General features: G+C 35.3%; 4 protein-coding genes across 5 annotated transcripts; 3 read left to right on the forward strand and 1 right to left on the reverse strand.

Annotated features, from left to right (window-relative positions):
* Positions 1-3246: 3246 nt before the first annotated feature.
* LOC145256453 (uncharacterized) lies at positions 3247-140007 on the forward strand. Of its 2 annotated transcripts, none has more exons than XM_080115391.1 (2): positions 3247-3763; positions 137604-140007. In XM_080115391.1, the coding sequence occupies exon 2, from the start codon at positions 138098-138100 to the stop codon at positions 139358-139360; it is 1263 nt and encodes a 420-aa protein (XP_079971517.1). In that variant the 5' UTR covers positions 3247-3763; positions 137604-138097; the 3' UTR covers positions 139361-140007. The 2 variants fall into 2 exon arrangements, with proteins under 2 accessions (XP_079971517.1, XP_079971509.1); XM_080115383.1 differs by lacking the exon at positions 3247-3763 and adding an exon at positions 9082-13542.
* Positions 122466-124202, reverse strand: LOC145261266 (uncharacterized). The gene is made up of 3 exons (XM_080119714.1): positions 124189-124202; positions 122978-123356; positions 122466-122885 (listed from the first exon to the last, which is right to left on the reverse strand). The coding sequence occupies exons 1-3, from the start codon at positions 124200-124202 to the stop codon at positions 122466-122468; spliced, it is 813 nt and encodes a 270-aa protein (XP_079975840.1).
* A 7475-nt stretch (positions 140008-147482) lies between the features above and the next one.
* Positions 147483-147800, forward strand: LOC145261269 (uncharacterized). Its single transcript, XM_080119730.1, has one exon. The coding sequence runs from the start codon at positions 147483-147485 to the stop codon at positions 147798-147800; it is 318 nt and encodes a 105-aa protein (XP_079975856.1).
* A 1060-nt stretch (positions 147801-148860) lies between these two features.
* Positions 148861-150264, forward strand: LOC145261270 (uncharacterized). Its single transcript, XM_080119744.1, has one exon. The coding sequence runs from the start codon at positions 148861-148863 to the stop codon at positions 150262-150264; it is 1404 nt and encodes a 467-aa protein (XP_079975870.1).
* The last annotated feature ends 138094 nt before the right edge of the window (positions 150265-288358 follow it).

The following is a 288358-nucleotide window of genomic DNA, read 5'->3' on the forward strand; positions in this document are numbered from 1 at the left end:
ACCCACCCACGTGTTATAAATGTGGAAAAATAGGGCATATATCAATTCAATGCAGATCGAATCGAGGAACCGAATTAAAGAACAATGTGGGAACTAAGCCACAAGGAGTAATTTCGTCAGTGCCAAAACACGATATATATAAACCTTTCATGAGAAAGGGAATAATAATAAGGAAGGATGGAAGAGAAATACCGATAAAATTATTAAGGGATACGGGGGCCGCGCAGTCGGTGATTCTAAGAAAGATGGCGGCCCGAAACAGAATTACCAACCACATGGTGATCAGAGGAGTAGGAGGATGTGATATGAAGATACCAGTGATAAAGATTAAGCTGAAGGCAGGGAAGATTACGAGGATAATAGAGGTGGGAATCATAGATGAACTTCCTATGAAAAACAGATTTATTACTGGGGAATGATGTAAACATAGAAATAAACGAGATAGACGGATATGACCCCAGACGAAGTATGGGAGCATATAATCTGCGGAACGGAAAAGGAAAAACGAACAGAGAACGAGAAATGACGGCACATAAGAAGGAAAGCAGGGAGGCAGCGCCATTCTACCAAATCGGTGACAGAGGACTCATAATGTTAAAAAAAAAAGTCACAAGAGGAATTAAAAGAGGTTAAAAAAAAAGGATGTCAGCTTAAAAAAATTATTTGAACAAATAAACAAGCCCACAAGTGACCGGTATAAACAGCAATACATTATAGAAGAAGGAATATTAAAAAGGAAATACGACGGTCAAGATTTACCGGGAAGTAGAAGGGATATGCGATGCCAAATTGTTTTACCAAGTGACTATAGGAGAGAAATGCTAAGGTTAGCACACGAAGCTCCACCAGCTGGACACCTAAATGTGAACAAGACCTACGAAAAATTAACCAGGCACTTTTACTGACCCGGAATAAAAACAAGTGTCAAGGAAATCTGGAAATCTTGTAAAACGTGTCAAACGGCAGGGAAACCAGTCTGGAATTCCCCCAGCACCACTTAAACCCATATCCATAACTGGGAAACCATTCAACAGGATACTAATAGATTGCGTAGGACCCTTGCCGAAGACAAGGACAGGGCATCAATATCTGTTAACATTAATGTGTGCTAACACAAGATTTCCGGAAGCAATACCATTGCGGAAAATTTATGCTAGAAAAATAATCGAGGAATTATTAAATTTCTTTACAAAGATGGGGATACCAGAAATTATACAGTCTGATCAAGGAACAAATTTCACGTCGAAATTATTAAAAAAAAAAGTCACAGAAACGTTGGGAATTCAACACGTCACATCGAGCGATTATCATCCTCAATCGCAAGGAGCTCTGGAAAGATTTCATGCCACCATTAAGAGCATGCTGCGAGCACACTGTATAGAAAGGAAAAATGAATGGGACAAAGAGTTGCCGTTCGTATTGTTTGCCATAAGAGACGCTAAACAAGAATCCTTGGGGTATAGCTCTTTCGAATTGGTATATGGCAGAGAAATGAGAAACCCGATAAAAATCATTAGAAAAGAAGGGGAAAATTCAGATAAATGGGCCGAACTCATAAGGGATTATGTTGCGAAGTTGCAAAATACTCTGGAAAGATGCCGAAATATCGCAGAAAATAATATGCTGAAAAATCAAACCAGAATGAAAAAATCATATGATCGGAAGACTAAGGGGAGAGAATTCAACAGAGGTGACAGGGTTATGGTTCTTGCACCCTCGGTTAAATCACCGCTTGAAGCAAGATTTAATGGACCCCATAATATATTGGAGAAAATCGACGACCAAAATTACAAAGTGAATATATTCGGAAAGAAGAACAGGGTACAGATATGTCACCTGAACCGGTTAAAAAATATTCAGAGCGTAAGAATGACCCTGAACGACCCATAGGACAGGTCATTACTACAGAAGAAAGGGAAAAAGATGGAGATGACCACTTTGAAATTAAGAACATCCCAATAAAGCTAAATAACTCCATAATTATGGAAAATATTGATAGCAAGCTCAAACACCTGGCGGAGAAGGAAAGAACTGAGTTAAAGGAAGCTATGCAGGAAGTACCTGGACCTTATCGAGTCAATCCGACGAAGCAGAAAATCATCCAGAAAGAGATTGAGTACATGTTAGAGAACCACATCATCGAACCAAGTCAAAGCGAATGGGTGTCCCCGTGCGTCCTAGTGGATAAGCCAGACGGATCAGTCAGATTCTGTACAGACTATAGGAGGCTGAATGAGGTTACGAAAACAGATTTATACCCCATCCCTCAGATGGACGACTGCATTGATCAAATCGGCAACGCTAAATACATAACCAAGTGCGACTTACTTAAAGGGTACTGGTCAGTTTCTTTAACAGCAGAAGCAAAATTGAAATCTGCATTTGTAGTGCCAGGAGGCAAATATCACTATAATGTAATGCCGTTTGGGATGAGGAATACCCAAGCCACATTTACTCGATTAATGAATCGATGCCTGTCAGGAATTCCGAACGTAAGCGTCTATATCGACGACATCGTGATATAAAGTGATGATTGGGAGAAACACCTAGACATCATCAAACGAGTATTCAAGAGACTGAATGACGCTAGATTGACGATCAATCTAGAAAAGAGTGATTTCGGAAAGACTGAAGTCAAGTATTTAAGACACAAGGTCGGGTACGGAAATATCAGTCCGAATGAAATAAAAATACTGAATATCAAGGAATATCCCAGACCTAAAACCGCAAAAGAAACCCGACGATTTCTAGGTATGACCGGCTATTACTGTAAATTCTGTCGGAACTTTTCAAGTATTGCCACGCCTCTAACTGATCTCCTGAAGAAAAACAACAGATTCAAATGGACGGCAGAATGCCAAAAGGCTTTTGAGCAAATAAAGAAAATGCTTAGTGAGGAGCCCGTATTATTTGCCCCGAACTTTCACTCTGCATACTGGCGCTAGTGATATTGGAGTAGGAGCTGTATTATCACAGTCAGACGATAAAGGAAACTTGGGACCGATTAGCTACTTCTCAAAAAAGCTAAACAAACATCAAAAAAACTATTCCGTTATCGAGAAGGAAGCATTGGCGGTTATTCTTGCAATCGATAACTTTGAAATATACCTCACATCTGGGAAAGATCCAATTGAATTGTATATCGACCATGATCCGATCACATTCTTGAGCAAAATGCGAAACAAAAATAGACGACTGCAAAATTGGTTTTTAACCTTACAGGAATATCCTTTAAAAATACAACATATCAAAGGAACAGAGAACAAAGTGGCAGACACGCTTTCGCGTTGTCAAGTGATATAAAAAAAAACAATAATAATAATATATAGTGCTCAAAAAAGGGGAAGAATAAATAAATAAATAAAAAAGATGCTGAGATAAACAAATAAATTAGACGCAATCCAGGGACTGGATTTAAAAAAAAAAAAATTTCTGATAAATTTTTTTTCTTTTATGGGGGATGGTGTGACGTGCCCGTACGAAAAAGGTAAACAAACCCGTCGAAACAGCACATTGACAAGATAAAGAGAAAGAGAGAGAGAGAGAGAAAGAAAGAACGTAGAAAAAGAATATCAGCAGAAGCAAAGGGCGAAGGGAGATAATTGAGGCGGCAAAAAAGCTTCAGTTGCCGCGAAGATTTAAAATGGTGTGGACGCAACTCGCCACATGGAGTGTAACAAAAAAAAAATTACCGAATTAATCCCATCAAGACTTTATAAAAAAAATGGAAAAGGAGAAGAATATAAGTTTGGAAGAATCTAAGGTAAATACAGATATCTTTTCTTGTAATGCGGAAGGCAATACGAAAAGGGCGAAGAAAGAACTTTTCCTAGCGGGGTTATAGTCTTTTAACAAAAAAAAGAAAAAGAGAGAAAGAAGAAACCAAATGTGAGTCTCGGAAGAGATCTAAATGTTTGCATATATATTTCCTCTTTTCTCTACCATGAAATGCGGATGCATTATGCACACAAATACAAGAAAAAAGGATCGAATGTTTTAATGAAAAAAAAAGATCGAAGGTTTTGAAGAAGTGATAAAAAACAAAAAAATCAAATTCAAACTTAATGTATGAATAATTGTTTTATTATTTCAGCATATAAATATATTGAACTGGCACATATAGTAACGTGAAATATGACTTTTCATTCTACAAATAAAAAAAAACAAGAGAAATCTCCCTCTCCCTATATTTTCTATATTGGATAATAAAAAAAAATCGCGCGTGATGCACTCGTGGTTTGGAATTAAAATATAATCCGCTGTTTGGTTTTCTTTTTGCTGTTTGTCGTGTGTAAAATATCACACAACGGAATTTATAATTCCGCATAATCTCAGCGCGCTTTAGATTCTAGTCGAGACAAAAATAAATATATTCGACCCTCTATTGTTGTTGACAAGCGAAAGGAGAACCATAGCTTAGCGCATTCGTTGATCGGTCCTTTTCCGAGATTCGTATGTATTAATTATATACATATCCAACAGCGAATGTCACAATAGCCAGTGGTTAAAGGACAGGAGTCTATCCTATGTGAAAGTGCAAGCTTTGTGCACTTCTTTAAGTGCTAATGTTAGCACTGGGAGAGAAATTCTCCAGCAAGGATATAGGGCAGAAAGCATTATATCCACCTTTCAACTTGTAAAAACCAAGAGAAAAATGGTTTTTGAAGAGTTACGTGCACTCAAGTTGGATTGGGGCATCCAGATTCAGGTTGAGTGTAACTCGATAAAGAATCCCATGATGGATCCTGTTGAATTTGCTGACTACATGGTGTGTGGTTCAACTTCTCCGAGTTCCTATGAGAATGTAGGATATGTTGTTCAGAGATCGCTTGCAGAACCTTCATTCTATGAAGTTGCTCCTTTAAGTAGAAAATGCAGGTGTTATTGTGTTTAAATGTTTTTTGAAGATCTGCCTTGACGTAGCTTACTGCAGTATTGCAAGAGCTATCGAAGTCAAGCTCGATTTGTCCTGGGGTGTTTCTGAGGCGCTCAGAACCATCTTATGCCTAGTTAGAAGTGGGTTTTCTGATGCTGAGATGTTTATTTCAATGCTGAACACAGGAAGATTGGATCTCTCCTTGATAGGGGTCTTCCATAAGTATTACATCTCCAGTTACCTGGGTGTTTTTGACACCTATACTCAACTTTGTTTGTTTGTATGACCTTCACCTTCACCGAGGTGAACGATTTATATGACCTTCACCGAGGTGCGCGACTTGACACACAAAATTAAACCGCCTCTTAATCACCTGCTAACGCACGCGTCACTGTAACGTCCAATAACAACAACAACAACAACCTTCTCACTCGACCTGCCTTTATACCACTATCTCAATCCCTTCTCTTGCGCATGCGCCTGTAGATTCCTGACAACCTCGAGACTTCCGCTTATAAAAACCCAAGTTTTGTTGTCGCGCATGCCTATACAAGGCACAAACACGAGGGCGTTTGTTGTGTTGGTAAGTACTACACTCCCCCCTGATCTGATGATCACATAGAGTGCACTCCGGGGGTGGGCTCTTGGTTCGTTGGCTTCTGCGAAGGGTGGTATTTACACTCTCGGATTCAGGTTCTGGTTCTGGTTCTGTGTGAGGTTCTGGTTCTGATCCTGCCTGATCAGACAAACTACAACTACCACTCTCTTGCTCAGTGACCTCACTCATTAGCAGCTCATCATCTGATGATTCATCGCTCTCTATAGTTGTGGGATGTACTTCACTAGCTGGGCGAAGATCGCGCACATGGCGTGGGGTTCCATCAACAAGGACCGACTGCTGGCTGACCACTCCAGATATTCGTCCTCACTTGAACTTGGTGGTGCACCGGTTTCCAGGGGGTCTAACCCAAACTGGATCCCCTACCTTGTATTTGTTATGACTCTCCTCGTCGATTGGTTGGACAGTGTCAATGCCCTTTATCCTAACACGGTATTTGTGTATGGCATTGGCCGGTGCTGTTGTTAGTGTCTTCCCATCCTTTGGTGTGATGTTATACCAATAGGTGGCCTCCGTAATGGTGCATTGCTTTCTGGCAGCAATTCTCTTGATGCTGCGATGGTTCCTCTCAGCAATGCCATTCCCTGATGGCACATGAGCACATCGCAGTCGTAGTCGGACACCCCACTCATTCAACAACTGCCGAACTTGGTGGCTACAAAAAGCAGCATCGTTGTCCGTCAATATCTCTTCCGGCGCACCTCGCTCAGAAAAGATAGATGACAGTTGGCGGACAACATTCGCTGAGTCCTGACTGGTCATTTGCCGCCACACCGCAAAACGAGTGGGTCCACAGTCGATAAGGGTTAGAAAGGGCTTACCACTGTAATGGGTAATATCTATCGCTAATCGTTGCCACACATGCTCAACTTCCAATCGCCCCTTCTGCCATTGCTCAGGTGCAGGATCGATAGACTGGCATGCCTCACAGTGCTTGATGATCTGCCTGACATCCGCCCTTGTCACTGCCAGGTCCACACGCCTCGCAAAATACAAAGTTCTTTTGATACCTGGATGTCCACTCTGCACATGAATTCTTTGTATTTGGCATGAGCTAATCGCGCCAACTGCGCAAGATCGAGCAGTGAACTCCACGCCTGTCTTCACAGCTTCATACCATTTGTGAGGCACATGGGTTAGTTGGTTTGCATGATTACAGTGTGATGCCACGAGCGTTACACTCACCGACAGGTCATATTCTGATACCAGACTCTTCAGGGTGTTTAGCCTCCGTCGGATTAACATCTCACTAGCTGCCTTAGTACGGACTCTTGTTCGTCCCGAGAGAGTGTTGGACACCCAGTGGTAGACGCAGAGAGAATCCGTGTACAAGTGTAACTTCTTTGACTGCCATTGCAGTGCCAGATTTAAACCCTTCACAACAGCATCCAGTTCCGCCAGGTTGATGTGTTGAGCATCATTCACAGGTCGCAGCCAGCATGCGTCTTCAATTACATTTCCACGTTGCTCCAATAACACTCCCAATGCCAAAGAACTAGCGTCAACCCACACATTCACAGTGTCCCCATCGACACACCATTCTCCACGGGCAGGATCCTCCTTGTTAACTCTCTCTAGGGTTTCTGTCGTCATCAGAGTTAGCAGAGCATCATCAGATACATCATCCCAACCTGTAGTTACTAAACTTGCCCTGCGTTTGATGACGCCCACAGCTGATCGGAGCCAGCCACATGCTGGTAAGTGACCAATAAGTTTCCCACACAAGGAAAAAATAGTCCGCCGCGTAATAACATCAGGGATGGTTGGAATCTCACTGCCACGCCTCCATCGTAAGGTACCGTCTTTCCCGCAAACGTCCAATCCTAATACCCGTGCTCCATCCCTCAGACGTTCGGGATCCTTGCACTCCAACCCGAATTGAGCTAACTTTTCTCTGACGTGCGATGCAGATTGTATGTCTTCATTGACATACACATCATCAATATAGGCCGATGTTGCGTCCTCAGTGGTCTTTTCCTGGGACAACACTGCATTTACGATGGTCTTCATGATTTGCGGTGCCACATTCAGCCCAAAGCCAAGCCGGGTAAGGCAGTATCTCTGACCCCGGAACCACACTGTCTGGAACGGCCACAATGTCTCATCCACTCGCACCTGCAAATAAGCCTTCCGCAAGTCTACTATAGACACATTGGAGCCCTTCTGGTGCCATTCTCTCAGCTTGCTGGCGCACACGTCAGCATCGGCAGTGTACGTCTCAATGTATCTATTGAGTTCACGATAGTCCAGCACCGGACGAACTTTTGATTTGTTATGCTGGACTACAGCCATTAAGGGAATCAGACCCTTGGGTGGTCCCAGCTTGTTGGGGTAGGGGATCAGCCATCCATCCTGGATCCATGCTTCAAGTTCCTTCTCGTAATCATTACGGGCCTCGTCAGATATCGAGTACTCTACAATGCTATTCTTGAGTTCGGTTGGCGCCCTTCCTTCTGTCCACTTCCACGATGCAGTCCATGCTTTTTGGTGAGGGTCGTAGTCCACCTTAAAATCAGGCCGATCAATGTGAACTGCAGCACACACTGGGGTTTCCAAAAATCGCACAGTCCCATCTCTTCCGATAACCACTCCCCCCAGTGCCTTAATAGCATCATATCCCAACAGTACATCGAATCCCCAGCAAATCCCCTCGCATCACCAGCACATTAATGTTTGCGGCCACACCAGAGTCTGTGTGGACTTTGACAGTTCCGGCTCCACAGCAAGCTTGCGTATTGCCACCTATTGTGGTTACTTTGATGTTCTGCTTTGTCCAGTTTCTACACAACTTGGCACTCATGATGGTGTGTGAGCACCCAGAGTCGAGAAGAGCTGAACAAAGCACTTGGTCCACGTACACATTTATTGTCGGTTGCGCCTCAATTAAATCTTGTCCGGGGAACAGGGCGGCGCAGACGTCCTGCCCCCTGATGAATTTCCCGCACAATTTTGGGATAAATGTCCATCGCTACCACATTGGAAACAGCGCGGGCGCCCCCGCCCCTTGTTAGTACAATTTCTTGCGATATGGCCTCGCTGGCCACAGCAGAAACATCTCCCATTGATTGAGCATTAGTCTTGGCTGCCTGCGCCATCATTACAACCAGTTCCCTCAGGTCCTCCTCATCTCTGATAATGGCTCGAGCGTGTTCTAACAAATGTTCCATGGGCGTTACAGATATGCTGGTGGAAGCCCTCAACAGTTGCTTAACATGGGTGGGAAGGCCGGCCACAAACGCATACGCCAGTGTTTGCTCTGACACTCCATTGCCAAATAGAACTGCAAGTTTCTTCAGCTCCGCAAAGAAGACGTCCACGGTTTCTCCTGGCATGAGCTTCCTAGTGGCAAATGTTTCGTAGGCCGTACAAGGATCCATGGCAAATGCCTTGTATAAAGCATTTTTTATACAGGTAATATCAGCCTTCTCCACAGCACTCAGTTGCTGATATACACTTAGGGCGCCTCCAGCCAATCTTAGGGGAATCACGGTATGCACCCCCTTTACTTCACAGAGGTTGCAGGTCAGCTCAACCCTTTCGACCCAGTCGACAACAGAAGTGGATCCGTCGAATTCAGGTATCAGTTTTAAATCAAACTTTGCCCCAGCCATAGTTGTCCAGGAAAAGAGACAAAACGAAATAGCCGAAATAGCTTATGACCTTCACCTTCATCGAGGTGAACGATCTATATGACCTTCACCGAGGTGCGCGACTTGACACACAAAATTAAACCGCCTCTTAATCACCTGCTAACGCACGCGTCACTGTAACGTCCAATAACAACAACAACAACAACAACCTTCTCACTCGACCTGCCTTTATACCACTATCTCAATCCCTTCTCTTGCGCATGCGCCTGTAGATTCCTGACAACCTCGAGACTTCCGCTTATAAAAACCCAAGTTTTGTTGTCGCGCATGCCTATACAAGGCACAAACACGAGGACGTTTGTTGTGTTGGTAAGTACTACATATTTCAATGCTGAACACAGGAAGATTGGATCTCTCCTTGATAGGGGTCTTCCATAAGTATTACATCTCCAGCTACCTGGGTGTTTTTGACACCTATACTCAACTTTGTTTGTTTGTCTATATGTATATAGCTATACAAACGTTTAAAACTGTAATTGCCTTGTATAATTTGTGCAGGATGGGGGATTCAGTTTTATTTCATTCCACCAAGTTGAAGAACTTATCAAAGGATAAGGTTGATTGGATTCGTCCCTCTTGTAGCACCGGTGTTGATCTCACTGGGCTCTTGTGGTTACGAGGGAGCTGAGATATTTTGGTGTTTACCAGAGATAATATAAGGATGAGGAGGTTAGATGGTAAGTGGACTTCTCAAGCCTTTATACTCTTGTATATGTAAATAGTTAATTATCTGACGAAATATTCTCAGTTCAAACTTCTGTTGCAACCTTGCATCTGATCATTAGTTTTAAGTTTATGAATCTGGTTAGGTACTCCTCTATTCAAACCTAAAACATGAAGGTTTTCATGTGAATTTTTATAGAATAATCTTATTTGAATTTTTCTGTCTTTTTGTTCTGATATGTGTTTCCTGGAGTTCTTCTGACCATGCATTGTGTGATATATGTATATATAAAGAAAAATTATCGTATTGTAAATTTTACATGTGTCATCCAACTGTAGGTTGACTGCCATTTCCTGTTGGGAAGAATGTTGGAATGTTTTTTTGTACCAATAATAGTACACCCACTGTTTACATTTATTAATTTTTTATCTGGTTCTTGTATTTGATTTTTTGTATTTTGTATCTTTTTTGATTCTTAGTTTCGTACAATCTGGGTCTGTACGAAACTGTTTAATTGGAAGAAAAGGAAAATGCTAGCTCCGTGATGAGGTCACGAACCCAGCGCGAGATTCGCCCACTTTTTTGGCATGCGACGAGGCATGCTTCTGAAAACTATCTACGTTGCTATGTTTTGCACGTATATTGAAGGAGTGTAATTATTTTTAAAAAAAAGACCTTATTTTACGTGACAAGAAATTTTGGCACCTCCTTCAAAGAAGAAAACCGGCAAGAATACCCCGGACATGCGACGAGGCATGCTTCTGAAATCCATCTGCGTGGCTACGGTTTTTTGCTTGCACATGGAGGGAGAGAAAATTCTAAAAGGACTTTAAATGAAAAAAAAAAGAAAAAGGCACGTACCTGACTGGCTTTCAATTTGTGAGTACGCTCCTAAAATTTACTACATATGAGAGTGTGATTAGAAATTACTATTTTGAATCTTATTATTGTATTCGTTCATGGATACGACATCTTCATTATAAGAACCAGTGTTATTTATTTCATTATATGTTACCTTGGCATTTTTTAAAAATTTAATGCCTGCAAAGGGAAAAATTTGCAACTAATTTTATTGTGAATAAAATCTCTTCGTTTCAAAGCAAGACTTTATATTTTATTCTTTACCCTCCCCCCTCTTTTATTTCATGCTGTCATTCATTTTATTCTTTACCCCACCCTTCTTTTATTTCATGCTGTCATTCAAAGTAACTAACCTGAAGGTTAGTTACTTTGGCGTCGAATTTATCTGGAAGGAAGATAAAATTCCAACAGTTACCTATGGGCTTCCATATTTTGTTCGGTAAAAAGAGACGAACAAAATATGAAGGGGGGCTACAAAATGTTTAATATTTGTGCAATAATATTTTCAAATCGGTTTTAATCTGGCGATAAAATAGCTGAAAGAGCCATGTTTATGTAAAAACTTAATATTTAAAACAAAATTTAAACACAATTAATTAAAAATCTATGTTGTAACGGAACGTTTTGAAATAATGGAATTTTAATCGTTTTAATCTTTTAAAAATTAATTAATGTTTACGAAGTTTCTTTTTCTTGGCAATTCAACTGATTATAGTATATATTAATTCGAAAAAACGCTATTTAAAAAAAAAAATAATAATATTAAATTTATATCATTTTTTAATTGCAACTTCAAGGTAATTTTTTGTTCAATACGTGTATTTAAACTTTTAAAAAATAAATATGTTTTACTTATTTGAACGCTTATGTTTCATAATAAATAGAAATTTTGATAGATTTAAATATATTTTGTTCGAATTTCAAAAATATAAATATGGATGGGGGACACGCACTAAAAAATATTTCCCCTCATATATTTTACGAAAATTGCATTTTATATGTAATTTCATTCTAAAATAGATAAGTATCGAAAATTTCACGAAAATCTGACCATTAGTTGATTTTTGCTAGATTTATTAAACACGGGTATGTTTTCAAGTTCGGAATGTCTACTACATGGGAACATTTGTAGCAGAAACAAATAGAACTCTTTTTCTTGTGCGTCAGTGCCTCCCCTGACTGTGCGATATGGCACATTCTGACCAATCAGAGGCATAGCACAGGGACCTTCCTTACCCCCTAAGGAACTCTAACTGCTTCCGTTCCGGACGAGAAAAACTCCTCCTTTTTTCAAGCCAGACGCCAAAGAGAGCGGACCTGTTTCCTCACTCTCCCTCTCTGCATACACCGGTATCGACGATTCCCACTTGGGAATAACTACCGGGCAAAAGCAGACAAGTTTTATCTGAATTATATCTTTTGGGCATCTTACCCTGACTCGCTTCAATAAACCTTTTCCTTGTTAAGTTTTACGAAGTTGTTTGTTCGTTTATTTAGTAGCTTGTGTTGAATTATTTATTTTATTAGGGAGTGCCCGAAAAGCACTAACTCAACTCCCTAAACGTTATTTTAAAGCGCCAATTATGTAAATACAATTTTCGTTCCACAATTTCATTATTTTCGTACGATAAAATTTTTTTTTTTAATTATTACTGGTTTATTTTGCCCTTTTTCTTTTAAATGGTACAAACGTTATACTGATAATATTAATTTATAATAAAGTTACATCATGTTACATAGGGTGGGGTAATTCTGTGGTGAGTTTTGGCAGTCCCTACTGGCACACTATGACACCCTAGATCGAGCCTGGATATAGTCAGTTGCGTTGATCAAAGTTATATCATACTATGTTTTAATGTTAGTTTCGAAACAAAAGAAGAAAAACTAGCACGTGTTTCTAGGACAATTTATGAAACACAGCACAAAAAAAAAAATGGCAAAATAAAATGAAAATTTACACTTAAAAAAATATTACAAATCACAGGGAATTCTTCTAGAAACACGTGTTGGTTTGCCCTGGATTCAAAACTCACATTAAATCATAGTATGAAATAGCTTTGAATTATAAATTCATTTACGTATAACTATTACATATTTTGATATAAGTATTCACTTCTCTCTTGAATTTTATTCCCATATGAATCGAGTTTAACTATAGAAAATAATTACGGTTTATATGAGACACAATATACACAATCACACACGCGCGCGCACATATGCGCGCATACGCGCGTGCGCGCACGCACGCACACACATACACACATAATATTATTTCATTGCTTTAGGGAATTTACTGATTCAAAGACGACAGATTTAAAAAGAATATGTAACAAATGAACTTCTTTGGGAAAATGTGACGTTATTCTATCGATGGCGACGCGCGCCGAGTTCGCGTACATAATTCAGTCATCTAAAAGTGATCGATTGCGTGTGCTCTTCGTGCAGCCATATTTACAAGCAGACGCAGCAAAATCGTGCGTTTACTTGAAGGAAAAACATGCTAATCGGTGAGGACAGTGTCTTGCGATTGTGCCAGTTAATACATAAACTCATGAAAATACGAATCAAATGGAAAAAATGATTTGAAAGAAGAAAAGGAGAGTAGAATAAGCCGAACGCAGGCATGTTTAATTGTTCGTGAGATGGGGAAGAGAAGTCACTCTTCAGTCAACAGTTTGATAGAGCCTTAAAACGGAGTCATGATCAACCAAAAGACGACGAAAGCAAACGCACAGCCAGCTTCGCTAAAGCAAAAAGCAATTGTAATGATACAGAATAAAGAATAATGACTATGGTAAAGAAAAAGAAGACAAAAGCAAATAATTAGCAATGACGCAAAAGATCTATTTCAATGGATAATTAAAAATATCAGGTAAGTAAAATACAAGGCCTTTATATATATATATATATATATATATATATATATATATATATATATATATGTGTGTGTGTGTGTGTATGTGTGTGTGTGTGTACGTTATATATATATAAAAGTTGTAATTTAATGTTATATATATATTTATATATATATATATATATGCACACGCACATATATATAGTTCTAATTTAATTATATATAATAGCTGTAATTTAATTAAGTATATATGTGTATGTTATATATATATATATATATATATATATATATATATATATAATAGTTGTAATTTAATGTTATATATATATATAACATTAAATATATATATATAACATTAAATTACAACTATTATATATATATAACATACATATATATAACATACACATATATACAATTAAATTACAGCTATTATATATAATTAAATTAGAACTATATATATGTGTGTGTGCATATATATATATATAAATATATATAAAAGTTGTAATTTAATGTTATATATATAAATATATATATAACATTAAATTACAACCTTTATATATATATATAACGTACACACACACACACACACACACACACACACACACACACATATATATATATATATATATATATATATATATATATATTCCCGAAACCCTGGCCTTGAAGGAGGGGAGACTAAAACATGCTCCTATGGTTTCATATGATCTGAAATAACAAGGAGACACTTGACTCCAAATATTTCTCATATGTTATATGCCTCAACTTTTGGAAATAGAGTACGATTATGAATATCTCCAGTATCAAATAATCCTTACATACTGTGAAATTTACTTTACGTATGAAAACCAAAGAGGGGATATATAACATATAAGAAATGTTTGGAATCAAATCTCTTTTTGCTGTTATTTGAGATCATTTGAAACCATAGCATACAGTGTTTTAGTCTCCCCCCCCCCATGCCAGAGGTTTTCGGGAAATATCAGATATTTTGTAGTTTATATGCAAAACTAGGCAAACAAATGACCATGGTTGAAACATTTTATGGCTGTAAAAAAGGGTCAACAATAGGCTCCGGATGTTGGATGATCTCCTTAATGTGCGATCTTAAGGGCAAATGCCACATAGCCCACTACAGGTAATTACCTGAACAACGAGCCTTGAGATTTGGAACTTATATATATATATATATATATATATATATATATATATATATATATGTAGCAAAATTGAATATTGAAATGCTTATATCTTCGGTTCTATGGGACAAAACTGTAATGACAATTTGTTAAAAAGAACATATATTTTTAAACCAATAATATATACACAAATTTGCCTACATTTGTATATAGCCAGCTTTAGTTTTACTGCTTTGGGATGAACTTTGCCTTTTCATTTTTTTTTTTTTTTTGCTTGGATATCTTTCCTGAGGCTTTTCATAATAGATTTAACATATATATATATTCATAATAGATTTTATATATATATTCATATTATACACACACGTGTGTGTGTGTTGGTTGGTTTCCAACTGAAATTCTAATCTAAATGCATTTTCTAGCAGTTGGGTGTCGTAAAACATGAACGAATATATATATATATATATATATATATATATATATATATATATATATATATATATATATATTGTTACATGTTTGATTGATGTGAAGTTCTATGCCGATGAAAGTGAAAGGCAGTTGGCAAACACCGAACAAAATCTTCTGGAAAATGCCGGTAGATTTTACTTAAAACAAAAATTGTTATTATTTTTATTGCAAAAATAGTGGAAAGCAAAACAACAACGATGATAGAAGGTTGTATTTTATAGTTTTAATGGTTCCTTAATCTTTTTCTGGTTCTAATGATTCCTTAATCTTTTTCTAATCAACAACAAAAATGTTGATAACCCAAGAAGAAAAATGTTACTTGGCCTTCGGGACAAGATCAAAGTGTAGTATCTGTTCTACAGATGCTGCACTTTAATTTGTTGATCTCTGTCAGTGGAAGAGAAATCTTTCACGACTGAGACAATTTTTATTTTTGTTTCTTTTCTCCACATTAAAAAACGACCCTGGTGTCTAACTCTGTCCTGTGGGGAAACATTGTAAATAGGACCCCAAGAAGAAAAATGCAACCGAGTAAATAAGATAAGCATTTTCAAAACGTCGAAAGATTTCTGCTGTGGTAAGTTGTCGCTTATGTTTTGCTAACGCATGTTGCATACGTGAGAGACAAAGTGGATAAATATTGCAGAAGGAATAAAAAAGGCAGGAGACGGAAGTGAAACAAACAAGACTGCTAGATTGTGTGGAATATAGCATGGGGGAGGGGGGAGTAGCACAGTGTTCAAATTAAAAATTCAGTAGCTTCGTTTATCGCGAACGAACGATTCCTGTAATTATGTTGACTGAATGTGCTTTTTAATCATACATGTCGATATACGTGAATAGTATAATCGTACGAAGAATACATGTCGATATACGTGAATAGTATAATCGTACGAAGAATACATGTCGATATACGTGAATAGTATAATCGTACGAAGAATACATGTCGATATACGCGAATAGTATAATCGTACGAAGAATACATGTCGATATACGTGAATAGACTCAGATGTGACACACATGTACTAATATTACAGCTGTGTGTTTTCAGCGTTCACTGAAACACAAACATTTTTCTGTTTCTCAAAACCTCTGGCCTTGATTGAGGGGAGACTAAAACTTGCTGCTATGGTTTCAAATTATCTGAAATAACAGATAGGGGAAATTTGATTCCAAATATTTCTATGTTATATCTCCCTTCTTTTGGAAATAGGGTACGATTATGAATATCTCCAGTATTAAATAATCCTTATAGATTGTGAAATTTACTTTATGTATGCAAACCAAAGAGGAGAGATATAACATATGAGAAATATTTGGAATTAAGTTTTCCCTTGCTGTTATTGCAGATCATTTAAAACCATAGCAGCAAGTTTTAGTCTCAAGCCCAGAGGTTTTTTGGAAATATCAGATAATTTGTAAATCAAATGCCAACTAGGAAAACAAACGATTAAAACACTGGTAAAGATGCAGTATTTTCCACACTCGAAAATACTTTTAGAATTACCAATATTATCTGTTTTCGAGGAAGCTGAAAATAGAAATTAACGTTTAAAATTCCAGGAAACGAGTAATTTCCAAGATATGAAGAAATGATTGTTTCTAAAAATGGGTGATCACTTTCGTACATTAATTAAGCGTAAAACAAAGACCCATTTTATACCACCTTTTTGAGAGTAGGAGCGTCTGTTATTTTTATTATTATTATTTAGGGTGATGTTTATTTGGTAAATGTGACCTGGTAAACCAAAAAAAAAACTAACCTAAAAAACTTTTTGAGTGTGCTAAAAACGAATATCGCGTTCAAATTTTCTGTAAATAAGTAGTTTTCCGGGTATTAAGCAATGTAATTCTTTATGGTATGAGTAGTGGCAAGCGCGCATACTTTTGCTTAATACCGGAAAAATACTTATTTGTGGAAAATATTCGTTTTCAGCACATCCGAAAACCTAAAGAAAATAAGTTTTTTTAAAGAAGGTGTTGGTCTACCATGCCACAATAAACACTACCACTAAAAGTCTCCCCAAAAAATTGGCCATTAAATGGGTCCTCATTTTACGTTAAATTAATATAAAAAAAGTAATCCCCCATTTTTTGAAACTATAATTTCTTCAGATCTTGGAAACTACTCGTTTCTTGGAATTTAAACGTTATTTTTGTTTTCAGCACACTCGAAAATCTATAATAGTGGTAATTTTAAAAATCATCCCCTCTGGACGATTTTACTTTTTATGAAGCAATCTGATAATGTCCCTGGAAAACCCTGGAAAACCCTGTGAAATTGTGAAATACTCCCATTTTTAAACCAAGATAGCAAACATGAGTGATTACTTAAAGTACAACTTGTAGAATAATCGATCGCTTTATCCGACTCGATCAGTAATTTTCTTGTATACACTCTTCACACCTAGTCGCTTCTGTCGCCTCACAACGAGAAAAGTTAATCAGATAGATAATGAATTGAGTCATAGTCAGCTCGAGCTCTTCAACATGAGAACCAAACGCCTCCTGTATAATTTCGATTGTGGTCACGTGACGTCCGTCCGGCTACGTAACACTGCCGATGTGTCAATCCGAAACATAGCGGCGATACTCTGCACACAATCCAGTAAGCATTTTTGTAGCTTACTGAGATATCCTTTTTACCTAGCATTAATTATGATACCCTGTTCAGCTGAAAATATCATACCTATATTATTTTCTCCGCCTTCGCCATCCGAGTTAATCTAAATTCTAGCCACTTGATCCGACAACTATATTCAGCAGCAACTGATTTAATAAGTTTCTGACATTATCCCCACCACCTGTTCCCGACTATTGCCACTATCAGCTCCAGCTTTAGAGTTAATAGTGGCTGTTGATAGAAGTCTTAAACTTCCAGTAATCAGCCATACTAGTTTTAGGGATATCTAAATTTATGCACACCCAGATGAGTCTGTAGTTTGTGTAAACTATAATTTAGAAACGCGAATAATTTAAAATTCTTTCATCAGCTCTTCTAATTAAGAATTGGTCAGTGTAAATCGAAATCTATACAGAAAGTAAACCACGATTACCATTGCAAGTCATCATCTACATCACGAGGTTTTCATAACAGAATTAATCGATGGGATTAAACTCAAGGCCTAAATCGAGATCCAGAATTACGTTTTAGTCTCCTGCTAAGATTACCAGACAAGATGCATTCATGAACGGCTCGGCCTACAGAAAAAAATCGGCTATTGGACACAAAGTTGGATAAGCTGAAAAGACATCTCTTTGATAGTAACATCCAGAATACAGTATTCCCTGAGCGAAACAAAGCTCACACAACACAGTCAACAACAACAAGTCAGTCTCTTGACCAAACATCAAAATATGTTGAATGGAGATGGAAGTTCATTGACAGTATACCTTCATATTCATCCTGAATAAAGTGGGTCTAAGGTAAGCAGTACATATTTATACTGGTGCAATGAAAGTCACAGGAGACTCGAAATCCATGCATGTCAGCTTTCATGTCACAGTGATTTGGACTAGCTATTTAGAGTACCATTTTTAATTGTTTAGTGTTCTGAAACGAACATTGACTATGCAAGCTATTAGTTGGTATGCCCCATGGAATATTCAACCATCTCAAGAATGATGCGTTCATCCTGGAACAAACTTCCAATATCGCCATATTTCATAAGGCTGACCTAAATGAGCTTTCTATGTGCTGTTACCCTTATTAACTGTTACCCTTTATGTTATAAGCAGAAGTGTTGTTAGTTCTAATCATAAAAGCAACAGAAATTGTTTAAATTCCACCGACATAAATGAAATTCTTTTCGGCGGAATGGGATAAATAAGGTATCGAACATAGAAACCGATGTCGTGCACCTGATGCAACTTTCTATCAAACTTTATTCCAGGTATTATACTCTCTTGTTCTAGTGATACTTCGTGAGCAAATTTCTTTTGTGGCAATTAAGGACTATCTCTTACGACACTCTTTTCTAGTATAAATATATATATAATATGGCAATCTCTTTTAGTTTGCGCAAATTTGTGTTTTCCGTTACAAGATGGGCCCACCACCACACTCTTTCGTTTCTCCAATGAAGTTAATCCGTATTAAAAACATTATGACACTAATAACAGTAACAAATAATAATAATAATAATAATAATAATAATAATAATAATAACAAATAATAATAATATTAATAATAATAATAACAAATAATAATAATATTAATAATAATAATAACAAATAATAATAATATTAATAATAATAGTAATAACAACAACAACAACAATAGCAGGATAAGAAAAAATAATAAAGTTACAAGCGCAAAAATATCAATATACAGTCTGGAAAGTACAGTGTTGTCTCATTTTCAGTTTGCAGAAGGAGCCAACATTTGCATGTGTAGAGCATATTTGTTCACAACTTGCTAAAAACATTTATATATAAATTCACTTTGAAACAAAAACATTGTTTTGTTTACAAACAGATTTAAAAACACCGACTAAACCAAACCTACTGCTTTGTACGAGAGCAAAATTGAGGCATGACTTAATTGACATTTTCCAAATCGTTATATTTATAAATGTGAAAGACACGTTTTTTAATGACTTTTCATATTAATAATTCATGATATTTTATTGACAAAAAATTTTCAAATTTATGCTGTTGTCACTATGTCGAATTTTCGCGTGGGTCTGGTTGGCTTTGAGGAGTTCCACTACCTCAGCGATCGGATCATACTTGCTTCTGTCACCAAAAATTGTTTTAATAAAACTTCCCGAGGCTTACAGGGCTCACCGTACCAGTGGAAGAGCGCCTGTCAAAATTGAATATGCGCTCGTGTGTTTAATAAAGAATAGCACGTAAAACATCCTGTAGAACGTCCCGCCAAACGTTAATGGGTTGCAGTTTGCAGTTGTAATTTGCAGTTGCCATTACAAAACTAATAAAATAGTGTTCCATTATAGCGTTCACATTAACCCTTTGCGTTATAAGCAGAAGTGTTGTTAGATCCAATCATAAAAGCAGCAGAAATTGTTTGAATTTCACCGATATAGATGAAGTTTCTTTCGTTGGAATGGATAAATAAAGTACGTCTGAAGATAGAAAAAATAGTCATCAGGCACTGGATCACAGTTTGAGAGCAGTAATTAAAACAGAGGAAAGGAAATCGACTATATTCGTCGACGACAGAAAGTATGTAACGGCAACCTGAAGAAGATAGGTGCTTTGTAATCAATAAAAAAAACGTTGAAACATGGCAGTAGAACGGATGAGAATATTATGAGGAGAATTAAAAAATTGGGGTTTTATTTTTGCACAACTAGTACATTCGGATGTCACACGCCAGACCTCATCAATTGAATATGGCATATTTTGTGACTACAAAATGCCAAAAACGTTGTACTCCAGGATGTATTAAAGAATTATGAATTGATTTTAGTTGTTCCAAGAAAGAAGCAGCACCAGCACATGTTCGAGATATCAGCAAAAACATTTTCATTCTCAGGACGGTCATATGAAAAGGGAAGAAGCTCCATATTTCACCGCATCATTTTATCGTTTTTAATTTTTCCAGGATTAACATAAAAAATACAGCTCGTGAAAAATACAGCTAGTGAAGTGTTTTCCAGCACGAGATCTTTCCATTTACGGACACATTCTACTTTTCGGCGATATGAAGTCGCACTTCAGAAAGGATTAACGATCGAGAAAAGAACGCTACAGGTCTCTGAATTCGTTTCGCAACTATGGCAGTCGATTAACATACACGTCAAACTTCTAAATCTTGAATTCGTCTCACAACTACGGCAGTTGGTTAACACACCGTCCTCGATCTTCTGAACATACTCCTTTTATTGTCCAAGCGTTCGTCATCAGCCAATCAGCGGCCAGAAAAACAGTCACGTAAGGTCTGACGTCATCGTTCAATAATCTTACAAAAACCACAGCCGCCATTTTTAATTTCTGCCCTCGCTGTAATCCTCCCAGCAGTTAAGACAACACGCGCAGACACGTGGTCGGTTTCTTCCTTCATTCTGTTCGACTTTACACCCCCCTCCTGGACCCAAGATCACACATGCGGCATTGCGGAGGGGGATTCGCTGGACTTCTTCATCTTCATCAGGGCTGCTTGGGTCAGTGTCCACAGTCCTACTATCCGGCTGCGCTCCATCTTCATCCGAGCTCTCAGAAGGGGTAACAGACCTGTCGCTATTAACGTTGCCAGCAGTCCTTCCATCAAGCTGGGCTCCATCGTCATTGGGGCTCTCAGAAGTGGCGCTGGAACTATCGCCATCTGTGCTGAGGTTCTTAACCATGTCATCACGGCAATGGGGCATAGGTCGGATCCACATTTCATCATTGGATGATTCATCACTTTCGCTGTTCGCCATTTGGTTTGTATCAAGGGCGGGCCGGACATCCCTCACATGCCGTGGAGTACCATCAACCAGCACAGCCTGCTCACTAATTATGCCAGTGATCCGTCCTCTTCTGAAACTGGCCGTACATCGGTTATTGGGAGGCCTTACCCAGACAGTATCCCTTAACTTGTACCGTCCTTGCGTCCTCTTTTGATTAGGCAGGTGTCAATGCCCTTAACACGCACTCGATAGCAATGTATCGCATTAGCAGGTGCACTTTCAGCAGTCACGTCATCCTTTGGTGTTGTATTGTACCTATATACTGCCTCTGCAATCGTACATTGCTTCCTTGCTTCTATCCTCTTCACACTTCGGTGGCACCGCTCCACTATACCATTGCCACTCAGTACATACGCACACCTGTGTCTAAGCCGGATCTCCCACTCGTCTACGAAACGCCTGAATTCTCCGCTGCAAAAGGCTGTGTCGTTGTCAGTAAGAATTTCTTCAGGTGGCCTCCACTCGTAAAATATGGACTCTAATTGACGGATGACACTAGCCGAGTCCTGTCTTGTTAATAGTCGCCAGATTGCAAACCTCGTTGGTCCGCAATCGATCAGTGTGAGGAAGTGCTGACCACCATAATGGGTTATGTCCATGCCTAGTCGGCTCCAATTCTCGTCGACTTCCAGCCGACCTTTCTGCCATTTGGTGGGAGCAGGGTCGATTGACTGGCATATTTGGCATTCCTTGACCACTGCTTCTTCTTTGCTTTTGGACACTGACGGGTTGGTTAAGTGTACGAAATAATATGTCCGTCTCACTCCGGGGTGTCCACTGTCATGGTGTACCTTCTTGATTTTATCCATCTCCTCAACAGAGGCAGCACATAAAGACCCTGGTTCGGCTTTCTTCATTGTGTCGAACCATCTCTGGGGCACACGGGTAAGTCTATCAGCAAGATTGCAGGTTGAAGTGACAAGCACCACATTCACTGTCTCCAACCTTCGTCTGATTAGCATTTCGGTAGCCACCTTGGTGCGCACTCTCGTTTTGCCTGTTAGTGTGTCAACTATCCAGTGGTATACGTACAGCGAATCTGTGCATATGCATAATTCTTTGACTTTCCACTGGAGTGCCAAGTTTATTCCTTTTATTACCGCATCCAACTCTGCCAGGTTGATGTGAGCAGCATCATCCATTGGTTGCAACCAGCAGGCGTCCTCAATCACAGACCCATTCATCTCCAATAGCGCCCCAATCGTGAGGGAACTCGCATCCACCCACACATTTAGCCTGTCTCCCTGGACGCACCAATCTCCTTTAGCGGGGTCCTCCTGCTTGACTCTTGTGATGGTCTGCTTCACCATGTGCAGCAACAGATTGTCCACTGTTTCGTCATCCCAGCCTTTGGTAACTGCACTCGCCCTCCTCTTCATGATGGCTGTCACGGCCCGAGTCCATCCACATACTGGTAAGTGTCCTACCAGTTTTCCACACAGGGAAAATATAGACCGCTTCATGAGGACATGGGGCACTTCAGGAACTGCAGTTCCACGCCCCCACTTCAAGGGGTCTTGCTCCTGTTGAACGCTCAACCCCAAGACATGAGCGCCATCAGTCCAAGTTCGGCTAGCTTGGCCCTCACACATGATGATGGCACAATGTCTTCATTCACGTATATGTCGTCAAGGTATGCTGATGTCCCCTCTTTTACAGTCTTATTCTGTTACAATACAGTATTGACGATCGTCTTCATTATTTGGGGCGCAACATTCAGCCCAAAGCCCAGTCTTGTGAGGCAATACCTCCTACCGGCAAACACTACCGTCTGAAACGGCCTCATTGTCTCGCTAACCCGGACCTGCAGATATGATCTTCTTAGATCCAACTGAGACACATTAGAACCCAGCTGGGGCCACTCTCGTAGTTTGCTAGCGCACACGTCAGCATCAGCTGTGAATGCATCAACATAGGAGTTCAGTTCTCGGTATTCCATTACCGGCCTGACTTTGGCTTTGTTGTGCTGAGCAACCGCCATTAATGGGATCAGACCCTTAGGAGGTCCAAGTTTCTTGTATGGGTAGGGAATCAGTCAGCCATCCTCGATCCATTTGCAAAGTTTTTCTTCGTACGCGGGCCTCATGTGGTCGGGCACATGGTATTCAGTTATTCCATTCTGCAGTTTGGCTGGTTTCCGGTTTTCCGACCACTTCCATAAGGCAGTCCAAGCCCTCTTTTGCTCGTCAAATTCGACGCTGAAGTCTGGTTGGTCGATCCTTAGCACAACACACACTGGGGCTTTTTCCTGAAAATGTACCGCCCCCGTCGCCGTTATATAGACACCACCAAGGGCTCTGATGGCATCATATCCTAGGAGCAGGTCAAAACTCAGGGGTTTTCGAGCACTACCATCGCCTCTAGGTTAGCAGAGCTTCCATTTTTCGTCTGAATGTTTACATTGCCCACCCCGCAACATGTGTGCGTCTCTCCACTGATGGTAGTCACTCTGACGTTCTTCTTTCTCCAAGTGTGGCAGAGATCTGCACATACAATAGTGCGGGAGCACCCGGAATCGAGGAGTGCTGAGCACAGTGTTTCGTCGATATATATCGGGATGACCGGTAGCATCTCATTTAATTTCTGCGTGGGGAAGAGGTCGACGCTGACACCTTGTCCCCGGTTCCGTTTTCCGGACACTCTTGAGCTATATGGCCAGTTTCCTTACACCGGTAGCAGCGAACAGCCATTGGTTGTTGCCGGCAGTTCCTTGCAATGTGGCCCTGTCCATTGCATCTGTAGCATATGATTTCACCACATGGACCGGGTCCCTGATACGGTTTCTTATCATTCGGTGTGGACTGAGCAGCAGCAATTACTGGTTCCCTCATCTCAGAGTAATTCTTCATTACAGTCCTGGCCCGATCTACTAGGTCATTAAGGGGTAACGAATCTGCACTTGAGCTAGCTTGTAGTAGTTGCTTTGCTCCTGTCGGGAGTCCTGCTAGGAATTTGCATGCTAAGGCCCGCTCAGGCAGTCCACCAAACAACACTGTCAACTTTGTCAGCTCTGCCAAGTACACGTCGACCGTTTCGCCTGGATGTAAGGTCCTTGCCTTAAGTTGCTCCCAAGCAGTGGTGGGGTCAATCGCAAACGCCTTGAACAGCGCCGCCTTGATTTTCTCGTAGTCCTGTTTGCCCTCATGGCTGAGCTGTTAATACACTGCAAAGGCGCCGCCAGACAAACGCAAAGGAACAACATGTTCGAAGTTTTTTTACGCCAGACAAAAGGCAATGTAATTCCACCTTTTCCACCCAGTCAAGTACTGGTGTCAATCCATCAAACTCTGGTATTAATTTGAGGTCAATTTTTTCCTCCATTTCGCCGAAATAGCTTGAATTCGTTTCGCAACTATGGCAGTTGATTAACACACTGTCCTCGATCTTCTGAACATACTCCTTTTATTGTCCAAGCGTTCGTCATCAGCCAATCGGCGGCCAGAAAAACAGTCACGTGAGGTCTGACGTCATCGCTCAATAATCTTACAAAAACCACAGCCGCCATTTTTAATTTCTGCCCTCGCTGTAATCCTCCCAGCAGGTAAGACAACACGCACAGACACGTGGTTGCTTTCTTCCTTCATTCTGTTCGACTTTACAGCCTCCCAACTCGTAATAGAATGCCTTCGATAACCTTATCTGTGGCATCGGTTCCAATAACAAACGGCAACTCATCATCGATAACTTTTACAGAAGATTCGGCAATATATTTTTTGAGTATTTCGAGATAGTTTACAACAGTGGAAGGCATCGGGAATTGTTTATTTTCAACAAGTGGGCGAATTTGGGATGAATAATTAGGCATCTATTTTGCATAGTAGACTAACATACCAAGACACCTTTTTAATGATTTAGAGTTGGAAGGGGGGCATTTGCAAAATAGATCTCAAACGGTCAGGGTTAGATTGAGGAGTTCCATCACAAATTTTATGATCAAACTAGATCTTTCAGAAATACTCCAAGTTGACGTCATGGTCCTCCTAGTTTTTACCGCAGATAGTTATGTCATCTAAATATGAAAAGGTTCGAGATAATTTATCAGAGATAAAAGAATTCACAAAACGTTGAAATGTAGAAATCCTGTTTGTGGCACCCATAATTATGCGTTTACATTGATATAAATGATTTCCAGCTTAAAAAGATTTTATAGGGGTGATCTGAGGGGCAAATTTCTATCTGGTAGTATGCTTTAGATAAGTCAATTATACTGAAGATACGATACTGGACTATTTGGTTTATAAGATCTTCGATTCGTGGTAAGGGGTATGCATCAAGCAAGGTGAAACGATTAATAGTAGGTACGTGCAAAATGAATGCCGATGCTCAAAATGTGTAAACATTTGGACCCCTCCCTTTAAAAATCAGGAAATTAGCAATTTTAATGAATTTTTCAGTAATGATCACGGAATATAACACATTATTTTACTTAAATCTTGGTGGAAATGCATTATTTCGTTTAAACAAAAAATACTGATGTGAATATGGATTACCTCCTCTTTGATAATCCAAGCTATAAAAGCTGTACATTTCCGCTCGTCAAATAGAAGAGTAATAAGATTCTTAATTGAATAAAAGATTACTAGACGGAATCTCTTGTCCTGTTTTCATTGCAATTTATTCAATCAAGAATTAAACAATTTATGAAACCAACGCGATTTACCACACATCCAGAAAGCGATTCAGCCGATAAATGCTGGAAACATTGGCGAGAGGCATTTACAAATTTCAACGAGGTCTTACATTCAGAAAGACCAGGACGTTTCATCAATAAGTGTGCGCACCTAACCAACTACCTGTCTCACAGAGTCAACGAAATTATTTCGGATTTCGTTACCTATATAGAAACAATCGATGTACTGAACGATGCATGCATAAAGTCCAAAAATGAGATATTTTCTAGACACTTACTTGCAACTCACCGACAAGAATCAGGCGAAACATTGGACCATTTCATTAAGAGCCTTTGGCCACTGGGTAAAGATTGCAACTCCTGCCCAATGACGGCATTAGAGGCCCAAGAATAACACATTTTAGAGGCCTTCATTAGGTAAGACATCTTCTTGAGAATAAAACCCTTGCACTTAGAACAGCTTACGAGCAAGCCTATACCTTCGTATGTACTTGCATTTAAATGTGCTCGTATTTTGGGGAAAAATAAAACAAAAAAAAACACAAAAGTTCACAGATAGAATTCGTCACTGTATTTCCTCCTCCTCACAAGTTTCTCTCTCAACTTCCAGCACGCGTATGTCTCCCTTTGCCTTTGCCATCAGGCGATTTATTAAAACAACTGACTACATTTCATTTGCACATGTGTACGGTTGGCGGTGGGATCTCATGCGATTCCACGAGACTGCACCTTATAAAGCCATCTTTAATCTCTCTTTCTTTCTCTTTCTCTCTCTCTCTCTCTCTCTCTCTCTCATAAAAGGGACACCTGCTACTTTTGCGGCTTATCTAAGCACCTACGAGGTTTATGCCCTGCCAAAGATACCCATTGTCGTAAATATGGAAAACTATGTCATTTTTCAAAGGTATGCAAGTCTTCTAAAACCTCATACAAAGCCACTCGTCAAAATACATCTGCAACTTTAGCCAACTCTGCCTTTCAAAAACTATTGTAAAAGTGAAAATTAACGGGAGAACTATGAATGTTCTGCTTGATACTGGGAGCTCAGAAAATTTTATCCAAGAAAACTTGGTAAAAACCAACAAATTGTATTTCGTCTCCTCCTCCAGCAGGGCTACAAGTAAGTGGTTATTGTTTGGTGGATATACTATTTAATAACGTCTAATATAAAACCACTAAATTATCCGTAATAAAAAACCTTTGTTACGAAATAATACTGGGACACAAATATTTGCAGCAACACTCACAGATTGAAATTCCGTTTGACGGTTCAATGCATGCATTGAAAATTTGTGGATTGGCGACAACAAAAATCCAGTACCCGTCACTTTTCAAAAACCTAACTGAAAACTGTAAACCCATAGCAGTGAGAAGCAGACGTTTTTCTTATAATAATAAAAAATTTATTGACTCTGAGAAAAAAAAGATTTCTCTAGGAGGGTATAATTGAGCCTAGCAAATCACCCTGGAGGGCTCGGGTAGTTATAACCACTACTGAAAACCATAAAAAGACAATTGTTATGTTGGTACGGGTTTAGGTTCTTCCAAGTCCCAAAACTACTGACCAGCTTTAATAATTACTAAACGTACAACAAGCATAAACGACAAGAATTTATTAACAAACATGAAAACATGACAACACTGCAATTCAGAACATTAAGGTAAAAAGATTACTCACTTCAATAGTGGGGTTTACGGGAGGAGTGAGGACTGTATTCTAGAGTTGTACTCTGCCTGTCCAACATTGTCTTTTAGGAGAAGAACTTTTTGCGTCCGTGCCTCATGTGTACGGACTCTCCTCTCCATTTCTCAAGGGACCTCACTCCTTACCCTACACCGGTAATCCGGTGCTCTTATTTATTCCCCTACAGCTATATTCAAACTTGTTGTATCACTTGTCATGAGTAGGAATGGCAGCATATGCGAATTAGCAAAATCAGTGAACACGTTTTTAGTAATAGCAGTAGCAGCGACAGCATTGGCAAAATCAGTCACCATATTTTAGTAGAAGCAGAAGCGACACGTTCAATCTGAGACCAGTTTCAAAGCTCTAGCACATTGTGCAATGCCTTGGAGATTCTATGTATCATTTTCAATCAATTTGGCACGTGTCACGGAAGACTGAAAGGCTTCATATAAATTCATTACAGACAAATTCATCACTACAAGTAGCAGCAGTAACATCCCTGAAACAACAATCAGAGGCAAGGTGATTCAATGCCTGAAGATACTCGTCTATGAACTCATTTCCCTGTTGCAGGCGCGGGGAAAGTAAATGTCTAGCATGAATAATGTTAGGGAGCTTTTCATAAATGACTTTTAATAATGCAATAGCATGTTCTAACACAGAACAACCTTCGAAATGTCAGCAACGGCAGTTACTAACGTTTCAGTAAAGAACTTGGACTTTGTCTGGATTTAATGGAGCAATAGTAAGTAAAAGTACGATACCATAGTCTCCAAAGCTTGCTAGTTTGAAGGGTCCATAGAAGTTATATTGAACTTATCCAGTAGAATAATTTTATTAACGAGGATATTATTAAAAAAAAAAAAAATCTTCAGTTGAACAGATTGCAATATAACTAAGATGAAAGAAGAAATACCTTATAAAGACTTTAGTCAGCTGAATTATACATTAATAACCACTCAAATACATATAAATAAGAATTTAAAAAATGGCAGATGTAAACAAGAAAACCACATACCAAAGTTTGTTGTGAAGGAAAGTATAACACAAACACACGATTAAATTTTCGGGGAATGAAAATATCTGATAAAATATTTTTCAGATATTTTAACATGAGAGTATTGATTATTGATTATAACAAAAGTTGTCAAAGCAGTAATATGTCGTTGTATGTTAAATTTAGTTTTTTTTAAGTTTTTTTAGATTAAAAGTCATATTAATAAAGATATTTATTTAAAAATTTGTATTGTTTATATGAATTTCAGTTTGATTCATCTTTTGAAGTCGATCATCTATACATTATTGTAATACTACTCTCAGTGACGTGAAGTGAAAAAAATTACTCAAGTGAAATATAAAGTGTTCAAATGAAATATAAAGTGTTCAAGTGAAATATAAAGTGTTCAAATGAAATATAAAGTGTTCAAATGCAAAAATGCTGACTGGACAAACAAGGTGCTCAAGTAAATAAAAAGTTGTTCAAGTGAAAAAGGTACAAAAGTACAAAAACAAAAAAGGCGGTCAAGTGAAAAAAAGTTACTCAAATAAATAAAAAGTTGCTCAAATAAATAAAAAGTTGCTCCCATGATTAAAAATTCTCACAAGTGAATAAAACGATGCCCAAGTGAAACAGTGCTCAAGTGAAAAAAAAGTGTGTGAAGGAAAGAAAGTTGACGAAGTGAAAAAGAGGTGCTCAGGTAAAATAAGTGCCGATGTGGAAAAAGTGTTAAGGTGAAAAAAAGTGCAGAAGTGAATACAACACTGCTAAAGTGGACCATTGCTTACGTGAACAAAAATGTGCTCATGTGAAACAAAAAGCGCTTAAGTGGAAAAAAGGTGCTCAAGTGAAAAAAAAGTTCCTCAAGTGAAAAAAGGTGCTCAAGTGAAAAATACTGCTACAGTGAAAAAAGATGCTGAACAGAAAAAAAAGTGCTCAAGTAAAAAAAAATGCTCCAGTGAAAAAGTTGTAAACGTACAAAAATGTCTAAGTGAATAAAAATGGTGCTGAAGTAAATAAAAAGTTTCTCAAGTTAAAAAAGATACACCATTGAAAGAATGGTGCTGAAGTATAATAAAAAGTTTCTCAAGTTATAAAAGATACACCATTGAAAGAATGGTGCTGAAGTATAATAAAAAGTTTCTCAAGTTAAAAAAAGGTACTCCAGTAAAAAAAATGGTGTTGAAGTAAATAAAAAGTTTCTCAAGTTAAAAAAGATACACCATTGAAAGAATGGTGCTGAAGTATAATAAAAAGTTTCTCAAGTTAAAAAAAGGTACTCCAGAAAAAAAAATGGTGCTGAAGAAAATAAAAAGATTCTCAAGTTAAAAAAGATACACCATTGAAAGAATGGTGCTGAAGTATAATAAAAAGTTTCTCAAGTTAAAAAAAGGTACTCCAGTAAAAAAAATGGTGCTGAAGAAAATGAAAAGATTCTCAAGTTAAAAAAGATACACCATTGAAAGAATGGTGCTGAAGTATAATAAAAAGTTTCTCAAGTTAAAAAAAGGTACTCCAGTAAAAAAAATGGTGTTGAAGTAAATAAAAAGTTTCTCAAGTTAAAAAAGATACACCATTGAAAGAATGGTGCTGAAGTATAATTAAAAGTTTCTCAAGTTAAAAAAAGGTACTCCAGTAAAAAAAATGGTGCTGAAGAAAATGAAAAGATTCTCAAGTTAAAAAAGATACACCATTGAAAGAATGGTGCTGAAGTATAATAAAAAGTTTCTCAAGTTAAAAAAAGGTACTCCAGTAAAAAAAATGGTGCTGAAGAAAATGAAAAGATTCTCAAGTTAAAAAAGATACACCATTGAAAGAATGGTGCTGAAGTATAATAAAAAGTTTCTCAAGTTAAAAAAAGGTACTCCAGTAAAAAAATACATTGAAAGAATGGTGCTGAAGTATAATAAAAAGTTTCTCAAGTTAAAAAAAGGTACTCCAGTAAAAAAAATGGTGCTGAAGAAAATGAAAAGATTCTCAAGTTAAAAAAGATACACCATTGAAAGAATGGTGCTGAAGTATAATAAAAAGTTTCTCAAGTTAAAAAAAGGTACTCCAGTAAAAAAAAAATGGTGCTGAAGAAAATAAAAAGATTCTCAAGTTAAAAAAGATACACCATTGAAAGAATGGTGCTGAAGTATAATAAAAAGTTTCTCAAGTTAAAAAAAGGTACTCCAGTAAAAAAAATGGTGCTGAAGAAAATAAAAAGTTTCTCAAGTTAAAAAAGATACACCATTGAAAGAATGGTGCTGAAGTATAATAAAAAGTTTCTCAAGTTAAAAAAAGGTACTCCAGTAAAAAAAAATGGTGTTGAAGTAAATAAAAAGTTTCTCAAGTTAAAAACGATACACCATTGAAAGAATGGTGTTGAAGTATAATAAAAAGTTTCTCAAGTTAAAAAAAGGTACTCCAGTAAAAAAAATGGTGTTGAAGTAAATAAAAAGTTTCTCAAGTTAAAAAAGATACACCATTGAAAGAATGGTGCTGAAGTATAATAAAAAGTTTCTCAAGTTAAAAAAAGGTACTCCAGTAAAAAAAATGGTGCTGAAGAAAATGAAAAGATTCTCAAGTTAAAAAAGATACACCATTGAAAGAATGGTGCTGAAGTATAATAAAAAGTTTCTCAAGTTAAAAAAAGGTACTCCAGTAAAAAAAATGGTGCTGAAGAAAATGAAAAGATTCTCAAGTTAAAAAAGATACACCATTGAAAGAATGGTGCTGAAGTATAATAAAAAGTTTCTCAAGTTAAAAAACGGTACTCCAGTAAAAAAAATGGTGTTGAAGAAAATGAAAAGATTCTCAAGTTAAAAAAGATACACCATTGAAAGAATGGTGCTGAAGTATAATAAAAAGTTTCTCAAGTTAAAAAAAGGTACTCCAGTAAAAAAAATGGTGTTGAAGTAAATAAAAAGTTTCTCAAGTTAAAAAAGATACACCATTGAAAGAATGGTGCTGAAGTATAATAAAAAGTTTCTCAAGTTAAAAAAAGGTACTCCAGTAAAAAAAATGGTGTTGAAGTAAATAAAAAGTTTCTCAAGTTAAAAAAGATACACCATTGAAAGAATGGTGCTTAAGTATAATAAAAAGTTTCTCAAGTTAAAAAAAGGTACTCCAGTAAAAAAAATGGTGCTGAAGAAAATGAAAAGATTCTCAAGTTAAAAAAGATACACCATTGAAAGAATGGTGCTGAAGTATAATAAAAAGTTTCTCAAGTTAAAAAAAGGTACTCCAGTAAAAAAAATGGTGCTGAAGAAAATAAAAAGATTCTCAAGTTAAAAACGATACACCATTGAAAGAATGGTGCTGAAGTATAATAAAAAGTTTCTCAAGTTAAAAAAAGGTACTCCAGTAAAAAAAATGGTGCTGAAGAAAATGAAAAGATTCTCAAGTTAAAAAAGATACACCATTGAAAGAATGGTGCTGAAGTATAATAAAAAGTTTCTCAAGTTAAAAAAAGGTACTCCAGTAAAAAAAATGGTGCTGAAGAAAATAAAAAGATTCTCAAGTTAAAAACCATACACCATTGAAAGAATGGTGCTGAAGTATAATAAAAAGTTTCTCAAGTTAAAAAAAGGTACTCCAGTAAAAAAAATGGTGTTGAAGTAAATAAAAAGTTTCTCAAGTTAAAAAAAGGTACTCCAGTAAAAAAAATGGTGCTGAAGAAAATAAAAAGATTCTCAAGTTAAAAAAGATACACCATTGAAAGAATGGTGCTGAAGTATAATAAAAGGTTTCTCAAGTTAAAAAAAGGTACTCCAGTAAAAAAAATGGTGCTGAAGAAAATAAAAAGATTCTCAAGTTAAAAAAGATACACCATTGAAAGAATGGTGCTGAAGTATAATAAAAAGTTTCTCAAGTTAAAAAAAGGTACTCCAGTAAAAAAAATGGTACTGAAGAAAATAAAAAGTTTCTCAAGTTAAAAAAGATACACCATTGAAAGAATGGTGCTGAAGTATAATAAAAAGTTTCTCAAGTTAAAAAAAGGTACTCCAGTAAAAAAAATGGTGTTGAAGTAAATAAAAAGTTTCTCAAGTTAAAAAAGATACACCATTGAAAGAATGGTGCTTAAGTATAATAAAAAGTTTCTCAAGTTAAAAAAAGGTACTCCAGTAAAAAAAATGGTGCTGAAGAAAATGAAAAGATTCTCAAGTTAAAAAAGATACACCATTGAAAGAATGGTGCTGAAGTATAATAAAAAGTTTCTCAAGTTAAAAAAAGGTACTCCAGTAAAAAAAATGGTGCTGAAGAAAATAAAAAGATTCTCAAGTTAAAAACGATACACCATTGAAAGAATGGTGCTGAAGTATAATAAAAAGTTTCTCAAGTTAAAAAAAGGTACTCCAGTAAAAAAAATGGTGCTGAAGAAAATGAAAAGATTCTCAAGTTAAAAAAGATACACCATTGAAAGAATGGTGCTGAAGTATAATAAAAAGTTTCTCAAGTTAAAAAAAGGTACTCCAGTAAAAAAAATGGTGCTGAAGAAAATAAAAAGATTCTCAAGTTAAAAACGATACACCATTGAAAGAATGGTGCTGAAGTATAATAAAAAGTTTCTCAAGTTAAAAAAAGGTACTCCAGTAAAAAAAATGGTGCTGAAGAAAATAAAAAGATTCTCAAGTTAAAAAAGATACACCATTGAAAGAATAGTGCTGAAGTATAATAAAAGGTTTCTCAAGTTAAAAAAAGGTACTCCAGTAAAAAAAATGGTGCTGAAGAAAATAAAAAGATTCTCAAGTTAAAAAAGATACACCATTGAAAGAATGGTGCTGAAGTATAATAAAAAGTTTCTCAAGTTAAAAAAAGGTACTCCAGTAAAAAAAATGGTACTGAAGAAAATAAAAAGTTTCTCAAGTTAAAAAAGATACACCATTGAAAGAATGGTGCTGAAGTATAATAAAAAGTTTCTCAAGTTAAAAAAAGGTACTCCAGTAAAAAAAATGGTGCTGAAGAAAATAAAAAGATTCTCAAGTTAAAAAAGATACACCATTGAAAGAATGGTGCTGAAGTATAATAAAAAGTTTCTCAAGTTAAAAAAAGGTACTCCAGTAAAAAAAATGGTGTTGAAGTAAATAAAAAGTTTCTCAAGTTAAAAAAGATACACCATTGAAAGAATGGTGCTGAAGTATAATAAAAAGTTTCTCAAGTTAAAAAAAGGTACTCCAGTAAAAAAAATGGTGCTGAAGAAAATAAAAAGATTCTCAAGTTAAAAAAGATACACCATTGAAAGAATGGTGCTGAAGTATAATAAAAAGTTTCTCAAGTTAAAAAAAGGTACTCCAGTAAAAAAAAATGGTGTTGAAGTAAATAAAAAGTTTCTCAAGTTAAAAAAGATACACCATTGAAAGAATGGTGCTGAAGTATAATAAAAAGTTTCTCAAGTTAAAAAAAGGTACTCCAGTAAAAAAAATGGTGCTGAAGAAAATAAAAAGATTCTCAAGTTAAAAAAGATACACCATTGACAGAATGGTGCTGAAGTATAATAAAAAGTTTCTCAAGTTAAAAAAAGGTACTCCAGCAATAAAAATGGTGCTGAAGAAAATAAAAAGATTCTCAAGTTAAAAAAGATACACCATTGAAAGAATGGTGCTGAAGTATAATAAAAAGTTTCTCAAGTTAAAAAAAGGTACTCCAGTAAAAAAAATGGTGTTGAAGTAAATAAAAAGTTTCTTAAGTTAAAAAAGATACACCATTGAAAGAATGGTGCTGAAGTATAATAAAAAGTTTCTCAAGTTAAAAAAAGGTACTCCAGTAAAAAAAAAATGGTGTTGAAGTAAATAAAAAGTTTCTCAAGTTAAAAAAGATACACCATTGAAAGAATGGTGCTGAAGTATAATAAAAAGTTTCTCAAGTTAAAAAAAGGTACTCCAGTAAAAAAAATGGTGCTGAAGAAAATAAAAAGATTCTCAAGTTAAAAAAGATACACCATTGAAAGAATGGTGCTGAAGTATAATAAAAAGTTTCTCAAGTTAAAAAAAGGTACTCCAGTAAAAAAAATGGTGTTGAAGTAAATAAAAAGTTTCTCAAGTTAAAAAAGATACACCATTGAAAGAATGGTGCTGAAGTATAATAAAAAGTTTCTCACGTTAAAAAAAGGTACTCCAGTAAAAAAAATGGTGCTGAAGAAAATGAAAAGATTCTCAAGTTAAAAAAGATACACCATTGAAAGAATGGTGCTGAAGTATAATAAAAAGTTTCTCAAGTTAAAAAAAGGTACTCCAGTAAAAAAAATGGTGTTGAAGTAAATAAAAAGTTTCTCAAGTTAAAAAAGATACACCATTGAAAGAATGGTGCTGAAGTATAATAAAAAGTTTCTCAAGTTAAAAAAAGGTACTCCAGTAAAAAAAATGGTGCTGAAGAAAATGAAAAGATTCTCAAGTTAAAAAAGATACACCATTGAAAGAATGGTGCTGAAGTATAATAAAAAGTTTCTCAAGTTAAAAAAAGGTACTCCAGTAAAAAAAATGGTGCTGAAGAAAATAAAAAGATTCTAAAGTTAAAAAAGATACACCATTGAAAGAATGGTGCTGAAGTATAATAAAAAGTTTCTCAAGTTAAAAAAAGGTACTCCAGTAAAAAAAATGGTGTTGAAGTAAATAAAAAGTTTCTCAAGTTAAAAAAGATACACCATTGAAAGAATGGTGCTGAAGTATAATAAAAAGTTTCTCAAGTTAAAAAAAGGTACTCCAGTAAAAAAAATGGTGCTGAAGAAAATAAAAAGATTCTCAAGTTAAAAAAGATACACCATTGAAAGAATGGTGCTGAAGTATAATAAAAAGTTTCTCAAGTTAAAAAAAGGTACTCCAGTAAAAAAAAATGGTGCTGAAGAAAATAAAAAGATTCTAAAGTTAAAAAAGATACACCATTGAAAGAATGGTGCTGAAGTATAATAAAAGGTTTCTCAAGTTAAAAAAAGGTACTCCAGTAAAAAAAATGGTGCTGAAGAAAATAAAAAGATTCTCAAGTTAAAAAAGATACACCATTGAAAGAATGGTGCTGAAGTATAATAAAAAGTTTCTCAAGTTAAAAAAAGGTACTCCAGTAAAAAAAATGGTACTGAAGAAAATAAAAAGTTTCTCAAGTTAAAAAAGATACACCATTGAAAGAATGGTGCTGAAGTATAATAAAAAGTTTCTCAAGTTAAAAAAAGGTACTCCAGTAAAAAAAATGGTGCTGAAGAAAATAAAAAGATTCTCAAGTTAAAAAAGATACACCATTGAAAGAATGGTGCTGAAGTATAATAAAAAGTTTCTCAAGTTAAAAAAAGGTACTCCAGTAAAAAAAAATGGTGTTGAAGTAAATAAAAAGTTTCTCAAGTTAAAAAAGATACACCATTGAAAGAATGGTGCTGAAGTATAATAAAAAGTTTCTCAAGTTAAAAAAAGGTACTCCAGTAAAAAAAATGGTGCTGAAGAAAATAAAAAGATTCTCAAGTTAAAACAGATACACCATTGAAAGAATGGTGCTGAAGTATAATAAAAAGTTTCTCAAGTTAAAAAAAGGTACTCCAGTAAAAAAAAATGGTGTTGAAGTAAATAAAAAGTTTCTCAAGTTAAAAAAGATACACCATTGAAAGAATGGTGCTGAAGTATAATAAAAAGTTTCTCAAGTTAAAAAAAGGTACTCCAGTAAAAAAAATGGTGCTGAAGAAAATAAAAAGATTCTCAAGTTAAAAAAGATACACCATTGACAGAATGGTGCTGAAGTATAATAAAAAGTTTCTCAAGTTAAAAAAAGGTACTCCAGCAATAAAAATGGTGCTGAAGAAAATAAAAAGATTCTCAAGTTAAAAAAGATACACCATTGAAAGAATGGTGCTGAAGTATAATAAAAAGTTTCTCAAGTTAAAAAAAGGTACTCCAGTAAAAAAAATGGTGTTGAAGTAAATAAAAAGTTTCTTAAGTTAAAAAAGATACACCATTGAAAGAATGGTGCTGAAGTATAATAAAAAGTTTCTCAAGTTAAAAAAAGGTACTCCAGTAAAAAAAATGGTGCTGAAGAAAATAAAAAGATTCTCAAGTTAAAAAAGATACACCATTGAAAGAATGGTGCTGAAGTATAATAAAAAGTTTCTCAAGTTAAAAAAAGGTACTCCAGTAAAAAAAATGGTGTTGAAGTAAATAAAAAGTTTCTCAAGTTAAAAAAGATACACCATTGAAAGAATGGTGCTGAAGTATAATAAAAAGTTTCTCAAGTTAAAAAAAGGTACTCCAGTAAAAAAAATGGTGCTGAAGAAAATGAAAAGATTCTCAAGTTAAAAAGGATACACCATTGAAAGAATTGGTGCTGAAGTATAATAAAAAGTTTCTCAAGTTAAAAAAAGGTACTCCAGTAAAAAAAATGGTGTTGAAGTAAATAAACAGTTTCTCAAGTTAAAAAAGATACACCATTGAAAGAATGGTGCTGAAGTATAATAAAAAGTTTCTCAAGTTAAAAAAAGGTACTCCAGTAAAAAAAATGGTGCTGAAGAAAATGAAAAGATTCTCAAGTTAAAAAAGATACACCATTGACAGAATGGTGCTGAAGTATAATAAAAAGTTTCTCAAGTTAAAAAAAGGTACTCCAGTAAAAAAAATGGTGCTGAAGAAAATAAAAAGATTCTCAAGTTAAAAACGATACACCATTGAAAGAATGGTGCTGAAGTATAATAAAAAGTTTCTCAAGTTAAAAAAAGGTACTCCAGTAAAAAAAATGGTGCTGAAGAAAATGAAAAGATTCTCAAGTTAAAAAAGATACACCATTGAAAGAATGGTGCTGAAGTATAATAAAAAGTTTCTCAAGTTAAAAAAAGGTACTCCAGTAAAAAAAATGGTGCTGAAGAAAATAAAAAGATTCTCAAGTTAAAAACGATACACCATTGAAAGAATGGTGCTGAAGTATAATAAAAAGTTTCTCAAGTTAAAAAAAGGTACTCCAGTAAAAAAAATGGTGTTGAAGTAAATAAAAAGTTTCTCAAGTTAAAAAAAGGTACTCCAGTAAAAAAAATGGTGCTGAAGAAAATAAAAAGATTCTCAAGTTAAAAAAGATACACCATTGAAAGAATGGTGCTGAAGTATAATAAAAAGTTTCTCAAGTTAAAAAAAGGTACTCCAGTAAAAAAAATGGTGCTGAAGAAAATAAAAAGATTCTCAAGTTAAAAAAGATACACCATTGAAAGAATGGTGCTGAAGTATAATAAAAAGTTTCTCAAGTTAAAAAAAGGTACTCCAGTAAAAAAAATGGTACTGAAGAAAATAAAAAGTTTCTCAAGTTAAAAAAGATACACCATTGAAAGAATGGTGCTGAAGTATAATAAAAAGTTTCTCAAGTTAAAAAAAGGTACTCCAGAAAAAAAAATGGTGCTGAAGAAAATAAAAAGATTCTCAAGTTAAAAAAGATACACCATTGAAAGAATGGTGCTGAAGTATAATAAAAAGTTTCTCAAGTTAAAAAAGGGTACTCCAGTAAAAAAAATGGTGCTGAAGAAAATGAAAAGATTCTCAAGTTAAAAAAGATACACCATTGACAGAATGGTGCTGAAGTATAATAAAAAGTTTCTCAAGTTAAAAAAAGGTACTCCAGTAAAAAAAATGGTGCTGAAGAAAATAAAAAGATTCTCAAGTTAAAAACGATACACCATTGAAAGAATGGTGCTGAAGTATAATAAAAAGTTTCTCAAGTTAAAAAAAGGTACTCCAGTAAAAAAAATGGTGCTGAAGAAAATGAAAAGATTCTCAAGTTAAAAAAGATACACCATTGAAAGAATGGTGCTGAAGTATAATAAAAAGTTTCTCAAGTTAAAAAAAGGTACTCCAGTAAAAAAAATGGTGCTGAAGAAAATAAAAAGATTCTCAAGTTAAAAACGATACACCATTGAAAGAATGGTGCTGAAGTATAATAAAAAGTTTCTCAAGTTAAAAAAAGGTACTCCAGTAAAAAAAATGGTGTTGAAGTAAATAAAAAGTTTCTCAAGTTAAAAAAAGGTACTCCAGTAAAAAAAATGGTGCTGAAGAAAATAAAAAGATTCTCAAGTTAAAAAAGATACACCATTGAAAGAATGGTGCTGAAGTATAATAAAAAGTTTCTCAAGTTAAAAAAAGGTACTCCAGTAAAAAAAATGGTGCTGAAGAAAATAAAAAGATTCTCAAGTTAAAAAAGATACACCATTGAAAGAATGGTGCTGAAGTATAATAAAAAGTTTCTCAAGTTAAAAAAAGGTACTCCAGTAAAAAAAATGGTACTGAAGAAAATAAAAAGTTTCTCAAGTTAAAAAAGATACACCATTGAAAGAATGGTGCTGAAGTATAATAAAAAGTTTCTCAAGTTAAAAAAAGGTACTCCAGTAAAAAAAATGGTGCTGAAGAAAATAAAAAGATTCTCAAGTTAAAAAAGATACACCATTGAAAGAATGGTGCTGAAGTATAATAAAAAGTTTCTCAAGTTAAAAAAAGGTACTCCAGTAAAAAAAATGGTGCTGAAGAAAATGAAAAGATTCTCAAGTTAAAAAGGATACACCATTGAAAGAATTGGTGCTGAAGTATAATAAAAAGTTTCTCAAGTTAAAAAAAGGTACTCCAGTAAAAAAAATGGTGTTGAAGTAAATAAACAGTTTCTCAAGTTAAAAAAGATACACCATTGAAAGAATGGTGCTGAAGTATAATAAAAAGTTTCTCAAGTTAAAAAAAGGTACTCCAGTAAAAAAAATGGTGCTGAAGAAAATGAAAAGATTCTCAAGTTAAAAAAGATACACCATTGACAGAATGGTGCTGAAGTATAATAAAAAGTTTCTCAAGTTAAAAAAAGGTACTCCAGTAAAAAAAATGGTGCTGAAGAAAATAAAAAGATTCTTAAGTTAAAAACGATACACCATTGAAAGAATGGTGCTGAAGTATAATAAAAAGTTTCTCAAGTTAAAAAAAGGTACTCCAGTAAAAAAAATGGTGCTGAAGAAAATGAAAAGATTCTCAAGTTAAAAAAGATACACCATTGAAAGAATGGTGCTGAAGTATAATAAAAAGTTTCTCAAGTTAAAAAAAGGTACTCCAGTAAAAAAAATGGTGCTGAAGAAAATAAAAAGATTCTCAAGTTAAAAACGATACACCATTGAAAGAATGGTGCTGAAGTATAATAAAAAGTTTCTCAAGTTAAAAAAAGGTACTCCAGTAAAAAAAATGGTGTTGAAGTAAATAAAAAGTTTCTCAAGTTAAAAAAAGGTACTCCAGTAAAAAAAATGGTGCTGAAGAAAATAAAAAGATTCTCAAGTTAAAAAAGATACACCATTGAAAGAATGGTGCTGAAGTATAATAAAAAGTTTCTCAAGTTAAAAAAAGGTACTCCAGTAAAAAAAATGGTGCTGAAGAAAATAAAAAGATTCTCAAGTTAAAAAAGATACACCATTGAAAGAATGGTGCTGAAGTATAATAAAAAGTTTCTCAAGTTAAAAAAAGGTACTCCAGTAAAAAAAATGGTACTGAAGAAAATAAAAAGTTTCTCAAGTTAAAAAAGATACACCATTGAAAGAATGGTGCTGAAGTATAATAAAAAGTTTCTCAAGTTAAAAAAAGGTACTCCAGTAAAAAAAATGGTGCTGAAGAAAATAAAAAGATTCTCAAGTTAAAAAAGATACACCATTGAAAGAATGGTGCTGAAGTATAATAAAAAGTTTCTCAAGTTAAAAAAAGGTACTCCAGTAAAAAAAATGGTGCTGAAGAAAATGAAAAGATTCTCAAGTTAAAAAAGATACACCATTGACAGAATGGTGCTGAAGTATAATAAAAAGTTTCTCAAGTTAAAAAAAGGTACTCCAGTAAAAAAAATGGTGCTGAAGAAAATAAAAAGATTCTCAAGTTAAAAACGATACACCATTGAAAGAATGGTGCTGAAGTATAATAAAAAGTTTCTCAAGTTAAAAAAAGGTACTCCAGTAAAAAAAATGGTGCTGAAGAAAATGAAAAGATTCTCAAGTTAAAAAAGATACACCATTGAAAGAATGGTGCTGAAGTATAATAAAAAGTTTCTCAAGTTAAAAAAAGGTACTCCAGTAAAAAAAATGGTGCTGAAGAAAATAAAAAGATTCTCAAGTTAAAAACGATACACCATTGAAAGAATGGTGCTGAAGTATAATAAAAAGTTTCTCAAGTTAAAAAAAGGTACTCCAGTAAAAAAAATGGTGTTGAAGTAAATAAAAAGTTTCTCAAGTTAAAAAAAGGTACTCCAGTAAAAAAAATGGTGCTGAAGAAAATAAAAAGATTCTCAAGTTAAAAAAACTACACCATTGAAAGAATGGTGCTGAAGTATAATAAAAAGTTTCTCAAGTTAAAAAAAGGTACTCCAGTAAAAAAAATGGTGCTGAAGAAAATAAAAAGATTCTCAAGTTAAAAAAGATACACCATTGAAAGAATGGTGCTGAAGTATAATAAAAAGTTTCTCAAGTTAAAAAAAGGTACTCCAGTAAAAAAAATGGTACTGAAGAAAATAAAAAGTTTCTCAAGTTAAAAAAGATACACCATTGAAAGAATGGTGCTGAAGTATAATAAAAAGTTTCTCAAGTTAAAAAAAGGTACTCCAGTAAAAAAAATGGTGCTGAAGAAAATAAAAAGATTCTCAAGTTAAAAAAGATACACCATTGAAAGAATGGTGCTGAAGTATAATAAAAAGTTTCTCAAGTTAAAAAAAGGTACTCCAGTAAAAAAAATGGTGTTGAAGTAAATAAAAAGTTTCTCAAGTTAAAAAAGATACACCATTGAAAGAATGGTGCTGAAGTATAATAAAAAGTTTCTCAAGTTAAAAAAAGGTACTCCAGTAAAAAAAATGGTGCTGAAGAAAATAAAAAGATTCTCAAGTTAAAACAGATACACCATTGAAAGAATGGTGCTGAAGTATAATAAAAAGTTTCTCAAGTTAAAAAAAGGTACTCCAGTAAAAAAAAATGGTGTTGAAGTAAATAAAAAGTTTCTCAAGTTAAAAAAGATACACCATTGAAAGAATGGTGCTGAAGTATAATAAAAAGTTTCTCAAGTTAAAAAAAGGTACTCCAGTAAAAAAAATGGTGCTGAAGAAAATAAAAAGATTCTCAAGTTAAAAAAGATACACCATTGACAGAATGGTGCTGAAGTATAATAAAAAGTTTCTCAAGTTAAAAAAAGGTACTCCAGCAATAAAAATGGTGCTGAAGAAAATAAAAAGATTCTCAAGTTAAAAAAGATACACCATTGAAAGAATGGTGCTGAAGTATAATAAAAAGTTTCTCAAGTTAAAAAAAGGTACTCCAGTAAAAAAACTGGTGTTGAAGTAAATAAAAAGTTTCTTAAGTTAAAAAAGATACACCATTGAAAGAATGGTGCTGAAGTATAATAAAAAGTTTCTCAAGTTAAAAAAAGGTACTCCAGTAAAAAAAAAATAGTGTTGAAGTAAATAAAAAGTTTCTCAAGTTAAAAAAGATACACCATTGAAAGAATGGTGCTGAAGTATAATAAAAAGTTTCTCAAGTTAAAAAAAGGTACTCCAGTAAAAAAAATGGTGCTGAAGAAAATAAAAAGATTCTCAAAGTAAAAAAGATACACCATTGAAAGAATGGTGCTGAAGTATAATAAAAAGTTTCTCAAGTTAAAAAAAGGTACTCCAGTAAAAAAAAATGGTGTTCAAGTAAATAAAAAGTTTCTCAAGTTAAAAAAGATACACCATTGAAAGAATGGTGCTAAAGTATAATAAAAAGTTTCTCAAGTTAAAAAAAGGTACTCCAGTAAAAAAAAAATGTTGCTGAAGAAAATAAAAAGATTCTCAAGTTAAAAAAGATACACCATTGAAAGAATGGTGCTGAAGTATAATAAAAAGTTTCTCAAGTTAAAAAAAGGTACTCCAGTAAAAAAAATGTTGCTGAAGAAAATAAAAAGATTCTCAAGTTAAAAAAGATACACCATTGAAAGAATGGTGCTGAAGTATAATAAACAGTTTCATAAGTTAAAAAAAGGTACTCCAGTAAAAACAAATGGTGTTGAAGTAAATAAAAAGTTTCTCAAGTTAAAAAAGATACACCATTGAAAGAATGGTGCTGAAGTATAATAAAAAGTTTCTCAAGTTAAAAAAAGATACTCCAGTAAAAAAAATGGTGCTGAAGAAAATAAAAAGATTCTCAAGTTAAAAACGATACACCATTGAAAGAATGGTGCTGAAGTATAATAAAAAGTTTCTCAAGTTAAAAAAAGGTACTCCAGTAAAAAAAATGGTGTTGAAGTAAATAAAAAGTTTCTCAAGTTAAAAAAAGGTACTCCAGTAAAAAAAATGGTGCTGAAGAAAATAAAAAGATTCTCAAGTTAAAAAAGATACACCATTGAAAGAATGGTGCTGAAGTATAATAAAAAGTTTCTCAAGTTAAAAAAAGGTACTCCAGTAAAAAAAATGGTACTGAAGAAAATAAAAAGTTTCTCAAGTTAAAAAAGATACACCATTGAAAGAATGGTGCTGAAGTATAATAAAAAGTTTCTCAAGTTAAAAAAAGGTACTCCAGTAAAAAAAATGGTGCTGAAGAAAATAAAAAGATTCTCAAGTTAAAAAAGATACACCATTGAAAGAATGGTGCTGAAGTATAATAAAAAGTTTCTCAAGTTAAAAAAAGGTACTCCAGTAAAAAAATGGTGTTGAAGTAAATAAAAAGTTTCTCAAGTTAAAAAAGATACACCATTGAAAGAATGGTGCTGAAGTATAATAAAAAGTTTCTCAAGTTAAAAAAAGGTACTCCAGTAAAAAAAATGGTGTTGAAGTAAATAAAAAGTTTCTCAAGTTAAAAAAGATACACCATTGAAAGAATGGTGCTGAAGTATAATAAAAAGTTTCTCAAGTTAAAAAACGGTACTCCAGTAAAAAAAATGGTGCTGAAGAAAATAAAAAGATTCTCAAGTTAAAAAAGATACACCATTGAAAGTATGGTGCTGAAGTATAATAAAAAGTTTCTCAAGTTAAAAAAAGATACTCCAGTAAAAAAAATGGTGCTGAAGAAAATAAAAAGATTCTCAAGTTAAAAACGATACACCATTGAAAGAATGGTGCTGAAGTATAATAAAAAGTTTCTCAAGTTAAAAAAAGGTACTCCAGTAAAAAAAATGGTGTTGAAGTAAATAAAAAGTTTCTCAAGTTAAAAAAAGGTACTCCAGTAAAAAAAATGGTGCTGAAGAAAATAAAAAGTTTCTCAAGTTAAAAAAAGGTACTCCAGTAAAAAAAATGGTGTTGAAGTAAATAAAAAGTTTCTCAAGTTAAAAACGATACACCATTGAAAGAATGGTGCTGAAGTATAATAAAAAGTTTCTCAAGTTAAAAAACGGTACTCCAGTAAAAAAAATGGTGCTGAAGAAAATAAAAAGAATCTCAAGTTAAAAAAGATACACCATTGAAAGAATGGTGCTGAAGTATAATAAAAAGTTTCTCAAGTTAAAAAAAGGTACTCCAGTAAAAAAAATGGTACTGAAGAAAATAAAAAGTTTCTCAAGTTAAAAAAGATACACCATTGAAAGAATGGTGCTGAAGTATAATAAAAAGTTTCTCAAGTTAAAAAAGATACACCATTGAAAGAATGGTGCTGAAGTATAATAAAAAGTTTCTCAAGTTAAAAAAAGGTACTCCAGTAAAAAAATGGTGTTGAAGTAAATAAAAAGTTTCTCAAGTTAAAAAAGATACACCATTGAAAGAATGGTGCTGAAGTATAATAAAAAGTTTCTCAAGTTAAAAAAAGGTACTCCAGTAAAAAAAATGGTGCTGAAGAAAATGAAAAGATTCTCAAGTTAAAAAAGATACACCATTGAAAGAATGGTGCTGAAGTATAATAAAAAGTTTCTCAAGTTAAAAAAAGGTACTCCAGTAAAAAAAATGGTGTTGAAGTAAATAAAAAGTTTCTCAAGTTAAAAAAGATACACCATTGAAAGAATGGTGCTGAAGTATAATAAAAAGTTTCTCAAGTTAAAAAACGGTACTCCAGTAAAAAAAATGGTGCTGAAGAAAATAAAAAGATTCTCAAGTTAAAAAAGATACACCATTGAAAGAATGGTGCTGAAGTATAATAAAAAGTTTCTCAAGTTAAAAAAAGATACTCCAGTAAAAAAAATGGTGCTGAAGAAAATAAAAAGATTCTCAAGTTAAGAACGATACACCATTGAAAGAATGGTGCTGAAGTATAATAAAAAGTTTCTCACGTTAAAAAAAGGTACTCCAGTAAAAAAAATGGTGCTGAAGTAAATAAAAAGTTTCTCAAGTTAAAAAAGATACACCATTGAAAGAATGGTGCTGAAGTATAATAAAAAGTTTCTCAAGTTAAAAAAAGGTACTCCAGTAAAAAAAATGGTGCTGAAGAAAATGAAAAGATTCTCAAGTTAAAAAAGATACACCATTGAAAGAATGGTGCTGAAGTATAATAAAAAGTTTCTCAAGTTAAAAAAAGGTACTCCAGTAAAAAAAATGGTGTTGAAGTAAATAAAAAGTTTCTCAAGTTAAAAAAGATACACCATTGAAAGAATGGTGCTGAAGTATAATAAAAAGTTTCTCAAGTTAAAAAAAGGTACTCCAGTAAAAAAAATGGTGCTGAAGAAAATGAAAAGATTCTCAAGTTAAAAAAGATACACCATTGAAAGAATGGTGCTGAAGTATAATAAAAAGTTTCTCAAGTTAAAAAAAGATACTCCAGTAAAAAAAATGGTGCTGAAGAAAATAAAAAGATTCTCAAGTTAAAAACGATACACCATTGAAAGAATGGTGCTGAAGTATAATAAAAAGTTTCTCAAGTTAAAAAAAGGTACTCCAGTAAAAAAAATGGTGTTGAAGTAAATAAAAAGTTTCTCAAGTTAAAAAAAGGTACTCCAGTAAAAAAAATGGTGCTGAAGAAAATAAAAAGATTCTCAAGTTAAAAAAGATACACCATTGAAAGAATGGTGCTGAAGTATAATAAAAAGTTTCTCAAGTTAAAAAAAGGTACTCCAGTAAAAAAAATGGTACTGAAGAAAATAAAAAGTTTCTCAAGTTAAAAAAGATACACCATTGAAAGAATGGTGCTGAAGTATAATAAAAAGTTTCTCAAGTTAAAAAAAGGTACTCCAGTAAAAAAAATGGTGCTGAAGAAAATAAAAAGATTCTCAAGTTAAAACAGATACACCATTGAAAGAATGGTGCTGAAGTATAATAAAAAGATTCTCAAGTTAAAAAAAGGTACTCCAGTAAAAAAAAATGGTGTTGAAGTAAATAAAAAGTTTCTCAAGTTAAAAAAGATACACCATTGAAAGAATGGTGCTGAAGTATAATAAAAAGTTTCTCAAGTTAAAAAAAGGTACTCCAGTAAAAAAAATGGTGTTGAAGAAAATAAAAAGATTCTCAAGTTAAAAAAGATACACCATTGAAAGAATGGTGCTGAAGTATAATAAAAAGTTTCTCAAGTTAAAAAAAGGTACTCCTGTAAAAAAAATGGTGCTGAAGAAAATAAAAAGATTCTCAAGTTAAAAAAGATACACCATTGAAAGAATGGTGCTGAAGTATAATAAAAACTTTCTCAAGTTAAAAAAAGGTACTCCAGTAAAAAAAATGGTGTTGAAGTAAATAAAAAGATTCTCAAGTTAAAAAAAGGTACTCCAGTAAAAAAAATGGTGCTGAAGAAAATAAAAAGATTCTCAAGTTAAAAAAGATACACCATTGAAAGAATGGTGCTGAAGTATAATAAAAAGTTTCTCAAGTTAAAAAAAGGTACTCCAGTAAAAAAAATGGTACTGAAGAAAATAAAAAGTTTCTCAAGTTAAAAAAGATACACCATTGAAAGAATGGTGCTGAAGTATAATAAAAAGTTTCTCAAGTTAAAAAAAGGTACTCCAGTAAAAAAAATGGTGCTGAAGAAAATAAAAAGATTCTCAAGTTAAAACAGATACACCATTGAAAGAATGGTGCTGAAGTATAATAAAAAGATTCTCAAGTTAAAAAAAGGTACTCCAGTAAAAAAAAAATTGTGTTGAAGTAAATAAAAAGTTTCTCAAGTTAAAAAAGATACACCATTGAAAGAATGGTGCTGAAGTATAATAAAAAGTTTCTCAAGTTAAAAAACGGTACTCCAGTAAAAAAAATGGTGCTGAAGAAAATAAAAAGATTTTCAAGTTAAAAAAGATACACCATTGAAAGAATGGTGCTGAAGTATAATAAAAAGTTTCTCAAGTTAAAAAAAGATACTCCAGTAAAAAAAATGGTGCTGAAGAAAATAAAAAGATTCTCAAGTTAAAAACGATACACCATTGAAAGAATGGTGCTGAAGTATAATAAAAAGTTTCTCAAGTTAAAAAATGGTACTCCAGTAAAAAAATGGTGTTGAAGTAAATAAAAAGTTTCTCAAGTAAAAAAAAAGGTACTCCAGTAAAAAAAATGGTGCTGAAGAAAATAAAAAGTTTCTCAAGTTAAAAAAAGGTACTCCAGTAAAAAAAATGGTGCTGAAGAAAATAAAAAGATTCTCAAGTTAAAAACGATACACCATTGAAAGAATGGTGCTGAAGTATAATAAAAAGTTTCTCAAGTTAAAAAAAGGTACTCCAGTAAAAAAAATGGTGCTGAAGAAAATGAAAAGATTCTCAAGTTAAAAAAGATACACCATTGAAAGAATGGGGCTGAAGTATAATAAAAAGTTTCTCAAGTTAAAAAAAGGTACTCCAGTAAAAAAAATGGTGCTGAAGAAAATAAAAAGATTCTCAAGTTTAAAACGATACACCATTGAAAGAATGGTGCTGAAGTATAATAAAAAGTTTCTCAAGTTAAAAAAAGGTACTCCAGTAAAAAAAATGGTGTTGAAGTAAATAAAAAGTTTCTCAAGTTAAAAAAAGGTACTCCAGTAAAAAAAATGGTGCTGAAGAAAATAAAAAGATTCTCAAGTTAAAAAAGATACACCATTGAAAGAATGGTGCTGAAGTATAATAAAAAGTTTCTCAAGTTAAAAAAAGGTACTCCAGTAAAAAAAATGGTGCTGAAGAAAATAAAAAGATTCTCAAGTTAAAAAAGATACACCATTGAAAGAATGGTGCTGAAGTATAATAAAAAGTTTCTCAAGTTAAAAAAAGGTACTCCAGTAAAAAAAATGGTACTGAAGAAAATAAAAAGTTTCTCAAGTTAAAAAAGATACACCATTGAAAGAATGGTGCTGAAGTATAATAAAAAGTTTCTCAAGTTAAAAAAAGGTACTCCAGTAAAAAAAATGGTGCTGAAGAAAATGAAAAGATTCTCAAGTTAAAAAAGATACACCATTGACAGAATGGTGCTGAAGTATAATAAAAAGTTTCTCAAGTTAAAAAAAGGTACTCCAGTAAAAAAAATGGTGCTGAAGAAAATAAAAAGATTCTCAAGTTAAAAACGATACACCATTGAAAGAATGGTGCTGAAGTATAATAAAAAGTTTCTCAAGTTAAAAAAAGGTACTCCAGTAAAAAAAATGGTGCTGAAGAAAATGAAAAGATTCTCAAGTTAAAAAAGATACACCATTGAAAGAATGGTGCTGAAGTATAATAAAAAGTTTCTCAAGTTAAAAAAAGGTACTCCAGTAAAAAAAATGGTGCTGAAGAAAATAAAAAGATTCTCAAGTTAAAAAAGATACACCATTGAAAGAATGGTGCTGAAGTATAATAAAAAGTTTCTCAAGTTAAAAAAAGGTACTCCAGTAAAAAAAATGGTGTTGAAGTAAATAAAAAGTTTCTCAAGTTAAAAAAAGGTACTCCAGTAAAAAAAATGGTGCTGAAGAAAATAAAAAGATTCTCAAGTTAAAAAAGATACACCATTGAAAGAATGGTGCTGAAGTATAATAAAAAGTTTCTCAAGTTAAAAAAAGGTACTCCAGTAAAAAAAATGGTGCTGAAGAAAATAAAAAGATTCTCAAGTTAAAAAAGATACACCATTGAAAGAATGGTGCTGAAGTATAATAAAAAATTTCTCAAGTTAAAAAAAGGTACTCCAGTAAAAAAAATGGTACTGAAGAAAATAAAAAGTTTCTCAAGTTAAAAAAGATACACCATTGAAAGAATGGTGCTGAAGTATAATAAAAAGTTTCTCAAGTTAAAAAAAGGTACTCCAGTAAAAAAAATGGTGCTGAAGAAAATAAAAAGATTCTCAAGTTAAAAAAGATACACCATTGAAAGAATGGTGCTGAAGTATAATAAAAAGTTTCTCAAGTTAAAAAAAGGTACTCCAGTAAAAAAAATGGTGTTGAAGTAAATAAAAAGTTTCTCAAGTTAAAAAAGATACACCATTGAAAGAATGGTGCTGAAGTATAATAAAAAGTTTCTCAAGTTAAAAAAAGGTACTCCAGTAAAAAAAATGGTGCTGAAGAAAATAAAAAGATTCTCAAGTTAAAACAGATACACCATTGAAAGAATGGTGCTGAAGTATAATAAAAAGTTTCTCAAGTTAAAAAAAGGTACTCCAGTAAAAAAAAATGGTGTTGAAGTAAATAAAAAGTTTCTCAAGTTAAAAAAGATACACCATTGAAAGAATGGTGCTGAAGTATAATAAAAAGTTTCTCAAGTTAAAAAAAGGTACTCCAGTAAAAAAAATGGTGCTGAAGAAAATAAAAAGATTCTCAAGTTAAAAAAGATACACCATTGACAGAATGGTGCTGAAGTATAATAAAAAGTTTCTCAAGTTAAAAAAAGGTACTCCAGCAATAAAAATGGTGCTGAAGAAAATAAAAAGATTCTCAAGTTAAAAAAGATACACCATTGAAAGAATGGTGCTGAAGTATAATAAAAAGTTTCTCAAGTTAAAAAAAGGTACTCCAGTAAAAAAACTGGTGTTGAAGTAAATAAAAAGTTTCTTAAGTTAAAAAAGATACACCATTGAAAGAATGGTGCTGAAGTATAATAAAAAGTTTCTCAAGTTAAAAAAAGGTACTCCAGTAAAAAAAAAATGGTGTTGAAGTAAATAAAAAGTTTCTCAAGTTAAAAAAGATACACCATTGAAAGAATGGTGCTGAAGTATAATAAAAAGTTTCTCAAGTTAAAAAAAGGTACTCCAGTAAAAAAAATGGTGCTGAAGAAAATAAAAAGATTCTCAAAGTAAAAAAGATACACCATTGAAAGAATGGTGCTGAAGTATAATAAAAAGTTTCTCAAGTTAAAAAAAGGTACTCCAGTAAAAAAAAATGGTGTTCAAGTAAATAAAAAGTTTCTCAAGTTAAAAAAGATACACCATTGAAAGAATGGTGCTAAAGTATAATAAAAAGTTTCTCAAGTTAAAAAAAGGTACTCCAGTAAAAAAAAAATGTTGCTGAAGAAAATAAAAAGATTCTCAAGTTAAAAAAGATACACCATTGAAAGAATGGTGCTGAAGTATAATAAAAAGTTTCTCAAGTTAAAAAAAGGTACTCCAGTAAAAAAAATGTTGCTGAAGAAAATAAAAAGATTCTCAAGTTAAAAAAGATACACCATTGAAAGAATGGTGCTGAAGTATAATAAACAGTTTCTTAAGTTAAAAAAAGGTACTCCAGTAAAAACAAATGGTGTTGAAGTAAATAAAAAGTTTCTCAAGTTAAAAAAGATACACCATTGAAAGAATGGTGCTGAAGTATAATAAAAAGTTTCTCAAGTTCAAAAAAGATACTCCAGTAAAAAAAATGGTGCTGAAGAAAATAAAAAGATTCTCAAGTTAAAAACGATACACCATTGAAAGAATGGTGCTGAAGTATAATAAAAAGTTTCTCAAGTTAAAAAAAGGTACTCCAGTAAAAAAAATGGTGTTGAAGTAAATAAAAAGTTTCTCAAGTTAAAAAAAGGTACTCCAGTAAAAAAAATGGTGCTGAAGAAAATAAAAAGATTCTCAAGTTAAAAAAGATACACCATTGAAAGAATGGTGCTGAAGTATAATAAAAAGTTTCTCAAGTTAAAAAAAGGTACTCCAGTAAAAAAAATGGTACTGAAGAAAATAAAAAGTTTCTCAAGTTAAAAAAGATACACCATTGAAAGAATGGTGCTGAAGTATAATAAAAAGTTTCTCAAGTTAAAAAAAGGTACTCCAGTAAAAAAAATGGTGCTGAAGAAAATAAAAAGATTCTCAAGTTAAAAAAGATACACCATTGAAAGAATGGTGCTGAAGTATAATAAAAAGTTTCTCAAGTTAAAAAAAGGTACTCCAGTAAAAAAATGGTGTTGAAGTAAATAAAAAGTTTCTCAAGTTAAAAAAGATACACCATTGAAAGAATGGTGCTGAAGTATAATAAAAAGTTTCTCAAGTTAAAAAAAGGTACTCCAGTAAAAAAAATGGTGCTGAAGAAAATAAAAAGATTCTCAAGTTAAAACAGATACACCATTGAAAGAATGGTGCTGAAGTATAATAAAAAGATTCTCAAGTTAAAAAAAGGTACTCCAGTAAAAAAAAAATTGTGTTGAAGTAAATAAAAAGTTTCTCAAGTTAAAAAAGATACACCATTGAAAGAATGGTGCTGAAGTATAATAAAAAGTTTCTCAAGTTAAAAAACGGTACTCCAGTAAAAAAAATGGTGCTGAAGAAAATAAAAAGATTTTCAAGTTAAAAAAGATACACCATTGAAAGAATGGTGCTGAAGTATAATAAAAAGTTTCTCAAGTTAAAAAAAGATACTCCAGTAAAAAAAATGGTGCTGAAGAAAATAAAAAGATTCTCAAGTTAAAAACGATACACCATTGAAAGAATGGTGCTGAAGTATAATAAAAAGTTTCTCAAGTTAAAAAATGGTACTCCAGTAAAAAAATGGTGTTGAAGTAAATAAAAAGTTTCTCAAGTAAAAAAAAAGGTACTCCAGTAAAAAAAATGGTGCTGAAGAAAATAAAAAGTTTCTCAAGTTAAAAAAAGGTACTCCAGTAAAAAAAATGGTGCTGAAGAAAATAAAAAGATTCTCAAGTTAAAAACGATACACCATTGAAAGAATGGTGCTGAAGTATAATAAAAAGTTTCTCAAGTTAAAAAAAGGTACTCCAGTAAAAAAAATGGTGCTGAAGAAAATGAAAAGATTCTCAAGTTAAAAAAGATACACCATTGAAAGAATGGTGCTGAAGTATAATAAAAAGTTTCTCAAGTTAAAAAAAGGTACTCCAGTAAAAAAAATGGTGCTGAAGAAAATAAAAAGATTCTCAAGTTAAAAACGATACACCATTGAAAGAATGGTGCTGAAGTATAATAAAAAGTTTCTCAAGTTAAAAAAAGGTACTCCAGTAAAAAAAATGGTGTTGAAGTAAATAAAAAGTTTCTCAAGTTAAAAAAAGGTACTCCAGTAAAAAAAATGGTGCTGAAGAAAATAAAAAGATTCTCAAGTTAAAAAAGATACACCATTGAAAGAATGGTGCTGAAGTATAATAAAAAGTTTCTCAAGTTAAAAAAAGGTACTCCAGTAAAAAAAATGGTGCTGAAGAAAATAAAAAGATTCTCAAGTTAAAAAAGATACACCATTGAAAGAATGGTGCTGAAGTATAATAAAAAGTTTCTCAAGTTAAAAAAAGGTACTCCAGTAAAAAAAATGGTACTGAAGAAAATAAAAAGTTTCTCAAGTTAAAAAAGATACACCATTGAAAGTATGGTGCTGAAGTATAATAAAAAGTTTCTCAAGTTAAAAAAAGGTACTCCAGTAAAAAAAATGGTGCTGAAGAAAATAAAAAGATTCTCAAGTTAAAAAAGATACACCATTGAAAGAATGGTGCTGAAGTATAATAAAAAGTTTCTCAAGTTAAAAAAAGGTACTCCAGTAAAAAAAATGGTGCTGAAGAAAATGAAAAGATTCTCAAGTTAAAAAAGATACACCATTGACAGAATGGTGCTGAAGTATAATAAAAAGTTTCTCAAGTTAAAAAAAGGTACTCCAGTAAAAAAAATGGTGCTGAAGAAAATAAAAAGATTCTCAAGTTAAAAACGATACACCATTGAAAGAATGGTGCTGAAGTATAATAAAAAGTTTCTCAAGTTAAAAAAAGGTACTCCAGTAAAAAAAATGGTGCTGAAGAAAATGAAAAGATTCTCAAGTTAAAAAAGATACACCATTGAAAGAATGGTGCTGAAGTATAATAAAAAGTTTCTCAAGTTAAAAAAAGGTACTCCAGTAAAAAAAATGGTGCTGAAGAAAATAAAAAGATTCTCAAGTTAAAAAAGATACACCATTGAAAGAATGGTGCTGAAGTATAATAAAAAGTTTCTCAAGTTAAAAAAAGGTACTCCAGTAAAAAAAATGGTGTTGAAGTAAATAAAAAGTTTCTCAAGTTAAAAAAAGGTACTCCAGTAAAAAAAATGGTGCTGAAGAAAATAAAAAGATTCTCAAGTTAAAAAAGATACACCATTGAAAGAATGGTGCTGAAGTATAATAAAAAGTTTCTCAAGTTAAAAAAAGGTACTCCAGTAAAAAAAATGGTGCTGAAGAAAATAAAAAGATTCTCAAGTTAAAAAAGATACACCATTGAAAGAATGGTGCTGAAGTATAATAAAAAGTTTCTCAAGTTAAAAAAAGGTACTCCAGTAAAAAAAATGGTACTGAAGAAAATAAAAAGTTTCTCAAGTTAAAAAAGATACACCATTGAAAGAATGGTGCTGAAGTATAATAAAAAGTTTCTCAAGTTAAAAAAAGGTACTCCAGTAAAAAAAATGGTGCTGAAGAAAATAAAAAGATTCTCAAGTTAAAAAAGATACACCATTGAAAGAATGGTACTGAAGTATAATAAAAAGTTTCTCAAGTTAAAAAAAGGTACTCCAGTAAAAAAAATGGTGTTGAAGTAAATAAAAAGTTTCTCAAGTTAAAAAAGATACACCATTGAAAGAATGGTGCTGAAGTATAATAAAAAGTTTCTCAAGTTAAAAAAAGGTACTCCAGTAAAAAAAATGGTGCTGAAGAAAATAAAAAGATTCTCAAGTTAAAACAGATACACCATTGAAAGAATGGTGCTGAAGTATAATAAAAAGTTTCTCAAGTTAAAAAAAGGTACTCCAGTAAAAAAAAATGGTGTTGAAGTAAATAAAAAGTTTCTCAAGTTAAAAAAGATACACCATTGAAAGAATGGTGCTGAAGTATAATAAAAAGTTTCTCAAGTTAAAAAAAGGTACTCCAGTAAAAAAAATGGTGCTGAAGAAAATAAAAAGATTCTCAAGTTAAAAAAGATACACCATTGACAGAATGGTGCTGAAGTATAATAAAAAGTTTCTCAAGTTAAAAAAAGGTACTCCAGCAATAAAAATGGTGCTGAAGAAAATAAAAAGATTCTCAAGTTAAAAAAGATACACCATTGAAAGAATGGTGCTGAAGTATAATAAAAAGTTTCTCAAGTTAAAAAAAGGTACTCCAGTAAAAAAACTGGTGTTGAAGTAAATAAAAAGTTTCTTAAGTTAAAAAAGATACACCATTGAAAGAATGGTGCTGAAGTATAATAAAAAGTTTCTCAAGCTAAAAAATGGTACTCCAGTAAAAAAAAAATGGTGTTGAAGTAAATAAAAAGTTTCTCAAGTTAAAAAAGATACACCATTGAAAGAATGGTGCTGAAGTATAATAAAAAGTTTCTCAAGTTAAAAAAAGGTACTCCAGTAAAAAAAATGGTGCTGAAGAAAATAAAAAGATTCTCAAAGTAAAAAAGATACACCATTGAAAGAATGGTGCTGAAGTATAATAAAAAGTTTCTCAAGTTAAAAAAAGGTACTCCAGTAAAAAAAAATGGTGTTCAAGTAAATAAAAAGTTTCTCAAGTTAAAAAAGATACACCATTGAAAGAATGGTGCTAAAGTATAATAAAAAGTTTCTCAAGTTAAAAAAAGGTACTCCAGTAAAAAAAAAATGTTGCTGAAGAAAATAAAAAGATTCTCAAGTTAAAAAAGATACACCATTGAAAGAATGGTGCTGAAGTATAATAAAAAGTTTCTCAAGTTAAAAAAAGGTACTCCAGTAAAAAAAATGGTGTTGAAGTAAATAAAAAGTTTCTCAAGTTAAAAAAAGGTACTCCAGTAAAAAAAATGGTGCTGAAGAAAATAAAAAGATTCTCAAGTTAAAAAAGATACACCATTGAAAGAATGGTGCTGAAGTATAATAAAAAGTTTCTCAAGTTAAAAAAAGGTACTCCAGTAAAAAAAATGGTACTGAAGAAAATAAAAAGTTTCTCAAGTTAAAAAAGATACACCATTGAAAGAATGGTGCTGAAGTATAATAAAAAGTTTCTCAAGTTAAAAAAAGGTACTCCAGTAAAAAAATGGTGTTGAAGTAAATAAAAAGTTTCTCAAGTTAAAAAAGATACACCATTGAAAGAATGGTGCTGAAGTATAATAAAAAGTTTCTCAAGTTAAAAAAAGGTACTCCAGTAAAAAAAATGGTGCTGAAGAAAATAAAAAGATTCTCAAGTTAAAACAGATACACCATTGAAAGAATGGTGCTGAAGTATAATAAAAAGATTCTCAAGTTAAAAAAAGGTACTCCAGTAAAAAAAAAATTGTGTTGAAGTAAATAAAAAGTTTCTCAAGTTAAAAAAGATACACCATTGAAAGAATGGTGCTGAAGTATAATAAAAAGTTTCTCAAGTTAAAAAACGGTACTCCAGTAAAAAAAATGGTGCTGAAGAAAATAAAAAGATTTTCAAGTTAAAAAAGATACACCATTGAAAGAATGGTGCTGAAGTATAATAAAAAGTTTCTCAAGTTAAAAAAAGATACTCCAGTAAAAAAAATGGTGCTGAAGAAAATAAAAAGATTCTCAAGTTAAAAACGATACACCATTGAAAGAATGGTGCTGAAGTATAATAAAAAGTTTCTCAAGTTAAAAAATGGTACTCCAGTAAAAAAATGGTGTTGAAGTAAATAAAAAGTTTCTCAAGTAAAAAAAAAGGTACTCCAGTAAAAAAAATGGTGCTGAAGAAAATAAAAAGTTTCTCAAGTTAAAAAAAGGTACTCCAGTAAAAAAAATGGTGCTGAAGAAAATAAAAAGATTCTCAAGTTAAAAACGATACACCATTGAAAGAATGGTGCTGAAGTATAATAAAAAGTTTCTCAAGTTAAAAAAAGGTACTCCAGTAAAAAAAATGGTGCTGAAGAAAATGAAAAGATTCTCAAGTTAAAAAAGATACACCATTGGAAGAATGGTGCTGAAGTATAATAAAAAGTTTCTCAAGTTAAAAAAAGGTACTCCAGTAAAAAAAATGGTGCTGAAGAAAATAAAAAGATTCTCAAGTTAAAAACGATACACCATTGAAAGAATGGTGCTGAAGTATAATAAAAAGTTTCTCAAGTTAAAAAAAGGTACTCCAGTAAAAAAAATGGTGTTGAAGTAAATAAAAAGTTTCTCAAGTTAAAAAAAGGTACTCCAGTAAAAAAAATGGTGCTGAAGAAAATAAAAAGATTCTCAAGTTAAAAAAGATACACCATTGAAAGAATGGTGCTGAAGTATAATAAAAAGTTTCTCAAGTTAAAAAAAGGTACTCCAGTAAAAAAAATGGTGCTGAAGAAAATAAAAAGATTCTCAAGTTAAAAAAGATACACCATTGAAAGAATGGTGCTGAAGTATAATAAAAAGTTTCTCAAGTTAAAAAAAGGTACTCCAGTAAAAAAAATGGTACTGAAGAAAATAAAAAGTTTCTCAAGTTAAAAAAGATACACCATTGAAAGTATGGTGCTGAAGTATAATAAAAAGTTTCTCAAGTTAAAAAAAGGTACTCCAGTAAAAAAAATGGTGCTGAAGAAAATAAAAAGATTCTCAAGTTAAAAAAGATACACCATTGAAAGAATGGTGCTGAAGTATAATAAAAAGTTTCTACAGTTAAAAAAAGGTACTCCAGTAAACAAAATGGTGCTGAAGAAAATGAAAAGATTCTCAAGTTAAAAAAGATACACCATTGACAGAATGGTGCTGAAGTATAATAAAAAGTTTCTCAAGTTAAAAAAAGGTACTCCAGTAAAAAAAATGGTGCTGAAGAAAATAAAAAGATTCTCAAGTTAAAAACGATACACCATTGAAAGAATGGTGCTGAAGTATAATAAAAAGTTTCTCAAGTTAAAAAAAGGTACTCCAGTAAAAAAAATGGTGCTGAAGAAAATGAAAAGATTCTCAAGTTAAAAAAGATACACCATTGAAAGAATGGTGCTGAAGTATAATAAAAAGTTTCTCAAGTTAAAAAAAGGTACTCCAGTAAAAAAAATGGTGCTGAAGAAAATAAAAAGATTCTCAAGTTAAAAAAGATACACCATTGAAAGAATGGTGCTGAAGTATAATAAAAAGTTTCTCAAGTTAAAAAAAGGTACTCCAGTAAAAAAAATGGTGTTGAAGTAAATAAAAAGTTTCTCAAGTTAAAAAAAGGTACTCCAGTAAAAAAAATGGTGCTGAAGAAAATAAAAAGATTCTCAAGTTAAAAAAGATACACCATTGAAAGAATGGTGCTGAAGTATAATAAAAAGTTTCTCAAGTTAAAAAAAGGTACTCCAGTAAAAAAAATGGTGCTGAAGAAAATAAAAAGATTCTCAAGTTAAAAAAGATACACCATTGAAAGAATGGTGCTGAAGTATAATAAAAAGTTTCTCAAGTTAAAAAAAGGTACTCCAGTAAAAAAAATGGTACTGAAGAAAATAAAAAGTTTCTCAAGTTAAAAAAGATACACCATTGAAAGAATGGTGCTGAAGTATAATAAAAAGTTTCTCAAGTTAAAAAAAGGTACTCCAGTAAAAAAAATGGTGCTGAAGAAAATAAAAAGATTCTCAAGTTAAAAAAGATACACCATTGAAAGAATGGTACTGAAGTATAATAAAAAGTTTCTCAAGTTAAAAAAAGGTACTCCAGTAAAAAAAATGGTGTTGAAGTAAATAAAAAGTTTCTCAAGTTAAAAAAGATACACCATTGAAAGAATGGTGCTGAAGTATAATAAAAAGTTTCTCAAGTTAAAAAAAGGTACTCCAGTAAAAAAAATGGTGCTGAAGAAAATAAAAAGATTCTCAAGTTAAAACAGATACACCATTGAAAGAATGGTGCTGAAGTATAATAAAAAGTTTCTCAAGTTAAAAAAAGGTACTCCAGTAAAAAAAAATGGTGTTGAAGTAAATAAAAAGTTTCTCAAGTTAAAAAAGATACACCATTGAAAGAATGGTGCTGAAGTATAATAAAAAGTTTCTCAAGTTAAAAAAAGGTACTCCAGTAAAAAAAATGGTGCTGAAGAAAATAAAAAGATTCTCAAGTTAAAAAAGATACACCATTGACAGAATGGTGCTGAAGTATAATAAAAAGTTTCTCAAGTTAAAAAAAGGTACTCCAGCAATAAAAATGGTGCTGAAGAAAATAAAAAGATTCTCAAGTTAAAAAAGATACACCATTGAAAGAATGGTGCTGAAGTATAATAAAAAGTTTCTCAAGTTAAAAAAAGGTACTCCAGTAAAAAAACTGGTGTTGAAGTAAATAAAAAGTTTCTTAAGTTAAAAAAGATACACCATTGAAAGAATGGTGCTGAAGTATAATAAAAAGTTTCTCAAGTTAAAAAAAGGTACTCCAGTAAAAAAAAAAATGGTGTTGAAGTAAATAAAAAGTTTCTCAAGTTAAAAAAGATACACCATTGAAAGAATGGTGCTGAAGTATAATAAAAAGTTTCTCAAGTTAAAAAAAGGTACTCCAGTAAAAAAAATGGTGCTGAAGAAAATAAAAAGATTCTCAAAGTAAAAAAGATACACCATTGAAAGAATGGTGCTGAAGTATAATAAAAAGTTTCTCAAGTTAAAAAAAGGTACTCCAGTAAAAAAAAATGGTGTTCAAGTAAATAAAAAGTTTCTCAAGTTAAAAAAGATACACCATTGAAAGAATGGTGCTAAAGTATAATAAAAAGTTTCTCAAGTTAAAAAAAGGTACTCCAGTAAAAAAAAAATGTTGCTGAAGAAAATAAAAAGATTCTCAAGTTAAAAAAGATACACCATTGAAAGAATGGTGCTGAAGTATAATGAAAAGTTTCTCAAGTTCAAAAAAGATACTCCAGTAAAAAAAATGGTGCTGAAGAAAATAAAAAGATTCTCAAGTTAAAAACGATACACCATTGAAAGAATGGTGCTGAAGTATAATAAAAAGTTTCTCAAGTTAAAAAAAGGTACTCCAGTAAAAAAAATGGTGTTGAAGTAAATAAAAAGTTTCTCAAGTTAAAAAAAGGTACTCCAGTAAAAAAAATGGTGCTGAAGAAAATAAAAAGATTCTCAAGTTAAAAAAGATACACCATTGAAAGAATGGTGCTGAAGTATAATAAAAAGTTTCTCAAGTTAAAAAAAGGTACTCCAGTAAAAAAAATGGTACTGAAGAAAATAAAAAGTTTCTCAAGTTAAAAAAGATACACCATTGAAAGAATGGTGCTGAAGTATAATAAAAAGTTTCTCAAGTTAAAAAAAGGTACTCCAGTAAAAAAAATGGTGCTGAAGAAAATAAAAAGATTCTCAAGTTAAAAAAGATACACCATTGAAAGAATGGTGCTGAAGTATAATAAAAAGTCTCTCAAGTTAAAAAAAGGTACTCCAGTAAAAAAATGGTGTTGAAGTAAATAAAAAGTTTCTCAAGTTAAAAAAGATACACCATTGAAAGAATGGTGCTGAAGTATAATAAAAAGTTTCTCAAGTTAAAAAACGGTACTCCAGTAAAAAAAATGGTGCTGAAGAAAATTAAAAGATTCTCAAGTTAAAAAAGATACACCATTGAAAGAATGGTGCTGAAGTATAATAAAAAGTTTCTCAAGTTAAAAAAAGATACTCCAGTAAAAAAAATGGTGCTGAAGAAAATAAAAAGATTCTCAAGTTAAAAACGATACACCATTGAAAGAATGGTGCTGAAGTATAATAAAAAGTTTCTCAAGTTAAAAAAAGGTACTCCAGTAAAAAAAATGGTGTTGAAGTAAATAAAAATTTCTCAAGTTAAAAAAAGGTACTCCAGTAAAAAAAATGGTGCTGAAGAAAATAAAAAGTTTCTCAAGTTAAAAAAAGGTACTCCAGTAAAAAAAATGGTGTTGAAGTAAATAAAAAGTTTCTCAAGTTAAAAACGATACACCATTGAAAGAATGGTGCTGAAGTATAATAAAAAGTTTCTCAAGTTAAAAAACGGTACTCCAGTAAAAAAAATGGTGCTGAAGAAAATAAAAAGAATCTCAAGTTAAAAAAGATACACCATTGAAAGAATGGTGCTGAAGTATAATAAAAAGTTTCTCAAGTTAAAAAAAGGTACTCCAGTAAAAAAAATGGTACTGAAGAAAATAAAAAGTTTCTCAAGTTAAAAAAGATACACCATTGAAAGAATGGTGCTGAAGTATAATAAAAAGTTTCTCAAGTTAAAAAAGATACACCATTGAAAGAATGGTGCTGAAGTATAATAAAAAGTTTCTCAAGTTAAAAAAAGGTACTCCAGTAAAAAAAATGGTACTGAAGAAAATAAAAATTTTCTCAAGTTAAAAAAGATACACCATTGAAAGAATGGTGCTGAAGTATAATAAAAAGTTTCTCAAGTTAAAAAAAGGTACTCCAGTAAAAAAAATGGTGCTGAAGAAAATAAAAAGATTCTCAAGTTAAAAAAGATACACCATTGAAAGAATGGTGCTGAAGTATAATAAAAAGTTTCTCAAGTTAAAAAAAGGTACTCCAGTAAAAAAATGGTGTTGAAGTAAATAAAAAGTTTCTCAAGTTAAAAAAGATACACCATTGAAAGAATGGTGCTGAAGTATAATAAAAAGTTTCTCAAGTTAAAAAAAGGTACTCCAGTAAAAAAAATGGTGTTGAAGTAAATAAAAAGTTTCTCAAGTTAAAAAAGATACACCATTGAAAGAATGGTGCTGAAGTATAATAAAAAGTTTCTCAAGTTAAAAAACGGTACTCCAGTAAAAAAAATGGTGCTGAAGAAAATAAAAAGATTCTCAAGTTAAAAAAGATACACCATTGAAAGAATGGTGCTGAAGTATAATAAAAAGTTTCTCAAGTTAAAAAAAGGTACTCCAGTAAAAAAAATGGTGTTGAAGTAAATAAAAAGTTTCTCAAGTTAAAAAAAGGTACTCCAGTAAAAAAAATGGTGCTGAAGAAAATAAAAAGATTCTCAAGTTAAAAAAAGGTACTCCAATAAAAAAAATGGTGTTGAAGTAAATAAAAAGTTTCTCAAGTTAAAAACGATACACCATTGAAAGAATGGTGCTGAAGTATAATAAAAAGTTTCTCAAGTTAAAAAACGGTACTCCAGTAAAAAAAATGGTGCTGAAGAAAATAAAAAGAATCTCAAGTTAAAAAAGATACACCATTGAAAGAATGGTGCTGAAGTATAATAAAAAGTTTCTCAAGTTTAAAAAAGATACTCCAGTAAAAAAAATGGTGCTGAAGAAAATAAAAAGATTCTCAAGTTAAAAACGATACACCATTGAAAGAATGGTGCTGAAGTATAATAAAAAGTTTCTCAAGTTAAAAAAAGGTACTCCAGTAAAAAAAATGGTGTTGAAGTAAATAAAAAGTTTCTCAAGTTAAAAAAAGGTACTCCAGTAAAAAAAATGGTGCTGAAGAAAATAAAAAGATTCTCAAGTTAAAAAAGATACACCATTGAAAGAATGGTGCTGAAGTATAATAAAAAGTTTCTCAAGTTAAAAAAAGGTACTCCAGTAAAAAAAATGGTACTGAAGAAAATAAAAAGTTTCTCAAGTTAAAAAAGATACACCATTGAAAGAATGGTGCTGAAGTATAATAAAAAGTTTCTCAAGTTAAAAAAAGGTACTCCAGTAAAAAAAATGGTGCTGAAGAAAATAAAAAGATTCTCAAGTTAAAAAAGATACACCATTGAAAGAATGGTGCTGAAGTATAATAAAAAGTTTCTCAAGTTAAAAAAAGGTACTCCAGTAAAAAAATGGTGTTGAAGTAAATAAAAAGTTTCTCAAGTTAAAAAAGATACACCATTGAAAGAATGGTGCTGAAGTATAATAAAAAGTTTCTCAAGTTAAAAAAAGGTACTCCAGTAAAAAAAATGGTGCTGAAGAAAATGAAAAGATTCTTAAGTTAAAAAAGATACACCATTGAAAGAATGGTGCTGAAGTATAATAAAAAGTTTCTCAAGTTAAAAAAAGGTACTCCAGTAAAAAAAATGGTGTTGAAGTAAATAAAAAGTTTCTCAAGTTAAAAAAGATACACCATTGAAAGAATGGTGCTGAAGTATAATAAAAAGTTTCTCAAGTTAAAAAACGGTACTCCAGTAAAAAAAATGGTGCTGAAGAAAATAAAAAGATTCTCAAGTTAAAAAAGATACACCATTGAAAGAATGGTGCTGAAGTATAATAAAAAGTTTCTCAAGTTAAAAAAAGATACTCCAGTAAAAAAAATGGTGCTGAAGAAAATAAAAAGATTCTCAAGTTAAGAACGATACACCATTGAAAGAATGGTGCTGAAGTATAATAAAAAGTTTCTCAAGTTAAAAAAAGGTACTCCAGTAAAAAAAAATGGTGCTGAAGTAAATAAAAAGTTTCTCAAGTTAAAAAAGATACACCATTGAAAGAATGGTGCTGAAGTATAATAAAAAGTTTCTCAAGTTAAAAAAAGGTACTCCAGTAAAAAAAATGGTGCTGAAGAAAATGAAAAGATTCTCAAGTTAAAAAAGATACACCATTGAAAGAATGGTGCTGAAGTATAATAAAAAGTTTCTCAAGTTAAAAAAAGGTACTCCAGTAAAAAAAATTGTGTTGAAGTAAATAAAAAGTTTCTCAAGTTAAAAAAGATACACCATTGAAAGAATGGTGCTGAAGTATAATAAAATGTTTCTCAAGTTAAAAAAAGGTACTCCAGTAAAAAAAATGGTGCTGAAGAAAATGAAAAGATTCTCAAGTTAAAAAAGATACACCATTGAAAGAATGGTGCTGAAGTATAATAAAAAGTTTCTCAAGTTAAAAATAGATACTCCAGTAAAAAAAAATGGTGCTGAAGAAAATAAAAAGATTCTCAAGTTAAAAACGATACACCATTGAAAGAATGGTGCTGAAGTATAATAAAAAGTTTCTCAAGTTAAAAAAAGGTACTCCAGTAAAAAAAATGGTGTTGAAGTAAATAAAAAGTTTCTCAAGTTAAAAAAAGGTACTCCAGTAAAAAAAATGGTGCTGAAGAAAATAAAAAGATTCTCAAGTTAAAAAAGATACACCATTGAAAGAATGGTGCTGAAGTATAATAAAAAGTTTCTCAAGTTAAAAAAAGGTACTCCAGTAAAAAAAATGGTACTGAAGAAAATAAAAAGTTTCTCAAGTTAAAAAAGATACACCATTGAAAGAATGGTGCTGAAGTATAATAAAAAGTTTCTCAAGTTAAAAAAAGGTACTCCAGTAAAAAAAATGGTGCTGAAGAAAATAAAAAGATTCTCAAGTTAAAACAGATACACCATTGAAAGAATGGTGCTGAAGTATAATAAAAAGATTCTCAAGTTAAAAAAAGGTACTCCAGTAAAAAAAAATGGTGTTGAAGTAAATAAAAAGTTTCTCAAGTTAAAAAAGATACACCATTGAAAGAATGGTGCTGAAGTATAATAAAAAGTTTCTCAAGTTAAAAAAAGGTACTCCAGTAAAAAAAATGGTGCTGAAGAAAATAAAAAGATTCTCAAGTTAAAAAAGATACACCATTGAAAGAATGGTGCTGAAGTATAATAAAAAGTTTCTCAAGTTAAAAAAAGGTACTCCAGTAAAAAAAATGGTGTTGAAGTAAATAAAAAGATTCTCAAGTTAAAAAAAGGTACTCCAGTAAAAAAAATGGTGCTGAAGAAAATAAAAAGATTCTCAAGTTAAAAAAGATACACCATTGAAAGAATGGTGCTGAAGTATAATAAAAAGTTTCTCAAGTTAAAAAAAGGTACTCCAGTAAAAAAAATGGTACTGAAGAAAATAAAAAGTTTCTCAAGTTAAAAAAGATACACCATTGAAAGAATGGTGCTGAAGTACAATAAAAAGTTTCTCAAGTTAAAAAAAGGTACTCCAGTAAAAAAAATGGTGCTGAAGAAAATAAAAAGATTCTCAAGTTAAAACAGATACACCATTGAAAGAATGGTGCTGAAGTATAATAAAAAGTTTCTCAAGTTAAAAAACGGTACTCCAGTAAAAAAAATGGTGCTGAAGAAAATAAAAAGATTCTCAAGTTAAAAAAGATACACCATTGAAAGAATGGTGCTGAAGTATAATAAAAAGTTTCTCAAGTTAAAAAAAGATACTCCAGTAAAAAAAATGGTGCTGAAGAAAATAAAAAGATTCTCAAGTTAAAAACGATACACCATTGAAAGAATGGTGCTGAAGTATAATAAAAAGTTTCTCAAGTTAAAAAAAGGTACTCCAGTAAAAAAAATGGTGTTGAAGTAAATAAAAAGTTTCTCAAGTTAAAAAAAGGTACTCCAGTAAAAAAAATGGTGCTGAAGAAAATAAAAAGTTTCTCAAGTTAAAAAAAGGTACTCCAGTAAAAAAAATGGTGTTGAAGTAAATAAAAAGTTTCTCAAGTTAAAAACGATACACCATTGAAAGAATGGTGCTGAAGTATAATAAAAAGTTTCTCAAGTTAAAAAACGGTACTCCAGTAAAAAAAATGGTGCTGAAGAAAATAAAAAGAATCTCAAATTAAAAAAGATACACCATTGAAAGAATGGTGCTGAAGTATAATAAAAAGTTTCTCAAGTTAAAAAAAGATACTCCAGTAAAAAAAATGGTGCTGAAGAAAATAAAAAGATTCTCAAGTTAAAAACGATACACCATTGAAAGAATGGTGCTGAAGTATAATAAAAAGTTTCTCAAGTTAAAAAAAGGTACTCCAGTAAAAAAAATGGTGTTGAAGTAAATAAAAAGTTTCTCAAGTTAAAAAAAGGTACTCCAGTAAAAAAAATGGTGCTGAAGAAAATAAAAAGATTCTCAAGTTAAAAAAGATACACCATTGAAAGAATGGTGCTGAAGTATAATAAAAAGTTTCTCAAGTTAAAAAAAGGTACTCCAGTAAAAAAAATGGTACTGAAGAAAATAAAAAGTTTCTCAAGTTAAAAAAGATACACCATTGAAAGAATGGTGCTGAAGTATAATAAAAAGTTTCTCAAGTTAAAAAAAGGTACTCCAGTAAAAAAAATGGTGCTGAAGAAAATAAAAAGATTCTCAAGTTAAAAAAGATACACCATTGAAAGAATGGTGCTGAAGTATAATAAAAAGTTTCTCAAGTTAAAAAAAGGTACTCCAGTAAAAAAATGGTGTTGAAGTAAATAAAAAGTTTCTCAAGTTAAAAAAGATACACCATTGAAAGAATGGTGCTGAAGTATAATAAAAAGTTTCTCAAGTTAAAAAAAGGTACTCCAGTAAAAAAAATGGTGCTGAAGAAAATGAAAAGATTCTCAAGTTAAAAAAGATACACCATTGAAAGAATGGTGCTGAAGTATAATAAAAAGTTTCTCAAGTTAAAAAAAGGTACTCCAGTAAAAAAAATGGTGTTGAAGTAAATAAAAAGTTTCTCAAGTTAAAAAAGATACACCATTGAAAGAATGGTGCTGAAGTATAATAAAAAGTTTCTCAAGTTAAAAAACGGTACTCCAGTAAAAAAAAATGGTGCTGAAGAAAATAAAAAGATTCTCAAGTTAAAAAAGATACACCATTGAAAGAATGGTGCTGAAGTATAATAAAAAGTTTCTCAAGTTAAAAAAAGATACTCCAGTAAAAAAAATGGTGCTGAAGAAAATAAAAAGATTCTCAAGTTAAAAACGATACACCATTGAAAGAATGGTGCTGAAGTATAATAAAAAGTTTCTCAAGTTAAAAAAAGGTACTCCAGTAAAAAAAAATGGTGCTGAAGTAAATAAAAAGTTTCTCAAGTTAAAAAAGATACACCATTGAAAGAATGGTGCTGAAGTATAATAAAAAGTTTCTCAAGTTAAAAAAAGGTACTCCAGTAAAAAAAATGGTGCTGAAGAAAATGAAAAGATTCTCAAGTTAAAAAAGATACACCATTGAAAGAATGGTGCTGAAGTATAATAAAAAGTTTCTCAAGTTAAAAAAAGGTACTCCAGTAAAAAAAATGGTGTTTAAGTAAATAAAAAGTTTCTCAAGTTTAAAAAGATACACCATTGAAAGAATGGTGCTGAAGTATAATAAAAAGTTTCTCAAGTTAAAAAAAGGTACTCCAGTAAAAAAAATGGTGCTGAAGAAAATGAAAAGATTCTCAAGTTAAAAAAGATACACCATTGAAAGAATGGTGCTGAAGTATAATAAAAAGTTTCTCAAGTTAAAAAAAGATACTCCAGTAAAAAAAATGGTGCTGAAGAAAATAAAAAGATTCTCAAGTTAAAAACGATACACCATTGAAAGAATGGTGCTGAAGTATAATAAAAAGTTTCTCAAGTTAAAAAAAGGTACTCCAGTAAAAAAAATGGTGTTGAAGTAAATAAAAAGTTTCTCAAGTTAAAAAAAGGTACTCCAGTAAAAAAAATGGTGCTGAAGAAAATAAAAAGATTCTCAAGTTAAAAAAGATACACCATTGAAAGAATGGTGCTGAAGTATAATAAAAAGTTTCTCAAGTTAAAAAAAGGTACTCCAGTAAAAAAAATGGTACTGAAGAAAATAAAAAGTTTCTCAAGTTAAAAAAGATACACCATTGAAAGAATGGTGCTGAAGTATAATAAAAAGTTTCTCAAGTTAAAAAAAGGTACTCCAGTAAAAAAAATGGTGCTGAAGAAAATAAAAAGATTCTCAAGTTAAAACAGATACACCATTGAAAGAATGGTGCTGAAGTATAATAAAAAGATTCTCAAGTTAAAAAAAGGTACTCCAGTAAAAAAAAATGGTGTTGAAGTAAATAAAAAGTTTCTCAAGTTAAAAAAGATACACCATTGAAAGAATGGTGCTGAAGTATAATAAAAAGTTTCTCAAGTTAAAAAAAGGTACTCCAGTAAAAAAAATGGTGCTGAAGAAAATAAAAAGATTCTCAAGTTAAAAAAGATACACCATTGAAAGAATGGTGCTGAAGTATAATAAAAAGTTTCTCAAGTTAAAAAAAGGTACTCCAGTAAAAAAAATGGTGTTGAAGTAAATAAAAAGATTCTCAAGTTAAAAAAAGGTACTCCAGTAAAAAAAATGGTGCTGAAGAAAATGAAAAGATTCTCAAGTTAAAAAAGATACACCATTGAAAGAATGGTGCTGAAGTATAATAAAAAGTTTCTCAAGTTAAAAAAAGGTACTCCAGTAAAAAAAATGGTGTTGAAGTAAATAAAAAGTTTCTCAAGTTAAAAAAGATACACCATTGAAAGAATGGTGCTGAAGTATAATAAAAAGTTTCTCAAGTTAAAAAAAGGTACTCCAGTAAAAAAAATGGTGCTGAAGAAAATGAAAAGATTCTCAAGTTAAAAAAGATACACCATTGAAAGAATGGTGCTGAAGTATAATAAAAAGTTTCTCAAGTTAAAAAAAGATACTCCAGTAAAAAAAATGGTGCTGAAGAAAATAAAAAGATTCTCAAGTTAAAAACGATACACCATTGAAAGAATGGTGCTGAAGTATAATAAAAAGTTTCTCAAGTTAAAAAAAGGTACTCCAGTAAAAAAAATAATGTTGAAGTAAATAAAAAGTTTCTCAAGTTAAAAAAAGGTACTCCAGTAAAAAAAATGGTGCTGAAGAAAATAAAAAGATTCTCAAGTTAAAAAAGATACACCATTGAAAGAATGGTGCTGAAGTATAATAAAAAGTTTCTCAAGTTAAAAAAAGGTACTCCAGTAAAAAAAATGGTACTGAAGAAAATAAAAAGTTTCTCAAGTTAAAAAAGATACACCATTGAAAGAATGGTGCTGAAGTATAATAAAAAGTTTCTCAAGTTAAAAAAAGGTACTCCAGTAAAAAAAATGGTGCTGAAGAAAATAAAAAGATTCTCAAGTTAAAACAGATACACCATTGAAAGAATGGTGCTGAAGTATAATAAAAAGATTCTCAAGTTAAAAAAAGGTACTCCAGTAAAAAAAAAATGGTGTTGAAGTAAATAAAAAGTTTCTCAAGTTAAAAAAGATACACCATTGAAAGAATGGTGCTGAAGTATAATAAAAAGTTTCTCAAGTTAAAAAAAGGTACTCCAGTAAAAAAAATGGTGCTGAAGAAAATAAAAAGATTCTCAAGTTAAAAAAGATACACCATTGAAAGAATGGTGCTGAAGTATAATAAAAAGTTTCTCAAGTTAAAAAAAGGTACTCCAGTAAAAAAAATGGTGTTGAAGTAAATAAAAAGATTCTCAAGTTAAAAAAAGGTACTCCAGTAAAAAAAATGGTGCTGAAGAAAATAAAAAGATTCTCAAGTTAAAAAAGATACACCATTGAAAGAATGGTGCTGAAGTATAATAATAAGTTTCTCAAGTTAAAAAAAGGTACTCCAGTAAAAAAAATGGTACTGAAGAAAATAAAAAGTTTCTCAAGTTAAAAAAGATACACCATTGAAAGAATGGTGCTGAAGTATAATAAAAAGTTTCTCAAGTTAAAAAAAGGTACTCCAGTAAAAAAAATGGTGCTGAAGAAAATAAAAAGATTCTCAAGTTAAAACAGATACACCATTGAAAGAATGGTGCTGAAGTATAATAAAAAGATTCTCAAGTTAAAAAAATGTACTCCAGTAAAAAAAAAATTGTGTTGAAGTAAATAAAAAGTTTCTCAAGTTAAAAAAGATACACCATTGAAAGAATGGTGCTGAAGTATAATAAAAAGTTTCTCAAGTTAAAAAAAGGTACTCCAGTAAAAAAAATGGTGCTGAAGAAAATAAAAAGATTCTCAAGTTAAAAAAGATACACCATTGAAAGAATGGTGCTGAAGTATAATAAAAAGTTTCTCAAGTTAAAAAAAGGTACTCCAGTAAAAAAAATGGTGTTAAAGTAAATAAAAAGATTCTCAAGTTAAAAAAAGGTACTCCAGTAAAAAAAATGGTGCTGAAGAAAATAAAAAGATTCTCAAGTTAAAAAAGATACACCATTGAAAGAATGGTGCTGAAGTATAATAAAAAGTTTCTCAAGTTAAAAAAAGGTACTCCAGTAAAAAAAATGGTACTGAAGAAAATAAAAAGTTTCTCAAGTTAAAAAAGATACACCATTGAAAGAATGGTGCTGAAGTATAATAAAAAGTTTCTCAAGTTAAAAAAAGGTACTCCAGTAAAAAAAATGGTGCTGAAGAAAATAAAAAGATTCTCAAGTTAAAACAGATACACCATTGAAAGAATGGTGCTGAAGTATAATAAAAAGATTCTCAAGTTAAAAAAAGGTACTCCAGTAAAAAAAAATGGTGTTGAAGTAAATAAAAAGTTTCTCAAGTTAAAAAAGATACACCATTGAAAGAATGGTGCTGAAGTATAATAAAAAGTTTCTCAAGTTAAAAAAAGGTACTCCAGTAAAAAAAATGGTGCTGAAGAAAATAAAAAGATTCTCAAGTTAAAAAAGATACACCATTGACAGAATGGTGCTGAAGTATAATAAAAAGTTTCTCAAGTTAAAAAAAGGTACTCCAGCAATAAAAATGGTGCTGAAGAAAATAAAAAGATTCTCAAGTTAAAAAAGATACACCATTGAAAGAATGGTGCTGAAGTATAATAAAAAGTTTCTCAAGTTAAAAAAAGGTACTCCAGTAAAAAAAATGGTGTTGAAGTAAATAAAAAGTTTCTCAAGTTAAAAAAGATACACCATTGAAAGAATGGTGCTGAAGTATAATAAAAAGTTTCTCAAGTTAAAAAACGGTACTCCAGTAAAAAAAATGGTGCTGAAGAAAATAAAAAGATTCTCAAGTTAAAACAGATACACCATTGAAAGAATGGTGCTGAAGTATAATAAAGAGATTCTCAAGTTAAGAAAAGGTACTCCAGTAAAAAAAAAATGGTGCTGAAGTAAATAAAAAGTTTCTCAAGTTAAAAAAGATACACCATTGAAAGAATGGTGCTGAAGTATAATAAAAAGTTTCTCAAGTTAAAAAAAGGTACTCCAGTAAAAAAAATGGTGCTGAAGAAAATAAAAAGATTCTCCAGTTAAAAAAGATACACCATTGAAAGAATGGTGCTGAAGTATAATAAACAGTTTCTCAAGTTAAAAAAAGGTACTCCAGTAAAAAAAAATGGTGTTCAAGTAAATAAAAAGTTTCTCAAGTTAAAAAAGATACACCATTGAAAGAATGGTGCTGAAGTATAATAAAAAGTTTCTCAAGTTAAAAAAAGGTACTCCAGTAAAAAAAAAATGTTGCTGAAGAAAATAAAAAGATTCTCAAGTTAAAAAAGATACACCATTGAAAGAATGGTGCTGAAGTATAATAAACAGTTTCTTAAGTTAAAAAAAGGTACTCCAGTAAAAACAAATGGTGTTGAAGTAAATAAAAAGTTTCTCAAGTTAAAAAAGATACACCATTGAAAGAATGGTGCTGAAGTATAATAAAAAGGTTCTCAAGTTAAAAAAAGGTACTCCAGTAAAAAAAAAATGGTGCTGAAGAAAATAAAAAGATTCTCAAGTTAAAAAAGATACACCATTGAAAGAATGGTGCTGAAGTATAATAAAAAGTTTCTCAAGTTAAAAAAAGATACTCCAGTAAAAAAAATGGTGCTGAAGAAAATAAAAAGATTCTCAAGTTAAAAACGATACACCATTGAAAGAATGGTGCTGAAGTATAATAAAAAGTTTCTCAAGTTAAAAAAAGGTACTCCAGTAAAAAAAAATGGTGCTGAAGTAAATAAAAAGTTTCTCAAGTTAAAAAAGATACACCATTGAAAGAATGGTGCTGAAGTATAATAAAAAGTTTCTCTAGTTAAAAAAAGGTACTCCAGTAAAAAAAATGGTGCTGAAGTAAATAAAAAGTTTCTCAAGTTAAAAAAGATACACCATTGAAAGAATGGTGCTGAATAATAATAAAAAGTTTCTCAAGTTAAAAAAAGGTACTCCAGTAAAAAAAATGGTGCTGAAGAAAATAAAAAGTTTCTCAAGTTAAATAAGATACACCATTGAAAGAATGGTGCTGAAGTATAATAACAAGTTTCTCAAGTTAAAAAAAGGTACTCCAGTAAAAAAAATGGTGCTGAAGAAAATAAAAAGATTCTCAAGTTAAAAAAGATACACCATTGAAAGAATGGTGCTGAAGTATAATAAAAAGTTTCTCAAGTTAAAAAAAGGTACTCCAGTAAAAAAAATGGTACTGAAGAAAATTAAAAGTTTCTCAAGTTAAAAAAGATACACCATTGAAAGAATGGTGCTGAAGTATAATAAAAAGTTTCTCAAGTTAAAAAAAGGTACTCCAGTAAAAAAAATGGTGTTGAAGAATAATAAAAAGATTCTCAAGTTAAAAAAGATACACCATTGAAAGAATGGTGCTGAAGTATAATAAAAAGTTTCTCAAGTTAAAAAAAGGTACTCCAGTAAAAAAAATGGTGTTGAAGTAAATAAAAAGTTTCTCAAGTTAACAAAGATACACCATTGAAAGAATGGTGCTGAAGTATAATAAAAAGTTTCTCAAGTTAAAAAAAGGTACTCCAGTAAAAAAAAATGGTGTTCAAGTAAATAAAAAGGTCCTCAAGTTAAAAAAGATACACCATTGAAAGAATGGTGCTGAAGTATAATACAAAGTTTCTCAAGTTAAAAAAAGGTACTCCAGTAAAAAAAAAATGTTGCTGAAGAAAATAAAAAGATTCTCAAGTTAAAAAAGATACACCATTGAAAGAATGGTGCTGAAGTATAATAAAAAGTTTCTCAAGTTAAAAAAAGGTACTCCAGTAAAAAAAAATGTTGCTGAAGAAAATAAAAAGATTCTCAAGTTAAAAAAGATACACCATTGAAAGAATGGTGCTGAAGTATAATAAACAGTTTCTCAAGTTAAAAAAAGGTACTCCAGTAAAAAAAAATGGTGTTCAAGTAAATAAAAAGTTTCTCAAGTTAAAAAAGATACACCATTGAAAGAATGGTGCTGAAGTATAATAAAAAGTTTCTCAAGTTAAAAAAAGGTACTCCAGTAAAAAAAAAATGTTGCTGAAGAAAATAAAAAGATTCTCAAGTTAAAAAAGATACACCATTGAAAGAATGGTGCTGAAGTATAATAAACAGTTTCTTAAGTTAAAAAAAGGTACTCCAGTAAAAACAAATGGTGTTGAAGTAAATAAAAAGTTTCTCAAGTTAAAAAAGATACACCATTGAAAGAATGGTGCTGAAGTATAATAAAAAGGTTCTCAAGTTAAAAAAAGGTACTCCAGTAAAAAAAAAATGGTGCTGAAGAAAATAAAAAGATTCTCAAGTTAAAAAAGATACACCATTGAAAGAATGGTGCTGAAGTATAATAAAAAGTTTCTCAAGTTAAAAAAAGATACTCCAGTAAAAAAAATGGTGCTGAAGAAAATAAAAAGATTCTCAAGTTAAAAACGATACACCATTGAAAGAATGGTGCTGAAGTATAATAAAAAGTTTCTCAAGTTAAAAAAAGGTACTCCAGTAAAAAAAAATGGTGCTGAAGTAAATAAAAAGTTTCTCAAGTTAAAAAAGATACACCATTGAAAGAATGGTGCTGAAGTATAATAAAAAGTTTCTCTAGTTAAAAAAAGGTACTCCAGTAAAAAAAATGGTGCTGAAGTAAATAAAAAGTTTCTCAAGTTAAAAAAGATACACCATTGAAAGAATGGTGCTGAATAATAATAAAAAGTTTCTCAAGTTAAAAAAAGGTACTCCAGTAAAAAAAATGGTGCTGAAGAAAATAAAAAGTTTCTCAAGTTAAATAAGATACACCATTGAAAGAATGGTGCTGAAGTATAATAACAAGTTTCTCAAGTTAAAAAAAGGTACTCCAGTAAAAAAAATGGTGCTGAAGAAAATAAAAAGATTCTCAAGTTAAAAAAGATACACCATTGAAAGAATGGTGCTGAAGTATAATAAAAAGTTTCTCAAGTTAAAAAAAGGTACTCCAGTAAAAAAAATGGTACTGAAGAAAATTAAAAGTTTCTCAAGTTAAAAAAGATACACCATTGAAAGAATGGTGCTGAAGTATAATAAAAAGTTTCTCAAGTTAAAAAAAGGTACTCCAGTAAAAAAAATGGTGTTGAAGAATAATAAAAAGATTCTCAAGTTAAAAAAGATACACCATTGAAAGAATGGTGCTGAAGTATAATAAAAAGTTTCTCAAGTTAAAAAAAGGTACTCCAGTAAAAAAAATGGTGTTGAAGTAAATAAAAAGTTTCTCAAGTTAACAAAGATACACCATTGAAAGAATGGTGCTGAAGTATAATAAAAAGTTTCTCAAGTTAAAAAAAGGTACTCCAGTAAAAAAAAATGGTGTTCAAGTAAATAAAAAGGTCCTCAAGTTAAAAAAGATACACCATTGAAAGAATGGTGCTGAAGTATAATACAATATTTCTCAAGTTAAAAAAAGGTACTCCAGTAAAAAAAAAATGTTGCTGAAGAAAATAAAAAGATTCTCAAGTTAAAAAAGATACACCATTGAAAGAATGGTGCTGAAGTATAATAAAAAGTTTCTCAAGTTAAAAAAAGGTACTCCAGTAAAAAAAAATGTTGCTGAAGAAAATAAAAAGATTCTCAAGTTAAAAAAGATACACCATTGAAAGAATGGTGCTGAAGTATAATAAAAAGTTTCTCAAGTTAAAAAAAGGTACTCCAGTAAAAAAAATGGTGCTGAAGAAAATAAAAAGATTCTCAAGTTAAAACAGATACACCATTGAAAGAATGGTGCTGAAGTATAATAAAAAGTTTCTCAAGTTAAAAAAAGATACTCCAGTAAAAAAAATGGTGCTGAAGAAAATAAAAAGATTCTCAAGTTAAAAACGATACACCATTGAAAGAATGGTGCTGAAGTATAATAAAAAGTTTCTCAAGTTAAAAAAAGGTACTCCAGTAAAAAAAAATGGTGCTGAAGTAAATAAAAAGTTTCTCAAGTTAAAAAAGATACACCATTGAAAGAATGGTGCTGAAGTATAATAAAAAGTTTCTCAAGTTAAAAAAAGGTACTCCAGTAAAAATAAATGGTGCTGAAGTAAATAAAAAGTTTCTCAAGTTAAAAAAGATACACCATTGAAAGAATGGTGCTGAAGTATAATAAAAAGTTTCTCAAGTTAAAAAAAGGTACTCCAGTAAAAAAAAATGGTGCTGAAGAAAATAAAAAGATTCTCAAGTTAAAAAAGATACACCATTGAAAGAATGGTGCTGAAGTATAATAAAAAGTTTCTCAAGTTAAAAAAAGGTACTCCAGTAAAAAAAATGGTGCTGAAGAAAATAAAAAGATTCTCAAGTTAAATAAGATACACCATTGAAAGAATGGTGCTGAAGTATAATAACAAGTTTCTCAAGTTAAAAAAAGGTACTCCAGTAAAAAAAATGGTGCTGAAGAAAATAAAAAGATTCTCAAGTTAAAAAAGATACACCATTGAAAGAATGGTGCTGAAGTATAATAAAAAGTTTCTCAAGTTAAAAAAAGGTACTCCAGTAAAAAAAATGGTACTGAAGAAAATTAAAAGTTTCTCAAGTTAAAAAAGATACACCATTGAAAGAATGGTGCTGAAGTATAATAAAAGGTTTCTCAAGTTAAAAAAAGGTACTCCAGTAAAAAAAATGGTGCTGAAGAAAATAAAAAGATTCTCAAGTTAAAAAAGATACACCATTGAAAGAATGGTGCTGAAGTATAATAAAAAGTTTCTCAAGTTAAAAAAAGGTACTCCAGTAAAAAAAATGGTGCTGAAGAAAATAAAAAGATTCTCAAGTTAAATAAGATACACCATTGAAAGAATGGTGCTGAAGTATAATAACAAGTTTCTCAAGTTAAAAAAAGGTACTCCAGTAAAAAGAAATGGTGCTGAAGAAAATAAAAAGATTCTCAAGTTAAATAAGATACACCATTGAAAGAATGGTGCTGAAGTATAATAACAAGTTTCTCAAGTTAAAAAAAGGTACTCCAGTAAAAAAAATGGTGCTGAAGAAAATAAAAAGATTCTCAAGTTAAAAAAGATACACCATTGAAAGAATGGTGCTGAAGTATAATAAAAAGTTTCTCAAGTTAAAAAAAGGTACTCCAGTAAAAAAAAATGTTGCTGAAGAAAATAAAAAGATTCTCAAGTTAAAAAAGATACACCATTGAAAGAATGGTGCTGAAGTATAATAAACAGTTTCTCAAGTTAAAAAAAGGTACTCCAGTAAAAACAAATGGTGTTGAAGTAAATAAACAGTTTCTCAAGTTAAAAAAGATACACCATTGAAAGAATGGTGCTGAAGTATAATAAAAAGTTTCTCAAGTTAAAAAAAGGTACTCCAGTAAAAAAAAATGGTGCTGAAGAAAATAAAAAGATTCTCAAGTTAAAAAAGATACACCATTGAAAGAATGGTGCTGAAGTATAATAAAAAGTTTCTCAAGTTAAAAAAAGATACTCCAGTAAAAAAAATGGTGCTGAAGAAAATAAAAAGATTCTCAAGTTAAAAACGATGCACCATTGAAAGAATGGTGCTGAAGTATAATAAAAAGTTTCTCAAGTTAAAAAAAGGTACTCCAGTAAAAAAAATGGTGTTGAAGTAAATAAAAAGTTTCTCGAGTTAAAAAAAGGTACTCCAGTAAAAAAAATGGTGCTGAAGAAAATAAAAAGATTCTCAAGTTAAAAAAGATACACCATTGAAAGAATGGTGCTGAAGTATAATAAAAAGTTTCTCAAGTTAAAAAAAGGTACTCCAGTAAAAAAAATGGTACTGAAGAAAATAAAAAGTTTCTCAAGTTAAAAAAGATACACCATTGAAAGAATGGTGCTGAAGTATAATAAAAAGTTTCTCAAGTTAAAAAAAGGTACTCCAGTAAAAAAAATGGTGCTGAAGAAAATAAAAAGATTCTCAAGTTAAAAAAGATACACCATTGAAAGAATGGTGCTGAAGTATAATAAAAAGTTTCTCAAGTTAAAAAAAGGTACTCCAGTAAAAAAATGGTGTTGAAGTAAATAAAAAGTTTCTCAAGTTAAAAAAGATACACCATTGAAAGAATGGTGCTGAAGTATAATAAAAAGTTTCTCAAGTTAAAAAAAGGTACTCCAGTAAAAAAAATGGTGCTGAAGAAAATGAAAAGATTCTCAAGTTAAAAAAGATACACCATTGAAAGAATGGTGCTGAAGTATAATAAAAAGTTTCTCAAGTTAAAAAAAGGTACTCCAGTAAAAAAAATGGTGTTGAAGTAAATAAAAAGTTTCTCAAGTTAAAAAAGATACACCATTGAAAGAATGGTGCTGAAGTATAATAAAAAGTTTCTCAAGTTAAAAAACGGTACTCCAGTAAAAAAAATGGTGCTGAAGAAAATAAAAAGATTCTCAAGTTAAAACAGATACACCATTGAAAGAATGGTGCTGAAGTATAATAAAAAGTTTCTCAAGTTAAAAAAAGATACTCCAGTAAAAAAAATGGTGCTGAAGAAAATAAAAAGATTCTCAAGTTAAAAACGATACACCATTGAAAGAATGGTGCTGAAGTATAATAAAAAGTTTCTCAAGTTAAAAAAAGGTACTCCAGTAAAAAAAAATGGTGCTGAAGTAAATAAAAAGTTTCTCAAGTTAAAAAAGATACACCATTGAAAGAATGGTGCTGAAGTATAATAAAAAGTTTCTCAAGTTAAAAAAAGGTACTCCAGTAAAAATAAATGGTGCTGAAGTAAATAAAAAGTTTCTCAAGTTAAAAAAGATACACCATTGAAAGAATGGTGCTGAAGTATAATAAAAAGTTTCTCAAGTTAAAAAAAGGTACTCCAGTAAAAAAAAATGGTGCTGAAGAAAATAAAAAGATTCTCAAGTTAAAAAAGATACACCATTGAAAGAATGGTGCTGAAGTATAATAAAAAGTTTCTCAAGTTAAAAAAAGGTACTCCAGTAAAAAAAATGGTGCTGAAGAAAATAAAAAGATTCTCAAGTTAAATAAGATACACCATTGAAAGAATGGTGCTGAAGTATAATAACAAGTTTCTCAAGTTAAAAAAAGGTACTCCAGTAAAAAAAATGGTGCTGAAGAAAATAAAAAGATTCTCAAGTTAAAAAAGATACACCATTGAAAGAATGGTGCTGAAGTATAATAAAAAGTTTCTCAAGTTAAAAAAAGGTACTCCAGTAAAAAAAATGGTACTGAAGAAAATTAAAAGTTTCTCAAGTTAAAAAAGATACACCATTGAAAGAATGGTGCTGAAGTATAATAAAAGGTTTCTCAAGTTAAAAAAAGGTACTCCAGTAAAAAAAATGGTGCTGAAGAAAATAAAAAGATTCTCAAGTTAAAAAAGATACACCATTGAAAGAATGGTGCTGAAGTATAATAAAAAGTTTCTCAAGTTAAAAAAAGGTACTCCAGTAAAAAAAATGGTGCTGAAGAAAATAAAAAGATTCTCAAGTTAAATAAGATACACCATTGAAAGAATGGTGCTGAAGTATAATAAAAAGTTTCTCAAGTTAAAAAAAGGTACTCCAGTAAAAAGAAATGGTGCTGAAGAAAATAAAAAGATTCTCAAGTTAAATAAGATACACCATTGAAAGAATGGTGCTGAAGTATAATAACAAGTTTCTCAAGTTAAAAAAAGGTACTCCAGTAAAAAAAATGGTGCTGAAGAAAATAAAAAGATTCTCAAGTTAAAAAAGATACACCATTGAAAGAATGGTGCTGAAGTATAATAAAAAGTTTCTCAAGTTAAAAAAAGGTACTCCAGTAAAAAAAAATGTTGCTGAAGAAAATAAAAAGATTCTCAAGTTAAAAAAGATACACCATTGAAAGAATGGTGCTGAAGTATAATAAACAGTTTCTCAAGTTAAAAAAAGGTACTCCAGTAAAAACAAATGGTGTTGAAGTAAATAAACAGTTTCTCAAGTTAAAAAAGATACACCATTGAAAGAATGGTGCTGAAGTATAATAAAAAGTTTCTCAAGTTAAAAAAAGGTACTCCAGTAAAAAAAAATGGTGCTGAAGAAAATAAAAAGATTCTCAAGTTAAAAAAGATACACCATTGAAAGAATGGTGCTGAAGTATAATAAAAAGTTTCTCAAGTTAAAAAAAGGTACTCCAGTAAAAAAAAATGGTGCTGAAGAAAATAAAAAGATTCTCAAGTTAAAAAAGATACACCATTGAAAGAATGGTGCTGAAGTATAATAAAAAGTTTCTCAAGTTAAAAAAAGGTACTCCAGTAAAAAAAATGGTGTTGAAGTAAATAAAAAGTTTCTCGAGTTAAAAAAAGGTACTCCAGTAAAAAAAATGGTGCTGAAGAAAATAAAAAGATTCTCAAGTTAAAAAAGATACACCATTGAAAGAATGGTGCTGAAGTATAATAAAAAGTTTCTCAAGTTAAAAAAAGGTACTCCAGTAAAAAAAATGGTACTGAAGAAAATAAAAAGTTTCTCAAGTTAAAAAAGATACACCATTGAAAGAATGGTGCTGAAGTATAATAAAAAGTTTCTCAAGTTAAAAAAAGGTACTCCAGTAAAAAAAATGGTGCTGAAGAAAATAAAAAGATTCTCAAGTTAAAAAAGATACACCATTGAAAGAATGGTGCTGAAGTATAATAAAAAGTTTCTCAAGTTAAAAAAAGGTACTCCAGTAAAAAAATGGTGTTGAAGTAAATAAAAAGTTTCTCAAGTTAAAAAAGATACACCATTGAAAGAATGGTGCTGAAGTATAATAAAAAGTTTCTCAAGTTAAAAAAAGGTACTCCAGTAAAAAAAATGGTGCTGAAGAAAATGAAAAGATTCTCAAGTTAAAAAAGATACACCATTGAAAGAATGGTGCTGAAGTATAATAAAAAGTTTCTCAAGTTAAAAAAAGGTACTCCAGTAAAAAAAATGGTGTTGAAGTAAATAAAAAGTTTCTCAAGTTAAAAAAGATACACCATTGAAAGAATGGTGCTGAAGTATAATAAAAAGTTTCTCAAGTTAAAAAACGGTACTCCAGTAAAAAAAATGGTGCTGAAGAAAATAAAAAGATTCTCAAGTTAAAAAAGATACACCATTGAAAGAATGGTGCTGAAGTATAATAAAAAGTTTCTCAAGTTAAAAAAAGATACTCCAGTAAAAAAAATGGTGCTGAAGAAAATAAAAAGATTCTCAAGTTAAAAACGATACACCATTGAAAGAATTGTGCTGAAGTATAATAAAAAGTTTCTCAAGTTAAAAAAAGGTACTCCAGTAAAAAAAAATGGTGCTGAAGTAAATAAAAAGTTTCTCAAGTTAAAAAAGATACACCATTGAAAGAATGGTGCTGAAGTATAATAAAAAGTTTCTCAAGTTAAAAAAAGGTACTCCAGTAAAAAAAATGGTGCTGAAGAAAATGAAAAGATTCTCAAGTTAAAAAAGATACACCATTGAAAGAATGGTGCTGAAGTATAATAAAAAGTTTCTCAAGTTAAAAAAAGGTACTCCAGTAAAAAAAATGGTGTTGAAGTAAATAAAAAGTTTCTCAAGTTAAAAAAGATACACCATTGAAAGAATGGTGCTGAAGTATAATAAAACGTTTCTCAAGTTAAAAAAAGGTACTCCAGTAAAAAAAATGGTGCTGAAGAAAATGAAAAGATTCTCAAGTTAAAAAAGATACACCATTGAAAGAATGGTGCTGAAGTATAATAAAAAGTTTCTCAAGTTAAAAAAAGATACTCCAGTAAAAAAAATGGTGCTGAAGAAAATAAAAAGATTCTCAAGTTAAAAACGATACACCATTGAAAGAATGGTGCTGAAGTATAATAAAAAGTTTCTCAAGTTAAAAAAAGGTACTCCAGTAAAAAAAATGGTGTTGAAGTAAATAAAAAGTTTCTCAAGTTAAAAAAAGGTACTCCAGTAAAAAAAAATGGTGCTGAAGAAAATAAAAAGATTCTCAAGTTAAAAAAGATACACCATTGAAAGAATGGTGCTGAAGTATAATAAAAAGTTTCTCAAGTTAAAAAAAGGTACTCCAGTAAAAAAAATGGTGCTGAAGAAAATAAAAAGATTCTCAAGTTAAAAAAGATACACCATTGAAAGAATGGTGCTGAAGTATAATAAAAAGTTTCTCAAGTTAAAAAAAGGTACTCCAGTAAAAAAAATGGTACTGAAGAAAATAAAAAGTTTCTCAAGTTAAAAAAGATACACCATTGAAAGAATGGTGCTGAAGTATAATAAAAAGTTTCTCAAGTTAAAAAAAGGTACTCCAGTAAAAAAAATGGTGCTGAAGAAAATAAAAAGATTCTCAAGTTAAAACAGATACACCATTGAAAGAATGGTGCTGAAGTATAATAAAAAGATTCTCAAGTTAAAAAAAGGTACTCCAGTAAAAAAAAATGGTGTTGAAGTAAATAAAAAGTTTCTCAAGTTAAAAAAGATACACCATTGAAAGAATGGTGCTGAAGTATAATAAAAAGTTTCTCAAGTTAAAAAAAGGTACTCCAGTAAAAAAAATGGTGCTGAAGAAAATAAAAAGATTCTCAAGTTAAAAAAGATACACCATTGAAAGAATGGTGCTGAAGTATAATAAAAAGTTTCTCAAGTTAAAAAAAGGTACTCCAGTAAAAAAAATGGTGTTGAAGTAAATAAAAAGATTCTCAAGTTAAAAAAAGGTACTCCAGAAAAAAAAAATGGTGCTGAAGAAAAAAATAAGATTCTCAAGTTAAAAAAGATACACCATTGAAAGAATGGTGCTGAAGTATAATAATAAGTTTCTCAAGTTAAAAAAAGGTACTCCAGTAAAAAAAATGGTACTGAAGAAAATAAAAAGTTTCTCAAGTTAAAAAAGATACACCATTGAAAGAATGGTGCTGAAGTATAATAAAAAGTTTCTCAAGTTAAAAAAAGGTACTCCAGTAAAAAAAATGGTGCTGAAGAAAATAAAAAGATTCTCAAGTTAAAACAGATACACCATTGAAAGAATGGTGCTGAAGTATAATAAAAAGATTCTCAAGTTAAAAAAAGGTACTCCAGTAAAAAAAAAATTGTGTTGAAGTAAATAAAAAGTTTCTCAAGTTAAAAAAGATACACCATTGAAAGAATGGTGCTGAAGTATAATAAAAAGTTTCTCAAGTTAAAAAAAGGTACTCCAGTAAAAAAAATGGTGCTGAAGAAAATAAAAAGATTCTCAAGTTAAAAAAGATACACCATTGAAAGAATGGTGCTGAAGTATAATAAAAAGTTTCTCAAGTTAAAAAAAGGTACTCCAGTAAAAAAAATGGTGTTGAAGTAAATAAAAAGATTCTCAAGTTAAAAAAAGGTACTCCAGTAAAAACAAATGGTGTTGAAGTAAATAAACAGTTTCTCAAGTTAAAAAAGATACACCATTGAAAGAATGGTGCTGAAGTATAATAAAAAGTTTCTCAAGTTAAAAAAAGGTACTCCAGTAAAAAAAAATGGTGCTGAAGAAAATAAAAAGATTCTCAAGTTAAAAAAGATACACCATTGAAAGAATGGTGCTGAAGTATAATAAAAAGTTTCTCAAGTTAAAAAAAGATACTCCAGTAAAAAAAATGGTGCTGAAGAAAATAAAAAGATTCTCAAGTTAAAAACGATGCACCATTGAAAGAATGGTGCTGAAGTATAATAAAAAGTTTCTAAAGTTAAAAAAAGGTACTCCAGTAAAAAAAATGGTGTTGAAGTAAATAAAAAGTTTCTCGAGTTAAAAAAAGGTACTCCAGTAAAAAAAATGGTGCTGAAGAAAATAAAAAGATTCTCAAGTTAAAAAAGATACACCATTGAAAGAATGGTGCTGAAGTATAATAAAAAGTTTCTCAAGTTAAAAAAAGGTACTCCAGTAAAAAAAATGGTACTGAAGAAAATAAAAAGTTTTTCAAGTTAAAAAAGATACACCATTGAAAGAATGGTGCTGAAGTATAATAAAAAGTTTCTCAAGTTAAAAAAAGGTACTCCAGTAAAAAAAATGGTGCTGAAGAAAATAAAAAGATTCTCAAGTTAAAAAAGATACACCATTGAAAGAATGGTGCTGAAGTATAATAAAAAGTTTCTCAAGTTAAAAAAAGGTACTCCAGTAAAAAAATGGTGTTGAAGTAAATAAAAAGTTTCTCAAGTTAAAAAAGATACACCATTGAAAGAATGGTGCTGAAGTATAATAAAAAGTTTCTCAAGTTAAAAAAAGGTACTCCAGTAAAAAAAATGGTGCTGAAGAAAATGAAAAGATTCTCAAGTTAAAAAAGATACACCATTGAAAGAATGGTGCTGAAGTATAATAAAAAGTTTCTCAAGTTAAAAAAAGGTACTCCAGTAAAAAAAATGGTGTTGAAGTAAATAAAAAGTTTCTCAAGTTAAAAAAGATACACCATTGAAAGAATGGTGCTGAAGTATAATAAAAAGTTTCTCAAGTTAAAAAACGGTACTCCAGTAAAAAAAATGGTGCTGAAGAAAATAAAAAGATTCTCAAGTTAAAAAAGATACACCATTGAAAGAATGGTGCTGAAGTATAATAAAAAGTTTCTCAAGTTAAAAAAAGGTACTCCAGTAAAAAAAAATGGTGCTGAAGTAAATAAAAAGTTTCTCAAGTTAAAAAAGATACACCATTGAAAGAATGGTGCTGAAGTATAATAAAAAGTTTCTCAAGTTAAAAAAAGGTACTCCAGTAAAAAAAATGGTGCTGAAGAAAATGAAAAGATTCTCAAGTTAAAAAAGATACACCATTGAAAGAATGGTGCTGAAGTATAATAAAAAGTTTCTCAAGTTAAAAAAAGGTACTCCAGTAAAAAAAATGGTGTTGAAGTAAATAAAAAGTTTCTCAAGTTAAAAAAGATACACCATTGAAAGAATGGTGCTGAAGTATAATAAAAAGTTTCTCAAGTTAAAAAAAGGTACTCCAGTAAAAAAAATGGTGCTGAAGAAAATGAAAAGATTCTCAAGTTAAAAAAGATACACCATTGAAAGAATGGTGCTGAAGTATAATAAAAAGTTTCTCAAGTTAAAAAAAGATACTCCAGTAAAAAAAATGGTGCTGAAGAAAATAAAAAGATTCTCAAGTTAAAAACGATACACCATTGAAAGAATGGTGCTGAAGTATAATAAAAAGTTTCTCAAGTTAAAAAAAGGTACTCCAGTAAAAAAAATGGTGTTGAAGTAAATAAAAAGTTTCTCAAGTTAAAAAAAGGTACTCCAGTAAAAAAAAATGGTGCTGAAGAAAATAAAAAGATTCTCAAGTTAAAAAAGATACACCATTGAAAGAATGGTGCTGAAGTATAATAAAAAGTTTCTCAAGTTAAAAAAAGGTACTCCAGTAAAAAAAATGGTGCTGAAGAAAATAAAAAGATTCTCAAGTTAAAAAAGATACACCATTGAAAGAATGGTGCTGAAGTATAATAAAAAGTTTCTCAAGTTAAAAAAAGGTACTCCAGTAAAAAAAATGGTACTGAAGAAAATAAAAAGTTTCTCAAGTTAAAAAAGATACACCATTGAAAGAATGGTGCTGAAGTATAATAAAAAGTTTCTCAAGTTAAAAAAAGGTACTCCAGTAAAAAAAATGGTGCTGAAGAAAATAAAAAGATTCTCAAGTTAAAACAGATACACCATTGAAAGAATGGTGCTGAAGTATAATAAAAAGATTCTCAAGTTAAAAAAAGGTACTCCAGTAAAAAAAAATGGTGTTGAAGTAAATAAAAAGTTTCTCAAGTTAAAAAAGATACACCATTGAAAGAATGGTGCTGAAGTATAATAAAAAGTTTCTCAAGTTAAAAAAAGGTACTCCAGTAAAAAAAATGGTGCTGAAGAAAATAAAAAGATTCTCAAGTTAAAAAAGATACACCATTGAAAGAATGGTGCTGAAGTATAATAAAAAGTTTCTCAAGTTAAAAAAAGGTACTCCAGTAAAAAAAATGGTGTTGAAGTAAATAAAAAGATTCTCAAGTTAAAAAAAGGTACTCCAGAAAAAAAAAATGGTGCTGAAGAAAAAAATAAGATTCTCAAGTTAAAAAAGATACACCATTGAAAGAATGGTGCTGAAGTATAATAATAAGTTTCTCAAGTTAAAAAAAGGTACTCCAGTAAAAAAAATGGTACTGAAGAAAATAAAAAGTTTCTCAAGTTAAAAAAGATACACCATTGAAAGAATGGTGCTGAAGTATAATAAAAAGTTTCTCAAGTTAAAAAAAGGTACTCCAGTAAAAAAAATGGTGCTGAAGAAAATAAAAAGATTCTCAAGTTAAAACAGATACACCATTGAAAGAATGGTGCTGAAGTATAATAAAAAGATTCTCAAGTTAAAAAAAGGTACTCCAGTAAAAAAAAATGGTGTTGAAGTAAATAAAAAGTTTCTCAAGTTAAAAAAGATACACCATTGAAAGAATGGTGCTGAAGTATAATAAAAAGTTTCTCAAGTTAAAAAAAGGTACTCCAGTAAAAAAAATGGTGCTGAAGAAAATAAAAAGATTCTCAAGTTAAAAAAGATACACCATTGACAGAATGGTGCTGAAGTATAATAAAAAGTTTCTCAAGTTAAAAAAAGGTACTCCAGCAATAAAAATGGTGCTGAAGAAAATAAAAAGATTCTCAAGTTAAAAAAGATACACCATTGAAAGAATGGTGCTGAAGTATAATAAAAAGTTTCTCAAGTTAAAAAAAGATACTCCAGTAAAAAAAATGGTGCTGAAGAAAATAAAAAGATTCTCAAGTTAAAAACGATGCACCATTGAAAGAATGGTGCTGAAGTATAATAAAAAGTTTCTAAAGTTAAAAAAAGGTACTCCAGTAAAAAAAATGGTGTTGAAGTAAATAAAAAGTTTCTCGAGTTAAAAAAAGGTACTCCAGTAAAAAAAATGGTGCTGAAGAAAATAAAAAGATTCTCAAGTTAAAAAAGATACACCATTGAAAGAATGGTGCTGAAGTATAATAAAAAGTTTCTCAAGTTAAAAAAAGGTACTCCAGTAAAAAAAATGGTACTGAAGAAAATAAAAAGTTTCTCAAGTTAAAAAAGATACACCATTGAAAGAATGGTGCTGAAGTATAATAAAAAGTTTCTCAAGTTAAAAAAAGGTACTCCAGTAAAAAAAATGGTGCTGAAGAAAATAAAAAGATTCTCAAGTTAAAAAAGATACACCATTGAAAGAATGGTGCTGAAGTATAATAAAAAGTTTCTCAAGTTAAAAAAAGGTACTCCAGTAAAAAAATGGTGTTGAAGTAAATAAAAAGTTTCTCAAGTTAAAAAAGATACACCATTGAAAGAATGGTGCTGAAGTATAATAAAAAGTTTCTCAAGTTAAAAAAAGGTACTCCAGTAAAAAAAATGGTGCTGAAGAAAATGAAAAGATTCTCAAGTTAAAAAAGATACACCATTGAAAGAATGGTGCTGAATAATAATAAAAAGTTTCTCAAGTTAAAAAAAGGTACTCCAGTAAAAAAAATGGTGTTGAAGTAAATAAAAAGTTTCTCAAGTTAAAAAAGATACACCATTGAAAGAATGGTGCTGAAGTATAATAAAAAGTTTCTCAAGTTAAAAAACGGTGCTCCAGTAAAAAAAATGGTGCTGAAGAAAATAAAAAGATTCTCAAGTTAAAAAAGATACACCATTGAAAGAATGGTGCTGAAGTATAATAAAAAGTTTCTCAAGTTAAAAAAAGGTACTCCAGTAAAAAAAAATGGTGCTGAAGTAAATAAAAAGTTTCTCAAGTTAAAAAAGATACACCATTGAAAGAATGGTGCTGAAGTATAATAAAAAGTTTCTCAAGTTAAAAAAAGGTACTCCAGTAAAAAAAATGGTGCTGAAGAAAATGAAAAGATTCTCAAGTTAAAAAAGATACACCATTGAAAGAATGGTGCTGAAGTATAATAAAAAGTTTCTCAAGTTAAAAAAAGGTACTCCAGTAAAAAAAATGGTGTTGAAGTAAATAAAAAGTTTCTCAAGTTAAAAAAGATACACCATTGAAAGAATGGTGCTGAAGTATAATAAAAAGTTTCTCAAGTTAAAAAAAGGTACTCCAGTAAAAAAAATGGTGCTGAAGAAAATGAAAAGATTCTCAAGTTAAAAAAGATACACCATTGAAAGAATGGTGCTGAAGTATAATAAAAAGTTTCTCAAGTTAAAAAAAGATACTCCAGTAAAAAAAATGGTGCTGAAGAAAATAAAAAGATTCTCAAGTTAAAAACGATACACCATTGAAAGAATGGTGCTGAAGTATAATAAAAAGTTTCTCAAGTTAAAAAAAGGTACTCCAGTAAAAAAAATGGTGTTGAAGTAAATAAAAAGTTTCTCAAGTTAAAAAAAGGTACTCCAGTAAAAAAAAATGGTGCTGAAGAAAATAAAAAGATTCTCAAGTTAAAAAAGATACACCATTGAAAGAATGGTGCTGAAGTATAATAAAAAGTTTCTCAAGTTAAAAAAAGGTACTCCAGTAAAAAAAATGGTGCTGAAGAAAATAAAAAGATTCTCAAGTTAAAAAAGATACACCATTGAAAGAATGGTGCTGAAGTATAATAAAAAGTTTCTCAAGTTAAAAAAAGGTACTCCAGTAAAAAAAATGGTACTGAAGAAAATAAAAAGTTTCTCAAGTTAAAAAAGATACACCATTGAAAGAATGGTGCTGAAGTATAATAAAAAGTTTCTCAAGTTAAAAAAAGGTACTCCAGTAAAAAAAATGGTGCTGAAGAAAATAAAAAGATTCTCAAGTTAAAACAGATACACCATTGAAAGAATGGTGCTGAAGTATAATAAAAAGATTCTCAAGTTAAAAAAAGGTACTCCAGTAAAAAAAAATGGTGTTGAAGTAAATAAAAAGTTTCTCAAGTTAAAAAAGATACACCATTGAAAGAATGGTGCTGAAGTATAATAAAAAGTTTCTCAAGTTAAAAAAAGGTACTCCAGTAAAAAAAATGGTGCTGAAGAAAATAAAAAGATTCTCAAGTTAAAAAAGATACACCATTGAAAGAATGGTGCTGAAGTATAATAAAAAGTTTCTCAAGTTAAAAAAAGGTACTCCAGTAAAAAAAATGGTGTTGAAGTAAATAAATAGATTCTCAAGTTAAAAAAAGGTACTCCAGAAAAAAAAAATGGTGCTGAAGAAAAAAATAAGATTCTCAAGTTAAAAAAGATACACCATTGAAAGAATGGTGCTGAAGTATAATAATAAGTTTCTCAAGTTAAAAAAAGGTACTCCAGTAAAAAAAATGGTACTGAAGAAAATAAAAAGTTTCTCAAGTTAAAAAAGATACACCATTGAAAGAATGGTGCTGAAGTATAATAAAAAGTTTCTCAAGTTAAAAAAAGGTACTCCAGTAAAAAAAATGGTGCTGAAGAAAATAAAAAGATTCTCAAGTTAAAACAGATACACCATTGAAAGAATGGTGCTGAAGTATAATAAAAAGATTCTCAAGTTAAAAAAAGGTACTCCAGTAAAAAAAAAATTGTGTTGAAGTAAATAAAAAGTTTCTCAAGTTAAAAAAGATACACCATTGAAAGAATGGTGCTGAAGTATAATAAAAAGTTTCTCAAGTTAAAAAAAGGTACTCCAGTAAAAAAAATGGTGCTGAAGAAAATAAAAAGATTCTCAAGTTAAAAAAGATACACCATTGAAAGAATGGTGCTGAAGTATAATAAAAAGTTTCTCAAGTTAAAAAAAGGTACTCCAGTAAAAAAAATGGTGTTGAAGTAAATAAAAAGATTCTCAAGTTAAAAAAAGGTACTCCAGTAAAAAAAATGGTGCTGAAGAAAATAAAAAGATTCTCAAGTTAAAAAAGATACACCATTGAAAGAATGGTGCTGAAGTATAATAAAAAGTTTCTCAAGTTAAAAAAAGGTACTCCAGTAAAAAAAATGGTACTGAAGAAAATAAAAAGTTTCTCAAGTTAAAAAAGATACACCATTGAAAGAATGGTGCTGAAGTATAATAAAAAGTTTCTCAAGTTAAAAAAAGGTACTCCAGTAAAAAAAATGGTGCTGAAGAAAATAAAAAGATTCTCAAGTTAAAACAGATACACCATTGAAAGAATGGTGCTGAAGTATAATAAAAAGATTCTCAAGTTAAAAAAAGGTACTCCAGTAAAAAAAAATGGTGTTGAAGTAAATAAAAAGTTTCTCAAGTTAAAAAAGATACACCATTGAAAGAATGGTGCTGAAGTATAATAAAAAGTTTCTCAAGTTAAAAAAAGGTACTCCAGTAAAAAAAATGGTGCTGAAGAAAATAAAAAGATTCTCAAGTTAAAAAAGATACACCATTGACAGAATGGTGCTGAAGTATAATAAAAAGTTTCTCAAGTTAAAAAAAGGTACTCCAGCAATAAAAATGGTGCTGAAGAAAATAAAAAGATTCTCAAGTTAAAAAAGATACACCATTGAAAGAATGGTGCTGAAGTATAATAAAAAGTTTCTCAAGTTAAAAAAAGGTACTCCAGTAAAAAAAATGGTGTTGAAGTAAATAAAAAGTTTCTCAAGTTAAAAAAGATACACCATTGAAAGAATGGTGCTGAAGTATAATAAAAAGTTTCTCAAGTTAAAAAAAGGTACTCCAGTAAAAAAAAAATGGTGTTGAAGTAAATAAAAAGTTTCTCAAGTTAAAAAAGATACACCATTGAAAGAATGGTGCTGAAGTATAATAAAAAGTTTCTCAAGTTAAAAAAAGGTACTCCAGTAAAAAAAATGGTGCTGAAGAAAATAAAAAGATTCTCCAGTTAAAAAAGATACACCATTGAAAGAATGGTGCTGAAGTATAATAAAAAGTTTCTCAAAGTAAAAAAATGTACTCCAGTAAAAAAAAATGGTGTTCAAGTAAATAAAAAGTTTCTCAAGTTAAAAAAGATACACCATTGAAAGAATGGTGCTGAAGTATAATAAAAAGTTTCTCAAGTTAAAAAAAGGTACTCCAGTAAAAAAAAAATGTTGCTGAATAAAATAAAAAGATTCTCAAGTTAAAAAAGATACACCATTGAAAGAATGGTGCTGAAGTATAATAAACAGTTTCTTAAGTTAAAAAAAGGTACTCCAGTAAAAACAAATGGTGTTGAAGTAAATAAAAAGTTTCTCAAGTTAAAAAAGATACACCATTGAAAGAATGGTTCTGAAGTATAATAAAAAGGTTCTCAAGTTAAAAAAAGGTACTCCAGTAAAAAAAAAATGGTGCTGAAGAAAATAAAAAGATTCTCAAGTTAAAACAGATACACCATTGAAAGAATGGTGCTGAAGTATAATAAAAAGATTCTCAAGTTAAAAAAAGGTACTCCAGTAAAAAAAAAATTGTGTTGAAGTAAATAAAAAGTTTCTCAAGTTAAAAAAGATACACCATTGAAAGAATGGTGCTGAAGTATAATAAAAAGTTTCTCAAGTTAAAAAAAGGTACTCCAGTAAAAAAAATGGTGCTGAAGAAAATAAAAAGATTCTCAAGTTAAAAAAGATACACCATTGAAAGAATGGTGCTGAAGTATAATAAAAAGTTTCTCAAGTTAAAAAAAGGTACTCCAGTAAAAAAAATGGTGTTGAAGTAAATAAAAAGATTCTCAAGTTAAAAAAAGGTACTCCAGTAAAAAAAATGGTGCTGAAGAAAATAAAAAGATTCTCAAGTTAAAAAAGATACACCATTGAAAGAATGGTGCTGAAGTATAATAAAAAGTTTCTCAAGTTAAAAAAAGGTACTCCAGTAAAAAAAATGGTACTGAAGAAAATAAAAAGTTTCTCAAGTTAAAAAAGATACACCATTGAAAGAATGGTGCTGAAGTATAATAAAAAGTTTCTCAAGTTAAAAAAAGGTACTCCAGTAAAAAAAATGGTGCTGAAGAAAATAAAAAGATTCTCAAGTTAAAACAGATACACCATTGAAAGAATGGTGCTGAAGTATAATAAAAAGATTCTCAAGTTAAAAAAAGGTACTCCAGTAAAAAAAAATGGTGTTGAAGTAAATAAAAAGTTTCTCAAGTTAAAAAAGATACACCATTGAAAGAATGGTGCTGAAGTATAATAAAAAGTTTCTCAAGTTAAAAAAAGGTACTCCAGTAAAAAAAATGGTGCTGAAGAAAATAAAAAGATTCTCAAGTTAAAAAAGATACACCATTGACAGAATGGTGCTGAAGTATAATAAAAAGTTTCTCAAGTTAAAAAAAGGTACTCCAGCAATAAAAATGGTGCTGAAGAAAATAAAAAGATTCTCAAGTTAAAAAAGATACACCATTGAAAGAATGGTGCTGAAGTATAATAAAAAGTTTCTCAAGTTAAAAAAAGGTACTCCAGTAAAAAAAATGGTGCTGAAGAAAATAAAAAGATTCTCCAGTTAAAAAAGATACACCATTGAAAGAATGGTGCTGAAGTATAATAAAAAGTTTCTCAAGTTAAAAAAAGGTACTCCAGTAAAAAAAAATGGTGTTCAAGTAAATAAAAAGTTTCTCAAGTTAAAAAAGATACACCATTGAAAGAATGGTGCTGAAGTATAATAAAAAGTTTCTCAAGTTAAAAAAAGGTACTCCAGTAAAAAAAAAATGTTGCTGAAGAAAATAAAAAGATTCTCAAGTTAAAAAAGATACACCATTGAAAGAATGGTGCTGAAGTATAATAAACAGTTTCTTAAGTTAAAAAAAGGTACTCCAGTAAAAACAAATGGTGTTGAAGTAAATAAAAAGTTTCTCAAGTTAAAAAAGATACACCATTGAAAGAATGGTGCTGAAGTATAATAAAAAGGTTCTCAAGTTAAAAAAAGGTACTCCAGTAAAAAAAAAATGGTGCTGAAGAAAATAAAAAGATTCTCAAGTTAAAAAAGATACACCATTGAAAGAATGGTGCTGAAGTATAATAAAAAGTTTCTCAAGTTAAAAAAAGATACTCCAGTAAAAAAAATGGTGCTGAAGAAAATAAAAAGATTCTCAAGTTAAAAACGATACACCATTGAAAGAATGGTGCTGAAGTATAATAAAAAGTTTCTCAAGTTAAAAAAAGGTACTCCAGTAAAAAAAAATGGTGCTGAAGTAAATAAAAAGTTTCTCAAGTTAAAAAAGATACACCATTGAAAGAATGGTGCTGAAGTATAATAAAAAGTTTCTCTAGTTAAAAAAAGGTACTCCAGTAAAAAAAAATGGTGCTGAAGTAAATAAAAAGTTTCTCAAGTTAAAAAAGATACACCATTGAAAGAATGGTGCTGAATAATAATAAAAAGTTTCTCAAGTTAAAAAAAGGTACTCCAGTAAAAAAAATGGTGCTGAAGAAAATAAAAAGTTTCTCAAGTTAAATAAGATACACCATTGAAAGAATGGTGCTGAAGTATAATAACAAGTTTCTCAAGTTAAAAAAAGGTACTCCAGTAAAAAAAATGGTGCTGAAGAAAATAAAAAGATTCTCAAGTTAAAAAAGATACACCATTGAAAGAATGGTGCTGAAGTATAATAAAAAGTTTCTCAAGTTAAAAAAAGGTACTCCAGTAAAAAAAATGGTGTTGAAGAATAATAAAAAGATTCTCAAGTTAAAAAAGATACACCATTGAAAGAATGGTGCTGAAGTATAATAAAAAGTTTCTCAAGTTAAAAAAAGGTACTCCAGTAAAAAAAATGGTGTTGAAGTAAATAAAAAGTTTCTCAAGTTAACAAAGATACACCATTGAAAGAATGGTGCTGAAGTATAATAAAAAGTTTCTCAAGTTAAAAAAAGGTACTCCAGTAAAAAAAAATGGTGTTCAAGTAAATAAAAAGGTCCTCAAGTTAAAAAAGATACACCATTGAAAGAATGGTGCTGAAGTATAATAAAAAGTTTCTCAAGTTAAAAAAAGGTACTCCAGTAAAAAAAAATGTTGCTGAAGAAAATAAAAAGATTCTCAAGTTAAAAAAGATACACCATTGAAAGAATGGTGCTGAAGTATAATAAAAAGTTTCTCAAGTTAAAAAAAGGTACTCCAGTAAAAAAAAATGTTGCTGAAGAAAATAAAAAGATTCTCAAGTTAAAAAAGATACACCATTGAAAGAATGGTGCTGAAGTATAATAAAAAGTTTCTCAAGTTAAAAAAAGGTACTCCAGTAAAAAAAATGGTGCTGAAGAAAATAAAAAGATTCTCAAGTTAAAACAGATACACCATTGAAAGAATGGTGCTGAAGTATAATAAAAAGTTTCTCAAGTTAAAAAAAGATACTCCAGTAAAAAAAATGGTTCTGAAGAAAATAAAAAGATTCTCAAGTTAAAAACGATACACCATTGAAAGAATGGTGCTGAAGTATAATAAAAAGTTTCTCAAGTTAAAAAAAGGTACTCCAGTAAAAAAAAATGGTGCTGAAGTAAATAAAAAGTTTCTCAAGTTAAAAAAGATACACCATTGAAAGAATGGTGCTGAAGTATAATAAAAAGTTTCTCAAGTTAAAAAAAGGTACTCCAGTAAAAATAAATGGTGCTGAAGTAAATAAAAAGTTTCTCAAGTTAAAAAAGATACACCATTGAAAGAATGGTGCTGAAGTATAATAAAAAGTTTCTCAAGTTAAAAAAAGGTACTCCAGTAAAAAAAAATGGTGCTGAAGAAAATAAAAAGATTCTCAAGTTAAAAAAGATACACCATTGAAAGAATGGTGCTGAAGTATAATAAAAAGTTTCTCAAGTTAAAAAAAGGTACTCCAGTAAAAAAAATGGTGCTGAAGAAAATAAAAAGATTCTCAAGTTAAATAAGATACACCATTGAAAGAATGGTGCTGAAGTATAATAACAAGTTTCTTAAGTTAAAAAAAGGTACTCCAGTAAAAAAAATGGTGCTGAAGAAAATAAAAAGATTCTCAAGTTAAAAAAGATACACTATTGAAAGAATGGTGCTGAAGTATAATAAAAAGTTTCTCAAGTTAAAAAAAGGTACTCCAGTAAAAAAAATGGTACTGAAGAAAATTAAAAGTTTCTCAAGTTAAAAAAGATACACCATTATAAGAATGGTGCTGAAGTATAATAAAAGGTTTCTCAAGTTAAAAAAAGGTACTCCAGTAAAAAAAATGGTGCTGAAGAAAATAAAAAGATTCTCAAGTTAAAAAAGATACACCATTGAAAGAATGGTGCTGAAGTATAATAAAAAGTTTCTCAAGTTAAAAAAAGGTACTCCAGTAAAAAAAATGGTGCTGAAGAAAAGAAAAAAGATTCTCAAGTTAAATAAGATACACCATTGAAAGAATGGTGCTGAAGTATAATAACAAGTTTCTCAAGTTAAAAAAAGGTACTCCAGTAAAAAAAAATGGTGCTGAAGAAAATAAAAAGATTCTCAAGTTAAATAAGATACACCATTGAAAGAATGGTGCTGAAGTATAATAACAAGTTTCTCAAGTTAAAAAAAGGTACTCCAGTAAAAAAAATGGTGCTGAAGAAAATAAAAAGATTCTCAAGTTAAAAAAGATACACCATTGAAAGAATGGTGCTGAAGTATAATAAAAAGTTTCTCAAGTTAAAAAAAGGTACTCCAGTAAAAAAAAATGTTGCTGAAGAAAATAAAAAGATTCTCAAGTTAAAAAAGATACACCATTGAAAGAATGGTGCTGAAGTATAATAAACAGTTTCTCAAGTTAAAAAAAGGTACTCCAGTAAAAACAAATGGTGTTGAAGTAAATAAACAGTTTCTCAAGTTAAAAAAGATACACCATTGAAAGAATGGTGCTGAAGTATAATAAAAAGTTTCTCAAGTTAAAAAAAGGTACTCCAGTAAAAAAAAATGGTGCTGAAGAAAATAAAAAGATTCTCAAGTTAAAAAAGATACACCATTGAAAGAATGGTGCTGAAGTATAATAAAAAGTTTCTCAAGTTAAAAAAAGATACTCCAGTAAAAAAAATGGTGCTGAGGAAAATAAAAAGATTCTCAAGTTAAATAAGATACACCATTGAAAGAATGGTGCTGAAGTATAATAACAAGTTTCTCAAGTTAAAAAAAGGTACTCCAGTAAAAAAAAATGGTGCTGAAGAAAATAAAAAGATTCTCAAGTTAAATAAGATACACCATTGAAAGAATGGTGCTGAAGTATAATAACAAGTTTCTCAAGTTAAAAAAAGGTACTCCAGTAAAGAAAATGGTGCTGAAGAAAATAAAAAGATTCTCAAGTTAAAAAAGATACACCATTGAAAGAATGGTGCTGAAGTATAATAAAAAGTTTCTCAAGTTAAAAAAAGGTACTCCAGTAAAAAAAATGGTGCTGAAGAAAATAAAAAGATTCTCAAGTTAAAACAGATACACCATTGAAAGAATGGTGCTGAAGTATAATAAAAAGTTTCTCAAGTTAAAAAAAGGTACTCCAGTAAAAAAAATGGTGTTCAAGTAAATAAAAAGTTTCTCAAGTTAAAAAAGATACACCATTGAAAGAATGGTGCTGAAGTATAATAAAAAGTTTCTCAAGTTAAAAAAGGTACTCCAGTAAAAAAAATGGTGCTGAAGAAAATAAAAAGATTCTCAAGTTAAAAAAGATACACCATTGAAAGAATGGTGCTGAAGTATAATAAAAAGTTTCTCAAGTTAAAAAAAGGTACTCCAGCAAAAAAAATGGTGCTGAAGAAAATAAAAAGATTCTCAAGTTAAAAAAGATACACCATTGAAAGAATGGTGCTGAAGTATAATAAAAAGTTTCTCAAGTTAAAAAAAGGTACTCCAGTAAAAAAAATGGTGCTGAAGAAAATAAAAAGATTCTCAAGTTAAAAAAGATACACCATTGAAAGAATGGTGCTGAAGTATAATAAAAAGTTTCTCAAGTTAAAAAAAGGTACTCCAGTAAAAAAAATGGTACTGAAGAAAATTAAAAGTTTCTCAAGTTAAAAAAGATACACCATTGAAAGAATGGTGCTGAAGTATAATAAAAAGTTTCTCAAGTTAAAAAAAGGTACTCCAGTAAAAAAAATGGTGCTGAAGAAAATAAAAAGATTCTCAAGTTAAAAAAGATACACCATTGAAAGAATGGTGCTGAAGTATAATAAAAAGTTTCTCAAGTTAAAAAAAGGTACTCCAGTAAAAAAAATGGTGTTGAAGTAAATAAAAAGTTTCTCAAGTTAAAAAAGATACACCATTAAAAGAATGGTGCTGAAGTATAATAAAAAGTTTCTCAAGTTAAAAAAAGGTACTCCAGTAAAAAAAATGGTGCTGAAGAAAATAAAAAGATTCTCAAGTTAAAACAGATACACCATTGAAAGAATGGTGCTGAAGTATAATAAAAAGTTTCTCAAGTTAAAAAAAGGTACTCCAGTAAAAAAAATGGTGCTGAAGTAAATAAAAAGTTTCTCAAGTTAAAAAAGATACACCATTGAAAGAATGGTGCTGAAGTATAATAAAAAGTTTCTCAAGTTAAAAAAAGGTACTCCAGTAAAAAAAATGGTGCTGAAGAAAATAAAAAGTTTCTCAAGTTAAAAAGATACACCATTGAAAGAATGGTGCTGAAGTATAATAAAAAGTTTCTCAAGTTAAAAAAAGGTACTCCAGCAAAAAAAATGGTGCTGAAGAAAATAAAAAGATTCTCCAGTTAAAAACGATACACCATTGAAAGAATGGTGCTGAAGTATAATAAAAAGTTTCTCAAGTTAAAAAAAGGTACTCCAGTAAAAAAAATGGTGCTGAAGAAAATAAAAAGATTCTCAAGTTAAAAAAGATACACCATTGAAAGAATGGTGCTGAAGTATAATAACAAGTTTCTCAAGTTAAAAAAGGTACTCCAGTAAAAAAAATGGTGCTGAAGAAAATAAAAAGATTCTCAAGTTAAAAAAGATACACCATTGAAAGAATGGTGCTGAAGTATAATAAAAAGTTTCTCAAGTTAAAAAAAGGTACTCCAGTAAAAAAAATGGTACTGAAGAAAATTAAAAGTTTCTCAAGTTAAAAAAGATACACCATTGAAAGAATGGTGCTGAAGTATAATAAAAAGTTTCTCAAGTTAAAAAAAGGTACTCCAGTAAAAAAAATGGTGCTGAAGAAAATAAAAAGATTCTCAAGTTAAAAAAGATACACCATTGAAAGAATGGTGCTGAAGTATAATAAAAAGTTTCTCAAGTTAAAAAAAGGTACTCCAGTAAAAAAAATGGTGCTGAAGAAAATAAAAAGATTCTCAAGTTAAAAAAGATACACCATTGAAAGAATGGTGCTGAAGTATAATAAAAAGTTTCTCAAGTTAAAAAAAGGTACTCCAGCAAAAAAAATGGTGCTGAAGAAAATAAAAAGATTCTCAAGTTAAAAAAGATACACCATTGAAAGAATGGTGCTGAAGTATAATAAAAAGTTTCTCAAGTTAAAAAAAGGTACTCCAGTAAAAAAAATGGTGCTGAAGAAAATAAAAAGATTCTCAAGTTAAAAAAGATACACCATTGAAAGAATGGTTCTGAAGTATAATAAAAAGTTTCTCAAGTTAAAAAAAGGTACTCCAGTAAAAAAAATGGTGCTGAAGAAAATAAAAAGATTCTCAAGTTAAAAAAGATACACCATTGAAAGAATGGTGCTGAAGTATAATAAAAAGTTTCTCAAGTTAAAAAAGGGACTCTAGTGAAAAAATGGTGCTGAAGTAAATAAAAAGTTTCTCAAGTTAAAAAAAGGGACTCCAGTGAAAAAATGGTGCTGCAGTAAATAAAAAGTTTCTCAAGTTAAAAAAGGTGTTAAATAGAAAGCATGGTTCTGAAGTAAATAAAAAGTTTCTCAAGTTAAAAAAAGGGACTCCAGTAAAAAAAATGGTGTTCAAGTAAATAAAAAGTTTCTCAAGTTAAAAAAAGGGACTCCAGTGAAAAAATGGTGCTGAAGTAAATAAAAAGTTTCTCAAGTTAAAAAAAGGTGTTCAATAGAAAGCATGGTTCTGAAGTAAATAAAAAGTTTCTCAAGTTAAAAAAAGGGACTCCAGTGAAAAAATGGTGCTGAAGTAAATGAAAAGTTTCTCAAGTAAAAAAAGGTGTTCAATAGAAAGCATGGTTCTGAAGTAAATAAAAAGTTTCTCAAGTTAAAAAAAGGGACTCCAGTAAAAAAAATGGTGTTCAAGTAAATAAAAAGTTTCTCAAGTTAAAAAAGATACACCATTGAAAGAATGGTGCTGAAGTATAATAAAAAGTTTCTCAAGTTAAAAAAAGGTACTCCAGTAAAAAAAATGGTGCTGAAGAAAATAAAAAGATTCTCAAGTTAAAAAAGATACACCATTGAAAGAATGGTGCTGAAGTATAATAAAAAGTTTCTCAAGTTAAAAAAAGGTACTCCAGTAAAAAAAATGGTGCTGAAGAAAATAAAAAGATTCTCAAGTTAAAAAAGATACACCATTGAAAGAATGGTGCTGAAGTATAATAAAAAGTTTCTCAAGTTAAAAAAAGGGACTCCAGTGAAAAAATGGTGCTGAAGTAAATAAAAAGTTTCTCAAGTTAAAAAAAGGGACTCCAGTGAAAAAATGGTGCTGCAGTAAATAAAAAGTTTCTCAAGTTAAAAAAGGTGTTCAATAGAAAGCATGGTTCTGATGTAAATAAAAAGTTTCTAAAGTTAAAAAAAAACACTCCAGTAAAAAAAATGGTGTTCAAGTAAATAAAAAGTTTCTCAAGTTAAAAAAAGGGACTCCAGTGAAAAAATGGTGCTGAAGTAAATAAAAAGTTTCTCAAGTTAAAAAAAGGGACTCCAGTGAAAAAATGGTGCTGAAGTAAATGAAAAGTTTCTAAAGTTAAAAAAAGGGACTCCAGTAAAAAAATGGTGCTGAAGTAAATGAAAAGTTTCTAAAGTTAAAAAAAGGGACTCCAGTGAAAAAATGGTGCTGAAGTAAATAAAAAGTTTCTCAAGTGAAAAATAGGGACTCCAGTGAAAAAATGGTGCTGAAGTAAATGAAAAGTTTCTAAAGTTAAAAAAAGGGACTCCAGTAAAAAAAATGGTGCTGAAGTAAATGAAAAGTTTCTAAAGTTAAAAAAAGGGACTCCAGTGAAGAAATGGTGCTGAAGTAAATAAAAAGTTTCTCAAGTTAAAAAAAGGGACTCCAGTGAAAAAATGGTGCTGAAGTAAATGAAAAGTTTCTAAAGTTAAAAAAAGGGACGCCAGTGAAAAAATGGTGCTGAAGTAAATAAAAAGTTTCTCAAGTTAAAAAAAGGGACTCCAGTGAAAAAAAGGTGCTGAAGTAAATGAAAAGTGTCTAAAGTTAAAAAAAGGGACTCCAGTGAAAAAATGGTGCTGAAGTAAATAAAAAGTTTCTCAAGTTAAAAAAAGGGACTCCAGTGAAAAAATGGTGCTGAAGTAAATGAAAAGTTTCTCAAGTAAAAAAAGGTGTTCAATAGAAAGCATGGTTCTGAAGTAAATAAAAAGTTTCTCAAGTTAAAAAAAGGGACTCCAGTAAAAAAATGGTGCTGAAGTAAATGAAAAGTTTCTAAAGTTAAAAAAAGGGACTCCAGTGAAAAAATGGTGCTGAAGTAAATAAAAAGTTTCTCAAGTTAAAAAAAGGGACTCCAGTGAAAAAATGGTGCTGAAGTAAATGAAAAGTTTCTAAAGTTAAAAAAAGGGACTCCAGTGAAAAAATGGTGCTGAAGTAAATAAAAAGTTTCTCAAGTTAAAAAAAGGGACTCCAGTGAAAAAATGGTGCTGAAGTAAATGAAAAGTTTCTAAAGTTAAAAAAAGGGACTCCAGTGAAAAAATGGTGCTGAAGTAAATAAAAAGTTTCTCAAGTTAAAAAAAGGGACTCCAGTGAAAAAATGGTGCTGAAGTAAATGAAAAGTTTCTAAAGTTAAAAAAAGGGACTCCAGTGAAAAAATGGTGCTGAAGTAAATAAAAAGTTTCTAAAGTTAAAAAAAGGGACTCCAGTGAAAAAATGGTGCTGAAGTAAATAAAAAGTTTCTCAAGTTAAAAAAGGGACTCCAGTGAAAAAATGGTGCTGAAGTAAATGAAAAGTTTCTAAAGTTAAAAAAAGGGACTCCAGTGAAAAAATGGTGCTGAAGTAAATAAAAAGTTTCTCAAGTTAAAAAAAGGGACTCCAGTGAAAATATGGTGCTGAAGTAAATGAAAAGTTTCTAAAGTTAAAAAAAGGGACTCCAGTGAAAAAATGGTGCTGAAGTAAATAAAAAGTTTCTCAAGTTAAAAAAGGTACTCCAGTAAAAAAAATGGTGCTGCAATAAATGAAAAGTTTCTCAAGTAAAAAAAGGTGGTCAATGGAAACAATAGTGCTGAAGTAAATAAAAAATTTCCCAATTTTAAAAAGGTACTCCAGTGAAAAAATAGTGCTAAAGTAAATGAAACGTTTCAAAAATTAAAAAAGGTACTACAGTAAGAAAATGGTGCTGAAGAAAATAAAAAGATTCTCAAGTTAAAAAAAATACTCCAGTTAAAAAATGGTGCTGAAGTAAATAAAAATTTTTTCAAGTTAAAAAAGGTAATCGAGTGAAAAAATGGTGCTGAAGTAAATAAAAAGTTTCTCAAGTTAAAAAAGATACCCCAGTGAAAAAATGGTGCTGAAGTAAATAAAAAGTTTCTCAAGTTAAAAAGTTACACCATTGAAAAAATGTTGCTGAAGTAAAAACAAAGTTCCTCAACTTAAAAAAGATACACCATTAAAACTTAGTGCTGAAGCCAATAAAAAGTTTCTAAAGTTAAAAGATACAACATTGAAAAAAAGTTTCCCAAGTTAAAACAGATACTTCAGTGAAACAATGGTGCTGAAGTAAATAAAACGTTACTCAAGTAAAAAAAAGGTACTCCAGTGAAAAAAAGGTGCCGAAGTAAATAAAAAATTTCTAAAGTTAAAAAAGGTGCTCCAGTAAAAAATGGGGCTGAAGTAAATAAAACGTTTCTCAAGTTAAAAAATGTACTCCAGTGAAATATTGGTTCTGAAGAAAAAAAAAAGTTTCCCAAGTTAAAAAAGATACTTCAGTGAAACAATGGCGCGGAAGTAAATATAAAGTTTCTCAAGTTAAAAAAGATACACCATTGAAAGATTAGTGCTGAAGTAAATAAAAAGTTTTTAAAGTTAAAAACGGTACTCCAGTGAAAAAATGGTGCTGAAGTAAATAAAATGTTTTTCAAGTTAAAAATGTTACACCATTGAAAAAATGGTTCTGAAGTAAATAAAAAGTTTCTCAAGCTAAAAAAGATACCCCATGTAAAATATAGTGCTGAAGTTAATAAAAAGTGTCTCAAGTTAAAAAAGGTATACCATTGAGAAAATGGGCTAAAGTAAATAAAAAGTTTCTCAAGTTAAAAAAGATACTCCATTGGAAAAATGATGTTGATGTAAATAAAACGTCTCTCAAGTTAACAGATACATCATTGAAAAATGGTGCTGATGTAAATAATAAATTTCCCAACTTTAAAAAGGTTCTCCAGTGAAAAAATGGTGCTAAAGTAAATAAAAAGATTCTCAAGTTAAAAAAGATACACCATTTAAAAAATAGTGCTGAAGTAAATAAAAAGTTTCTCAAGTTAAAAAAGATACACCATTTAAAAAATAGTGCTGAAGTAAATAAAAAGTTTCTCAAGTTAAAAAAGATATTCCAGTGAATAAATTGTGCTGAAGTAAATAAAGTTTCTCAAGTTAAAAAAGATACACCATTGAAAAAATGGTGCTGAAGTTATTACAAAATTTCTAAAGTTAAAAAGGTACTCCATTGAAAAAATGGTGCTGCAATGAAAAAATGGTGCTGAAGTAAATAAAAGGTTTCTCAAGTTAAAAAATTGTGCTGCAGTGAAAAAATGGTGCTGACGTAAATAAAAAGTTTCTCAAGTTAAAAAAGATAAACCATAGAAAAAATAGTGCTAAAGTAAATAAAAACTTTCTCAAGTTAAAAAAGATACACCATTGAAAAATAGTGCTGAAGTAAATATAAACTTTCTCAAGTTAAAAAAGATACACCATTGAAAAAATAGTGCTAAAGTAAATAAAAACTTTCTCAAGTTAAAAAAGATACACCATTGAAAAATAGTGCTGAAGTAAATACAATGTTTCTCAAGTTAAAAAAGATACACCATTGAAAAAATAGTGCTGAAGTAAATAAAAAGTTTCTCAAGTAAAAAAAGATACGCCATTGAAAATATAGTGCTTAAGTTAATAAAAAGTTTCGGAAGTTAAAAAAGTATACCATTGAAAAAAGTGTGCTAAAGTAAATAAAAAATTTATCAAGTTAAAAAAGATACTCCAGTGACAAAATGATGATTACGTAAATAAAAAGTCTCTCAAGTTAAAAGATACATCATTGAAAAAATAGTGCTGAAGTAAATAAAAAGTTTCTCAAGTTAAAAAAGGTACTCCAGTTAAAAAATGGCGCTGAATTAAATAAAAAGTTTCTCAAGTTAAAAAAATACACCATTGAAAAAATAGTGCTGAAGTAAATAAAACGTTTCTCAAGTTAAAAAAAGTGCGTCAGTGAAAAAAGCGCTTAAGTGAAAATAGGTGCTCAAGTGAAAAAAAGATGCTCAAGTAAAAAAAAGTGCTCAATTGAATGGTGCCAAAGTAAATAAAACGTTTCTCAAGTTAAAAAAGATACACCATTGACAAAACAGTGCTGAAGTAAATAAACTGTTTCTCAAGTTAAAAAAGGTACTCCAGTGAGAAAATGGTGCTGAACTAAATAAAAAGTTTCTCAAGTTAAAAAAGGTACACCATTGAAAAAATGGTGCTGAAGTAAATAAAAAGTTTCTCAAGTTAAAAAAGATACACCATGGAAAAAAATTATGTTGAAGTAAATAAAAATGTTCTCAATTTAAAAAAGGTGCTCAATTGAAAAAATGGTGCTAAAGTAAATAAAAACTTTCTTAAGTTAAAAAAGGTACTCCAGTGAAAAAATTATGTTGAAGTAAATAAAAAGTTTCTCAAGTTAAAAAAAGGTACTCCAGTGAAAAAATGATGCTGAAGTATATAAAAAGTTTCTCAAGTTAAAAAAGATACACCATTGAAAAAATGATGCTGAAGTAAATAAAAAGTTTCTCAAGTTAAAAAAGATACACCATTGAAAAAATGATGCTGAAGTAAATAAAAAGTTTCTCAAGTTAAAAAAGATACACCATTGAAAAAATGATGCTGAAGTAAATAAAAAGTTTCTCAAGTTAAAAAAGATACACCATTGAAAAAATGATGCTGAAGTAAATAAAAAGTTTCTCAAGTTAAAAAAGGTACTCCAGTGAAAAAATGATGCTAAAGTAAATAAAAAGTTTCTCAAGTTAAAAAAAGGTACTCCAGTGAAAAAATGATGCTAAAGTAAATAAAAAGTTTCTCAAGTTAAAAAAGGTACTCCAGTGAAAAAATGATGCTAAAGTAAATAAAAAGTTTCTCAAGTTAAAAAAAGGTACTCCAGTGAAAATATGATGCTGAAGTATATAAAAAGTTTCTCAAGTTAAAAAAGATACACCATTGAAAAAATGATGCTGAAGTAAATAAAAAGTTTCTCAAGTTAAAATAGATACACCATTGAAAAAATGATGCTAAAGTAAATAAAAAGTTTCTCAAGTTAAAAAAGATACACCATTGAAAAAATGATGCTGAAGTAAATAAAAAGTTTCTCAAGTTAAAAAAGGTACTCCAGTGAAAAAATGATGCTAAAGTAAATAAAAAGTTTCTCAAGTTAAAAAAAGGTACTCCAGTGAAAAAATGATGCTGAAGTATATAAAAAGTTTCTCAAGTTAAAAAAGATACACCATTGAAAAAATGATGCTGAAGTAAATAAAAAGTTTCTCAAGTTAAAAAAGATACACCATTGAAAAAATGATGCTGAAGTAAATAAAAAGTTTCTCAAGTTAAAAAAGATACACCATTGAAAAAATGATGCTGAAGTAAATAAAAAGTTTCTCAAGTTAAAAAAGGTACTCCAGTGAAAAAATGATGCTAAAGTAAATAAAAAGTTTCTCAAGTTAAAAAAAGGTACTCCAGTGAAAAAATGATGCTGAAGTATATAAAAAGTTTCTCAAGTTAAAAAAGATACACCATTGAAAAAATGATGCTGAAGTAAATAAAAAGTTTCTCAAGTTAAAAAAAGGTACTCCAGTGAAAAAATGATTCTAAAGTAAATAAAAAGTTTCTCAAGTTAAAAAAAGGTACTCCAGTGAAAAAATGATGCTGAAGTATATAAAAAGTTTCTCAAGTTAAAAAAGATACACCATTGAAAAAATGATTCTGAAGTAAATAAAAAGTTTCTCAAGTTAAAAAAGATATACCATTGGAAATATAGTGCTGAAGTTAATAACAATTTTCTCAAGTTAAAAAAGGTGTACCATTGAAAAAAGTGTGCTAAAGTAAATATAAAGTTTCTCCAGTTAAAACAGATTTTCCAGTGAAAAAATGATGCTGAAGTAAATAAAAAGTCTCTCAAGTTAAACGATACATCATTGAAAAAATAGTGCTGAAGTAAATAAAAAGTTTACCAAGTTAAAAAAAGTTATTCCAGTGAATAAATGATGCTGAAGTAAATAAAAAGCTTCTCAAGTTAAATTTTGATTTACTTCAGCACTATTTTTTCAATGGTGTATCTGTTTTAACTTGAGAAACTTTTTATTTATTTCTCAAGTTTAAAAAGATACACCAGTACTTAAAAATGATGCTGAAGTAAATAAAAAGTTTCTCAAGTTAAAAAAGATACACCATTGAAAATATAGGTACACTCAAGTGAATAAAGGTTCTAAAGTAAAAAAAGGTTCTCAAGTGAATCAAAGGTTCTAAAGTAAAAAAAAAAGTGCTCAAGTGAATCAAAGGTTCTAAAGTAAAAAAAAAGGTGCTCAAGTCAATCAAAGGTTCTAAAGTAAAAAAAAAAGGTGCTCAAGTGAATCAAAGGTTCTACAGTAAAAAAAAAAGGTGCTCAAGTGAATCAAAGGTTCTAAAGTAAAAATAGGTGCTCAACTGAATCAAAGGTTCTAAAGTAAAAAAAAAGGTGCTCAAGTGAATCAAAGGTTCTAAAGTAAAAAAATGTGCTCAAGTGAATCAAAGGTTCTAAAGTAAAAAAAAAGGTGCTCAACTGAATCAAAGGTTCTAAAGTAAAAAAAAGGTGCTCAAGTGAATCAAAGGTTCTAAAGTAAAAAAATGTGCTCAAGTGAATCAAAGGTTCTAAAGTAAAAAAAGGTGCTCAAGTCAATCAAAGGTTCTAAAGTAAAAAAAAAAGGTGCTCAAGTGAATCAAAGGTTCTAAAGTAAAAAAAGGTGCTCAAGTAAATCAAAGGTTCTAAAGTAAAAAAAGGTGCTCAAGTGAATCAAAGGTTCTAAAGTAAAAAAAAGGTGCTCAAGTGAATCAAAGGGTCTAAAGTAAAAAAAGTTGCTCAAGTGAATCAAAGGTTCTAAATTAAAAAAAAGTTGCTCAAGTGAATCAAAGGTTCTAAAGTAAAAAAAAGGTGCTCAAGTGAATCAAAGGTTCTAAAGTAAAAAAAAGGTGCTCAAGTCAATCAAAGGTTCTAAAGTAAAAAAAAGGTGCTCAAGTGAATCAAAGGTTCTAAAGTAAAAAAAAAAGGTGCTCAAGTCAATCAAAGGTTCTAAAGTAAAAAAAGGTGCTCAAGTGAATCAAAGGTTCTAAAGTAAAAAAAAAAGGTGCTCAAGTCAATCAAAGGTTCTAAAGTAAAAAAAGGTGCTCAAGTAAATCAAAGGTTCTAAAGTAAAAAAAAGGTGCTCAAGTGAATCAAAGGTTCTAAAGTAACAAAAAGGTGCTCAAGTGAATCAAAGGGTCTAAAGTAAAAAAAAGTTGCTCAAGTGAATCAAAGGTTCTAAATTAAAAAAAAGTTGCTCAAGTGAATCAAAGGTTCTAAAGTAAAAAAAGGTTGCTCAAGTGAATCAAAGGTTCTAAAGTAAAAAAAGGTTGCTCAAGTGAATCAAAGGTTCTAAAGTAAAAAAAAGGTGCTCAAGTGAATCAAAGGTTCTAAAGTAAAAAAAGGTTGCTCAAGTAAATCAAAGGTTCTAAAGTAAAAAAAGTTGCTCAAGTGAATCAAAGGTTCTAAAGTAAAAAAAAGGTGCTCAAGTGAATCAAAGGTTCTAAAGTAAAAAAAAAAAAGGTGCTCAAGTGAATCAAAGGTTCTAAAGTAAAAAAAGGTTGCTCAAGTGAATCAAAGGTTCTAAAGTAAAAAAAGGTTGCTCAAGTGAATCAAAGGTTCTAAAGTAAAAAAAAGGTTGCTCAAGTGAATCAAAGGTTCTAAAGTAAAAAAAAAAAAGGTGCTCAAGTGAATCAAAGGTTCTAAAGTAAAAAAAAGTTGCTCAAGTGAATCAAAGGTTCTAAAGTAAAAAAAGGTTGCTCAAGTGAATCAAAGGTTCTAAAGTAAAAAAAGGTTGCTCAAGTGAATCAAAGGTTCTAAAGTAAAAAAAAGTGCTCAAGTCAATAAAAGGTTCTAAAGTAAAAAAAAGTTGCTCAAGTGAATCAAAGGTTCTAAAGTAAAAAAAAGTTGCTTAAGTGAATCAAAGGTTCTAAAGTAAAAAAAGGTTGCTCAAGTGAATCAAAGGTTCTAAAGTAAAAAAAAGGTGCTCAAGTGAATCAAAGGTTCTAAAGTAAAAAAAAGGTGCTCAAGTGAATCAAAGGTTCTAAAGTAAAAAAAAGGTGCTCAAGTGAATCAAAGGGTCTAAAGTAAAAAAAAGGTGCTCAAGTGAATCAAAGGTTCTAAAGTAAAAAAAAAGGTGCTCAAGTGAATCAAAGGTTCTAAAGTAAAAAGAAAGTGTTCAAGTGAATCAAAGGTTCTAAAGTAAAAAAAAGGTGCTCAAGTGAATCAAAGGTTCTAAAGTAAAAAAAAAAGGTGCTCAAGTGAATCAAAGGTTCTAAAGTAAAAAAAAGGTGCTCAAGTGAATCAAAGGTTCTAAAGTAAAAAAAGGTGCTCAAGTGAATCAAAGGTTGTAAAGTAAAAAAAAAGGTGCTCAAGTGAATCAAAGGTTCTAAAGTAAAAAAAAAGGTGCTCAAGTGAATCAAAGGTTCTAAAGTAAAAAAAAAGGTGCTCAAGTGAATCAAAGGTTCTAAAGTAAAAAAAAGGTGCTCAAGTGAATCAAAGGTTCTAAAGTAAAAAAAAAAGGTGCTCAAGTGAATCAAAGGTTCTAAAGTAAAAAAAAAGGTGCTCAAGTGAATCAAAGGTTCTAAAGTAAAAAAAGGTTGCTAAAGTGAATCAAAGGTTCTAAAGTAAAAAAAAGGTGCTCAAGTGAATCAAAGGTTCTAAAGTAAAAAAAAGGTGCTCAAGTGAATCAAAGGTTCTAAAGTAAAAAAAAAGGTGCTCAAGTAAATCAAAGGTTCTAAAGTAAAAAAAGGTTGCTAAAGTGAATCAAAGGTTCTAAAGTAAAAAAAAAGTGCTCAAGTGAATCAAAGGTTCTAAAGTAAAAAAAAGGTTGCTAAAGTGAATCAAAGGTTCTAAAGTAAAAAAAAAAGGTGCTCAACTGAATCAAAGGTTCTAAAGTAAAAAAAAGGTGCTCAAGTGAATCAAAGGTTCTAAAGTAAAAAAAAAGGTGCTCAAGTGAATCAAAGGTTCTAAAGTAAAAAAAAATCCTCAAGTGACTCAAAGGTTCTAAAGTAAAAAAAAAAGGTGCTCAAGTCAATCAAAGGTTCTAAAGTAAAAAAAGGTGCTCAAGTCAATCAAAGGTTCTAAAGTAAAAAAAGGTGCTCAAGTGAATCAAAGGTTCTAAAGTAAAAAAAGGTGCTCAAGTGAATCAAAGGTTCTAAAGTAAAAAAAGGTGCTCAAGTCAATCAAAGGTTCTAAAGTAAAAAAAAAGGTGCTCAAGTCAATCAAAGGTTCTAAAGTAAAAAAAGGTGCTCAAGTCAATCAAAGGTTCTAAAGTAAAAATAGGTGCTCAACTGAATCAAAGGTTCTAAAGTTAAAAAAAGGTGCTCATGTAAATCAAAGGTTCTAAAGTAAAAAAAAAGGTGCTCAAGTGAATCAAAGATTCTAAAGTAAAAAAAGGTGCTCAAGTGAATCAAAGGTTCTAAAGTAAAAAAAGGTGCTCAAGTCAATCAAAGGTTCTAAAGTAAAAAAAAAAGGTGCTCAAGTCAATCAAAGGTTCTAAAGTAAAAAAAGGTGCTCAAGTCAATCAAAGGTTCTAAAGTAAAAAAAGGTGCTCAAGTGAATCAAAGGTTCTAAAGTAAAAAAAGGTGCTCAAGTGAATCAAAGGTTCTAAAGTAAAAAAAGGTGCTCAAGTCAATCAAAGGTTCTAAAGTAAAAAAAAAGGTGCTCAAGTCAATCAAAGGTTCTAAAGTAAAAAAAGGTGCTCAAGTCAATCAAAGGTTCTAAAGTAAAAATAGGTGCTCAACTGAATCAAAGGTTCTAAAGTTAAAAAAAGGTGCTCATGTAAATCAAAGGTTCTAAAGTAAAAAAAAAGGTGCTCAAGTGAATCAAAGATTCTAAAGTAAAAAAAGGTGCTCAAGTGAATCAAAGGTTCTAAAGTAAAAAAAAAAGGTGCTCAAGTGAATCAAAGGTTCTAAAGTAAAAAAAGGTGCTCAAGTGAATCAAAGGTTCTAAAGTAAAAAAAAAAAAGGTGCTCAAGTGAATCAAAGGTTCTAAAGTAAAAAAAGGTTGCTCAAGTGAATCAAAGGTTCTAAAGTAAAAAAAGGTTGCTCAAGTGAATCAAAGGTTCTAAAGTAAAAAAAGGTTGCTCAAGTGAATCAAAGGTTCTAAAGTAAAAAAAAGGTTGCTCAAGTGAATCAAAGGTTCTAAAGTAAAAAAAAAAAAGGTGCTCAAGTGAATCAAAGGTTCTAAAGTAAAAAAAAGTTGCTCAAGTGAATCAAAGGTTCTAAAGTAAAAAAAGGTTGCTCAAGTGAATCAAAGGTTCTAAAGTAAAAAAAGGTTGCTCAAGTGAATCAAAGGTTCTAAAGTAAAAAAAAGTGCTCAAGTCAATCAAAGGTTCTAAAGTAAAAAAAAGTTGCTCAAGTGAATCAAAGGTTCTAAAGTAAAAAAAAGTTGCTTAAGTGAATCAAAGGTTCTAAAGTAAAAAAAGGTTGCTCAAGTGAATCAAAGGTTCTAAAGTAAAAAAAAGGTGCTCAAGTGAATCAAAGGTTCTAAAGTAAAAAAAAGGTGCTCAAGTGAATCAAAGGTTCTAAAGTAAAAAAAAGGTGCTCAAGTGAATCAAAGGGTCTAAAGTAAAAAAAAGGTGCTCAAGTGAATCAAAGGTTCTAAAGTAAAAAGAAGGTGCTCAAGTGAATCAAAGGTTCTAAAGTAAAAAGAAAGTGTTCAAGTGAATCAAAGGTTCTAAAGTAAAAAAAAGGTGCTCAAGTGAATCAAAGGTTCTAAAGTAAAAAAAAAAGGTGCTCAAGTGAATCAAAGGTTCTAAAGTAAAAAAAAGGTGCTCAAGTGAATCAAAGGTTCTAAAGTAAAAAAAGGTGCTCAAGTGAATCAAAGGTTGTAAAGTAAAAAAAAAGGTGCTCAAGTGAATCAAAGGTTCTAAAGTAAAAAAAAAGGTGCTCAAGTGAATGAAAGGTTCTAAAGTAAAAAAAAAGGTGCTCAAGTGAATCAAAGGTTCTAAAGTAAAAAAAAAGTGCTCAAGTGAATCAAAGGTTCTAAAGTAAAAAAAAGGTTGCTAAAGTGAATCAAAGGTTCTAAAGTAAAAAAAAAAGGTGCTCAACTGAATCAAAGGTTCTAAAGTAAAAAAAAGGTGCTCAAGTGAATCAAAGGTTCTAAAGTAAAAAAAAAGGTGCTCAAGTGAATCAAAGGTTCTAAAGTAAAAAAAAATCCTCAAGTGACTCAAAGGTTCTAAAGTAAAAAAAAAAGGTGCTCAAGTGAATCAAAGGTTCTAAAGTAAAAATAGGTGCTCAACTGAATCAAAGGTTCTAAAGTAAAAAAAAGGTGCTCAAGTGAATCAAAGGTTCTAAAGTAAAAAAATGTGCTCAAGTGAATCAAAGGTTCTAAAGTAAAAAAAAAGGTGCTCAAGTGAATCAAAGGTTCTAAAGTAAAAAAAAAAGGTGCTCAAGTGAATCAAAGGTTCTAAAGTAAAAAAAGGTGCTCAAGTCAATCAAAGGTTCTAAAGTAAAAAAAAAAGGTGCTCAAGTCAATCAAAGGTTCTAAAGTAAAAAAAGGTGCTCAAGTCAATCAAAGGTTCTAAAGTAAAAAAAGGTGCTCAAGTGAATCAAAGGTTCTAAAGTAAAAAAAGGTGCTCAAGTGAATCAAAGGTTCTAAAGTAAAAAAAGGTGCTCAAGTCAATCAAAGGTTCTAAAGTAAAAAAAAAAGGTGCTCAAGTCAATCAAAGGTTCTAAAGTAAAAAAAGGTGCTCAAGTCAATCAAAGGTTCTAAAGTAAAAATAGGTGCTCAACTGAATCAAAGGTTCTAAAGTTAAAAAAAGGTGCTCATGTAAATCAAAGGTTCTAAAGTAAAAAAAAAGGTGCTCAAGTGAATCAAAGATTCTAAAGTAAAAAAAGGTGCTCAAGTGAATCAAAGGTTCTAAAGTAAAAAAAAAAGGTGCTCAAGTGAATCAAAGGTTCTAAAGTAAAAAAAGGTGCTCAAGTGAATCAAAGGTTCTAAAGTAAAAAAAAAAAGGTGCTCAAGTGAATCAAAGGTTCTAAAGTAAAAAAAGGTTGCTCAAGTGAATCAAAGGTTCTAAAGTAAAAAAAGGTTGCTCAAGTGAATCAAAGGTTCTAAAGTAAAAAAAAGGTTGCTCAAGTGAATCAAAGGTTCTAAAGTAAAAAAAAAAAAGGTGCTCAAGTGAATCAAAGGTTCTAAAGTAAAAAAAAGTTGCTCAAGTGAATCAAAGGTTCTAAAGTAAAAAAAGGTTGCTCAAGTGAATCAAAGGTTCTAAAGTAAAAAAAGGTTGCTCAAGTGAATCAAAGGTTCTAAAGTAAAAAAAAGTGCTCAAGTCAATCAAAGGTTCTAAAGTAAAAAAAAGTTGCTCAAGTGAATCAAAGGTTCTAAAGTAAAAAAAGGTGCTCAAGTGAATCAAAGGTTCTAAAGTAAAAAAAAAAGGTGCTCAAGTCAATCAAAGGTTCTAAAGTAAAAAAAGGTGCTCAAGTGAATCAAAGGTTCTAAAGTAAAAAAAAAGGTGCTCAAGTGAATCAAAGGTTCTAAAGTAAAAAAAGGTGCTCAAGTGAATCAAAGGTTCTAAAGTAAAAAAAAAAGGTGCTCAAGTGAATCAAAGGTTCTAAAGTAAAAAAAGGTGCTCAAGTGAATCAAAGGTTCTAAAGTAAAAAAAAAAAGGTGCTCAAGTGAATCAAAGGTTCTAAAGTAAAAAAAGGTTGCTCAAGTGAATCAAAGGTTCTAAAGTAAAAAAAGGTTGCTCAAGTGAATCAAAGGTTCTAAAGTAAAAAAAAGTGCTCAAGTCAATCAAAGGTTCTAAAGTAAAAAAAAGTTGCTCAAGTGAATCAAAGGTTCTAAAGTAAAAAAAGGTGCTCAAGTGAATCAAAGGTTCTAAAGTAAAAAAAGGTGCTCAAGTCAATCAAAGGTTCTAAAGTAAAAAAAGGTGCTCAAGTGAATCAAAGGTTCTAAAGTAAAAAAAAAGGTGCTCAAGTGAATCAAAGGTTCTAAAGTAAAAAAAGGTGCTCAAGTGAATCAAAGGTTCTAAAGTAAAAAAAAAAGGTGCTCAAGTGAATCAAAGGTTCTAAAGTAAAAAAAGGTGCTCAAGTGAATCAAAGGTTCTAAAGTAAAAAAAAAAAGGTGCTCAAGTGAATCAAAGGTTCTAAAGTAAAAAAAGGTTGCTCAAGTGAATCAAAGGTTCTAAAGTAAAAAAAGGTTGCTCAAGTGAATCAAAGGTTCTAAAGTAAAAAAAAGGTTGCTCAAGTGAATCAAAGGTTCTAAAGTAAAAAAAAAAAAGGTGCTCAAGTGAATCAAAGGTTCTAAAGTAAAAAAAAGTTGCTCAAGTGAATCAAAGGTTCTAAAGTAAAAAAAGGTTGCTCAAGTGAATCAAAGGTTCTAAAGTAAAAAAAGGTTGCTCAAGTGAATCAAAGGTTCTAAAGTAAAAAAAAGTGCTCAAGTCAATCAAAGGTTCTAAAGTAAAAAAAAGTTGCTCAAGTGAATCAAAGGTTCTAAAGTAAAAAAAAGTTGCTTAAGTGAATCAAAGGTTCTAAAGTAAAAAAAGGTTGCTCAAGTGAATCAAAGGTTCTAAAGTAAAAAAAAGGTGCTCAAGTGAATCAAAGGTTCTAAAGTAAAAAAAAGGTGCTCAAGTGAATCAAAGGTTCTAAAGTAAAAAAAAGGTGCTCAAGTGAATCAAAGGGTCTAAAGTAAAAAAAAGGTGCTCAAGTGAATCAAAGGTTCTAAAGTAAAAAAAAAGGTGCTCAAGTGAATCAAAGGTTCTAAAGTAAAAAGAAAGTGTTCAAGTGAATCAAAGGTTCTAAAGTAAAAAAAAGGTGCTCAAGTGAATCAAAGGTTCTAAAGTAAAAAAAAAAGGTGCTCAAGTGAATCAAAGGTTCTAAAGTAAAAAAAAGGTGCTCAAGTGAATCAAAGGTTCTAAAGTAAAAAAAGGTGCTCAAGTGAATCAAAGGTTGTAAAGTAAAAAAAAAGGTGCTCAAGTGAATCAAAGGTTCTAAAGTAAAAAAAAAGGTGCTCAAGTGAATGAAAGGTTCTAAAGTAAAAAAAAAGGTGCTCAAGTGAATCAAAGGTTCTAAAGTAAAAAAAAGGTGCTCAAGTGAATCAAAGGTTCTAAAGTAAAAAAAAAAGGTGCTCAAGTGAATCAAAGGTTCTAAAGTAAAAAAAAAGGTGCTCAAGTGAATCAAAGGTTCTAAAGTAAAAAAAGGTTGCTAAAGTGAATCAAAGGTTCTAAAGTAAAAAAAAGGTGCTCAAGTGAATCAAAGGTTCTAAAGTAAAAAAAAGGTGCTCAAGTGAATCAAAGGTTCTAAAGTAAAAAAAAAAGGTGCTCAAGTAAATCAAAGGTTCTAAAGTAAAAAAAGGTTGCTAAAGTGAATCAAAGGTTCTAAAGTCAAAAAAAAGTGCTCAAGTGAATCAAAGGTTCTAAAGTAAAAAAAAGGTTGCTAAAGTGAATCAAAGGTCCTAAAGTAAAAAAAAAGGTGCTCAAGTGAATCAAAGGTTCTAAAGTAAAAAAAAGTGCTCAAGTGAATCAAAGGTTCTAAAGTAAAAAAAAAGGTGCTCAAGTGAATCAAAGGTCCTAAAGTAAAAAAAAAGGTGCTCAAGTGAATCAAAGGTTCTAAAGTAAAAAAAAAGGTGCTCAAGTGAATCAAAGGTTCTAAAGTAAAAAAAGGTGCTCAAGTGAATCAAAGGTTCTAAAGTAAAAAAAAGGTGCTCAAGTGAATCAAAGGTTCTAAAGTAAAAAAAAAGGTGCTCAAGTGAATCAAAGGTCCTAAAGTAAAAAAAAAAGTGCTCAAGTGAATCAAAGGGTCTAAAGTAAAAAAAAAAGGTGCTCAACTGAATCAAAGGTTCTAAAGTAAAAAAAAGGTGCTCAAGTGAATCAAAGGTTCTAAAGTAAAAAAAAAGGTGCTCAAGTGAATCAAAGGTTCTAAAGTAAAAAAAAAGGTGCTCAAGTGAATCAAAGGTTCTAAAGTAAAAAAAAAAGGTGCTCAAGTGAATCAAAGGTTCTAAAGTAAAAAAAGGTGCTCAAGTCAATCAAAGGTTCTAAAGTAAAAAAAAAAGGTGCTCAAGTCAATCAAAGGTTCTAAAGTAAAAAAAGGTGCTCAAGTCAATCAAAGGTTCTAAAGTAAAAAAAGGTGCTCAAGTGAATCAAAGGTTCTAAAGTAAAAAAAGGTGCTCAAGTGAATCAAAGGTTCTAAAGTAAAAAAAGGTGCTCAAGTCAATCAAAGGTTCTAAAGTAAAAAAAAAAAGGTGCTCAAGTCAATCAAAGGTTCTAAAGTAAAAAAAGGTGTTCAAGTCAATCAAAGGTTCTAAAGTAAAAATAGGTGCTCAACTGAATCAAAGGTTCTAAAGTTAAAAAAAGGTGCTCATGTAAATCAAAGGTTCTAAAGTAAAAAAAAAGGTGCTCAAGTGAATCAAAGATTCTAAAGTAAAAAAAGGTGCTCAAGTGAATCAAAGGTTCTAAAGTAAAAAAAAAAGGTGCTCAAGTGAATCAAAGGTTCTAAAGTAAAAAAAGGTGCTCAAGTCAATCAAAGGTTCTAAAGTAAAAAAAGGTGCTCAAGTCAATCAAAGGTTCTAAAGTAAAAAAAAAAGGTGCTCAACTGAATCAAAGGTTCTAAAGTAAAAAAAAGGTGCTCAAGTGAATCAAAGGTTCTAAAGTTAAAAAAAGGTGCTCATGTAAATCAAAGGTTCTAAAGTAAAAAAAGGTGCTCAAGTCAATCAAAGGTTCTAAAGTAAAAAAAAAAGGTGCTCAAGTGAATCAAAGGTTCTAAAGTAAAAAAAAGGTGCTCAACTGAATCAAAGGTTCTAGAGTTAAAAAAAGGTGCTCATGTAAATCAAAGGTTCTAAAGTAAAAAAAAAGGTGCTCAAGTGAATCAAAGATTCTAAAGTAAAAAAAGGTTGCTCAAGTGAATCAAAGGTTCTAAAGTAAAAAAAAAAGGTGCTCAAGTGAATCAAAGGTTCTAAAGTAAAAAAAGGTGCTCAAGTCAATCAAAGGTTCTAAAGTAAAAAAAGGTGCTCAAGTCAATCAAAGGTTCTAAAGTAAAAAAAGGTGCTCAAGTCAATCAAAGGTTCTAAAGTAAAAAAAAAAGGTGCTCAAGTCAATCAAAGGTTCTAAAGTAAAAAAAGGTGCTCAAGTCAATCAAAGGTTCTAAAGTAAAAAAAAAAGGTGCTCAAGTCAATCAAAGGTTCTAAAGTAAAAAAAGGTGCTCAAGTCAATCAAAGGTTCTAAAGTAAAAAAAAAAGGTGCTCAAGTGAATCAAAGGTTCTAAAGTAAAAAAAAGGTGCTCAAGTGAATCAAAGGTTCTAAAGTAAAAAAAAAAGGTGCTCAAGTGAATCAAAGGTTCTAAAGTAAAAAAAGGTTGCTCAAGTGAATCAAAGGTTCTAAAGTAAAAAAAAGTGCTCAAGTCAATAAAAGGTTCTAAAGTAAAAAAAAGTTGCTCAAGTGAATCAAAGGTTCTAAAGTAAAAAAAGGTTGCTCAAGTGAATCAAAGGTTCTAAAGTAAAAAAAGGTTGCTCAAGTGAATCAAAGGTTCTAAAGTAAAAAAAAGTGCTCAAGTCAATAAAAGGTTCTAAAGTAAAAAAAAGTTGCTCAAGTGAATCAAAGGTTCTAAAGTAAAAAAAAGTTGCTTAAGTGAATCAAAGGTTCTAAAGTAAAAAAAGGTTGCTCAAGTGAATCAAAGGTTCTAAAGTAAAAAAAAGGTGCTCAAGTGAATCAAAGGTTCTAAAGTAAAAAAAAGGTGCTCAAGTGAATCAAAGGTTCTAAAGTAAAAAAAAGGTGCTCAAGTGAATCAAAGGGTCTAAAGTAAAAAAAAGGTGCTCAAGTGAATCAAAGGTTCTAAAGTAAAAAAAAAGGTGCTCAAGTGAATCAAAGGTTCTAAAGTAAAAAGAAAGTGTTCAAGTGAATCAAAGGTTCTAAAGTAAAAAAAAGGTGCTCAAGTGAATCAAAGGTTCTAAAGTAAAAAAAAAAGGTGCTCAAGTGAATCAAAGGTTCTAAAGTAAAAAAAAGGTGCTCAAGTGAATCAAAGGTTCTAAAGTAAAAAAAGGTGCTCAAGTGAATCAAAGGTTGTAAAGTAAAAAAAAAGGTGCTCAAGTGAATCAAAGGTTCTAAAGTAAAAAAAAAGGTGCTCAAGTGAATCAAAGGTTCTAAAGTAAAAAAAAAGGTGCTCAAGTGAATCAAAGGTTCTAAAGTAAAAAAAAGGTGCTCAAGTGAATCAAAGGTTCTAAAGTAAAAAAAAAAAGTTGTTCAAGTGAATCAAAGGTTCTAAAGTAAAAAAAAAGGTGCTCAAGTGAATCAAAGGTTCTAAAGTAAAAAAAGGTTGCTAAAGTGAATCAAAGGTTCTAAAGTAAAAAAAAGGTGCTCAAGTGAATCAAAGGTTCTAAAGTAAAAAAAAGGTGCTCAAGTGAATCAAAGGTTCTAAAGTAAAAAAAAAGGTGCTCAAGTAAATCAAAGGTTCTAAAGTAAAAAAAGGTTGCTAAAGTGAATCAAAGGTTCTAAAGTAAAAAAAAAGTGCTCAAGTGAATCAAAGGTTCTAAAGTAAAAAAAAGGTTCCTAAAGTGAATCAAAGGTTCTAAAGTAAAAAAAAAAGGTGCTCAACTGAATCAAAGGTTCTAAAGTAAAAAAAAGGTGCTCAAGTGAATCAAAGGTTCTAAAGTAAAAAAAAAGGTGCTCAAGTGAATCAAAGGTTCTAAAGTAAAAAAAAATCCTCAAGTGACTCAAAGGTTCTAAAGTAAAAAAAAAAGGTGCTCAAGTGAATCAAAGGTTCTAAAGTAAAAATAGGTGCTCAACTGAATCAAAGGTTCTAAAGTAAAAAAAAGGTGCTCAAGTGAATCAAAGGTTCTAAAGTAAAAAAATGTGCTCAAGTGAATCAAAGGTTCTAAAGTAAAAAAAAAGGTGCTCAAGTGAATCAAAGGTTCTAAAGTAAAAAAAAAAGGTGCTCAAGTGAATCAAAGGTTCTAAAGTAAAAAAAGGTGCTCAAGTCAATCAAAGGTTCTAAAGTAAAAAAAAAAGGTGCTCAAGTCAATCAAAGGTTCTAAAGTAAAAAAAGGTGCTCAAGTCAATCAAAGGTTCTAAAGTAAAAAAAGGTGCTCAAGTGAATCAAAGGTTCTAAAGTAAAAAAAGGTGCTCAAGTGAATCAAAGGTTCTAAAGTAAAAAAAGGTGCTCAAGTCAATCAAAGGTTCTAAAGTAAAAAAAAAAGGTGCTCAAGTCAATCAAAGGTTCTAAAGTAAAAAAAGGTGCTCAAGTCAATCAAAGGTTCTAAAGTAAAAATAGGTGCTCAACTGAATCAAAGGTTCTAAAGTTAAAAAAAGGTGCTCATGTAAATCAAAGGTTCTAAAGTAAAAAAAAAGGTGCTCAAGTGAATCAAAGATTCTAAAGTAAAAAAAGGTGCTCAAGTGAATCAAAGGTTCTAAAGTAAAAAAAAAAAGGTGCTCAAGTGAATCAAAGGTTCTAAAGTAAAAAAAGGTGCTCAAGTGAATCAAAGGTTCTAAAGTAAAAAAAAAAAAGGTGCTCAAGTGAATCAAAGGTTCTAAAGTAAAAAAAGGTTGCTCAAGTGAATCAAAGGTTCTAAAGTAAAAAAAGGTTGCTCAAGTGAATCAAAGGTTCTAAAGTAAAAAAAGGTTGCTCAAGTGAATCAAAGGTTCTAAAGTAAAAAAAAGGTTGCTCAAGTGAATCAAAGGTTCTAAAGTAAAAAAAAAAAGGTGCTCAAGTGAATCAAAGGTTCTAAAGTAAAAAAAAGTTGCTCAAGTGAATCAAAGGTTCTAAAGTAAAAAAAGGTTGCTCAAGTGAATCAAAGGTTCTAAAGTAAAAAAAGGTTGCTCAAGTGAATCAAAGGTTCTAAAGTAAAAAAAAGTGCTCAAGTCAATCAAAGGTTCTAAAGTAAAAAAAAGTTGCTCAAGTGAATCAAAGGTTCTAAAGTAAAAAAAAGTTGCTTAAGTGAATCAAAGGTTCTAAAGTAAAAAAAGGTTGCTCAAGTGAATCAAAGGTTCTAAAGTAAAAAAAAGGTGCTCAAGTGAATCAAAGGTTCTAAAGTAAAAAAAAGGTGCTCAAGTGAATCAAAGGTTCTAAAGTAAAAAAAAGGTGCTCAAGTGAATCAAAGGGTCTAAAGTAAAAAAAAGGTGCTCAAGTGAATCAAAGGTTCTAAAGTAAAAAAAAAGGTGCTCAAGTGAATCAAAGGTTCTAAAGTAAAAAGAAAGTGTTCAAGTGAATCAAAGGTTCTAAAGTAAAAAAAAGGTGCTCAAGTGAATCAAAGGTTCTAAAGTAAAAAAAAAAGGTGCTCAAGTGAATCAAAGGTTCTAAAGTAAAAAAAAGGTGCTCAAGTGAATCAAAGGTTCTAAAGTAAAAAAAGGTGCTCAAGTGAATCAAAGGTTGTAAAGTAAAAAAAAAGGTGCTCAAGTGAATCAAAGGTTCTAAAGTAAAAAAAAAGGTGCTCAAGTGAATGAAAGGTTCTAAAGTAAAAAAAAAGGTGCTCAAGTGAATCAAAGGTTCTAAAGTAAAAAAAAGGTGCTCAAGTGAATCAAAGGTTCTAAAGTAAAAAAAAAAGGTGCTCAAGTGAATCAAAGGTTCTAAAGTAAAAAAAAAAGGTGCTCAAGTGAATCAAAGGTTCTAAAGTAAAAAAAGGTTGCTAAAGTGAATCAAAGGTTCTAAAGTAAAAAAAAGGTGCTCAAGTGAATCAAAGGTTCTAAAGTAAAAAAAAAGGTGCTCAAGTGAATCAAAGGTTCTAAAGTAAAAAAAAAAAGGTGCTCAAGTAAATCAAAGGTTCTAAAGTAAAAAAAGGTTGCTAAAGTGAATCAAAGGTTCTAAAGTAAAAAAAAAGTGCTCAAGTGAATCAAAGGTTCTAAAGTAAAAAAAAGGTTGCTAAAGTGAATCAAAGGTCCTAAAGTAAAAAAAAAGGTGCTCAAGTGAATCAAAGGTTCTAAAGTAAAAAAAAGTGCTCAAGTGAATCAAAGGTTCTAAAGTAAAAAAAGGTGCTCAAGTGAATCAAAGGTTCTAAAGTAAAAAAAGGTGCTCAAGTCAATCAAAGGTTCTAAAGTAAAAAAAAAAAGGTGCTCAAGTCAATCAAAGGTTCTAAAGTAAAAAAAGGTGCTCAAGTCAATCAAAGGTTCTAAAGTAAAAAAAGGTGCTCAAGTGAATCAAAGGTTCTAAAGTAAAAAAAGGTGCTCAAGTGAATCAAAGGTTCTAAAGTAAAAAAAGGTGCTCAAGTCAATCAAAGGTTCTAAAGTAAAAAAAAAAGGTGCTCAAGTCAATCAAAGGTTCTAAAGTAAAAAAAGGTGCTCAAGTCAATCAAAGGTTCTAAAGTAAAAATAGGTGCTCAACTGAATCAAAGGTTCTAAAGTTAAAAAAAGGTGCTCATGTAAATCAAAGGTTCTAAAGTAAAAAAAAAGGTGCTCAAGTGAATCAAAGATTCTAAAGTAAAAAAAGGTGCTCAAGTGAATCAAAGGTTCTAAAGTAAAAAAAAAAGGTGCTCAAGTGAATCAAAGGTTCTAAAGTAAAAAAAGGTGCTCAAGTCAATCAAAGGTTCTAAAGTAAAAAAAGGTGCTCAAGTCAATCAAAGGTTCTAAAGTAAAAAAAAAAGGTGCTCAACTGAATCAAAGGTTCTAAAGTAAAAAAAAGGTGCTCAAGTGAATCAAAGGTTCTAAAGTTAAAAAAAGGTGCTCATGTAAATCAAAGGTTCTAAAGTAAAAAAAGGTGCTCAAGTCAATCAAAGGTTCTAAAGTAAAAAAAAAAGGTGCTCAAGTGAATCAAAGGTTCTAAAGTAAAAAAAAGGTGCTCAACTGAATCAAAGGTTCTAAAGTTAAAAAAAGGTGCTCATGTAAATCAAAGGTTCTAAAGTAAAAAAAAAGGTGCTCAAGTGAATCAAAGATTCTAAAGTAAAAAAAGGTTGCTCAAGTGAATCAAAGGTTCTAAAGTAAAAAAAAAAGGTGCTCAAGTGAATCAAAGGTTCTAAAGTAAAAAAAGGTGCTCAAGTCAATCAAAGGTTCTAAAGTAAAAAAAGGTGCTCAAGTCAATCAAAGGTTCTAAAGTAAAAAAAGGTGCTCAAGTCAATCAAAGGTTCTAAAGTAAAAAAAAAAGGTGCTCAAGTCAATCAAAGGTTCTAAAGTAAAAAAAGGTGCTCAAGTCAATCAAAGGTTCTAAAGTAAAAAAAAAAGGTGCTCAAGTCAATCAAAGGTTCTAAAGTAAAAAAAGGTGCTCAAGTCAATCAAAGGTTCTAAAGTAAAAAAAAAAGGTGCTCAAGTCAATCAAAGGTTCTAAAGTAAAAAAAGGTGCTCAAGTCAATCAAAGGTTCTAAAGTAAAAAAAAAAGGTGCTCAAGTCAATCAAAGGTTCTAAAGTAAAAAAAGGTGCTCAAGTCAATCAAAGGTTCTAAAGTAAAAAAAAAAGGTGCTCAAGTGAATCAAAGGTTCTAAAGTAAAAAAAGGTGCTCAAGTCAATCAAAGGTTCTAAAGTAAAAATAGGTGCTCAACTGAATCAAAGGTTCTAAAGTTAAAAAAAGGTGCTCATGTAAATCAAAGGTTCTAAAGTAAAAAAAAGGTGCTCAAGTGAATCAAAGATTCTAAAGTAAAAAAAAGTTGCTCAAGTGAATCAAAGGTTCTAAAGTAAAAAAAGGTGCTCAAGTGAATCAAAGGTTCTAAAGTAAAAAAAAAAGGTGCTCAAGTCAATCAAAGGTTCTAAAGTAAAAAAAGGTGCTCAAGTAAATCAAAGTTTCTAAAGTAAAAAAAAGTTGCTCAAGTGAATCAAAGGTTCTAAAGTAAAAAAAGGTTGCTCAAGTGAATCAAAGGTTCTAAAGTAAAAAAAGGTTGCTCAAGTGAATCAAAGGTTCTAAAGTAAAAAAAAGTGCTCAAGTCAATCAAAGGTTCTAAAGTAAAAAAAAGTTGCTCAAGTCAATCAAAGGTTCTAAAGTAAAAAAAAGTTGCTCAAGTGAATCAAAGGTTCTAAAGTAAAAAAAGGTTGCTCAAGTGAATCAAAGGTTCTAAAGTAAAAAAAAGGTGCTCAAGTGAATCAAAGGTTCTAAAGTAAAAAAAAGGTGCTCAAGTGAATCAAAGGTTCTAAAGTAAAAAAAAGGTGCTCAAGTGAATCAAAGGGTCTAAAGTAAAAAAAAGGTGCTCAAGTGAATCAAAGGTTCTAAAGTAAAAAAAAAGGTGCTCAAATGAATCAAAGGTTCTAAAGTAAAAAGAATGTGTTCAAGTGAATCAAAGGTTCTAAAGTAAAAAAAAGGTGCTCAAGTGAATCAAAGATTCTAAAGTAAAAAAGAAAGGTGCTCAAGTGAATCAAAGGTTCTAAAGTAAAAAAAGGTTGCTCAAGTGAATCAAAGGTTCTAAAGTAAAAAAAAAAGGTGCTCAAGTGAATCAAAGGTTCTAAAGTAAAAAAAAGGTGCTCAAGTGAATCAAAGTTTCTAAAGTAAAAAAAAGTTGCTCAAGTGAATCAAAGGTTCTAAAGTAAAAAAAGGTTGCTCAAGTGAATCAAAGGTTCTAAAGTAAAAAAAGGTTGCTCAAGTGAATCAAAGGTTCTAAAGTAAAAAAAAGTGCTCAAGTGAATCAAAGGTTCTAAAGTAAAAAAAAAGGTGCTCAAATGAATCAAAGGTTCTAAAGTAAAAAGAAAGTGTTCAAGTGAATCAAAGGTTCTAAAGTAAAAAAAAGGTGCTCAAGTGAATCAAAGATTCTAAAGTAAAAAAAAAAGGTGCTCAAGTGAATCAAAGGGTCTAAAGTAAAAAAAAGGTGCTCAAGTGAATCAAAGGTTCTAAAGTAAAAAAAGGTGCTCAAGTGAATCAAAGGTTCTAAAGTAAAAAAAGGTGCTCAAGTGAATCAAAGGTTGTAAAGTAAAAAAAAAGGTGCTCAAGTGAATCAAAGGTTCTAAAGTAAAAAAAAAGGTGCTCAAGTGAATCAAAGGTTCTAAAGTAAAAAAAAAGGTGCTCAAGTGAATCAAAGGTTCTAAAGTAAAAAAAAGGTGCTCAAGTGAATCAAAGGTTCTAAAGTAAAAAAAAAAGGTGCTCAAGTGAATCAAAGGTTCTAAAGTAAAAAAAAAGGTGCTCAAGTGAATCAAAGGTTCTAAAGTAAAAAAAGGTTGCTAAAGTGAATCAAAGGTTCCAAAGTAAAAAAAAGGTGCTCAAGTGAATCAAAGGTTCTAAAGTAAAAAAAAGGTGCTCAAGTGAATCAAAGGTTCTAAAGTAAAAAAAAAGGTGCTCAAGTAAATCAAAGGTTCTAAAGTAAAAAAAGGTTGCTAAAGTGAATCAAAGGTTCTAAAGTAAAAAAAAAGTGCTCAAGTGAATCAAAGGTTCTAAAGTAAAAAAAAGGTTGCTAAAGTGAATCAAAGGTCCTAAAGTAAAAAAAAAGGTGCTCAAGTGAATCAAAGGTTCTAAAGTAAAAAAAAGTGCTCAAGTGAATCAAAGGTTCTAAAGTAAAAAAAAAGGTGCTCAAGTGAATCAAAGGTCCTAAAGTAAAAAAAAAGGTGCTCAAGTGAATCAAAGGTTCTAAAGTAAAAAAAAAGGTGCTCAAGTGAATCAAAGGTTCTAAAGTAAAAAAAGGTGCTCAAGTGAATCAAAGGTTCTAAAGTAAAAAAAAGGTGCTCAAGTGAATCAAAGGTTCTAAAGTAAAAAAAAAGGTGCTCAAGTGAATCAAAGGTCCTAAAGTAAAAAAAAAAGTGCTCAAGTGAATCAAAGGGTCTAAAGTAAAAAAAAAAGGTGCTCAAGTGAATCAAAGGTTCTAAAGTAAAAAAAAGGTGCTCAAGTGAATCAAAGGTTCTAAAGTAAAAAAAGGTGCTCAAGTGAATCAAAGGTCCTAAAGTAAAAGAAAAGGTGCTCAAGTGAATCAAAGGTTCTAAAGTAAAAAAAGGTTGCTAAAGTGAATCAAAGGTTCTAAAGTAAAAAAAAAGGTGCTCAAGTGAATCAAAGGTCCTAAAGTAAAAAAAAGGTGCTCAAGTGAATCAAAGGTTCTAAAGTAAAAAAAGGTTGCTAAAGTGAATCAAAGGTTCTAAAGTAAAAAAAGGTGCTCAAGTGAATCAAAGGTTCTAAAGTAAAAAAAAAGTGCTCAAGTGAATCAAAGGTTCTTAAGTAAAAAAAAAGGTGCTCAAGTAAATCAAAGGTTCTAAAGTAAAAAAAGGTTGCTCAAGTCAATCAAAGGTTCTAAAGTAAAAAAAAAGGTGCTCAAGTGAATCAAAGGTTCTAAAGTAAAAAAAGGTTGCTCAAGTGAATCAAAGGTTCTAAAGTAAAAAAAAAGTGCTCAAGTGAATCAAAGGTTGTAAAGTAAAAAAAAAAGGTGCTCAAGTGAATCAACGGTTCTAAAGTAAAAAAAGGTTGCTAAAGTGAATCAAAGGTTCTAAAGTAAAAAAAAAGGTGCTCAAGTGAATCAAAGGTTCTAAAGTAAAAAAAGGTGCTCAAGTGAATCAAAGGTTCTAAAGTAAAAAAAGGTGCTCAAGTGAATCAAAGGTTCTAAAGTAAAAAAAAAGGTGCTCAAGTGAATCAAAGGTTCTAAAGTAAAAAAAAAGGTGCTCAAGTGAATCAAAGGTTCTAAAGTAAAAAAAAAAAGGTGCTCAAGTGAATCAAAGGTTCTAAAGTAAAAAAAAAAGTGCTCAAGTGAATCAAAGGTTCTAAAGTAAAAAAAGGTGCTCAAGTGAATCAAAGGTTCTAAAGTAAAAAAAGGTGCTCAAGTGAATCAAAGGTTCTAAAGTAAAAAAAAAGGTGCTCAAGTGAATCAAAGGTTCTAAAGTAAAAAAAAGGTGCTCAAGTGAATCAAAGGTTCTAAAGTAAAAAAAAGGTGCTCAAGTGAATCAAAGGTTCTAAAGTAAAAAAAAAGGTGCTCAAGTGAATCAAAGGTTCTAAAGTAAAAAAAGGTGCTCAAGTGAATCAAAGGTTCTTAAGTAAAAAAAAGTGCTCAAGTCAATCTAAGGTTCTAAAGTAAAAAAAAGGTGCTCAAGTGAATCAAAGGTTCTAAAGTAAAAAAAAAGGTGCTCAAGTGAATCAAAGGTTCTAAAGTAAAAAAAAAGGTGCTCAAGTGAATCAAAGGTTCTAAAGTAAAAAAAAGGTGCTCAAGTGAATCAAAGGTTCTAAAGTAAAAAAAAAGGTGCTCAAGTGAATCAAAGGTTCTAAAGTAAAAAAAGGTGCTCAAGTGAATCAAAGGTTCTAAAGTAAAAAAAAGGTTCTCAAGTGAATCAAAGGTTCTAAAGTAAAAAAAGGTGCTCAAGTGAATCAAAGGTTCTAAAGTAAAAAAAAAGGTGCTCAAGTGAATCAAAGGTTCTAAAGTAAAAAAAAGGTGCTCAAGTGAATCAAAGGTTCTAAAGTAAAAAAAAAGGTGCTCAACTGAATCAAAGGTTCTAAAGTAAAAAAGGTGCTCAAGTGAATCAAAGGTTCTAAAGTAAAAAAAGGTGCTCAAGTGAATCAAAGGTTCTAAAGTAAAAAAAAGGTGCTCAAGTGAATCAAAGGTTCTAAAGTAAAAAAAGGTGCTCAAGTGAATCAAAGGTTCTAAAGTAAAAAAAAAGGTGCTCAAGTGAATCAAAGGTTCTAAAGTAAAAAAAAAGGTGCTCAAGTGAATCAAAGGTTCTAAAGTAAAAAAAAAGGTGCTCAAGTGAATCAAAGGTTCTAAAGGTTTCGGAACAACTTTACAGGGGTACAACTGATCATGATTTGCGCGCAGATTTTTGAGGCATCCTGAGATCCACCAAAAGAAATAGTAACGCCCCGGTGTAGTTTCAAAAACGGCACCCCGAGTATAATGTCCATACAGGAGTCAGGAAGCACAGTAAGGTTAATCCCTTTATATTTGCAACCATTGAAGAAAATGTTCTCGGTGCAATATTCAGACAGTTTAAGGGAAACGGCAGATGATGCCATAGAAATTACGGAGTTCCATTTTATAGTGGGCAGTCTCATTGTTTTGACAATGCGAGCACTGATAAAATTATCAGAACTGCCGGTGTCTATAAGGGCAGTTAACCTTTTTCCTTTTAACTCCACAGTTTCGGTGATAGGAGAGCAACTATCACCACCTTTAGTGCGGCCCTTATGATAGCAGAAGAAGAACATGAAGGTGTTGTTAGAGTAGAACGGCAAACTTTAGAAAAATGCCTGAGTTTACCACAGCTTCGACATACCTTATCGCGGGCAGGGCAAAGGGGGCGGTCATCCTTAATGTGACGTCGCCCTCCACAGTTGTAGCACTTGCCGCGAACAGGAAGGGCAGCAGAGAACTGTACAGAGTCAAATTCCATTCGAGAATCAGTTGGAACAGAATTTTTAGAAATACAAGTGGCCTCCTCGGCAGAATCGACCAGCACATTTTTAGTTCCCGTAGTAGAAGTAACAGCGACTGCTCCAATCTGAGAGGCATACGATTCCGCGCGAAAGTGAGCTTGTTCTAAAGCCCTAGCACATGGAGTAGCTTCTGTGAGAGTTAGAGTGTCTGTTTCAAGGAGCGCACGTATCAATGAGGACCAGAGGCCACAAATGAATGCATCACGGACAGATTCATCCCTGTAAATGGTGGCCGTTACGTCTTTAAAACAACAGTCCGTGGCAAGTCGATTCAAGGCCTGAAGGTATTGGTCGACAGACTCGCTTTCTTGTTGCAAACGCGTGGAAAGCAGATGTTTAGCATGAATAACGCTTAGAGACTTGTCGTAAACGCCTTTCAATAATTCCACGGCATGTTCAAAACCAGAGCAACCTTCGATAACGTCAGCAACAGAGGGACTGATGTTTAAATAGAGAACTTCTAGCTTATCAGGGGTTAACGAAACAATAGTTGATAAGTACTAATTAAAGTTGCGGAACCATAATTCAACAACACTCAGACACCAAACTGCATTAAAAATGATAAATTACTTTGACGGAGACTTGAACTTTCCAGCTATTCTTATGATACATTATATAGACCAGGTTCCCTTAATAGCTCTGCAGATACTCTTTCTCGTTCAAGCTCTACTTCGTGTTCATTATCACTAAAAGATCTACACGCAGCGCTCTGTCATCCAGGAGTATCGAGGCTGAATCATTTTGTGAGACAGAAGAATCTACCGTTCTCTATGGAAGATGTTAAATCCCCTTTTGAATGCCTTACAATAGATTTCATGGATCCAAAACCATCTACAAATAATTGCAAATACTTACTCGTTATCGTAGATGAATATTCACGTTATCATTTTGTCTATCCATGCCAGGATATATCAACAAAAACTGTCATAAAATGTCTCCAAAATTTATTTACCTTCTTTGGTTGATCAGATTCCATCCATAGTGATCGAGAAAGTCAGTTCATTTCAGGTGAATTAAAAGAGTTTCTCTGGTAACATGGAGTTGTGATTACCCATTCAACTCCATACCATCTAATCAGCAATGGAGAATGCGAGAGAGTAAATGGTACAATTTGGAAAACGATAAAACTTGCCCTTAAGACCAGGCAACTGGGTGATCATCATTGGCAAGAAGTACTCGACATTGCTTTGCACTTTATTCGATATTTTCTTTGTACAGCAACTAACACAACTCCAGAAAGAATGTTCCGTTTTTCGAGAAGGTCGGGTACCGAATACACCTTCCCTGAGTGGTTGCAAGGAGGCCCAGCTCTCCTTAGAAAGTTTGTCCGTCGACACAAGTCTGACACCCTAGTGGAACGAGTAGAAATAATATCTGCAACTCCCAATTTTGCCAGAATTCTTTTCTCTAACGACCGTCAGTCAACAGTCTCAACAGAAGACCTAGCTCCCACTGCTGCCACTGACCCATCTTTTACAAACCTGGGATCTCCTGTCTTCACCGATCATTGTAAACCACCAGATTCTACCCCATCAAATAGCTATGAACCGGAGGTGACTGATCAACAGGAACCCTCTAAGAATAATGCCACACCACGAAGTGTCCAGAAACAGAAGAGCAGCAGCAGTCAGACTCGAAGAAGGATGCTTTGAGATTTCTTCCAGAATCAACAAAACGGGGGCGGATGATCATCCGTAACCCGAAATTTAAATAAACACATGACGAAGAGTATTATGATGTTATGTGTAGTGTCAGTACGCATGCGCCGTATAGATTTAAAAAATAACGTTAGTAATTGGCGCATTCGTTCGTTCTGTTTGACGTGAGTTTATTATGCATCCCTACTGGTTGTATTTTATGTTGAATAAACCTTTTGCTCATTTAAAAAGATCTTCATCTTTATTACACGACTGTTTGTAATTTTTTTTAGTAACAAAAATATTGTGACATCGGCAAGAAGAAAGGAACACAAACACAGATGAATATATTATTTTAAAAAAAACTTGTATTTGTAGGGAAAGAAAGAAAAACAGGAAGAAAGAAAGAAAGAAAGGTTCTTGCAAAGAGTCGGGGGTTGTGGAAACTTATCTGAAACAGTTTTATATTTCCTGGGTCATTTTGGCTGAGTTGAAGAAATAAAGCATTGATTTCTGTGCTTCTGTTGTTGATCTAAATCCTCACACATGTCCTGGTGTTTAGATAACAGGTAGAACAGACGGGAAACGTGTTTTCTCTAGGGATTCCAACAAGCAAAAACAGGAAGAGACTTTGTAAAACCCGCTCTTGAAAGTGTTCCGTCAACATCTAAAAGGGTTGGGTGTAATTGGCTGTTTTTCATCCAATCGTAGTGCACCCAGTTAGCAACTATGTAATCATTTCAATGCTCTTACATTTAAGTATACATTTAAAAAGTTTTTATTAAAATATTTACTCTAAAACTGGCTTTCCACAAATATATTTATTCCAAATTGAAACTCCTATATATACAGTAGCGTCTAAAACTAAGGGATAAAATTTTAAAACCTAATATTTTTTAGAAATAACAAGTGTGAAAAGCTGAAATTTTGACAACTGGTATTCGTTATCCATAATAACATACTAAGATTTGAATCATTTGCAAAGGATAGAAAAAGAATTATAACAATTATTTTTTTATTTTCAAAATAGGAACGTCCAAAAGCAAGGGACAAAATTGAGAAAAACAATGTAAACAGCCAAAAAACAATAAAAATACATGCACAATCAATATTTAGTAAATGAACCCTTGCTCTCAATGACAGCTGCACATCTTCGACTACAAGAACGGATCAGTTCTTGACACTCCTCGATACTAATTTTAGACCATTCTTCTTGAAGCTTCACCCACAAATACTCCGTGTTAATGGGATTTCTTTCCATAACTTTTACTCCAAAGATTTTCTATTGGATTTAAGTCAGGACTTTGCGGTGGCCAATCCATAATTTTGAAATCTTGCTCGTTAAGGTAACTCATTACCAACTTTGCCTTGCGACATGGGGCATTATCTTACATAAAGGTAGCCTTATCGAAACCTGAATTCTGTATGATTGGCACAACATGATCTTCAACAATGTTTTTATAGATCTGCGCGTTTATACGAGTTTGTAACCGGGCAAGAGGCGTTGTACTTTGGCTAGAAAACATTCCAAATACCATGACGCTGCCACCCCCAAACTTGACAGTTTTCTTAGTACACTTTGCACTTAATCTTTCGCCAATACGTCTCTTTACATTGTTTCTCCATCATTTCCAAATAAATTACTTGCTTTCATCACTGAAAAATACTTTTGCCCAATTTTCATATGTCCACATTTGCAAATACTAATCTCTTCGAACTAACAAGTGGTTTCTTCCCTGTGGTTCGATTAAACAGCCCTATTTCTTGCAGTCGTGTAGAAAGTCTGTCTAGACACATTAACACATGAGGTACTATTCATAACCCTTTTAGTTTCTGTGCAAGACTTAAAACGGTTCTTTTAATGACATGGGCTGAATTATCTTCTCTTGCCGAAGTTTTGCGGGGTCTGCCGGTGTAAAAAGCACTAACTATTTTGCCAGTATCATTGTAGGATTTAACAACCTTGTCTACAACACTCTTGGAACATTTCACTTTCTCTGAAAGTTCTCTAATGGCGTGCTTTTCCTTGTGTAGCTTCACAATAGCTTGTCTCACAGGGTAATCAAGTGTTTTGGCGTTTCGCCATTGTGCCGGCTGCTGCAACATTTACAAATGACTAAGTAAGATTTATTCTTTAAAGAAAATCAAAAATTTTAAATATAGCATACTGTTTACATTGTTTTTCTCAATTTTGTCCCTTACTTTTGGACGTTCCTATTTTGAAAATAAATTAATAATTGTTATAATTCTTTTTCTATCCTTTGCAAATGATTCAAATTTCAGTATGTTATTATGGATGATAACGACTACCAGTTGTCAAAATTTCAGCTTTTCACAGTTGTTATTTCTAACGAATTTAGGTTTTTAAAATTGTGTCCCTTAGTTTTGGACGCTACTGTATATAACCTTTAAACCCCCCTAAACATAAAAAATGCAAAAAATTAGGAGTTTTCTCACCATAACTAATCTAATCTAACCTTGATCTAAGTTCAACCTGGTAGGTCTGTACCAGTATCAAAACAAACAAGAAGAATAATTAATCGAAACAATAATAAAAAAAATAATTAAACATGAAAAATATTCTCATGAAAAAAAAATTCTTATAAAAATATAAGTTTTTTATGTTTTTCGTCAAATATTGGTTCATAAAATGTATATAGAGCGATTGTTTTTTTTTTTTAATGTTGTTTCATCACCCCCCCCCCCCATATTGGTAGTGTTATCTCGTTTTGATTTTGTCGTTTTCATTCGGTATCTTCGGGCTGTATATGTTAACAGCCGGAAAGTGCAGACGTTTGGGTCACAAACTGTACTAATATCAAGAAATATAAATAAAAAATTCCATGAAAAATCTAACAAGAAAAGTCGGGTACAGGAGGATTTCAATTCTAAAGTTGGAAACATTGTAGGGTCTACATTCGTACTTGATATGCATAAACAGGAATGCATTTAAGCTGATTTTCTTTATAAAGATAACACTGCGGACTTGTGTCTTTTTTGCACAAGTGCTAGTCATAGAATGGAAGACTGCTATGGAAAAGCAAATAAATTATCTCGAAAATGAGCAAATTGCAAATCTCGAGGCCATGCTACCGTTGAATAATGACGATAACGCTGAAACAAGCAAAAATAAGAATTTAAGCAACAAAACTCGCGGGCAAGGCAACACCAGATTATCTGAGAGCGTGAGTAAATAACAGGACGTATCTCAGATTTTAACGAAAAAAAGTAAATAACAGGACGTATCTCAGATTTTAATGAAAAAAAATATCTCAGATTTTAATGAAAAAAAATATCTCAGATTTTAATGAAAAAAATATCTCAGATTTTAATGAAAAAAATATCTCAGATTTTAATGAAAAAAAAGTAAATAACAGGAGGTATCTCAGATTTTAATGAAAAAAAAGTAAATAACAGGAGGTATCTCAGATTTTAATGAAAAAAAAGTAAATAACAGGAGGTATCTCAGATTTTAACGAAAAAAAGTAAATAACAGGAGGTATCTCAGATTTTAACGAAAAAAAAAGCAGACGTAAACGCTAAACAAAGCGAATGGTACAAAGGAAAACAGAATTATGAAAATATAGGCTAAATAAAAACAAAATCAGGCTGAACAGAGAACAGAGTAATGACACATGAGCGATCGAAAGTATTCTGTTCGTCACTCATCCATCTATCTCCGCTCAATATCAAGCGTCTCTTTGTCAAATACAGTGCGATTTTTATAGTCAAAAGAATTTGTTATTTATTTGATAAACACAGCAATGATTTGGTGCTATTAAGAATACAGTTGAAAGAGAAAACAGAAGCGGATCGAACAAATATGCAGCCGTATGTAACATTTGATGAAGCACATAAGAGTGGAAACAGTCCAAATGCTTCCACATTAGCACACAGGGACAGCCTAATATTTTACCAATAGAGGCAATTACTAAAGGGAAACACAAATACAAACTGAACTGCCTTTCATATAGGCAGTAAAAGGACTTATTTATCTAGGCGCCTTATTGAAAAATATACCTTTCCTCATTCCTGTGGAATATAGCATAAAAATCTTTTTAGGGTCTTAAAAGAAAAAAATTAAATCAAGTTGTTCTTATGGATGATAGATTCAGTATGAACTTAAGATTCGATAAATTTTAATCTGTTAAGAATAATTTACTTAACTTAAATTACAAACTAGCTTTTTACGGGCATTTCCCTGTTAAGTAACTGCAAACATTTTTATATGAAAATCAAAATACCCTTAAAAAGGTAAAAAGTAAAGATTTTCAACACCATTATCATGTCATAGTGCCATACTCAAACACTGGAGTGAATTTTGTCATAAACCTAATAAAGAATTACCTAGACGTGTTTGTTGATATTTTTGACAAATGTCAAGTAGAAAGGAATTTAGAGAAAACCAGCGAGGCGGCTTTGCCCGGACGTAACATACGCTTAAATATATTTTGATTTGTCCAGATTCCGTATATATTAATATAGAGTTGTGATTTGAAAAAAAAAAGTATTAATGTGAATAGAAACCGAACGCAAAACTGTTCCCATTCAAAGCTGGTGACGTTACTATTGTACCAACATGACACGCATATGAACTGATTAAAAATTAAAAATGAAAAATAAATTAAGATGAATGTATAAAATATATAACGGCAATTTCAATTTTAACCCATTGTTGACCTTTTAAAATTATTTTAACCGGCTGAAGACCCATAAAAGAACGACCAATAAATATATATTATATGAAATTTTGATATATTAGATGTTTGATGTAGATGTTTTACATATTAGATATTTGATGTAGATGTTTTATATATTAGATGTTTGATGTAGATGTTTGATATATTAGATGTTTGATGTAGATGTTTTATATATTAGATGTTTGATGGAGATGTTTTATATATTAGATGTTTGATGGAGATGTTTTATATATTAGATGTTTGATGTAGATATTTGATGTAGATGTTTTATATATTAGATGTTTGATGTAGATATTTGATGTAGATGTTTTATATATTAGATGTTTGATGTAGATATTTGATGTAGATGTTTGATGTAGATATTTGATGTAGATGTTTTATATATTAGATGTTTGATGTAGATGTTTTACATATTAGATATTTGATGTAGATGTTTTATATATTAGATGTTTGATGGAGATGTTTTATATATTAGATGTTTGATGTAGATGTTTTATATATTAGATGTTTGATGTAGATATTTGATGTAGATGTTTTACATATTAGATATTTGATGTAGATGTTTTACATATTAGATGTTCGATGTAGATATTTGATGTAGATGTTTTATATATTGGATGTTTGATGCAGATGTTTCATATATTGGATGTTTGAAGCAGATGTTTTATATATTAGATATTTGATGCAGATGTTTTATATATTAGATATTTGATATAGATGTTTGATGTAGATGTTTTATATATTAGATGTTTGATGTAGATATTTTATGTAGATGTTTTATATATCGGATGTTTGATGTAGATGTTTTATATATTGGATGTTTGATGTAGATGTTTTATATATTAGATGTTTTATGTAGCTGTTTTATATATTGGATGTTTAATATAGATGTTTTATATATTAGATGTTTGATGTAGATATTTGATGTAGATGTTTTATATATTAGATGTTTGATGTAGATGTTTGATGTAGATGTTTTATATATTAGATGTTTGATGTAGATATTTTATATATTAGATGTTTGATGTATATGTTTTATATATTACATTATTCATGTAGATGTTTTATTAATTAAATGTTTGATGTATATATTTTATATATTAGATGTTTGATGTAGATTTTCCAGGTATATCTCCAGAGCACAAAACTTTTTGTGATAAACAAAAATTATGAAATTTGAAAAATCCATTGAATTCAAAGATAACGCTTATCACATTAAAAGATGAGAACAAAATAAAGCTCAAGCAACAAAAATTACTCAATGACTATGTTGAGGTATTCCATCAGCAGGAGTGGGAAGATATCATTGAACGGTTTGAGGTGGCACCTGCGGATTTTTCAAAACATGTTTTGATACTCCATAGATCTGTTTTCAAGATGGATGAACAAATTACCACAAAGATTAGACTCATCTATAACTGCTGTCGAAAGACTGATGAAAATATTTTCTAAATGAAATAGCTTACCCTGGCATAAGTTTAATGGGTCAGGTGCTGTTGCTATTTAGGTCTTATAGATATGCGATGTTAGCAGACATTTGTAAGGCTTTCCTTATGATTAAAATCGGATCTCTTAAAGATCGTAACAGGTTTTGGTTTGTTGATGAAAGAAGAGAATAGGCTGGTTTGTTTTAGATATACCACAATTATTTTTTAGTTTAATGCTAGCCCCTTCATTTTGAATTTAATAATAAAACACCGTGCGCATACGTTTTCTGCTTATAACTTTGCTGATGTTAAAGACAAATTTCTATAGATAGATAAACTTGACTGCAAGAATTTTAAATCTTTAATGATAATTCCTAGAACATGATTGTCAACTCGAAAAGTTTTAGGATATAAATAGCCCACACTGGAAGACACACTTCAGATTTCAGGGTCACATATTGATCAGTTTCTAACGCAGTTTTAAATCACGATGCAGTACAAACCGAAATTGAGACGAATCGTGAAGAAACTCTCTTTCATCCAGACAGCTAATCAAACAACTTTTATATGCAACAATAATGATTTTGGTGAGGAAACTTTCTGGACATGAAACAACCCACAATAGAAGTTGTATAATTATACAAAAATTGTTTGTCCTATATCAATTACACGAGGTTCCACTAACATTTCAGATTAAGATTTTTTATCTCAACTGCTTTTTGCTCCATGACAGTGGCAAGACAAACACAACAAGCCTACCTTAAAATTCAATACAAATCTTGTTAGATCCTCGTTTGCAAAAAGGAATCCCCGTTTTGTCTCTGAAACAGAGCTGTTAACAACCTTGAAAAGTGACAGTCTTTCATCTCCAACAGGAACTGGAAGCAGGTTCATCTGTCTTTGAAGATATGAGTTTGCAGCTGTTTGGAGGGGGTCGATATGATGCCTTCTGGTGTAAAAGATTCAGTTCTCACATCGATATTACAGAAGTTCATAACTAATGTTTATGCAAGGAAAAATGCTTAATAAGAGGTCGGCAATTCAGACCTAAAAGTCTCTGGAGGACTTAAATAATAATTATTGAGCCTAATTATTTAGGCTTAAATAAAAGTCTCAAGGAGACGAACAGGAAGAGGCGCGCAATGATCCTCATTCAGAGCATTGAAGTTCCAGTCTGTAGCAGCTGAAACTTGCTACAATAGCAGGCAGGAGCGAAAGCTCGCAGCTCAAGATTTAAATCAACCGTCTCTCTGGCTTGTCCAATCACAAGCTCGCTCTCAACCACGTGATCGAGTACATAAAGGCAAAATCAACAACTCATCCTTCTCTTTCCTCTCTGCTTGGCCCCATGTTAACGTGGCTATCTTCAAACACCCACATGAACTTTCTTTATCATGCTACAGGACTGGTCTTGTCGATACACCGACACACACTCCTAGTATCCATTACAACATGTGAGCTCACTAAATACTTGTCCCTTTCTTTCTCCTTTAACCAGTCTCCTTTGTCCCGACAACTACACATGTATAAAAAAACTATTCTCTCCTTCAACAAGTCGGCATATTATTAAATCTATTTTTACACACAAGAACACTTCCAGCTACTAACTCGTTTCTTTCTTGTACACGAACGAAGATGACAAATAAAGTTGCTTTTGAATATAGAATGAAACTCCATTTCGTTGTCTTTATTCTATAAGTCCTTCATCATGGCTGTTTGTTGTAAAACTCGGTTCCATCTGTCATGTGTGGCTGCTTGAGTGGAACTAAAAAAAGAAGAGGCACAAAATGCAAAGAGTCCACAAAGGCGAACCTAACAGCAAATACTACCGGCCAATTTGATTGGTCCAAAGCAAATATAATAGGAGGCATGATGTAATTGTCAAATTTCTAACATCTTTAACTTTCTTCATGAGAATTCATATTGTGGTGTGATTCGTAGCATGTTCTAAAATATCTTAAATACTTTTCCGAATTCCTCGAATGTAGAACAAATATTATTAGACGCTGCACCCAATTATTGTGAGGTTCATGCTTATACAATTGATTTTTGTTGAAAAGTGTACATTAGCTTAAATAATCAAATCAAAGTTAATTTAATTATCTTCATGATTGAAACGTACATCATCTATGACGTTTGTTGTGGAACCTAGTTGCATACTAAAAATCTGCCTAAAAATTGTTGCTTCCAATGCAACACTTGAAACTATGAAGTACAAGTTGATTTGCCATGCTACATTTTAAGAACAGACTTATTTCCTTTCTGTCCTACGCGATTATTTACATCGGCTATATTAAAAAACCCAACGTTACGAAATGTTTTTTTTTTTTCACTATTTTGCGTGTCTAATTCCAATCGTTTCTTTCTAATTAAATAAAATTGTTTTATGCAATAATAAATTGTTCTGAAATAGCGTCGACTTGATTTCTGATTCCCAAAGGTCAATATTAATCTTAAAACACCCGTCGTCGAATTTATGACTTGGTAACATAGATTGCATTTGACTTAATAACGAATGCTTTTGTGCGAATGCAACATTAACTAGGAAAAATTAATGAAATGAATCCTTTTAACAAATCCAGTGTACATTTCATTTTTAAATAGGCCATCAAACACGATGTGTAATTATTTTTCTTTTTCTTTCTTTTTTTTTTTTTTTTTTTTTTCTTAGTAAAATGAAGTTTCCATTGATAACGCACTGGATTTGTGGTTAAAATGAATAGTATCCTTTTAGGTCGTTTAATTAAACTGTGGCGTCGTAGAAGCGAGACAGTTTGATAAGACTTTTGGAAAGCAATTAGATTGTCAACTATGATTTTAAAAAAAACTTATCTTAAAATAAAACTTCCCTGGTATCGGTGTTCCAATAACTGTACTTGAATTCATTTAACAGATGAAAATTAAAACAAAAAAAAATATTTCCTCTCAAAAGTGTGTACAGCACCTTTTCATTTTAGAATCAGGGCTACCAGGCGTTACCTGGGAGATTTTTTTTTTTTTTTTTTTTTTTTGTTTTTGCTATAATCTAATATTTTCCTTGTAAAACTTTCGACCAATCTCTCGGACTTATTTCTATCTCACTCTTTATACCTCGTTCCAACTGTATCTATCTAGATAGCTAGTGCCCTCCAATCATCCCATTCTCTTTTTTTTTTTTTTTTTTTACAAGGTGGTCACCACTTATCAAGGCCGGAAGCCACTCAGGGATAAGGGTTATTGTAAGTACAGTACGTTAGTGTGGATATTTAAATTGTCTACTTAAGGGGCGGTTCATCAGGAATTTGTTTACGTTGGACTTGAAGACATCCAAGTTGTAGTCAGGAGGGAAGCAGGCAGACGGAACAGAGTTCCACAGGCATGCAGTTCTAAGAAAGAAGCTTTGTTCATGGAATCTACGTTTTGATTTAGGCATAGATAAAGAGTGGGGAAAGTTTTCGACAGTGGTTTCAGCTAGACGGGTGTTTTTTGTAAAAGATTGGCGAGGGAGGACCAGAGATTGGAGTTCAGACAAGCACCTGCCACGGAAATAACGATAAAACAAAGATAGGCTTGCAACGTCTCTTCTGTTCATGTCTGTTGCAGGGAAAAGAAAAGGGCATCCCCCACTAAGCCACAAAGTCTATTTTGTACTCTGTCAAGGCAGGATAGGCTGTTTTTAGGAGCTCCTGCCCAGATATGGCAGCAGTATTCCATCCTTGGACGTACTTGGCTTTTATATAGATAGAGAATTGCATCAGTAGTGAGATATCTTCTGGAGTGGTAGAAGAATCCCACCATCTTTCCAGCGACCTTGGCAACAGACTTGATGTACGTGTTTCATTTCAGATCAGGAGTAAAGGTCAAGCCCAGAAGCTTGTCAAAACATGGGGCTTCTCCTAAACGAGAGCCATCGATTTCAATTGATGCCAGATGGGGATCAGAGCGTTGATGATGTAAAGATAGGAGTTTAGTTTTAGATGCATTAAAGGTAACCAGCCACGTCTTCCCCCACTGAACCACTCGTTCGAGATTAGAGAAGAGAGAATCAAAGAGAGTTTTGTCATTTACAGCCTTTGATTTGTTGCTGTAGATGGTCGTGTCATCAGCATAGATGTCAACGAATGATTTAAGTATGTGTTTAGGGAGATCATTGATGTAGATCAGGAGGAGAGTTGGGCCCAGGATGGACCCTTAAAGGACTCCAGCATTAATACTGCAGGCCTCTGATTTTTCTCCATCAGCCACTACTCTTATGAGCCCATCAGAGAGAAATGATTTTATAATAGAAAGAATATTTTCAGTTATACCGTAGCTGGAGATCTTGTGAAGTAGGCCTTTATGCCATACCTTGTCGAAGGCCTTTGATATGTCAAGAGCAATTGCCCTGGAAAGGAAGACTTTGTCAAGAGATTCACTGATCCTATGAGATATAATCGTTAGCACATCTGTGGTAGATCTTGCAGAATGGAAACCATATTGCGTGTCACTAAGAAGGTTATTTCTGTTGAGGTGTTTGACTATTTCTCTATTTAATATGGATTCCAACAACTTACTCATAACACACAGGAGACTTATTGGTCTGTACTGAGAGGGAGATTACTTCTCACCTGAGTTCTTAAATACAGGGCATACTGCTGAGGTTTTCCAGGGTGTTGGAAAGCACTTCTCCTTAAGGCAATGTTTAAACAGTTTCGTAAGTATGGGAGCAAGTTCTGGTTGAAGCTTTTTTAACACTATAATTGGGATGCCGTCAGGGCCAGTAGCTTTACTGGAATCAAGGTTCTTGATTAGCTTGGTGACCTCATGCACAGATATTTGTATGTTACCTAGCACGTTCTGTGTTATAGGAGGAAATATGGGGAGTTGATGGCCTTCGTCGCATAGGGTAGAATTAGCTGCAAAGTTCTTTGCACATAGTTTGGCCTTGTCTGATGCTGACGAGATGACCTCTGATCTATTGATAATGGTTGGGATAGAACGCATACTTCTGTTCAGGATCCTATTTGTTATTTGCCAAAACTGGTGGGAACCAAGCCGCTGATCAGCTACTTTGGATTTAACAGACTGAGCATATAGCTCTCTTGCATGTTTTATTACTCTTTTACAGTGGTTGTTGGCGTTCTTGAAAGCAGCTTTAGTCTCAGTGCATCTATTACGTTGGTAGCTATGGAAAAAGTGATTTCTGTGCACGATGGCAGCAGCACATTCTGGCTGTTAGGTTTTTGTTGGAATCTCATATCTGATCTAATATAAGAAATGATTTAATATAAGAAATATGAAAAAGAAAGCAAAAAGAAACAAAAACTGACTGACTATTTGACCTAGTTCTAATGTTGTTGTTTTTTAAATAATTATTCGTGAGAATGAAAGAAAATAATGTTACTCCCACTTGTTGCTTATTGGACCCTGAAAGGAACGAATATTACAGCATATTTTTATCATAACTAGTCCATAGGTCACACTGAATCTAATGATGTAAAGTTCTTAAATTTCTTACTTTTAGCCGACCAGATTGATTACTTTACAGTAAAACTTAATGGATATTATGTGCACAATGATGACCTTGAAGATGGTGATGTTAATTTTGCAATTTAAACTGGTGAAATTTATAGAATTTATTCATTTCATTTGTTGCAGTATACATGCTTTAAAGAAAATATTTTATATCATGTATTCAAATTTTAGGTCGATAACAATTATAGATAAACATGCTTGTAAGCATTGTTGCAGGTTACCACACGCGGTATATTGTCAAATTTTATGAGCCAGAAGAGTATTATTATTATTATTATTATTATTATTATTATTATTATTATTATTATTGTGTAGGTTCAATTAGATTTAGATTCTATAAACAATAACAAGAAGGAATTTAGATGAATAAAAACAAAGACGCTTAAATAGAAAAATGTAGTGGACATAAATAAAATCGGTTTTCAAACCTAGATATAAAAACAATAAAATTGGGTCAGAGAAAACGTGACTGATAAGTCACCTGTTAGGTTTTTAAGTAGTCGAATGACATAAGCACAAAGGATTAGTTTGAATATATACAGGCAGAATTAGGAGTCAGTCAAGGAGTCTTGAACGAACGAGTTGGAATGAGTAGACGAGACAGGTATGTTCTCAGCTGGTTGGGAATCGTTAAGCTATGGACGCATTCAGCTGAAAAGACATGTGTAATCCCTGAAAACGGAATGGCGTTCAACCCCAGAACAAAAAGTCACAACAGGAATAAATGTAAAACACGGAAAAACAATTTTGTTGGCTGAGTTATCGGGGTGAAAAATAACTCATATTTTTAGAAATGCATCTGGAACAATACAACGATAGTTCCGATCAAAAGGTGTGTCCTTCCCTTGTGTGGGCAAGTAGACAATGGTGCTATTTGTCCCTTTTGTTAAACTATTGTTGAAGGTATCTATATCTGTTTATTATATGTGTTAAAAATGTACACACAAACGCAACGAACATTACATAGACAACTATATAACATGTACACCGGTTTGTCCCCACGTTTATGCATACTTGTTTTATATACACTCGCTATAAACCCATTCATGTCATACAGACCCCCCCCCAACAATATTACAGTATTTGTTTTTGCATATAAATATAACTTAGCATTCTAAGCGCATAAGTTGTCTTTTAATATTATTCAAATTATTTGTATGTTTATATATTAAATAATTTATTAAAGACAATCTTTTTCTTTATTTTTAGGTTGTTGCCACTTGATCTCGAACGCAAAACGCCATGTAAAGAGAACTTTTTAGACTATCAATTCTGCGTGCATTTGATTTGTAATGATCCTGCAAGGAACGCACCTGATTTAATGGAATTGAATATCATGAAGTAAGGCAAAATGTTTGCCTCGGCCAGGAAATTCTCAACATTTTGAAGTTCTTTCTTAGTTGAGAAAAAAATCAGGAGAAATAATTTGTTTTAAATGCTATGCAAATAAAATAACCCCTGACAAATATGAGATTCCAGAAAAGGTTGCTAACTGGACGCTTCATTCAAGTAATTGAAAATTTACTTTGTTTCATAAACAAAAGCGTGTTGATGGGAAAATTTTTATTTTATTAGTAAATTTAAAGTCAGTTGATACTAAATGTGTCATTTAATATATCGAAATTAACTATTTAAACGACAAAAAAAAAACTTTATACGTTTTCTGAAATGAATTAATTATACGAACAGAAATATAAGACGTGATGCGACTTCTAACTTTGTCTCCAAATTCAGCAGATGATGTGCCGATGCTGCAACCACCATCTGTAACCGTTGCTGAGGATTCAACACAGAATAATAACACGTTGTTCAACGATGATGCCGAGGATAATATCGGCTCCCTTTATTATGTGGTAGCCGTTATTTTCATCTACGGCTTCTCGATAGTGTTGATGATTGCCTCGCATATTCGCAAAAATCAGCAAGACAATCAACTTCGAACCTATCTGAAAGAAATGGCTTTGCTTCGCAAAAAGGACCGACGAGAGAAGATTTTGGGCAGAATGACAACCCTCGGTGTGGCTAACACGGTTTGTAATAATCTTCATAATGCGATCTCTGGGCCAGGAATGTTGACATCAAATATCAACAGTGGGCAGGCGTTGGTCAGCAGTGGTATCGGAAGCATTTGTCGGACCCAACAATCGGTTCCAGCCGATTGCACTTTTGCTCCTGTCAATGTGGCCAACAGTTGCCCATATGGTATTCACACTGTCCTTAACGTGGGCCCTAATCCTTCAAATATAAACCTCCAAAGTACAAATTATGGCCAGTATTCCAAAACTAGTCCACGATCCTTCTTTCATGATTGTGTTGCTAGTTGTAATAATGAACCTTTGGTATCTGCGGCACAACCATCGACCATGAGCGGATCGAGTACATATGAATGCGAGTCGGCCTGCAACATGATGCCGGTTGCATCTTTCACCACAGCCGCTACCATAACAACAAGCAATAACATCAACAATAATTTCTCCCCGCCATCCTCTTCCTCCTCTTCTTCATCATCATCTTCATCATCGTCATCCTCCTCCTCCTCATCATCATCATCATCATCGTCAACGTCTTCCAATCCTTCATCTGTCTCCACCACCGCTATAACTACAATAGCTAATACTCCTGTTGTTTCATCCACCATTCCAGACGCTATCAGCACTTCTATTCTCACGTGTGATTCCACTACTAATAAAACGGGCAGTGAAGATTTCTTTGCAAAGTGTCAGCCGCAGCAGCTGCAGGAGCAACATTACATTAATAATCAACAGAAGATTGACGAGGCTCAAGAAATCATGTCACTTCAAGCTCAGCTCACACAAATACAACTGAAGCAAAAACAACAGCAGCAACCATTAAATAATTGGTGCTTGAATTCTTCTGAATCAGCTTGTGTTAACGAAACAGAAAGTAAAGGGAAACTACAGAATGAAACGAATATTCAAATCATGAATGAAAATGTTGTTACTTAACAGACAATTTCTATGCACTGTTACAAATTGTCAAATACCAATGAACAGATTTACACAAGCATTAATCAGCATTTTTTATTACAAGTGATTAGTATTACTTGTTTAATGTATATCAATATATATGGTTGTCAAAATGTAGTCTCATTCGGTGCAATTTTCATAATATATACTTGGGAATTAATAATAATGCTTATATATATGTGTGCGTGTGTGTGCGTGTGTGTGTGTGTGTGTGTGTGTGTGTGTGTGTGTGTGTGTTGTTTTAGTAAAATATGCTTTTCAATTATATTTCATATTATATATATTTGTGTCTACCAATCCTTTCTGTTTAGAAGTTCAATGTATGTGAAATATAACAACAGAGCTTATATGACATTCCAACAATGACAGTATAATTACATTCCAACAATGACAGTATAATTACATTCCAAAATCCAAATATTTATTTTTCATCCTCCAGCACGTTAAAACTTTGGTACATTTTTTATAGATCCGTTCTGTTATGCAGAAACAAATGGTTATTATTATGTCAATACCGGCTCTTTTTGTGCATGTACTTTTCAGAAAAATTATAGATTCTTTTCTTATATATATAAAATGCATGAAATATAATATCGCAAGAAGAAAAAAATTAATAGAAAACTCAATATCGTGTGTTTGTTCGTGTTGGTTCATACTATAAAACTAGATAAGTTTTATCCAACATATGAATTAAAGTGTTTTAAGAATTTATTTAATTCTACAAAGAAATTACTATTATTATTATTATTATTATTATTATTATTATTATTATTATTATTATTACTACTACTACTACTACTACTACTATTATTACTATTATTACTATTATTACTACTATTATTATTACCATTATTATTATTATTACCATTATTATTATTATTATTATTATCATTATATTACTATTATCATTATTATTACGATTACTTTATTTATCTAATATTTATTTTCTGTAATTTATTAACTAGCGTTTTATCTAAAATGGGTTTACATTGGTTGAAAATACGAAACTAATTCTTTACATTTTATACATTTATTTTTATCTATTGTTTTTATATTATTATTTTTTAATATATTGACTCTAACTCTAATCACCCATACTAAGTGAAGTTATTATTCCCAACATCTCTAACAGAATATAAAGTCTATCTTATAATGAGCAAATGTTTAATAGTAAGAAAAAATATTAATTAACTAGGTCAGGTTTTAATAGTGAAATTAAAAGCACGAATTTAATGAGCATATTTTTTTTTTCCTTTTTATTCATTTATCGTTTGGATAAACGAATTTTAATTCAATCACACTCTTAAATATTAGCCACTTTGAATATTAGCCACTTTGAATATTAGCCACTTTGAATATTAGCTACATTGCAATATTAGCTACGTTGCAATATTTTTTTACTCATAATGGGGGGCGGGATATGGTCCCTCAGAGTTGGGAGATTCTATTTATAAACGTTGCTGCTAGAAACTGACGAATTAAATTAATTCACGTTCTGCTATCAACCAATCATAAACCAGAATTGCTCCGTTAAAATTAGACCTTCTTTAGCAACCTTGCACATATTTTTTAATGTCAACACAAGAAGGATTTTTTGCTGCTGTCCGAAATATTTACAGAACAGCTGGCCATTGAGAATTCTTCTTCACTCCAGGACTTGTAACTACCCATCGGGAACTTTTTTGAAACTAAACATGGCTTACAACTTAAGACTCTTAAATATTAGCTACTTTGAATAAAATACAAAAATATTCGGAGTATTCTCCGATATTATCAATAAATATAGAATACATCTGGATTTTGTTTTCTCCAAATATAATCTTCGTTGAATAATATTGTAACAATCTTTTCCTTTGAATGAAATATTATTTGGGTCTCCAAATATAACTTTAAATAATGAGTTTTTCTCACAAATTTTATTTCTAATTCTCGAATTCCTCCCAAGAAAAATACACTCAATAAATTTCTTTAATTTTTCAAAATAAAACATTGACTCTTTGTCAACATTTCTTATTTTTAATTCTCGGATTTTTCCAAGAAATAAATTCGTCTTCTCAAAACTGTCAAAAATATAAATTAAATATATTTACCTAACTAAGAGATCAATCGTCTCAACTTCTGTATATTTTGAAAGTATGTTAAAATAACGCGTATTTAAATTTCTTCTCAACATTTTATATCGAGTTAACATAATGGTTGGTTGGTTGGTTGGTTGGTTGGTTGGTTGTTTCTGTTTTACGGCATATCAACCCTTTTCGGGTTATTTAATGCCGAATCCAAAGATTTTGAAGAAAATTTTTTTTAATAGAATATATTTGTTGTTTTCACGTCGGTTTCTATTTAACCCATAGTTGGGACCCTAACAGGTACTACCACTCCGGGTCAGAGTGGACCTTTTTTTTTTTTTTTTACATAGGCATCACCACTTATCAAGGCCGATAGGCCACTCAAGGATAAGGGTTGAAGAGTGTACAGTAGTCAAAAGGAAAATATAGTAATCGATAGTAATGGAAGTTCGGTAAATTTGTTAACTTAAGTGGAACGGCTCATCAGAAACTTGTTCACGTTGGATTTGAAAACAACCATATTATAGACAGCTGGAAAGCAGGAAAACGGAAGACAATTCCACAGGCGTGCAGTTCTAAGAAAGAAGCTTTGATCATGGAATCTATGTTTAGGTTTAGGCACAGATAAAGAGTGGGGAGAATTATTGATAGTGTTTTCAGCTAGTCGAGTGTTTCTTGTGAAAGTTTGGCGAGGGGGGACCATAGATTGAAGCTCAGTCGAACACTTTCCATGAAAATAACGATAAAGCAGAGACAAACTCGCAACATCTCTTCTGTGAGATAAAGGTTGCAGCGAAGAGAAAAGGACATCTCCCACCAGGCCACAAAGTCTATTTTGAAACCTATCAAGGCAGGACAAGTCTTTTCTAGCAGCTCCTGCCCATATGTGGCAATAGTATTCCATCCTTGGACGTATCTGGTTCTTATATAGATAGAGAATTGCATCAGCAGTGAGATATCTACTGGATCGATAGAAGGATCCGACCATTTTTCCAGCAGCCTTGGCAACAGATTTGATGTACGTATTCCATTTAAGATCAGGAGTAAAGGTCAAGCCCAGAAGCCTGTCAAAACTTGAGGCCTCCCCAAGACGAGAGCCATTCATTTTAATTGATGCCAGATGGGGATCAGAACGTTGATGATGTAAAGATAGAAGCTTGGTTTTAGATGCATTAAAAGTAACCAGACACTCCTTTCCCCATTGTACAACGTGATCAAGATCAGAGGAGAGAATCAGAGAGAACTTGGTCGTTTACTGTCTTAGATGTGCTACCATAGATGGTAGTGTCGTCAGCAAAAATGTCTACGAATGATGTAAGGATGTAATTAGGAAGATCATTAATGTAGATCAGGAAAAGAGTTGGGCCCAGGATGGACCCCTGAGGGACTCCAGCATTTATACTGTGAGCTTCTGATTTTTGCCCATCAACTACTACTCTTATGAACCTATCAGAGAGAAATGCTTTAAAAATTGAGAAGACATTTCCAGCTGTACCATAGCTGGAGATCTTGTGAAGTAAACCTTTATGCCATACCCTATCAAAGGCCTTTGATATGTCAAGAGCAATTGCCCTAGAAAGGTTGCCTCTGTCGAGAGATTCGCTAATCCTATGAGATATAACTGTAAGCACATCTGCTGGGAGCAATGGTAATTAAAGAGTGGCTCCACACTCCCCAAATCCCACAAGCTGGGGCCTCACCACTGGATATAGTTTACGGTCATATTCAGGACCCGCATTGAGGGACTCTTACCCTCTGCAGGGGGGAAGTCGGCATATTCTAATGCCCCACCGACAGGGTCTAACATAATGGAGAATAATTCATTGACGTAAGCACATTTATGTATTTATGGCGTAATTGTCGTCTGTGTATTCGTTGACATCATGTGATTCGCAACCAATGAAATGATGACACGACAGCAATCATTCTAACATGAACAAAAGATCGTCTGATCATGGGTAATTCTTTTTGGCACGCCAGCACGCCAAAAAGTACGCCACGCGCCAAATTTCATTCCGTCATAAAAACAACTTTTTACAGAAAAATAAACTTATTTTTACATAAAATTATATATTAAAAACCGCGATTATTATTTTTAAAATCCAATGAAGTCAATGTTTTCGATTGGAAAACAAAACTATTTTTGTTTTTTATAAATCTCTGTGCGGCGTCACGGCCACCGAGAGCCACGGTATCAGTCATTGAATTATTTTTTCTAAAGAATAAAATTGAATAAAGTTTATTTTTACAAAAATGTTTAGATATTTACCTAGCGAATAAGCATAGAAATAGATATGAAAAAACACGTTTATTATTGTTGAAAATCAAAATTATGCACCGGGTATGAAGTTTTTTTTTGTTTGTTTTTTTTTTCTTAAATGAAACTGACTTTGGCATACTGATGATTTATTTTTTCTAAAGAATAAAATTGAATAAAGAATGTTTAGACATTTACCTAATAAAATTTAATAAATAATGTTTAGACATAAAAATATATACGAAAAAACGCGTTTAAAAAATCAAAATTATGCCCCGGGGATGAAGTTGTTTTTGTTTTGTTGTTTTCTTAAATTATGGTATTATTACCATACATTAACATGGGTACTAATTAGAGGTCACCATTTCGGTAGGCTCCCACTTTGGGGCGCCTCCGATAACAGGGAGAACTGGAGCGCTGAAATAGAAAGAAATACTGGTAAAAGAAGACATTGTCTTCTTATAAAAATGAGGACGTGTAACGCGACTTTGTTATGAATTCATGAGGTTTTATATATCCAATATATACGTGTGTTTTCCCGAAACTCGGGTTACAAAGAAAGACAGTGCATTTTGTAAAGTCTGTATTAATGTTCAATGCTCCTCTTGGCTACCTAACGGGAGCTGAGGAGTGAGGCGTGTGTTCTGTCTCTAGTCGCCGTGGAAGTAAGGACGTTTCCTTCACTTGAATATCCCACGTAAACCGTTCTTGCTTTTCATTGGCTGGAACCTCTGATGACGTATAAGAATAAAGGAAGGAAAAGAGAAAAGAGTAGGGAGAAAGAGAGAACTAAGGTGAGAATACAGCCTAGTCTCGTAGTAGTAGCAGCTCGCTACAAAATAAGACTGACTTTGATTTGATAAAATTGTATTTGGCGTGCCACTGAATTTTTTCCTGAATTTATGCATTTATTTTTATGTTAGATGGTTTCGTTAGCCCTTTCTGTGAATTTGCAAAAACACAAACGTGTAACTTACTATTACAGGTTCCGAAAAGACACCTCTAAAATAAATTTAAAACAATAAATGGGGTTTATATATATATATATATATATATTATATATATATATATATATATATATATATATATATATATATATATGCTTATTCCCTAGGTAAATGTCTGAACATTCTTGTAAAAGTAAACTTTATTCAATTTTATTCTTAAGAAAAATAATTCAGTCGTACGCCAAATACAACATTCTAAAACAAAGTAAAATAAAAAAAAAAAAATAGATAAAAATGTAAAAATAAGTTCTTTTTGTTCTGTAGAAAGTTGTTTTTATGACGGAATGAAATTTGGTACGTGGCGTACTTTTTGGCGAACTGGCGTGCTGTGTGAAAAAAAAAGGGGGGGGATTAATGATTGCTCAAGAGAGGGAGAGAGGTGTGCACTTATCTTGCTTACTAACAAAAAGCGATTCCCTTGCCTTCTCTGCCTTTTGAAAGTTTTTTCCCCAGGTCAGATGACAGTTAATCACATGACCTTTTGGTTATTTAAAAGAAGGTTCTGTCCAGTGGTTAAGTTTTTTTTTTAGATGCATTTGTGGCTGGTGCCAGAAAGCTACTCTTTGATTACCTTAGCTTTGCTAACTAGCAATTGTTAACAGACGTTGCGCAAGAGATGGGCAATTCTTCTGCAACTTTCCTCGACTGAGCAGCCATTGGATTTTAAGGGAAAATTAATTTTTTTCACATTTTACGAAAGAATCCTTTACTAACATGGATAGAAGCAAGGCAGAATTACAGAAAAGAATTTCTCTTCTATGGACCAAAATCAGAACTATTCTGGAGATGGCTCACTTGGAGGATGAACTTTCTAGTAAATCATTTGATGCATTGCAGAAATCTGTTACCGAATATTTGACTGAAGTTGACATATGTGTTAGCAAGATTACGCTGTTATCTGAGGAGGAGGAGGACTGGGTTCAAATTGAGAAAGAATCTCTGGCACATACCCTGAGATTCAGAAGGGAACTTGAGCAGCTCGAATTAAAGTTCCTCCCTACTACGTCTGAGTCTATAAGTTCTGTTCCATGTTCCCCTGGAACTGAAAGAGGTGTGTCTTCTTTTATCGTGAAGCCGCCTCAGCTTCAGATTACTGGACCTACCTTTGATGGACTGGAGATGCAAACCAACCCCATGAGTTTCAAGAATTTCCAATCCAGATTTGTAAAATTGTGTGGCCGGCATGGCTAACGATGCTGAAAGACTGAATTTCCTGAAATGTTCGCTCTCCGGTCAACTTTTGTTGCTCATCAATCATATAACTATTTGCAACAGAAATTATGAGGTTGCCGTTCTGTCCTGAAGAGCGAATACCTCGATGAGGATGAAATAATAAACCACATATTCCAGGACATTTTGGACTTCACCTATAAACGAGATAGAGGTTATACCACTTTGACTAACTTCATTACCAAAGCAGCCTCTCTTCTGTCAGAGCTGGAAGATTCATTCGGCTGTTCTTTCTCTAAGGACCATTCTTGGGGGCTCGACATATGGCAAAGATTCTCATTTCCAAATTCCCCAGAGAGGTCCGAGGGGAGCTGATTCAAATTTCTGGGAAGAGAATCCCCACTTTGTCGTCTATTTTGCAGGATACTAGGGAAGCGGTTAAACGTCTTCTCATCAAAGGGGACGAAGTCCCTGGCTCCACCTTCAATACGAGTTGGAGGTCATTGGGGGATGTTTCATCTAGGCCAAGGCCTGGTCCCTCTCAAAGGAATTCTTCACTTCAGGCTGACTCCACTTGTCGCACTCCAGGTGAAAACTTCTCATGCCTTCCCCCTGTTTTGTGTGTTACTTTTGGCAAGGATGACAACCAGGTTTCCGCCAACTGTTTGTTGGACACTGGCAGTGGCCGGACTTATCTGTCGGGTAAGGTGTTAGAACCCCTTGGTTCCTTAGCGTCCGTTGGACTGGATTGCGAACTCAAATTGACTACCATACTTGGAGACTGTAATAGGCGCTTCAGGGAAGTAAAATTGGAGGTGAGTGTTGGATCACATTCTCCACATTCTCTTCCTGTACTAGTACAGGAGGACCTGGATATATCTGTGCACATTGAGGAGTTGGATACTCTTTTAGACGGGTTCCAACGTCATAATTGCCCCCTAGCAGGTAGATTTGAGAGAGGCACAAACTTCATTCCAATTCATGGAATAATTGGATTGAATTTTATTCAAAGCTTGGATTTCTTGTTTGTATGGGCAAGCCTTTATTACTCCAACAGGACTGGTTTCCTTTGGTGAGGTGAAGCAGTTCCTTGATTTGGACCATTCTCTGGATGCGAACCCAGAGAGTCTTGCCTTCAATTCTGTTCTAGTATCAAGGGATGAAGTCAACCCCTCTCACCTTTGTTTCGTGCTGGAGTAACAGAGCAAGTATGAGGATCCATTTAGTGATTTTTTCCCTGACAGTGACGTGCAAAGGGGATTAGAGAAAATGTTTGGGGTGGAGTTGCTGGGAATAACAGAACAAGGATTAACAGATTATGATGAGTGGAAGATTGTGCTCTTCCAACAATCCATCTTGTTTAAAGATAGCAAGTATTACGTCCAGTTGTCCTGGGAGGAAGATAAAATATTGCGTGTCCCCTCCAACCATGCTGTCGCCTTGTGCATATTAGAGCATATAGTGGAAACAGCTTTACCAGGACTATCTGCAGGTTTTCCAGCAGCAAGAACGGGAGGGTAGAGGAGATTTTTGTGCCTCCTCAGAGATTTAACGAATTTATTGGGATTCCACATAGACTGGTTGTGAAATCGAACCCAACTATGACCACAAAAATTCGGGCAATATTCAACTGCAGCCTCAAGGTTGGAGACTCTCCATCTTTGAATGAAACTACTTACAAGGGAGTAAACTTAACAAGTGACCTGTTAGATTTGCTACTCACTTTCCGCTCCAATAATCATGTTGTGTTGGCAGACATCAAGAAGGCCTTTTTGATGATCCGCCTGAAGATGGAATCAGATAAGAACAGGTTCTGTTCTTTTTTTTTGAAGGATGGTGAACGACTACGTTGTTTTAGGTTCAACACAATCATTTTTGGGGTTGCTTCCAGTCCTTTTATCTTAAATTATGTTCTCTGATATCATGCTGCGCAGTTTCCCATGGATAACTGCAGATTTATGATGGAAAATAACTTCTACGTGGATAATCTCATCATGTCTAATGATAGTCTAGAGGAGCTGTGTGGATTATACACTCTCTCTTGGGAGCAGTTACATCAAAGAGGCATCGAACTACAGTTTTGCAATTCTGACCATGTAGGAATTTGAATCAAGATGGAGGAGCATGGTACACTGAGTGTTCATAGCAGTGGTTGGGAAAAGGTACTTGGTTATCAGTACTGTCCTCTCTCCGACACCCTTCGATTGGCTGCGTTTAAGTGCAATCCTGATGCTTCTACTAAGAGACAAATTCTCGAGGAGACCGCAAGAGTCTATGATCCTGTATCATTGTGCTTAACCGTTTCATTGTGAGGTCGTATTCTGCTAAGCAAGCTTTGGGAGAAAGGATTAGGGTGGGATGTGCTGGTTCCACCTGAATTTTTTCCTTATGGAAGAAACTTTCTTCAGATCTCTCTGGATTGGGGACCATTTCCTTTCCCCGTAAAGCACTCAGTGAAAGTGAACCTGGCGAGCTCTTCCTGTTTTGTGATGCCTCCCCGGAAGCCTATGGGTTCGCAGCATATGTGGTTCAGAAGTGTCGATCTTGTTTGGTATTTGCCAAAGCTAGGGTGGCTCCTTTGAAAAAGAAAACACTTCCTACTCTGGAGCTCATGGCTGTGTTCCTGGCCATGAAGTGCCTGTCTACGATTTTAAGAAACTTTGGAGGATTCACTCCTTCTGAGATTCACGTAGCCACAGATTCTCAAGTGGTCCTCTCTTGGCTTATCTCGGGGACCATCATGAGTAAGAACCTGTTTGGCCGAAATAGGCTAAAGGATATCCAGCAGATGAGCATTAAATTAGAAGCCACACTCAGCTTGTATCCCTCATTTTAGTACATTTCAACGGCAGAGAACCCCGCCGATTTGATCACAAGGGGAATGACGCTGGAAAGGTTCAAAACCTGCTTCCAATTCTGGTGCTATGGTCCAGGTTGGTTGAGTGGCGGCACCACTCCATGGGCTACTCAAGACTTACCATGCCTCAACAAACACAGCCAAGGTATAGCTCGTGCATCTTGGAATGCTGCGATCCTCCATGGAGGGAAACACCTACTGTTCTGTCCATGGAAAGGTTCTCTCCATTTAATAAACTCTTAAGAGTGACTTCCTTAGTCCTGAAATTTATCAATTGCTTGCATCGGTTAGAAGTTGACAGTGAAAAACTGGCAGCAGTTTTACTTATGCAGACGATGCAATGCCAGGTATATGTTGAGGAACTAGATTTTTTGCTAGATCCCTCGGGCAAGACGGTACCTGGGTTGGTGCGGGACCTTGATTTGTTTATTGATGGTGAAGGTCTAATCAGGTCAGGTGGCAGAATTGGTAGATCTCTCCACTTTCGCAGGGAGGTTAAACACCCTATTCTGTTGGCAAAGAGTCACCCGATTACCAAGCTTATCATAATGGATGTGCATGCTAGGTGCCAGCACTTGGGAATTGCATCCACTTTAGTGGAACTGAGATGTTGTGGGTACTGGGTGCCAAAAGGCAGACAGGCAGTGAAGATGATCCTTACTTCATACGCACTGTGCCGAAGGTACAATGCCAGACAGGTTTTGCCACCCAATGCAGCTAACTTGCCTGCATCCCGTATTGAACTGGAAATTTTCTTCAAGCATACAGCAGTGGATTTCACCGGTCACCTTTGGGTTAGGCAAGGTGGTAAGGAGGTGAAAATGTATCTACTTATCTTCACGTGTCTCTGTGTCAGAGCTATACACATCAAAGTGGTACCTGACATGAGTGTGTTGGCCTTTCTGCAGGCATTGGTACTGTTCACGAACCTGTATGGCATCCCGTCTACCATTTACAGTGATAATGCTAAAACTTTCCTAGGAGGCAGTCGATTGTTTAAAAGGTTGATGCTAAACCATGATTACCAACAGAAGTTTGGCTCCTGTTCTATCAAGTTCTGCCCCATTCAACTTTACACACCTTGGGTGGGAGGTGTTTGGGAGAGTAGTATTCAGACAATTAAGAATTGTCTTTACAAAGTGGTTGGTAGAGGTGAGATGGATTATTTTTCTTTACTTACCATCATATCGGATATCCAAAGTGCTATCAATAACCGTCCTCTGACATATCGAGAATCTACAGAGAAAGAGTTAGAGGCAGTAACTCCTAACATGTTTTTGTGGCCTAATAAGAGTCCTGGGTTGCTTTTAGATCTGAACGATGAGGATTTTGCCTCCAACCTTACACCCAGCCGAGAAAGGCTGCTCAGGACTATGCAGTTTCGGTACCAGTGCCTGGAGAGTTTCCACACTCTGTGGTATAATGAGTACCTGTTGAGCCTCCGGGAGAAACCCAAGGGGCGTTTTAGAGTGTCCTTCCAAAACAGATTAAAGGTTGGAGAAGTGGTATTGGTGAGGAGCCTGTAGTAATATCATAGAACTACTTTCATACGCGCAAGAGTTGTGGCCCCTGGCATATGAATATATACGAGGTTCTTACTTCGCACTCGGACATGGGCTAGTCAACATGTGTATATGTTTTCCTTATGTATATATGTATTAATAAATCATTTGTTCATATAAACGTCTCTGATATAATTCAAGCATGAACATATGGCGGTTACCATAATGTAATTCTTGTTGGGTAGGTCATCATTTCGGCAGGTCCCCCTTTTGGGGAGTCGTCGAAATGAATAAGACGGGAGTAGAAACCAACCTGGGAATAATAATAAAGAAACAAAGGAACTTCCAAACGAAACGGTTTTATATTAATTTCAGCGTACAAGTGGTATCGAGTCATAGAAAGTTCATGATTTTCATTTATGTTCCCTGACTCTGGAACCACTCGCGTCTCCATCTTTTTGCTTCCAACACTTTTGTCTTTCCCACCAGAACTGTTCTCCGTCCTGATTGATTACAACCTCTGGTCACATTTTTGAGGAAAGGAGGAAGGAAGGAAGGGGGAAAGGGAAGAGTAGAGAGAAAGAGACATGTAATGAGGAAATAGTAGTCTTGGTTTCACTACATGAGTCCCCCTCCAGTAATGGAGTTAGTTAATATCCTTAGAATTACTACTATGTCTACTTCTGTTTAAAAATAAAAATATTCATTTTTCTTTTTCCATGTCACTTTTCTTCCTGATTTAATTTATACATGCCACCAGCAATTTTACAGAATATACATGAATTTTACTCTCTACTTTATCGGTATCATCTGTTCTGACATCCTTATCATTAGTAGTACCTATCTGTGCTTTCTCGGTCACTCTAGTTCTATTACTGCTAGTTGGCTCTGTAAACGGTTTTAACCTATTGATTGATATGTGTGCATGAGTACCGTTATTCATATCGATCTGGAAGTGTTTATCTGATCGAGTCAAAACTTTATAAGGACCTGAGTATGGTGCTTCTAATGGTTTCCTAACTCGATCAACCCTTAACCCTACTTTCTCACAGGAAAGTAAGGTTTTCGTTATAAAAGATTTTGCATTTCCATGAATAAATCCTTTTCCATCGTTGAGTACATCAATTTGGGACATCCATTCACAAAAATTACGTACATACTTGTTGTTAACTGGAGTTTCTTTTTCTACTCTCTGCTTGTGTATCAGCTGATGAGGAATCAATATTGGTGCTCCAGTAACAGTGGTAAAAGGTGAAAAACCTGATTCATTAGGGGTGCTGCGTATACCTAGTAGGATCACTGATATCGCTTTCATCGAGGATTCTTTTCGCGCTATTATCGCTGCCTTAAGGGTACGATGTGCTCTTTCAATCATCCCATTACTTTGAGGATGATAGAAAGTTGTTCTCAATCGGTAAAAACCTACTACCTTGGCCAACTCTTGAAACAATTCGCTCACAAATTGGCTCTGTCAGTTACAACATGCAATGGAACTCCAAATTGAGATATCCAGGCATTGATAAATGCCTCTGCTACCGACTGCGCATTTCGATCATTGGCTGTACTTCGATCCAGTGAGTTGCACGATCGATACAGGTCAGCAAATATTTGTATGGACTGAGGTAAGGATCTTACTAATTGCGCGTTACGGGTAACGGGCCAACAATATCAATATGTACCGTTTGGAAATGTGCGGATGGTAAATCAAACTCCTGGACTGCAGACTTTGTGTGTCTGTGAACTTTTGATGGTTGGCATACAACACATTCTACACAGAATTACTTGACTGTCTTATCTAAGTTAGGCCAGAAGTATCTAGACTTAATCAGTCTTATAGATGCTCCAGTTCCAGGGTGCGCTAAACCGTGTAAACTGTCAAAGACAGCCCTACAAAGCTCTTTTAGGACAAACGGCCTGGGGTACTTGGTTGAAGTATCACACAGGGCAGAGCCAATTTCACGTGACATGCAGTATTCTTTTAAATTAGTGTATGACTTTATTTCGTCATCTCCTTTTTGTGCCTGGGCTATTTCAGCCAAATCACATGCATCTATTTGCACTGCTAAAGCAGTTCTAGACATACAGTCTGCAACTACGTTCTCGTCTCCTTTAATATACACACGTCAGCGATATATTCAGCAAGTACTGACAAGTGTCGTTGTTGTCGATCCGACTTTGCGGGTGTCTGACTACAAAAGGGCTTCACATAATGGCTTGTGGTCAGCGAATAATGTCACGTGACGACCCTCTATGAGGTGACGGAAATGTATTACTGAAAAAATAAGCCGCCAGCAGCTCTCTATTGAACGTAGAATACTTGGCCTGGGCTTGCAAAAATTTTGTGGAAAAGAAACCTATAGGTACTGGTTTCTTATCTACTAGCTAGTGTAATGCAGCACCAGCTGCGTATTGACTACTATCCGTAACCAGGTGGTACTCTGTGGCTGAAAACTGCAGATGAGCTAATGCTGTCATTTCTGACAATTTGCTTATTATTGTTCTGAAAGCATGAGTTTCTTCTTCGTTTAGCTCAAACGTTGCTTTAGGGTCCAACCTCATTCGCTCGGATAGTGGTAGCACTATGGTTGCGTAATTAGGGACTAACTTGCGATAAAAACCTGTCATTCCCAAAAATCTACGCAAGCTTTTCGAATCTTTGAGTACTGGAAAGATTTCTAATTCTTTAATTTTTTTTGAAGTAAGCAACAAGCCTTCTTTGCTTACATGAAAACCTAAGAAGTCCAATTCTGGCACTCCGAATACACACTTAGCTAAGGAAATCTTTAAATTATTATCACTAAGAATCCTGAATACCTTATCTAAGTCTTCTTTGTGCTGTTGTTCACTTTCACTAAAAACTAATATGTCGTCTAAATATACGAATATACAATTTAATTTTAGAAATAGTTTGTCCATAAAACGCTGAAATGTGGCTGTAGCATTCTTTAAACCAAATGGCATGTAATTAAATTCAAATAAGCCAAAAGGTGTCATGACTGCCGTCTTAGGCACATCTTCACGGTGTACTTTAATCTGATGATATGCTGCAATCAAATCGATCTTAGAAAAATATTACTATGCAGCAAGTTGTATGCAAAATGAATTTATGTTCGGTATCGGGTAGCGGTCTGTCTTGGTAACATTATTCAGTGCGCAGAAGTCACCGCAAGCTCGACATGAATCATCTGATTTCTTCACTAAGTGCCAGGGTGTTGCCCACTCGCTACTGGAAGGCTGGATAACTCCAGTATTTAGTAAGTTCTTTAATTCCGCCTGTGCTGCGTCTAATTTAGGACTGTAAAGTTGCCTGGCTTTAGCAAAGACTGGTATCAATCCTGTGATACACTCCATCATATTCTTTGTCTGTATCACTATGAGGTGACATTACGCTACTATAGTTATTTATTATTTCATTAACGTATTCTGCTAGGTCTATTTTATTAATCAATACAGTATTGGTTTCAGTTACTGTGTTGACTTTAATTTTGCACTCTGTTACATTATCACGGATGGATCTATTCTTGCAATTCACTGCTATATTAAACTTGTTTAAAAAGTCAAATCTTAACAAAGGGTTAGTGACATCCGCGATCACGAAACTCCATTGGAAAGATCTTCTTAAACATGGAATCTTGACTTCTAAGCTAGTTTGACCATAGCATTTTATGCTTTTACCGTTAGCAGTCGAGATATGAACAGGAGTTGGTTCCAAGGTAATTCCATTTAATACAGAACGTGGTAAAATGGAAATACTGGCTCCTGTATCTACAATAAAATTTACTTTAGATGCTCCTATTCTTGCAGTAATTTCTAGTAACGGCGGCACTACCGGAGCAAACGCAGTTCGCCTTTTTACTTTTCCGAATCGCTAGAGGCGGGAGATGAGGGACGCGAGTTAGGTAGCATTTGTATATTGCTCTTTTTCTTTGGCCATTTACACCACGGCTTACATATACGAGTCTCTTCTGTGAAGTAAATATGGGCTCTACATACTCTCGGTCGCTGTTTCCTTCTATACGGGCGTAGACTGACTGGTGTTGTTTCGCCTGTATGTCTAGTATCGTGGTGACTTGTTTGAGCCTGACTTTCTACAGTCTGAAATACCGGTGTATTTTCTATTAACAACATCAAGTTGTCGGACAGTCAACCTAACTCTACCAAGGACATCTCGGTGTGAGCCGCTATCACCGGGGCAATTTGCTTCGGCAGTGCAGTGCACGTATAAACTTATGGCGCACTATTTCGTCACTTGCTCCTATTCTATTTGCAACTGTTAACATCTCCTGGAGGTATATTGACGGACGACCTGGCAACGTAGTGGTCCTCATCAATTTCTCCAAGAGTTCAGGTCTAGTCTTTTTGTAAGTAGACAATACCGACTCCCTTAATTTAGCATAATCTAACGAGTGTAAAACTGCTGGCGGTATATTCGTCACTACGTCAGGTGGCAATGCACTTATAACGGTATAAAATTTGGTCTCGTCCGTAGTAATACGTCGGAGATGGAACTGTGCTTCTAATATTGCAAACCATCCCTCGACACTAGTTTCCATAAATTGTGGGGGTTTTACACTTACTTGTTGAGCCATTATGATTTTACTAATATTATTTATTTGAAAAAAAATATTGTATGATTATTTTTATTATTATTATATCTTTTGTTAATATTTTTCTTTGGAAGCTGCGACCAAAAGAAATGGCGGGGAGGGGGGAGGGGGCTAGGTATAATAGAAAGGAAGGAAAAGCGTTTAGCGTTAAATTAACCGAGATATCTGTGCTTCAAACTTATTGATAAATATATATATATATATATATATATTTTTTTTATTTATTTATTTTTTTTTTTTTAAAGAAATATATATATATAGTTTGACAAAACCTGCGTTATTGTCCGGGCGAATTTCTACACGTGCTAATTTCCTCACGTGTTTAAGATGACGACAATTATTCTTGTATGTGTGTTTGAAAGTTTTTTTTATGTTTTTTTTTTTTTTTTTTTTTTTGTGTGTGTGTGTGTGTATCCGGGCAAAAATTTTTGAATTTTGTAGAACTGCATCTTACAATTAATTTGTTTTGTTTTTTTGTTTTTTTTTTGTTGTATTTATATATATTTTACAGGCCAGGTCCTATTTAAATCACGTAAATTATTCGGTAGGAATCACGTAATTTTTTTTTTTTTTTTTTTTTTTTTAGGGTGAGCGTGTTATAAAACAGTAAAAATATATTTTATCGGCACTTCTTTAGGCGGATTTATATATATTTACTTTTTTCTTTTTTTTTTTTTTTGCCCTCGGACTTTGCTGTTACGTCGTCATCGTTTGTCCATGTTCATATGGACGTCGGGCGTTCACCGAATTATGGCGGTTACCATAATGTAATTCTTGTTGGGTAGGTCATCATTTCGGCAGGTCCCCCTTTTGGGGAGTCATCGAAATTAATAAGACGGGAGTAGAAACCGACCTGGGAATAATAATAAAGAAACAAAGGAACTTCCAAACGAAACGGTTTTATATTCATTTCAGCGTACAAGTGGTATCGAGTCATAGAAAGTTCGTGATTTTCATTTATGTCCCCTGACTCTGGAACCACTCGCGTCTCCGTCTTTTTGCTTCCAAAACTTTTTTTTATCTCTTTTTGTCTTTCCCACCAGAACTGTTCTCCATCCTGATTGGTTACAACCTCTGGTCACATTTTTGAGGAGGGAGGAAGGAAGGAAGGAAGGGGGGAAGAGAAGAGTAGAGAGAAAGAGACATGTAATGGAGAAATAGTAGTCTTGGCTTCACTACAAACACACCCACACTCACATAACAATTCAACATGGTGGCAGCGATGAGGATGTTAAAAAGAAAAATTACTTTAAAAAAATTTTTAAAAAAACAAGACGTGACGGAAAAAAAATAACAACGGAAAACAAACATTCTTTCGAAAACAATTGAAAATATATTGTCTGGAATCCGAAAAAACAAAAAAACAAAAAAAAACACACACATTTTTCACAGAATACAAGTATTTATCAGGTATTTGGATTCACTTTTTTCTTTTAACACTCAGTGTAACTTCTTGTATTTTTTGGCGCCATTTTTTTAAAAACTTGTTGCTACTATCTCTTTTTGTTATTACTGTCTATATTACAATGTCTCGAAACGATATACCCTCATTGAACTGGCAAACAGAAAACCCTGCTGAAATCTTCCAACTTTTCAAACAACGAATGCAACTGTATTTTATTCTTAATAAAATAAAAACAAAACAACAAATAAGTTATATTTTACTGCAAATTGGGGATGAGAGGCTTAGAAGATTTAATACCTAGACATTATAATAATAATAATAATAATAATAATAATATCGGAAGAAGAAAAAAACTCTGCTGAATTTATATTTAATCGATTCATAGAACAGCTCGAGCCAAAAGAGAATTTTAGAGTGAATCGATTAAAATTAATGTCTTACAGAAAAAAAAAACAAGATGAATCGTTGGATGATTTCGTAAATAGATGTAGATGACTCACACAAGAATGTTCGTTATGCGAATCTTATCAACAACAACGCACAATAGAACTTATTATCGTCAGCACTCCAATTGTAGATTTCCACAAGTTGTTGGAAAAAGACAATACCCTAACATTAGAAAAAGCTATTCGCATCGGAAAAATGTATGAAGCTTCTAACATACATCTAAAACAACTTAGGGTTTTGTTGAATAGCAACGGAAATAGTAGCACCACTATCCAGACGATAAGAACATCAAAAAATTCTAAGAAATTTAACAACTGCTTTAATTGTGGTAGAAGCCATGAACTTCGTCGTGGAGCTTGCCCAGCATATGGATCAAAATGAAAAACATGTGGTAAAGATAACCACTGGGCAGCAGTTTGTTTATCAAGCAAAACAAAACCACGGCAAAGATCGAAGTCACGAAGCAGAGACTACAAAAAATCAAAGCCGGAGTATCAACCACAATATCGGAGAGACCAGTCCAAGAAAAAATGGCCAGTCCAAGCTGATGCAATATGCAATACTCAAGGAATAGATGAACAACTTGAAAGCCTTACTTTTAACAGCATTAAAACGTTCTCTATCACCCAGAGAGACGAAGCTTTTGTTTATGTAAATATTAAATTACCTAACAGAAACGGAGTCCACAGGTTGAGGGTGAAAATTGATACAAGAGCCCAAGGTAACACATTACCAGTCTCTACATATCGTAGAATGTTCCTGGAGAAATTGGATGCCTATTGTTTCCCAAACATAGAAAACAAAACAAGGAAAAACAAACTAATAGCATATAATGATACTCCGATAAAATGCTATGGTAGCATCAATATTTCATGCAAATACAATGGAACAGACTGGCACAACAATGTTTTTACATTGTAGACGTACAAGGGCCAGCAGTTCTAGGATTACCCTCACTAGAACAGCTCAAATTAGTCACCCTTCACTGCACAATCAGGAAAGAGGATAGACATCAGCCTCCTGCTGCAACACCAGTCAATACAATAAAAGACGTGATGCAGATGCACCCAGATCAGTTTGATAAAATTGGTTCCATGCCAGGGTCTGTGCGACTATCACTCAACAAAAGCATATCACCGCACATCGATGCACCTAGAAAAACAGCAATTGCTCTAAAAGACAAGATAAAGCAGGAACTTGATAACATGGTCGAAAACAATATTAGCAGATAGGTGACAGAGCCAACAGATTGGGTTTCGAGTTTAGCATACTCACATGAAAAAGATGGGAGCCTGAGAATATGTTTAGACCCAAGATACCTGAATACAGCACTCAAAAGACCACATCATGCCATTCCTACAGTGGAAGAGTTTCTTTTTTTTTTTTTTTTTTTTTGCAGGCGCCAAGCTATTTTCTAAACTGGACGCTAAAGCTGGTTATTGGTCGATACACCTGGATAGTGAGTCTCAACCACTAACAACATTTCAATCTCCTTATGGTAGGTACTGTTTTCAGAGACTACCATTTGGATTGAGTGTATCGCAAGATAGTTTCCAAATGAAGATAGATCAGATACTTGAACAAGTTGTTGGTGCAGTGGGAATCGCTGACGATGTTGTTGTCTATAGTAAAACCAATGAAGAACACAACCAGATTCTACAAAAGCTCATGCAAGCTGCTAATAATGGTCTCGTGTTCAATTTTACAAAATGTGAAATCAAATCAAAAAGCATATCCTTCTTTGGGATGATCTATAGTGAAATTGGTGTCCGTCCGGATCCAGAAAAGCTCAAAAATCTAAAAAACATGCCATACCCAACCTGTAAGAAAAAGCTACAAGAATTCTTAGGCTTTATCACATACTCGTCACCATTTATTCCTAACCTTGCTGACAAGACACATACTTTAAGAGGACTATTAAAGAAGGATGCACCCTTTCTTTGGGAAGAACACCACAAGGAATGATTTGAAAAACTCAAAACAGCAATTAGCCAAAATTCTACGTTAACATATTTTAACGCAACTGAAATACCAACACTACAAACGGATGCAAGTTTAAAAGGACTTGGAGCTGCATTAATGCAAAACAAAAAACCTATTGCATATGCATCAAAGTCTCTAACAGACACTGAAAAGCGTTACACATGCATAGAAAGAGAGCTTCTTGCAATTGTATTTGGGGTTCAAAGATTCCACATATACCTATATGGCCGTAAATTTAAGGTACTCGCTCATCACGATTTTACAGAAGTCACTGACTAGTGCATCTCCTAGACTGCAGCTAATGCTGATCAAGTTACATGAATATCAGATGCAAATGGAGTACATACCAGGATGGGAAATGACTCTAGCTGATACTCTGAGCCGTCTCCCTAGCACTGAAAACACAGACACAATTGACTTAGACGTGCAAGTCGATTTGGTGAGATTCAGGAGTGAGCGCCTGAACGAGATAAAATAGGAAACAAAGGCTGATCCAGTACTTGATCAGCTGCAAGAAATCATAACAGGATGGCCAGATTCAATAAAGGAAGTACCGCCAACAATACGGTCATACTGGTCATACAGAGATGAACTATCTGTCAATGATGGTATCATCATGAAGGGTCAAGGATTATTATCCCAGAAACCCAACAGAAAATCATTTTAGACCAGCTTCATTACAGCCATCAAGGTATTGAAAAGACATCTTCAAGCCAGGGATGCTGTATACTGGGAGAAGATTAATTCTGATATCGAAAACATGATCAAGAAATGTTGAATATGTCAAGAAAATCTTCCAACGCAACCAAAGGAAACTCTACAACCACATTACATCCCCAGCAGAGCATGGGAAGTTGTGGGAACTGACTTGTTTCACTGTAATGATCAAGAATATTTAATAATTGCTGATTACTACAGCAAATTCCTAATTATAAGGAAAATGACTAGCTTAACTACAAGCAACATGGTCATCTCAGCAATGAAACAGATTTTCTCTAAGCATGGTATTCCCACCAGAGTCATTAGTGACAACGGACCACAATATTCCAGTGAAGCATTCAGAGAATTTGCCCAACAATGGCAATTTGACCACATAACGTCATCCCCAAATTTCTGAAAATCTAATTGCTTTATTGAGCGTCAAATCCAAACAGTTAAAAGAACACTAATCAAGGCAAAGCAAGCAGGCAGAGACCCTAATTTAGCAATGTTATGCCTACGAACAACACCAATCAGTCACAAGTTACCAAGTTACCTGGTGAACTTTTAAACAACCGCATTATGGGATCGAATATAATTGTGAAAATTCCAAATCCCAGATTTCCCAACCCTGACCATATCCATGAACAACTAGAACATAGACAGAATATACAGAAAATGTATCATGACAGAACAGCTCATGATTTACCAGCACTTGTCCCGGGACAAAATGTTCGAATGCTAGATAATCAAACAGGGAAATGAAAACCAGCAACAGTTTTAAGTAAACCTGAAGAACCCAGATCATACATCCTTCAACTCCCAGATGGATCTTCAAAAAGATGAAACAGAGCCCAAAAGGGCGACTGGAACATCTACCCGCAAACAGGTTCATTTCAACGATCACATCACCTCATCACAAGGTGAACACACTAACACAAACAATAGCTTACACCAACTAGCACCAAAACAGTCAACATATAACACAAAATGTGGCCGTGAAATACATAGGCCAAAAAGATATAAATAACATATATACTGGTGTATATAACAGACATTTGAACAATGTTTTTTTTTTATCTATCTGGTAAGGGGGATATAGTAATATCATAGAACTACTTTCATACGTGCAAGAGTTGTGGCCTCTGGCGTATGAATATATACGAGGTTCTCACTTCCTGCTCGGACATGGGCTAGTCAACATGTGTAATATCTTTTCCTTATGTATATATGTATTAATAAATCATTTGTTCATATAAACGTCTCTGATATAATTCAAGCATCAACACACCCACATCCACATACCAATTCAACAGAGCCCACATAAGCCTAGGCCGTTTTGGGTTCTTGGGATCATTTTGGAGATTTTTTACGGAGAGGATGGGGTAGACAGGTCAGCAAGGGTAAAAGAGGGGGAGGGGATGCGGTGCATATCCACTCGTTAAAAAAATTTTTCCCTCTTGAATTATCCTTAAGTGGAGAGGATCAAGATGGATTCATACCGGCATCTGTTGATAGGCCTGAGGATGGGATTAATGCTATTCCTCCTCAATCAACACCTGCCAATGAAGTAATTTGGCTTTGTCCTTTATGCGGTTCTCCATAGGGTGATCAGGACATGATTTGTTGCGACAGATGTGATGACTGGTGTCACTTCCAGTGTGTGGGAATCGAATCGTCTTCACCTCCTGCCAGACAGAAATGGTATTGTCCAAGTTGTGCACCTAGGAGACGGCAGTGAGGTAGACCTAGCCTCCTCCCTGAATAATTAGTAACCAACGAAAAAAAATAACCAAAAACTTATACTAACACGTTAATTTCCTCGAGTAAGTGCATGCCTTATATTTTTTGTTTTCCTTCATTTTCTTTTTTTTCTCTTTCCTGGGGAATGTGTGAAAAAAAAGGGGGGGGGGTTAATGATTGCTCAAGAGAGGGAGAGCGGTGTGCACTTATCTTGCTTACTAACAAAAAAGAGATTGCCTTGACTTCTCTGCCTTTTTAAAGTTTTTTTTCCCCAGGTCAGGTGACAGTTAATCACATGACCTTTTGGTTATTTAAAAGGAGATTCTGCCCAGTGGTTAAGTTTTTTTTTAGATGCTGGTGCTGGAAAGCTACTCTTTGATTACCTCAGCTTTGCTGGCTAGAGATTGTTAACAGACAGTCACATTGCGGAAGAGGGGGGCAATTCTTCCGCAACTTAAGGTAGGTGCACATTGATTCCTTTCCTCGACTGAGCAGTCGTTGGATTTTAAGGGAAAATTAATTTTTTTTCACAGCTGGCGTGCCAAAAAAAAAAAAATTACCGTCTGATCAACAAAATTCAATAAAATCTGAAACCTTAAAAACAAAACAAAACGAAAAAAACAAAAACAATTTTACAAAATATATTTTATCCTGAGCTTTTTGTTTTAAATGATATAAGGCCGGAATGAAAAATAAATTCTGAAATCCATGGGGTAATCTCCAAAAATACCGTTAGGGCTTACAACATGGCCGCCAGAAGAGTCACGTGATCCGGTTGATCCAAAACATGAATCGCCGTATTACGAAACCGGAAAACGCAAATTTAAAGCAAACTTTGACAAACAAGCATAATAATTAAGTACAAAAACAGTTTTTCAATATCATAATAATAAATAATTTATTTAGAACGGTCATTTAATTTTTTGTTGAGAAACAATCACAGTGTTTATAAAAAATATTTTATTCAGAGTTTTTCATAAAAATGGTATTTAAAACAAGGTGTTCATTTTTTTTAAGATGTAATGTTATAAAAATATGATGTAAAAAAAAACAGTTTATATTATATTTTTAATTTTCATTTTATAAATTTAGACAGAATAGATGGAGGCGATGCAACAAATTAGCTCACAAAATTTATTTGGGCCGACTCTTTCACGTGCGTAGACATTTTGTAAACATTGTTTTTAAAAAATAAAAAATAATACTTCTATTATGTTTTAAACGACTGTGATAGTTTATTTTGGAAGTATATTTCATAAAGAAAATTGACAACCCACTTTAAAAACAGAAATTACGAGTTTTATATATTTTATTCGCAGTTTTTTGTTGGGGGTGTCAAAAATTCCGCCTAAAATTCTGATACACCTAGTCGACCACTTGTTTGTTCTGAATAAAATACTTTTTATAAACACTGTTTTAACTAAAAACAACCTAAGATTGTTTCTCAAAGTTTGCCTATTTTTATAACAACATTATATCAACAAAAAATTAAATACAAACAAATTGTGATTGTTTGTCAAAGTTTGCCTTCAAGGCTGCGTTTTCCATTTGCACGATTCATGTTTTGGATCAACCGGATCACGTGACTCTTCTGGCGGCCATGTTGTAAGCCCTAACGGTATTTTTGGAGATTACCATCCATGGGATATTATTAAACAAATATCTTATAAATGATTTGCTTAACACATATTGAACAATTATAAAATATAAATTGAATCATAATCGAACTGAAATCACAAATAGTATAAATTAGAAACATGAGGTAATAATTCATAAGATGCCATGAATTTGGCAAGCATTCAATTATATGTGTGTGTGGGGGGGGTATATATATGAATATATTTGAGTTAACAAGTACAAATATATCTACAATACAAGGGAACTAATTATTAAAATGTCAAATTAAATTATCTCCCTTTCGCTGGATCGAGTAACTAGTTAGGTATGTAAAGACCTTGGATACGAAATAATTTCTACTTGAGTATCTATAAACTAATTCAATAATAATTTATTTGTAGAATTAAATTAATTCTCAAAACACTTTAATTCCTACGTAGAATAAAAATCTGTCAACTTTTACACTATGAAATAAGATGGCTGTCGAAACAAACACACGATGTTGAGTCTTCTGTGATTTTTTCTTCTTCTTACATTATATTGTCATTTTTTTTTTATATATCTAAGCAAAGAATTTCTAATTTTTCTGAAGAGTATATGCATGACAAAAGAGTATTATATTGACAAAATAATAACCATTTGTTTCTGCGTAACGAAACGCATCTATAAAAAAACAGGTACGTGCAAAATGAATGCCGATGCTCAAAATGTATAGCATTTTTACCCCTCCTTTTAATTCACCAAAAATCAGGAAATTAACCAATTTTAATGAAATTTTCAGTATTTATTCCATAATGATCACGAAATATAATGAACCCATTATTTTTATTTAAATCTAAGTGGAAATGTATTACTTTGTTTAAAGAAAAATACCTTTGCTAAAGTTGTGGTTTCGGGTTTGTATTACTGTACACAGATTCGAAAAAGTTGTCAAAAAACAAATATATAACAAATAAATGTTATTAAAGGCAAGATAAGTTACTTTTCTACCTAACTGGATATATTTTTCGTGTTTTTATTCAATGTAACATGTTTATTCAGCTCGAAAAACATAGTGTTTACTACCGATGTATTCGAAAATTCAAAATGGCGCCCGACACTCTCTTTAACACGGTAAGTTGAGGAAAAGATGAGGAAATAATAAACTAGACAAAATACTGTTAGAAATTCGCTCATTATATGTTACCGTGACATAAGTTGACATATATTCGGTGTTTTTTTTTTAATAGTATTTTGTCTAGTTTATTTATAACACCTTTTCCCAAACTTACCATGTTAAAGAGAGTGTCGGGCGCCATTTTGAATTTTCCAATAGATCGGTAAACACTGCATGTTTTTCGAGCTGAATAAACATGTTACATTGAATAAAAACACGAAAAATATATCCAGTTAGGTAGAAAAGTAACTTATCTAGCCTTGGATATTTATTTGTTATATATTTGTTTTTTGACAACTCTTTCGAATCTATGTGTACAGTAATACAAACCCGTGGTTTTTTGTAGTAAAAAAAAAAAAAGAATGAATGAATTTATTTTTGCTTTTTTTATGAAAATAAAGCATCGTAAATTATAACAGTTTTAAAAAAATATTTAATTTTTACAGGAACATTACGGAAAAAGCCCCTAAAGTCCATATTAATGAATTCGATATAACTCGAAGAAAAATGAATTTCTCGAACTACCAATATTACCATTGAATTAAGCATTGTTTATTTAATATTTTCATACACAAAAATTATAAATAGCAAAAATATTTCTACTTTTTTTTAAATTACAGATTTCGCATAATTTTTTATATGTGAGATTTTAATAATTTCCTTCCTCGCATGAATGTGAAACTTTCGCCGTAACATAATTTTTATGCAATCTTGAACAATAGTTTTTTAAAAATTTATTTAAAAACAGGAACATAAAAAATAAATTAAAAAATGATACAAGCGTTAAAGATAGGAATATACCGGATTCATTAGGAGTGTCAGAATTCGCCATTAAAAAAGGAGTAATTATGTAGACTCGCTATCTTTCGAAGCTTATAACAATATGAATAATGTAATTTAAACCCTATTTTTTTTCAATAAAAGGAGCAAAGACCAAACTTTAAAATAATAAGAGGGTTTATCGAAAAATATACAATATTTTTTAAAATTGTAAAAGTTTGTTGAAAGTTCAAATAAAGTTTATAATTTAATTGAAAAAAAAAACACCTCGTCTTTTTTTTTTTTAAATAAAACTAACTTTAATTTTAAAATTTCGAAACAGTCCATAATATATATGTCATTATAAAAGTTCTATTTTTGTTTGATAAAAAGAATAAAGTAGTTATTAAAAAGTACTGTAAATTTATTAAAAACGCACTCAGAAAGACACCCATTTATTGAAATATCTTTTATTTTTAAAAAAAATCTTGCTCGCGAATATTCGTAAAAATGTAATATTTAAAAATATTATTTTGAAAATATATTAATTGTCGCTGAAGTTAATGTTTTAAAGAATAAATATTGAATTGTCTTAAAAACGCACACAGAACCCCCCACCCCCACCCCCACAAAACACGGTACATAAAAATCAATCTTGGTCGCAAAAATCCAAAACAGAAAGAGACACCCGTTTATTTAAATATCATTTATTTAAATACGTTCGTTTTGTTACTTATTTTAAAAAAATGTTTTGTAAATATATACTTTTTCTTTTAAATCTTCAAAGGTTTTGTAAATATATTTTTTAAAAAATTCTGGTGAATATTCGAGCATGTTTGCTATTTGACGTGTTTAAAAACAACCGACGCCATGTGCTTGTGCCAGTGTCAAGGTCGAATCACCGGTGTTAGTTGAATTGTGCGCCTGGCACCGCCAGGCGGCGTCGTCTGCTACGGGGTATCTATTCTTTACTTGATCCCTTTTGGATCTTTTATTTCCATTTGAATAGACATTTCAAAATGGGGGGGGGGTGAATTAAAAAAAAAGCTTGTCTAGAATATTATATTCGGTTTATTGGAAATGAGCAGGCAATTTCACATTGAACCTGAAAATATCATAAAAATTGAACAATTAAAAAAATTTTAATAGATTTTTAAAGTTTGAAAATTGAAAAAAAAAATCGTAAAAATTCAATTGATTTTATTACGTAAAAAACGGACCTAGTTTTGGAAGACGATTTATCATACTTTTTTGTAGGCTTCCGGCTACTTTTGGATTGTATTTGAAAGATAAAAAAAGTTAATTTGCAAAAGGAAAAAAATATTTGTACACGTGAAAAAAAAGTTATGAAAAATGTTTTCACGGCGAGCTAACCAATTCAGCTAAAAAAAAAAAAAACAGTGTTTACAAAGTGCCTGCGCGCGTTCATGCAGCATGTCTTTTACGTAACAAAATCAATTGAATTTTTACGATTTTTATTCAATTTTTAAACTTTAAAAATCTATCAAAATTTTTCTAATTGTTCAATTTTTATGATATTTTCAGGTTCAATGTGAAATTGCATGCTCATTTCCAATAAACCGAATATGATATTCTAGACAAGCGTTTGTTTTTGTTTTTTTATTCACCCCCCCCCCATTTTGAAATGTCTATTCAAATGGAAATAATTAATTTTCACACCTCAAATTTATCTTTATTCTATTTTTATTCGTCCATTTTTGTCCGTATCTACTAAAAAAATGTACCGAAATTTTATCATGCTAGAGGAGCCGTTTTAAATCCTGGAATGTATATATATATATATATATATATTAGGCACCGCCAAAACTGGGGGGGCAGGTCAGTACTTTTTGACGGACCGTCTTTTTAAAAATCTACCAAAAATCAGGTAATTATCCGATCAATACGAAATTTTCAGCGATTATTAGGAGAAGAATGAACTTTATAACAGTGTACTTATTTTTCATAAACGATGTTTATATATATTTTTTTTTTTTGCTTACAAAACCCCCCCTTGTTTTGAAGTGGGAACAAATATGCTTAAAATAATCATCTGAGACTGAAATCAACATATTGTGTTGTAAGGGACAGAATTATAGATTCAAAAAAAAAAAAAAAAAAAAATTGTTTGCATACCTTATTTTGACGTCTGAATATCAGAACTTCGATTGTGTTTAATTATCCCGCTTTTGAGTTTTGAAGTGTGAAATTCGGTGAATATGTTAAGTAAAATAATTAATTTAAGTTAAGCAAAACAAAAAAAAAAATTTTTTAATATTTATACGAAAAAAGCTATTTTAAAATTTTTGATAAATAAATTAACAATTTTTTTTTAGCGAGCCGAATAATGCATGACCATTATTAAACAGGGCATGCTTTGAATAATCGATACCAAAAAAAAAAATTCGATAAATATTGTGCCCTTTGTGTTAAAAATAGCATCTTTTTTTTCGCTCCCGTTTGAAAACGTTTGCCGCCTTTGACTATGGTGGACCAAACGCGCTGAAATAATTTTTTTTTATTCTGCTTTAAATTGCCCCCCCCCCATTTTGGGGAGTCTGGCCCCCACACACATACACATTAAAAACCAAACGCATACAAATGGTCACCCATCTGGTACTGGCCAGCCTCAGCTTAATAATACATTGAAATTTTCGTCACTGAAAAATAAGTTTTTTTTGGCCTGTTTGGTCTTCCATAGTTTTCGTCTCATCAAAAGAAAACGTAAACAGAGTCGATCTGAACTCTACGGCAACGCGAATATCTGGTTACCTATATGAATAAGTGGAATTATTTGAAATTCAGGTACTTATATTATAATATTTTTACATATTCTCTTAGAAAATCATCCTAAATCTTCGTTAGACAATAAATAAATTAATTAATTATTTCAAAAACCCTTTTTTTTAAATATTTAAGTACGTTTTTTGTGCAAGACAAAAAATGTCAATTGTTAACTTTTTGGGAAAATTTAACATTTAAAATTGAATTAAAAATAGTAGAAAAAGTTTTACATTATTCTGTTTTCTATATGATAAAATTCAGGGTTTTATCTTTCTGGAAAAAAAAAAGTTACTCAGATATAATGGATTTTAATAAACGTAATTTCGTTTTAAAAAACAACAACAACTTGATTTTGCGGCCATTTTTGGCGGTGCCTAATATATATATATATATATATATATATATATATATATATATATATATATCATTAACTATACATTATATAATTATATATATATCATTAACTATACATTTATTCGTCCGTTGTGGATAGGTCATGTCTATCGAGCCACTGGAAATTTTGGAAAAATATTCCATTTACAATCGCTTCCTCCAGATATCTAAGCGTATAAGTTTTGTTGTATTTTTAACAAGTAATCGATTAATAGTTGAAGTTAATTTTTAACAGTTCTTTAGACTATAAAATGACTCATAATAACTCCGCTCTACACCTACTGCACATGCACCGTTTCGTTCTGTGTTTCGAATTACCACAAGAATAAATTAGGTGATTGTCTATAAATGGGACGAAAAAAAAAATTTTACAAGAAAAATCTTAAAAATATCTTTATAATGTACGTACTTGTCACTGGATGGAGATGTCATATTCCAAAAATCACGTAAATCGACGCAGTAGTTTTTTTTTTATTTAAGAAAATAAAATATTATCACACGGTTTATCGAAGATTTGCTCCACGCCATCTTGTTTGAAAGCTAACGACACTAACAACACCTAGCGGAAATTTGGGATCAACAAGGGTATATAATATATATATATTATATATTTATCAATTTTACATATAGGCAAAAAACACACAGGCAAAAATAACTTTTTCGCAGAGGTAAATAAACGTAACAGTGATAAAAGTTGAATGCATGTATTTATACAAACGAAAATGTTCAAAGATATTATTCTTGTAATAAATGTAATTGTATTCATTGTTGTTGATCTTATTTTATGTATTTATACGAGGAAAGAACAGAAAAACGGAGAGGAAAGAGAATTTTAATTGTAAATATTAATCGCTGACCGTGACTTCATATAGGCAGAATTTGTTGTCTGTTAATTCCGTGATTTCTCTAATCGCATATACAAGCATGGATAAAGTTATCAAAATTTTTTTTTTTTTAGTTTACTTTTTAACGATGTTTACAGTACGACGGATCTTCTTTGTACCTTTTCAAATCGAGAGCGGGCTTGAAATAGGGATGCATACTCATTCCGAAACTTTTTGACTCTTGCCCTGGATTTTCAACAAGTCGAATGTTCCAATACAGAGGTCCTTTTTTTTTTTTTTTTTTTTTTTTTTGAGAGCTGAATTTCAACAAATTCCACACAATATTATGTCTAGCTTATTTTAGTAGGAAGACAAAACCTTGGGATAATCCTGGGCATCATCTGGAATTTTGTCTCAAACAAAAACGTCCTTGAGAAGGCCACTCGAAGATAAAGGATGGCGGTGAGAGTGTGGCGAAACTAATGAAAAATGTGACTTACACAAGCAACAGCGTCTCTGTCTATTCTGTCTGATGACGTAAGAAAAGAGAAAAAAACTTTCGTCTATAGACGAGTTATTATTATACATGTGGCATTAAGCACAGTGCAGTGCAGTCTTCTTTTTTAGACAGTTGAGAGAGAGAGAGAGAGAGAGAGAGAGAGAGAGAGAGAGTAAAAACGGGGGGGTGAAGATTACAGTCGAAGCCTGAAGTGGGAAATAGTACTTTGGATAAATATTTATTATTATTATTATTATTATTATTATTATTATTATTATTATTATTATTATTAACAACTCATAGTTTTGTTCGACTACAACACTATCGGTAATGGTGAAACGATTCAAGGGGAAATTGTTCGCTTTAGAGTTGAAGTATAATAAGCTTACAATAATAAAATTAATGATAATCAGCGTATAATAATTACATTATAATAATTAAATAATTGCTTTTCAGCTGATAACTATTATAATAATTATAATAAATATAATGATTATAATCAGCTTACAAGATTATAATAATGATAATCAGCTTATAAAAATAAAATTAAGGATAATCAGCTTATAATAATTATTATAATTATAATTTTCTTATAATAATTATAATAATTATAATTTGCTTATGATGATTATAATAATTATAAATTGCTTATAATAATTATAATAAGTATAATTTGCTTATACTAATTATAATAATTATAATGATTATAATTTGCTTATAATAATTATAATAATTATAATCAGCTTACAGTAATTATAATAATGATAATCAGGTTATAATAATTTTAATAATTATAATAATAATAATGAAAATAATGATAATCTGCGTATAATTATAATAACTATAATTAAATAAAAATAATTATAATAACTATAATCAACTTAGATTAATTATAAAAATGATAATCAGCTCAGATTAATTATGATAATGATAATCTGCTCATAATAATTATAATTATGATAATCTGTTCATAATAAATTATAATAATGATAATCTGTTCAAAATAATTATAATAATGATAATCTTCACAGAACAATTATTATAATGACAATCTTCTCAAAATAATTATCTTACTGATAATCAGTGACTAATAATTATAATAGTAATAATCTGCTCATAATAATTATTATAATGATAATCTGCTCATAATAATTATTATAACGATAATCTGCTTATAATAATCATAAAATTGATGATCAGATTATAATAATAATACTAATGATAATCACCTTATAATAAGTATCATGATGAGAATCTGCTTATAATAATTATTATAATAATAACATGCTTATCATAATTATAATAATAATAATCTGCTTCTAGTAATTTTAATAATGATTATCTGCTTATAATAATGGTCATAATGATAATCTGCTTATAATAATTATAATAATGATAATCTGCTTAGAATAATTATAATATAATGATCAGCTTATAATAATGATCATGATGATAATCTACTCATAATAATTATAATAATAATAATCTGCTTATAATAATTATAATAATGATAATCTGCTCATAATAATTATAATAAGGATAATCTGCTCATAATAATTATTATAATGATAATCTGTTTATAATAATTAAAATAATGATAATCTGCTTATAATAAGTATAATAATGATAATCTGCCAAGAATAATTATAATAATAATAATCAGCTTATAATAATGATCATGATGATAATCTACTCATAATAATTATAATAATGATTATCTGCTCATAATAATTATTATAATGATAATCTGTTCAAAAAATTATAATAATGATAATCTGCTCATAATAATTACAATAATGAAAATCTGCCATAATAATGATCATGATGATAATCTAATAATAATAATTATAATAATGATAATCTGCTATTGGTAATTATAATAATCATAACATACTCATAGTAATTATAATAATGATAATCTGCTCATAATAATTATAATAATGATAATCGGCTCACAATAAATATGATAATGATAATCTACTCATAATAATTATAATTATGATAATCTGCTCATAATAATTATAATAATGATATTCTGCTCAATATAAATTATAATAATAAGCTGCTCATAATTATTATAATAATGATAACCTTCTCAGAACAATGACAATCTGCTCAAATAATTATCTTAATGATAATCAGTGTCTAATAATTATAATAATGATAATCTGCTCAAAAAAATTATTATAATGATAATCTGCTTATAATAATTATAAAATTGATAATCAGATTATAATAATAATAATATTAACGATAATCAGCTTATAATAATGATCATAATGAGAATCTACTTATAATAATTATTATAATAATAATCTGCTTATAATAATTATAATAATAATCTGCTTATAATAATTTTAATATTGATCATCTGCTTATAGTAATGATCATAATGATAATCTCCTCACAATAATTATAATAATGATAATCTGCTTAGAATAATTATTATAATGATAATCTGTTCAAAAAATTATAATAATGATAATCTGCTCATAATAATTACAATAATGATAATCTGCTATAATAATGATCATGATGATAATCTAATAATGATAATTATAATAATGATAATCTGCTCTTGGTAATTATGATAATCATAACATACTCATAGTAATTATAATAATGATAATCTACTCATAATAATTATAATAATGATAATCGGCTCACAATAAATATAATTATGATAATCTGCTGATAATAATTATAATTATGATAATCTGCTCATAATAATTATAGTTATGATAATCTGCTCATAATAAATCATAATAATGATAATCTGCTCATAATAATTACAATAATGATAACCTTCTCAGAACAATTATAGTAATGACAATCTGCTCAAAATAATTATCTTAATGATAATCAGTGTCTAATAATTATAATAATGATAATCTGCTCATAATAATTATTATAGTGATAAACTGCTTATAATAATCATAAAATTGATAATCAGATTATAATAATTATACTAATGATAATCAGCTTATAATAATTATCATGATTATAATCTACTTATAATAAGTATTATAATAATAATCTGCTTATAATAATTATAATAATAATCTGCTTATAATAATTTTAATAATGATTATCTGCTTATAATAATGATCATAATGATAATCTGCTCATAATAATTATAATAATGATAATCTGCTTATAATAATTATAATAATGATAATCTGCTTAGAATAATTATAATGATAATAATTAGCTTATAATAATAATCATGACGATAATCTACTCATAATAATTATAATAATTATAATCCGCTTATAATAATAATTATAATAATGATAATCTGCTTATAATAATTATAATAATGATAATCTGCTTATACTAATTATAATAATGATAATCTGCTTAGAATAATTACAATAATGATAATCCGCTCATAATAATTATTATAATGATAATCTGCTTGTAATAATTATGATAATGATAATTTGCTTATGATAGTTATAATAATGATAATCAGCTTATCGTAATTATAATAATGATTATCTGCTTATAATAATTATAATAATGATAATATGCTATTAATAATTATAATAATGATAATCTGTTTATAATAATTATGAAAATGATAATCTGCTTATAATGTAACCAAGTACGGGTATGGGGTTGATATCTCGTTGAAGAAAAATAACAAAAAAAAAAATGTGGGCATCATATGACTCTCTGTGGTTAATAATAATTTAAAAAAAAACTATGCACCCAAATATTTATTGTTTGTAAAGATCAGATTCTTGAAGCAAAACGGTTGTTTATTTTTGGAAAAGAAACTTCGGAGATCAATGACGCGCAATTTTTTTTTTTTAAAGATATACTCGTGACTTCCAAAGGGCAAGCACGAATGTGTTTATGTACTCGACAGCAGCAACTTAAAAATGAGTTTGATGAGATTGATACTCGAACGACTCCGTGTTAAGATCTAGCAGAGTGGGCTTCAACTAACACGTTTCTTCAACTACTGACAACCTTATTTCAACTCAGAACATTCCTCGAAACAACTAGAAGTAACTTTTGGCGAGCCACTGGAAGTGAACGATTACTTCTGGGTACTGTCGAAGTTATAAGCCGCTGTTTTCGTGCATATTCTCAGAATAGCTACACACCGGCTACCTTCAAGACTCTGAAACGCTATAAGAACATTACTATTGCGAATAAACTTGGATTCATTTTTTATTCGTGTGTGGAATTGTTTTAATTTTCTTTTCACCACACTGAAATTCACTGCTCTCTTATCGTCGATGTTCGTCGTTAGGAGGGTACACAACAACAAGTCCGGAGTATATATTTAGACGATCAACCGATAATTCTGTCACTTCTCCATATCAGCAACTTTAGACGGCTAAGAATTATCACCGGCAGTTGTCACTGCAAGGACGAAAATAGTGAACTGTAAACTACCAGAGTCGGGTCGTTTTCAGGCTGCCGTAATACGAGTAGAAGGGTCCGAAGGTCGACGATCGTCCTCAACCGACCGGCTTGGAGGGGGTGACATTTGGTTACCATTGACCAGGATTATCGAAATCAGGAAGAAGGTGTGTTAGCTAACCAGGCAGATGGATTTAAAATAAAAAACAAAAAAATAACAGCATGTTTACTGTTTGCAACAGGTGGGACCTCCCAACAAGTGAGTAAACAAAAGCAGCGCAGAACCAACAACTTAGCGATCAGGTAGGAATCCACCCTATTTTCGTTCTTTTCACTTTTTTTGCTTGTCATTGATCGTTTTTGGACTTTCTGTGGGCTTATTTTATTGTCTATTATTTAATATGGAATCTGCTAGGGCTACTACCATGACCAATGAAGACGATAGGGCTGCAGAGGAGTTAGGGCGTAAGATTGAAGAAGGAGGACGGCTAATGTAACGGGATCCAGAATTCCACTGTTCACAGGTTTGGCTGTGGAGTTGGGACCCTGGTTCAAAGCAATAGAAAAGAAAGGGCACACCTGTCGAATGCCAATATGATTTCACTGACATATGACTATACCAAGGGCGCTGCCTCAGAATGGATTGGGAAGTATTTGGATAAATACAAATCCCAAACCAACTGGGAGATGTTTGAATATGACATCCAGCGGTACTTTGGCAGTCACTCGAGCTGAACGGAGGCAGCTCAAGCGCTGGTAAGTGTGAGGCAGAGGGATGGAGAATCCATCGCTCACCTAGGGGGACGCATGAGCGTTCTCGCTAAGGTAGCTTATCCGGATCAAGATTGGAGAAATGATCCGGCTACCCAGGCCCAGCTGGCAGAGTTCTTCACAAATGCTTTGAGTAATTCCCTATTGCGTGAGGACATGGCAAGGGCACAGCCTAGCATGTTGAAGGACGCCTTTGCACAGCAGGCTCGAAGAGCTGAAGCCCTTCTCCTGAAACTAGGAAAATTAGAGGAGAACAAGACAGACTGGTTGAAGGTCTGCTACGGATTCGGTCGACGAGGACACATTCAAGAAAAGTGCCCTGAGCTTCACCAGAGTTGGGAAGAAAAAGCCACGAATCCAGAACACTGGGACTTAAGGGTAGGAGGAAGATGCATACCCCATCCTAACCTTAAGAGGGGTCTAGTGTGCTTTGTTTGCCAGAAAGAAGAGCACAGGGCGCATGAATGTAGGATTAGAACAGAAAGAATCCACCCGTGTCCAAATTAAAACCCAGGTCCCCTAAGAAGACCCCAACAAGGAAATCTTTAAACTAGTTAGGGTTGCCCCAATAGCGAAAGGGTGGGTGACCCCTAGGAGAGATAGGAATGTCCAGAAAAGCATAGATGGGGCTTTAAAATTAAAATGCTACAATTGCAGAAAAGAGGGGCACTATAGTTATCAGTGCAGAAACGGGGTGCACTGTTTCAACTGTGGCCGCCCGGGACATTCAAAGAGGGCCTGCATGCTGAGGCCTAATTGTTTTAAGTGCGGCAGTGAAGAACATTTAATTCGAAGTTGCAAGGTAAAGGAGTTTGTACGGTGTGACGAGTGTAAGGAAAGAGGGCATACCGCAACTAGCTGTCCACTAAGGAAGAAGGAGACATGCCAGGGGTTCGGGAAGAGCGGGCATTTGTGAGACAGTTGTAGAAAGAGGAAAAGTAAGGTTAAGAATCCTTCGGACAAGGATAAAAATGGGATAAGGTTATGTCAAATATGGTCCGAAGATGACAAACTCACGTGCAACATTGAGATAGAGGGCGAAACGTTCAGAGCATTGATATACACCGGACTGGAAGTCTAAGTCATTAGTTCTTTAGAGTTGCAAAAACTAAGACTCGCCGCTGACCGATTTATGTTGACTAAAGTGAATGCGTTTCAGGCAGATGGGGGTAGATTTAGATTAGATTGGATACTGAAAGTAAAGATAAAGGTGGGCGAGACCGAGACATCCCACACATTGTATGTAGCGCCAAAAATGACCCACGATGTGATACTGGAAGGAGGCTGGCTTAGAGAAAGGAAAGCCGTATTAAAATTCGACCCTCCAAAGTTAGTCCTTGGGGAGGAAGAGATTATTTTAGGTAGCACGATGCTCACTCAAGTGGACCTTGTGTCTCGTGAAGATTTAAAGATTCCACCTAGATAACGAGCTGGGGTGAGATAGAAGGGGCTATAATGGATAGCGAAGCCATTTATCCAGTTTTACCCCTTACCCACATAGAAGAGGACGAGGACGTGACAGTGTTACCAGCATTAGTGCAGGAAGGTCAGGCAAAGAATTTTCCGGTAGTTGTAGCAAATACGAGTCTGAAGACGGTTAACATTAAATTAGGAACTAAGTTGGGCAGAGCTTCAGTGTTAACATTAAAAACTAGGGTGAGGTGCGAAGAAATGCCTGTAGAGAGTGAAGCAATTAGTGACAAGATAGAATTAGACTGTCCTGACCAATACCGAGAAAGATTAGGAAGACTATTTAAAGCTAATAAGCGAGTGTTAGCTAATTCAGATAAGGAATTAGGTAAGATGCATACGGTAAAAATGTTGATTGACACAGGAGACCACCAACCAATAAAGATGAGGCCGTACAGAACGCCTATTTGGAAGAGAGAGTTGGTTGAGAAAACAGTGAAGGAGATGGGAGAGGCTGGAATTATCGAGCCATCTCAATCACCTTGGGGTTTCCCAGTGTAGTAGTAGAGAAAAAGGACGGAGGAAATATATTTTGCATAGATTTTAGAGAACTTAATAAGATAACAAAATCTACTGTTTATCCTCTGCCCTTGATAGACGACATTTTAGCGATGCTAGAGAAAGCTACATGTTTTTCCTCCTTAGACTTAAGATCAGGTTACTGGCAAGTGGCAGTAAATGAGAAGGACAAACCTAAGACGGCTTTCGGTTGTCACATGGGGTTGTTCCAGTTCCGTGTTATGCCGTTTGGGCTAGCAGGAGCTCCTGGTGTTTTTCAATCATTAATGGCAATAGTGTTGAGAGGATTTGAACATTTTGCCATGGCATATTTGGCTGACATCTTAATATTCTCAAAAACCCCGGAAAAGCACTTTAAACATTTACAGGCTGTGTTAGATCATCTGAAATATCATGGCTTGAAATTAAAGATCGAAAAGTGTCAATTTATGAGAAAAGAGACTAAATATTTAGGATTCATCATAGACCAATCTGGAGTAAGGCTAAAGTAAAGATTATAAGGGCGATGCCAGAACCTCAAACAGACAAGTTAGAGCATTTATAGGAACTGTAGGTTATTACAGTAGGTTCATAGCAGGATTCTCTAGAATAGCTATACCACTAATTAATCTAATGAAGAAATATGCTAGGTTTGATTGGACCGAGGCATGTCAGAAAGCATTAGATACGTTAAAGGCCGACCTGATATCCATTCCTTTATTGATTTATCCCGATCTGAGCAAGCCTAAGGTCTTATATACGGATGCTAGTGATACGTGTATAGGAGCTTGCTTGACTCAGCCGTGTGAAGAGGCAGAAGCTATAATCCCGGGAATAAAGGATGAAATGCCTATCTACTTTCTCTCTCACAAGTTAACAAAGACCCAACAGAAGTGGCCCGTGATTGAAAAAGAGGGCTATGCCATCGCGTACGCTTTGCAAAAACTGCATTTCTATTTAACGGGAGCGACGTTCATAATAAAGACTGATCATCGTCCATTACAGTACTTGTTCGATGCTGAATGGAAGAATCGAAACGTGCAACTGTGGGCTATGCAACTGAGTGGCTACGACTGTAAGATAGAGTACCTGTCTGGAAAAGAAAACACGTGTGCAGATTTATTATCTAGAATTCCTGAAGCAGTAGAGGAAGAAGCTGACGCTAGTGATCAGAATCTAGTTAGTGATAATAACTATAGAATTTGCACTCTTAACTCCCAGCAATTGCAGAATAGGCCCCCAGAGGTAGAAGATGAAATAGAGTCGGAAGAAGATAACTCTCAAGAAAACGATTCCAATAAGATTGGGTGGGAATCGATAGACCTGAAACTACTTAAGTTAGAAGCGAGAAAAGACGAAGAATATAGTGTACTTAAGAAATCGCTTGTAGAAGGAAAATTACCGCTTTCAAAATCGAGGAAATATCTGTTATAGGATGATCAGGTATATTATGTAAATGGGGAAGAGAAGAACCCAACGCTATGCTTGTATGTCCCAGATGGTCATGTGAGGATTAGTTTAGTGCAGATAATGCATGACGGGTTAGGTCATGTAGGTATTGATAAAACTTACTCGATTTTAGCGAAGAAATATTATTGGCCTGGTATGTATAAACATAGCCACTCCTATGTAACAGAGTGTGTTACTTGCCAGAAGCGGGCAGTAAAAGGAGCTAAGACACCCCTAATAGAGACTGATATTCCCTCATATCCGTTTGAGAAGTGGAGTATGGATGTCTCAGGGTCATATAATATTAGCAATAAGGGAAATAAGTATATAGTCAGCATGGTCGATTAGTTAACGAGTTGAGTAGATGCATTCCCAGTGCGAAGGAAGAATGCACAGACCATGGCGGAGATACTAATGAATGAGATTTTCCCTAGGTACAGTGTCTCACGTTTGTTATTGATGGACAACGGCGGAGAATTCATAAATGCTGTTGTAAAAGAGGTGACGGGATATTTGGGAATAAAGCATGTTACCACCTCTCCATACCACCCACAGCGCAATGCAAAAGCAGAGAGATTCCATAGGTTTTTGGGAGATACACTGTCAAAGCTATCAGAGAACAAAATCGAGAGTTGGAACTTGTTCTTGATGCACAGTAGAGATGTAGTGCTACGATTGGATAATCTCCTACTACCAAAAAAAAAGGTATACTGGGGAAGAAAATCATAAAAAAATGATTGAGCAACAGCATTCTCTGTTTGGTGAAGTGCGTCGAAAGACTAGGTCAGCACAGAAAAAGCATAAGAAAAGAGTCAACGAGGGAAGGGTTAAGAAAACATATGAAGTTGGCGACCCAGTATACTACAGAACACAGGTTAGAAAAGGAAAATTAGATGCTAGATGGAAACCGTACTATAGGATAGTAAAACAAATGGGAACAGTGACATATAAAATATGGGATAAACTGATGAATAGAATCAAGAGGGTTCATGCATCAGATATCTGTGAAGCCAATATTAGGGAGTGGAAAATGCCTAATATACAGACAGATAGACCTGTGAGGAAAGCCACCCTGATCGATCCGGAAGGAGATTGGGAATACACGGATAGGTGGGCTGATGAGGTAGTGGAAGAATAGGAGTTAGTTAGAATCTGAAGTAGAGAATACAGACTCGCTACCAGAGATAACAACTACGCCACCAGATTCGGAAGGTTGGGAATCTGAAGATGATATTCCACTATCGGTACTGAGAGATAGAGGCTGGTGATGAGAATAGGGCTGAAGAATCAGAGAGCAATGCGATTCCGTCAACAGAGCCCCCAGAAGTAATAGGCGATGTGATGGGACCTAGACTTCTGAGAAGTAGCGTAGAACGACCTATCAATGTTATCTCTAAAATGAGGGAAAATTAAAGATAGCTATGAAGAGGATAAGGAAAATAAAGAAGATGAAACTGATTCTCTTAAGTTATTTAGGGAACTGGAATTGAGTGATTGAAATAAAAAAGGGAACAAATAGTAAAAGAGCGTTACTATGTGTATTTGTAGGATGCGACCCTAATAATGATGACGATGGTGGTGATGGTTGGATTGACAGTAGCGTTGCACCACACACACAGTACGGTATTTAAGAAGACCAGCGAGGTAACGATTTCACATTCTAAGTGGATCTTGACATTCCCCATCAATCTGGGAGCACATCGGAAGATTCAAAGGGTACTAGAACACGAAGTTGACTTAGCGGCAGACTTAAATCTGCAAATGCAGAAAAATCAATCAAAACTTAAATTCTAATACAGCGTTATTTGTATCACTAGGAGGACGGTTAGATAAGATGAAACAAAGACTCTGATACATTGGAGGATATTTTAGGGATATTGGATTATTAGCAGCAGGAGGGACACAGAAACGAGTTAGAAAGAGATCTATACTACTTTTCGTAGGTAAAGCACTACACGTATTATTCGGTACCTTATCAGAAAGTGACGCAGAGGCATTAGAAAAGCATATAAGTGGTTTAGAGGAAACTCGACAGAAGATAAAGCACGTCGTAGAGGAAAGTTTATCAATAGTGAACGTTACTAGATATGAACTGACAGACCATAGACAAAGAATTAACTGGCTATCCCATACAATCATCAGTCTAAACGAAAGTTTGACTTTTATAGCTAGAAGAATAAGTACGGTAGGACCTGTAATTAAGCAAAGACTGGAACTGATGATGATGACAAACCAACTCGACTCATCAATTCAGTTATTGACATTGGCAATGGAACATGTTAGGACACAATTAGATTTACTTTCATTAGCGCACATGTCACCGAGCATCATACCCCCAAAGACTTGAAAACAATACTTGGGATGATTCAGTCAGACTTGCCACATACTTTACGCTTACCAGTAGATCCAAAGAAGAGTCTATGGGAATATTATGAAATTGTGCTACGATGTTACAAAATGATAAGATTTACATAATGGTTGAGTTACCTTTATTGAATAGAAATAGCGACTTCAAAGTATTTAACGTAAATAATTTACCAATACCGTTTCGTACTAATGTCACTGAAGGGAGAGCAGTAGCAAGATAAAAAGTTGAAACGGAAGGAATAGCTTTTAACCCCATCCAAACCAAATTCATGGTGTTGTCACCTAGTGAAGCACTAGCGTGTAGCATGAATGCACTGAGAGTTTGTGCAGTAAAAAGTCCCATCTATGCAACTAACGGACACAAGTTATGCGTAGTTCAATTATTCCAAGGTAATGAGGAGGGAATCGATAAATATTGTGGAGCAGAGGTGTCGATTGATATACTAACCCTCCAAGCTATACATCTATCTGATGGTGTTTGGGCAGTTGTCTCAACTAGTGAGCGAAAGTTGTTGAAAGTCTGTAAGGGACGGCAACAAGGGGAAATACACCTATGACCATTATAGATTTACCTATGAGTTGCGCAGCATTTGCACCAACTATAGAGATCTTGCCGTTCTATAGACTTAAAGAGAAGTTTGAGCTCGGGAATGACTTTCTGTCATTAGCTAGAATACCGCGTGTAAATTGGTCAAAAGTATGGACACCTATCACTAAGGAATTTCCGAAGATAGAAGCTCACGAAATTCCACTTCTTTTGAAACTGGTCGGAAAGCTCGATATGAACGAGTTAGTAGATGAGTTACAAACAGTGAAGGGTGGTAACGAACCAGAAAAATCGTGATGGGAAAAAGTAAGTAAATGCTTATATCCTACAATAATCATCTTGGTCGTGATGATGATAATAGCTTTTCTAGTGTATGGGAAAAGGAGAGTAAGCCACATCAATAGCATCCTAAGGGCTGGAAAAGATGCTAATAAAATAGATAAGGATGAGAGTAACCCTCAATTAGAGCGCTTAAAAGGAAAATTTCATTCGTCGTTTGAAATGAATAGGGATGAGCATGAAGTGAGGGACGCTACCGTGGTTTTTGATAAAACACCCAGACCTGATCAATCTGGTACAGAATCGAGACTATCAGCGAACTCCACATCTAATACCCTACCAACGTTGGAGATACATATGTGAAGAAGACTGAGGCCGGGTAATCAAGAAAGATCCATGGAAGGAAATCCGAGGAAAAATGGGCTATTGAATAAATAGTTGCATGCATAAAAAAAAAATAAATATATATAAAATAATGAGGTTTCTGGACAATCATATGAACTGAAATGAGATTTGAAAAACACTAAACTCTAAAAGAGAACTTTTTGCATGTGCATGAACGATAAAGTTAAAAAAAAATTTTTTTAACCAACTAACGAACTATTATGAATTGTAAAACCATGATATTAAGGCCCAGTAAGAAGGGGGTTAGAAAAAATATTGAGTCCAATATTGTTTCTTTTAAGTAGGGGAGGTAATATAACCAAGTACGGGTATGGGGTTGATATCCCGTTGAAGAAAAATAACAAAAAAAAAAATGTGGCCATCATATGACTCTCTGTGGTTAATAATAAAAAAAAAACTATGTACCCAAATATTTATTATTAAGCAGAGTCTTGAAGCAAAGCGGTTGTTTATTTTTAGAAAAGAAAGTTCAGGAGATCAAATGACGGGCAAGTTTTTTTTAAAACAAAGGAAGATATACTCGTGACATCCAAAGGGCAAGCATGAATGTATATATATACTCGACAACAGTGTTAGTTTTAACTAAACAAAAAAATATATGAATAAACACAATTGCCCAATTACGTTTACACATTTATTATACACTGACAAACATTTAAACAACAATAAAACACAATACAATAGCGACAGTTCGATAAAACTCACCAACTGGTGGAAAAAGTTCTCAGAGCTCATCTCTGTGAAATGAAGGTTCTCCTTTTCTTGAGAGGGAAAAGGCAACACGTCTGCCCGTGACCAAAGGGAAAAATCAACCAGCCTAAGAGCAGGGGCAGAATACTCCTCCCCAGTGTGCTCTAATTTTTAGTCCCCTACAACACTCCCCCCCCCCAAAAAAAAATACGGAGTACTTTTAATTGAATGTTGTGAGAGGATTGTTTTTTTTTTATGTAGAGACAAAGTCTCTTAAATGGGCAGGCCATTTTACCTGTCCGCCCGAACGTGGTTTTTTATAAGGGCGTTTTTCCAATGTCACTTCGACTGGCATCCTTTGTGAGGGATCTACTTCTAAATATGCATCCTCGAGTGTTGCGGGTTTCAACCTGTCAATTGAAATATTTTGTTCTTCGTCCTTAATGAGGACGCTGAAATACTTCTTGTTTTTCTTGTTGACTTTAAAAGGTCCGCGGTACGGTGGTTGCAGGGTATGCGACCTAGCTGTATCGCGAACAAACACGTGTGCATGTCTCTAGTGCCTTCGGCACATATGTGTTAGCGCACTTGTTTATTCCTGATGGAGAATATGCCATTTTCACCAGCTGCAGTGATGTCCCATTATTCTGCAGAATCTTCTGCAGAATCTTCTGCAGGTGCTCGTCTTTTTCTTGCTCCATAGCTAAGGTGTTGGCTTCGACGGAAGGTCCCAATGTGAAGGAGTTTATTTCTCGTGACAGTGTATCTGTTGGTATATTGTCAGCTCCCTTCACGTGTCTGACATCCGACGTAAACTGTAGGATATAGTCCAACTGACGAACCTCTCGGGGAGAGTATTTGTCTGAGGAGGACTGCAGAGCGCCTAATAGAGGCTTGTGGTCAGTCACCAAGAAGAATGACTGTCCCTCTAGGAGCTGCCGATAATGTCTTATTACGGAAAACGAGACCAACAACTCTCTGGAAAATGTGTATAGCGTGTTTCTGCGTCAGTCAATTTCCTGGAGAAGAAAGAAATAGCTCGCCAGTTCCCATTACATTTTTGCTGCAGGACCGCTCCAATTCCAGTTGCAGATGCATCTACTGCCAGGCAAAGTTCACTATCGGGTTGAATGTGGGACAGCTTTGCGGTGTCTTCTAACATGGCCTTTACTTTGTTGAATGCTGCTATTGCTTCCTCCGATAATGTAATGTTGCAGTTCTTCACATTTGTCAGCATACCTGTCAATGGCAAAAGTACTTGGGCAACATGAGGGAGAAACCTATGATAAAAGTTAACTAATCCTAAAAATTGCTGCAACTGTCTCATTGTAGCAGCGATATGGAAATCTCGGATGGACTTGACTGTCTCTGGGGATGGGGAAATTCCCTTCTCTGAAATATGGTGCCCCAAAAATATAACCTCGGATTGACCAAAAGTACATTTCGATGGATTTAAAACACCACATTGGTTCAGGCGATCGAATACTTGGTGCACATGATCTATGTGTTCCTGCCTATTCCTGCTAGCAATGAGGATGTCATCTATGTATGCACACACAAATGGCAAGTCTCGCAGAACCTGGTCTATAAAACGTTGGAACGTTTGAGCTGCGTTGTGTAAACCAAATGGAACACGTAAAAATTCAAACATTCCAAACGGTGTGGTAATTGCTGTTTTGGGAATATGTTCGGGCTCCACAGGGATCTGGTGGTATGCCCGAATAAGGTCTAATTTAGTAAAGACCCTATTATTCTGGGCCACTGCTGTTATATCTTGGATATGTGGTACTGGGTACCTATCCCGTTTCGTAGCGGCATTTAAAGCTCGGTAGTCCCGACATGCCCGCCATGCATTTGGACCCTTACTAACAAGATGAAGAGGCGAGGCCCATTCGCTATTTGAAGGACGAACTATGCCAAGCTGCATCATCTGCTGAAATTCTGCTTTCGCAGCCTTTATTTTTTCAGGTGTTAAACGTCTGGCTTTACAATGGACGGGTGGGCCTTTTGTCTCAATGTAATGAGTTACAGTGTGTGGTAACACTTCCTTGTGAAAGGAGGGGACCGATATTGAAGGATATTCCTTCAACAGACTCAGGAAGGCTTCGTCCTGGTCTGCATGTGCTAACTGTGCCAGTCCCCACCACCCCACATGCTGCAAGTTGTGTGCTTGGATCTCGGAGACACTGGCCTGACATATCTACTACCAGGCCAAATGCTTGCAGAAAGTCAGTACCCAGTATAGCACTGCTTACGTCAGCCACTATGAAAACGTGGATAAACGATCTGCATAAACCCAAATTAAGGTCCATGCACCTCTTCCCCATAAGTCCGTATTATCGAACCTTTTACAGCTCGCAGTGTAAATTTACAGGGAGGAGACCTTTTGTCAACTGATGTTGATGGGATAAGGGAAACTTGTGCCCCACTGTCCACTAAAAACGAGATGCCTGTATTTTTATCTACAAGATAAAGTAGGCGGCCAGAGCAGGATGCACCGGCAGTTGATGCCGCTCTCATCTGTCGGTTTAGGCTTTTCCCTGCCCCTTAGAGTTGCAAGGTGGAATACAAGAGTTGGCATTTTCGCCAAAATCTCTTGTGCTTCCAACAAATAGCTTCTTGCTTGCGTTCCTGGGACTGGCTGCGACCTCCTCTGCTGCCATGTCCCTGCTTCTGTTTTAATGATAGTCTGGCGATGTCTTCCGCCATTCCGTCCATACGGGCTTCCAACCGTTTTTGGCCCTCCATTAATTTTTCCAGAAGCTCGTCTCTTCCAGAGGTCTTCATGCTGGATACTGCAGACGATTGTGTGGATAATATGTCTGCAATTTGATCTGCTATGACGGCGAGTTGTTCCACCGGTGTGGACTCGTCCTGAGCAGCGATAGCCACCTTATACTCCGTCGGGATCCGTTGGAGGAAAATATGCTTAACGATGCTTTTATCCATCACACCTTCAGCTAACCGTTTTATAAATTGGGACGGCTTGCTATCTCCCAGGGTCTCTTGTTCCAACAACTGCGAAATACGCTTATGTGTGGAAACAGTCACAGCAGTCGTGACTCTCTCCTTAAGTACGTCGTACGGCTTTTCTGTAGGTGGAGAGATTATTAACTCTCTTACTTCAGTAATTGTATTCTGAGGTAAATTGGATGCGACGTAACAGAATTTCTTTGCCTGGTTGTCAATCGATTTTTGTTTGAAAAATAAATCGAGTTGAGCAAAAAACAAAGCAGGGTCATCGCGAACTAACGAGGCATTAACGTTACAAGTTATCGCCATTTTAAAAAAATATATATTTATTTATTTATTTATTTTACCGCACTGGAAACTACAAGAGTCTAACAGCAGGGCATGGAAAGAAAGGAATAGTAATAATACAATGCGAAGGGTAAGGGGGCACAGAGACAGAACGCAACGTACTCGCCCATATCAGCCAATCCTGTATCAGGCGCCGAATTTGACAGGAATACTGACAGCCGTTTCAGGAACGAAATTTTCCTATAAGGGATAATTTAGTTTCGAAAAAAAGTTGTTGCATTTGTTGTGCACAATTAAAACAAAACCCTAGTTATATCCTTATTCTATCGACAAGAATATGTAAAGAATAGACGAAAAATCGTGTTGCTATCTTAATTACGCTACCCTACAAATTTTTATTTAGGGAATAATAATTAGAATTCTAGAAATAAAATTTACATCCTAACTTTTTCTTATTGTTCATAAAAATATTATTTTACTTTTTTTTTTAAAAGAACTTATTATTATGTATGTGCGTGTACATATATATTTGTCGGAGTCACCAATTTGTTAGTTTTAACTAAACAAAAAAAATATATGAATAAACACAATTGCCCAATTACGTTTACACATTTATTATACACTGACAAACATTTAAACAGCAATAAAACACAATACAATAGCGACAGTTCGATAAGACTCACCGACTGGTGGAGAAAGTTCTCAGAGCTCACCTTGTGGTGGAACGAAGGTTCTCCTCTTCTTGAGAGGGAAGAGGCAACACGTCTACCCGTGACCAAGGGGAAAAAACCAACCAGCCTTAGATCAGGGGCAGATTACTCCTCCTCGGTGTGCTCTAATTTTTAGTCCCCTACAACAGCAACCCAAAAATGAGTTCAATGAGATCGATACTCGATCGATTCCATGTTAAGATCTAGCAGAGTGGGCTTCAACTAACACATTTCTTCAACTACTGACAACCTTATTTCAACTCAGAACATTCCTCGAAACAACTAGAAGTAACTTTTGGCTAGCCACTGGGAGTTTGTGCATATTCTCAGAATAGCTACACACCGGCTTCCTTCAAGACTCTGAAACGCTATAAGAACATTACTATTGCGAATAAACTTGGATTCATTTTTTATTCGTGTGTGGAATTGTTTTAATTTTCTTTTCACCACACTGAAATTCACTGCTCTCTTATCGTCGATGTTCGTCGTTAGGAGGGTACACAACAACAGGTCCGGAGTATATATTTAGACGATCAACCAATAATTCTGTCACTTTCCCATATCAGCAACTTTAGATGGCTAAGAATTATCACCGGCAGTTGTCACTGCAAGGACGAAAATAGTGAACTGTAAACCACCAGAGTCGGGTCATTTTCAGGCTGCCGTAATACGAGTAGAAGGGTCCGAAGGTCGACGATCTTCCTCAACCGAACGGCTTGGAGGGGGTTATAATAACAATTATAATAATGATAATCAGCTTATAATGATTATAATAATGACCATCAGCTTATAATAATTATAATAATGATAATAAGTCTATAATGATGATGATGATGATAACCTGCTCATAATAATTATAATAATGAAAATCTGCTCCAAATAAATCTTACAATGATAATCACCTTATAATAATTATAATAATGATAATCAGCTTATAATAATGATAATCTGCTTATAATGCTTATAATAATGATCATGATCATAATCTACTACTACTACTACTAATAATAATAATAATAATATGATGATGATAATCTACTCACAATAATTATAATCACGATAATCGTCACATTATAATTATAATAATGATAATCTGCACATAATATTATTATAATGATAATCTGCTCATAAAATTATCATAATGATAATATGCAGATAATAATTATAATATGATAATCTGCTTACAATAATTATAATAATGATTATCTGCTCATAATATTTACAATAATGATAACCTACTCACATTAATCATAATAATTATCATCAGATTACAATAATTATTATGAGGATAATCAGTTATTAAGAATTATAATAATTATAATCTGTGCATAATAATTATAATAATGATAATCGGATTATAATAATTATAATAATGATAATCTCCTTATAATGATTACAATAATGATTATCTGCTCATAATAATTAAAATAATGATAATCAGCTTATAATAATTATTATAATGATAATCTGCTCATAATATTTACAGTAATGATAACCTACTCACATTAATCATAATAATGATCATCAGATTAAAATAATTATTAAAAGGATAATCAGCTAATAAGAATTATAATAATTATAATCTTCTCACAATAATTATAATGATAATATGCACACCATTATTATAATAATTATAATAGCTTATAATAATTATTATACTGATAATGTGCTCATAATAATTATAATAATTATAATCTGTTCATAATAATTATAATAATGATAATCTGTTCATAATAATTATAATAATGATAATCTGCTCAGAGTAATTATAATAATGATAATCTGCTGATAATAATTATAATAATGAAAATCTACTCATAATAATTATAATAATGATAATCTGCTCATAATAATTAAAATAATGATAATCAACTCATAATAATTATAATAATAATAATCTGCTAATATTAATTATAATAATGATAATCTGCTTAAAATAATTATAATAAATATAATCTGCTCATAATGATTATAATAGTGATAATCTGTGTTTAATTATTATAATAATGATAATCAGCTTATAATACTTGTAATACTGATTATTTGATCATAAAGATTACAATAATGATAATCTGCTAATAATAATTATAATAATGATAATCTGCTCATAGTAATTATAATAATCATAACGTACTCATAGTAATTATAATAATGATACTCTGCTAATAATAATTGTAATAAAGATAATCTGCGCATAAAAATTATAATAATGATAATCTGCTCATAATAATTATAATAATGATTATTTGCTCATAATAATTATTATAATTATAATCTGCTCATAATAATTATTATAATAATGATTATCAGCTTATAATAATTATAATAACTAGTGGGACCTGTGGAAATTCCACAGCAGCATTTTTCCTATGCAATATATTGTTGCTGGGCATGCTGTGAGCGTTCTATTCAGCATGAATGAAGACACAATCATATTCTAGTTTTTTTTTTTTTTTTATTAAAACTGTACTGCTCCCTTACTAAAATAATAACTTTGATATATTTCATGGGCTGATTATTTCATTACAAACACACCGGTCAATTAACTCACATTTTATCATTTTTCATAATTATTGAATATGTTACTATGTTCGACAATAATTTTGCATAATTTCAACCCACATTATCGCCTCTCCCTTTACTAAAATAGTAAATTTGATATATTGTATCGGCTGATTATTTTATAAAAAACACAACTATTAATTAACTCACATTTCATCATTTTTATTTTTTAATAATTCTTGGAAAAAGTACTAATTTTGACAATAATTTTTCATCATTTAAACTCACCATATCGCACACCTTACTAAAATAATAACTTTGATATATTTTCTAGGCTGATTATTTCATTACAAACACATATATCAATCAACTCACATTTTATCATTTTTCTTACTTCTTGGATATGTTACTAATTTCGACAATATTTTTTTATGATTTAAACCAACGTTGTCGCCCAACCTTACTAAAATAATAACTTTGATACATTTGCTGGGCTGATTATTTCATTACAAACACACTAATCAATTACCCTCCATTTCATCATTTTTCATAATTTTTGAGTATGTTACTTATTTCGACAATCATTTTTCATAATTTATATCCACAGTATCGCCCTCTTTTAATAAAATAATAACTTTGAAATATTATCTGGGCTTATTATTTTATCACAAACACACTAATGCATGAAATCACATTTAATCATTGTTCATAATTCTCGGATATGTTACTTATTTCGACAATCATTTTTCATAATTTTAACCCACATTTTCGCCCTTCCCTCTTTACTACATAATAACTTTGATATATTGCCTAGGCTTATTATTTCCTTACAAACACACCAATCAATTAACTAATATTTCATCATTTTTTCGTAATTCTTGGATATGTTACTAATTTCGACAATAATTTTTCATAATTTAAGCCCTCCTTATTTTCTTCCCCTTTACTTATATAATAACTTTGATATATTGTCTAGGCTGATTATTTTATTATAAACACACCAATCAATTAAATCACATTTCGTCATTTTTCGTAATTATTGGATATCTTACTAATTTTGACAATAATTTTTTATAATTTAAACCATCCTCGTCGCCCTCTCTTACTAAAAAAATACTTTGATATATTTTCTGGGCTGATTATTTCATAAAAAACATAACTATCAATTAACTCACACTTCATCATTTTTCTTAATTCTTTGATATGTTACACATTTCGACAATTATTTTTAATATTTTAACCCACATTATCAACCACCCACTACAAACATAATAACTTTGATATATTATCTGAGATGATTATTTCATTTCAAACACACCAATCAATTAACTCACATTTTGTAATTTTTCATAATTCTTGGATATGTTACTTATGTCGACAATCATTTTTCATCATTTTAACCCACATCATCGCCCCACTTACTAAAATAATAATTTTGGTATATTGTCTGGTCTGATTATTTCATTGCAAGCACACTAATGCATTAAATAAGATATTATAATTTTTCATAATTCTTGGATATGTTACTAATTTTGACAATTATTTTTCATAATTTAAACCATCCTTATCGCCCTCTCTTACTTACATAATTACTTTGATATATTTTCTGGGCTGATCATTTTATTATAAACACACTCGATTAACTCGCATTTAATATTTGTTCATAATTCTTGATATGTTACTAATTTTGACAATAATTTTTATAATTAAAACCCCACATTATGCCTCTCCCTCCTACTTATATAATATATTTGATATATTGTCGGGGCTTATTATATCATTACAAACTAATCAAGTAACTCACATTTCATTATTTTTGATAATTCTTGGCCATGTTACTAATTTCGACAATAATTTTCATAACTTTAACCCACTATGTCGCTCCCCCTTACTTAAATAATAACTTCGACATATTGCCTAGGCTGATTATTTTATTACAAACAAATAAATTCTGGGTATTCTCATAGTATATATATTTCACCAATCCTATACAATCCCGAGTGACGCCGCATATTCTGCTAATATATATCGTTCACCTATCTCATTCAATCCCGGGCGATGCTGGGTATTTTGCTACTATATGCTTTCCACATGTCACATTCAGTACTGCGCGACGCTTTCTGATAGTATATATTTGCACATCTCATTCAATCCCTGGACTGACTTCATGTCTGCCACCCCACTGTTGAAAATATATTTTAAATAAAGTAATGTTTTAATCGTAAACAGTTTCAGGCACTTCCGGGACTGACTTTATATCCCCAACACACTGCTAAAAAAATACATGAAATAGTGTAATGTCTTGATAGTAAACTGTTTAAGCCATTTCCGGGACTGACTTTATATCCCCAACTCACTGCTAAAAAAATACATGAAATAATGTAATGTCTAAGTAATAAACTGTTTCAGCCATTTCCAGGACTGACTTAATATTCCAAACCCACTGATAAAAATATACATGAAATAATGTAATGTTTAAATAGTAAACTGTTTCAGCCATTTCCGGGACCGACTTTATATCCCAAACTCACTGCTAAAAAATACATGAAATAAAGTAATGTCTAAACAGTAAACTGTTTCAGCCAATTGCAAGACTGACTTTATATCCCAAACTCACTGCTAAAAATATATATGAAATGAAGTAATGTTTAAATCGTAAACTGTTTCAGCCATTTCTGGGACTGACTTTATATCCCCAACTAACTGCCGAAAAAATACATGAAATAAAGTAATGTCTAAATAGTAAACTGTTTCAGCCATTTTCGGGACTGACTTTATATCCCCAATTCACTGCTAAAAATACCATGAAATAAAGTAATGTCTAAATAGTACAGTGTTTCAGCAATTCCAGGAGCAACTTTATATCCCAAACGCACTGCTAAAAATATACATGAAATAATGTAATGTCTAAATAGTTAACTGTTTCAGCCATTTCCGGGACTGACTTTGTATCCCCAACCCACTACTAAAAGAATACATGAAATAATGTAATGTCTAAGTAGTAAACTGTTTCAGCCATTTCCAGGACTGACTTAAGATCCAAAACCCACTGCTAAAAATATACATGAAATAATGTAATGTTTAAATCATAAACTGTTTCAGGGATTTCCGGGACCGACTTTATATCCCCAACTCACTGCTAAAAAATACATGAAATAAAGTAATGTCTAAACAGTAAACTGTTTCAGCCATTTCCAGGACTGACTTAATATCCCACACTCACTGCTAAAAATATATATTTAATGAGGTTATGTTTAAATCGTAAAGTGTTTCAGCCATTTCCGGGACTGCCTTTATATCCCACACTCACTGCTAAAAATATACATGAATTAAAGTAATGTCTAAATAGTAAACTGTTTCAGTCATTTTCGGGATTGACTTTATATCCCCAATTCACTGCTAAAAATATACATGAAATAAAGTAATGTCTAAATAGTAAACTGTTTCAGCCATTTCCAGCACTGACTTAATATCACAAACCCATTGATAAAAATATACATGAAATAATGTAATGTCTAAATCGTAAACTGTTTCAGCCATTTCCGGGACCGACTTTATATCCCAAACTCACTGCTAAAAAATACATGAAATAAAGTAATGTCTAAGTAGTAAACTGTTTCAGCCATTTTCGGGACTGACTTTTATCCCCAAATCTCTGCTAAAAATATACATGAAATAAAGTAATGTTTAAATCGTAAACTGTTTCAGCCATTTCCGGGACCGACTTTATATCCCAAACCCACTTCTAAAAAAATACATGAAATAATGTAATGTCTAAATAGTAAACTGTTTCAGCCATTTTCGGGACTGACTTTATATCCCACACTCACTGCTAAAAATATACATGAAATAAAGTAATGTTTAAATCGTAAACTGTTTCAGCCATTTCCGGGACCGACTTTATATCCCAAACCCACTTCTAAAAAAATACATGAAATAATGTAATGTCTAAATAATAAACTGTTTCAGCCATTTTCGGGACTGACTTTATATCCCACACTCACTGCTAAAAATATACATGAAATAAAGTAATGTTTAAATCGTAAACTGTTTTAGCCATTTTCGGGACTGACTTTATATCCCCAATGCACTGCTAAAAATATACATAAAATAATGTAATGTCTAAATAGTAAACTGTTTTAGCCATTTCCGAGACTGACTTTATATCCCCAACCCACTACTAAAAAAATACATGAAAAAAATATAATGTCAAAATAGTAAACTGTTTCAGCCATTTCCGGGACTGACTTTATATCCCCAACTCACTGCTAAAAAAATACATGAAATAAAGTAATGTTTAAATCGTAAACTGTTACAGACATTTCCGGGACTGACTTTATATCACAATCTACTGGTAATATATACATGAAATAAAGTAATGTTTAAATCGTAAACTGTTTCAGCCATTTCCGGGACTGCCTTTATATCCACAACACACTGCTAAAAATATGCATGAAATAATGTAATGTCTAAATAGTAAACTGTTTCAGCCATTTCTGGGACTGCCTTTATATCCCAAATCCACTGCTAAAAATATACATAAAATAATGTAATGTCTAAATAGTAAAATGTTTCAGCCATTTCTGGGACTGCCTTTATATCCCAAATCCACTGCTAAAAATATACATGAAATAATGTAATGTCTAAATAGTTAACTGTTTCAGCCATTTTTGGGACTGACTTTATATCCCCAACTCACTGCTAAAAATATACATGAAATAAAGTAATGTTTAAATCGTAAACTGTTTCAGCCATTGCCGGGACTGACTTTATATCCCAAATCCACTGCTAAAAAAATACATGAAATAATGTAATGTCTTAATAGTAAACTGTTTAAGCCATTTCCGGGACTGACTTCATATCCCCAACCCACTGCTAAAAATATATATGAAATGAAGTAATGTTTAAATCATAAACTGTTTCAGCCATTTCTTGGACTGCCTTTATATCCCCAACTAACTGCTAAAAATATACATGAAATAAAGTAATGTTTAAACTGTTTTAGCCATTTTAACTGTTTTAGCCATTTTCGGGACTGACTTTATATCCCAAACCCACTGCTAAAAATATACATGAAATAATGTAATGTCTTAATAGTAAACTGTTTCAGCAATTTCCATGACTTATTTATATCCCAAATCCATTGCTAAAAAATACATAAAATAATGTAATGTCTAAATAGTAAACTGTTTAAGCCATTTCCGGGACTGACTTTATATCCCAAACCAACTACGAAAAAAATACATGAAATAAAGTAATGTCTAAATAGTAAACTGTTTCAGCCATTTTCGGGACTGACTTTATATCCCCAATTCACTGCTAAAAATACCATGAAATAAAGTAATGTCTAAATAGTACAGTGTTTCAGCAATTCCGGGACCAACTTTATATCCCAAACGCACTGCTAAAAATATACATGAAATAATGTAATGTCTAAATAGTTAACTGTTTCAGCCATTTCCGGGACTGACTTTATATCCCCAACCCACTACTAAAAGAATACATGAAATAATGTAATGTCTAAGTAGTAAACTGTTTCAGCCATTTCCAGGACTGACTTAAGATCCAAAACCCACTGCTAAAAATATACATGAAATAATGTAATGTTTAAATCATAAACTGTTTCAGGGATTCTCGGGACCGACTTTATATCCCCAACTCACTGCTAAAAAATACATGAAATAAAGTAATGTCTAAACAGTAAACTGTTTCAGCCATTTCCAGGACTGACTTAATATCCCACACTCACTGCTAAAAATATATATTTAATGAAGTTATGTTTAAATCGTAAAGTGTTTCAGCCATTTCCGGGACTGCCTTTATATCCCACACTCACTGCTAAAAATATACATGAATTAAAGTAATGTCTAAATAGTAAACTGTTTCAGTCATTTTCGGGATTGACTTTATATCCCCAATTCACTGCTAAAAATATACATGAAATAAAGTAATGTCTAAATAGTAAACTGTTTCAGCCATTTCCAGCACTGACTTAATATCACAAACCCATTGATAAAAATATACATGAAATAATGTAATGTCTAAATCGTAAACTGTTTCAGCCATTTCCGGGACCGACTTTATATCCCAAACTCACTGCTAAAAAATACATAAAATAAAGTAATGTCTAAGTAGTAAACTGTTTCAGCCATTTTCGGGACTGACGTTTATCCCCAAATCTCTGCTAAAAATATACATGAAATAAAGTAATGTTTAAATCGTAAACTGTTTCAGCCATTTCCGGGACCGACTTTATATCCCAAACCCACTTCTAAAAAAATACATGAAATAATGTAATGTCTTAATAGTAAACTGTTTCAGCCATTTTCGGGACTGACTTTATATCCCACACTCACTGCTAAAAATATACATGAAATAAAGTAATGTTTAAATCGTAAACTGTTTTAGCCATTTTCGGGACTGACTTTATATCCCCAATGCACTGCTAAAAATATACATAAAATAATGTAATGTCTAAATAGTAAACTGTTTTAGCCATTTCCGAGACTGACTTTATATCCCCAACCCACTACTAAAAAAATACATGAAAAAAATATAATGTCAAAATAGTAAACTGTTTCAGCCATTTCCGGGACTGACTTTATATCCCCAACTCACTGCTAAAAAAATACATGAAATAAAGTAATGTTTAAATCGTAAACTGTTACAGACATTTCCGGGACTGACTTTATATCACAATCCACTGGTAATATATACATGAAATAAAGTAATGTTTAAATCGTAAACTGTTTCAGCCATTTCCGGGACTGCCTTTATATCCACAACACACTGCTAAAAATATGCATGAAATAATGTAATGTCTAAATAGTAAACTGTTTCAGCCATTTCTGGGACTGCCTTTATATCCCAAATCCACTGCTAAAAATATACATAAAATAATGTAATGTCTAAATAGTAAAATGTTTCAGTCATTTCTGGGACTGCCTTTATATCCCAAATCCACTGCTAAAAATATACATGAAATAATGTAATGTCTAAATAGTTAACTGTTTCAGCCATTTTTGGGACTGACTTTATATCCCCAACTCACTGCTAAAAATATACATGAAATAAAGTAATGTTTAAATCGTAAACTGTTTCAGCCATTGCCGGGACTGACTTTATATCCCAAATCCACTGCTAAAAAAATACATGAAATAATGTAATGTCTTAATAGTAAACTGTTTAAGCCATTTCCGGGACTGACTTCATATCCCCAACCCACTGCTAAAAATATATATGAAATGAAGTAATGTTTAAATCATAAACTGTTTCAGCCATTTCTTGGACTGCCTTTATATCCCCAACTAACTGCTAAAAATATACATGAAATAAAGTAATGTTTAAACTGTTTTAGCCATTTTAACTGTTTTAGCCATTTTCGGGACTGACTTTATATCCCAAACCCACTGCTAAAAATATACATGAAATAATGTAATGTCTTAATAGTAAACTGTTTCAGCAATTTCCATGACTTATTTATATCCCAAATCCATTGCTAAAAAATACATAAAATAATGTAATGTCTAAATAGTAAACTGTTTAAGCCATTTCCGGGACTGACTTTATATCCCAAACCCACTACGAAAAAAATACATGAAATAAAGTAATGTCTAAATAGTAAACTGTTTCAGCCATTTTCGGGACTGACTTTATATCCCCAACTAATTGTTAAAAATGTAATGAAAAATAAAGACCTTTTAAGATATTAGAAAGGTTTTATTCAACATAAAATTCAGCAGGTACAACAACATGGTCGGTAACGAACGACTAAGCTTGGAAAAGGCGCCAATTTCGTTCTATTTGTAAACATCTGGTGTGCATGCGCACTAGCGCTCTAAACTCAGAACACTCTCCACCACATTTTATTTATATTTCGGGTTGCAGGTGATCTTCCTTCCCCTTTTTGTTGCTTTTGGAAGAAATTTGAAAACGTCCTTCCTCAAGTCAGACTGTTGCTGCTGCTCTTCTATTTCTAAACACTTTGTTTTGTCGACTGGAGAGAAAGATTCTCCATTTGGTGAGGTATTATTCTTTGGGGTCTCCTGTTGATCAATCAACTCTGGTTCGCGGATGTTTGATGGAGTAGTAGAATCTGGTGATGTACCATGATCAGGGGAGACAGGAGATTCCAAGTTTGTAGAGGAGGGGTCAGTGATAGGAGTGGGGGCTAGGTCTTCTTTTGAGACTGTTGACTGCTGGCCGTCAGGGAAACGAATTCTTGCAAAGTTGGGAGTTGCAGATATTATATCTACTGGTTCCACTAGGGGATCTGACTTGTGTTGGCGGACAAACTTCCTAAGGAGGGCCGGTCCTCCTTGCAGCCACTCGGGTAAGGTATATCCGGTGCCTGACCTTCTGGAAAAGTTAAACATTCTCTCGTGTGGGGTTGAGTTAGTTGCTGTACAAAGTAGCGATTAAATAGAGTGCAAAGCTATGTCAAGTACTTCATGCCAGTGACGTTCGTCCAATTGCCTGGTTTTGAGTGCAAGTTTGATCGTTTTCCAAATTGTGCCATTTACTCTCTCGCATTGTCCATTGCCGATTGGATGGTATGGAGTTGAGTGGGTAATCACAACTCCATGTTGCCAGAGAAACTCTTTTAGTTCACATGAAATAAACTGACTTCCTCGATCACTATGGATGGAATCTGGGCAGCCAAAAAAGGTAAATAAATTCTGGAGACAATTTATAACAGTTTTTGTTGATATGTCCTGACATGGATAGACAAAAGGATAGCGTGAATATTCATCTACAATCACAAGTAGGTATTTGAGATTATTCGTAGATGGTTTCGGTCCCATGAAATCTATTGAAAGACGTTCAAAGGGGGATCGGGAATGGATTAATCGACCTGATGGAGGTTTGAAGAACCTTGGTTTTAGTTCAGCACATATTTGACATTCAGCGCAGGTGCGCTTAGCATCTTCCATGGAGAATGGTAGATTCTTCTGCCTCACAAAGTGATAGAGTCTTGCTACTCCAGGATGACAAAGTGCTGCGTGCAGGTCCTTTAGTGATAATGAGCGCGAAGCAGAGCATGATCAAGAAAGGGTATCTGCAGAGTTAGTATATAGACCAGGTTCTCTTAATATCTCATAAGAATAGTTTGAAAGTTCAAGTCTCCACCGAAGCAGCTTATCGTTTTTAATACGATTTGGTGTCTGCGTGTTGAACATAAATGATGCAGCCTGTTGGTCAGTAATAATGGTAAAGTGTCGACCGAGTAAGAGGTCACGCCATTTACGCACAGATTCTACAATGGCTGCCAATTCACGTTCCACTGCTGAATGTCGACGCTCTGACTGCGTTAGGGTTCTGGAAAAATATGCTACTGGACGTCCATTCTGGGAAAGGCAGGCTGCTAATGCTGTCGCAGATGCATCAGTTTCTATCGTAAAAGGAACTTCATCCTCAAAGCCTTGCAAATTTCATCTTTCATGGCTTGAAATTGATTTTTGAGTTTCTCAGTGATAGGAAAGGACGTAATGTTTAATAAAGGTGAAATCCGATCTGAGAAATTCTCTATCCATGGTGAATAGTATGAGAAGAGACCTAGAGCCTGCCTGAGTGACTTACTGCAGTTCGGAATCGGTAATTCTTTTAGTGGTGTAAGTCTGTCTGGATCAGGACTGATTGTTCCATTTTCCAATAAGTGCCCTAGAAACTTTAGTTTGGTTATACCATATTCACATTTTACAGGGTTTAGTTGCAAGTTAAGACGGTTGATAACCTTTCTAAAAGCTTCCATATTTTCGTTTAATTCTTTATTAGTTTTTCCTCCGATGACAATGTCATCAATGTAGGCAAATGTACCTTGGAGTTCATGTTCTTGAATCAGATTATGCATAATACGTTGAAACACAGCTACTGAGTTCGTTAGCCCAAAAGGTAACCTAGAAAACTCGTATAGTCCTCCGTCAGCTTCAAATGCTGTGTAAATTCTCTCGTCTCTACGTATAGGGCATTGATAATATGCAGACTTCAGGTCCCACTTATTGAAAATTTTGTACTGTGATAGTTGGCATATGATATCCGGAATTTTGGGAAGCGGAAAAGCATCCAAAAGTGTAAACCAATTTATAGTTGCAGAATAGTCAACGACCATGCGACGCTTATGTCTTTCATTTCTAGTTACTAGTACTTGGGCTCTCCATGGGGAATTCGATTTGATTATGATACCTTCTTTTAATAATTTTTGTATCTCATTCCGGATAAATTCGCAGTCCGATGCTGAGTAGTTTCTGCTTTTTGTTGCGATGGGTTTACAATTCTTTGCTAAATTAGCAAAAAGAGACGGTGGCTCGATTTTCATCTGAGTGACGTTACAAATCTGTAAAGATGGTATCTTTCCGTTATAACGGAATTCTACCCAGTTATGCAATTGCATGAACTCTTGTCCTAGTATAATTAGAGCACACAAGTTGGGAAGGATAAATAGACGCATATTAGTGTAAATTTGTCCATTAACAGCGATGGATGCAACCCAGTGTCCTAAGGTTTTGCTCGTGAGATTCGAGGAAGCCATGCTTACCGTATCATTAGAAGGTAATATACTAAGGCCGAGTGATCTCATGATGTTCATTCGTATAAAGTTATGAGTGCTTCCACTGTCTACCATAGCTTTCATACAGGTACTATTAATTGTTGCATTTACTACAGAATATTGTGTGCATGGAGTGCATTGGGATGACGCAGTGAGGGCAATATATGCAGAACTAGTCCTGGTATTATAAGTTGTTTGTTTTATTTTAGATCGGCAGACTTTAGAGAAGTGGCCCCTCTTTCCACATTTAAGGCAGTCAACATTCCGAGCTGGGCAAATATTTCGAGAATGATTTTCTCGTCCACAGAATTGGCATCTGGTGAAGTGAGTCACCTGATTATTTCTGGAAACAGCAGCACATTCATTAGTTAGTTCCAAACTAGAATTATTTTCAGATTCATCTGCATGAATAGATGCCTTTGCTACAATTGATGTGTCATAAGCTGCTGCATTATGTTGGGCCATTTCTAGACTTCGTGCAGTTGCTACGGCATGATCTAGGTTAATTTCAAAACTTTCAAGTAATCTCTGCCTAATAGTTGAGGAAGTGAGACCTGTGATAAATGCGTCACGTATCGCTAGCTCCGCATGTTGAGAGGCAGTAACATCTTCAAATTTACAATCCTTAGAAAGATTCTTTAGTTTTAGGAGAAACTGATCAATAGATTCACCTTGATTTTGTTTCCTAGTGGCGAGAAGGTGACGAGCAAACACAGAATTTACCGGTTTTACATAGGTTGCTTGAAGGATGCTAATAGCCCTCTCGAAAGTTGAACAGTGAGATATAAGAGAATAGACCTTCGGTGAGATGAAATTAATCAGAATACTTAACTTATTCGGAGGATTTTGAGGATGAGCGACTGTGAGAGAATCGATGCAGTTGATGAGGGTACGAAACCAATGATTCCATTCGTCAGCGGTTGTATCTGACGATCCTTCGAGTTTACCAGGTCTCAGTATAGCATCCATTGTTGCTGTTAATTTTTAATTTTATGTTGAATAAATTGTAATGAAAAATAAAGACCTTTTAAGATATTAGAAAGGTTTTATTCAACATAAAATTCAGCAGGTACAACAACATGGTCGGTAACGAACGACTAAGCTGGGAAAAGGCGCCAATTTCGTTCTATTTGTAAACATCTGGTGCGCATGCGCACTAGCGCTCTAAACTCACAACAAAAAATATACATGAAATAAAGTAATGTCTAAATAGTAAACTGTTTCAGCCATTTTCGGGACTGCCTTTATATCCCCAACTAACTGCTAAAAATATACATGAAATAATGTAATGTCCAAATAGTAAACTTCCTTAAATTTATATCAATTGTACTGCTGCACTGAAATGTATTTTTTAATATTTTAGTCATGATAGAGGTTTAGAAAAATACTTCTTTGCAAACTATGTTCTTGGTGTAAGTTTTTCCTTTTTTCTTTCCTTGGCTGTTAGTTTTCATGACTTTAACTTGTATATCAGTGAGCTTACGGGCTCTTGAAAATGCAACATATAGTTGGCCATGGCTGAACACAGGTTGTGGTAGAAACAAACTAACTTTTTCAAATGTCTGACCTTGAGATTTATTTATAGTCATTGCATATGATAACCGAATCGGAAACTGATATCTTTCTAAAATGAAAGCCAATTTGGGGTCACTTGGGGCAAGTTTTATACGAGGAATGAGAACATGCTTTCCTAATAATGAACCACTTATTAACGACGCTTCAATTGAATGTGCATGCATATTTTTTACTTCTAATCTTGTTCCATTGCACAGTCCATTTTTTATGGATATATTTCTGAGAAGCATGACTATGCATCCAGGTTTTAAAATCAATTTATGAGGAGGCATTCCAGATGGCATCAATGAATTAAGAAATTCATAAGGGTTGATAATGCATAGCTTCCACAGGATCATCAGTCTGTATTTTATCTGTGCTATAATATATGCGGCTATCACCAGGAAGTTGATATAAAACCTCTTCATTGATCAACAGGCAGAATTTTTTGGTGAAAGAATTATCCTATTTCTTCTATCACGTTGTGATATATTTTTGTAAATATCATCAACCACAGACCCATCAAGGCATGATATTTGTGGCACTTCTATATCATCATTATCAGACTGGCCTGGATATTCCACAAGATTCAGTAACCATGAGGCAAATTCACTTTCATTGGGTGTTGCTCTAATATTTTGAGACAAACTATACTGTTTAAACTGAAGCCATAGAGGAGAATTTTTAATGCAAATTTCAATTATTTCCTCACGACTTCCCCTTGATAATATGGGTCTTGTCTGAAATCTCCCCCCAAAAGCATAATTTTTCCTCCAAAAACATTATTATTATTGCTTATGTCTTTCAAAGTTTTGTAAATTGCTTCCAAAGCAAATGAAGGGATCATAGAAGCTTCATCTAATATAATCAAATCAATATTTTTTAAATAATTTGCATGGTCAGACGTGGGAGAGACATTGGAAATAGAAGTTTCTGTTAGTGCGATAGGTAATTTAAACAAACTGTGGATTGTTCTTTCTCCTAAAAGTAAAGTAGAAGCAAAAGTAAAGTAGAAGCAATACCTGTCCAGGCACCACAATATACTTGATAGTTTTTTTTTTGAGATGTGAGATTATGACATTAAACATAAGTTTTGCCACATCCTCCTGGTGCATCCACATAAAAACAGGAATAGTTAGGCACTTTTCCTTTTCTCTTCATTGGAACAGATTCAATCACAATGTCACTGACCAGTCTTTGTTCATCAGTCAGTGTGTTTATGTCTGGGTAATTTGAGACAGCTGTATACGAACAGGTCCAGGTAAGCCAATTGTTAAACAATTAGTACCATTTTCAATCAGGACTGTATTGATGGATTGCAAAGCCATATTTTCAGCCTGGTCCATTGCAAATCTCTGGTGTAAAAAATCTTCCATCATAGAGTTCTTGTGGCTATTCCATAAAGCAAGAGAATTTGTAGGGTTTGAATAGACACATATTGTAGCAAACATGACTCGAAGTTGCGAAGGCATTTGTAATGCAGTGGCTTCAATCAAAGCATTTTCAAATGATTCATCATTTCGAAGAAGGACAAGTTTTAGGCATGCTTCTTTAAATGTAGTGTTCACCTTCTACAATTCGCAATTCTTCGAAAGTTTTTGCTCCAGAAACATGCAATAGTAACATCCGCAAATGAAATTTTTCTATATCCTCATTTCTTAAAACTACCAATATGTGGCAGTGAAAAAGTCCTCTCTTCTGAAATTCCACGACATAGACATATGCCACTGGAACACCAAATATATTTTTGTCCTTTATATCACTCAAGAGTTCTTTCAGTTGCAAGTTATACACTCTGGCAATTAAGTCAGGTCTATTCTTGGGGGTTTCATTTGTATATAAATTGTTAATGATTTCGGGACATTTAGGGTGCCTCTATTGACATTGAATCATTAAAGTTTGCATATGGCGAGGGCTACCAGTGAATGAGGAGAGAAGTATCACTGACACTCCTGGTTGGATATCCGGATCTATTCTTCTGTTTAAAAAGTCCATCAGTCCATTATACTGCCCCACATGTAATTGAGATTGGTTATTACGGAGATATTGCAACCTGCAACTTTCACATAAGCATCCACCAAGTATTGTTGAAATAATTTTCCAGCCCGGTGAATTATGCTGAAATCACCTCTAAAAGAAAGGCGAAAAATGTAAAATTGTTGCATTGTGAGATGATTACGAACTCTTGTTCGGTATTCTTCTGCATGCTGCATTTCACAGTGCCATCCAAATTCGTCATGTGGAAAAAGAATGGGATAGCTCATTGGATTTAAATGACATGAGGTGTAGGATATTTTTTCAGATGGCATATTCTTTGGGTAAACTACAATGTCTCTATTTTCTGGTGGGGCACCATTATCACCAACAAATATCATAGCTATTTCATTGCAAGTGGGGAAATTGTATCTCTTTATGTCTTTACCCCTTCTGAAATGCAGCTCACACTTGAGCATTGGTTTATTTTCTCTTATAACTATACAGGAGGAAATATTGGTGGTTGGCGGCCTTGATCGCAAAGGGTAGAATTAGCTGCAAAGTTCTTGGCAAAGAGTTTGGCTTTGTCTGATGCTGACGAGATTAACTCAGGTCCATTGGTTATAGATGGGATAGAGCACACGCTTCTGTTCAGGATTCTGTTTGCTATTTGCCAAAACTGGTGGGAATCAAGCCACTGCTCAGCTACTTTGGCCTTGACGGACTGAGCATATAACTCTCTCGCATTCTTTATTACTTTCTTACAATGGTTGCTGGCAGTCCTGAAAGCAGCTTTAGTTTCCATATATCTATTACGTTGGAAGCAGTGGAAAAAGTGATTTCTGTGCACAATGGCAGCAGCACATTCTGGAGAGAATCATGGCTGGCTGTTAGGTTTTTGCTGGAACTTTTTCGAGGGTATGAAACGGTCTATACCTACAATTAACCATTCCGTCAGGTCTGATACTATAGAGGATACATCCTTTTTAAACATGGAATGCAGAGGTAGATCTGATATAAATGTATGGAAGCTATCCCAGTCAGTCTTAGTGTATCGATATACTGTATGATGGAGAGGTACGTCTGGGGACTTATTACATTTCATTTTTATCTTAATTGATACAACAGAGTAGTCGGAAGATCCAAGAGGAGACAGAACAGAAACTGAACATAGTTCAGGGCAAGTTGTGAGGAAAAGTCTAGTAGACTTGCATACTGGCCGTCATTGTCGGGTGGGTCCGTGAACAATCTGAGTGAGGTCATAAGCAATGGAGAAATCATGACAGAGACTCCCATCATCATCGGTCTTGTTTGAGTGGGTCAATCATTCCACGCTGTGAACATTGAAGTCTCATTGAAGTGAATGTTAGCTGAAGGATAAGCAGATAGGACTTGGTCAATTTTCTCAGATATGCTTTTAAAGATAGTAACTCCGCTGTTGTGTGGGGCGATAGAGAGCAAATATAAATGCAGTAGTTTGAGCAAGTGCAACGCCGAAGCACATATATGGTAAGTTAGGATCTTCTCTGGAGATGTCTCTACTACATGGAAAGCCATCTTTAATATAGGCACATATTCCATGCCCATGGCAGTCTTGGGGGTCAGATTTAGAAGTTAAGTAAGAGTATTCTTTAATTGCGAACTCTTCTAGGGAAATAGCCTGTCCAATGCCAGTTTCACTTAAAAATAAAAGTTCTGGTTTAGTCTCCTGTAATTGGGTTGATGTTGGAGAACACAGGGCAGTAGGGGTCTACGTTGGAAGTTGGAGAACCGGGTTTAATCATGTATTTTTTCTTAAAACTTGTCATGATGGAATTTTGAAATTTGTGGACTAGATCGTCAGATTTGCTTAGAGCAGCACAGAGAGGGGAAACTAAGAGAGAAAAAGATACGAAGAATTTTTTTTTGTAGAACATGATAAGGTAAAGGCTTAAAAATTACCCACTAATATGACATCGAGAGACCCCACCAGAAGCTACTGCATGGTCCAGAATCCATTCACAAATGGCAATACAGAAGCCCCGGTACTTTGCACCTGCTGATAAGACAGCCTCCTTAGTGGTTAATCCAAGGTTCGGGTTCCTGACTATCAGGCGCATAACGCCAGCCCAGATAAAACGTTTACCTCCAGCACCCTTACTAGTGACATGGCTACAAGGATAGACATAAAAACAGAAAATTTCCGTCATCTCTGCCAACTGTTTGCACAAAATATTGCCAACTCAGAAAGCAGCCTTTTCTTCTCCCTTTGTCAGAAAAATGACTCATTAAAAAATGAGTACTGAGGGACAAAAAAGGAGAAGCGAGAGTAACAGGCCTTCCAAAAGTAAGTTGGTGACGTTATAAGTAATTGCGAGATTAAATGAAATCAGGATTGAGGGGTGGGGACTGAAAAGGATAATATAATGGATTGAGTCTATGCAATATTTAAGATCAACTTGGTAGATAAATAAACATTTATGGACAAGCAAAACGCTAGCATTTAATAAAACAGAAATACATAAATTAAATACTGAAATAAAATGTAGTTATTAATATTTTAATCTAAAGATAAAACGTAAGATTAATATAGAAGTCACTTATCTCGAAAAAACACTTCCATCTCCAAAATGCAAACTGTAAAAAAGAATTTTAGTTTTAATAACATCAGCGTTCAAAAGACTTTTTTAAAAAGATTTAACCGTTAAAAGAAAAGCGTGATCTTATTCTGGACTTTAGCTAGTCACGTCTTAAGAAACTTGCGATATAAAAGAAAAGCGGAGGGGGTTTCTCCAGAAACTTAGTTGGTGACGTTATAAGTAATTGGGAGATAAAATGAAAGCAGGATTGAGGGGTGGGGACTGAAAAGGATAATATAATGAATCGAGTCAATGCAATATTTAAGATAAACTTGGTAAATAAAAATTTATGGACGAGAAAAACGCTAGCATTTAATAAAACAGTAATACATAAATTAAATATTGAAATAAAATGTAGTTATTAATATTTGAATCTAAAGATAAAAAGTGGGATTAATATAGAAGTCACTGATCTCGAAAAAAACACTTCCACTTCAAAATGCAAACTGTAGAAAAGAATTTTAGTTTTAATAACATCAGCGTTCAAAAGACATTTTTTAAAAATTAACCGTTAAAAGAAAAGCGTGATCTTATTCTGGAGTGTAGCAAGTCACGTTTTAAGAAACTTGTGATTTAAATGAAAAGCGGAGGGGTGGTTCGGCCGAACGTTAGTCATAATAAGTAATTGCAAGATTAAATGAAAGTATGATTGAGGGGTGTGTACTCAAAAGATAATGTAATGGATTAAGTCTATGTAATATTTAAGATACACTTGGTAGATAAATAAACATTTATGGACAAGAAAAACGCTAGCGTTTAATAAAACAGAAATACATCAATTAAATACTGAAATACTTCCACTTCAAAGTGCAAACTGTAGAAAAGAATTTTAGTTTTAATAACATCAGCGTTCAAAAGACTTTTTTTTATTAATTTAACCGTTAAAAGAAAAGCGTGATCTTATTCTGAACTTTAGCTAGTCACGTTTTAAGAAACTGGCGATATAAAAGAAAAGCGGATGGGGGTGGGTTCTTCCGAAAGTTAGTTGGTGACATTATAAGTAATTGCGAGAAATAATGAAAGCAGGATTGAGGGGTGGGTACTCAAAGGATAATGTAATGGATTAAGTCCATGCAATATTTAAGATACACTTGGTAGATAAATAAACATTATGGACAAGAAAAACGCTAGCGTTTAATAAAACAGAAATACATCAATATTAATTTCAATACTGAAATACTTCCACTTCAAAATGCAAACTGTAGAAAAGAATTTTACTTTTAATAACATCAGCGATCAAAAGACTTTTTTTTTCTTTTAAATTATACCGTTGAAAGAAAAGCGTGATCTTATTCTGAACTTTAGCTAGTCACATTTTAAGAAACTTGCGATATAAAAGAAAAGCGGATAGGAGGGGGGGTTTCCGAAGTTTGTTGGTGATGTTATAAGCAATTGTTAGATTAAATGAAAGCAGGATTTAGGGGTAGGGACTGAGAGGATAATATAATGGATTGAGTCTATGCAATATTTAAGATACAATTGGTAGATAAATAAACATTTATGTTCGAGAAAAAGTCTAGCATTCAATATAAAACAGAAATACATAAATTAAATACTGAAATAAAATGTAATTATTAATATTTGAATCTAAAGATAAAAAGTAGGATTAATAAAGAAGTCACTGATCTCGAAAAAACATTTCCGTCTCCAAAATGCAAACTGTAGAAAAGAATTTTAGTTTTAATAACATCAGCATTCAAAAGACTTTTTTTAAATTAACCTTTAAACGAAATTTTTTTTAATTAACCTTTAAACGATGATCTTATTCGGGAATTTAGCTAGTCACGTTTTAAGGAACATGCGATATAAAAGAAAAGTGCAGGGGGTGGGGGCGCGTTCCGAAAGTAAGTTAGTTTCGTTATCAGTAATTGCGAGATAAAATGAAAGCAGGATTGAGGGGTGGGGACTCAAAGGATAATATAATGGATTAAGCCTATGCAATATTTAAGATCAACTTGGTAGATAAATAAATATTTATGGACGAGAAAAACACTAGCATTGAATAAAACAGAAATACATAAATTAAATACTGAAATAAAATGTAGTTATTAATATTTTAATCTAAAGATAAAAAGTAGGATTAATGTAGAAGTCACTTATTTCGAAAAAACACTTCCGTCTCCAAAATGCAAACGGTACAAAAGAATTTTAGTTTTAATAAAATCAGCGTTCAAAAGCTTTCTTTTTATTTTTAAATTAATCATTAAAAGATAAGCTTGATCTTAGTCTGCCAGTCAAGTTTTAAGAAACTTGCGATATGAAAGAAAAGCGGAGGGGTGGTCCGTCCGAACGTTAGTTGGTTACGTTATAAGTAATTGCGAGATTAAATTGAGGCAGGATTGAGGGATGGGGACTGAAAGGATAATATAATGGTTTGAGTCTATGCAATATCAACTTGATAGATAAATAAACATTTATGGACGAGAAAAATACTAGCGTTTAATAAAACAGAAATACATAAGTTAAATACTGAAATAAAATGTAGTTATTAATGTGACCTTACACGTGACCTTACACGACCTTAAACCTCTGATCGCGGCCCAGTTATGATCTGCAACCTGGTCGGTACAGTTATGATCTTAACCTTGGTCGATGCCCAATTATGACTATCCTAGTCACCGGGCAATTAATTATGTCGACTGGGCAACCAGGTCTGCCAACCGTTGGTACATCGCGTCACCCAGTGAGTCCTCGTCAAGGCGTTGGAGGACTCTTCTCGGTTGCACGGTCCTCAAGGCCTGTTCTTCTTGATTGTCTAGTTGGTCGTCCTGTTGACTGGATGTTCGTTGACGGGAACGGGGTCACAAGTGGCAAGTAAAAGAAATAAAGTTACATGGAACAACAGCACATCAGCAAACAAACTCCGGAGGCTGGTTGATATATAATGTATTTAGGAAATTCATAAATGATTATCTACAGACGTATGTACAATTGAAGATTAAATGGAAGCAGGCAATTAGATTTGTGAATGAGCTTCTTATTGTTGAAATATTCGGTCGGAGTCGCAGACCGTTGTAATTATCGTTAAGGTGTTCTGGCTGGTCTCTTCCTAGGTCCTCTGAATTCTATTAAGTTGCAAATTGAGCTCTTATATAGTAAAACCCTTGAATAATGACGACGCCTACGTTCGTCTTCGACCAATCAAATTGATTGATAACAATCCACCTGATTCCTTCTCATTGGTCAATTTGGCTTGTGGCAGGTATTATTTTTCCGCCCCCAATTTCCAAAATCAAATTGACTCCTCCCCAACTTGCCTAATCCCGCCTTCTCGATAATGGTTTTTTTCATATTATCAACTGATAATCAGAGGAAATATTATTTTTTTTTCTGTAACCGGCGTTCGCCCGGGATTGAATATTACATTTAACACAAAAAACGTCACATCGACCCTACTGATCTGATGTGGCCCCTCTTTGGTGTTACAATCGCCCCCCATAGGGCGGCGCACTCAACAGGAGGACGACGCCCCATGTCTTTAACACCCAAAGAGATTCTCCCAACTAATAATACAATTATGGCCCACTCTGAAAGCGAGAATTAATTGCAGAATTACATGCAAAACAAACAACAAAAAATTCATGTCATGCAGAAGTGGAAAGTTCATAGTTTCGGATAAATGGCTACTGCCTTAACTCAGAGTGTTCAATAACACAGTTCGTGGTGGTGGTTTCATAAGCACAAAGTTCGTTTGTAAAAAAAAAAAATGTTTTTTTTTCTCCCCTTTTTGGAGTATTAAGCATGCAAGTAAGTCCTACATTTGAAATCACTAAATAGTGTTAAAAATATTCAGTAGGTTCAACTTCTTGACGTAAGGGTGGAGTTGGGGCAGGTTCCTCGTCGCTCGTCTGTAGCTTAGCCAGGTTAATGCGGACCCTTTGTCATTCCTGACCAGGGCTGCTCTCTTCAGGGCCATGGGCTACCAAGAGGCATCTTGAACACTCAGTTCCACTCATCCACTTCTTCAAACAACACATCACTACCATCACTAATACTACTATAACCCCTACTCCACCCGTCAAACCCCCCACCATCACCCACTTAGGAGGGTCGCTCGTTGATTCTTGCTCAATTATGTGGTCCAACTGACGTAAGCTATCTACATCGACGTTCTCAGTGGCTTTTAACAACTCGGGAAGTTTTACCCTTGTTTGTAATTTAGCCTTCCTAATTAGGGGGTCCCATAAACTTGTGAGATTAGTGAAATAGGTGTTCACCCTTTCTAGCCCTGGTATCTCGTTAAGGTACCTCTGTTCCGATTGATAGAAGGCAGGCAACACCACACTCTTACCATAAGCTCCACACCCCTTCTCTAAATCCACCAATGTCATAGGGGGAGACACCTTAACGGAGTCAGAGGGCGCATCCCCACACACCCTCGAATTCTCTCTGGGTGGCCACTGCCCAAGTGCCGTCTGTCACTCGTATGGCCAGGGGCAATAAGTTCTTAGTCGCGATTTCGACCCGGCACACCTGGTTGATTTTACTCTCTTCCCGCTGGTACAACGCCAGCACACACAACTCGTGATCTCCTGTTACATATATCGGGCTCGCTGATTGACAAGTGCCCAGCCCATTACTCTGGCATTTCTCAGCCTCCTCTTTATCCAATAGCATAAACCTGTCCCTAGCCATATTAAAAGCTATAATTTCTGACTCTACACGATATTTGGCTACCACACTCAATTTAGGAGCGGCCATCGGATAGGGAACAGGTAGGGGGATGGCTTGGTAGATTTCATATTTGCTATTTCTATCCCACAGAGGGAGAGAAACAAACCCTAAGATCTTCTTATCTTCTAATCGCGCACTACAACCGAGTGACTGATAGTATTTCCATAGTTCCGTCTCGGGGTCCATAGGCAGCCCCAGACGGCTGGGCAACTTCCGTTCTATGTCCTCCAACACTTCCTTCAAGAGCTCTGGAGTTATAACGCTGGGAGCCAGATGTCCCAACGCCAGTGCATCCAACTGCACTCTGAGGTGTGCCGTCCACAAGGTTAATGCTTGCTCTGTCTGCTTTAGGTGACTCAAGAAATTTGATACCTGGAGATAGTGTTGCAAAAACATCTCCCCCATAGACACCTCAGACTCTATCTTCCGGGAGACGTTAACCACTTCTCCATCACATTAACTCGCCCCCAACTCTATTCCCTACACTGGCTTCATGATACGTCTTTGAGGAAGATCCGTCTCACACAGATGCCCGAACATCACGGAGTCCGGCGCCGGAACGCCCCATCCATCGGCAGCGACCTAGCCAGACAGGGCCCTTGCCCAGCCACGCCGCCTCACCGACAAACGTAGACGGTCCAACCCCGAACAACCCCCGATGCCAATCGCCTTCCTCGTAGTTGCACCGCTAGCCAAGGGGCACCCTCTTATCAGAGGTACCCCCTGTATCCAGCCACCACCGCAGACATAGGGGCCGGTAACAACAGGCCCCCTTGGGACCCGTCCGTTCTCAGCATTTTCTCTCTGGGAACCGCCCAGGGAGGAGCCCCCCACCTGGTAGGACACCCTTTCGTTACGTGTCCATCAGGGTGGTAGGTGAAGCATAACCACTCACCTCTGCCGGGAGTCGGTTGAGAGCGGCCATGTTAGGGCCCCTTAGCTCCCTTGTTTGGCCTCGTACCTCTCTTCTGGGGCTGCACTGAAAGATTCTCCGCATTGCTCCCCAGCTCCGCGTCCCCCGCTGCTCTGCACCATCTGGTCTTATGACCAGACTGCCCATATTTACTACAGCTCGGTCCCAACGAGCGAGGTGGTCTCCCATACCTTGTGGGGCACTCTGCAGCTCGGTGCCTCTCAACCTGGCAGGTCCAACAGACCAAGCCATATCTGTCAGGAGTGGGTTTGTAAAACCCATGCGCAAGGCTCCAATCCCTTCGGTTGGGGTCAGCCTCCCAATCCTCCACGTCCTCCCCCCATGATTGGACGTCTGGGACTTCCTTCTTCCGACCTTCTCCCAGGGCGCCACCCGAAACCGCCCCAGTCTCCGTTGCCACCCTCTCTACTTCCCCTAAAGCCTCACTCTTACTCTTGCCCGTTTCAGACATTCTTTGTTTTTAAATGAATCAATCAGGAATCTGCCTGTCTATCACTTTCTCTCTGTTTTCAAAATTAATGCCTCCAGGCGCCCCCAAACCACTGCGAGAAAAACCCAAGTCAAAAAATCATAAGAAAAATACGAGGGTCTCACCTATATCCCGCTTTGCTTCAGGTTCCGAGGGTCGAGTTCCCGTAGTTCGAGGTCTGTAGATATATGCTCAAAAAGTTTCTAATGTTCAATGTAGTAGTTTGCGATTTTTTTTTTCTCCTTCAAGACGTTGTGCCGTGGTAGTTTTTGGTGTTGATTGGTTCTCTCCTCCTAAGATGCTGTGTGGTCGTAGTTTTTTTTTCTTTTTTGGGTTGATTCACTCCTTCAATTTGAATGACGTTGTGTCGTAGTTTATGATTTCCTCTCCTTAACAGACGTTGTGCCGTGGTTTTTCTTCTGATCCTTCTCTCCGGTTGATGTGCCGTAGAAACCTTTCAGGGTCAAGATCCTGGTCACGGCACCAAATGTGACCTTACACGTGACCTTACACGACCTTAAACCTCTGATCGCGGCCCAGTTATGATCTGCAACCTGGTCGGTACAGTTATGATCTTAACCTTGGTCGATGCCCAATTATGACTATCCTAGTCACCGGGCAATTAATTATGTCGACTGGGCAACCAGGTCTGCCAACCGTTGGTACATCGCGTCACCCAGTGAGTCCTCGTCAAGGCGTTGGAGGACTCTTCTCGGTTGCACGGTCCTCAAGGCCTGTTCTTCTTGATTGTCTAGTTGGTCGTCCTGTTGACTGGGTGTTCGTTGACGGGAACGGGGTCACAAGTGGCAAGTAAAAGAAATAAAGTTACATGGAACAACAGCACATCAGCAAACAAACTCCGGAGGTTGGTTGATATATAATGTATTTAGGAAATTCATAAATGATTATCTACAGACGTATGTACAATTGAAGATTAAATGGAAGCAAGCAATTAGATTTGTGAATGAGCTTCTTGTTGTTGAAATACTCGGTCGGAGTCGCGGACCGTTGTAATTATCGTTAAGGTGTTCTGGCTGGTCTCTTCCTAGGTCCTCTGAATTCTATTAAGTTGCAAATTGAGCTCTTTGGCGACCAGCGAGGGGGAGAGAGAAGTTGGGTGGCTGGATTCCTCTACCGAGACCTTTATCTCTGTCTCTCCAAAGATCTCTCTCTGTCTTCTCTCTTCTTCTATCTGATTAAATTGAGTTTTACAGATTTATATAGTAAAACCCTTGAATAATGACGACGCCTACGTTCGTCTTCGACCAATCAAATTGATTGATAACAATCCACCTGATTCCTTTTCATTGGTCAATTTGGCTTGTGGCAGGTATTATTTTTCCGCCCCCAATTTCCAAAATCAAATTGACTCCTCCCCAACTTGCCTGACCCCGCCTTCTCGATAATGTTTTTTTTCATATTATCAACTGATAATCAGAGGAAATATTTTTTTTTTTTTCTGTAACCGGCGTTCGCCCGGGATTGAATATTACATTTAACACAAAAAACGTCACATCGACCCTACTGATCTGATGTGGCCCCTCTTTGGTGTTACATTAATATTTGAATCTAAAGATAAAAAGTGGGATTAATATAGAAGTTACTAATCTCGAAAAAACACTTCCGTCTCCAAAATGCAAACTATAGAAAAGAATTTTAGTTTTAATAACATCAGCGTTCAAAAGCTTTCTTTTTAATTAACCTTTAAACGAAAAGCGTGATCTTATTATGGAATTTAGCTAGTCACGTTTTAGAAATTTTCGATATAAAATAAAAGCGGAGGGGCGGTTCTTCTGAACGTTAGTTGGTAACATTATAAGTAATTGTGAGATTAAATAAAAGCAAAATTGGGGGATGGGGACTGAAGGATGATATAAAGGATTGAGTCTATGCAATATTTAAGATACACTTGGTAGACAAATAAACATTTATGGACGAGAAAAACTCTAGCATTTAATAAAACAGAAATACATCAATTAAATATTGAAATAAAATGTAGTTATTAATATTTTAATCTAAAGATAAAAAGTAGGATTAATATAGAAGTCACTTATTTCGAAAAAACACTTCCGTCTCCAAAATGCACACTGTAGAAAAGAATTCTAGTTTTAATAACATCAGCGTTCAAAAGACTTCTTTTTTTTTTTAATTTAACAGTTAAAATAAAAACGTGATCTTATTCTGGACTTTAACTACTAACGTTTTAAGAAACTTTTGATATAAAAGAAAAGCCGAGGGGTGTGGGGTTCTTACGAATGTTAGTTGGTGACGTTATAAGTAATTGCGAGATTAAATGAAAGCAGGATTGAGGGGTGGGGACTGAAAGGATAATATAAAGGTTTGAGTCTTTGCAATATCTAAGATCAACTTGGTAGATAACTAAACATTTATGGCAAATAGCAAACAGGATCTTGAACAGAAGTGTGCGTTCTATCCCAACTATCATCAATGGACCTGAGGTCATCTCATCAGCATCAGACAAGGCCAGACTATTTGCCAAGAACTTTGCAGCAAATTCTACCCTATGCGACAATGACCATCAACTCCCTGTATTTCCTCCTATAACAGATAACACACTATGCAGCATACAAATATCTGTGCGTGAGGTCGCCAAGCTAATCAAGAACCTTGATTCCAGTAAAGCAACTGGCCCTGATGGCTAAAAAAGCTCCAACCAGAAATTGCCCTCATACTTACAAAACTGTTTAAGCGTTGCCTTAAGGAGAAGTGCTTTCCATCTCCCTGGAAAATCTCATCAGTATGCCCTGTATTTAAGAATTCAGGTGAAAAGTCATCTCCCTCTCAGTACAGACCAATAAGTCTCCTGTGTGTCATGAGTAAATTGTTGGAATCCATATTAAATAAAGAAGTAGTCAACCACCTCAACGGAAACAACCTTCTTAGTGACACGCAATATTGCTTCCACTCTGCAAGATCTACAGCAGATGTGCTAATGGTTATATCACATAGGATTAGTGAATCTCTCAACAAAGGTTTCCTTTCCAGGGCAATTGCTCTTGACATATCAAAGGCCTTCGATAAGGTATGGCATAAGGGTCTACTTCACAAGATTTCCAGCTACAGTATTACTGGAAATGTTTTCTCAATCATTAAATCATTTCTCTCTGATAGGTTCATAAGAGTAGTGGTTGATGGGCAGAAATCAGAGGCGCACAGTATTAATGCTGGAGTCCCTCAGGGGTCCATCCTGGGTCCAACTCTCTTCCTGATCTACATCAATGTCCTCTCAAAACACATACTTAAATCATTCGTTGACATCTATGCTGATGACACGACTATCTACGGCAAAACATAAATGGCTGTAAATGACAAAGTTCTCTCTAATTCTCTCTCCTCTGATCTTGAGCACGTGGTACAATGGGGGAAGAAGTGGCTGGTCACTTTTAATGCATCCAAAACCAAGCTTCTATCTTTACATCATCAAGGCTCTGATCCCCATCTGGCATCAATTGAAATGGATGCCTCTCGTCTTGTAGAGGCTCCATGTTTTGACAAGCTTCTGGGTTTGACCTTTACTCCTGATCTAAAATGGAACACGTACATCAAATCTGTTGCCAGGGACGCTGGGAAAATGGTGGGATCCTTCTACCGCTCCAGAAGATATCTAACTACTGATGCAATTCTCTATCTTTATAAAAGCCAAGTACGTCCAAGGATGGAGTACTGCTGCCACATCTGGGCAGGAGCTGCTAAAACAGCCTATCCTGCCTTGACAGAGTACAAAATCGACTTTGTGGCTTAGTGGGGGATGCCATTTTCTCTTCCCTGCAACCTCTCTCCCACAGAAAAGACGTTGCCAGCCTGTCTTTGTTTTATCGCTGTTTCCATGGCAGGTGCGCGTCTGAGCTCCAATCCCTCGTCCCTCCTCGCCAATCTTTCACGGGAAGCATCCGTCTGGCCGAAACTACTGTCAATAATTTTCCCCACTCTTTATCTGTGCCTAAATCCAAACGTAGATTCCATGAGCAAAGCTTCTTTCTTAGAACTGCACGGCAGTGGAACTCTCTGCCGCTTGCCTGTTTCCCACCTGACTACAACTTGGACGTCTTTAAGTCCAACATAAACAAACTCCTGACAAATCGCCCCCTTAAGTAAGACACTCTATCAAAACCCCCAATACTAATGATTACTACAATACTATCTCATTGATTACTGTACACGCAATAACCCTTATCCCTGAGTGGCCTTCGGGTCTTGATAAGTGGTGACCCCCATGTAAAAAAAAAAAAAAAAAAAAATCAGCGTTCAAAATACTTTTTTTTAATCGACCTTTAAACGAAAAGAGTTATCGTATTCGGGAATTTAGCTAGTCACGTTTTAAGGAACATACGATATAAAAGAAAAGCGGAGTGGGGCGCGTTCCGAAAGTAAGTTGGTTTCGTTATCAGTAATTGCGAGATAAAATAAAAGCAGGATTGAGGGGTGGGGACTGAGAGGATAATATAAAGGTTTGAGTCTTTGCAATATCTAAGATCAACTTGGTAGATAACTAAACATTTATGGACAAGAAAAACGCTGTTTTATTAATAAAACAGAAATACATCAATTAAATACTGAAATAAAATGTAGTTATTAATATTTGAATCTAAAGATAAAAAGTAGGATTAATAAAGAAGTCACTTATCTCGAAAAAAACTTTTGTCTCCAAAATGCAAACTATAGAAATTTTTAATTACATCAGCGTTCAAAAGACTTTTTTTTTTAATCAACCTTTAAAAGAAAAGCGTGATCTTATTCTGGAATTTAGCTAGTCACGTTTTTAGAAACTTTCGATATAACGTTAGTTGGTTACCTTATAAGTAATTGCGAGATTAAATGAAAGCAGGATTGAGGGATGGGGACTGAAAGGATAATATAAAGTTTTGAGTCTATGCAATATTTAAGATCAACTTGGTAGATAAATAAACATTTATGGACGAGAAAAAGACCTTTTTCCTTTTTAAATTAACCGTTAAAAGAAAAGCGATGTTTGTCCTTGGATTTGAAAGCAGTATGGACCTCTCTCTGGAGGAATAGATAAGTTCACACCGAATGATGTAAAAGAAAATGCACAATTGTAATTTCTAATATTTTTTAAAAATGAAACAGATTCATGATCAGTCCCTTCAAATAAACGTTTTAATTGCTCTGGATATGGTAGCAATGCTGGTAAATGTAGCTTACCATTATGGCAACAATTTAGATTCTCATTTCTAAATCTTAATGCTCCACAATATACACATAATACATTCATTTGACCAATATCAAGTGGTTCTACCACAGTGTCAGAATTACTATTCTGCCTTGGTCTAAGTTGCATTTGGCATAATCGTTGCATTTGTTGACATTATCTCTCTCCAATTCACTCATGCTTTCCATTCTGTTTTGAAATCTGCTTCGTTCTTGTTCTAAATATGTATTACGTTGCTGTGCATCCATGGTACTTCTAATTCGACCTCGCTGTCTCTTCCTTTCTCTGACCTGTTGTCTTTGTTCTTCCCTGATCCTTTGCCGATAAGTTCGCATATTTGCACGGATGTTTTCCATTCTTTGATCCATAATGAATGTTCATTTAGAGACTAAGGCGAGTGAATTCCTCAAAATATAACAAATATATAATATAATATATATAATATTTTCTGCAATCTGTATGGCTTAATTTTTTTTTAATACTCACATATGAACTAAAATACAGAAATTCACTGCAATAAATGCATTATGTTTTCAAATTGATATGTTTTATGTGGAATATATATAGTAAATTTAGCAAAATAATTTCCGAAATAAATTTTGATCAGTATATTCATAAATTAAAAGATGCCAATTCTCTTGCATATTTTTCATTTACCATTTAAAATAGTTTAAATATTTTTTTAGGCCACACAGTAAACAAAGATAGATTTAATCCATTCTTAGATAGAAATAAACCTTGAGAGATATTTCAAAATTGTAAATCAAAACAACTATTTAGAGGTAAATGTTTACAAATCCTGTTTGTGAATTTAAAAACTAAAATATAAGAATCTAAGTAAACACAACGTATGTGAATATGTATATGATACCAATGTTTAACTCCTCCAGTTAAATATAAATTTAAAATAATTACTTATAAATCAACAAATATCAGAAAGTAAAAGTAGCATTAATAAATGTGAACAAATTTTGTGAAATAATTCAAACTTTCTAATTTGTTGCATTACATTTTAAGTTTATAATTTTGAGAAAAAAAAAATTTGATTCAAAATAATATTAATATATATATATATATATATATATATATATATATATATATATACATATATATATACACATATATATATATGTATTTATGAATTTTTAAAAATAGCACCCTTATTTTGGCCCACCCTGTATATATATATATATATATATACAGGGTGGGCCAAAATAAGGGTGCTATTTTAAAGAATTCATAAAGTCATGTAAGTTTTAAGAAGTGTTTTTCGGCCAAAATTTGTTTTGTTTATTTCAAAAAAATCTCGGAAGGGTCAGTCTACACACACATAAATTTTGGTGAGTTTAACTTTTATTTTGTGGAAGTTATTCAAATTTAAAGATAGGACCCTTATTTTGGCCCACCCTGTATATATATATATATATATATATATATATATATATATATATATATATATATATATATATATATATATATATTGTAAGAAATTCTCTTGCTCGTTTTTGCCTATAGCAGAATGAAAGAGACTCAGAAAAGCAACAAAGGCTCACCTTAAATCCAAGAATAATTTTATTTACAAAAGGGTAAAAGAGGAGTCCATATTGCAAAAGAGTGCCATCTTTAGCTTCTGCCAAATGGCGGGTAGTTCTTGCCTAGAAAGGCGAAGGTAGTTGTAGTTCATGCCTTGAAAGGCGAAGGTAGTTTTCTTCTTGTGAAGATGCTAGTAGACTCGGCCGCTCGTAGAATTGGTTGAGGGTTCGCGAAATCCTTCCAGACTGTCGATACGAACAACGCACCTTTTGCGATCGATGTTCATAAAATAATATGCCCCTTTGCGGGCAAAGATAATGAAGTAATTATTCCGTAGAACATTTTAGCCTCTGGCTAGTATCCGCATTTAAATGAGCGGAGAAATAAATGGGGTAGAACCCTGCCTTAGTTCATTAGGCCTGGAGCGAGATTTCGCGTGTCGGCTTTGCTCGGCATCATATTGAAATCTGTTTTTTGAAACACAAAATTCCCGCCAATTCTGAATCCTCCTTAGCAACTGAACAACACAATACCATTGGTCGAAATAATCGCGTGATTGTAAATCACGCGGTTATCGCCCTTGCATATTGGCTAAAAATGTTCTGTTAATCGCTTTAAAATTACTCGTAAAATGACTTCTTATTTCAGTGTCGTCTGCGTTAATGAATTTTAAATTTATAATTTGAACCTATTTACTCCTCCCCCTCCATTTATATTTTGTAACTAATGTCTAGTTGGTAATCGTGAAGAAAGAGAGAGCCTGTTTCCTCCGTTTGACTATAGGTGGCGTTACTGTCTGTCCACCCAGTTACGGAAGCACAACATGTATATAATGCCACCCTTGAAATAAAAATAAATGTTTTTGTTATATTTTAATTTTAAACATGGTTTTTTTTTGGGGGGGGGGTGCAAACATATTTAAGTTTTGTTTTTTGCTTTTTCAAACATATTTACGTTTTTTTTTGTTTGTTTTGCAAGCATATTTAAGTTTTATTTTTCCAAACATTTACGTGTTGTTGCTTGTTTATTTTAAAACATTTACGGTTTTTTGGGGTTTTTTTTTTTTTTTTTTTTTTTTTTGCAAGCATAAACTAAATATTTTTGAAATATTTTTCTTTTTGAAAAGTTTGCTTATGCACTTATTGGTACCGCGCTATTTTTTAATAGTAGTTTCAAGTAAGATTCAGATTTTACAATATCCTTTTTCAAATATATATATATATATATATATATATATATATATATATATATATATATATATATATATATATATATATATATATATATATATATAAATACTTGCGGAAAAGGTAAAATAAGTGCAGAAAAATTAAGAAAAAAGGGGGGGGTCCATAAAAAAGATAAAAGAAAAAACGTTGATTTTTTTATTATTATCATAAGAGCGTAAAAAATACTCGCGGAAAAACGGTTGTACCCATAAATATGTTTAAAAGAAAAATATAGTAAAAACATTTAGTTTATGCTTGCAAAAAAAAAAAACGTAAATGTTTAAAAATAAACAAGCATCAAAACGTAAATGTTTGGAAAAATAAAACTTAAATATGTTTGCAAAAAAAATAAAACTTAAATATGTTTGCACAAAAAAAAAAAAGAAACATGTTTAAAATTAAAATATAACAAAAACATTTATTTTTATTTCAAGGGTGGCATTATATACATTTTGTACTTCCGTAACTGGGTGGACAGACAGTAACGCCACCTATAGTCGAACGGAGGAAACAGGCTCTCTCTTTCTTCACGATTACCGTCTAGTTCATAACGTAAATACATGAAAATGCAAAACTTTGTCTTTTATTTTTTTCAAAACTTTGAATTATTATTAGAAATAATTTTAAGAATGGTTTGGCGGATCTGCCTGAGGTAACCCCCCCCCCCCCCACCTAAAATGCGTGTAAGTGAATACCCTGCTTAAAAGTCAATAAATCCTTTATATTTTTTCTGGTGCCCGGAAAACTCGTCCCGGGAAAACTCGTCTCGGGAAAACTCGTCTCGGGAAAACTCGTCTCGGGAAAACTCGTCTCCGGAAAACTCGTCTCGGGAAAACTCGTCCCCTTTCGCTAGGTAGGAAAACTGGTCCCTTATTGAATAAATATCGATTGAAAACACATTTTATGATCATTCTTGAAGGAGATATTGTTTTTTTTTTAAATAGACTATAGCCCCCCCATAATATTTAAAAAAAAAATATTTTTACTTGTTTAATGTTTTTTTTTTTTTTTTTTTTTAAATAAAATCGATTTTCTAAGTGTCCGTTTTCTAACTAACTGGCTAAGTTCTTAGTGGTTTCACTTATTTTACAGCGTGGGTTTGTATTACTGTACACATAGATTCGAAAAAGTAGTTAAAAAACAAATATATAACAAAAAAATGTTATCAAAGGCAAGATAAGTTACTTTTCTACCAAACTGGATATAATTATCGTGTTTTTTTTTTTTTTCAATTTAACATGTTTATTTAGCTCGAAAAACATGCAGTGTTTACCGATGTATTGGAAAATTCAAAATGGCGGCCGACTCTCTCTTAAACACCGAATATATGTCAACCTATGTCACGGTAATATATATTGAGCGAATTTCTAACAGTATTTTGTCTAGTTTATTATTTATAACACCTTTTCCCGAACTTACCGTGTTTAAGAGAGAGTCGGCCGCCATTTTGAATTTTCCAATACATCATCGGTAAACACTTTTAGGTAATTTCCCTAATAAAATAAAATAACACAATTCTATGAACAATGACAAACAACTTCTTCAACTTAACAAGGGAAAGGTTTATTTGCAAAGCGTACTGAAGGAAGAAAGTAGAGTCGGGTCTCCACTGCCTTACGAGGTAGTTACAACCCGCGGCTGTCGTCAATACCTTTAGTAGGAGCAGCGAAGAGAACAGGCGTCTAGCACCGACGAAGGCTGGTAGCGTAAGAGAGAGTTTTCTTCTGGGACCGGAAGCTGTCTGGTCCCTAGGGGTCAATTTGTATTCGTGCGCAAGTCCTCAGATTGGACAGTCTAGCGCCTCATTACTCACTCAGAGGAAGCGAATCGGGTCCATTTGTGTCTGCTACACACTGCATGTTTTTCGAGCTGAATAAACATGTTAAATTGAAAAAAAAAAACACGATAATTATATCCAGTTTGGTAGAAAAGTAACTTATCTTGCCTTTGATAACATTTATTTGTTATATATTTGTTTTTTAACTACTTTTTCGAATCTATGTGTACAGTAATACAAACCCAAATTTTAATATTTTTTAAAATATAATTTAGAGAGGGGGGAGGTTAAAACTATATCTCCCTCCGAAAAACAACCAACAAAAAATGAAATCAAAAAGATTCTTGATAAACGATAGCGGAGTTTTCAATAAAATTTATTAATAAATTTATTTAGTGATTACTTTTTCTCTGAATGATTGATTTTAGAATTTTGAAGTAAAAATTTAAAAAATTAAAAATGAGTTAACGAGAGATTGTTAGCACATGGCATCTCTCGCGCCAAAAAAATATTTCGCTTTTAATTTATTAGTTAATTTTTGCAAAATTTGACAGGACGACAATAAATGTTGATAATTGATAAAATTATAATTTTAAATAACGCATTAGTGCATTTGGTATGAGAGAAAACGAAAACATAACAACAAAAAACTATCATAATTAAAAAACCAAAACAAAAAAGTAATGCTCCCAGTTTTTAATTTTTTTGTTTTGTTTTTTATTATTGTTTTTATGACTCCAAAAAACATCGTTAAAATAAGAACCAAAAAAATTGTAATTAACTTTGTATGAACATAATAAACGCTTTAAAATAAGTGAAACCACTAAGAACTTAGCCAGTTAGGTAGAAAACGGACAATCGATTTTATTTAAAAAAAAAAAAAAAAAAACAAAAACATTAAACAAATAAAAAAAAACTTTTTTAAATATTATGGGGGGGGCTATAGTCTATTTTAAAAAGCAATATCTCCTTCAAGAACGATCATAAAATGTGTTTTCAATCGATATTTATTCAATACGGGACCAGTTTTCCTACCTAGCGAAAGGGGACGAGTTTTCCCGAAACAAGTTTTCCGGAGACGAGTTTTCCGGAAACGAGTTTTCCCGAGACGAGTTTTCCCGGGACGAGTTTTCCTAAATTCATTTTTTCTCCTACGCACGCACACGCGCACGAAGGCATACACACACACAAATAATAAAAAATAAAAAAACATCGATCGAATGATTGTATAAAATGTAAACAAAAAATACTTATGTTTAAAAAAGAAAGCAAGTATAAATAAATTTATTAAAGCAAACCTTAATACTATCAATTTTTATGCGATCCATATTTTTCAGAAAGATCAATGTATACAATTTGTTAGGTGAAAGTTAAGTATAGTTGCAAAACGCACACACACACACACACACACACACACACACACACACACACACACACACACACAAAGGAAGTATTTTTGTTTTTGTCTATTTAAGGTTTACGCTAGGAAGGATCCATTTTCTTATAGCGGGTGAAAGGTATTAAGAAGAAATAAAAAAAAATGTTTTATAGAAGTAACCAGTAAACAAAAAAAGGTAAAACTATACAAACACCGTGACAGCGAATTAACCCTACCCCTAACCCTACCCCTAACCCTAACCCCTAACCCTAAACCTAACCCTAACCCTAACCCTAAACCTAACCCTAAACCCTAACCCTAACCCTAACCCTAATCCTAACCCTAACCCTAACGCTGTCACGGTGTTTGTATAATAATACCCAAAAAAATACTTATGCTTAAAAAAGGAAGCAAAACGTTGTAAGTATAAAAAAATTTATTAAAGTAAACATGAATACGTACAGTTTTTAAATAACAAGATAAGGCCGCCATCTTTGTTTCAGTCTCCAATTGGTTAAGAAGAAGCAGTCTTTATCGAATCAGAACGAAGTATTTGCTGATAATAATTATAATAATGATAATCTGCTTATAATAATTAAAATAATGATAATCTGCTTATAGTAATTAAAATAATGATAATCTGCTTATAATAATTAAAATAATGATAATCTGCTTATAATAATTAAAATAATGATAATCTGCTTATGATAATTGAAAAATGAACATATGCTTATAATAATTAAAATAATGATCATCTGCTAATAATAATTACAATAATGATAATCTGCTTATAATAATTAAAAAATGATCATCTGCTTGTAATAATTAAAATAATGATAATCTGCTTATAATAATTAAAATAATGATAATCTGCTGATAATAATAAAACAAACGATCATCTGCTATTAATAATTAAAATAATGATAATCTGTTTATAATATTTAAAAAAATGATCATCTGCTCATAAGAATTAAAAAAATGATAATCTGCTAATAATAATAATAATAATAATAATAATAATAATAATAATAATTAAAATAATAATAATTTAAAAAACGATAATCTGCTTATAATAATTAAAATATTGATAATCTGCTTAAAATAATTACAATAATGATAATCTGATAATAATTATAATAATGATAATATGCTGAGAATATTCAAAATTATGATAATCTACTTATAATAATTTAAAAAATGATCATCTGCTTATAATAAGTATAATAATGATAATCTCCTTATAATGATTATAATCATGATAATCTGTTAATAATAATTACAATAATGGTGATCTACTTATAATAATTACATTAATAATAATCTGCTTATTATTATTAAAATAACTAGCGGGGGTACCCGGCGTTGCCCGAGTGTTTGTTTCCGGGACGGGGGGGGGGGTTTAAAAAATGTTATGGTAGGTAAGTAGGAAGGATCAAACCCGGAGTCATGAGTAAAAGTAGGAAAATAAAGTGTGAAAAAAAAAACCAAAAAAACATCTGCAACGTTAACAGTTCGGCCACCAAGAAAAGCCCATTCCAGTTGTTTAGGAAAAAAAAAAAAAAAAAAACGACTACGGTAGGTCGGCGCGAACGTGAAAATATAATGTAAATTGTCCAGCACGCTAACCACTACGCCACAGAGCACTGCAGCTTAGTTTAGTGATTTTAAATAACTTCACATGAAAGAACTACGAAGCCAAACCGGTGTTCTCTTCTCAACTGTTCCTTGTGAACGATCCCCAAACGGTGTTAAGTGGTGGCAGGGGGAGGAGGAATTTATTAGAGAGAAAATATTTTACCACTTCCATTGATCTTAACCGATTTTGGCCGTGACTTCTCAGCAGAAAAAGTATAGAAATCTAAGATTATCGAGGAATTTGAGAAATAATAAGCCTATAACACACCTCAGATATTGTTCTGCCGTTTGTGCATATTATATTTGCATGAAATATCTTGATTTTTAATCCTATTAAGGTCAAAATCCGACGGGAAAAAATGAGTTCATTTTATTTATATAGATAGAGAAGATGATAATCTGTTTATAATAATAAAAATAATAGTAATCTGCTTATGATAATTACAATAATGATAATCTGCTGATAATAATTAAAATAATGAAAATCTGCTTATAAAAATAATAACATGATAATCTACTCATAATAATAAAATTAATGATAATCGGCTTATAATAATTACAATAATGATCACCTGCTGATAATAATTATAATAATGATAATTAGCTATAAAGAATTATAATAATTATAATCCTCTTAAAATAAATAAAACAATGAAAATCTGCTGATAATAATTAAACTAATGATAATCTTATAATAATTAAAATAACGATAATCTGCTTATAATAATTAAAATAATGATAATATGCTTATAATGAATAAAATAATGATCACTCGCTTATAACAATAAAAAAATGATAATCTTTTCATAATAATTAATATAATGATAATCTGCCCATAATATTAAAATTCATGATCATCTGCTCGTAATAATTATACTAATGATAATCTGCTTTTAATAATTATAATAATGATAATCTGCTTACAATAGTTATAATAATGATAATCAGCTTATAATAATGCAAATCAGCTCATAATAATTATAATAATGATAATCAGTTTATAATAATTATAATAATGGTAATCAGCATCATTATATGATAAACTGCTTATAATAATAATAATGATATGATAATATGTTCATAATAATTATAATAGTGATAATCTGCATATAATAATAATAATAATTATAATCTGTACATAATAATAAAATTAATGATAATCGGCTCATAATAATTACAATAATGATAACCTGCTGATAATAATTATAATAATGATAATCTGATGATAATTATAATACTGATAATCTGCTGATAATACTTAAAACAATGAAAATCTGCTTACATTAATTAAAATAATGATAATCTGTTTATAATAATCATAATAATGATAATCTGCTTATAATAATAACATTAATGATAATCTTCTGATAATAATTACAATTATTATAATCTGCTTATAATAATTAAAATAATGATAATCTGCTGATTATGATTAAAATATTGATACTCAGTTACAGGTTATGCGCCCAGCGTGCGTCTTTATTTTGATGGATCCGAATCAAAGTTCGAATTGTGGCAAGTTAAATTTCTGGGATACAGTTCCAGTTCCATTCGGGCACACCAGCCCCGATTTATTGGGGCCAAAGTTTATATCTGCACATTGTCTCATGGCAGCCCGCATAGAAAATATATTTTGTTTAAATTTTGGGACCAGAAGAGCGAACTCCTGAATACCGAAACACAGTTCACCCTTATTGTTCTTTAGCGAGATTTTCCCATTGCCTTTTTCAAAACGATATCATTGACTCGACTCCCGTCAGCCAGTTCTACAAAATGATTTTGTTGCTCAAAGTTGGGATCAAAATTGATAAAATCAGATTCCTTTGTAATCACATGTGTCGTGGCCCCACAACCGACAAGCAAATTATTATTGCTTGTTGACGCATCAAATGTACACGAAAATAAAAATGTATGTTTGCTAACAGAGCTCTCTACATTTTTAATGTAGTTGCCATTTTGAGTCCTGTATCTACATTGGAAACTCTTGTGCTTAGGTCGTCCAATTATAACATAATTTTTGTACTTTTCTTAGGAAAAAACCTGCTTTTGGCAAAGTTGCGTTTTTTATTCCTGGCATGGGTATTTCTTTCTGGGTTATCTCGGTGGTAAATGGCTTGAAATCACTCGGTAATCCCTTAAGGACCATGGAAATAAACAGACTGTCACTTATAACTTCGCCAGACATTTTTAAAGAATTTGCAGTTGTCTCGGCTCTTATAATACAATCAGTAACAGTTTCGGCTTCCTTTTGATAAATAATGCTCTCTCAATATGTTTAATTCTTTGCAGCCGTCGTCCAGGGCTTCTCTTTACCAGTGGTAGACTTCAGTCATCTAAACACTGTATTAATTCCGCAAAGACAGTTGCGTTCTTTTCAATGAAGTCGGGTCGTTTCTGTTTTCAGGTTGTGTTTCTAGTACTTTGTGTAGCTTTTGGATTCGTAGATATCCCAGAAATTTAACTTGCCACAATTCGAACTTTGATTCGGATCCATCGAAATAAAGACGCACGCTGGGCGCATAACCTGTAGAAGTGTAAGCCATTTTGAGTTTCAGATGGTTCGCTGTTACACACAAGTGGTAGCAGAAGTGTAAGCCATTTTGAGTTTCAGATGGTTCGCTGTTACACACAAGTCCTGGTAGGTGACTTGTTTGTAGTAGACAGTTCCACAGAACAAAATATTCTTACCGTGTCGAAACCCGGGAAAGAACATGTGAAATTGCACCAGAAAAGGTTTAATATTTATGAAGCAATTCTGTTTTCTGATTGGTTGGTAGCAGCACGTGAATTTATTTGATTCGTCAGTTCTTAACAGCATCGTTTATAAATAGAATCGTCCGACTGTGTGGGATCATACCCCATTATAGTAACAAAATATTGCAACAATCTGCTTAATATAATTAAAATAATGATAATCAGCTCATAATAATTAAAATAATGATAATCTGCTGAAAAAAATTACAATAATGATAATCTGCTAACATGAATTAAAATAATGATAATCAGCTTATAATAATTAAAAGAATGATAATCTTCCTATAATAATTAAAATAATGATAATCTTCTTATAATAATCAAAATAATGATAATCTGCGCATAATAATTAGAAGAATGATAACCTGCTTATAATAATTTAAAAAATTGTAATCTGCTTATAATATTTAAAGTAATGATAATCTGCCCAATTAATTAAATAATGATAATCAGCTTATAAAAATGATAGTCAGATTATAATAATTATAATGATTGTACTCTGCTGATAATAACTATATTAATGATAATCTGCTCATAATAATTATAATAATCATAATCTGCTTATAATAATCATAACATTGATAATCTGTTCATAAACATTCTAATAATGATAATCTGCTCATGATAATTACATTAATGATAATTTGCTTATAATTATAATAATAATCATAATCTAATCTAATAATGATAATCTTCTCACAATAATTATAATAATGATAATCTGCACATAATAATTATAATAATGGTAATCAGATTATAATAAGTATAATAATGATAATCTGCTTATAATAATTAAAATAATCATATCCAGCTTTTAAATTTCATAAAAATTATAATCTGATCATAATAATTATAATAATGATAATATACTCATAATAATAAAATTAATTATAATCTGTTCATAATTATTATAATAATGATAATATTCTTATGACAATTATAATAACGATAATCAGCTTATAATAATTATAATAATGATAATCAGCTTATAATGACTATAATAACGCTAATCTGCTACAGGTAATTATAATATATATATAATTAGATTATAATAATTATAAAAATGATAATCTGCTAATAATAATTAATATAATAATAGTCGGCTCATGATAATTATAATAATGATTATCAGCTAATAATAATTATAATAATGATAATCTGCCCAAGACAATTATAATAATAATAATAATCTGCTCATAATAATTATAATAATGATAATCAGATTATAATAATTATAATAATGATAATCTGCTTCTAATAATTATTATAGTGATAATCTGCTCATAATAATTATAATAATTATAATCAACTAAAAATAATTAAAATTATGATAATCTGCTTATAATTCTTATAATCAAATTATAATAATTATAATAATGGTAATATGATTATAATCATTATAATAATGATAATCTGCTGATTATAATTAAAATAATGATAATCTGCTTAAAATAAATGAAATAATGATCATCTGCTGATAACAGTAAAAAAATGATTAAATGTTTATAATCATTAATATAATGATAATCTCCTCATAATAATTATAATAATGCTAATCTGCTCATAATAATTAAATTTATGATAATCTGCTTATAATAATTATAATAATAATAATCTGCTTACCATTATTATAATAATGATAATGAGCTTATAATAATTATAATAATGCTAATCTGCTCATAATAATGATAATAATGATAATCTGCTTAAAATAATTATAATAATGATAATCAGCTTATAAAAATTATAATAATTGTAATCTGCTTATAATAATAATAATAATAATAATAATAATAGTAATAATAATAATATGTTCATAATAATTATAATAATGATAATCAGCTTACACAAATTATAATAATGATAATCTTCTCATAATAATTATAATAATAATAATAATCTGCTAATAATAATTATAATAATGAAAATCTGCTCATAATAATGATAATCTGCTCCTAATAATTATAATAATGATAATCTGCTCATAATAATTATAATAATGATAATCTGCTCATAATAATGATAATCTGCTTATAATAATTACAATAATTATAATCAGCTCATAATAATCATCATAATTATAATCTGCTCATAATAATTATAATAATGATATTCTACTGAGATTAATTAAAATAATGGTAATCTGCTCATGATAATATAAATAATGATAATCTGCTTATAAACATTATAATAATGATAATCAGTTTATAATAATTAAAAAAATTACAACCAGCTCATGAATTTTATAACAATGATAATCTGCTCATAATAAAAAATAAATGATAATCAGCTCATAATAATTATAATAATTATATGCTTGTAATGATTATAATAATGATAATCTGCTCATTATAATTATGATAATGATAATCAGCTCATAATAATTATAATAATGTTTACTTTCTCATAATAATTACAATAATGATAATCAGCTTATAATAATTATAATACTCATAATCTGCTTATAATAATTATAATAATGGTAATCTGTTGATAATAATTTAGATAAGGATAATCGGATATAATAATGATAGTAATGATAATCGGCTTATGATAATTATATTACTGATACTTTGCTCATAATAATTATAATAATGATAATCAGCTTATAACAATAATAATAATGATAATCTGCTCAAAATAATTATGATAATGATAATCTTCTCATAATATTTATGATTATGATAATCACATTATAATAGTTATGATAATGATTATCTTAAGTATAATTATGATAATCAGCTTATAATAATTATAATAATGATAATATATTTATAATAATTTTAATAATGATAATCGAATTATAATAATTATAATCTCCTTATAATGATTATAATAATGATAATGTGCTCATAATAATTATAATAATGATAATGTTCTTACAATAATTATAATAACGATAATCTACTCATAATAACGATGATCTGCTCATAACAATTATAATGACGATACTCTGCTGATAATAATTATAATAATGATAATCTGCTCATAATCATTATATTAATGATAATCTGCTCATAATCATTATAATAATGATAATCTGCTTTTAGGAATTATTACAATTATAATCTGCTCACAACAATTATACTAATGAGGATCTGCTTATAATTATTATACTGATGATACTCTTCTTGTAATAATTATAATAATGATAATGAGATCATAATAATTATAATAATATAATGAGATCATAATAATTATAATAATGATAATGAGATCATAATAATTATAATAATGATAATTAGATCATAATAATTATAATAATGATAATGAGATCATAATAATTATAATAATGATAATGAGATCATAATAATTATAATAATGATAATGAGATCATAATAATTATAATAATGATAATAAGATCATAATAATTATAATAATGATAATGAGATCATAATAATTATAATAATGATAATGAGATCATAATAATTATAATAATGATAATGAGATCATAATAATTATAATAATGAGTATCTGCTTATAATGATTGTAATAATCATGACCAGCTCATAATAATTTTAATAATAATAATATTAATAATGATAATCTGCTCATAATAATTACAATAATGATAATCTGCTCATAATAATTATAATAATGATAACCTGGTTATAATAATTATAATAATGATAATCTGGTTATAATAATTATAATAATGATAATCTGATCATATTAATATATAATAATGATAATCAAATTATAATAAATATAATAATGATAATCTGCTCATTATACGTATAATAATTATAATCTGCTCATAATAATTATATTAATGATAATCAGTTAATAATAATTATGATAATTTCAATCTGCTTAGCATATTTATTATAATGAAAATCAGCTTATAATAATTATATTAATGATAAGTAGCTGATAATAATTATAATAATAATAATAATGAACTCATACTTATTATAATAATTATAATCTGCTTATAAACCAAGTGCAAGTTGTTTTGAATCGATCGACCCTTCACAGCGTAGTTCTGATCCTGTTCGACCAAGTCACGTATAACAACCTGCAGTCGGTTCTCAAGAACATGGGACAAAATCTTCAACTCTGTGTTAAGCAGAGTGAAACCCATTGCAAATCTCTCGCGCCGATGTGAGAGCCAGCTAAATAGCTTCAAAACTCCTGGCCGCGGAGTCTGGGTAGTTGGGTGAAGCGTTCTATTAAATTTTGCCGAAACCCATTGCAAATCTAGATTCCCCCCGCCATGCCGTTCTCCCTTCTTCAGAAGTGTGACCACTCCTTTGGTTACCTGCCTAGGGATCGAGCCCTGCGCAAACCAGTGGTTGAACACGCCCATCAGAAGGGCACAACCATGGGTGACAGCCTCAAGAACAACTCGTAGGGCAGACCATCGAGTCCCCGAGATTTGTTGTAGCCAACCTGCTTCAACGCAGTGACAACCTCACGCTCCGTAACCATCCCCTTGCAGCTAGCCACTCGGGCCGCAGTAATGCGGGTCTAGCCAGCTAAATAGCGACCAAACTCCTGGCCGTGAAGTCTGGGTAGTTGGGTGAAGCGTTCCATTAAATGTTGCCGAAACCCATTGCAAATCTCTCGCACCGATGCGAGAGTGTGCCCTTCCAGGTGTTTCACCTCCCGAATGTACCTGTCCAAGCCGCGTCTTTAGATGGCCCCACGCTCAGCAGCATTAACATTCACGGCTTCATTGGAGACTCTGTTTAACCTAGCTCTAACTACCTGATCTGCATATCGCTTGCTAGCCAAGCGACTCAGGTCTTCCTTAACTAGAGCTTGTTCTAGGGAATCCCCCCCTGCCACCGCCTGGGTAAATCTATCATCTAGGTTCGTTTTGGTCCGAGCCCTAGTTAGCGCGAGGTGTTGGCTGTATTGGACGCAAAAGTGCCTAATAGTAGCCTTAGGTGAACCCACTATCTACTCCCGGTAACCGCCCCCACTAACTCCCTCTGAATTAATGACGTCAGCTGCTCCCGGAATCTTTCGACTCCATCAAGGAGACGTTCAACTTCCAGTAGTCAGCCAACCTAGGCCTATTACCTAATTTCAAACGGGCCAACACGAGTTTGTGGTCCGAATGACCTAACCAGTGAAATGTGGGACAAGATAGGAAATCTATGTCACCCCTTCTAATTAACATTCTGTCCAGGTATGTACTCGTACAGACGGCTGAACTAGATTGCCACGTCCACATCTCCCTCCCGGGGTGATCCAGACAGAACCTGTCGACCAGATCGCATGAGGCCATCGGGTCAGACAGGCTGCTATCACACCACACCGAGCCACTAGCCCCCACGACCTAATCTACGTTGGGGTCCAGGACGGCATTCCAGTCCCCCATTAACACTACCCACTCCAAACCCGAAGAGAGAAACACCTCCATCCACGGAAAAAAGGAAATCCTCTTGCTGTAGACGTTAGGCGCATAAACTGCCACGATCCGGAACTCACCGCTTTTAACGGTAACAGTGACCACGACCAACCTCCCATGAGCATCAGTGTGAACAACGGTAACTGTCGCAGACAGGATGCGACTCACTAGAACAGAAACCCCACCACTACAGGAACTTCTGTATCTAAATATATGTCAAAGTCATTCACCAGCACACTGCAGTCCCCGTCCCCAACAAAGTGGGTCTCCTGCAATGCAACTAAGTCTACCTCAAGGGCCACGAAATCCCTCAGCACGCAAGCAGCCTTGCTTCGGTATCTCATGCCCCTCGCATTTAAACTAACTAGGTTTAAGCTCGCGGCCATGATTCCCTAACTAGTAGTATTCGTCAAGGATGGGTCTGAAATCTTCGGGGGTAAGGCCGTGAGTAGGTCGGACGTAAGCCGTCTGTCTCGAGCCAGGCCCCCAACATCCAGAGGGAACGTCATTTTAATCGCCCTATAAAAGGATGGGTGAACATAAACTGGGACACTTTGTGCTCCCCGTTTATGATGCATAGCCCCTTATATGCTGTTTTACCGGCCTCCAACATTCTCCACAAGGCCTTATAACGCTCTCCCCTATTTGCTCTCACAAAAGTAATCAGATGTGGGGCATCCGAAAAGTTTCTGGGATCGGCGACCTCCTTCCCGTCGAACTTGGAGAGGTTTTTGAGGTTTTTTAAGAATCTCTTTTGCCTTCCATTGAGGTCGCTGATCACGTGGTCTGTGCTTGCGTCGCAGTGGCGTTCTCCCTCTCTACGAGGGACCGCCTGTTGCTGGTCATTCGTATTAGCTGATTTTTCTGCCTCTGTGACAGGAGCTTCGCACTGCTCCTTTTCTCTTGGGGTGTTAAATAGGGAGGGGTAAGTTGAGCTTCCTTGCTGGGGGTCTGTGTTGGAGGCTCAATATCCTGGTCTTTGTTGACTGTTTCTTCCGGGGCTGTTTCCGGAATCATTTTCAACCACAGCTATCTCTGCTGGGGCTGTCTCTACCGGGGCTACCAGGGCTGTTTCTGCCGGGGTTGGCTCCTTTCTCTCTCTTTTTTCCATCTGTTTTGTCTTTCTGTCTGCGTCTTCTCCCTCGGACTCCGAGGAGCTCACCCTTAGTTTCCTTTTTGCCGCCACTGCTGCCCCTCTTGCTGTTGCTTGAGGGGCTGTCTTTTCCTGTTTCTTTGTCTTTCTGGAGACAACTTTGCTCCAGGTGGCGGCATTATTTCCTTCTTCTTCCTTCTTCTTGTCTTCCGCCTCCGGCCTCTTAGCTTCTGCTTGTCCTTGCTGTTTTTCCGGCTCCTTTTTCTCAGGGCAGAAACGAGGCATATGCCCTGGCTTTTGGCAGAGCCAGCAGTGCGGTCTACGTCCTTCCGCTATTACTGTCATTGTCCAGCCCTCACACATCAACTGGGAGGGGATGCTGTAGAATCCTTTTTTGTCAGCACGCATCTCGATTTTATACTCACCAGCTCTTATGTGCCTGAGTTCAATGGCTGCCTGTACCCTCTCCACTTCACCATATTGGGACAGCGTCGCTCCCAGCTGATCTTCCTCAATGAAGCTCGGCACGCCCATTATCATTACATTACTCCTCCTTTTGGACTGATATTCTGTCTTCATCTTGTAGTTCTTCCACACAAGATCCCCTTTTGCCATCTTCTCTGCCTCCTCTTTTGTAGGCATGTGGCGTACTGAGCTAGTATCTTCAAATCCCCGAGGATTTACATCATTTTATCCCTGGGAATCCCGGCTAAGCCCTTTCCTTTGGCGTCGAAAGTTATCAGGGAGAGCGATCTTTGCTGAATTTCCTCCAGTCTCCCTGGCATTACCTTTAGCTCGTTCCCTTGTACGTATCCTTGGAACTTGTTTTTGAAGAGTTCCTGATAGTACTTTGGCGTCTTTTTCAGGCTTTCCCTGGATCCCCAGGTTGTCGCTTCCTTAACCGGTTCACTGGGCGTGCCGGCTGCTGTCTGCTTTTGGGGTGGTGTTCTCTGCCCTGGTGAATAGGCGAGCAATCGCTTGCTGGGAGGGCTGGCCAATTGACCGCACTGCCTGGCGTTTTGCTGGTCAATCCCCCCTCCCCGGGGGAGCACCCATCTACAACAATCAGCTCTGCTGATTTTGCTTTTCTTAGCCCTTATATAACTGGTTTGATTGGGCTATTCTTTTCTGACTGGGTCGTTGTTGGTGGTGGCATGGATGCATCCTTGTTGAGGACCCATCACCTCTTCACAGGACACCTAGTTTTCTGCTTATTGAAGTTCCGGTAGGCCTCCTCCACTTGGTCGGCTTCCAGGTTGCTCATCACCATTTCTTTCTACATTTGGACCTCCTGCTCCCGATTTGCTGGTATCACGGTCGCCAGTGTTATCCATGGAGTCATCGACATGGGTCCCGCCTCCTCGTCTTGGGTTACCTCCACTACTGCAACATTCTCCATGCTTGAGCTACTGGGAGTGGCGTCCTCAGAGTCCGTACCCACCTCGGAGTTGCCGGAAACCGACTGCGACCTCGACCTCGATCTGGTACTCACGGATGGGGTGGCGATCCCGGAACCCCCTCTCGAACTGGGTTTGCCCTTTGGGGTGGCAACCCCTGCAGCCATAACCCTACCGGCTGCTAACGAACCCACTCTCGAACTAGGGTTGACCTATGGGGTGGTAACCTTCTCGACCGCTACCGGACTCTTGACCCTTCTCAAACTGGGGGTGGCGACCCCCGAAACCCTTCTCGACCAGGGGGTGCCTTTCGGGACTGCACCCCCCGCTAAACCCTTCATGGACACTACACCCGGGGGGTCCCCCATGGTGACAGGAGCAGAAGCCTGCTCCATCTATTTGTTGGCCCAGAGCCCAACTAGTGCCCGCCCATTCGGAAACCAAGGGACCTTCGCCTAAAAAGGCATGTCAGTTACCCTTGGCCCTGCTGGCTGCTTAAGCGCTAGCTGGACCCTGAAGTGTCTGGAAGAAAAGAGAAAACAGAACAGTTAGTAGAAGAAAGAAAAAAAAAGCATGCAATACAAGGCACAAAGTCCTTTCTGGCCCAAATCCCCAAAAAAGGGGCTGGTCCTTGCCGGACAAAAATAATCACCCTTAACCAAGACACTTTAGGTAGATCGCAGTTTCACACTTAGAACAGATACTACACTTTGATCAGAGCCAAAAGAGCTGATAGACGGAAAATGATATTTAGCCATTTTGGCCCCGCCCTTGGCATTATCCACTGCCAAGGCCTCATTTGGGGTCCAAAACAACTTACGCACCAGGGCCAGTAGGGGAAGTGGGGAAAAATAGGGGTCTTTGATAATGTTCCTTGGCTATACTTGCGTTGGATAGCAAGTACTTTATTAAAAAACCTACACTAGAGTTTCTATAACATTAAACTCAACCACTTACATTCTTACCAGGACCTTCTTAAAATAACAGCTCCCCAGCTTACGGGATGGCGGGCGACATTCACGCTGGAAATACAAAAGATTATTTACAAAAAACATAACGAAAAGTTTATTTACAAATATAAAAACAAAGTATTTTTTTTTTATATAAATGGGGGTGAGATGATGGGGAGGGGGCAAACTATTAAACACCCAAAAAGAAAGAAAAAGAAAACAAATAAACAAAATGCCTATGGGGGCAAGTTACTAAGGGGACCCTCCCTTCCTAACAGCTGGTTTATCTGTCATATGAAACGCCCACTGTCTTCCGGTCCTCTCCCCCGAGGGGGAAGAGATGAAAGCAAGCAGGTCGTTCCCTAATGGGGAGTGGAGGACCTAAAGGACAGCACTTTTGCGTGCGAAAATAACTTGGGGATGGGGACAACTGGGATGGATGGTGTCTTCCAAGATAAAATTCGTGATGGGCAAAAACAGGCTGGGGACAAAACAAACAAGTGGACTGGGCATCTTTGGAAGCTCTCCTAGTGCCAACTACCAAAAAAAAAATAAAAAGACTATGGGAACAGGATCGACACACATATTACCCTAGTCTAGGCCCTAACAAAGCACAAACTATCCACTCTTGATGGTTACGCAGCCTATCTACTCCTACTCCTACCCATATTACAAGGAGAACCTTGTATTAAAAATACTAAGGGCTGGGTTCCAAGTAAAAGACAAAACCCCAGCACCTTAGGACCAATACCACTAGGGTGGAAACACGAACTCAAACCTAGAGCCTCGTCGGATGTACAAACTAGTGTTGTGCACCCATCTCCTATCAAAGTCTATGCGGTGCAATCTTTTCTAATCAAATCTGATCTTTATTTTAAGTTGATGCTTAAAATAAACAACCAGATCTTGATCGGAAACAGATCGCCCCTCATAGACAATGTCCAGACGTGTAACCCACGTCACTACTGCGCTACTGCTAGGATCGCCAGAAACACCGCCCGTTTCTCCCTGGTAAACGGCGGGTCCACATTGTCAATCACGTATGCCAAATCAAGTGGCACCGACTGCTCAGGGTCGATTTGAGCCATTATCTCTCCGACATACTCCCAGAGACTCTGCACCCCGCTGTAATGAAAGAACGCATGTTCTCTCGTCTCCTCCTCCTTTTCGTCATTGCAGCATGGGCAAGGGGGATAATAATATTCACTATCCCTGAAATCCCTGGCTAGTCTGCCAAAGAGTGGCAGCACATCCCAGATTAGCCTCTATGTGATGGAAAATTCTGCGTTATTTATAAAGCTACTGGCAGGCGCCCAAATCCACAGTGAGAGAACTTCCCCCCTCGACAGATGTAGCCGCTCCACCAGCGGATCTTTTGCGGTCCCCACCACTAACTCCTCATATAGTCTTCTCCTAGGCCGTGCAATGTCACTGGACCTCGGTAATGCCTTATCGGCGGCTTAGCATTTGGTCAGGAAACGCCGTTCCCCCACCGGTCTTCTGCGACCTTCAGCGGCGGGGTCGGATACAAGCCATGGAAAAGCTTGTTCCACGACTGGTACACAATGCGTTTCCTCCATCAGTGTCCGACTCAGGAACGCCAATCTTTCTGCGTGCATGTGACTTTGCAAGTCTGGCATTCCCAAGCCTTCCTCGTTAAGCTTCTGCGTACAGACCTGTCTGTGGACTGTGAGACTAACCGTAGCCCTCGGCGCAAGAGGGTCCGTGTGTGCCTGGCGTGTGGGGTGGTGGCTGATCCTGTGGTCGGGGCAGCGGACGAAAGAGTTTCAAGATGGCGCCTGCCTGCTTTTATTAGAGACGGAATCTCGCAGGATCGCAAATTAGCTAGGCCATCTTGAGGAATAAAAATCAGTCCATTGGAGGTGCGAGGCAGTCGGGTTCTGACGTTCGTGGCGATCAGTACAGTGTTTCTATTCGTGCAGTAAGCTGAGCTTTGTTAGTTACCTTCGCGCCGTGGCTGTCATTGGTTGTTGGTTCGCTGTGTGTTGCCGTGGTTCTTCAGTGAAACGCTTCGTCGCCCACGACGAGACTCCCCGTCTCCTACACAAGATACTCATACAAGCTATTTCGGCCCCCCCCCCACTCCGAACTTGGTTTTCTTTTCTTTAATGGCGGATAGGTTCGATCTAAAGTTGATACCGAAATTCGACGGATCCGACCCGGTACTCAGCTGGGTTGAGAAGGTCGAGTTACATTGTCAGTTGTCCGGCGTGAAAAATGTCGAGCGCGTGATTCCTCTGCGGCTGACCGGCGGGGCCTTCGCTGTATATCAGCAACTCAGCGCTGAGGAGAAGTGTGACTACTCGAGTATCAAGGCGGCGTTGTACAGGGCGTTCGCCACTGACCCCGCCACTGCATGGGAGCAGTTTGAGACGAGGTCTATACGCTTGGGCGAAACTGTGGACGTGTATCTCGCCGAACTTAAGAAGCCGACGGTGTTGTTCGGCGGTCTTCCCGAGAGGGCCCTAGCCTACAAATTCCTGTCAGGATTCCCCGCTGGAGCAAAGCAGCTCCTGCGAGCAACATCTACCATATCCTCACTACCACTGAATGACCTAGTGGACAGAGCCAGGACAATAATGAAGGATGACTCGACGGTGCAGGAACCGGTAGTTGCCGTCGCACAGGCCCCACCAAGTGGTGAAGGACCGTCTCAGGGACCCAGCCCGCAAGGTGATGTCATCTGCTATAGATGCAACGGGCGGGGCCACATGGCAAGAAATTGTAGAAGGCGGTCGACGGCTGTTCGCTGCTACCGCTGTAACAAGACTGGGCACATGGCCCGAGACTGTGCGGGAAACGGGGACGGGGACAAGGTGCCAGTGCTGACCTCTTCCCCGAACAGAAAATAAACAAGGCGCTCCCTGTCATTCAGTTCCGATTTAATAACACGTTATGTTCAGCCCTCCTATATTCCGGTTGCTCCCGCACCATAGTGTGTGCGGACTTCTGTCGGGCGTGGAAAAAGAAGAACGTCAGGATAACTACCATTACTGGAAAAATACGAATGTGTTGCGGCGTGGATGTGGTACACATTCGCACAAGAACTGGGAACTTGGCTAACGTCGAAGCGCTGGTGACACGCGAAAAGCCGCTGAGTTGCGACCTGTTGCTAGGCTACGATGCCATCAAAGCCCTGGGCGGCGTGCGCATAACGCGTGCTGGCGTTGTAGAGTTTCAGGATAGGCCCCCGGTGTGCACAGCACTAAGAGTCGACCAGCCGAACTTCAGTGCGGAATTCGACAACCAACAGAAGGCGTGGACCGCCACTTGGAGGTGGTCAGATGACAAGGAACCGGCCAAACTACAAAAAAAAGTGGCAGAGTAACGTATGCCCGACCAGATAAGGCCTGCATACGAAAGCGAGCTCCGTGAATGGATTAAGAACGGTTGGCTGATTCCATACCCCTACGACAAACTTGGACCCCCCAAGGGCCTGATACCGCTGATGGCAGTTGCCCAACCTAACAAGTCAAAGGTGAGGCCGGTAATGGACTACCGCGAGTTGAATGCGCATGTTGATGCGTTCACAGCGGACGCCGACGTCTGTGCCAGCAAGCTGCGAGAGTGGCGCCGGCAGGGGTCCAATGTGTCCCTACTGGACTTGAGAAAAGCATACTTGCAGGTCCGGATCGGCGAGGTGATGTGGCCTTTCCAGACAGTGATGTTTTCCGGGAAGAGATACTGTCTTACGCGACTCGGATTTGGGCTAAACGTAGCACCCCAGATAATGAAGGCTATCGTCAATGCTGTCAAAAGAAGAATGGATCAGAAAGGGAACATCGGCGTATATTGACGATATATACGTGAACGAAGATATTGTGTCATCTTCGCGCGTAAGATTCAAACTTGCCGAGTTTGGTCTAAACTGCAAGGACTCTGAGCGGCTTGAGGATGGCGCCCGCGTATTGGGCTTGAGCGTTCAAGAGGAGCGAGGGATCCTGAAGTGGAGGCGTGGAACCGCAGTTCCCGACGTACCCGACGTTTACACAAGACGTGCCGTGTTCTCCCTGTGCGGGAAACTTGTGGGGCACCTTCCAGTATGCGGATGGGTTTGTGCGGCGACAGGCGTCATAAAAAGGAGGGCAAATGCGGTCACCAAAGGCTGGGACGATGAGATAACCGACGAACTATTGGTCCGAATGTTAAAGGAGACCGTCGCTAGTGTGAAAAAGAATGACCCCGCCACAGGGGACTGGTGCGTGCAGGGAGACGAACTGAGCGTGTGGGTGGACGCAAGTTCTCTAGCGATCGGTGTAGTTTTGGAGAAAGATGGGGCCGTAGTTGAGGATGCCTGCTGGCTGCAACCGGCGAATGATGCTGCCCATATCAACCTGGCAGAACACGATGCTGTAATAAAGGGCATTAACCTGGCACTTCAATGGGAAGTGAAGAAACTGCGTGTGCACACTGACTCACTTTGCGTGCACCACTGGGTGTCGGACACACTTACGAGCAAGGCCAGGGCACGCACCAAGGCAGCCAGCGAAATGCTGATAAGACGGAGGCTGGAGACTGTGAAAAAACTGGTGACGGAGTACAACCTGTCTGTAGACGTAGTGCTCGTCACCACGGACTACAACCTCGCCGACAAGCTCACTCGAGTACCACGGAGATGGTATGAGGCTATGAAGAAAGAAGCTAAGCCATTGCCTCTGTGTGCTGCCTCCGTCGAGGAGGACGAAATCAGGAAGATACATCACGACAGTGGGCACCCCGGAGTACAACGGACCTACTACTTTGTGAAGTTGGCTAGACCATCAATACCAAAAAGCGCAGTAAGAGCAGTGGTCAGGGAGTGCCAAACGTGCCAGTCCATCGACCCCGCCCCAGCCAGATGGCGGAAAGGACAGCTGGGAGTGGACGCGACTTGGAGTCGGTTGGGTATGGATATAACCCACTACGGCAGCCAACACTTCCTCACACTGATAGACTGCGGGCCAACGAGGTTCGCTATTTGGCGCCAATTAGCGAGGCAGGATTCCACCAGTGTCATCCACGAATTGGAATCCATATTCTACGAAAGGGGGCCGCCTGAGGAGATCCTCACGGATAACGACACGGCGTTCTGCAGCAGGGAATTTGGGCATTTTATGGACAACTGGGGGATCCGCCTTCGACACCGATGCGCGTATGTGCCAAGCGGCAACGGCATAGCGGAGCGGTGCCACCGAACCGTGAAGAGGATCATGGCCAGGAAGAAGTGTACGATCGCGGAGGCGGTTTACAGATAAAACACAACGCCTAAGGACGCCGTGACTGGCGGCAGTGCGCCCGCTGATGCGATTCATCACTACCACGTGCGCATCAAGGACGTTGAAGTGTGTCTACCCGACCAACGAGAACCCCAGGGGACGTACCAAGTGGGAGACACCGTCTGGGTGAAGCCACCTGGCGGCCGGTGCACCAGCAGCTTTTGGAGGGGGCGGGTCACCGGCGTCATCAGTGAACAGGCCATACTAGTCGATGATACTCCGCGCCACGTAAGGGATGTCCGGCCCGCTCTAAGCGCTGACCAATCGGCGAGCAGTGGAAGTAGCGAGTCATCCGACGATGAGCGATGGATCCAACCCGTGCCCCACGAACCTGGTGACTCAACTGCGAGCAGTGGAAGGAGCGAGTCATCCGACGATGAGCGATGGATCCAACCTGTGCCCCACGAACCTGATGACTCAACTGCGAGCTCTAATGCTGATGCTGATGCTTCCGATGACACTTCTGAGAGCTCCGATGAGGAAGTCCCGGCAATACCCCTCCGCAGGAGTGCTCGAATCAAACGGCCACGTCCGCCGTGTCACGTATGTGATCTGGAGACCAGGGGGGAGTGTGAGACTAACCGTAGCCCTCGGCGCAAGAGGGTCCGTGTGTGCCTGGCGTGTGGGGTGGTGGCTGATCCTGTGGTCGGGGCAGCGGACGAAAGAGTTTCAAGATGGCGCCTGCCTGCTTTTATTAGAGACGGAATCTCGCAGGATCGCAAATTAGCTAGGCCATCTTGAGGAATAAAAATCGGTCCATTGGAGGTGCGAGGCAGTCGGGTTCTGACGTTCGTGGCGATCAGTACAGTGACCGTTGGGTTCCGTTTCTATTCGTGCAGTCAGCTGAGCTTTGTTAGTTACCTTCGCGCCGTGGCTGTCATTGGTTGTTGGTTCGCTGTGTGTTGCCGTGGTTCTTCAGTGAAACGCTCCGTCGCCCACGACGAGACTCCCCATCTCCTACACAAGATACTCATACACGGACATACGGCTTTCCTCACTTCCAAAGAAGTTTGAAAAGGAGGCGCTCTAAAGCATTACAGCAATCCGCAGGCAGGGGAAGAACAGATAAACGGTAAAGGATCAAAGGAAACACGTACGTAGCACATGCTTCTACACGACCCTTTAAGGACAATTTCCTACAAGTCCAAGTCCCTACTGACGACTCGACGACTCGACCTTCGTCTGTACTTCCGACCAATTCTTGTCCAGCTGGAGATCCAGCCCGAACCACACACCAAGGATCTTTACCGGGCCATCAGTCCAGCCGAACGCACCTGGAAGTGAGTTTACCCCGGTCCAGGCGCCCAACTGCAGGCTAATGGACTAGCTGCGATTGATCATGGCCCCTGTGACAACTTCGTACTCAGCGATCGCCTCTATCACCGCTTTTATATTGATACGTCGCGCAACGAACATGGTGACATCATCAGCGTACGCGGACACCCTGGCAAATTTGCTGCCAGGTAGAGCTATGCCGCCTCATTCCTTAATTTGCAAAGGAAGGGTTCCAACGCCAGGACATACAACAGAGGCGACAGCGGGCAACCCTGCCGCACCGACTCTGACAACCTACCATTTACTTGCACCACTACTGCGGGATCACGATCCAGGGCGGAGACTCACTTGTGCAAGTCCGGACCAAAGCTGGCGGTTTCCACAACAGCCCTCAGGAACCCATGGTCCACCCTGTCGAACGCCTTGGACTGATCTAAATTGATCAGCGCGGCTTCAGTGTCGTCTTCTACCCCCTCTATTATCGTGTGAACGAAGTGCAGATTGTTCTGAATCGATCGACTCATCACAGCATAGTTTGTATCCAGTTTGACCAAGTCACCGATAACGACCTGCAGTTGGTTCGCAAGAACACGGGACAAAATCTTGAAATCTGCATTAAGCAAAGTGATGGGTCTATAGTCGTCTAGATTCCCCCCTCCATGTTTGTCCCTTTTCTTTAGAAGCGTGACCACTCCTTTGGTTACCTGCCTCGAGATCGAGTCCTGGGCAAACCAGTAGTTAAACACGCCCGTCAGAAGGGGCACAAACATGGGCAACAGCCTCAAGAACAGTACATAGGGCAAACCATTGAGCCAGGGAGATTTGTGTGGCCAACCTGCCTCAACACAGTAATAACTTCGCGCTCCGAAACCATCCCCTCACAGCTAGTCACTCGGGCTGCAGTAAGGCGGGGCGAGCCAGCTAAGTAGCTGCCAAACTCCTGGCCATGGAGTCTGGGTAGTTGGGTGAAGCGCTCCTTCAAATGTTGCCGAAATCATTGCAGATCTCCCGTGCCGACACGAGAGCGCGCCCTTCCAGGTTATTCACTTCCCGAATGTACCCATCCGAGCCGCGTCTTAGGGCAGCCTTACGCTCAACTGCGTCAACATTCATGGCTTCGTTGGAGACTCTGTTTAACCTAGCTCTAACTACTTGACCTTCGTATTGCTCGCTAGCCAAGCGATTAAGATCCCCCTTAACTAGAGCTTTTCTCTCTTACTTTCCCTCTCTGTACTGCTCTAACCAAGTGTGCTGACCTGTTCCACAAATCCCAAAATCCTCAACATAAAATATCTCAAAAAAAAACATGAATAAACCTAGAACCCCATCCACCAACGTAGGCCATGTCTTCTTTTCTAACGTCAGGGGTCTACGTTCCAACCTTCCAGAGGTTAACCCAATTACAGGAGATGAAACCAGAATATTTTTTCTAAGAAAAACTGGAACAGGGCCGACCACCTCCCTAGATGAGTTCTTAATTAATGGATACTCTAACTGACCCCCAAGATCGCCTACATTAAAGATGGCTTCCCGTGTGGCAGGGATATATCCAGAGAAGACCCTAACTTACCTTATATGTGCTTCCAGGTTGCACTAGCTTACACCACCGCATTTATATTTGCCCTCTATCGCCCCCACAACAGCGGAGTTACTATCTTTAAGAGTATATCAGAGAAAATTACCACATCCTGTCAGCTCATCCCGCGGCTAACATTCACATTTGCGGTGACTTCAACGTCCACAATGTTGAAAGGCTGACCCACTCAAATAAGACTGACGATGAGGGGAGGTTCTGTCATGATTTTGCCATTGTCTATGACCTCACTCAGATTGTTCGCAAGCCCACCCGTGTGCCCGATACTACCGGTCAGTACGAAAGCCTTCTAGACCTTTTTCTCTCCACCTCCCCGGAGCTATGCTTATGTGCCGTTCTATCTCCTCTGGGATCTGCCGACCACTCCGTTGTATCAGTTAAGATAAAAACGAAATATAATAAGTCTACAGATGTACCTCTCCACCGTTCTGTATACCGATACTCTATGGCTGACTGGGATAGCTTCCGTACATTCATATCTGATCTACCTCTCCATTCCATGTTTAAAAAGGATGTGTCCTCTATAGTATCAGACCTAACCGAATGGTTACTTGTTAGCATAGACCAATTCATACAATCCAAAAATTTTCAACAAAAACATAACAGCCAGCCATGGTTCTCCCCTGAATGTGCTGCTGCCATCGCACATAGAAATCACTTTTTCCACAGCTACCAACGTAATAGATGCACTGAGACTAAAACTGCTTTCAGGACCGCCAGCAACCACTGTAAAAGAGTAATAAAAAATGCAAGAGAGCTATATGCTCAATCCATTAAATCCAAAGTAGCTGAGCAGCAGCTTGGTTCCCACCAGTTCTGGCAAATAACAAATAGGATCCTGAACAGAAGTGTGCGTTCTATCCCAACCATTATCAATGGTCCAGAGGTCATCTCATCAGCATCTGACAAGGCCAAACTATTTGCCAAGAACTTTGCAGCAAATTCTACCCTATGCGACGAAGGCCATCAACTCCCCGTATTTCCTCCTACAACACACAGCACGCTAGGTAACATACAAATATCTGTGCGTGAGGTCGCCAAGCTAATCAAGAACCTTGATTCCAGTAAAGCAACTGGCTCTGACGGTATTCCAATTATAGTATTAAAAAAGCTACAACCAGAAATTGCCCCCGTACTTACCAAACTGTTTAAACGTTGCCTTAAGGAGAAGAGCTTTCCAACACCCTGGAAAACCTCATCAGTATGCCCTGTATTTAAGAATTCAGGTGATAAGTCATCTCCCTCTCAATACAGACCAATAAGTCTCCTGAGTGTCATGAGTAAGTTGCTGGAATCCATATTAAATAGAAAAGTAGTCAACCACCTCAACAGAAATAACCTTCTTAGTGACACGCAATATGGTTTCCATTCTGCTAGATCTACAGCTGACGTGCTAACACTTATGTCACATAGAATTAGCGAATCTCTAGACAAAGGCTTAATTTCTAGGGCAATTGCTCTTGAAATATCAAAGGCCTTCGATAAGGTATGGCATAAAGGCCTACTTCACAAGATTTTCAGCTACAGTATTACTGGAAATGTTTCCTCTATCATTAAATCATTTCCTCTGATAGGCTCATAAGAGTAGTGGTTGATGGGCAGAAATCAGAGGCCTACAGTATTTATGCTGGAGTCCCTCAGAGGTCCATCCTGGGCCCAACTCTCTTCCTGATCTACATCAATGATCTCCCAAAACACATGCTTAAATCATTCGTTGACATCTATGCTGATGGCAACACATCAAAGGCCATAAATGGCAACGATCTCTCTGATTCTCTCTCCTCAGATCTTGAGCACGTGGTTCAGGGGGGGGGGAAGATGTGGCTGGTTACCATTAATGCATCTAAGACCAAACTCCTATCATTACATCATAAATGCTCTGATCCCCATTTGAAGGAGCTGGAGGGCTTCATGACGGTCGAGGCAAGGAGGTCACTGACCCCCGAAACTTCCATGATGCTCCATCAATAATAACCTTCATCCGAGTGATTAGGACTCAGAATAATAGACAGGGAGCACCTATCACTAGGCAAGATAGCCAATCAGTGCGAGGAGAGGGTCCCGCTTTATGTTCACCCCTCCTTTTATAGGGCGTTAAAAATAATGCTCCCCTTGGACGTGGGGGGCCTGGTTCGAGACGGACGGCTTATGTCCGACCTGCTCATGGGCAGTCTCGGTCAGGCCTTCAACGTACTGACCCCCGAGGATTTCAGACCCTTAGTAGACGAATACTACTAGTTAGAGAAACATGGCCAATCGTCTTGAATGCAAGGGGCATGAGATCTCGAAGCAAGGCTGCTCGCGTGCTGAGGGATCTCGTGGCCCTTGAGGTAGACGTAGCTACCATACAAGAAACCCACTTTGTTGGGGCTGGGGACTGCGATGTGCTGGTGAACGATTTTGATATGGCAGCTCCCAGAGGCGGGGGGTTTCTGTGCTAGTGAGTTGCACGCTGTCTGCGACGGTTACACTTGTCCATGCGGATGCTCATGGGAGGCTGGTCATGGTCAAGGTTGCCGTTAAAAGCAGCGAGTTCCGGATTGTGACAGTTTATGCACCTAACATCCACAGCAAGAGGGTTTCCTTTTTTCGGCGGGTGGAGGTGTTTCTCTCTTCGGGTTCGGAGCGGGTAGTGCTAATGGGGGACTGGAATGCCGTCCTAGACCCCAACATAGATAATGTCGGGTGGGTTAGAGGGTCGGGGCGGTGTGACAACAGCATGTCTGACCTGATGGCCTCATGCGATCTGGTCAATAGATTCTGTCTGGATCACCCTGGGAGGGAGATGTGGACGTGGCAATCTAGTGCAACTTAGTGGGATGCCATCAGGGCCAGTTGCCTTTGGAATCTAGGTTCTTGATTAGCTTGGCGACCTTCTGCACGGGTATTTGTATGTTACCTAGGTTGTTCTGTGATATAGGAGGAAATATGGGGAGTTGATGGCCTTTGTTGCATAGGGTAGAATTAGCTGCAAAGTTCTTGGCAAATAGTTTGGCCTTGTCTGACGCTGACGAGATGACCTCTGGTCCATTGATAATGGTTGGGATAGAACGCACACTTCTGTTCAGGGTCCTATTTGTTATTTGCCAAAACTGGTGGGAGACAAGCCGTTGATCATCTACCTTGGATTTAACAGACTGGGCATATAGCTCAGTAAAGCAACTGGCCCTGACGGTATCCCAATTATAGTGTCAAAAAAGCTTCAAGCAGAACTTGCTCCCATACTTACGAAACTGTTTAAACGCTGCCTTAAGGAGAAGTGCTTTCCGACTCCCTGGAAGACCTCATCAGTTTGCCCTGTATTTAAGAATTCAGGTGATAAGTCATCTCCCTCTCAGTACAGACCAATAAGTCTCCTGTGTGTTATGAGTAAGTTGCTGGAATCCATATTAAATAGAGAAATAGTCAACCACCTCAGCAGGAATAACCTTCTTAGTGACACACAATATGGTTTCCGTTCTGCAAGATCTACCACAGATGTGCTAACGGTTATATCCCAGAGGATTAGTGAATCTCTTGACAAAGGCTTCCTTTCTAGGGCAATTGCTCTTGACATATCAAAGGCCTTCGACAAGGTATGGCATAAGGGTCTACTTCTCAAGATTTCCAGCTACGGTATTACTGGAAATGTTTTCTCAATCATTAAATCATTTCTCTCCGATAGGCTCATAAGGGTAGTGGTAGATGGACAAAAATCGGAGGCCTGCAATATAAATGCTGGAGTCCCTCAGGGGTCAATCCTGGGCCCAACTCTCTTCCTGATCTACATCAATGACCTCCCTAAACACTGCTGGTGACACAACCATCTATGGCAACACATCAAAGGCTGTAAATGACAAAGTTCTCTCTGATTCTCTCTCCTTTGATCTCGAGCGCGTGGTTCAGTGGGGAAGATGTGGCTGGTTACCTTTAATGCATCCAAAACCAAACTCCTATCCTTACATCATCAACGCTCTGATCCCCATCTGGCATCAATTGTGATGGATGGCTCTCGTCTGGGTGAGACCCCTTGTTTTGACAAGCTTCTGGGTTTGACCTTTACTCCTGATCTGAAATGGAACACGTACATCAAGTCTGTTGCCAAGGTCGCTGGAAAGATGGTGGGATCCTTCTACCGCTCCAGAAGATATCTCACTACTAATGCAGTTCTCTATCTATATAAAAGCCAAGTACGTCCAAGGATGGAATACTGTTGCCATATCTGGGCAGGATCTGCTAAAAACAGCCTATCCTGCCTTGACAGAGTATAAAATCGACTTCGTGGCTTAGTGGGGGATGCCCTTTTCTCTACCCTGCAACCTCTCTCCCACAGAAGAGATGTTGCGAGCCTATCCTTGTTTTATCGTTATTTCCATGACAAGTGCTCGTCTGAACTCCAATCTCTGGTTCCCCCCTCGCCAATCTTTCACAAAAACACCTGTCTAGCTGAATCCACTGTGAGAAATTTCCCCCACTCTATATCTGTGCCTAAATCAAAACGTAGATTCCATGAACAAAGCTTCTTTCTTAGAACTGCACGCCTGTGGAACTTTGTTCCGTCTGCCTGCTTCCCACCTGACTACAACTTGGATGTCTTCAAGTCCAACGTTAAAAATTCCTAATGAACCGCCTCCTTAAGTAAATACTTTCAAATCTCCACACTAACATACTGTACTTGCAATAACCCTTATCCCTGAGTGGCTTCCGGGCCTTGATAAGTGGTGACCACCGTGTAAAAAATAAAAAAAGCCCAAGGATCAATGGAGTATGGTGGCAGGGCGTAAACGGAAAAACACCTCTATCTCCAACCACCTGCTCAACAGCAACAGCAGCAACAACAGTCGCGACCACAACAACAACAGCAACAACAACAGCAGCAGCAACAACATAAGCATGAGGAGCAGCAACAGCAACCGCAGCAACAACAACAGCAGCCAAAGCCGCAAAAGCAGCTGCAACAACAACTGTCGCAACAGCAACAACAGCAATAGCCAGACAAGCAGCAGCACCAACAGCCACCGCAGCAGCTTGAGCAGCAGCATCATCAACAACAGGAGCAGCAACCAGAGGAGCAGCAACAACCAATGGTCCCCACATCAATCGAGACGAGGACCAAGCAGAGGAAAAACTGCTCCTCTGAGGATGAATCAGCTAGTGAGAAGGAGAAGAACCCAACCTCACCACTTTCCGGTTCACTCGAAATGCAGAAAAAGAAAAGAAGAAAAAGGGAAGAAAAGGTGGCCCCCACTCCCTGTGAACATACACCACCCCAAACAACAACACAACCCACTTCCCCCTCCAAACCACACACTGCACCAACACCAGACATTACACCAACACCAGACTCTGCACCAACACCAGACACGGCACCAACACCAGACACGGCACCAACACCAGACACTGCATCAACACCAGACACCACACAAACACCAACACCAGACACCACACATACACCTGTCCCCACACAAATGCAGGCCAAGCCACCACCCCAAAAAGAAAAGAGTGAACCCGGGAGTGGGAGAGACCCTTCAACTTCTCCCGCTCACGGACTGTATCAGAGACTCTTCCACTTAAATGAGGGAGAAACTGTGTTTTATAGACCCCCTGTCTGTGGCAATGGATTTACATCACCGACAGAGAAAAAATTTAAAACCTCTGCTGGATTGCCAACAGATAGGGGAAAAAGACATTAATGTTCCCTCTAATTTCCCGGACGCCCCACTGCTAACAACTTTCGTCAGGTTTCCAGAGGCCTGCAAGACAAACTTATGGACAATGCTGGAGGCCGCTGAATTGAATTGAACTGATTAGAAAAAATGACCCTTCCCTTGAGGAACTCTCAAAACAATGCAAGGGAAGGGTCCCAGTGTTGGTTCATCCGTCACTTTATAGGGCCCTTAAATTGACTTTCCCTTTGGACGTTGGTTGCATTGTGAGAGAAGGTCAGGATATGAAAAACCTGACCACCTTGAGCATTGCATACAGTGTCGGCGTCATTTCCCCGACCGATTTCGGAGCTGAGTGTAACATGGTTTTGAATTTGGGTAGTCTGAATGCGAGGGGCTTGAGATCATTGGGCCAGGCGGCTCGCCTCCGGCACAACCTCTTGCCTCTTGGAGTGGATGTGGCTGCGATTCAGGAGACGCGTTTTGTTTCTTCTGTGGACTGTCAGGTGCTGGCGTGAGATTTTGAGGTTTTCTCAGTATATGGCAACCCACGGGGGAAGGGAGTCTCCTTGCAAGTTAAACACAACTTGTCCGCGACGGTCGACGTTGTTAATAGGGATGTGGAGGGTAGGCTGGTCGTGGCCACTGTTGCCGTAAAAGATTCTGTGTTTCGGGTGGTCGCGGTTCATGCACCCAGCACCGCTCGTGAGAGGGTCTCATTCTTCGGTCAGCTCAACGCGTTTGTAGATTGTCGGAAGCGGGTAGTGCTAATGGGGGATTGGAACACCATCTTAGACCCCAAAATAGATAAGGTAGGAGGCGAAGCTAAAGGGTCGGAGAGGTGTGAGTCCAGCCTGGCTGATCTGATGGCTTGATGCGGTCTGGTCGACAGGTTTCGGGTCGAGCATCCAGGGTGGGAGATGTGGACGTGGACCAATAGCGTTCCCTCCTATCCAAACACTTACTTGGACAGTATGTTAGTTAGGAGAGGTGAAGTAGACTTCTTGTCCCACGTTCACTTGGCTAGGCCAGACGGATCATAAACTAGTTATGGCTCGGCTGAAGCTAGGAAATAGGCCAAAGTTAGTGGCTCAATGGAAGTGAAACACTTCCCTTCTGGAGATACAAGACTTCCAAGAGAAGCTAATAGAATTAATTCAAAAAGCACTAGTGAGGGTGGTTACTGGGAGTAAGTGGTGGGTAGGTATAAAAGCCAAAATTAGAACCTTCTCCATCAAGTATGCCCAGCGCCTCGCACTAAATAAGGCCAAGACAAAGAAAATGCTAGAGCAGAAACTAGCCCGAGCTATGGGGGAGGGTGATAGGGTTAGTCAGGAACTAGCTAAGCAGGACCTTCTGCGTGAGAATAGCGAGGGTTATGAAGGTCAAGTAGTCAGAGCTAGGCTTAGAAAGGTAGGCAATGAAGCAATCAACTCCAACACTGATGCACGTTGTGAAATTTCTAGGTGTGGCTCGGAGAAGTACGTTGCAAAGCTAAGACATCTAGATGGACGCACCCGGAATCAGCTCGGGAGATCTGCGAGGGATTTCGAGAACATTTTGAGGAGTGTTTTACGCAGCAGCCCGATCTTCCAGTCCTTGAGTTTAGCGACTATTTGGCTGACTCTCCCCGCCTCGAGGCGGCTAGAGCCGCTAATTGCGAGGGCCGGGTGACGGAGAGGGAGGTCTTTACTGCGCCGAAGCAGGTCAGCTGTGACAGATCTCCGGGACTCGATGGTCTGCCATACGAACTGTATTTGAGGCTGTTACCCATGTTTCTGCCTCTTCTGACGGATGTGTTCAACCATTGGTTTGCTCAGGAATCCATCCCAGGGCAAGTCACCAAGGGAGTGATCACATTGCTGAGAAAAGGTGACGGGCATGGTGGGGAAGAGTTAGACGACTACAGGCCCATAACTCTGCTAAACACAAAGTTGAAGATTTTGGCCAAGGTCCTGTCGAATCGGCTGCAGGTTGTTATTGACGAGTTGGTTGAACTGGAACAGAACTACGCTGTGAAGGAGAGATCGATTCAGAACAACTTCCACCTATTCCGCATGATCCTAGAGGGGGGAATAGATGATGACACGGAAGCCGCCCTGATCAACTTAGATCAGTCCAAAGCTTTCGATAGGGTCGACCATCGTTTCCTGGCATCTATCAATCTTAGAGGCCGCCGGTTTTAAACCGGACTTTTGCAAGTGGATCTCTTAGTAATGTATCGACAGCCCATGGCTGTCGTGCAAGTCAACGGGAAGCGCTCGAAACCCTTCGTTATCTCTCGGTCGGTTCGTCAGGGTTGTCCGCTGTCGCCCCTGCTTTATGTTCTGGCCTTGGAGCCTCTGCTCCGCAAGCTGAGACATGGGGAAGCAAATTCGGTCCTGCGTGGAATGGCTCTGCCTGGAGGCTCAGCTGCCAAGGTATCCGCTTTCGCCGATGATGTCACGGTCTTCGTGTTGGGCTTCAGAGACATTGAGGTCGTGTCGGAGGCACTCGCACAGAACGAAAGAATCATGGGGGCCAAGATAAACTGCAGCAAGTCGGTAGGACTGCGGTTGGGTGCCTGGAGTGGCAATGCAAACCTCCCGGCGCCCTTCAGCTGGACGGATGGCCCGGTCCGGATCCTCGGCGTGTGGTTCGGACCGGGTCTCCAGCTTGACAAGAATTGGTTGGAGGTACGGTCAAAGGTGGAGGCTGCAGTCAATTCGTGGCTTTCTAGGAAACTTTTCTTAAAGGGTGGAGCTTAGGTGTGCGCAACTTACGTCTTTCCTCTCATCCTTTACCGACTGGCCGTACTTCCCCTGCCTGCACAACACCTAACAGCTCTTGTCGAACTCTTGTCCTCACTCCTTTGGGACAGAGGAAGACACTGGGTGAGCAGACAGGTGTGTATTCAACGTCCACGTGAGGGAGGTTTGGGAATGCCGGACTTGAAGTGTCATCGAAATGCTGAGAGGCTGGCCTTCCTGAGCCACTATATGCAAGATGACCAACCGTGGCACATCATGGTTACTGCCGCCTTCCTCGACCTCATTCTGGACCCTTCTATCGAGAGCTGTCGCAGGCCGCGGAGAGAATCTGCCTACTGAAAGAGTGCCGAACCGCGCTAAAACGACTACCAAGGTCCAGCGACCTTGTGACTGCTACCCGTAGGGAACTCCACAGGGATCTAGTGAAGGGGGCTGCCAACGACCCACTATGTGCGCATTTGGGTTGGCAGCAGAGTGAGATTTTCTCCGCGTGGAGCTGGGCGCCAGGTTCGACTCTTCTGAACAATTCGGAGTTCTCTCTGACCTGGCGATTGGCCCGAAATGCACTTCCACTCAACAACGTACAATGCAGTACCGGGTTTTTGGAGTCGCTTGATTTCCCCGTTGTGGGACAACGGCCGTAGAAACGACTGATCATGCTTTCTTCGATTGCACAAACTCCGCCGGTACTGGTCGTATGTCAGCGAAATGACGGCTCGCATCGAACCTGAGCATTCTCGCCCAATTACCATATCCAATGTCGTGGACAATGTGAGGCCACCGTGGGACCGGGAAGGACAAATGGTCTACGTTACGATCCTGGCCATGGCGAGAATGGTGATCTGCAAGGTTGCCGGGGGGGATGTTGTCTTTTTCTGATCAGGATCTTATCGCTTTCTTCAAACACCAACTACGGGTGAAGATCAGATGTGATAGAAGAAGGCTACATCCTGCGGCATTTGACAGAAGATGGATACAGGTAGCAAGTCTGTGTTTACGAAGAGGAGCCAAATTTGAATACGTGTTCCCCGCCTAGGTGTGGAACGCGCAGTTCCGTAAAGTAAAATTTAACAAATAGCCTCTCAGCTAGCTGAGTGTGTGTTCCATCCCTCCCTGATTAGGAAGCCTCCAACATCCCCACCCCCTCCTTCTTGCAATTTTTGTTTTCATCCCCTCCTCTAAATTTCACGCATCTTGGAGAGAAAGAAATACAAACTAACCCCCATTCCTTACCCACAAAATTTTCTTTTCTCCATTCACCCCCATCTAGAGAGCATCCCCACTTAGAGACTGACCCGCAGGAGGGAGGTTCCTTTTACAAACCTAGTGTAACGGGTAGTCTATCAACTAGACGGGGTTTGGACGGTCCTACTAATCACCCCCCTTCCCCCCCCCCGCCCTCGACACAAATGAATTATTGTACCATTTTTATTATCTTTTTTTGTTTTTACACGTCAATAAAAAATGTTTTAAAAATTGGGAGTTAAGTAGGACGTCACCCAGTATGAAAGTGTGAATGCGGTATTATGGTGAAAGATGCTAGCTGGGAGAAACTTTTGATTTTGTTTAGTTCTGGAGTGACAAGGATGACCAACAACACCCACAATCCCCCCTTTTGAGTTGGTCATGTGCCTAAGTTTTTTGTTCAGTGTTGATTTTCAGTGTATTTTTAACATGAATAAAGGATTTAATATCTCAAAGTGTAGTATCTGTTCTTAGAAATAAAGCGATTTCATCTTTCACACCCCCTGCCTAGTGGCATAATATGCCTCTCACCTTCCTCCCTCTAAATAGAATTAGTTAATATATGGAAAATATATAATACGTTATTTTTTTTACTTGGTCTTTTGGCTAAGATCAAAATATCACATACACACATTTAATTTGATTTTATTTAAAAAAAAAAAATGCATACACAAACATACAAACAAATTTTTACAAATTGTACATATGTTTTGATTCTTAATGCTGAGGATTTATTAAGATCCATAGAGTAAATGAGGTATTGTGGTAAATGTTGCCAGTCAAGAGTAAGACTCCAAAGGCTACATTTATTACTTTTAGTCACTTTAGTCACAAAGACCCTGCATCCTTCCCCTCTCCAATTTCTTATAGGGCCTTGTGCCTAATTTTGTTGTTAAAAATTTTTTTGTTTGTACGCAATTGTATTTTCAAATATTTTGAAACAATAAAATATATAAATAAGATCAAAGTGTAGTATCTGTTCTCTGATACATACACAGCGCTAGGCAGTGCTGTTCTGGCGACACACTCTCGTGCCTGGAACACCTGACGAGCTTGTTGGGTAACGTTCTGTCCGCACCCCCACTTGGTCTGTCTTTCTCTGCTCTCCCCCCGTGAGGGGGGATCCGAGCTGATAATTTATGACCTTCCCGCGAGGGAGGGTCGGAAACACTTTCTATCTTCCCTCCACTAACTTCCCACTCCTTCTCTCAGTTCTATCTCCCCTCTTGCCGCCTTTGGCACCACTTCTTTTTGGCGCCAAAGTCGGCTTCCCACTTTGGACGCTGACTCCATGTCACTCATTTTGGCGATTTTTAATACAGGGAAGAGAGCTTTTTTGAAAATGGACACCCCCATCCCCAGCCCGAGGATACACCCTGCCAGGGGCCTACCACAGAAAAAAATGCTCCCCAAGAGGACGACTCCCCAACAGGGTGCCAAAAAGCAACGGGGCATGCCGCCCGGATAATAAACTGAAGGACGACCCTCAGAAGGGAGAAAACTCACCAGCAGCTCCCCAAGAGGGCGACTCCCCACAAAGGGGAGAAAAAACAATGTTGGACGGGGCATCCCGCTCTGACAACAAAAATCAAGACGCAGTAGCCCCAAAGGATGATAAGGGGGATAGTGCTCCAAAAGGGGAGCAAATCAAGAAAACTAGGGGACATACAGCCTGGACCTCCCCAAAACAAAAGGGGCAAAAGCTCTAAAGGACAATAAAGGGACAATGCTCCCCAGGAGGCCGACTCCCCAAAAAAGGAGGCATTTCCTGAAAGAAGCATAGAGCAAGGAGAGTTGGTCCCAAAAAGGAAAGCAGAAAGGGAAATGCCCCCCAAAATAGCAACCCTTCCGCAAAGGAACAGCAAAAACAGTCCAACCCCACCAAAGATCCAACACCAACAAGAGGGTCTGCATGGGGGAAGACTGTAGAGAAGCAACTGTCCCCTCAAGAGTATAGAGACTTGTACTTGACCAAATACAGACAATACATAGTGGGGGCAGAAATTAAACCAGTGCCAGCCACTTGGGAGGAAATCGAAGGCAGGATCCTCTCCCTCATTATCTCCGATATACCGGAAAACCGCCTCCTAGGGATGAAAAAGGAAGACATGGCGGGGCTCCTACACAAGCTAAACATCCCGGTACTATACCTATACCAGAGGAGCTACACCATGTGGGACATCCTCCTACCCACCAAGGAAGATGCGGAGAGACTCTCCCTACAAGAAATTAAGTATGGGAGAATAAAACTAAAACCCGAATACCAGGGCAGGACAAGGACCTGGATGCATGTATTCCATGTACCTATGCAAATATCAGCAGAAATCCTGAGATCCTTCTTCACACAGATCGGCGAGGTGGAAAAAATAACCCAAGTGCGATCGAAAACCGGCATGCACTTGGGCAGCTACACTGTGGCCAGGAGGCTAAAGAAAGAAGGCTTTCCAGGCAACTATGATGGTGGTGGCGAAGGGCCGTCGTCCACACTGCTGGTTCTGTCAAAAGCAGGATTGAGGGCAGCTCTTGGCCATGTGATCCTGCTTTTGACAGAACCAGCAGTGTGTTTTTGACAGAACCAGCAGTGTGGACAACTCGAGTGATACCAAAGTCCAAACCAGTCTCCAAACAGGCTGTCACAACCCCTGCAACCTCAGCACCAAATCCAGCACCGAGGCAACCCAAAACCACACAGGAGGCCAAGGGAGAGGAATGGAGCACGGTAATGAGGCAGAAACGGAAGCGCACAATCCCATCTGCCACCGTCCCACCACCAACCCAACAACCGAGGAAGCAACAACAACAGCAGCCTCCACAATAGCTGTAGCTATAGCCATGGCAGCAGACACAGCAGCAGCAGCCAAACCAGCAGTTGAACCAGCCGCAGCAACAACATCAGCTGCCGCGGCCAATTCCACAACCAATGCCACGAAAACAGCGGCAAAAACAAAAACAGCAGCAGCTGAAGCAGAAGCAGTAACAGTCAGAACAGGAGCAGCAGCAACAAAAACGGCTGCAGCAACCAGAGCAGCAACAGCATCAACCAGAGAAACAGCAATTAGAGGAGGACCAACAACCAACGGTCCCCACACCAATTGAGACGGGGACCAAGCGAAGAAAACACTGCTCCTCTGAGGATGAATCTGCTAGCGAGAGGGAGAGGAACTCAACCTCACCACTCCCTGGTTCATTCAAAAGAATGAAAAAGAAAAGCAAAAAAAGGAAAGGGGAAGAAAAGGCAGCCCCCACTCCCTGTGAGCATGCACCACCTCTAACAACAACACAACCCACTTCCACCCCCAAACCACATACTGCACCAATACTAGACACCGCACCAACACCAACACCAGACACCACACCAACACCAACACCAGACACCACACAGACACTCGTCCCCACACCAATGCAAATTGAGCCGCCATCCCAGAAAGAAAAGAATGAACCCGGGAGAGGGAGAGACCCTTCAGATTCTCCCACTTACGGACTTACTCCAACAGGGACCCTCGCCCTCGAAATGAGGGAGGAACTTTGTTTTGTAGACCCCCTGTCTGTGGCAATGGACTTACCACACCGTCAGAGAAAAAATTTAAAACCTTTGCTGGACTGCCAACAGATAGGGGGAAAAGATGTTAATGTCTAATTTGCCGGACGCCCCACGGCTAACAGCTTTTGTCAGGCTTCCAGAGGCCTGCAAGACCAATGTGTGGACAATGCTGGAGGCCACTGAAGGGGCTGGTCCGGGAATTGAACTGATTAGGAAAAATGACCATTCCCTTGAGGAACTCGCAAAACAATGCAAGGGAAGGGTCCCAGTGTAGGTCCACACGTCACTCTATAGGGCCCTTAAATTGGCTTACCCTTTGGATGTCAGCGGCATTGTAAGAGAAGGTCAGGAGATAAAAATCTTGACCACCTTGAGCCTTGCATACAACGTTGGTGTCCTTTTCCCGGCTGACTTCGGAGCTGAGTGTAACACACCTTAAGGTAGGTACCATGGCTTTGAATTTGGCTAGTCTGAATGCGAGAGGCTTGAGATCATCGGGCAGGGCGGCTCGCCTCCGGCACGACCTCTTGTCCCTGGGAGTGGATGTGGCCGTGATTCAGGAGACGCATTTTGTTTCTTCTGTGGACTGTCAGGTGCTGGCGTGAGATTTTGAGGTTTTCTCAGCATATGGCAGCCCGTGGGGGGAGGGAGTCTCCTTGCTAGTTAAACGTACCCTGTCCACGATGGTCGACGTTGTTAATAGGGATGCGGAGGGCAGGCTGGTCATGGCAGATGTTGCCATAAAAGATTCTGTAGTGCTAATGGGGGATTAGAATGCCATCTTAGGTAGAAGGCGGAGGTAGAGGGTCGGAGAGGTGCGAGTCCAGCCTGGCTGATCTGATGGCTAGATGCGGACTGGTCAACAGGTTTTGGGTTGAGCATCCAGGGCGTGAGATGTGGACGTGGACCAATAGCGTTTCCTCCTATCCAAATACCTATTTTAGTTAGGAGAGGTGAAGTAGACTTCCTATGCTGTCCCACGTTCAATTGGCTAGGCCAGATGGACCATAAATTAGTTATGGCCCGGCTGAAGCTAGGAAATAGGCCTAAGTTAGCGGGGTACTAAAAGTTAAACACCTCCCTTCTGGAGATACAAGACTTCCGAGATCAGTTAAGAGAATTGATTAAAAAGGCACTAGTGAGGGGGTTACCTGGAGTAAGTGGTGGTTAGGTCGCAAAGCCAAGATCAGAAGCTTCTCAGTCAAGTATGCCCAGCGCTTCGCACTAAATAAGGCCAAGACGAAGAAGCAGCTAGAGCAGAAACTATCCTGGGCTACGGGGGAGGGTGATAGGGTTACTCAGGAACTAGCTAAGCAGGACCTTCTATGCGAGACTAGCGAGCATTACGAAGGCCAAGTAGTTGGAGCTAGGCTTAGAAAGATAGGCAACGAAGCAGTCAATTCTGATGCAGACGTGCACCGTGAGGTTTCTAGGTGTGGCTTGGACAAATACATTGCGAAAGTTAGACATCTAGATGGACGCACCCTGGAATCGACTTGGGAGATCTGCGAAGGGTTTCGAGAACATTTCGAGGAACGTTTTACGCAGCAGCCCAATCTTCCGGTTCTTGAGTTTAGCGACTATTTGGCCGACTTTCCCCACCTTGAGGCGGCTAGAGTGGCTAGTTGCGAGGGCCGGGTGATGGAGCGGGAGGTCTTTACTGCGCTGAAGCAGGTCAGCTCGACAGATCACCACAACTTGATGCTCTGCCATACAAACTGTACTTGAGGCTGTCGCCCATGTTTCTGCCTCTTCTGATGGATGTGTTCAACCATTGGTTTGCTCAGGGATCCATCCCAGTGCAGGTAACCAAGGGAGTGATCAAATTGCTGAAGAAAGGTGATGGGCGTTGAGGGGAAGAGTTAGACGACTACAGACCCATAACTCTGCTAAACACAGAGTTGAAGATCCTGTCAAATCGGCTGCAGATTGTTATAGACGTGTTCGTTGAACCAGAACAGAACTACGCTGTGAAGGAGAGATCGATTCAGAACAACTTGCACCTGATCTGCACGATCCTAGAGGGAGGAATAGATGATGACACGGAAGCCGCGCTGATCAACTTAGATTAGTCCAAAGCGTTCGATAGGGTCGACCATCGTTTCCTGGCATCTATCTTGAGGCCGCCGGCTTTAAACCGGACTTCTGCAAGTGGATCTCCGTGATGTATCGACAGTCCACGGCTGTCGTGCAAGTCAACGGAAAGTGCTCGGTCGGTTCGTCAGGGTTGTCTGCTGTCGCCCCTACTTTACGTCCTGGCCTTGGAGCTTCTGCTCCGCAAGCTGAGATGTTAGGAGGCAAATTCGGCCCTGCACGGAATGGCTCTGCTTGGCGGCTCAGCTGACAAGGTATCCGTGTTTGCCGATAATGTCACGGTCTTTGTGTCGAGCTTCAGAGACATCGTGATCGTGTTGGAGGCGCTGGCACTGTATGAAAGAATCACAAGGTGCCAAGATAAACCGCAATCATCTGTCGGACTGCGATTGGGTGCCTGGAGTGGTAACGCAAACCTCCCGGTGCCCTTCAGCTGGACGGATGGCCCGGTTTAGATCCTTGGCATGTGGTTTGGACCAGGTCTCCAGCTTGATAAGAATTGGTCGGAGGTACGGTCAAAGGTGGAGGCTGCGGTCAATGCCTGGCTTCCTAGGAAACTTTCCTTAAAGGGTAGAGCTGAGGCGTGTACTACATACGTCTTCCCTCTCATTCTTTACCGACTGGCCGTACTTCCCCTGCCTGCACAATACCTAAAAGCTCTTGTCGAACTCTTGTCTTCCCTCCTTTGGGGCAGAGGAAGACACTGGGTGAGCAGACAGGTCTGCTTCTAACGTCCGTGTGAGGGAGGTTTGGGAATGCCAGACTTGAAGTCTCATCGAGACGCCGAGAGGCTGGCCTTCCAAAGCCACCACCTTCAAAAAGATCAACCATGGCACCCCGTGATTACTGCCGCCTTCCCTGACCTCATTCTTGACCCCACTATCGAGCGTCGTCGCAGGCCACAGGGAGACTCGGCCTTCCTGAAAGAGTGCCAAGCCGCTCTAAAACGACTACCAAGATCCAGCAACCTTTTGGCTGCTACCCGTAGGGAACTCCACAGAGATCAAGTAAGGGGTGCCGCTGACGACCAGCTATGCACGCATTTGGGTTGGCAGCAGAGTGAGATCCGCGTGGAGTTGGCGCCAGGTTCGAGTCATCTGAACAATTCGGAGTTCTCTCTAACCTGGCGATTGGCTCGAAATGCACTTCCACTTAACAACATACAATGCAGTTCCGGGTTTTTGGAGTCGCCTGCTTGTTCTCGTTGTGGGACAACGACTGTAGAAACGACTGATCACGCTTTCTTCGATTGCCAGTACTAGTTGTATGTCTACATTACAATCCTGCCCGTGGCGAGAATAGTGATTTGGACGTTGCGTCTGCAGGGTGGCCGGGGGGTGTTGCCTTTTTCTGATCAGGTTCTGATCGCTTTCTTTAAACACAAACTACGGGTGAAGATCAGATGTGATAGAAGAAGGCTGCATCGTGCGGCATTTGACAGAGGATGGATACATTTAGCAAGTCTGTGTGTACGAAAAGGAGCCAAGTTTAAATATGTGTTCCCAGCCTAGGTGTGGAACGCACAGTTCCATCAAGCATAATCCATTTTCAGCCTCTTAGCTAGCTGAGTAAATGCTTCATCCCTCCCCAAGTAGGAAGCCTTCAAGATCTTCATCCGCTCCTATCTGCAATTTTTTCTTCTCACCCCTCACTCTAAATTTCACCCATCTTGGAGAGAAAGAAATCAATCACTAACTCCCCATCCCTCACCCACAAAATTTCCTGTTCTCCATTTCATCCCATCTATTGAGCATCCTCACTTAGAGACCGGCCTGCAGGAACTCGGGTTCCTTTACAAACCAAGTGAAACAGACGGTCTATCCACTAGACGAGGTTGGGAGGGTCCTACTAACCACTTTTTTACCCCCCCCTCCCCGCCCTCGACACAAATGAATTATCGTATCATCATTGTTATCTTTTTTGTTTTTACACGGAAATAAAAAATGTTTTAAACAATTGGGTGCCAAGTAGGACGTCTCCCAAGAACGAAAGGGTGAATGCGGTATTATGGTGAAAGAAGATTCTGCTAAGAGAAACTTTTGTTTAGTTCTAGAGTGACAAGGATGACCAACGACCCCCATCTGCCCCTGTTTTGAGTTGGCTTGTGCCTAAGTTTTTTGTTCATGTTCTTTTTTTGCCTGAATAAAAGATTTAATATCTCAAAGTGTAGTATCTGTTCTCTCAGTGCAAAACTTTTGCTCTTTTTCAAGGGATCCACCACCGGGCTTTCGGGCTAGGTTAAGGTGTTTACTTACTAATCTTCATTAGCAAGGACCAGACCCCCTCCTTTGGGGAGTCAGGACCTCAAGGACCGACTCCACATTTGTGGGAGCTTGGACCCGAAAACCGATCCCCTTTTCTGGGAGACTGGAATTTCGGGACCAACACCACTAGCTGGTAGTTGCGACCTGCTTTTGTTGGTTTTTTCCTTTTGCATGTTTTTTCTTCGTTCCGGTCTCATCTCTCTCTAGAGACAGGGAATGGTCTACTCTCTCCACACTTAATTGCCTGAGCAGCACTCTGACCTACCAGGCCAAAACTTTGTCTATTTTCGCTGCTCTCCCATTGGATCGAGCAGACAGGGATCGCTTTCTCACTTCCGTTGTGGGTAGGGTGATGTGGGGTAGGGCGGGTGCTTCGTTTCTGCTCCCCTCTGTGGGCAGAGATGACTATCCCCTCTCTGTCTAAATTGCGACGCAGCACTCTGACCCGCTAGCACCCACTGCGTCTTTCTTCTCTGCTCTCCCCCCTTGTCGGGGGATTCGAGCTGTTAACCCGACGTCCCCGTGTTAGAGAATGGATAGAGAGAGAGAGAGAAGGGAGAGTGTGAATTACAGTGTAGACACGTTGACAGGAAGTTAAGATCAGCTGATTAGATTGCGTGTGAGTCATGTGATCAGATTAGCTGAATCGATGAGATTTGGTTGCGACTTGGACGACAGCGGATGGCTTTGCCTTTGTCTCCTCCACTTCGCTGGAGGTGGGGAACGAACGCTGACGTGGTAGAAATAAGACCTAGAAGAAGAAACCACAGGCCAAATTCACTTTCCACCTTCTGCAAGACATCTGGGAAAGTGAAATAAACTATAAAACTGATTTCTTGTCTTGGTGTGAAATAAATCTTCGTCCCCAAAAACAGGTATCAAGTCTCCCTCCCAGACGAGAATTTCCAGATGGACCAACAAAATGGCAGAAGGTATGTTCAAATGACATGTCACACACATATTCACACTTAACAGCATATGAACATATATAATAGAAAGACCACTAGATGATCACACACAAACGACATTAATTCTGATAAGATAATCAAACACACAATCGTTTATAAATAGACACGTTTTAATATATCATCTCCATTCCAATTTACACCAATATACAACAAGTCTCATTTTATAAATAGACAATATAACAAACACTCATTTGGTGTCCGTTGACCAGTTCTGCATCGATGATGCGATATCGAACCTGGAGTGAAAAATACAACATGGAAGTAGATCCTGAAATTGGAAAGAGATTACGTGTCAAGAAAAAAAAACGACAAGAAAAACACATAAAACACAATAAAATGTTTGGAAAAAAAAAGAAAGAACAATAGAAAAAAAAAAGCAATACAAACGTACAACCTTTTCAAGAAGAAAGAAAAGAAAGACATACAGACACACAGATGTAAAACTTTATATATAGAAAATAGTTTTAAAAAAATGTTTATCGTATTAGGAATTAGCTTGTTATGAACCGATGAAAAATATCACTTATGTAACAAGTAGAAAGGAAGAACAAAGAATTACGTTATTCTGTTTAAAGCAATGGACTGATGAGACAGTAAGAAACTGTAATGGGAACACGCACAAATGAAATTGTTTGGAAATGTGTCAATCATAATTTGACATTTATAAAGGAAATGGCCATCGCTTGTTTTGAACTAGGTAAAAAAAAAAGAAAAGAAAGAAAAGAAAAAGAAAAAAAGAATTGATGCTCTTTTTTAGGCCAGAAGCAATGGACTGTTTCTGTAGATCATGAACATTGTTTTTTTCCAGTTTTAACGGCATTTTTGAACATTTTTTAAGGACTGAAGAAGATTGTTTTATGTAATTACTTAGAAGTTAATGTTCATTGTTAGAAAAAATGTGTATTGATGATTTGATATTGTATTATATAATGTATAATTGTTGTTTTCCAGGGGTCTGTGTGATGTCCCCAATCAAGGGACATAACTCTAGGAGTTATCTACCCTTAGTTATGTGCGCTCTTCAATAAAGTATGTTTTGGCCGCCAGTCTGACTGCGACCGAGCTGTTGTTAACATGTTAATGCCTGCGTTGTTATTCTTTCGTATTGTTCGATACCCGCGAGATGGGAACCCCCGACATTATATCTGGCGACGAGAATTTTTTCGTGACGAGCTCACGTTACATTTCGGAATTTAATACAAAAAAAATCTTTATTTTTTTTTTTTGGAATTAATACAAAAAAAAAAAAAAAATGGCCAGCGGTGGATTACCAGTTTTTCCAAGTTTCAGCGTACATGCGGACCAAAACACGACTACCGTTCGCTGGAAAAAATGGATAGACAGGTTAGAAAATGTATTTGTTGCTATGGACATTTGCGACGACAAAAAGAAAAAAGCAACACTTCTTCACTATGCAGGAGACGAAGTGTTTGATATTTTCCATTTTATTCACGGACCAGCACAAGGGCATAGGCGCAACAAACATTTTGGACGACAGCAAATGTAGTTTCGGGCGAGTATGAAACTATGAAGAAATCACGGATCATTTCACGCTGCAGAAAAAAACACGTCATATGAACTTTTCAAATTTCAACGTGCTATGAAAACATGGACGAAAATTTAGACCAGTACCATGCACGATTACGGACTCTAGCTACCACGTGCGAGTTTGAAGATAAAGACAGAGAGATCCTAGCCCAAATTTTGCAGGGGTGCACATCCTCTAAAGTCAGAAGGAAGGCGCTAAGAGACAACTCTACGCTGAAACAAGTCCTGGACGAAGCTAGGGCAATAGAACTGGCTGATACGCGTGCTGCAGACATGGAACGAAATGAATTACATGCTATTTACAGCAACGAGAACCGCACGCGTCTCACACGTAGAAATAATGAAAATTTCAACGTCAACGACAGTAAAGACAGTTGTTGTGGATACTCACGGCAAAATAGTTGCCATGACACCTCAAAGAACAGACCACGAGGTGGACAAAAAAAAAGGGCGGACAGCAAACATGTCACTATTGTGGATATTCTGCTACACACCCGACTTGTGCAGCCCGAGGAAAAGAATGCATGAATTGCCACAAGAAAAACCACTTTGCAAGAGCATGCAAAGCCAAGCCGGTAAGAGTAATTCGTTTCACCAATCCTCCTCCGATATCTCCCTCTACGTCCAGTGACGAATCTATTTACTCGGTAAAATCTACACCGTCAATTAAGACACCAAAAGTTACCGCCCTTGTCAATAATCTGATATCTCCCTCTACGTCCAGTGACGAGTCTGTATACTCGATGAAATTAACACTATCAAATAAGACACCAAAACTTGTAAATAATTCCCCTGTAATGTTTGTGGTAGACACGGGTGCTAGCGTAAACATAATTGCTGGACACATATATGATGGTTTAAAACACAAACCACGTATAAACAAAACAACGACCCGGATATTTGCGTACAGGTCGAAACATGCCATACCCATCCGAGGATTTATCAATGCGAGCATAAAATTTCGTGATAAATCCTGTAAGGCTAAGATATTTGTGGTCGACAGCGAAAATCCTTTAGTTGGACTGCAGAACCTCTTGAGCGATAATTCTGCTGAAGCATTGGGAGTGATAACGTTTAACTTCACGTTCCATGTGACGGTCCCAATTCAAGATGAGTTCCATGCACTGTTTGATGAAAAGATGGAAAAAATTTCTGGAGTTACCATTAAGCTCCACATTGATTCATCGGTTTTCCCCGTAACTCAGCGACACCGCAGGATACCTTTCCATGTGAGAAAAGATGTGAAGACAGAATTCAAACGTCTCACAGAAATGGATGTGATTGAGGAAGTCACGGGACCTACCCCATGGGTTAGCCCGATTGTCGTAGTTCCCAAGAAAAATGGTAGCGTACGAATTTGTGTCGACATGAGAAAGGCAAATGAAGCCATTCAACGGATTAAACATCCAATGCCAACCGTAGACGACTTAATAGCGGACTTAAATGGGTGTACAGTTTTCAGCAAACTAGACCTTTCCAATGCATATCGTCAACTAGAACTGGAAGAGCCCAGCAGATATATAACGACATTTGCCACTCATGCAGGTTTATTTCGTTACAAGCGACTAAGTTTTGGTGTGAATGCAGCCTCTGAACTATTTCAAAAACTATATCAGACCTCCTCGGAGACATCCCTGGAGTGAAACACTTATCAGACGACATAATAATATATGCACGTGACCAGTCATCTCATGACATCAGCTTGAGGAACACCCTGAAACGTCTACAAGAAGTAGGAGCCAAGCTGAACAAAGAAAAATGCCTTTTTTCTGTACGGACTTTCTTCGGACACATTTTCAGTGAGAATGGAGTGTCCCCTAACCCAGAGAAAATCTCTGCTATTACAAAATGCAAATCTCCAAGGAACATCAGTGAAGTCAGATCATTTTTTGGCATGACACAGTATGTGGCTCGATCTATTCCACATTATGCCACTATTAGTGAACCACTGAGACGGCTCACAAAAAAAGATACAAACTGGAGATGGACAGAGGAAGAAGAAGCAGCTGCAAACAAGTTAAAGGAAGCTTTGACTGGAGCTGAGGTGATGGCGTATTTCGACCCAAAGAAAGACACCGACATCCTGGTAGATGCAAGCCCAGTTGGGTTAGGTGCAGTTCTGACACAAGATGGGAGGGTGCTATGTTATGCCAGGCGTGCCCTCACAGATGTAGAACAACGATACTCTCAAACTGAGAGAGAGATGTTAGCCGTGGTATATGCAGCTGAACATTTTCATCTCTACTTATATGGAGCGAGATTCAAAATCACCACCGACCATCGACCTCTTCTTGGGATTGTGAAAAGTCTCAAACCGACAACAACAAGAATTGAACGCTGGCGTCTTCGTCTCATGCCCTACCAGTACAACCTGGTATACCATCCCGGGAAAGATGACCAAAACCCTGCGGACTATCTGAGTCGTCACTCACAACACATACCATCTAAAGACAATGTAGCAGAAGCCTACATAAGGTATATAGCTAAGAATATAATACCAAAATCTTTAACTCTTGAGGAAGTCAAACAAGCCACAGAACAGGACCCCCAGTTACAAAAGGTCAAGGGTGCTGTTAAAGATGGACGATGGAATGACCCCCAGCTGTCAAGTTTTTCCCTATTTAAGGATGAAATTTCAACACAATGGTCTCGTCCTTTGAGGACACCGGCTTCTAATTCCCTCAAAATTGAGGAAGAGATCCGTCGATTTAGCCCATCAATCTCACCAGGGCATGGTCAAAACCAAACAACTGATAAGGGAAAAAGTATGGTTCCCAGGAATCGATAGACTGGTGGAGGAAACAATACACGGATGCATTCCCTGCCAAGCCTCAGACCCAAGGCACATGAGCCGCGAACCTATACACTCCTCACCACTACCAGTTGCACCATGGACTGAAATCTCAGTCGATTTTGCAGGTCCGTTCCCATCAGGTGACTATGTGTTAGTCATAATCGACGATTACAGCCGATTCCCTGAGGTGGAGGTAATGCCCTCAATAGCTGCGTGTACAGTTATTCCCCGTTTAAACATGATCTTTGCTAGACAAGGATATCCAACCATTCTAAAATCGGATAACGGTCCACCATTTCAAGGAAAGACTTTAAAGACTTAGCGGCACAAGCAGGTTTCAAACATAGACGCATTAAACCTCTATGGCCGGATGCAAATGGTGAAGTAGAGCGTTTATGCGCACCTTAAAAAAATACATTCTTGCAGCCACGGTGGAAGGCCACAACTGGAAGAACCAGTTACCACATTTCCTAAGGCAATATAGAGCCACCCCCCATACCACCACTAAAATATCATCATTTGAAGCTTGTACGGGCCGAAAAATGAACATCGGCATACCAAATGGTATCGAAAGCCCAGTAACAGGGCCGATACATAAAAGAATAAAAGAAAATGACTCCAAAGGAAAAGAGAAGATGAAGGGGTACACTGATAGAAAGGCAAAAACAACAACTCTCAGCCTGGGTGATATGGTTTTGATCAGACAGAAGAGACAAAACAAACTGTCAACACCATACAATCCTAAACCATATACCATTACAAAAATGAAGGGAAGTATGATAACGGTGCAGAGAGGAAATCACAAAATGACTAGAAACTCTTCTTTGCTAAAACGCATAACACCTAGGAATGAAAACCCTGACTCTGATTCCGACTGGGAAAGTGAGTACAATCCACACACCTCAGAAGACCTGGAAATACCCGAAACACAAATAGCTGACCAGTTACCGAGACGAAATCCATCTCGGAAAAGACTGCCCCCAGCCAGATTCAAAGACTTCATAATGTAAGATAAATAAATAAATAAAAAGAAATAATAAAAATAAAAAATTAGTAAAAAAAAAAAAAATTAAGAATAAGACAAGTTGTCCCACCAAAATGGGGAGGGATGTGATGTCCCCAATCAAGGGACATAACTCTAGGAGTTATCTACCCTTAGTTATGTGCGCTCTTCAATAAAGTATGTTTTGGCCGCCAGTCTGACTGCGACCGAGCTGTTGTTAACATGTTAATGCCTGCGTTGTTATTCTTTCGTATTGTTTGATACCCGCGAGACGGGAACCCCCGACATTATAGTCTGCAAAATAATAATTAAAAAAAAAAAAAAGAAAGAAAAAAAAATCAGAAGATTAGATTAAGATAAAATGGTCGGTCTAGTCAAATTAGAATTTTAAAAAGGGGGCAGGTTTAAATTTACGTAGGCGGTTAACTATTTTTTTTTTTTTTGAAGAGATTCACAGGACCCTGCAAGGGGGATTTTTTAATAGGTTTTTCGATTATGAAACATGCTAGTTTCGCCGTCTGTATGTAGCTTGATTAAGCTGAGCGGTGGTACGGTTGAAAGATCATATTCTTTGCATACAATAAAGATTGGAGTACTGCAGGCCTATGGGCTTAAAAGGCTTGTTGTAGCTGCAACGAGGGTGCACGATAGAATGCACCCACATAGATTAAGCTTGCAGATAAGGCCGCTTGTGAGCTTCGGCTGATTGAAAATGCCCAATCTTGGGAGTAACAGAACTTCCAACGCAAGAGCGGATGTGTAGTGGTGACGTGGCCACTATGTAGTGAATCTGAAGTAGGAGAAAGAATAATAAAAAAAAAAAAGATAGAATATATGCTGCTGATACGTAAGAACTTTAGAAGTCAGATATCTGTCGGATGAGATGTCGGCAAATTATTTTTTTTTTTTTTTTTAGATAAGGCGAGAAGCACCTTGATATTGGAATCGGCATGGGATGGCTGAATGAGAGCTGTTAACGAACATGAGGTTACTTTACCCACATCCCTGAATGATGCCATATGGGTTGTGAAAAAGGGTCCGGCCAAATAAATTATTTAAGACAGGAGACATAGAAAACATATGTCTGCGCTGTATATTTAACAACACACATTTTGTGCTGTTCTTGAACCAGAACACTCAGAAAGAGTGTGGAAAAAAAACTCGAACCTAGTGGTTACCATAAAAATAAATGTTATATAGACACAACGAAAAAAATATATATTTTACACTACACATAAAAAAAAGGAAAAGATAAAGAAAATTAAAGAAAAAAAAGGAAACAACGTAGGGTCCTTTCATTGAACAACGGTGAAAACAAAAAAATAAAATATAGACACAACGGAAAAAAAAGACATATTAAAATTATGTATAGTTATATATTATGCTAAATAAAGAGAAACAGATAGCACGATCGACATACAGATAACGAATTGCTGATTTTAAATATGAAAACACAGAAAGAAAAAAAATGCTATGTTACGGTGTAAAACAGAGGAAATTGAAAAAGAAAGATATATCAATCGACATACTGATAATAAATTGTTAATTTTGTATATGCAGTCAATGTGTAAAACAGAAAGAAAAAAAGAAATAGAAAAGAAATATAAACTTTAGTTACAGAGTGTGAATGAGGAGATTTGTCACAATTACGAGAAACACGTCAATTAAATATTTGTTATGAATTTATAGGTTAAACAATTATATACAGTTAAAATGTGGTTAAATTGTAAAAGCTTTGCGTACTTTTAGGAAAAACAATGTGTTTTTTTTTTGTTGTTAAGAAGCAAGGGACAGTTTCTGCTAATGTGAAATTGTTTTTCTCTAATTGTACGGTTTTTTTCGTAAGAATTTTTTTTTCTGGTGTGGAAAAATGTTATTCATTATATGTAAACTGTTTTAAAGTTATAAGTGAGTCGTTTTTTTTTTTTTAGTTTTTGGAAACGACTATGTATTTTAATTGTAAATGTCTATGTATTTTTTGTAAACGACTGTGATTTTTTATTTTTTATTTTTGAGATTCTGTGAGGTGGTAAAGGTGATGTAACCGACCTCAGAATTTGCTGACGTGGACAATTTTGGGTTTCCACGAATCTATGTTTTGTTATTTGTAACTTTTTATTTGTGAGATGAGACTTTGTGAATGATAATAAGAATTTTTTTTTTATTTATATTTTCATGCGATTGATGTTTTCTCATATCAGAATTGTGCAGGTTTTTTCTTGTTCTTGGACATGTATTTTTTTTTTCGCAGAATGGAGGAGGAGTGAATTTTTGCCTTGTTGGGTTTATTGAGATAATGATTAATTTATAAGTAAGAACATGTTGTTAATTAATTAATAACGATAGTAATAATAATGATAAAATGTTAAAAAGAGAAAGAAATAAGATTTAAGCAGTGTAGGAAAAAAAGACACACTACTGGGTTGAATAAGGGGTCAACTAGTTCTTAAATTTGGAAGAGTCAAAGGTTCAGTCGATATTTATTCTAATTTTCAAAATGGTTGTAGAATTTTAAAAAAATTTTTATTTTGTCGTTTTTTCGTGGGATTTTTCTCCGGATGCGTAATTCGGCGGGAGACATAGGAAAATGCTCTCGTAAAGTTATAAGAAAAATCTTTTATCTCGTATGAGGCATGTGCTTGTGGAAACGCGTTATAGCGTGACGAGAGATATGGTGATCTCTGCATGATCCTAAGATGCGAGATGGAGGCCATGGGGTCACAGAGTTGACCTTCGAGGGCGCAAGGATTCGCGCCACATGGTATTATTTGTGGATGTAATTTTATTTATTTGAATTATGATTTATTGAATAATGGTATGACAGTTCCTTTGCCAGTGGGGTGAGCTTAGGATTCCCTTAGAAAAAGTGGGTAGTAAAAAAAAAATGTATGTCTGCGCCATACATTTTTATAAATAATGGGGGAAGGAATGTTAGAGAATGGATAGAGAGAGAGAGGAGGGAGAGTGTGAATTACAGCGTAGACACGTTGACAGGAAGTTAAGATCAGCTGATTAGATTGCGTGTGAGTCATGTGATCAGGTTAGCTGAATCGATGAGATTTGGTTGCGACTTGGACGACAGCGGACGGCTTTGCCATTGTCTCCTCCCCTTCGCTGGAGGTGGGGAATGAACGCTGACATGGTAGAAATAAGACCTAGAAGAAGAAACCACAGGTCAAATTCACTTTCCATCTTCTGCAAGACATCTGGGAAAGTGAAATAAACTATAGAACCAATTTCTTGTCTTGGTGTGAAATAAATCTTCGTCCCCAAAAACAGGTATCAAGTCTCCCTCCCAGACAAGAATTTCCAGATGGACCAACAAAATGGCAGAAGGTATGTTCAAATGACATGTCACACACATATTCACACTTAACAGCATATGAACATATATAATAGAAAGACCACTAGATGATCACACACAAACGACATTAATTCTGATAAGATAATCAAACACACAATCTTTTATAAATAGACACGTTTTAATATATCATCTCCATTCCAATTTCAACCAATATACAACAAGTCTAATGCCCACACCACGATGCCAGGCATGAGGGGCATACCACCCCTAATGTGTAACATCGCTCCGCCAGAGGAATCCCCAACTGAGGGAACAATTTCTTCTCACAGTACGGTAAGGCCGCAGCCCGTGGCGACCTTGAACAAGAAAGGAGGGATAGGGCTGCAGCCCACGGCGATCCCCGGAAAATTACCTACAACTACTCCCCACGAGGGCAACCCGACAGGAAATGTAGCTGCCGGAAAACCAATAGAGGATAATGCAGTGGAAGCTGCACCAACAGCACCCAAAGTCTCCAAACCCACGGAAGGAATGACGGAACATGTATCCCCCGCTCCCCAAAAGGGCAACTTCCCCTCAGCTGAAGAGAAGGAGGAGAACAGCACTGCAGAAAAAAACGAGGAGTTGGTCAATGCAACCTTGGTCTATCTACAATCGCTTTTTGAGGAGGAGACCAAGGATCCGCCCCTCAACACTCCCCAAGAGGACAAGGACAGGAAGAAGGAAGTCAGGGAAAGGGTAAACGCATCAACCAGTACCAACAAACGCAAGCTGGTGGTAACGTCACCCCCTACCTCTGCTCCTGCAAACTCCTCGGCTGGGAACACATCCCCAGGAGGGGAGGTACTATCAACCCTGAAAGAGAATGCTACCCAGCAGAAGAAGAAGAAAAAGGAGAACAGCCCGGAGAGCAGAGAAAGCCAGCACGTGATAACAAATGCGGACTGGCCAACTCTGGCTGGTAAAGGTCAGACTCCAAAGCCTGCAAGTCCCACAACGACGGAGAAGCTAACGGCACCACCTATGACTCCTGTCCCTGGACCAGCAGACACCCAACTAGACGGAGGATCAGCATGACACCCCAAAGAGCAGCAGAACAGGATGACACCCGAGGACTACAAGAAGCTCTTCGACTCCAAGTACAAACAATACACAGAAGGAAACACCATCCAACCTCTCCCAGGGCAGGTTGAAGGCTTGGAGAAGAGAGTCCTCTATTTCATCACGTCAGACACAAAGACGAGGAGTCTGATGGGTGTCAATAAGGACACAATGTTTAAAGTACTACTGGAGCAGAACATCCCGGCCAGTTATGCCTGCAGAAGAAGCTATGCACAATGGGATGTTCTGCTTCCCACCCCCGAGGATGCTGACAAATTGTCCAGGACCAGTCACCAGAGCAGGAACATAAAGCTGCAGCCAGTATATTTTTCTGCCTTGAACGTCCCCTGTTACATGGACGCCAATCAGCTGGGCACCAATCAGCTGGGCACCATCCTCAGTCAGTATGGGGACGTTGAGGATGTAAGTAGTCCACGGTCAAAGGAACACTGTATAGGGGACTATAAGATTCAGATGGACAAGGCCGGCTTTTACAGGATCCCGGCTACTCTGAAATTCGGAGATTGGACGCTCTCCCTAATAGTGGAAGGGAGAAAGCCCCACTGCTGGCAATGCCAACTACAGTGACACATGGCAAAAGACTGCCCCAAAAAGAGCAGGAGCAAGAACCCCTCCAAAACAACTGGCAAAGATGCAGGACCAGTCAAAACAGAGGCTCAAGCCTCTGCTCCCATTCTGGCCACAAGTCTCCCAGAAGCTCAAGCGTGTTGGGTGACGGTCACTAAGAAAGGGAAGACGGCTAAGCAGACAGTGACCAGAGACCAATCAGGGAAAGAAGAAGCCATGGACACACAGGCACCCTCCTCCTCTACAACAAGAGGAAATGACAAGAGTCTGAGGAGGAGGTAGTGACAGAGGAAGAGGAGGAAACACCAGCACCGGCGACACTAAGCACGACAGAGATCAGAAGGGCCAGAAGGAGGAAGAGCCGGAAGACGCGTGCCAGCCCCCTACCCCTACTGAGAAGGACTCTGTTACAAATGCACAGGCTGAGCCCCCCATTACCCCACCACCCCAGCAGCCCGAGCAACTCTCCCCCTCTCTCCCCAAAGCCCCCAGAAACTCTTCACGCCCCCCATCCTGTGATATATCGTCTAACCAACAAACTCAGCAGGTTACCCCTACCCCACGCCCCTCTTATCCCCCTCAACCCAAAGAGGCCCCCTCCCCAAAAACCGCAGTTTGCACAGAATGAACAAAAAAACTCCCTTTCCTGCCAGGGGGTAGGATCTGTGAACCCGACCCTAACCAAAGGACAACAGAAGGTCCCATATAACAAGCTGAGGAGCCTAGTGTATGTCGGAGGTGACAACGTCGCGGATCCTACCAAATTCAAGGACTCTCCCTTGTTGACCACTTTCATTAAGGTCAACAATGATTGATGCAGCAAAGGATGCGATCCCAGCAGCTGGTGGATAGAGACCATCCCTGAACAATATCTTTTTCAAATGTGAGGGCAGAATCCCAATGTACATACACCTCCCATTCTACAAGGCACTCAAACTAACCTTCCCCCTGGACGTGGGGGGTGTGGCCAAGGATGGAGCACCCTCAGCAGACCTACTTACAGTAGCCTCGGCCAGGTAGATATTGCCACTATCCAGGAGACCCACTTTGTTTGTGACGAGGATTGTCAGTGCTGGTAAACGACTACGATGTTTACTCAACATATGGCAATACTTATAGTCATGGAATCTCCTTGCTAGTGAGTTGCACCCTGTCAGCATCGGTGAATGTTGTTCACACAGGCGAGGACGGGCGGGCGATCATTGTTGATGTTGCCATTAATTGCAGTGTTTTTCGGATTGTTGCTGTTTATGCTCTCAATTCTCATGGAGAGAGAGAATCCTTTTTGGACGGTTGGAGGGCTACTTAGTGGATCCGGATCGGTTAGTGTTAATGGGTGATTGGAATGCAATCCTTGATCCCAATATAGATAAGGTCGGGGGGACTAGCGGGTCGGTGTGGTATGACAACAGTCTGTCTGACCTGATGGCTTCATGCAACCTTGTCAACAGATTTCGACTGGATTACCCGGGGCAGGAGATGTGGATGTGGCATTCTGTAGTACCTTCCTATCCGAGTACTTACTTGGATCAGATGTTAGTTAGAAGAGGCAACATAGACTTTCTATCGTGCCCCATGTTCCACTTGTTAGGACACTCGGACCATAAACTCGTTATGGCCCATTTGAACTTAAGTGCTAGGCCTAAACTAGCCAGATACTGGAAGTTCAACAGCACCTTGTTGGAGCTGGAGGACTACCGGTTGAAGGTTACCGAATTAATTCAGCGGGCTTTAGTGGGGGCGGTTACAGGAAGTAAGTGGTCTTAAGGCTAAAATTAGACGCTTCTCTGTCCAGTACAGACAACGCCTCACATTAGATAAGGCTAAGGCAAAGAAGCGTATAGAGGATAAGCTGACCCGGCCGGTGGAGTGTGGGGACTCCTTAGAGATAGCACTAGCTAAACAGGACCTCAGCCGCTTGGCTAGCGAGCGTTATTAAGGTCAAGTAGTTAGGGCTAGGTTAATGAAAGTCTCTAACGAAGCTGTGAATGTTGACACTGTTGAGCGTAAGGCTGCTCTAAGGTGTGATCTTACACGTGACCTTACACAACCTTAAACCTCTGATCACGGCCCAGTTATGATCTGCAACCTGGTCGGTACAGTTATGATCTTAACCTTGGTCGATGCCCAATTATGACTATCCTAGTCACCGGGTAATTAATTATGTCGACTGGGCAACCAGGTCTGCAAACCGTTGGTACGTCGCATCACCCAGTGAGTCCTCGTCAAGGCGTTGGAGGACTCTTCTCGGTTGCACGGTCCTCAAGGCCTGTTCTTCTTGATCGTCTAGTTGGACGTCCTGTTGACTGGGTGTTCGTTGACGGGAACGGGGTCACAAGTGGCAAGTAAAAGAAATAAAGTTACATGGAACAACAGCACATCAGCAAACAAACTCCGGAGGTTGGTTGATATATAATGTATTTAGGAAATTCATAAATGATTATCTACAGACGTATGTACAATTGAAGATTAAATGGAAGCAAGCAATTAGATTTGTGAATGAGCTTCTTGTTGTTGAAATACTCGGTCGGAGTCGCGGACCGTTGTAATTATCGTTAAGGTGTTCTGGCTGGTCTCTTCCTAGGTCCTCTGAATTCTATTAAGTTGCAAATTGAGCTCTCTGGCGACCAGCGAGGGGGAGAGAGAAGTTGGGTGGCTGGATTCCTCTACCAAGACCTTTATCTCTGTCTCTCCAAAGATCTCTCTCTCTCTGTCTTCTCTCTTCTTCTATCTGATTAAATCGAGTTTTACAGATCTTATATAGTAAAACCCTTGAATAATGACGACGCCTACGTTCGTCTTCGACCAATCAAATTGATTGATAACAATCCACCTGATTCCTTCTCATTGGTCAATTTGGCTTGTGGCAGGTATTATTTTTCCGCCCCCAATTTCCAAAATCAAATTGACTCCTCCCCAACTTGCCTGACCCCGCCTTCTCAATAATGGTTTTTTTCATATTATCAACTGATAATCAGAGGAAATATTATTTTTAGCTTGTAATAGATCACCAGATTTCATCTATTTAAAAATATCTGTTTGATCTCCTTTCCTCTTTGAATTATTTATTTTGTAAAAACATCCGTGTGATTTTAAAAAAAAATATTCTTTACATGTCAGAATTCCCATTAGCGCCCAAAACAATTTGCCAAATGACATTTTTAGATAAGTCATAATTGGAAATAAACACTGGCTTGCTTTTGAAGTCCTTTGTGCATCGGCAGGTTGAGTATTTCCCCAAAATATTCTATTTACGCCCAAAACATATTATCATTCTGAAGTTTCTCAGATAATACATATTAAAAAAACAGTTCATGTCAAACCTTGGGCTGACGTCATTAATTCTTTTATCAGGCCCGATCTGTTTCGTGTGTGTGTGTGTGTTTCTCAGATCAAAAACGATCCGACATTTCACCTGTCAAACACCACATTTCAAGCCGACCGAGATTTCAAATCTCTGTTTCGGAATATTATTGTGTTGGCTCGTTTAGTTCAAACGCGAGCGTATTTTGGTTAAAAAAATGTGTTAAGTAATCTTTCGCTTTGAAGTTTAGTATGCGATTTCTATTTTTATCCCCCGACTGTATGGTATTTCAACAACAACATTTTGACACATAAAAATATTAACTAAAAAGAATTTTTTTTTTTTCTGTAACCGGCGTTCGCCCGGGATTGAATATTACATTTAACACAAAAAACGTCACATCGACCCTACTGATCTGATGTGGCCCCTCTTTGGTGTTACAAGGCACGGTTCGGATGGGTACATTCAGAAAGTACATAACCTGGAAGGACGCACCCTACCTGTGAAGGTCTTGTTATGGAACATGAGGTCATTACTGAATTGAAGCAGGTCGGCTACAACAAGTCCCCGGGGCTTGATGGTTTACCCTACGAGTTTTACTTGAGGCTGTTGTCCATGTTGGTCCCTATTCTGAAGGATATCTTCAACCATTGGTTTGCTCAGGGTTCCATCTCTTGACAGGTGACCAAGGGAGTGATCACATTGCTAAGCAAAGGTCAACGGCATGGTGGGGTGGAAAATTTTGATGATTTTAGGCCTTTGACTCTGCTTAACACAGACTTAAAAATTGTGGCAAAGAGTCTTGCGAATCGTTTGCAGGTTGTCATCACTGACTTGATCGAACCTGACCAAAGTTATGCTGTGAAGGGGAGATCGATTCAAGACAATCTTCATTTGATTCGCTCGATCATAGAAGGAATAGAAGACCACACCCAAGCCGTGCTGATCAGTTTGGATCAGTTCAATGCATTCGATAGGGTCGACCATCAGTTCCTGGGATCTGTGCTAAAGGCCGCCGGATTTAATCTGGACTTCCGCAAGTGGATCTTTGTCCTATATGATAGACCGATGGTAGCGGTGCAGATCAACGGTAAACTCTCAGAGTCGGTCGCCGTCTCCCGGTCGGTGCGTCAGGGTTGTCCTCTGTCGCCTCTTTTGTCCATCCTGGTGTTGGAACCCCTCTTTCGCAAGTTAAGGGACGAGGTGGCTACACCAGTCCTGCGCAGAATTGCTCTACCTGGAGGCACACATGGCAGGGTTTCTGCGTTTGCCGATGACGTCACCGTGTTCATGTCTTGCCCCATGGAGGTTTAAGTGATGGTCGAGGTGCTCGCTTGATACAAAGAAGTCACAGGGGCCGTCTTCAAATACAGCAAGTCTGTCGACCTGCGGTTGGGGGGCCTGGACCAGGATAAATTCGCTTCCAGGTATCGACAGCTGGACTGATGGGCCAGTCCGCATCCTCGGTGTCTGGTTTGGACTGGGACTTCAGCTGGAGAAAAATTGATCAGAAGTATATGGCAAGGTCAAATCGTCAGTCAAGACTTGGATTCGAAGGAAATTGTCCTTGAAGGGTCGGACGGAGGCGTGTGCTACATACGTCTTTCCGCTCATCCTTTACCGATTGTCTGTACTTCCTCTCCCTGCACAACACCTAACCCACTTACAAAAGTGCCTCGACTCACTTCTGTGGGACGAGGGTAAGCATTATGTGTGCAGAGAGGTCTATGTTCAACGTCCGAGCGAAGGAGGCCTGGGTCAGCCCAGTCTCTTGTGTCATAAAAACGCCGAGAGATTGGCTTTCCTGGGTCATTCACTAGAGAAGAACGCTCGTTGGGTCCCTGTGGTTGAGAACTCGTTTCCCAATCTCAAACCCGACCCCTCGGTAGAAGTTTGTCATAAACCGAGGGGGGAGTCCAAGTTCTTTGCCAAATGCCGGACTGCACTTAGAGCTTTGTGGGGACCAGTGTTCTTGAACAGCCTAGAAAGAGACTTTATCGGGAATTAGTGGTGGGTACCGCAAAGGATCCTCTTTGTAGGCGGTTAGGTTGGTCGATGGAGGTTATCCACTTTAAAATGGAGTTGGGCGCTGGGTAGGGATTTTCTGACAAACTGGGAATTCTCCCTGACCTGGCGACTGGTCCGAAAAGCACTGCTCCTCTTTGACGAATTCTGCATGTACAAAGAACAAACAAGGGCCTGGTGTCCGCACTGCGACGAACACAAGCTTGAATCAGTCGGGCATGCGTTTTGCAGTTGTAGCCGGATCTAGGCCCTATTGGAGTACGTCGGAGAGGTAACGGCTCGCATCGATGGCGAGTGGCCGCTCAATCTCGACATAGGATATTTTGTGCACAACATGGAGCCGCCGTTCCCCAGGGAGGAAAGAATGGTTTTCCTGGCGATCCTAGCAGTAGTGCATATGTTGATCTGGATCACGTGCCTTAAGTTGGTCCGCGAAGGGACATCTGTTCCAGATCGGGATCTGATCGTTTACTTTAAACATTTGCTTAAAGTAAAAATCAGATGCGATTGGAAGAGGTTGCCTAGAGTGGAGTTTAACAAGAGGTGGGTGCACAGCACTGGTTTGTGCATCCGTCGAGGAGCCAAGTTTGAATATGTGTTCCCTCCTTAAGCATGGCACGGGCAGTGCTGGGTCCTTCGGAACCCATCCCGCTTAGGTATTAGCTAAGAAAAACTTAAGAAGACTCTTGACTGGTGGTACAAATGAGATCCTGTTCCTGTTTTTATTTTTTGGTGCTAGAGAACCTCTGAGCCCACCCCCTATTACACTACTTGTTTGTTTTTTGAACATCCCTGGTCACTCCCCTACTCAGAGGTCATCTTCCAACCCCCTCCACCCATTGCTTTATTTTCGCTCACTTACACTAAGGCTTCTCCCCAACCCCCAATAGGGGTCTCCCCGCTTGTTTTCGGTTCCCCGGAAAACAGTGGGAGGGAGTCTAGTCTCTTAGAGTAGCACAGGGGGCTCAATACTAACAACCCAGTAGGTTTTATATTTTATTTTTGAAATGAACTTTTTGATTAACTTTCCCCACTCCACGAACATTTTTACCCTTAATTTAAAAGCTTTTTATTTTCTAATAAAATTGAACTTTATTTTCTCACACATGCACATACAAAATATTATATATCTTATATTTAACATAAAAAAAAAAATGCATACACAACACACAGACACCTTTTTCTTTTTTCTTTGATGATTGTAAATATGTCAATGTTATTCAAAACGCTGGGGTTTTATTAGTTAGATTAGGATCCACAGAGTGAATGAGGTATTGTGGTAAATGTTGCCAGTCAAGAGTAAGACTCCAAAGTCTTCATTATTCACTTTTTGTCACTTTAGTCACAAAGACTCTGTACCCTCCCCCTCCCCATTTCTCATTGGGCCTTGTGCCTAATTTTATTATTGAAAATTTTTGTGTGTTGCAGTTGCAAAATTGTATATCCAAATTTTTGAATATAATAAAATATATAAATAAGATCAAAGTGTAGTATCTGTTCTCTCAATTACGAAACTTTCGCTCTTGGAAGGGATCCACCACCGGGGTCTCGGGCTAGGTTAAGGTGTTTTTTACATATTAACTTTTGTTAGCAAGAACCGATCCCCTCTTCTGGGGAGTCAGGACCTAAAGACCGACTTCACATTTGTGGGAGCTTGGACCCGAAAACCAATCCCCTTTTTTGGGAGACTGGAATTTCGGGACCAACACCACTAGCTGGTAGTTGCGACCTGCTTTTGTTGGTTTTTCCTTTTGCATGTTTTTTCTTTGTTCCAGTCTCATCTCTCTCTAGAGACAGGGAATGGTCTACTCTCTCCACACTTAATTGCCTGAGCAGCACTCTGACCTGCCAGGCCAAAACTTTGTCTATTTTCGCTGCTCTCCCATTGGATCGAGCAGACAGGGTTGGTTTTCTCACTTCCGTTGGGGTAGTTAGTGGGTAGGGTGACGTGGGGTAGGGCGGGTGCTTTGTTTCTGCTCCCCTCTGTGGGCAGAGATGTCTATCCCCTCTCTCTCCCTTAATTGCGACATGGCACTCTGACCCGCTGGCACGCACTGCGTCTTTCTTCTCTGCTCTCCCCCCTCGCGGGGGTATTCGAGCTGCTAACCCGACATCCCCGTGAGGAGAGATCAAAATCTCTAATTTCTTCTGAGCCCACTCCACCCCCTCCATTCCCCTGGGTTTTCTTTTCTCCCCACTACACTTTGGTCCGCGTCAGAGGCCAGTAGTGCTACCACCACCACGATGCCAGGCAGGTGGACCATACCGGTCCAAATGCGTAACATTGCTCCTCTCGAGGAATCCTCTACGAAGGGAAAGAAGACCTCCTCCCCTAAGAAGAAGGCGGTAGACAAGGTAAGGCCACAGCCCGCAGCGACCTTGAACAAGATGGATGGGGTAGGGCCGCAGCCCACAGTGACCCCTAGAGATGCACCTGCGGCACCCGGAAATCATGCAACTGCTCCCCACGAGGGCAACCAGCGGGGAAAAGCAACTGCAAGCACGCCGGGAATGTGAAAAGCAGACGAATCTGAGTCAGCAGAAACCAAAGACCCAGAATCATCCAAAACAATGGCAGAACACTTTTTTCCCGCTCCCCAAAGGGGTGACTCCCCACCGGAGGGAAGAGAAGACTGTCATTAGTTTAAGTTTGTTGTTATAAGTAATTGATAACCAAGTTGTGGTTTTATTTAATATAGAACTTTATTGACATATTTACATAAGAAGAGAGATTGAATGTACGTGTGTAGAGATCTACGCCATGTTGTCGTATTAGGCGGTTGACATCAATATTCATACGCCATGATTTACTTGTTACGCGTATGAAAGTAGTTCTATGATAACACTACATCCCCCTTACCAAGAAGGAAGAAAAGTAGTACACATTGTTCAGATATTTATTGTTTAAATCTGTTTGGCCTATGGATTTCACGACCATGTCTTGTTATGTTTGGTGTGTGTTTCTTAGTGTTTATTTGGTTTGAGATGCTTGTGTTAGGGAGTCCAGATTGAGATTGGGTTTGGTCACTGAAGTGAACATGTTTATGGGTTGCTTTTCCAGCTGCTCTGATATGGACTCTGTTACGTCTTTTTGACGATCCATCTGGCAATTTGAGGATGTACGATCTAGGTTCTGTACATTTGCTGAGAATTGTTGCTGGTTTCCATTTTCCAGTTTTGTTATCCCACATACGTACGTGTTGTCCAGGGACAAGTGCTGGTAAGTCATGGGCTGTTTTGTCGTGATAGGTTTTTTGTATATCCTGTCTGTGCTTTAGTTCTTCGTGGATATGGTCACGGTTGGGAAATCTGTGATTCGTGATTTTTGCAATCAGGTTCGATTTCATGATGCGACTGTTTAGAAGTTCAGCTGGGCTTGGAAGTTTGTGGCTGATAGGCGTTGTTCTTAAACACAGCATTGCAAGGTTAACATCTCTTCTTGCTTGCTTTGCTTTGACTATTGTTCTTTTAATGGTTTGAATCTGTTGTTCAATAAAACCATTTGATTTAGGAAACCTTGGAGATGATGTGATATGATCGAATTACCATTGTTGAGCAAATTCTTTAAATGCTTCACTGGAGTACTGTGGTCCGTTATCACTAATAACTCTGGTAGGAATACCATGTTCTGAAAATATCTGCTTCATTGTTAATATGACCATGTTGCTTGTGGCCATGCCATTCATTTTCCGTATGATTGGGAATTTACTATAATAATAGGCAATTATGAGGTATTCCTGGTCGTTACAGTGGAACAAGTCAGTGCCAACAACTTTCCATGCTCTGCTAGGGATGTCATGTGGTTGTAAAGTTTCCTTTGGTTGTGCTGGGAGGTTTTCCTGGCATATTGAACACTTTTTGATCATGTTCTCAATATCAGTGTTAATTCGCTCCCAGTATACAGTATCTCTAGCTTGCAGATGTGTCTTTTCGATACCTTGATGGCTATAATGTAGTTGGTCCAGGATAGTTTTCTGCTGGTTTTCAGGGATAATAATCCTTGAGCCTTTCATGATTATGCCATCACTGACAGATAACTCATCTCTGTATGACCAGTATGACCGAACTGTCGGTGGTACTTCCTTAATTGGGTCTGGCCATCTTGTTGTTATGGTTTCATGTAATTGGTTGAGTATTGGATCAGCCTTTGTTTCCTTTTTTATTTCATTCAGGCGTTCGATCCTGAATCTCACCAAGTCAACTCGAATATCGATCATGTCAGTGTTTCGAGTACTAGGGAGGCGACTTAGTGTATCAGCTACAGTCATTTCTTTGCCTGGTATGTATTCTATTTGTATCTCGTATCCCTGTAATTTGGTCATCATTCGTTGTAGCCTAGGAGGTGCACTGGTCAGTGGTTTCTGTAGTATCATGACCAAGGGTTTATGATCGGTGTGTACCTTGAACTTCCGTCCATCTAGGTAGACATGATACCTGTGGACACCAAATACAATTGTTAGAAGTTCCCTTTCTATGCATGCATATCGTTGCTCGGCAACTGTTAGAGACTGATGCATATGCAATAGGTTTTTTGTTTTGCATTAATGCTGCTCCAAGTCCTTTTAAACTCACATCAGTTTGCAGTATTGGTACTTCATTCGTGTCGAAGTACGTTAATGTAGAATAATCAAAAGAACTGTAGTAGTGGACTTTTGGTCAGCGTTCAAGTTGTGGATAACTTGACCAAGACTAAAATTACCTCTCATGAAAGAGGAAAACTATTTATGGCATAATGGGAGATTCCATTGTGCACACATGGGCCAGTCTATTCTTTGGATTGTGATTGGCTGAATCACCTGATTGGATATGCTTGTACATAAATACAAGCCCTCAGTCCAGCTCAATCTGGGTCTGTCTTGTGCATAAGCTGGACCCTAGGTAAGTGTTACTGCTATTATTATTATTATTATTATTATTGTTGTTGTTGTGTGTTATTGACTACTACAGTATGTAGAAGACTATTTCCTCAAAGCAGGCATTGCTGCCGATTCCGCCAAGAGCTACGCTGCAACTTTTTTGAAGGAAAAACTGAGGAAAGAAAACCTTCAAGTAATGGATCGAGCCATGCTAAGAGAATTGGGAATCACAACAATGGGAGAAGCTCTGTCTATCCTTCGACAAGCCAAGGAGCCCTCTACCCAGACCACCTATGCTAAGGCACCAGCTGCCAGGCCTCCCCAACTTCATCTCGAAATGACCCCTCAACAATTCAGAAAATTTCGGATTGATTGGGAAGTATTCACCAGAATAACGGACATGCCAACTTCTCAGGCCAATATCCAGTTATACAGTTGCATTGATGCATCCATCCCTGGCCAGAGGATGAGGCAGCAGCAATAGCATGGGCATTGGAGAAATGCCGTATGTTCGTCATGGGTTCTCCAAACATCATAGTGGTCACAGACCATGAACCTCTGAAGGGGATATTTGGCGATCGTGATCTGAGCAAGATCCAAAACCCCCGGCTCTTTAGACTAAAGGAAAAGACCCTGAGATATAGATTTACCATACAGCATTGCCCCGGGAAGTGGCACAGAGGCCCTGATGCAGTCTCCCGCCCCCCAGTGGCGATGGTGCAAACCCTCCTCAATGTATTTCCAACAAAACCCTCTCAAATGGATATACTGGAGTCGAACAACATAAGCAACATAACAGAGTCAACAGCCTTAATAGCAACATTTGCAGACAGCAGTAATAAAGCCATGATATCACCAGACCTAATTTGTTCAGCAGGTTGTGGCGATCAACAATATAACAAATTAATAGACACAATACAGCAAGGCTTCCCAAAAACACGTAATCTCACTGCGCCCGAAGTCCGTGAGTATTGGGAGGTGAGGCACTGCCTTAGCACTGACAATGGTCTAGTATTGTTGGATCGAAGGATCGTCATCCCCAAAACACAACGAAAAAAGGTCCTACACTGCCTGCATTCTGCACACCAAGGAGTAGTCGGCATGAAAGCATGTGCCAACGAATCGGTGTACTGGCCAGGGATGGATGCATCAATCCGCAGTATTAGGGCGAATTGCATGGTATGCTCAACCATCGCACCTAGTCAACCAAGGGAGCCTATCATTCTAACACGATCCCCAGAGTGGCCATTCCAGCAAATCATCATGGATATTTTTTATATTGGAGATCACACATACCTTGCCTGCGCAGATAGGCTAACTGGTTGGCTAATTTTATACCGCCTAGAATCAGGTCACACTACTACAACCAAATTGATGTCCATATGCCGACAACTGTTCCAAACATATGGTGCCCCAGAAGAACTCAGCACCGATGGCGGTGGCCCACCTTTCACTTCCAGCACGTTTTTAGAATTTCTGAAAACATGGTGTGTTAGGCACAGATTATCTTCTGTTGCGTATCCCCAATCCAATGGCAGGGCAGAGCTCGCAGTAAAAACTGCAAAGAGGATTGTGAAAGGAAACACAGGCCCCCAGGGTTCCTTGGACAATGACAGTGTTGCCCGGGCCATCTTGCAGTATCGGAATACCCCAATTCAAAGCATTGACCTATCACCGGCTCAATTATTACTTCACCGTCGACTACGTGACTCCATCCCTTCACAGCCAATCCTCTACAAGCCTCATCCTGAATGGGTGTCAGCGGCACAACACCGTGAGGAAATGCTCCACCACCGCAATGCAAAAATAGTAGAAAGATACAATAAATATACCCGCAACCTTCCAACGTTACAATCTGGTGACACCGTAGCCATCCAAAATCCAGTCAATCGCAGATGGAACACAACGGGCAAAATCATCAGTTCCCTACCAGATCGACAATACCGAATCAGGGTTAACGGATCCAGAAGGATCACACTTAGGAACCGCCGTTTCCTCAGAAGATGCGACATCAAGCCTGCACCAACCCCAATACCAAGTGCAGCACTAGGACCAACAACTCCCTCCAGCGATACTACATTCTTGCATCTCCCACTGTCTCCCTGTAATAGCACATACACAGCAACCAAACCCCAACAACAAACCACACATACATCCCCACGCTTTCGATCAAGGATTCCCCGAGCTCTTTCTAGGTTACTACCACACAACAAACTAGGCCTAAAAGAGAGATACACCTCTCATACAACCCAGCCTACTCGTGGGGGGGGAAGAGGGGAGATGTAGAATAATCAAAAGAACTGTAGTAGTCAATAACACACAACAACAACAACAATAATAATAACAGCAACACTTACCAAGGGTCCAGCTTATGCGCAAGACAGACACCAGATTGAGCTGGACTGAGGGCTTGTATTTATGTACAAGCATATCCAATCAGGTGATTCAGCCAATCACAATCCAAAGAATAGACTGGCCCATGTGTGCACAATGGAATCTCCCATTGTGCCATAAATAGTTTTCCTTTTTCATGAGAGGTAATTTTAGTCTTGGTCAAGTTATCCACAACTTGAATGCTGACCAAAAGTCCACTACACAATCCAACAGTTAATGTGGAGTTTTTGGTGATTATTGTTTTAAGTGTTTCAAAGCATACCTTGTTATGCTCTTCCCAGAGAAAAGGTGCGTCTTTCTTCAACAAGCCTCTTAATGTATGTGTCTTGTCAGCCAAATTTGGGATGAATGGTGATAAATATGTGACATGGCCTAAGAATTCTTGTAGTTCATTTTTGCATGTTGGATATGGCATGTCTTGTAAGTCTTTAAGTTTTTCTAGGTCTGGGCTAACACCATTTTCACTATATATCATTCCAAAGAAAGATATATTTTTTGATTTTATTTTGCATTTTGCTGAATTAAACACAAGACCATTTTCTGCAGATACTTGCATGAGCCGGTACAAGATCTTATCATGCTCTTTGTCTGTTTTACTATAGACAACAATGTCGTCTGTAATTCCAATTGCTCCATCAACTTGTTTGAGTATCTGGTCCATTTTCATTTGAAAAATGTCCTGGGATACACTTAACCCAAATGGTAATCTCTGGAAACAGTATCTGCCAAAAGGGGATTGGAATGTCGTTAGCAGCTGAGATTCCTGATCCAAATGTATGGACCAATAACCAGCTTTGGCATCAAGTTTAGAGAACAGCTTGGCACCTACAAAGTGGCGTGTTAGCTCCTCCACTGTAGGGGTTGCATGGTGTGGTCTTTTTAGCGCAATGTTAAGGCGTCTTGGGTCTAGACAGATTCTCAGGCTTCCATCTTTCTTTTGTGAATAAGCTAGGCTGGAAACCCAGTCTGTTGGCTCTGTGATTTTTCTAATGATCTTGTTACTGACCATTTTGTCTAGTTCCTGTTTTATGTTGTCCTTTAGGGCAATTGGGTTTTTTCTTGGTGGGTCAATGTGAGGTTGTACGTTTTTGCTCATTGTTAACTTGACATGTCCAGGCATAGAGCCTATTTTGTCGAATTGATCTGGATAGATCTGTACCAAGTCTTCGATTTTGTTGATTGGTTTGACTATATTTTGTTCTTTCATCGTGCAGTGAAGAGTGACCATTTTCAGTAGTTCCAGTGATGGTAGTCCTAGAATTGCTGGTCCATTTACATCTACTATATAGAAGGTGCTTTCGTGCCAATCAGAGGTTTGGTAGTTGCATGGTTTACTGATATTGCCATAGCACTTTATCGGTGTTCCATTGTAGGCTATTAATTTTTTGTCCTTACTTGTTTTTTTTAGTTTTGGGAAGCCATCAGTGGTTAATTTCTCAGGAAACATTCTAGTTCTAGCCTCTGTTTAAAAAGTTTAAATGTTTTCGCTGGATTTGGCATTTCCCAGTCCATAAACGGAATAATGTCATTATTGGTAGACATTATTATTAGCGGCTATGTATTTTTTCGATAAACAGAAAATTCAATATGTCTGCCGGTGTGCGAAAATCCACACGTGTTTACGAGGACATATACGATAACAACAGTTGACAAAAATTCAAAATGTTTGCTATTGTGCAAAAATTCACACGTGTTTATAGCATATACGAGAATGACAGCAAAATTTTATAAAATGCAAAGGTGGGTAAATTAATGAAAATTGGTTTACATGCCTTGTTTTGTCTTTTGTAAACGTATTTTTCCTCTCGTGTCTGTTGCCGAAGTTTTGTCTTTTGTGAAAGAAATGTTTTTCCTTTCTGGTCTGTTGTCGAGTTATTTTTTTGTTTTTTTGTTTTTGCTTCGTTATCTGTTGTCGGTTGCGACAAGTCAATCCAACTGAGTGGGTTTGTTTTTTTTAACTGTTATAAATGTTCAGTATCCATTTCGCTGCCACCATGTCGTTAGTTTATGTTTGTTGTTATAAGTAATTGACAACCAAGTTGTGGTTTTATTTAATATAGAACTTTATTGACATATTTACATAAGAGAGATTGAATGTACGTGTGTAGAGGTCTACACCATGTTGTCGAATACGTATGTATTAGGCAGTTGACATCAATATTCATACGCCATGATTTACTTGTTACGCGTATGAAAGTAGTTCTATGATAACACTACAAAGACGAGAGCAGCACCTCCAAGAAAAACGAGGAGCTTTTCTTCGCTACAATCGACTCCATTCAGTCACTTTTTAAGGGTGGAGCCAACATCCGCCCTCTGACACTCCCCAAGAGGGCAAAGACCAAGTTAAGGTAGCGCAGGAAGGGAACAGCAGCATACCTACCAGCTCTGACAAGGTTCAACTGGCAGGAACAGCACCACCTCTAGCCGCCACACCTTCTACAGCAGCTGTCGAGGGTACATTCCCTGGAGGGAAGGTACCACCAAGCCCCAAGAAAAACCATTCTCAGCAGCCTCCCAAGAAGAGAAAGGGGCCAATCGAGGGGATCAGTCACAACCAGGATACAATCTCATTAGTAGACTGGCCAGCGCTGTCCCCCGATATTGAGATGAGTAAAAAGGACCCCAAACCCGGCCTATCCTACGCCAAAGGAGCAGCGCCAGCAAACCCGTGCATGGAACAAGCCAAACCCAACCACGAAGAAAGCACGGCATGGGGTCTGCAATCCCAAGAAGAGCAGCTGACGCCCAAAGGTTATAGAGAATTGTTTTCCTCGACATACAAGGAATACACGAAGGGTAACGTCATCATACCCTTTCCTGGGCAAGTCGAAGAATTGGAAAAACGCGTGCTCTCCCTGCTCACCTCAGACCTAAGATCTAGGAGCCTTACGGGAATCAGCAAGGAAACAATGATAGAACTCTTTCTGGACCAAAACATTCCGGCCAAGTACATCTGCAGAAGGAGTTATGCAATGTGGGATGCTTTGCTCCCGAACCAAGAAGAAGCCATTAGATTATCCAGGACTGATCGGGACTGGAAGAATATCCATATCCAACCGATATACCTAAACAAAAGGAGAGTAAACATCACCATACTGAATGTACCCTGTTACATGGAGGCCAAACAATTGGGAGCCATACTCAGCCAGTACGGTGACGTTGAGGCGGTAGTCCCGGTCAGAGGTCAACGAAACGTAATGACCGGAAATTACAAGACACGGATGATCTTAGAGAGAGCC

The sequence above is a fragment of the Euprymna scolopes genome, chromosome 3 (genome assembly GCF_053919585.1).
Source record: "Euprymna scolopes isolate OS-2025 chromosome 3, ASM5391958v1, whole genome shotgun sequence".
Classification (NCBI taxonomy): domain Eukaryota; kingdom Metazoa; phylum Mollusca; class Cephalopoda; order Sepiida; family Sepiolidae; genus Euprymna; species Euprymna scolopes.

Excerpts from the sequence above, each read along its gene's own strand:
- LOC145261266 (XM_080119714.1), bottom strand. Across the intron at positions 122,886-122,977 it reads TTTGCCCTGCCCGCGATAAG|GGCCGCACTAAAGGTGGTGA; the intron begins GTATGTCGAAGC and ends TGCTATCATAAG.
- LOC145256453 (XM_080115391.1), top strand. The coding sequence starts at position 138,098 with ATGCGACTTCTAACTTTGTCTCCAAATTCAGCAGATGATGTGCCGATG.
- LOC145261269 (XM_080119730.1), top strand. The coding sequence starts at position 147,483 with ATGACCACAAAAATTCGGGCAATATTCAACTGCAGCCTCAAGGTTGGA.
- LOC145261270 (XM_080119744.1), top strand. The coding sequence starts at position 148,861 with ATGCCTCAACAAACACAGCCAAGGTATAGCTCGTGCATCTTGGAATGC.